At 43.9% G+C, this 235,514-nt stretch overlaps 4 protein-coding genes across 6 annotated transcripts in view; all 4 read left to right on the top strand.

The window, feature by feature from the left end:
• The first annotated feature begins 2,290 nt into the window (after nt 1-2,290).
• On the top strand, nt 2,291-53,593 carry LOC124032438 (CUGBP Elav-like family member 2). Its single transcript, XM_046344844.1, has 13 exons — nt 2,291-2,534; nt 27,533-27,723; nt 37,926-38,008; nt 43,735-43,783; nt 44,298-44,432; nt 45,467-45,546; nt 47,038-47,199; nt 50,119-50,233; nt 50,763-50,888; nt 51,419-51,556; nt 52,206-52,382; nt 53,016-53,159; nt 53,415-53,593. Exons 1-13 carry the CDS (start codon nt 2,413-2,415, stop codon nt 53,540-53,542), a joined length of 1,650 nt encoding a protein of 549 aa, XP_046200800.1. The 5' UTR covers nt 2,291-2,412; the 3' UTR covers nt 53,543-53,593.
• A 14,790-nt stretch (nt 53,594-68,383) lies between these two features.
• On the top strand, nt 68,384-123,335 carry LOC124032433 (probable 2-oxoglutarate dehydrogenase E1 component DHKTD1, mitochondrial). Its single transcript, XM_046344831.1, has 18 exons — nt 68,384-68,680; nt 76,329-76,481; nt 77,852-78,063; nt 78,927-79,121; nt 79,359-79,628; nt 89,779-89,950; nt 94,296-94,494; nt 99,548-99,707; nt 101,286-101,438; nt 108,470-108,554; nt 110,390-110,529; nt 111,942-112,092; nt 112,513-112,619; nt 113,068-113,232; nt 113,412-113,494; nt 116,246-116,412; nt 121,675-121,760; nt 122,214-123,335. The coding sequence occupies exons 1-18, from the start codon at nt 68,494-68,496 to the stop codon at nt 122,316-122,318; spliced, it is 2,790 nt and encodes a 929-aa protein (XP_046200787.1). The 5' UTR covers nt 68,384-68,493; the 3' UTR covers nt 122,319-123,335.
• Nucleotides 123,336-125,083: 1,748 nt separating this feature from the next.
• camk1db (calcium/calmodulin-dependent protein kinase 1Db) lies at nt 125,084-205,762 on the top strand. Its single transcript, XM_046355474.1, has 10 exons — nt 125,084-125,760; nt 158,412-158,543; nt 169,028-169,102; nt 172,798-172,936; nt 173,466-173,592; nt 177,179-177,254; nt 186,322-186,434; nt 194,874-194,952; nt 204,242-204,329; nt 205,712-205,762. The coding sequence occupies exons 1-10, from the start codon at nt 125,666-125,668 to the stop codon at nt 205,760-205,762; spliced, it is 975 nt and encodes a 324-aa protein (XP_046211430.1). The 5' UTR covers nt 125,084-125,665.
• Nucleotides 205,763-233,033: 27,271 nt separating this feature from the next.
• Nucleotides 233,034-235,514, top strand: part of LOC124032414 (cyclin-dependent kinase 17-like) — an 84,901-nt gene continuing 82,420 nt past the window's right edge. For all 3 annotated transcript variants that reach the window (XM_046344809.1, XM_046344802.1, XM_046344818.1), the window contains exon 1: nt 233,034-233,526. The gene's annotated coding sequence lies outside the window, so the exon portion shown is untranslated. The remainder of the gene's footprint in view (nt 233,527-235,514) is intronic.

Here is a 235,514-nt window from a genome sequence, read left to right as displayed (position 1 = left end):
TAGTTCTGGTACCTGTTTGAGTAACATATTGTGTTGGTGTGTGTGTGTGTGTGCTAATAGCCAACTTCTCTAACTGGCGTTGTCATGCCAACTGAACGCACGTTACAGTAGAAGATACAAGCACATCTGATGACCATACAGAGATGGTCAAACAGCTAATATGCTACACTGTCAATGGGATATGACCACGGTTGTGTCCCAAAAGGCACCATATTCCTTTTATGGTGCACTACTTTTGGCCGGAGCCCTATGGGGCCTATAGTGCACTACTTTAGACCAGAGCCCTATGGGGCCTGTAGTGCACTACTTTAGACCAGAGCCCTATGGGGCCTGTAGTGCACTACTTTAGACCAGAGCCCTATGGGGCCTGTAGTGCACTACTTTTGGCCGGAGCCCTATGGGAATAGAGTCCATTTAGGATGCACACCATGGGGACATACAGTACTTCATCTAGCAAATGTATTACAGAGATTTCTGTTCAGGTCAGGCTCAACGTGCGACCTGACAGAGATGGCAAACAAAATGCCACCTGAGAGAGAGGAGACAAGCATAATGTTTCCTTTATTAAAAGCTACTCATGCTCACCACATTGTTGGCTTACTGACTAAACATATACGGTATAGGCAGCACGCTATCCTTCCCCCACATCTCTACTCTAGTGTAATAATGACACTGTCTCTCTCTCTCTCCCCATTCTCTCAATGTCTCTATCACACTCTCTGTGTCTCTCCTCTCTCTCTCTCTGTACTCCTCTCTCTATCTCTCCCCATTCTCTCAATGTCTCTATCACACTCTCTGTGTCTCTCCTCTCTCTCTCTCTATCTCTCCCCATTCTCTCAATGTCTCTATCACACTCTCTGTGTCTCTCCTCTCTCTCTCTGTTCCCCTCTCTCAATGTCTCTATCACACTCTCTGTGTCTCCCCTCTCTCTCCCCATTCTCTCAATGTCTCTATCACACTCTCTGTGTCTCTCCTCTCTCTCTCTCTTCTCCTCCCGTGGCATATCATCCATCAGTCGAGGGAATCTGGAGAATGTGACATATGCACATCCCCTCCGGTCAGACAGGAGATTATTCAGGAAGTGATGGTATGACTGGATTGGAGATGGGTTTTGTATAGGAGCCGGGCCCCAATAAATATTTACCAGTGTTAAATATTTGGTGTTTTCACAGCTTAAATCTTGTGCAAAAGCCCCGCATTTAATTGCATAGTTAGTAGTTAGGAGTTTGAAAATTGAAATATGTCAACATTTGAAGTTTGACAGATTATAAAGACATAAAAATTCCTTTATGTGTTATAAAAGAGTGTGGTGCTATTCTTTTTGTATTGATTCCCCTGTTGGAACCACCTGCACCTGGGGCCTAGATCCATGTATGTGCTTCATCACAACAACACTTGGGTTTGACCTACATTTGACCTGGGTTTGAACTGCATTTCTCCTGTATCTGGGCATCATTCAATATACATGCAAAACATGAAACAGGGATTGTGTCACAACAACCTGAACCCCAGGACCTGAGTGAAAAACAGATCCAAGGATCCATGGGCAAATTAATCAGAAGTTTCCCCTTCTTTGCCCCATGTATCCCAGTGTGCCCAGTGTGACAGTAGGAACAAAACAACCCTGTCCAATTTCCTGGACTCTTCCTAATACGGGTGTCAATTAGTGGAAGAGTGCTACTGTGGCCGCAGCCTGCGTACCAGGCTGCCGCGGGCGGCACAATGCATTAGCCCACGATGAGCTGTCAAAAAGGATTATTTCAGCTACGCCCGTCAGCGAAGGGGGTGCTCTACTGCACTAAACCAGAGGAGGAGAGAAATAGAGGGGGTGGGGGGCGGCGGGAGAGAGACACAGAGAGACACAGAGAGAGAGAGAGATACAGAGAGAGAGAGAGAGACACAGAGAGAGAGACACACAGAGAGAGAGAGACACACAGAGAGAGAGAGAGACACACAGAGAGAGAGAGAGACACACAGAGAGAGAGAGAGAGACACACAGAGAGAGAGAGAGAGAGAGAGAGAGAGAGAGAGAGAGAGAGAGAGAGAGAGAGAGAGAGACAGAGAGAGAGAGAGAGAGAGACACACACAGAGAGAGAGAGAGAGAGAGAGAGAGAGACACACAGAGAGAGAGAGAGAGAGACACACACAGAGAGAGAGAGACACACACAGAGAGAGAGAGACACAGAGAGAGAGAGAGAGAGAGAGAGAGAGAGAGAGAGAGAGAGAGAGAGAGAGAGAGAGAGAGAGAGAGAGAGAGAGAGAGAGAGAGAGAGAGAGAGAGAGAGAGAGAGAGAGAGAGAGAGAGAGAGAGAGAAATAGGCTACCCGGAGAGAGGGAGAAAGAGTGAGAAGAAGAGAAGTGGCCATTTAAACACACACAATAAGTTGGATTTTTCTGGAAGAGCACCGTGCGATGTTGGAACACTCGTCGGATCTAGCCCTGGTGCAGAGCTTGTATGTTAACAGCATGCGCTGTCCCCCCTCTGCCTCCGCCGCTGGTGTCCCTGTCAGGAATGAGGACCTAGGATCTCTGAGGTACGTCCGTCGGGTTGGTTGGATGTTGGGTTGGCCCCTAGTTCATTCAGAAGGAATCCGATCTAAACTGGCTGGCTTTTGTTGTAGTTGTGGTTGTGGTTGGAGCTATAGTCAGTGATTGTAATGCTTCTTTGTTCCTGTGGTGGTGGATAATGGCTATTGTTATAGGATGGATTCGTTGTTTGCAGTAGTCTTTCCCATTCCATGTTGGGTTAGGGTAGATGTATGATGTGTATGTTTTTCACTGAAAGAAAAAGGGACAATCTAACTTGTGATCTGGGAGAAAATCTCCCCCCCTGCCCGAAAATCCACCCTCCCTCCGTCATCTTTAAGAAACAGACAGACCTGAGCAGGATGCACCTATTAGTTATATTGATTGAAGTTACCAAGTCAATTGTGTAAAAAAAAAAAACATTATATTATCTGATTTAAAAAACAAAGAATTGCGTATTCAATACCAATGTATTAACAGCATCTAAATTAAAGGACGTCCCTTCTGAAGGTCAACGGTCACCCAGAAATGAAAATAAATAGAAGAAAAAGAAATGGGTCGAAGGTGCGACTCTCATTCACAGTTAAAAACTGAAGAAATGGGTCTCTGTCTGTCAGGCTGTCGGTGACGCAAACAGAATTCTACTTCCTGAAAATGACAGAGAGGCCACTGGAAAGTACAGGGCATAGTTTCTGAGAACAAGTTCCATCCATCCGGTTTCTAACGCCTCTCGTCAAAATCAGCATAAGCTCTGCGCTATCTTCTGCAAGGCACGGGACAATTTACATTAGCCAATAAGGAATTTGCATAAGCCAGTACCACAACCCTAAACTCAAACTACTCTGATAAGGTTTGTGTTAACCAACGTTACAGCCAGGCTACGACGCTGTGCATTTCTTTTCAGATTAGATTACAACATTGAGTCATCCTCATATCCTCTCCTTCTCCATTTTGAGAGCGCCAGCTTCAGTTGTTTGCCATTCTGCAAATGCTTTCAGAGCTAAGACAAAGTATGTCAGTCATGCAGGCAGTCAGGCAGGCAGGCAGGCAGACAGGCAGGCAGGCAGGCAGGCAGGCAGGCAGGCAGGCAGGCAGGCAGGCAGGCAGGCAGGATGGCAGGCAGGATGGCAGGCAGTCAGGCAGGCAGGCAGGCAGGCAGGCAGGCAGGCAGGCAGGCAGGCAGGCAGGCAGGCAGGCAGGCAGGCAGGCAGGCAGGCAGGCAGGCAGGCAGGCAGGCAGGCAGGCAGGCAGGCAGGCAGGCAGGCAGGCAGGATGGCAGGCAGGCAGGCAGGCAGGCAGGCAGGCAGGCAGGCAGGCAGGCAGGCAGGCAGGCAGGCAGGCAGGCAGGCAGGCAGGCAGGCAGGCAGGCAGGCAGGCAGGCAGGCAGGCAGGCAGGCAGGCAGGCAGGCAGGCAGGCAGGCAGGCAGGCAGGCAGGCAGGCAGGCAGGCAGGCAGGCAGGCAGGCAGGCAGGCAGGCAGGCAGGCAGGCAGGCAGGCAGGCAGGCAGGCAGGCAGGCAGGCAGGCAGGCAGGCAGGCAGGCAGGCAGGCAGGCAGGCAGGCAGGCAGGCAGGCAGGCAGGCAGGCAGGCAGGCAGGCAGGCAGGCAGGCAGTACGTTTATGGCGACATATACAAACAGACGTGACATAACCCATTTGGGTCGCTCTGTGCAGTTGGCCTATTTTCACTTGACACGCTTCACCATTGGTTTAGAAGAGGTGCAAATCAAATGCTGGATGAATTGATTTGTAGGGGCTAGGAATAGTCCAGCTCGTCCCAAGTCGCTCTGGATAAGAGCGTCTGCTAAATGACTTAAATGTAAATGTAAATGGATACAATAGAAAAGATGTAAACAAGGATGGCATGGTATGTGTAGGGATTACAATAGGATTATCATAGTAATCATCTGATGGATTACACATGGGAGGCTAGCACTGAGAGAGGCGGCAATATACTTCCGTTGCAACAAAAAAACAGTATTTATTTTAATATCTCTGCACAATATGTTCCCTTTATGCTCACAATTTAGCCTACTGTAGGCTACCCAGCAGATTTCCCATGTCAGACTTGACTATATTTAGTACATTTTAGTCATTTAGCAGACGCTCTTATCCAGGACGATTTACAGGAGCAATTAGAGTTTCAGTGCCTTGCTCAAGGGCACATCGACAGATTTGTTTTACCTAGTCGGTTCAGGGATTTGAAGCAGTGACCTTTTGGTTACTGGCTCAACTCTCTTAACCGTTGCAATATTCAGACTAACTCGTCGGATTCCACGAGACTACTGTTGAAATGTAATCTTCTTTTCTTAATGAGATTTTTGGAGATCTAATATTATTAGTCACAATTATCGGTGTCCAGTATGAAGGAATTTAGAGCTAGTTATACGAGCCAATGCTAACTAGTGTTAGCTCGATGACTGGAAGTCTATGGGTTTCTGCATATAGATACCCATAGACTTCCAGTCATTGCGCTAATGCTACTTAGCATTGGCTTGCGAAGATACCTCTAACTTCCTTCATACTGGACACAGAGACATAAAATGGTATCCATGAGTTCATCTGACTCTGGGGAAGTAGATAAATGACCTCATTACCAAAATCCCAAAGTATCCCTTTTAGGATGTTTCGAGGTTTTGCTAACCTGAGTTAGAATACCTTATGATAAGCTGCAAACGATAGTATTTACCAAGAGAGTTATCTATATTTTTCACAGCTGTCTATTTACCACCTTAAACCGATGGTGACACTAAGACCGCACTCAACAAGTTGTAAAGGGCCACAAGCAAACAAGAAAATGCACATCCGGAGGCGGCGCTCCAAGTGGCCAGTGATTTTATTGCAGGGAAACTAAAATCCATTTTACCTCATTTTTTACCAGCATGTCACCTGTGCAATTAGAGGCGAAAAAAATCAAGATCACCTTTAAATCACGTTCAATACGAAAGTGGTCCAATGAAGTGGATGCTAAGCTACAGGACTGTTTCGCTAGCACAGACTGGAATATGTTCAGAGATTCATCAGATAACATTGAGGAGTTTACCACATCAGTCACCGGCATCATTAATAAGTACATCGATGATGTTGTCCCCACAGTGACCATATGTACATATCCCAAACAGAAGTCATGGTTTACAGGCAACTAAAGGCTGCGCTAAAGGCTAGACCTGCCACTTTCAAGGAAAGGGACACTAATCCGGATGCTTATAAGAAATCCCGCTATGACCTCCGATGAGCCAACCAACAGTCAAAACGTCAATACAGGACTAAGAATGAATCGTACTACCCCCGGCTCTGACGCTCTGCGGATGTGGTAGGGCTTGCAAACTATCACAGATTTACAAAGGGAAACCCAGCCGCGAGCTGCCCAATGAAACGAGCCTACCAGACAAGCTACATTCCTTCTATGCACGCTTCGAGGCAAGCAACACTGAACCATTCATAGAAGTACCAGTTGTCCTGGGCAACAATGTAAACATTCACAAGCCCGCAGGGCAAGATGGATTACCAGGACATGCGCTGACCAGCTTGCAAGTGTCTTCACTGACATTTTCAACTTCTCCCTGACCCAGTCTGTAATACCAACATGTTTCAAGCAGACCACCATAGTCCTTGTGCCCAAGAACGCCAAGGTAACCTGCCTAAATGACTATCGCGCTATAGCACTCATATTTTAGCCATAAAATGCTTTGAAAGGCTGGTTATGGCTTTCAGTCAATTGGAGGTGCAGCTGTGGATGTATTTCAAGGCCTACCTTCAAACTCAGTGCCTCTTTGCTTGACATCATGGAAATCAAAAGAAATCAGCCAAGTCCTCAGAAAAAAATTGTAGACCTCCACAAGTCTGGTTCATCCTTGGGAGAAAATTCCAAACACCTTAAAGTACCACGTTCATCTGTACAAGCTATAGTAAGCAAGTATAAACACCATGGGACCACGCAGCCGTCATACCGCTCAGAAAGGAGACGCGTTCTATCTCTTAGAGATTAACGTACTTCGGTGCGAAAAGTGCAAATCAATCCCAGAACAACACCAAATGACCTTGTGAAGATGCTGGAGGAAACAGGTACAAAATTATCTACATCCACAGTAAAACGAGTCCAATATCGACATAACCTGAAAGGCCGCTCAGGAAGGAAGAAGCCACTGCTCCAAAACCACCATAAAAAAGTCAGACTACGGTTTGCAACTGCACTTGGGGACAAAGTTCGTACTTTTTGGAGAAATGTCCTCTGGTCTGATGAAACAAAAATAGAACTGTTTGGCCATAATGACCATTGTTATGTTTGGAGGAAAAAGGGAGATGCTTGCAAGCTGAAGAACACCATCTCAACCATGAAGCACAGGGGTGGCAACATCATGTTGTGGGGGTGCTTTGCTGCAGGACATACTGGTGCACTTCACAAAATAGATGGCATGGTATTGTAAGGAATGGCCATCACAAAGTCCTGACCTCCACCCTATAGAAGATTTGTGGGCAGAACTGAAAAACCATGTGAGAGCAAGGAGGCCTACAAACCTGACTAAGTTACCAGCTCTGTCAGGAGGAATGGGCCAAAATTCACCCAACTTAGTGTGGGAAGCTTGTGGAAGGCTACCTGAAACGTTTGACCCAAGTTAAACAATTTTAAGGCAATGCTACCAAATACTAATTGAGTATATGTAAACTTCTGACCCACTGGGAATGTGTTGGAAGAAATGAAAGCTGAAATAAATAATTATCTCTACTATTATTTTGACATTTCACATTCTTAAAATAAAGTGGTGATCCTAACTGACCTAAGACAGGGAATTTGAACTAGGATTAAATGTCAGGAATTGTGAAAAACTGAGTTTAAATGTATTTGGCTAAGGTGTATGTAAACTTTAGACTTCAAATGTATGTATGCGATGCATAGCAAAGCTCTTTTAAACTTTGCTTAACATAAACACAAACTGCAGTGTAGTCTGCCTTGAAAATTGTTATGGATACAGAATTAACTGGGGTTTCATAAATGGGATATTCCTTATCAGATATTCCCAATATTATTTTAGGGGGATGTGAATGAGAAGCTGCTGGGAACGCTATAATGAACGATTCCTGTTCAGTTGATGAAGCTACCAAACTCTCTCTGCTCCGGGTTGTATTCATTAGGCCACAACATACCAAATAAAATTGCAACAGCAAACCAAAATGAGTGTTTTTTTATTAGGTAAGTTCAGGTAGCCCCTCCATCCCTCTGTGATTCAGTACCTTTTCTTCCGTTGGGTGCCTAATGAATACACCCCTACTCTGCTCTGTTCTGCTCTTGTACAACCAGTACTTGACAACCGTGGTTTCAGCCCCCCTCGGAGCAGGTTTCATATAGGAAGACCTCGCCTGGCAAGTCCAGTTCAACAAAGAAAGACAGGCTCCTCCCCCCCAGGAAAACACCAGCAAAATCACAAAAGGGTAACATGAACTGTGACCTCTATAGAAGCAAAGTGTACATCCTAAATGGCACCGTATTCCCTATGTAGTGCACTACTTTTGACCAAGGCCCCTACTTTGTAAGGAATAGGGTGCCATTTGGGATGTAGCTAAAGACTCAGGAGGCCTGGGATTTTTTTTATTTTAATGATCTTAATCACTTGGTTTTCTTCCAGGCCTATATTCACAAAGAGTCTCAGAGTAGAAGTGCAGTGCTGATCAGTTTTGCCTTTCATATCACAATGAATATGATTATTTAGACAGGGAGGTACCTGATCCTAGATCAGCACTTCTACTCTGAATACTGGCCCAGATACTAATAGGAAAGGACTGGACTTGGAGTCGAGTGGCTCAACCTAAAATTTGGAGCAATTCATTAGAATTATGGCGAGAGGATTATAGAATGAGAATTTCCTATAGCTACTTGATTGGTAATAGTGAAGTGCTTGGGCTAAGGACTCTTCAGGGAATGGGTTTGCCATATAGCCTATCTAAGCCTCTCTAACCTCTCTCACAAATGGTATTGTGTCTGTAGTCAAGGTATAAGGAAGTGGTTTGGGTTGCTGTATACTTTTCCTTTCTCTGATAATATTTTACCTCTGTTACAAAATGTAAATTGCTTTCTGCTATCATCTGTCTTGGGTCTGTACTAGTCTAGCCAGGGAATGTGGGGGTCTTCATATCCTTGGATCAACACATGCAATATTTCCCAAACACCTTATTTAGGTCAGATTGAGAGCCATGGTTGGTTGGTGTGAGTGAAGACACTTGTGTAGCCTAATTTAAATAGACTGACAAAAAAATAGTCAAACACATTGCGGATTCTGTGAAAGTGTAAACCAAGATGACTGGACGAGCCTACAGTATTTTTACATACTTGACATGGAATGGAAGTAGCCACGCCTCTCTAGCTATCCCTATCTGCAGTCGCTTTGACAGTGAGGGGATTCGATTAACCTGGTCCGGGTAGACGTGTTTTGCACCGGGTGAAAATGGATTGCATTCGTATTGGAACTGGGCTGCCTCCCTGGCGTGAGAGCCAGGTGCCCATTTCAAAGTCCCTTAAAACAAAAGTGAAGTAAATAAGCATGTGGAGTAATGTGTAGGATTATGTATGTTTACATGCAAAAGTGATTACTTTTAATAAAAACGGTTTGTCTGGATTCCCAATGAAAACTAGTTCGAAAATTCTATCATATTTTACGGTAAAGAAATTTATGTTTCTGATATTGTTCGATTTGAAAGGGCGCTCCTCCATCGCCGCTTTTGCCCGTTCACGTCATGGGCCACAGAACGGGGCCCCGCGGTTCAACATAATCGAATCCGCCCAGTTGCGCGCCTGTAGTTTATTTCAACGGGGGATTGGAGGAGAAATTAGCTGGGGATAGCAGAATACGAATGTCAAACGACTGATGATTAGTATTCGCATGCTGCTGCTCTGAGTAAAAGGCTAGAATATATAACCCCCCCTCTCCTTGCACCTGTCCCGCTGCGTCTTGTGGTCGCGCAGGAGTTGAATCTCGAGGCGATTTCACTCGCTTTCATTGTTGACTACAGCGTGGTGGGTTCTGGTTGTAGCTCGTGAAAATGACTTCGACATACAGTGGTCTGGATTTTCATCCGGATAGGATGGTAGAAAGCCGGTTGATGATGAGCTCGGAAGATACAACGTAAGTAACTGTTTATTAGATTATAATAACCGATATCTAAAATATGTTTGTTTGTTGCATAAATTGCGTATAATAAAATAACCTCGAGTTGCATTCAACGCACTGATAATTTTACGAGACAATTCACCGACATGTCTGAGTAACATAGCAAGCGAAATGGCTAACTAGCTAACTAGCTAGCTGGAAAAAAAAAATGTTTACTTCTTGGCTAAGGAAATGCTAGTGAAGTGACATGTGCTTCCGGAGTTAACATGTTCCAGGCATTGTCGGACTAGGTAGTCGTCATTCTAAAGTGTTTTTAACATAGTCAGTTAGAAAGAATTGCTTGTGTGTTTCTTGTGTCGTTACCGTGAGAGCGCGAGAAAAAGCAGCACACGCGGCAGCCGCCCTTTTGATTTTTTTTTCTTTCTTCATGCCGCTTGCTTGAACGAATAGAGGAACGGAGAAAGGCAGCAACGGAGTCTTCTGTTCAGTAACAGGTAGGCCATGATAGAAAATGGCTAAAAAAAAAAGCATGAAATTATACACCCTATTGCAACGATTTTGATATCAAGTCGATGTATTGCATAATTCGCTGTAATGTAACGTTGTGCTTTTTTTTTTTCACGAGACAGTAAATGCATTTTATACTCGGATGTTTCACGAGGGGCAGGCAACTAACTACGTTTCTTTTGTAGCGAGTAGCGACCGTAGTTCCCCGTTAGCAATCGATTTCCCGTAATGGAGGTTCGTGTAGGGTGTCTTGCGGAACACACGTGGTACATTTATTGAGCAATTTTAATGGACATCTTGTGACCGCCGAAATAGATTGTTCGTAAAGGAAGCCAGACAACAGCACACATACATGTTGTTTTAGAAATGCCCGGGAGGCTAATTCGGCTTACCATGACTGGATTTCAACTCTCAGCCATATAAAGGGTACACAGCTCAAGGCTGTGCGTTGCTGAGGGAGAGTACACTCTGAAATCCCCCTCCCCTAGCTAGCTCTAGAAATGGGCTTGGCCCTGTAACGTTCATGAAACATAACCTATTTAGCTACATAGCTAGCTACATACTTAAACATGTTTACAGCAGCCCCCGTAGCCCGATATTGATTATTGGGCCGATAAATGGATTTGCAGTAAATGGTGAATGACAAATAGCATGTGATTTCCTGCTAGACGAGAACACACTGGAAGCATTAAGCGAGCGAGAGAGAGAGGGAGAATCCATTTTTGTTTTTGTATCTACTACAAATAGGTTTGTCATAATCCTCATGGGAACTCTTTCGACCTCTAACCTGTCCAGCACATATCTGTTGTTGTATGATGGATTTCTGAAGAATGTTACCGTCATCCCCGCCAATCACTCACTAGGTCATCATCATACAGCAAGTATGCTGTAGTAACTACATGCATTTGAAATACACAGACAGACAGAGGGAAAAAAGGTGACCTAAAGAAGGGATGATTAAGTGAGGTAAAAGGTGGTCCTTCTGTAGCTCAGTTGGTAGAGCATGGCGCTTGTAACGCCAGGGTAGCGGGTTCGATCCCCGGGACCACCCATACGTAGAATGTATGCACACATGACTGTAAGTCGCTTTGGATAAAAGCGTCTGCTAAATGGCATATATTATATATATATTATTATATATATTATTATATTATATTATAGGTAAAAGGTCATCATGGTTATCTGGCACTTGCATGATTGTGGGTCTAAAGCCTAGCAGAGCAGTGGTCTGGGACAATAGAAATGAAAGGAATCTCATCTTTTGGTTTTGGACCCACACACAGTTGATGCAATCTCAACCTAACTCATCTGTGTTCTGTGATTTGATTGAGTTTCTGATAAAGGACAGTGAGATAGATGGTGAATATCTGGGCTTAAGTGTGATCCTTTGGCAGCGAATACTGATATGGGAAGCATCCCAAATGGTGCCATTTTCCCTATATAGTGTACTACTTTTTTACCCTATGGTTCCTGGTCCAAATGTAGTGCACTATATAAGGAATAGGGTGGCATTTGGAACACACAGTGTGTTATCTGGGCTAAGCTACATTTGATGGTGCTGTGATCCCATTGTTGTGGACTCTGACTGATTTTTAAATAGACTGCTAATGAAGTATACATAAACTCTCTTGGTTAATAGTATGGTCTACAGCTTGTCATGAGGTATTGATCTCAGGCGAGTAGAACATTGAGCCTCCCTTTAATATTAGAGATTGAGCACCAGTTGCTAACAATGACCAACCCCTGCCCCCTTTCCTGACGCTGTCATACGGTCTTGAAGATGTATAAGAAACAGCTAGATGTATATTGTCCTTGTTCAGCCGCGACTCCGAGGAACATAGGATATTCTATTTCTCCGGGTCCCGTTGATACAATAGTAGTAGTTTCGTCAGGGTGCCCGCACGTTGGCCTCTTAAGCGGACTCTTCAGAGTCTCTGGAATTGGGGCCTTGTCTGGGGTGAGCAGTATGTCCTGCGCCGCCTAAACGTTGAAGTAGACTCCTCATCCAAATCCAGGTTAGTGGTCGCTGTTCTGATGTTCAGAAGCCTTTTTTCAGCCATAGGAAAAGATGGTGGAAACATTACACATTGCACTAAAGTTTATCGGCACATATAAACACACAAAAATTGCAGAGTTGTCCAGAAACCCGTAAAACTGCAGCTATTCATTGCAGCTCCATTCTATATCATACCAAAAACGCCAAAGGAACCTGTCTATATGACTATTGCGTATCTCCCACCCGGACAAGAGGACCACCTATGTGACAATGCTGCAACTGGATCCTGGACTTCCTGACGTGCTGCCCCTTGGTGGTGAGGGAAGTCAACAACACGTCTGCCATGCTGACCCTCAACACGGGGGCCCCTCAAGGTTGCGTGGTTAGTCCCCCTCCAGTGCTCCCTGGTCACTCACGACTGTGTTGCTGCGGCCGCCTCCCAACTTTACGTTTTCTGACGACACAACGTTGGTAGGCCTGATCACCTGCGATGATGAGACTGCTTATAGGGAGGGAATCAGATACCTGGCAGTGTGGTGCCTGGACAACCTCTCCCTCAACTTCAGCAAGACAAAAATTAGCTGATCGGGGACTACAGGAAATGCAGGGCCGAGCATGCCCCCATTAACATCAATGGGGCTGTGGTGAATTGGGTCGAGGCTCTTGTCCACATCACTATGATTCTATTATGATCCAGACACCAAGACCGTCGGGAAGAGGATATGATAATGCCTCTTTCTCCTCCCAGAGGCAGAAAAGATTTGACAAGGGCCCTCAGATCCTCACATATTTTTTTTTTTAGCTGCACCATTTTGAGAGCAACTTGATTGACTGCTTCACTGCTTGGAATGGCAACTGCTTGGCATTTGACTGCAAGGCGCTACAGAGGCCCAGTCCATCGCCAAGCTCCCTGCTATCCAGGACGTCTATACCAAGGCGGTGTCAGAAGGCCCTAATATTTGTATTTCTTAATTCCTTTACTTTAGATTTGTCTATTGCTAGGTATTACTGCACTGTTGGAGCTAGAAATGCAAGTTTTTCGCTGCACTGTAGTAACATCTGCTAAATGTGTATGTGACAAATAAAATTTCATTTGATGTAGGGCTGACTCTATTTAGTCGACTCTACCGATTTTGTTGGGCCAGTGTTTTTAACGCGTCTTGCTTGACACCTGTCTCATTGGCCTAATCCATTGTGGATGGCACAACAGCATCACCAGTAGTACATTTACTGTTAATTCCCATAATTTTGAATCTACAATTTGTTTGTTTACTGTAATCTGTTAATGCATTCATATTTGTAGTCTTTTTTACAGTTTTTGTTGTCTTGGTGGACACTTTGTTTGCAGAGCGCACAACCTAGGCTTTTGTTCTATTTACAAGTTGCCAATTTGTGTTTGGAGCATTCCTGTCAATGTAGAGTAAGGATGTTGGCCTGACTATACATAGCAGTGGGCCTAGGCTACCTGGCCTGCATGCAAATGTTGGCTTATAAATGTGCCCATTTGGGGATCTGATAGTATTTCTGATTGTCTTGACTCACCACCACTCATGAGCCGTGTAGCTTCTCAAACTAAATGTTTTCTTCACCTGAAATGGCAAGTAAACCAAGTCTGTTTTTACGTCCATTGAAAATACAACCTCAATGTAGCCTATTTGGAAAAAATCATTCCAGCCTTCTCCTTTTCGGTAACCACTCAGCGTGAAGGAGAAAAAAATGTAATGTGCTGATTCAGCTGAAACTTCCCAAAATAGGCCTAGGGGGAAACTTAAAAAATATATATATAATGTTGCAAGTGCAAGCTTCTGGCTGGATGAAGTTGATTGTTTGATGCAATGTTTCAAGTTCCTTGCAGACGAGCCATGAGTAGCCAATGTGATTATTATTTTTTTTTTCAGTTGTAGTGTTATTTGTTGGCTTTATGTAGGCAATTCTTTACATGTTTGGTGATGGCAATAGAAGTTACTTTTAGATTTGTATAATCTTAATTTGGATGAAGCTCATAACTGGCACGCAGATTGGTAAAAACGGTGACACAAATTGGCACTCCAAATGGAAAGGGTTGCGGACCCCTGGTGTATTACTGGCAGATTCTGCGAAAGCCAGCAGCAGCGGGAGGAGATTCGGGAACTATCTTTTTCCCCCCTGCTTGTTAGGCTTGTTAAACTCTTGGTCCTACCTGGCACGCAGGCGTCCCATCTAGACATCTGGAAATGCAAATGTACTACGCTAAATGCTAATAGTACTAGTTAAAACTCAAACGTTCATTAAAATACACATGCAGGGTATTGAATTAAAGCTACACTCGTGAATCCAGGCAACAAGTCAGATTTTTAAAATGCTTTTCGGCGAAAGCATGAGAAGCTATTATCTGATAGCATGTAACACCCCAAAAGACCCGCAGGGGACGTAAACAAAATAATTAGCATAGTCGTCGCTACACAAACCGCACAAATAAAATATAAAACATTCATGACCTTTGACCATCTTTGTTGGCACTCCTAGATGTCCCATAATCACTATTGGGTCTTTTTTCGATTAAATCGGTCCATATATAGCCTAGATATCGATCTATGAAGACTGTGTGATAAATGGAAAACAATAGCGTCTTATAACGTAACGTCATTTTTTAAAATTAAAAAAGTCGACGATAAACTTTCACAAAACACTTCGAAATACTTTTGTAATGCAACTTTATGTATTATTAAACGTTAATAAGCGATTAAATTGATCACGAGGCGGAGTATATTCTTTAGCTGTCTGTCTGGAAAAAATGTCCGGGTAGTTCTCAACCAAAATATCCGGTCGGAGACCGGAGGAAATGCGTTGCCTTGCGTCTGTTTGACCAAGAAACAAAGCCTAGGCAAATGACAAGACTCTAGACAACGTGTGGAAGGTGTAGGTATTGCAACCTCAGCCCCATTAAATGTGGTTCACCTTTATCAGTGGGTTCAAGTCGCGCATGGATATATATTTCCATTTTCAGTGATCAGATTTTCCTGCGCTTTTCGAAGAAACGCACGTTCTGTTAGTCACAGCCGTGATTTAACCAGTTTTATAAACGTCTGAGTGTTTTCTATCCACACATACTAATCATATGCATATACTATATTCCTGGCATGAGTAGCAGGGCGCTGAAATGTTGCACGATTTTTTAACAGAATGTTCGAAAAAAGTAGGGGGTAGGAGTAACAGGTTAAGTTCATGTTTTAAGTGTCCCAATATTTCTGTTATTACGGGGCTACCAGTCAGTCGAGTGCGCATGAAGTCTGTTGGTTGATGGACCTGGCCTTGAGTGTAATGGTGACCTTTGAGGGTGTTCATATGGTATAGTGGGTATAGTAAACTTTGTGGGTATGGTGAACTTTGTTAAACGGGAACCTTGTCGTTGTCATTTCGAGTTAACAAGGATATCTTGATCTCTAGCTCCCTCTTAAGTTCTGTCACACTGTGCTTAGTGTCAGACAAGCCCAGTAGCCTACATAAAGTTGATTTCTTTAAAACATGTGTCCTAAAAATACACATGGTAAAATTTCTACCTGTAGAGTGGTCAAAAACTGCCCTAGGTTCCAGCCAACAAAGTCAAACTGTTCTCTCTCTGTTACCACACGGCAAGCAGTACCTATTAAACAAGTCTGGAACCAACAGAACCTGAACAGTTTCTTATGGCAACACAAATATAAACTTAACAATTTCAAAGGAAATCAGCCAATTTGAAATGAATTGAGCCATAATTTATGGATTTCACGACTGGGCAGGTTTACAGCCATGGGTGGGCGTGGGCACGCCCACCCACTGGGGTCCAGGCCCAGCCAATCAGAATGTGTTTTTCTCCACCAAAGGGCGTTTTCACAGCCAGAAATACTTTAAAATATATTTTTTAAAATTTTGTTTGAATTTTACCCCCTTTTCTTCCCAGTTTCGTGGTATCCAGTAGCTATTATCTTGTCTCATCGCTACAACTCCCGTACGGGCTCGGGAGAGACGAAGGTTGAAAGTCATGTGTCCTCCGATACACAACTAAACCAAGCCGCACTGCTTCTTAATTAACACAACGCCATCCAACCCGGAAGCCAGCCGCACCAATGTGTCGGAGGAAACACCGTGCACCTGGCAACCTTGGTTAGCGCGCACTGCGTCCGGCCCGCCACAGGAGTCGCTGGTGCGCGATGAGACAAGGACATCCCTACCAACCAAGCCCTCCCTAACCCGGACGACGCTAGACCAATTGTGCGTCGCCCCACGGACGTCACGGCCGGTTACAACAGAGCCTGGGCGCGAACCCAGGGACTCTGGTGGCACAGCTGGCGCTGCAGTACAGTGCTCTTAACCACTGCGCCACCCGGGAGGCAGGACTTCATGATACACAATACATGTATGTTTTGTTTGATAAAGTTCATATTTATATCCAAAAATCTCAGGTTACATTGGCGTGTTACGTTCAGTAATGTTTTGCTTCCAAAACATCCAGTGATTTTGCAGAGAGACTCATCAATTTACAGAAATACTCATAAACATTGAACTTCTCCTTAATGCAACCGCTGTGTCAGATTTCAAAAAAGCTCTATGGAGAAAGCACACCATGCAATAATCTGAGTACAGCGCTCAGAGACCAAAACAAGCCACACAGATACCTGCCATGTTGTGGAGTCAACAGAAGTCAGAAATAGCATTATAAAGGTTCACCTATCTTTGCTCTTCATCAGAATGTACTCTCAGGAATCCCAGTTCCACAATAAATGTTTGTTTTATTTGATAAAGTCCATTATGTCCAAATGCCTCCTTTTTGTTTGCGTTTAGTTCACAAATCCAAATTCACGAAGCGCAGGCCAGACACAATAAAATAAAAAATCCATTACATAAATATTCTGTTTAAACCTGATAATTCCTTTGTCTTTAGAAAGGAAAAGGAACGCAGCTAACTCTCACGGGTTTGCGCGAGACTGGGCTCATAGCATTCTGCCAGACCACTTACTCAATCAGCTCTTATTCTCCTCCATCACCGTAGAAGCCCCAAACAAGGTTCTAAAGACTGACATCCCGTGGAAGCCTTCGAAAGCAATATGATTCGTGGCAGTTTGGTTTCTCCTCTGAACCAAATGGTAAAACACATGCAGCTGGAGATTACGCAATAATTTCGACGGAGGACACCAAGCGGACACCTGGTAAATGTAGTCTCTTACGGTCAATCTTCCAATGATATGCCTACAAATACGTCACAATACTGCAGACACCTTGGGGAAACGACAGAAAGTGTAGGCTCATTCCTTGCGCATTCACAGCCATATAAGGAGACATTGGAACACAGCGCCTCCAAAATCTGTCTCACTTCCTGTATGAAATATCATCTTGGTTTCACCTGTAGCATCAGTTCTGTGGCACTCACAGATAATATCTTTGCAGTTTTGGAAACATCAGTGTTTTCTTTCCAAAGCTGTCGATTATATGGATAGTCTAGCATCTTTTCGTGACAAAATACCTTGTTTAAGACAAGTTAAGAGGTTAATTTATCATCGAATTACAGCTTACTTTGCCAAACGGGTGATGTTTTAACCAAAGCACATTCACGAAAAAAACAGTCATTGCACGAATGTACCTAACCATAAACGAACAATGCCTTTCTTAAAATCAATACACAAAGTATATATTTTTAAACCTGCATATTTAGTTAAAATAAATTCTTGTTAGCAGGCAATATTATTTAAGGAAATTGTCACTTCTCTTGCGTTCATTGCACACGGAGTCGGGGTATAATGCAGCAGTTTGGGCTGCCTGGCTCGTTGCGAACTAATTTGCCAGAATTTTACATAATTATGACAACATTGAAGGTTGTAACAGCAATATTTAGACTTAGGGTTGCCACCCGTTTGATAAAATACATATATAATAATAATAATATAATAATAATAATATATAATAATATAATATATAATAATATAATAATAATAATATATGCCATTTAGCGGACGCTTTTATCCAAAGCGACTTAGTCATGTGTGCATACATTCTACATATGGGTGGTCCCGGGAATCAAACCCACTACCCTGGCGTTACAAGCGCCATGCTCTACCAACTGAGCTACAGAAGGACCACAACACATACAGAACGGTTCTGTATTTCACTGAAAGAAGAAACCTCTTTTTCCCGGATTTGACCATATTAATGGCCAAGGGCTTGGATTTCTGAATTTATTATAGGTAAGTGTATGATTTGATTGAGCAGTCTGACTGAGCGGTGGTAGGCAGCAGCATGCTCATAAGCATTTATTGTAACTTTACTGCGTTGCCAGCAGCTCTTAGCAATGTTTGAATCACAGCTCTGTTTATGACTTCAAGCCTTGCAACTCCAGAGATTAGGCTGGCAATACTAATGTGCCTATTAGAACATCCAATAGTCAAAGGTCTATGAAATACAAATGGTATAGATAGAAATAGTCGCTGCGTCATAATTCCTATAATAACTATAACCTAAAACTTCTTAACTGGGAGTATTGAACCACCAGCTTTCATATGTTCTCATGTTCTGAGCAAGTAACTTTTTACATGGCACATATTGTACTTTTACTTCTCCAACACTGTTTTTTTGCATTTCAACCAAATTAAGCATGTTTCTTTATTTATTTGAGACCGAATATATTTTATTTGTATTTTATTAAGTGTTCATTCAGTGTTGTAATAGTCATTATTCCAAACTTTATATAATCGGTATCTGTTTTTGGTTCTCCAATCGCTATCTCCGTTGAAAAAAATCATAATCGGACGACCTCTAATTCCAGGTGACTATCTCATGAAGCTGGTTGACAGAATGCCAAGTGTGTGCAAACCTGTCAGGGCAAAGGGTGGCTACTCTGAACAATAAAATGTATTTTGATTTGTTTAACAATTGGTTACTATATGATTCTGTGATAGTTTATAGTTTTGGTGTCTTCACTTACTCTACAACGTAAAAATAAAGAAACCCTTGAATGAGTAGGTAGCTACTTTTGACTGTATGAGGCCACATGATCTTCACTCATTGTATTTATTACTTTATTTCTATTCTTTCTCTCTTCATTGTTGGGAAGAGCCTGTACGTAAGCATTTTACTCTTAGTCTACACCTGTTTACAAAGCATGTGACAAAAAAAATTGAGCTGGCTGTCTGTTGATCTTGTCAAAGTGTGGCCCCTTGGCATGGAGTCCTGGGGCTGACGGTGGTGGCCAGCTGTTCTCATAGTGTGTGTGTTCAAGAGGGAGAAAGGGAGCCGTGCAGACAGATGTTGACTGCTGAGGACTCCATTCTGGCTTGTCACCTGTTCTGCTGCTGGTGTGATGTTGGATATGCACCCCGTATCGCGGTTAAATTAAAAAAAATAAAAAGTTGTCTACTCTGGTCCAAAACCAGTTTGGCTGAAGATGTAGATCTAGATCAAACTGCATATGCTGTGGCCTACATCGACTTCAAACCGCTCTCCTGAGTTTTGTATGCTTAATTTTACATTTTTGGCCGGAAAAATATGGTGTTGGTGGTGTCGTCCTGGCCCTAGCTGGTACTCTATAGAGCACGGGGACAGGAAATAGAGCCTACTTTCACATTACATGCTCCGTGTTAGATATGGAAATGGAAAACATTGAGACAGGAAGGTGTCTTGGATTCGACCCGTGCCAAAGTAAATCAAAAAATCCCGTTTGTATGGAAGTTGGAACATCCCATATGACACACACAAGTGGCACGTTATGATATAGGAAGCTAAGCCTTGCTAATAAAATCTTGAAGATTGCAATGGCATGAACTTGATCTACCAGGTGACCATAGACTCATGGTACACAGCACATGGGATGAGTTGTGTAAGTTGAGTGGAATCTGCTGCCAGGCCAAAGTTGTTTATTATTGGGTGCACACAATGAAAAATGTTTTCCAATGGAAAGTGAAAATAAGAATTCCTTATTGGACAAGCCCAGGTAGTCCATTCCCTTCCTGTTTGTCTTTTTTTATTTTTCTCTTGTTTTTTTTTTTTTTTTTTTTTTTTACAGCTCACTATTTCAGGCATTTGTGTTGGATAGGTTTCGGGAACCAGGGGAGTGTGTAGGCAGGTTGACCTCTCCCTCTTGGACAGTGGAGCAGAAAGCTGCTAGCTAGCTGGTGACAGTTTCAAGAAGAGCTGGAAGGACTGCATAACTGTTAGAGATGCATGATATATCGGAGTCTGGAGATATTAACCAAAAATGCCAACTGTATCGTTCTGACGTCTAGTTTAATGCCGGCAGTCATTTGAAAGAGTTGTCTCTCTGAAATGATCTTGAAGGGGAAATCAATTAAAGCCAAAATAATAGAATTTGTTGCCCTTGACAATCAACCGTTCTCCGTCGTGGGTGATGTTGGCTTTCGCCGACTGGCCTGAGCACCGGTACACACTACCAAGTTCGCTATTTTTCGGATATTGCCCTACCGGAGTTGCAAAGTAATAGCGTCACTGCTATTAGCTTCACAACATGCATACTATGGAGCAAAGTTTGGGGTCTTTGTATGTCAAAGATGGTAGCACTGTCAAAGCTGTACAAAAAAGTCAGCAAACACTGGCCACGAACGATGTGTTTACGATACCGCGTTGGTAATGAAGCATTATTTGCAACTTCTGGGGTAGCTAGCTTTAGCTTGGTACCTACAGTGGGGCAAAAAATAATTTAGTCAGCCACCAATTGTGCAAGTTCTCCCACTTAAAAAGATGAGGCCTGTAATTTTCATCATAGGTAGTACATGACAGACAAAATGAGGGGAAAAAATCCAGAAATTCACATTGTAGGATTTTTAAAATGAATTTATTTGCAAATTATGGGGACATGTGTAAATGACGACAATAACTTTTTGGTGTGTGTGACATTTATTTAATTAGGCAAGTCTGTTAAGAATATTCTTGTTTACAAAGACGGACCGGACGATGCAAGGCCAATTGTGTGCCGCCCTATGGGACTCCCAGGAACGGCCCAAATGTGATGCAGCCTGGTTTCGGACCAGGGACTTTAGTGACACCTCTTGCATTGAGATGCGGTGCCTTAGACTGCTGTGTGTGTGTGTGTGTGTGTAACTATTTAACTGTACTAGAACGCTTAAAAGGCCGCTAAAATGAAGTGTCAGTATAGTTTTTTTCTTTCTCTTCCGGCAAGGAAAATGTCAGGTATTGGTAAAAAAACAAATATGCATCACTAACTGTGCATAAAAATAACTTTTCCTTTTTTAAAGCATGCTATTAAAGGATGGCATCAAACGTCAGTTTACCCTGGTCTTAACAGCTACAGTATCTTATTTAACTTGTTTTTTTTAAATATTGCGTGCTTTTCTAAGCACCAGACTAGGAACCCCTGTTTTCCCTGGGTCTAACTTCAGTGTATTTCGGTCTCTATGCTGCTAGTTTCTCCCCTGAGGACCCATCGGTGCTAGCCTGGATCCCATAATTCAGTTTGGATCTAGGCTCTGACCCTGCTGTTGCTGCTCCTGCTAACAAGCTTCTCTTGGCCTGATGCTGGTGTTTGCATGCTAGCACAGCTGGATAAGGTGTGACTAGACCACAGTTGATTTGGGATCATCCTCAGCCAGATTCCTATTCAATTCTAGAGCATTCACCCACACCCGCTTTACTTTGAATCCTTATTCTCGAGACATTTTGAGTGTCCATTTAAAAAAATCATGCACCCATTCACACCCTGACGCAACTCTAATTCGCATCCCCTCCTCCGGCCTTTATCACAGTCACCCAGGGACACTCACTTATTAATTTCATTCCATAACCACGGTTATGGTCTTGTAGGTCTTGTCATCAGGCCCTGGCTGCTTGTTTTTTAACATGGGGCTCTAGTCACAGTTTTTTAACATGGGGCCCAATGTTAACATGGGGCCCAATCTAGTCACAGTCTGATTGGACACATCATTCTTCATCAGGGGAAATGCAACAATGAAAATGAGGCCATGTTGAGGCAGAATTGGAGTTAATGCTGGGAGGAAAACGTCTTTAATGGGGCCCTCGTCGGAGCACCGATGTACTGATTATAGACCAGGACAACAGTCCTTTCAGCAGTCTGCAGCACCTTGTATGGAATTCAGACGAGATATCAGACTGAAGAATGTGTGTGTTGCGTTGCGCCTTGCTGTAGTGACTCGAGGTGCAGGCTGCCCTTCCTGTGTGTCGTTGTTTAATGTAATCGTTGTGGTTTACAGCCTTGTAGTGCTGGGGCAAACACACACACACCAGAAACCAACTGCTGCTATTTCTGTGTCGCTTGTCATGTGCCTTGCTGGAGTGAGAAGTGGTGCATCATGCTCTGCTTGTGTGATCTAACCAGTCCGAGGTCGTCTCCCACTGCCAAGTGACTCCTGAGGGAAGGGAGCATCAGTTATAACCCAACGAAGGAGAGCCTCTTAACATGGCTATTTATGCAAACTCCCTTTACCACAACTATGAATTGAACCAAAACATGAAGCAACGCTGCATGATCTCACCAGGTGTGGATGGACCTATGAATTTTAAAACTTAATTTATTTTAAAGAATTCTTTGAATTTTTTAAGGTAGTCGAGTGATCAAACAATCCCAACCAAGCCAAGGAAAAGCCTTAGGCTTGTATTCCAAGTTAAACTGGTTGGTGTTAACGCTCCATTTAATTTAGGATTCATACAGAACCCAACGACGCCAGGTGACACCTTTCTGAGAAGATGGTTGACATGTAGTCTAGGGTATATAGCCTTATATTGGTGACTGGTGCTGCCTCCGTGACAGTCTCGCTATAATGGGAGCTACTAGGAAAGGTAAAGCAGCAGTGGAACTGACATGCTTCTGCGGTCAGACCCCAGCAAACGGCCGGGCATATGGTCCCGGTAAATCATGTTATTTTATGGGAAGCGCAACAGCAGGTATGCTAATTTCAGACTTGGGCCTTGGAGTCCTCTGGAGCCCAGGCGTCAGCTGCTCCCGGGTGTCTTTGGGACAGGTCACCTGCCACATCATAGGGCCGCCAGGCCTCAAGTCTTTCCCTGGTCTGGGTCGTAATCATTGGGGTACAACATATGTAGCGAAACGCGTTGCAACCTAAAAGGCCATGTGTTTTTTTTTTCTTATTGGATACTTTGGAGACTTCTGTTTAAAATAAGAAAATTGAATATCCCCCCCCTTTACTTGGAGAGTGCCCTCAAGTGACTAATCATTAAGTTTACTCCAAAGAATTATTTATTTGTTGCAGTTTGAATTGAACAGTATTAAACAATCAGAATGGGGGACAGCCCCATGTTTTTAAAAATCACTTTACAGTGCCTCAAGTATTCATACTGCTTGATTTATTTCAGGTTTTATTAGCCTGATTTCAAAATGGATCAAATGTACTTTTTTTCTTCTCACCCATCTATCTACACACAATACCCCAAAATGATAAAGGGTAAGCTTGTTTTTTTGTTGTTTTTTTTGAGCAAATATGTGAAATTAAATGCAGATCTAATTGACATAAGCATTCACAACTATCTGCTATGACACAAATTGTGCTTGGGTGCATCCAATTTCTCTTTGATTATCCTTGATGTCAATACAATTTCATTGGTGTCCACCTGTTGCCAATTCGATAGACAGAGGTGCGTTTCTAAATCATGTTCAAACTATCTATATAAAAGGTCCCCACAGTCGACCGTGCATGTCAAAGCAGAAACTATACCATAAGGCAAATATAGGCAAATCCTTGATGAGAACCTGCTGCAGAGCACAAACGACCTTAGAATGAGGGTGAACATTTACATTGCAGCAGGACAGTGACCCCCAGAATACAGTCAAAGCAACCTGGGAATGGCTAAAGCATTAGAATCTGGACGTCCTTTTGAGTGACCCAGCCAAAGCACAGACTTAAATCCCAATGGAAGTCTAGTTAAATAAAAAATTGGTTTTTAGGTCGGGTTACTACATGATTCCATATTTCTTCACTATTCTACAATGTAGAACATTGTAAAAAAATAAAGAAACCCTGGAATCAGGGATCAACGTTTCACTGTTACTGTATGTAAATAAGATGTATGTCATTAATTTTTACAATTTTATATACATTATCAAAAATGTCAACCGGTTTTTGCTTTGTCATTATGGGGTATTGTGTGTAGATTGCTGAGAATTGTTTTATCCATTTTAGAATAAAGCAGTAACAATGTCGAAGGGTCTGAGTACTTTCCTAATGCTCTGTACATGTATGAGTTCAGAAGGCAAGTCACTCCGTAAAATGGCGTCAAGCTGTCTGGTTACTAGATAATGGTGTCACACGACACAATGCCCGCTGGTTTAGTTAGACGCAGCGTTAAGTGGGAGGATTACAAAGCGTCCTTCTGACTCACTAAAGGCCCATTGTTATCGTAGAGGGTAGCTGTGAAGTGTTCTCTCCAGCATCTGAACAATATGCGCTTGTTTCCCCTGCTGCTGTGCTGGGGATGGCATAGATAAATAATTTGTAGAATGGAACCTGCCATCACAGTAATTTGACTTGGAATAGGGGATGTCCATTCTAAGAATTCGATGTCTATGGAACGCTAGTAGGTTACTCCCTGTTCCATCGCCAACCCAACCAATGCCTGAGGAGTGACATGGTGATGGTTTACAGGCAACAGTCCTCTGCTTACTGAACTCTGTTTTTAGAGGGTAAAACATTTATGTATGGAAATACAAAAGGATTTTTTTATTTTTTTGTTGACAAGTTCAGTCCTTCCTGTGTTTTCGGCCTGCTATCTTTCAATTTGTGCTGACTGACCCTACTGTGCTGGAGCCTTCCTGCTTAGAGGATTCTGTGGAGCTAGCTGTCGGGATGGGTGGTGGGTGTAAAGAAGTCGCCCCATGGCTTTATATATATTATTTTTATAGCTGTGTGTAGCTGCTTGGATGAGTTGACTCCAGTAGGATGGTTTGTCTCTATTTTTCCACCCTAAAATGAGTGTGATTTAGTTAACAAGTATTGGATTTGGGTGTTTTCTAAGAGTTGGATTTCCAAAGGAAGAGTCGCTAAGGTACTTGTCAGTAAGCATGTCGTTTAGGTCGTCCCTTGGTGTGTCGGCCGAGCGTTTGGGCTCTGTGTGTAAGAGATGGATGGCTCGTGTCCAAAGGTCTGTATACTTACCCTCTATCATTTTAAATTTAGCCTAGTCATCTTAACCCTGTTTGTTTTCCTCGGGCCCTCTGCTTACTATCCCATTAGAATTAATCGGTGTGTGTCGCCAGCTTGATATCCACTAGGAGTCCCTCTGCTCATCTGGCTGTGTGTACACACACACACACACACACACACACACACACACACACACACACACACACACACACACACACACACACACACACACACACACACACACACACACACACACACACACACACACACACACACACACACTTTTTCTTCAAGCTCACGTGTGCTCTGCTGTGAGTAAACGATAACTTCTCGTTGGCATTACCTGTACCTAGGAGACTGTAGGGCAGGGATCAACTAGATTCAGCCACGGGCCGATAATTAATTTTATTTTTTCATTGTTTTTCTGAACTGGATGGTCAGTGGGGAGGGGGCTGCTAATTTAATATAATAATATATGATATATAATAATAATAATAATATATGCCATTTAGCAGGCGCTTTTATCCAAAGCGACTTACAGTCATGTGTGCATACATTCTACGTATGGGTGGTCCCGGGAATCGAACCCACTACCCTGGCGTTACAAGCGCCATGCTCTACCAACTGAGGTACAGAAGGACAGATTTGACCGCAAGAAGCCTAGAAAGACTAAAACGGTCATTTCAAATCTAGCTTCCATCTTGTGTACGATAACCTGTTTCGTGAGAATACTTGAACAGATTTCTTTAATTAAATCACTGAGGTGATTTCCATTTTTTTGGTATATATTTTTTTGTTGCCATGGGCCTCCAGTTGGGGAACCCTGCTGTAGGGCCATAATCACAATGAACTCCCTTCCCTCCCAGCTAAATGTAGGACCAGAGTCCTGGCCCTCTTCCAGCCTGACTGAGTCAGGAAGGCTATGGTTAGAGATTGTGAGATGCTGCCCCCTCAGCTTCCCAGTCTAGCTCAGTGGAGGCATGTGCTGAGAGAGGCTTCTGCTGTGTTGTAGTGGACTGTGTGATACTGGTACGCTCACGACATGGTCTCTAAGTCCTAGTTGGGGGTCTGTGAGGTATGCTCCTGTGCTGTGTAGAGTACTGAGCTTAATCAGTCCCAAGTCTAGCCTTAACTTAATCACCCTGAGAATGCTGATCTCCTCTCAGGGCCGGTCGAGCTGCCTTGCGTTGGCGCTGACCCACCCTGAGAGAAGAGAGCGGGGGTTATGAACTCTAAGTGGTGGGAGGGGCCAATAGTTAGGCTACCTCGGTCATTAGCCAATGACTGAAAAATGGGACCTGTCAAGAAACATTAACACGTTTAGCATACATTCAATGATTAACGATGGGTCTTGTCCAGTCATTTTGGAGAGGATGTGTGATTATTTTTCATCAGTGTCTGCTCTTTTATTTTCTGTCAGCCAGACTTGTTAGTTATGTGCTCTAAAATGTATGTTAACCTCTAGTGACACCCCATCCCGTGAGCGGGACCGATGTCATCATCTGACGCTAATTAACATAACGCAAAGGACATAGAAATTCCTATTCTTGAAAATCACAAGTGAAATGTATTGGAACACAGCTTAGCCTTTTGTTAATCACCCTGTCATCTCAGATTTTCAAAATATGCTTTACAGCCAAAGCTAGACAAGCATTTGCGTAAGTTTATCGATAGCCTAGCATAGCATTATGCCTTGCTAGCAGCAGGCAACCTTGTCACAAATCAGAAAAGCAATCAAATTAAATCGTTTACCTTTGAACTTCAGATGTTTTCACTCAGACTCCCGGGTAGATAGCCAAAGTTAATTTTTTCCCAAAAATATTATTTTTGTAGGCAAAATAGCTCCGTTTGTTCTTCACGTTTGGCTGAGAAATTGGTCACTCATTGGCACGCAGTGCTTTCAAAATATGGGTCACTTCCGGATTGGATTTTTCTCAGGCTTTCGCCTGCAACATCAGTTCTGTTATATTCACAGACAATATCTTTACAGTTTTGGAAATGTTAGAAAACACTATCCAAAGCTGTCAATTATATGCATATTCTAGCATCATGTCCTGACAAAATATCCCGTTTTAAAACTGGAATGTTTTTTTCCCCAAAAATGAAAATACTGCCCCTAGAGTCACAACAGGTTATATTTAAAATAAACGTGGTACAGATGTGACAAACTATCGCTAGGGAGCAATTGTTCTGCCAACACTGCAGGACAACTTAACTGCTTCACCAGCAACTGTACCAGCCTGGTGGACCCAAAAGTATGTTTCAGGTTCTGGTACAGTCTAATAATCCCTCACCTCTTCCCCCACAGCAACGGCAGCAAGATGAACGGTTCCATTGAGAACCTGGAAACACCTGACCATGACTCCATCAAGATGTTCGTTGGCCAGATACCTCGCTCCTGGACAGAAACCGAGCTCAAGGAGCTGTTTGAGCCCTACGGCGCCGTGCACCAGATCAACATCCTCCGAGACCGCACCGCCACACCCCCCCAGAGCAAAGGTAAGGGGGAGCCTGGCACAGAGTGAACACACACACACACACACACACACACACACACACACACACACACACACACACACACACACACACACACACACACACACACACACACACACACACACACACACACACACACACACACACACACACACTACACCCGCAGAGCAAATAATCAATTTAAAATGTCTCTAATGAAGCCCTTTCTATACCAGCATAAATACCTTTACTATAGCCCAGGCCTTAGAGGCCAAAGAGGACTGAAACACAGACAGAAAGACAAGGTGCCAACGCCATTCATTGTCAAGTGTTGATGGCAAATACCTCTGAGCCAGGCTCTGCAAGCTGTTTGTGCACACACTTGTCTATTACTTAAAATACAGCATTCGGTTCTAATGTATTATTAGGGGTTAAATAACAACCCTCTTTACACTTGTGCATTATGGGAGAACATAGTCTTTCCCTCTGGTGAGAGGGAGAGATTATTTTCCATTTTTAAAGATTATCACCTTCTAAAAGAGTGCCTGAGTTGAGCCGTTTCGTTTAGCCTCGCAATTGGACAAGACTGCGACGTGGAAGCCTGTAGTTATTATTATTATTATCAAAAATAAAATAAAAAAACATTTAAATTACATTACACCGTGACATAACACCTAAGAATACAGCACCTTTCAACCATATATCAGTGGAATATTAAATGGCTGATAAATGATACTGATACATAAAATAGAACGCCCATTACACATCTGTTCTAACTTAAGCCCCTAGCTTCTCACCCGCACGTCCGGTCCCTTATATATATAATTCAGAAAGTGTTTCCATATCATACAACATTTCGCTATCATTGATTCATAAGATGCAGTCTCCGCCATTTAAAGCCAATCCGCTCTCTTCCAGTTATGTAGTACAAGTCTAGCCGCAGTAAGAAAACCCGCTGAGGCAAGACCAAACTCTTATTTTGCTCATACGTGGTGGTTATAATAGATGAATCCCCTAATAAGCACAGCTGTGGGGACTTTGGGATAGGCTGTGCCACCCATTCTTCAAGCTTTTTAAGAACCTCCTTCCAGAAGGCAAACACCATGGGATGCAGAAAGGTACTTACTTCACCCCTTGCATTTCCAGCATGAAGTATTTAGCAACAAACCACCCATTTTTATCTGAGGTCCAGTAGTAGCTGAACAATCTAATGTATAAATGTATCCCTGGTACACCACCCTACATTGGAAACACATATTTTTTTCCCATACATTTGATATACTGAAGAATATACGTAACGGTCTTATGATTTATATTATCTTGTTTGATATTGTAAATTTAAGATCCATCTGCCAAATCAACCTTAAATTCTCAGTTCCCATGTTGTGCATGACTCTTTTTTTATAAAATACTGTAGCTGACTGTGATATTTCTTCAGGTCCTGATAGGATATAAGCACTATAATTCTGCAATGTTTGGTTGTATTAGAGATAGTCTTATATCATTTTCCACACAGTCTGTGCCTGTATTTTGTTTTCATGCTAGTGATGGCCGAGAATCCACTCTCTCATAGGTACGTGTTTGCAAAGTGTCTTAACAGCGTGATTTACCAAGGCAAGAAACTCTGAGCGCAGCCCAATCCAAAAATCGGGCAATGGCTTCTGATTTAAATTCCATTTGAATAGAATCGCTTGTTGCAACTTCGATGAGGCTCTCTTGTTCAGAGATCGGTAAGAGGACTGGAGGCAGGGCATGAAAGGGAGAACAAATCCAGTTTGTTGTCCGTTCGGGAAAGTACCTGTGTAATTACTCACTACGGTGCTTTTCTATATCACATTTGACTTAGTCCGTAAGCTTGAGTTAATTTGCACACACAAATCATACAATGATGGAAAGACCTGTGTGTTGTCCTTGTTAATGCAGACAAAAAATTAGCTCCAGCTTCTTAATCACAGCCTCAATTTTTGTCCCGCACATTGAATACAGTTGTGGAGAGTCCCTGTAATCCTAGATTCAGATCTTTCAGAATAGAAAAAATACCATCACCCAGATAGCCTAGTCATGTTAGAAACTTGTCAGACAAGTGAAAATTATGGTCATTAAAGAACTTTAAGCTCATCTCTCAATTAAAAAAAAAAACGGGACAATACTCTGCCAGCGTACTTCTGTATGTTGTAAAAGCGTTACATGGTCTCTGCCCATATCATTTGCATAATCATTTGAAAATACATAAGAGTTCTGGGGCCTTGCTTTAACAAAGTTAACCATTTTCCACTGTAGTGTCCAAGATGTCTTTCAAGCTGTCAGGCATTCTCTTGGCAGCAAGAGCCTCTCGGGTGGATGCTGCAGTGTACCCAAGTGGCGTCGGGAGCAACTGCTTGCACGCGTATTACCGCTCCACTATGTCTCCCGGTCATGGCTTTTGCGCCTCCAGTACAGATACCAACCCATCTTGACCACAAGTCCATTTGATGTCACAAAGCTGTCCCCCACCCCCCCATAAACATAATGAACATATACCAGGAGCTGTGCCAGGCCCGCCACATCTGACTCATCCAGCTGTAACTCATAGAATTCACTGGCTTGAATGTGAAGCAGTAATTGTTTCAAAACGTCTTCTGCCATGTCACTGATTCGTCGTGAAACAGTGTTGTTTGAAGAAAATCTGTATAGTTTTTTTTTGGGGGGGGGGGGGCTTTCCACCCCCAGCATTGTCCCAGCCATGTCTGCAGCAGCAGGAAGAATTAAGTCCTCTAAAATAGTATGGGGCTTGCCTGTCCTAGCCACTCGGTAGCTCACCGTATAAGACCCTTGTAGCCCCTTATTAATGGTATCTGTTGCTTTTATACATGTCTTACTACTTTAAAGTCTTTATTCTCGCTCAATCTCCTGTGGCTTATTTTTCAAATGTTTACCTGCAAAGAGTAATGGTTCATGTGATTGGATGTTAATTATTTGCCGGTGCTATTTCAAATATATAGCCCTGTTGGGAAGTATAAATGTACTATTTGGAAATGTGAATCACTTTTTTATTTGGCGTACCCTCACAAGCATTCTGCGTACCCCTGGGGGGGAATACCTGCCCCAGTGCATGCAGGCATTATCTAAGCCATACCTCCCAGATAAATTAATGTTTTCCTATGTAAACTGATGGGTTGTGACATATGGAAGAATATTTTTGTTTATACTGGGAAATTCCAAGCGTCTGGGGCGGCAGTTGGCCTAGTGGTTAGAGCCTTGGGCCAGTAACCGAAAGGTTACTGGATTGAATCCCTGAGCTGACGAGGTAAAAATCTGTCGTTCTGCCCCATGAACAAGGCAGTTAATCCACTGCTTAAGCATTTGTTCTTAACTGACTTGCCTAGTTAACTAAAAATAAATGATGAAATTTAACCCATACCTCTCGGGAATGTTGTAGGATTGGGTTAGCCTCTTCAGTTGGCTGTCTCTGAAAACGTGTTTTTGTGTTTTAAGGCCTCAATAGGCTTAAACGAGGCGGTGAGACCTCTCAATCTGAGTCCATCCCAAATGGGAATCATAATTTCCACCGGGTCTTGCCAATTTGAATACTTCAAATGATATGTTGTATGGTTCTACATTGGGTGATGCTAGTCCTCCTTTATCCCTTAGAGCATGTAACGTTAAACACCGTATCAAATGTATTTATAATGCCCTTCGTACATCAGCTGATATCTCAAAGTGCTGTACAGAAACCCAGCCTAAAACCCCAAACAGCAAGCAATGCAGGTGTAAAAGCACTGTGGCTAGGGAAAAACTCCCTAGAAAGGCCAAAATCTAAGAAGAAACCTAGAGGAACCAGGCTGAGGGGCGGCTAGTCCTCTTCTGGCTGTGCCGGGTGGAGGTTATAACAGAACATGGCAAAGATGTTCAAATGTTCATAAATGACCAGCATGGTCAAATAGTAATAATTACAGTAGTTGTCAAGAGTGCAGCAAGTCAGCACCTCAGGAGTAAATGTCAGTTGGCTTTTCATAGCCGATCATTAAGAGTATCTCTACCGTTCCTCCTGTCTCTAGAGAGTTGAAAACAGCAGGTCTGGGACAGGTAGCACATCCGGTGAACAGGTCAGGGTTCCATAGCCGCAGACAGAACAGTTGAAACTGGAGCAGCAGCACGGCCAGGTGGACTGGGGACAGCAAGGAGGAGTCATGCCAGGTAGTCCTGAGGCATGGTCCTAGGGCTCAGGTCCTCAGAGAAAGAGAATTAGAGAGGGCATACTTAAATTCACACAGGACACCGGATAAAACAGGAGAAGTACTCCAGATATAACAAACTGACCCTAGCCCCCTAACACAAACTACTGCAGCATAAATACTGGAGGCTGAGACAGGAGGGCTCAGGAGACACTGTGGCCCCATCTGATGATACCCCCGGACAGGGCCAAACAGGAAGGATATAACCCCACCCACTTTGCCAAAGCACAGCCCCCACACCACTAGAGGGATATCTTCAACCACCAACTTATCTTCCTGAGACAAGGCCGAGTATAGCCCAAAAAGACCTCCGCCACTGCACAACCCAGGGGGGACGCCAACCCAGATAGGAAGATCACATCAAGTGACTCAACCCACTCAAGTGACGCACCCCTCCTAGGGACAGCATGAAAGAGCACCAGTAAGCCAGTGACTCAGCCCCTGTAAAAGGGTTAGAGGCAGAGAATCCCAGTGGAGAGAGGGGAACCGGCCAGGCAGAGACACCAAGGGTGGTTCGTTGCTCCAGAGCCTTTCCGTTCACCTTCCCACTCCTGGGCCAGACTACACTCAATCATATGACCCACTGAAGAGATGAGTCTTCAGTAAAGACTTAAAGGTTGAGACCGAGTTTGCGTCTCTGACATGGGTAGGCAGACCGTTCCATAAAAATGGAGCTCTATAGGAGAAAGCCCTGCCTCCAGCTGTTTGCTTAGAAATTCTAGGGACAATTAGGAGGCCTGCTCTCTGGCACCTCCCATCACACTTTTTGATTCCTGAATCAGCTGTGATTGCTGCTGTCAAGGGCTCAAAAAAAATATTAAAAAGGAGAGGTGTGAGAGGACTACCCTGCTGGGTTCCCCTCAAACAATAAAATAGATCATACCAGTTTGTGAGGACTGCTGCTCGTGGATTGGGGTATAAATACCTTAACCCACTTGAGGAAAAAATGTATAGTCTTTTTCACTCGGCTGCATGAGGTGAAGCAAATGTCTTAAGATTCTGTGGCGGTACTACTTTTTATTATTATTTGTTTTTACAAATCCCACCTGATCTGTGTAATATGAGGTACAACCTTCTCCAGCCTCATGGCTAGTACTTTGGAGAGCACCTTACAATCAATTTATAATACTCAACAGGGAAGCCGTCTAATCATGGTGACTTCATTCGTTGAGGTGATGGATGTTCTCATCTCAGATTCTAGTATAGGAGCATCCAAATCCTGTATTTGATCTGGGGACGACCCCCCCCCCCCCCCGGAAGTGCCATCTTTGGGGGGGGGGGGGGCTACATTTAGCTAAGTTACATTCAGACTTATAAAGCGTTGAGTAAAAGTCACACCACATTGTTCATATCTTTTGTACTCACTTCCATTTTTGAAAACTGGTGTCTTTTTGTTTAATTTGTCTAGCCAATTCGACTTTTTTCACCAATTTGACAGTTTGTCCTCAGCCGAAACATAGCATATTTAACCTTTTTTGTTGTTAGATCTCATGTAATTGAAACTTCAGATCTGACTCGTTTCAATCGTGACTCAGTATTTTTCCTTGATTTCTCTTTTTTTCCCCCAGCTCTTTAATTTGAGTTGTTCAACTCTTTCTCTACCTTCTTTCTACTGGTTTGCTATTATTTTGCTTCTAACATAAGCTTTAGAAGCCTCGCACACCATATTCAATGTATCAGTGTAATGTTTGAAAAGGGGAGAGAGAAAAAACAACTTGGTCTTCATCGAGGGGTAAAGATGAACTGTTTGGTCTTGGAATAAGGATGTGTTCAGCCTCCATCGAAGGCTTTTCTTAGCCTTATCAGCCTCCATCGAAGGCTTTTCTTAGCCTTATCAGCCTCCATCGAAGGCTTTTCTTAGCCTTATCAGCCTCCATCGAAGGCTTTTCTTAGCCTTATCAGCCTCCATCGAAGGCTTTTCTTAGCCTTATCAGCCTCCATCGAAGGCTTTTCTTAGCCTTATCAGCCTCCATCGAAGGCTTTTCTTAGCCTTATCAGCCTCCATCGAAGGCTTTTCTTAGCCTTATCAGCCTCCATCGAAGGCTTTTCTTAGCCTTATCAGCCTCCATCGAAGGCTTTTCTTAGCCTTATCAGCCTCCATCGAAGGCTTTTCTTAGCCTTATCAGCCTCCATCGAAGGCTTTTCTTAGCCTTATCAGCCTCCATCGAAGGCTTTTCTTAGCCTTATCAGCCTCCATCGAAGGCTGTTCTTAGCCTTATCAGCCTCCACTGCTATAAATAATTCCGTTGCGTGGTCAGTCAATCTATCACGTCTTTAGTCATACTCTTGTAAAACTAGGAAGTTATCTATCCTGGAATAAGATTTAATGGTTATGTGAATAAAATATATTTTCCTTCTCTTTAGGATTGACAAGTCTCCACACCCACATCCTTCATTGGTGTGTATTGCTGCACTGACACTTGGTACAGTCCAGTGACCAAAATAGCGTTGTAGCTATACAGTCTAAAATGGCTAAGTACTGTAGCTATTAGTTCGCTGAATTGTGATTTCACCGTTTACTTGCGATAGTGTTTCACACAGACTATCCCGTATAGAACTCACTGGCCAATATAGCTAGGCCCTTATTTCTGGTCCTCTTGAGTTTTTCTTCAGGAATTCCAGCGCCTTGCGATAGTCATCGAAGCTCTTGTCTTTCACCCTTCCGTGTAAAGCGTTAGCACAGCTAAGTAGGTGGGTCCAACTAGGTACATCCAACTCATGAAGCCTCTTCCTTGTTGCGGAAGAAGAAAAAAAACGTATCCGCCAGCTCCGGTGCTATTGGGAAAGAAGGATAGCATGCAGCCCTTCCATGTCACACCCCCTTCTGATGCATTCCCTTAGCAGCGATGATACACTATGCAGAAATTGCATTTTTTAAAATTTTCCTTCAGTTTCCTGGTTACAAAAATGAATAGTAAGCTTTTAATTTCAGTTTGTGACAAAGCAAGCAGTGTAGACTATCATTGTACCATCTAAACTGCATTGAAAGGGCTTTTGGCCTTTTGTATGTGGCGCTCGTGTATATAACCGAAAGTAAAAGACTGGAACTGAAGAACAGGAAAATAGAGCAGATCTACTGCTTTGTAGACTTGCTTTCAATGAGAATGACGGCCCTAACACACATTTCTATGTGAATTTGATCAGATCGCCCAAAAAGTTTGATTTTGCAGCTTTTAAGTGTAACTATTAGAAATGTGAGATTATTATTATCTCCAGCTCAGGCCTCCAGCTATGCATTTGGTTTGCTAAGTGGCTTGATGTCAAGATCATCATCTTGGTTACAGCAGAGACATTCAACCCCTTCCTGGATCAAGATCCCTTTGACCTACATTATAATTTTTATTTATTTTTAAATAGTACCCCTTGTGTGCACTTTCTGTAATACGGGGTGGCAGGTAGCCTAGTGGTTAGAGCGTCGGACCAGTAACCAGAATGTTTGCTAGATTGAAACCTAGACCTGGCAAGGTAAAAATCTGGCATTCTGCCCCCTGAGCAAGGCAGTTAACCCACTGTTCCCCGTTAGGCTGTCATTGTCAATAATAATTTGTTCTTAACTGACTTGCCTAGTTAAATGAAGGTTAAATTTAAAAAAAAAAATGGTACAGTACAGAAACTGTATGATAATCTGCATACCGCCCAATCCCTGCCATTGAAAGTAAACCCAGCCTCCAGGTGAATGTGAGAACACAACGACAGCTCCTCTGCTATCTATGGTCTATGAAAAAAAACTTCTCAATCCTGAGGAATTCAAAGCCATAATCTACCAACCAGTGTTTTTTTTTGTGGCTTGTTGAACCTTCTTTGGTGATGGGGATTTTGTCTGGGGAGTGGGCTGGGGAGTAGGATATCTGGAAGTGCCAGTGCCTCAGAGCTGGGCGGGGAGTTGTTGTAAAGCTTGGCCTAATCTCAGTTGCAGTCTGGAATTTTCTCAGGTATCTTGTTCCCGCCTCCGAGCTATAATAATATAGTCTTCTGCACTGTTCTAAGCAAGTGCCACCTAAAAGTGAACTACTCTCTCCATTCTGTTATTAAATGTACATAATGATTAGGCTTCAGTATAAATGTCTAGATGGGCTACATGAATGGATACCTGGGCATCTGTGTACTTAATGGTCAGACCAGCGTCTGCTAGATACTGCTGAATATAGAGCACATTGTGTGTCTTGGTGTGAGAGGATGAATAGTTCAAAGCAGAGGATCTCTCTCGCTCCCCGGCATAGAGTAGTGTCAGCTGTGATGGCCCATTGACATGTTAATTCAATGGTAATTTATTCTAATAGATAATCTGGGTTGATCACAGCAGCCCTTTGCCTCTGCTGACTTTATGTGAGGTTTATTCTGAATTGGGAGGATGGAGGCTCCCCCCACCCCCTCCCCTCGCGCTCTCTGTTCTCCTCTAGTCAATTCAAAGGGTTTTTATTGGCATTGGAAAACATGTTTACATTGCCAAAGCAAGTGAAATAGATAATAAACAAATGTGAAATAAATGAAGGAGAATTTTTTTTTGACAGTAAACATTCCAAAGGGAACAGACATTTCAAATGTCATATGGCTATTTATGGTTCCTCTTGACCCCCAGCCCCCCTCTCTCTACTCTTCTACTCTCTCCCCTCTTGCTCTCGCCCCCTCTTCACAATCTCTTTCACCATCGTAGCCTGGGGGCCTGGACCCAGTAGTCCTACCCCCTGTTGGGTGAACTGGGGAGTTTCATCAAGAGGCTTTGGTGACTCCCGCGCTGCGTTTCATCCCCCCCTCTCCCTCCATCAGAGTGTTTGAATAATCCTGGTTCTGTATCTATATTGAGCAGTCAGATTTGAAGTGCTGTGTTTTATTTTAGGTCATGTTGACTCCAGGGTATCTTTGTGAGATATCAGAAGGTAGAGATGGGTCTGTTTTTATTTATTTATTTAGCCTCATCAGAGTGAGTGGCTGTGCTGAACAACGGGAAGGGGTGGGGGTACACTCAGCTGCCTTTTGGAGAGAGGCTCGACGCGATACTCTTTATATGCATCTCTCTACACAGCGCGGCCTGGGTAGGAGAGCGGCTCTTCCACACTACAGTAACGGCAACACACACACACACACACACACACACACACACACACACACACACACACACACACACACACACACACACACACACACACACACACACACACACACACACACACACACACACACACACACACACACACACACACACACACACACACACACACACACATCCTGTGAGGGAAGAGAGCTGCACTCTGCAGTAGCAGCATAAAACAACATTATGTAGGTCAGAGACGCTGCAGTGCTCCACTTCTGTGTGTTTTTGTGCGCTTGCTCTCTACCAAGCTCTGTGCTCCCTGCTCAGAGAAACTGACAGGATGGAACGCCACTGGCGGTCTACTGGGGCGGAAGGATGAGAATTTTCTCCCACCATCCCCTCTCTCTCTCTCTCTCTCGCTCCCCCCTCTCTCTCGTTCTATCTCGCCCCCCCCTCTTGTTCTCGCTCGCCCGTTCTCTGTGCCATTGTGTGTACTGTACTTGCCTTTTTAAATGTGTATTCGCAGCACTTCACACTGATGCAATGGAGTGCCGTTCTCTGTTAAAGTGTGGGTGGACTACCACTGATCAGTGATCCTGACCGACAGCTAGCCCCTTGGTCTCCTGCTTTCTGCCCTTTCTGTGACGGGACAGTCGTCATGTGTGTCAACTGTAGCCTTCACCCTCGGCCCTGTCGCTTTATCCAGCCTATCTGCCAGCTAGGAGCCACTGCCTGTCCTTTGCCTGCTCTGCGTTATGTACTGTATGTTCAACCGTGATGCTGAAAATAACGTGGCACATGTTCTGCACGTGTGACGCGGTGCACGCCGTGTTCTGAACGTGTGGCGCGGTGCGCGCCGTGTTCTATTTTACCTTCCATTTCTTGTCTTGGAACGGCGTTGCTGTATGAGTTACGTTACTGGTCTCTCATTGAGTTTTGTTTTTCTCTCCTCTCCTCCCCGCCCCCCTTCTCTCCTCTAGGATGCTGTTTTGTAACGTTTTATACCAGAAAAGCTGCCCTGGAGGCCCAGAATGCATTGCACAACATAAAGACCTTAACTGGGGTGAGTAAGCAGGAAGCGTGTGTTATAGGGATAACCACATTTACTCGACTGGTCGTCTGTTTAGTCAATAGGCTTAGTCGACCAATATGTTTATTCATTTTTTAAAACGTTATATATTTTTTGGAGCAGTGACAAAAATTGTAAAAATATCATGCCTGTCTGATTCCCTCCTGTCTGATTCACGCCTGTCTCAGTGAACTAATCCATTGCGAAGGTCATGGGGATGGCTCACCAGTAGTACATTTCACTGTTAATTTGGTTATATTATTGCAGTCTTTATCATTGTCATTGTAGGAGTGGACACGTTGTTTGCAACACACACACACACACACACACACACACACACACACACACACACACACACACACACACACACACACACACACACACACACACACACACACACACACACACACACACACACACACACACACACACACACACACACACACACACACAGTGGGGCAAGAAAGTATCTAGTCAGCAACCAATTGTGCAAGTTCTCCCACATAAAAAGATGAGAGGCCTGTAATTTATCATAGGTACACTTCAACTATGACAGACAAAATGAGGGGGGGGGAATCCAGAAAATCACATTGTAGGTTTTTTAATGAACTTATTAGCAAATGATGGTGGAAAATAAGTATTTGGTCACCTACAAACAAGCAAGATTTCTGGCTCTCACAGACCTGTAACTTCTTCTTTAAGAGGCTCCTCTGTCCTCCACTCGTTACCTGTATTAATGGCACCCGTTTGAACTTGTTATCAGTACAAGACACCTGTCCACAACCTCAGTCACACTCCAAACTCCACTATGACCAAGACCAAAGAGCTGTCATAGGACATCAGAAACAAAATTGTAGACCTGCACCAGGCTGGGAAGACAGAATCTGCAATAGGTAAGCAGCTTGGTTTGAAGAAATCGTCTGTGGGAGCAATTATTAGGAAATGGAAGACATAAAGACGACTGATAATCTCCCTCGATCTGGGGCTCCACGCAAGATCTCACCCCGTGGGGTCAAAATGATCACAAGAACGGTGAGCAAAAATCCCAGAACCACACGGGGGAACCTAGTGAATGACCTGCAGAGATCTGGGACCAAAGTAACAAAGCCTACCATCAGCAAGGGCATTAAAGATGAAACGTGGCTGGGTCTTTCAGCATGACAATGATCCCAAACACACCGCCCGGGCAACGAAGGAGTGGCTTCGTAAGAAGCATTTCAAGGTCCTGGAGTGGCCTAGCCAGTCTCCAGATCTCAACCCCATAGAAAATATTGAGGGATTTGCTGCCCAGCAACAGCCCCAAAACATCACTTCTCTAGAGGAGATCTGCATGGAGGAATGAGCCAAAATACCAGCAACAGTGTGTGAAAACCTTGTGAAGATTTGACCTCTGTCATTGCCAACAAAGAATATATAACGTATTGAGAATCTTTTGTTATTGACAAAATACTTATTTTCCACCATAATTTCCAAATAAATAAATTAAAATCCTACAATGTGATTTTCTGGATTTTTTTTTTCTTCTCATTTGTCTGTCATAGTTGAAGTATGCCTATGATGAAAATTACAGGCCTCATCTTTTTAAGTGGGAGAACTTGCACAATTTGGTGTCTGACTAAATACTTTTGTGTGTGTGTTAATTTAAAAAATACATTTTGGAAACTAGTGGAATGTAAAAAAATTATATATATTTTCCATTTCATGAGTTGTCAATGTATTCATTGACACGAGTGCTCCAAACAAAACACAATCTTGAAGTACACGCGCCTGATCACACAGGGAAGTGGGCCAAGGCTACCCGGCCTGCACACACATATTGGCCTATAAATGTGCCCATTCAGGTTTATGATACGTTTTCTGGCTTGTCTTAATAACTTCTTGACGCACACATCCCTTTAGCGGGATCATTTTCATCAACACCCGCTTCAAATTAAATTACTAAAAATATTAAATTTTCATGAAATCACAAGTGCAATATATCAAAACACAGCGTAGCTTGTTGTTAATCCACCTGGCGTGTCAGATTTCAATACAGCTTTTTGGCGAAAGCATAACAAGCGTTTATGTAAGAACATCTCTCTCAGTAGACAAAATATTACAAACAGCTAGCAGCCAAGTAGATTGGTCACGAAAAGCAATAGATTAAATCGCTTACCTTTGATCTTCGGATGTTTGCACTCACGAGACTCCCAGTTACACAATAAATGTTCCTTTTGTTCCATAAAGATTATATTTATATCCAAAATACCTCCATTTGTTTGGCGCGTTATGTTCAGAAATCCACAGGCTCGAGCGGTCACGACATCGCAGATGAAAATTCCAAATAGTATCCGTAAAGTCCACAGAAACATGTCAAATGTGTTTTATATTCAATCCTCAGGTTGTCTTTTAAGATATATAATCGATAATATATCAACCGGGACTGTCGCTTTTTCAATAGGAGAGGGAGAGACAATGGCTGCCCCACTCTGTTGCGCAAGCAAAACTGCTGCTGGCACCCAGCCATCCAATGATGCGATGTGATCTTTCTTGCTAATTTTTCAAAATAAAAGCCTGAAACTGTCTAAAGACTGACACCTTGAGGAAGCCATAGAAAAAGGAATCTGGTTGATATCCCTTTAACCTGTTGCGACGAGCAATCCTGTGTCCGGGAGCGTAATTATAGCCTAAAGCTTATTACCATAACGCAACGTTAACTATTCATGAAAATCGCAATTTTCAAAAAATGCTTTTCAACCATAGCTACACAAGCATTTGTGTAAGAGTAGCGATAGCATTAAGCCTAGCATTCAGCAGGCAACATTTTCACAAAAACAAGAAAAGCATTCAAATAAAATCATTTACCTTTGAAGAACTTTGGATATTTTCAAGGAGACTCTCAGATAGCAAATGTTCCGTTTTTCCAAAAATATTATTTGTGGAGGAGAAATCGCTCCGTTTTGTTAATCACGTTTTGCTAAGAAAACCCCCCGAAAATTCAGTCATTACAAGGCGAACTTCTTTCCAAATTAACTCCATAATATCGACAAACATGGCAATCGTTGTTTAGAATCCATCCTCAAGGTGTTTTTCACATATCTATTCGATGATAAATCACTCGTTGCAGTTTGGTTTCTCCTGTTCAAAATGGAAAAATGCACGCACCTGGAGATTACGCAATAGTTTCGACGGAGGACACCGAGCGGACACCTGGTAAATGTAGTCTCTTATGGTCAATTTTCCAATGATATGCCTACAAATACGTCACAATGCTGCAAACACCTTGGGGAAAATACAGAAAGTGTAGGCTCATTCCTTGCGCATTCACAGCCATATAAGGAGACATTGGAACACAGCGCCTCCAAAATCTGTCTCACTTCCTGTATGAAATTTCATCTTGGTTTCGCCTGTAGCATTAGCTCTGTGGCACTCACAGACAATATCTTTGCAGTTTTGGAAACGTCAGTGTTTTCTTTCCAAAGCTGTCAATTATATGGATAGTCGAGCATCTTTTCGTGACAAAATATCTAGTTTAAAACGGGAACATTTTTCATCCAAAAATGAAATACTGCCCCAAGAGGTTCAAGAGGTTAAATGGAGGCAAGGCATCCAATGGAACAGAGCGCTTTCAGGAAAAACAGTACTTCCTGATTTTATTTTCCTCAGGTTTTTGCCTGCAAATATCAGTTCTGTTATACTCACAGACAATATTTTGACCATTTTTGAAACTTTTTAGAGTTTTCTATCCTAATCTGACAATTATATGCATTTTTATGCCATTTAGCAGACGCTTTTATCCAAAGCGACTTACAGTCATGTGTGCATACATTCTATGTTCTAGTTTCTGGGCCTGGGAAATAAGCACAAAATCCTGCCCCCTACCCTCAATAAGTTAACTCCCCTTCACTGTGCAGGTTCTCCAAAGTAATCTTTTTCTTCGCCTCCAACATTATGTAAACAAAGTCTGTTTTCACATCCATTGAGAATGATAATAGTTCCATAACTTAAGGCTTAAGACAACATCTGCTGAAATGGCAGAGCGCGAAATTCAAAAATATTTTAGGGAAATATTTAACTTTCATACATTCACAAGGGTAATACACCAACTTAATGCTTAACCTCTTGTTCATCTAGCCATCGCTCAGCCAGCCAGTCATGCTGCTCCTTACCTCAGCCAGCCAGTCATGCTGCTCCTGGCATTGACTGGAGTCCCATGGTGGGTCAGTGGAAAAGCTTGCCTCCCTGTCGGTCGCTAGACCTGGGTTCAAGTACTATTTAAAACCATTTCAAATAGTTGAGCTGTTCTTGAGCTTGTTGCAATGGAGCCAACCTGCAAAACCTGTCCTGGCCACCCATTTTGGCACACCGGGCAGGATAATGGAAATGCTCAGTTATTTGAAAGATTTCAAATAGTATTTGAATGCAGGTAGGACTGCCTGTCGCACTGACTCTGTGCCTTCCTCTTCTTGGTGAGTGACGCCGGTCCTCATACTGAGAGGGCCATCTGTCGATTTATCTTAGTTCCCTTTCCTCTCATAAATATATATATATATTTTTTTAAACATAACCGCATGACCGCCTTTTGTTTTTATCATGAGTGCTCAAGCGACGGAGTAAAATTGTCATCAATACACAGCGAACACATTTTTAAACTTAAAGCCTAGACATATTTCTCATGGTTCCCTTCTCTAGAAAAACAACACATTTCATACAGCCAGCCTATCCTCCCTTGTGTGTTTTGCTTTGATATTGAAAGCTTTGCTCGAGTAAGATATCCAATCCATTTCCCATGACAAATAAACTTAACTTGAAACCTTGCAACCTCACTCATATTTCTATTCCCCTTAGTTAAAACTGACTCACTATGCTATATATTCCTTCAATTCCCTTTCCTGCTGTCTCTGAGCCAACATAACAGGTGTAGATTGCTAATCCAAGAGGCTAACTCTTCAGATCCACTTCTCCCACAGCGTATTGGAGGATCTAATGGAACTGCCAGGGGAAATAAGTTGCAGGTGGAAATATGTAATTTGGAGACTGATTGGATTTTCTACAAGCTTCGTGTTGGAAGCTTGAGCGATGGCGCTCATTTTTTGGATAGTGTTAGCAATGCTAGTGGAAATGGATGGTGTTTTAGTTAGCGTTCCGTTCACTTTAAAATGCCATTTTTAGAAGCAGACTAGAGGAGACCAACACTTGTGAAGTGAAATGAATCCTGAACGGATGTTCACATTCCCCAAAAATAAATTTGATCTGAGGATTTGAGCCCCACCTCTAGCCAGTGGACATATCCACTTCCATAGCTGACTGGAGTGTTGGAGATGATGGGGTTGGAGAGCGAACAATGGAGACATGGTGGAAGAAAAGGACGAGGGGGAAATAAATCGTCAAGAGGGCAACATGGGTTGTTTCTAAATTCTCAGTCTGTCACCTTCCCTTCATCTGTACTTTTTGGGAAAGACTTAACAAACCCTGTGAAAACAATATGACGGAATCAAGCTCATCGTTAGGCTGGCTTTCACCTGACCAGATCAGTTCCGGTGGAGAGAGGGAGGCTGGGACAGGACAGGTTTTTAAACAATTGAGAGCCAAGGAGGAATCATCAGCCAAGCAGCACCCGGTCTGTTAGTCGTTGGGAACTAACGGTTGTTGGGAACTAACGGTTGTTGGCGCCGTTGTGATTGTGGTGACAGGCGTGTTGATGGCGTGATAAACATGTTTCTTCCGTGTTCTCTTCCCAGATGCATCATCCCATCCAGATGAAACCCGCCGACAGCGAGAAAACAAACGGTGAGTGAAATCACCGCAGATACGCCGTGGCACTGGCTGAAGTTTGTAAGCAAAACATGACTTCTGACCGGTTAAATAGAGTGGGGCTGTCTCAAATAGAACCCTATTCCTTATGCACTGCACTACTTATGACCAGGGCCCATAGGGAATAAATAGGTAATAGGTTTCTATTTGGGGGGGGCAACCTGAGAACAGAACACAGCTAATGTCTTCTACCATGAAATCCCAGAGTGGAAATTACAAGGGGGTGACCTAAAAAAATAAAAATAATAAAGGGGACTTATATATTTTTTAAATACAAATAAAATATGTATTTGTGTGTTGTACAATGACCGGTGTCTATGTTCAGTGTCTGTGCAGAGATGAACAGAGTGCAGGCCTACCTGCATTAAAATACTATTTGAAATCTTTCTATTATCCTGCCCGGTGTGCCAAAATGGGTGGCCAGGACAAGAGTGCGTTTTCAGTTTAGTTCAATGATAAAATCAACGATTGTTTTACATCTCCATTTCAGCGGTGGAAGATAGGAAACTCTTTATCGGAATGGTGACGAAGAAATACGGCGAGAATGAGGTTCGGCTGATGTTCTCTGCTTACGGCCAGATAGAGGAATGCCGAATTCTCCGTGGACCCGACGGTCTGAGCAGAGGTGGGTTGTGGGTAACTCGGGGTGTCACTCGCCACGCTTTATTTTTATACCAAGTGGTCCTGTGTTCAGTGAACGAGTTGGTAAGAGTGTTGGGATATTAACACCCAGAGGTCTAGGGTTCAATTCCCGCAAAGGAAACATCAATGCACGTAGTCAAAATATATGCATGTCAAATGTACTGCTATGTACTTTGGATACAAATCTGATTGGTTAGGTATAATGGTAGTGGCTTCCTCTTTAAATGCCCCCCGTACCACCAGGTCCGTACCCCCCCCCCCCCCGCAGAGCGACCACCGCCTATAACAATAGTCCCGGCCGTCGCCATGGCAACCCCTAGCTGCTGGTGTTCTGGGCCGGGCTCAGCTGGCAGGCAGGACACACACACACACACACACAGAGTACTGCACCGCCCCCACTATGCCCCACAAAGGATGGGATTACTCCTGTCTGTCTGTGCCGCAGAAGACGCCATAAAAGCCAATGAGCTGAAGGCAGAGCAGAACATGCAGAACTCAAACTGTCACTGCACCCTGTGGCTAGATGGTAGCCATGTTGAGTGTCTGTCACTGCACCCTGTGGCTAGATGGTAGCCATGTTGAGTGTCTGTCATTGTAGCATGTGATGTTGCCATGACATTTTTTTTATTTTTTTTTACACAGATCTATTAATTTACGTCATCCCTATCCGTTATCACATCCACCCTCTCACCACATCCACGTCGCCCCCATCCTCAGCTTCTCTTAATTGTGATATAATACGTCTGTTACTGTTACGTTACTGTGCTCATGTGATTGTTGTTGTGACTGTCGTCGTCGTTGTTTCTTCCATGTACTAACCAGTGAGAACGGTCCCTTCTGTCGGTGTGCTTGGAGTACCGTTCATTCTGCTATGGTGTTACTGTAATATGTAATGTTTCATAACGACGTGTCCAAATACCTTTTTTTTTGTGTTTTTTTTTTGTGTGTGTGTCTGGTTTTGTTTCTTCTTTGTCCCTCCCTCCCCCTCTTGTTCCCTCTCCCTTCCCCCCCCTACAGGCTGTGCGTTTATCACATTTTCTACCAGGGCTCAGGCTGCGAATGCAATCAAATCCCTGCATCATTCTCAGACAATGGAGGTACTGTACCCCTCGGCACATATTTACCTTTTTAAAAATCTGTTTTAGAGGAAGCCTAATGAATCCATAATGTCCCACAAAATATGATTGATAATGTGACTGGTCATGTTACAAAGCACCATTCAATCTCTTAGATAAGTATTTGCCAAGGTTTTACATGGTAGAACATTAGCCTCCCCTCCTATCGAATAGGGTGTTTTAACTGAAATATAGGCTACCTTATTAGAGTGTTTGTCCCACTAAATTTGTTCAAAACAGGGGCCGGTAATTCCTGTTGAGTCAGTTCAGTGCTTAGGAACTGGAGCAGAAGTATTGTGCCGGTCAACATGTCAGATGCTCCCCAGTGAAGCGTCCAACCGATCCCTAATTAGGAACAACTCATTAAATCTAGCTCATCTCTGGGCCTCAGAGATTAGAACTAGGCTCTGTTAATGGTGGCAGCCTTAGGGTTGCTGTGAAATTCTGGAACCTTTTTTTAAAATTCCCATGTTTTCTAGAAATCACGGTGGAAGGGGTTTCCCTTTTTGATTCTGCATATCCCCTGACTGGGATTTTTTGGGGACTTTGGGAACGTTTCCAGGAATTTTACAACCCTGGTTGTCCCTTTACTGTCTGTTACCCCCTGGTGCTGTTGGAGGTGCTACTAGTGTAGAAAGTCATATTCCCGATCAAGCCTGATCCCCCTCATCTGGCACTCTAACACAGATACCTTCCGCATGTCTACGTCTGGTCTCTCCAGTGATACGTCAATATCTGGCTTGTAATGTCTGTCTGTTACAGAGGAACGCAGTGCTGTCTTATGTATGCCTTTTGTTGTGACAATGTTTTATCTAGTTATGTCTTGACTTGGAAGTACACACGTGTGTGAGAAGTCGACTCTCCTCCGCCTCGGTCCCTCTCGTTTAGCCCAATAGTCATTTTGAGCCATATCCTTCAGTGTTACAAAGTGTAATTGTCTGTCTGTGAACACGATCCCTTCCTGGGTCTGTCTGTCTGAACACGATCCCTTCCTGGGTCTGTCTGTCTGAACACGATCCCTTCCTGGGTCTGTCTGTCTGAACACGATCCCTTCCTGGGTCTGTGTCTGTCTGTCTGAACACGATCCCTTCCTGGGTCTGTGTCTGTCTGTCTGAACACGATCCCTTCCTGGGTCTGTGTCTGTCTGTCTGAACACGATCCCTTCCTGGGTCTGTGTCTGTCTGTCTGAACACGATCCCTTCCTGGGTCTGTGTCTGTCTGAACACGATCCCTTCCTGGGTCTGTCTGTGGAATGTTGCCTGGCTTTGTCATGCATGGCAGTGTTCCATCTCTGTTTACTATTTGAATGCAACATTTTGGCAACTTATTTAAATAACTATATTTCAGATTACCACAGGATGTAGTCCATCCCCTAAAATGGATTCCTGACAAATGGCCTTGCAGATTTTACTCTGTTATAGTGATGGTGTTTCTGGATGTGAATTTCACTGGGTGACATCTACCCCCCCACAGGGCTGCACTTCTCCCATGGTGTGTAAGTTTGCGGACACTCAGAGGGACAAGGAGCAGCGGCGCCTGCAGCAGCAGATGGCCCAACAGATGCAGCAGCTCAACAGCGCCTCCACCTGGGGAAATCTGGCAGGGTTGGGAGGCCTCACGCCACAGTACTTAGCCGTAAGTACACCTTAACTTCTTCTGACTCTCAAACCCGGATCCGGGAGCGTAATCATAGCCTCAAACGAATTAGCATAACGCAGCGGACATAAAGCTTCCTACAAAATCTTCCTATTCATGAAAATCACAAATGAAATATATTGAGACACAGCTTAGCCTTTTGTTAATCACACTGTCATCTCAGATTTTCAAAATATGCTTTACAGCCAACGCTAGACGAGCATTTGTATAAGTTTATCATGGCATAATGCTATGCTAGGCTCTGCTGGCAGCAGGCAACATTTTCACGAAAATAAGAAAAGCAATCAAATTAAATCATTCACCTTTGAAGATCTTTGGATGTTTTCACTCAGGAGACTCCCAGTTAGATAGCAAATGTTCCTTTTTCCCATAAAGGTAATTTTTGTAGGCGAAATAGCTCCCGTTTGTTTGTCACGTTTGGCTGAGAAATCGACCGGAAAATGCAGTCACTACAACGCCAAACTTTTTTCCAAATTAGCTCCATAATATCAACAAACATGGCAAACGTTGTTTAAAATCCACCCTCAAGGTGTTTTTAACATATCTATTCGATAATATATCCATCGGGACATTTGTTTTCTCAGCGATTGGAAAAATGGCTACCTCAGTACTTTAAGCAAGATTTTCTGCGGGAGCCATCATGTGACCACTTGCTCAATGTGGTCCCTTACGGCTATTCTTCAACATAAATGTGTAAAAAGACGTCACAATGCTGTAGACACCTTGGGGAATACGTAGAAAGCGTAAGCTCATTCCTAGCCCATTCACAGCCATATAAGGAGTCATTGGCATGAAGCGGTTTTAAAAAATGCGGCACTTCCTGATTGGATTTTTATCTGGGTTTCGCCTGTAACATCAGTTATGTTGCACTCAGACAATATCTTTGCAGTTTGGAAACGTCAGTGTTTTCTATCCAAAGCTATCAATTATATGCATAGTCTTGTCGTGACAAAATATCCCGTTTAAGACTGGGACGTTTTTTTATCCAAAAATTAAAATACTGCCCCCTAGTCGTAAAAGGTTAATACCAGGTTTGGGGTCATTTCAGAAAGTAAACCAAATTCCAATTCCACATTTTCCTCATTGAAAAAGTATTGAGGAGAATTGGAATTTCAGTGTACTTCCTGAATTGAAATGGAATTGATCCCGATGTCAACTCTGCTTAATACTCCGTAGTACACTATATTAACAGCCAGTGGAAGTGCAGGGCACCAGTCAAAACAAAAATCTCATAATTAAAATTCCTCAAGCATGCAAGTATTTCACACCATTTTAAAGATAAAGTTCTCGTTAATCCATCCAGTGTCTAATTTCAAAAAGGATTTACAGGGAAAGCACTACAAATGATTGTTAGGTCACCACCAAGCCACAGAAAAACAGTCATTTTTTCCAGCCAAAGAAAGGAGTCACAAAAAGCAGAAATAGATCAATCAAATGAATCACTAACCTTTGATCTTCATCTGATGACATTCATAGGACTTCATGTTACAAATTACATGTATTTTTTGTTTGATTAAGTTAATATTTGTATTTTTAAAAATCTGAGTTAATGCGCCAATGTAATGTTCAGTAGTTCTAAAACATGCGGTGATATTGCAGAGCCACGTCAATTTACAGAAATACTCATCATAAACATTGATAAAGCTATGACTATTATACATGGAACTTTAGATAAACTGCTCCTTAATGCAACCGCTGTGTCAGATTTAAAAATGTAAAAAACTTTACGGAGAAAGCAAACCATGCAATAATCTGAGTACAGCATTCAGACAACAAAGCAGCCAAAAAGATACCCGTCATATTGGGTAGTCAACATTACTCAGGAATAGCATTTTAAATATTCACTTACCTTTGATGATCTTCATCAGAATGCACTCTCAGGAATTCCAGTTCCACCATAAATGTTTTGATTTGTTCGATAATGTCCATCCGTTATGTCCAAATATCTTCTTTTGTTAGGGCGTTTCGTAAACAAATCCAAAAGCGCGTTCAGGTCACGTCGAACGAAAAGTTCAAAAAGTTCCCGTAGAAACATGCCAACCTAAGTATGGAATCAATCTTTAATGAAGTTTTATGTTAAAAACATCCTAATGTTCCAACTGGACAATTTCTTTGTCTGTACAAATGAAGTGGAACGTAGCTACCTTTCACGTGAGCTCGCAAGACCGAGGCTGTGGCACTCTGCCAGACCACTCACACAAAGAGCCCTTATGAGCCCCTCCTTCAGAGTCGAATCCTCAAAACAGGTTCTAAATACTGTTGACATCTAGTGGAATCCTTGGGAAGTGGCATAACTAATATCTTCAATGTATCTTCAATGGGGGCTGAGTTGAAAAACTACAAGCCTCAGATTTCCCACTTCCTGGTTGGATTTTTCTCAGGTTTTTGCCTGCCATGTATGAGTTGTGTTATACACGCATCATTCAAACAGTTTTAGAAACTTCAGTTTTCTATCCAATACTAATAATAATATGCATATATTAGCATCTGGGACAGAGTCTGAGGCAGTTCACTCTGGGCACGCTATTCATCCAAAAGTGAAAATGCTACCCCCTATTCCAAAAAGTTTAACCTGGGAGGCCTCACACCACAATACCTGACAGTAACTGTAAACCATCAACATACTTTTTAATAAATATACACACATTCTATCATTGTTGGAAAGCATGGCATTGATGTAATGGACTCCTCATTTTGTTTTTCCTCGGGTTCTTGTCATTTCTCCTAGCCTTATTTCTTAAACCGTATTTGAGGAGAAGATCCGAGGGCCCTCTCGGACCTTCTCCTCCAGTGAGTTTTGAGGACGCGAGGAATCACAAAGCCTGAACTAATTGAGAAGGTGCACAAGTCTCTCCTTTGCTCTATTGTTCTAGAACTTTCTTTCGCTTTGTTTTACAGTTGCTCCAACAGGCGACGGCTACCAGTAACCAGAGTACTTTTGGCAACCAGAGTACTTTTGGTAACCAGAGTTTTGGTAACCAGAGTAGTTTTGGTGGCATGCAGAGACTGGGAGGTGAGTCACTCACTGTCCGTGTTCATGTCCCCCCATAACGTCAACCCACTTGAAGAAACAGACAACTGTTTATGTAAATAACCTTCTGACTCAGCACTTCACTCCGACATAGTTTCACAACCACTGACATCACATTACCCTTGAATGAGATCATCGTTGGGAAGATTAATCAGAGTAGCTATTGTAGGAGACAGAAGTCTGCTGGGGGACAAACTTAAAGGGTTGAATATCAAAAACCTTTGGAGTGCCTCAAGGCAGTGTGCTAGGGTCACTTGTTTTCCTGTTATATGTCAATAATATGAAGTCTGCTTGTTGTTGCCATGTTCTTCTGGTCTCTCATAAGGACAGCTGATGCAGCTCCATTTCCCCCTCTTGGTTGTCATTACAAATAGGAATCTGTTAGTTATATTTATCAAGGTATAGCCGTTCTCTCCTCCCATGATCCAGCCATGTTAGCTGATCATGACAATATTACTATTTATAATGACTATGTTAATAATACACTTCCCCGCTCTGACTCATCTTCCAGGTGTGAACCAGCTGCAGCTGCAGAACCTGGCCACATTAGCAGCTGCCGCCTCTGCAGCCCAAAACTCAGGCGGCTCCACCAACACCCTGTCAGCCAACGGCGCTTTAGGTAATCTCTATAACTCAGGTAAATATGGTACACCACTTTTCCTTTTTACGTCCAGGTTCAAACCCTTTCTCTCATGACTTTTGTCATTTTCAAAAGTCGCCAGACACCAAAAAGATTTCAGCTACAAGTCTCTTCGTCTTGCCTGGGTTCTAAACCTCCAGCGGAAATGATTTGTACACGTCGATCCCAAACAGATATAGTATTAGACAAAAACAGAATAATTTCCAACCTTCATTACATTGGGATACGATCAGATATGCCTCTCTAGTTATGCGGGAGTACTTCAAGTGATTTCCTCAAATAAAATCACTTTAAGCTGATTTCCTGGTGATTATTAGTCTTCTGTCCAACAACGAAAATGATAATAAAATAAAAATTGTCCGCCCAAATAAAATCACCAGGCTTGCCTATTGAGGAGCCCTGCTATACGCAGTAGTTTATTTGCTTTTTGTTATCTTTAATTTATTTACGACTATGTGAGTTAATCAGTTGAGTTGATAGATTTAGTTTGTGTAGTGAGTGAGTCTCGGTTTACCTACTCTCCCCAGCAGCAGGCCAGACTGCAGGTTCCAGCGCGGGTGCAGCCATGAACACCCTGGCCTCTCTGGGCCTGACCCAGGGCCTTGGCGGCGGTCTGACGGGCGCTTCCATGGGCCTCAACAACCTCAACGCCCTCACTGGGGGGGGTCAGCGGTGAGTATGCCCTCAGTGAGTACCGCACAAAAAAAACAGAAAAAACAAACTACTACCTTTTCTTCAACCCTTTTGTTTCTATCTTTCAAATCATACCTTCATTCTGTTGATGTTCTTCAGGTATCTGGTTGGTTTCATGGACACAGATTGCCTGGTCCTGGCTTTGGAGAATCTCCATAAATTGTCCAGGACTAGGCTAGTGTCTGGGAACCTAGCCACTAGTCCTCATTGAATCTGAAATGTATGACTACATGTATGGTAGGCCCCGGACCATACCGGTATTGCACAATTATTTTCCTCCATGGAAAACATGAAGCAGACCACTCTTTGGTCAGTAAGTTAAAAAACAACTTACTGTTCTATTAGCTTGGGAAATAAATGCATGTGACTGGATGACAACATAAGGATGTTTGTTTCCAACATTAGGGCTTTTTATCTAAAGAAGTGAAATCTGCTTCGTGTTTTGTTTCCTTGCCACGATAGTAAAGGTTATCACGATACTGGTATCGTTCCGGCCCTACTGTACGGTAGAGAGGACTGTAGGTGTCGACGCCTCTCTGGCTGTTGTATTCACTTGCGTGGATGTAATCTATATTTTTTTGAATTGTCATATAAATTATATGTTTCCGTCTACTGTGTTAGGTATGGCTGCTATGAACGGGGGCCTGGGGGCCTCGATGGCTAATGGCTCTGGAGCGAGCTCCATGGATGCCCTGACCCAGGCTTACTCAGGGATGCAGCAGTACACTGCGTCCGCCCTGCCTTCCCTCTACAGCCAGTCCCTGCTGCAGGGTGCAGCCGGCGGGAGCCAGAAGGAGGGTGGGTCTCAGGCCACACACCAATTACCAATATTGTTTTGATCCTTTGTGTCAACTAGTCTCTTGTCAGCCCATATGGTTGATTGAGGTTATTGGATATGATAAAAAAATATATTTAAAAAACATTTGACATTGTGGTCATTTCGCAGACATTGTTATCCAGAGCAACTTATAAGTAGTGAGAACTTACATTTTCATACTGTCTTTTGTTCCGGTAGTATCGTCTTTCTTTCAAATAATTTGAGTAGTTGCTTGAGACTGCCACAATATTGTAAGTTAAACCCTAAACTTTAATCTTGGGTCAGTTTTGCTTCCCCCCCCCCCAATAATGGTTACGGTTAGGATTGGGGGATGGGAAGCTGATCCTAGATCTGTACCGAGGGGAGATTTTACCAGGGAACCCTTGATTGGCAGATGGGCAGGCTTTGCACTTTTGGGACTATTCCATTGTCCCAAGCGAGCTCAATCAAGCACAGATTGAGTATTGGAAAGATTTTAAATACTGTTTTGAACCCAGGTCGGTCTGATGGCCACGTTGGTGTTTCTTGATCTGTAAAAATGTTTCTTCCGTTGAAGTCTACCTTTCTCTTAGTCTACCTTTCTCACATCTCTCTCTTTCCGTCTCTTCCCACAGGTCCTGAGGGGGCTAACCTGTTCATCTATCACCTGCCCCAGGAGTTTGGAGACCAGGATGTCCTTCAGATGTTCATGCCTTTTGGAAACGTTGTCTCTGCCAAAGTCTTCATTGACAAACAGACCAATCTGAGCAAGTGCTTCGGTATGTATGATAGTCTTCTACCCCCTAAACATGAGCAAGGAGATGGCCATCGTAAAATAATTTGTTGCTCCAATTCTAAAATGCATAGATCAATGTTTTATGACTTACCACAAACTTCTCTCTCGCCAACTTGCTTTTTGCATTGTTGGTTATATATGAAATATAAAATTTTTAATGGCTGCTAGTATTCTCCATTCCTCAGGGTTCGTCAGCTACGTCAATCTAGTATTTATCTTTCCCTCATCCCTTCCTCAGGGTTCGTCAGCTACGACAATCCAGTGTCGGCACAGGCCGCCATCCAGGCCATGAACGGCTTCCAGATCGGCATGAAGAGGCTCAAGGTGCAGCTGAAGCGCTCCAAGAATGACAGCAAACCCTACTGATCGTACCCAGGGCAGGGGCCTTCCCCCTGGCTCTGTGTTAGCACTGCTAGGGTAAGTCTAAGTCTGCCCAACCAGCTAGCCAACCCACGACTAGAGCTGAGGCCATCCGATCAACACAGCAGAGACTTATTTCACTGGGGTGTGGCTGAATGGTGCTGTTGGTGTCACACCAACTCTCACCGCTTGCGTCGTCAATTTATTATTCTCTTAACAGTTCTGATCTTATCTCTCTACCCGTTTAGTACACCATCCATTCCTTAGTTTCATGTCATTTTTAAGTCGTATAAAGTTTTATTTTTTTTAATTGATGATTTATTTATAGCTATCAATGGAGCCAATGTTCAAGGGGGTCCTCTGTGTCGACTGCTATAAGAGGGAGCATCAGATTTAATTATTTCCATACCATTTCATTACCTCTACAAAGTTGTTGTTTTTAAAAATACAGGTCGACTAAGGATCAGACAGGCTTGTTACTGTCAAAGCTCTTGGTCTTCATTCTGTCGCATTGATCTGTATGTGAAGCTCCCTTTTATGTTCTCTCTCTGCTTCCACCTTTTCTCTACCTCTTTCTCAATCTAATCCATGTCAAGCTGCTGGGGTTACCTCTGCTCTCCTCTCTTTCAACTTCTTCCAATCATTCCATCCATCTGTCCAAGTCTTCCCTAAAGGGACTGACTGGTTGGAGATGGATCAGTGTATGTCTTAGTTAACCATACATCTAGTGATGTCATTTCCTGTGTCAAACCTGTGTATTGTTCTGTGTGTGGGGAAAGCTTGTTCCTGATTTGCAGTTGTGTTGTGACTGGCAGTTGGTTGATTGTGCCTCATGGTTGAAAGGTTATTGTGCTGTGGCTCTGTCTAACTTCTCTTTCTCTCCTCTCTTTCTCTCTCCTCTCTACATCTCTCTCTCTGTGTTTTTTCTTCCCTTTTTTTAGAACAAATCTTCATGCCTGTTTGCTCATCGTTAGCCTAGCATGTCCTCATGGTGTTGAAAACCGACTCCAAACTCCTCTTCCTCCTGGCTACTCCTCCTCATCCTCCCACCATTGTCTCTAAAGCTCGCCTGACCAATAGGCTACCTGGGCACACACCCCGCTGACCTTTGACCTATGACATTTGACCTTAGCTCAACATGATTGGGTGTATCCAAACTGGCACCCTGCTCCCTATATGGTGCACTGTTTCTACCCAGAACCTTTTTGACCAGTGCAAGTTACTGCACTGTATAGGGAAGAGGCTGCCATTTTGGAAACATAGCTGTTTTTTTGCATGCAACTTCGTTTTTCTTTGTTCCTGTATAAAATGTGAGGGGAGGTCGGTCAAGCAAAATCAATGTGAAATCTTACCTGAGCTCATTTCATTTAAAAAATACTTTGTTTTTGTACATTTTCTGCAAATGCGCAAAAAAAAAAGAAAAAAAAACTTGTTTTAAAAGCCTGTGGGATTGTTATTTTTGTTGTTTTGTAATTTGCTTGTTTCTGTTGCTTGTTTCTTTTTTTTTACCTCTTCTCTCTCAGTATAAAGTTCACTTGAAAGTTTGAATACAGGGACTAGCACAGCGATGTGCTACTTTGTGCCATTAGCAATATGTCTGCTTCTGAAACAACAAAATAATGCTGTGTCCAAAATGGCACCCCCGTCTCCTATGTACGGTCACTACTTTTTACCCGGGCCTTGAGCTCCAGTCAAAATTAGTGCACTATGTAGGGAACAGGGTACCATTTTAGACCGCACCCTAAGACCACTCGACTCGCAACACTTATAAAAACTAGTCTGAATATCAACCAGAATTGCCCCTCAGTGCTCTGTTAGGTTTTTCACATTTTCAATTGTCACCAAGGCTGTTCAAAAAATATATAAAAAAAAAGACTTAGCTTTCATTTAATGATTGTGTATTTGCCTATTTTTGTTTTATAATTTTTTTCAAAAATATTTGACGGCACAACAGAGGTAGATTTGCTCTTGACTACTAGGGGAAATTACTACCTACTACGAGTCTGAACTTTTTTTAGAAATGATTCACAAATAGACAATCTGTGGTTTAAATGCACACTTAGATTACCTATATTTTATACCATTGAATCTATAGAAGTTTAAAGCTAAGTAAAACAGAAACCCAGGTTAACTTTGGGGTTCTTTTTGTAGATTATGTTGTAATGTCATCTAGGGTTTAAGTGTATATGTTTTTAAATGGGTTGGGGGGGGGGGGGGGGGTCAACAACACAGCCTTTCAAAAAAAAGAACTCGTTACTAGCGGTGATGTAATTGATACTTACACGTGTTGTCAGAATTCCTTTCTGGGTTATTTGCTATTTTTAACCTCTGCAACTTTTTTCCAGTTAAGTAGATTGTCATTGTCTCATCTTGGGGAATATATATGACTAAATTTGTTTTTTTTCCCCCTACATTAACAGAAAATAGTTTAAATTTAGTGTTAAATTCTTATGGTCTTGAGTTTTTTTTTTTTAATTTCTTGTTGAATATTTCATAAATGGATGTTTTTGCTTATGGATGCCTCATATTGCAAGATAATGTCTGTTACCACAGAAGACAGACGGGGTGTTTTTGTTTAAAGTGCCCATGTGTCAAACTCGCAGTTTTTATGTTTTGAACTTTCCTACAATATGCTTTCATGTGAGTGCCCAATTTTCTCAACACACACTTTGTTCTGTGACAGTAAGAACACTGGGAGCCCCTGAACGTGAAATCACACAGGGGAATTTTTTATTAGATCTCACACACACACACACACACACACACACACACACACACACACACACACACACACACCTAATTTGTTGGTCATAAGATAGTTGAAATCCAACATTTAAAAAAAAATGGAAAATTATTTTCATTTTAACCGGTCACACAGATTCTGTGTTAACACTGTTGAACCCCCCCACACCAAAAGTGTTGGTTTACACAAGCATTCCATGTTTCGGCATAAAGTTTACTACTCAGAACAGAAGTGTCTTTATTGGGTTGATAATGGACCAGCCTACTTTCTGTTAGTTGTACTGCAGAGATGATGGGACAGCGCAAATCATTTACATCCAGCCCTACCCCCGCAATGTTGTTCTCCGCCCCAAAGAAAAGTTCCCCCAAAAATATGCGTACCTGGTCCCATATTCACAAAGCGTCTAGGATCAGGTTCCACCTGTTCATGTAATCTTATTCATTATATGATACAAGCTCTAAAGCTGATCCTAAATCAGCACACCTACTCTATGGCGCTTTATGAATACGACCCAGAAGGCGCTGAACAAGGGTCGTCAACTCAGGGTCCTTCGTGTTTGAGATTCAGCGCTGTGTGGAAGGTGCCAAGCACTGCCTACGGTGTCCTTTTCTCAACAGACTTGGGATTAACAAGCCACAAAATGCATTTTTCAGTTTTGGTTAGTTTTTTTTTTTTTACTTGCAAATCACCCAAGATGGCACCAGTTTGTTGTTTTTTTAAGCCTGAAAGTTCTAGCAGCACTTGAGAAGTTTTGAAGTGTTTGTTGTTGAATGGTAGCGATTTGGTTTTGTCTGTTTATAAGCAGAAATATTGGAGGCAAATGTAAACTTCTTCTTTTTTTTTTGCAAATCTTTTTTTTTTTTTTTGAAGCATGGGTTGGTGGCACTTCCCAGAACTACCAAGGTACCACTAATAAACATTATTTTATGTTGAATAAGATGGGGAATGTGCTTTTTGCAGTGAGTTTTTCTATCCCAATATACAACACTCAGTGCCATATTATCTAGAAACTGCCTACACAGATGCTATTAGGCCATGGTTTAGGGACTAGAGATTACTGCAGTTAGGAACGCTCAGTTTGCTTTTCTTATAATATACATACCAGTGTGTCATTAAGGCTAAATCACCTGCTGATGTGTTTCCCACTTTGTGATGTTATTGCTTGAACTGGTACGTGATTGTACTGAATTTTAACACATTGGCAAGTCATTTTGTGAATATTATCATACATTGAACAACCCAAACCTTTTTTTTTTCTTTTTTTTGGAAGACAAATCATCCTGTTAGTGAGTGGACAAAGTTGAGTGCTTTGCGGTACAGTCACAGACAATGTATTGCTATAATATGAATGCCTAGTTGTCGGGTCAAATGGTAAAGTTACTGTATATTGATTTTGATTTATTGATTATAGAATAGTAATCCTTTTCACGTTAACCAAAACCTGGGTAGTGTCGCATTATTAACATTGACTATATAACAGTTTGTTAAACAATTTGGTATGTAGGCTACAACAAACTGTTAACAAATGTTAGTGAATATTTTAATTGATTATAATGGGTAGTTATACAACTGTATTGTAAAGTGTTACCGTAAATGTTGAAATATAAGCACAATATAAAACACACATGGGTCAGGGTATAGGAACTAGAAACTCTCACTTCGGGGGCTTCCGTCACAACCATTTTTTTTAGGACTAATTCCAAATGTCACCCTATTCCCTGCGTAGTGCACTACTTTAGTCCAGGGCCCATTAATCTGGTCAAAAGTAGTGCACTATGTAGGGAATAGGGTGCCCCTTGGGACTTTTTCAGTATCTCTATCACTGGTCACCATTTTTTCTATTCTCATACTCTGAAGTGCTGTTTGACAAAGTGTGGTAGCTTTGCATCTCTTAGATATTGTCATGGTCAAAAAAAATCTCTGTCCTTTTTTTCTTTCTCTGTACCGTTTTTTTTCTCTTATCTGATGATTTAATAATTGATAGGACTTCATGTTCTTCTCCACCTAAATTATTTGATAGATGTTTGTTGTCTTGAGAAAAGCCAAAGTTGCGGTCCATCTTCATGTTGATCTGTAAAACATTTACAGTAGTGATTTTGTTTTTAATTAAACTTTTGAAATTTGGGTGGGATTTGAAGAAAAAAAAATTGAAAAAAATGACAAACTGGCTCTTTCCAATTTCTACAATACTGGTTGTGCATATGTATTTTGTACCAGTGAAGCTTTTTTTATATTGGAAATAATTAAAGAAAAAAATATATATTGGAAAAAAAAATGTCTGTCCTCTCTAAGGCCCTCGCCTTGAATGTGCTAGTCTTGAGTTTGGCTTCTTGGTGGTTGTCAGTGAAAACATTTCTGATAAGTTTTTTCTTCTTAAATAAATAACCTTAATTTTGATTTAATTACCTTGCTTTCTACATGTTCCTCACTTCGTTATTGTTTCTATATTGGGGGTTGGGGGGGGGGTGGGGATCCTCTAAAATCGTGGTCAGTTTCATGTTAGTGCTGTGCTCTGTCCACATGGTTATTATAAATGACCATCTGGGCTTATTATAGACAACTTGTATGGATAGATAAATGTCTTAGTTTAATATTAGTTTAGTTTCTGGGCTTTTTCCTTTTACCTGTTGGTAGATATTTCAATTACCTGTAGAAGCAGTGGTGTGTAGTTGGAAATCAGTCAATGTTTTATTTGGTAAATGTTTGTTCATGTGTGGTGTGTTTCTTTGCCTCTGTCTCCAAAATTAAACCATTTTTCCCTAATATTCAATGTGTCTGTGTGTTGCGTAGTCCCAGTGCCTGTCCAGTGACGTGACAACATTTACAAACTCCTCAGTGTCTGTCTTCCTAACTTGTTTCTTTCCATTGTCCTTCTCTTTGCTTATTTCTTTTGTTTCTAAGCATTTGCTGATTTTTTTTATTTAAAATATATATTTTTTAATCATTTGAGTTTACTGCTGTATTATTACTACTATACAGTAGCCTATGGACATAACATATTTGTGGGGCCGTGAGTGATTGTGTGTTGTGTTTTTGTTTAAAAAGAAGCCCTGCAGGTGAAGTACTCCCATCGTCTGAGGATGCCACCAAATATCTTGTTATTCAAGATGTTTACAAACTACTGAACTGCAAGAACCTCTGCTTTAAGTACTACTGAATAAAGGGCAATGAACAACTGATGTACCGTTTGCCCACACACTATTGGACAAGGCTATTGTGTTTACACATTTGAACTATGCTCAGAAAGACCCAGAGGCAGGCATGTGTTTTGTACCCATGATGACCACATGACTATTTTAAAACAAGTTATTGTAGATCATGATGACTGCACTGAAGTGGCCATTTCACAGGGCCCCCCCAAAAAATGGGACCAAATGGGGTTAGTAAATCCCTCTCACCCCCCCCTTTAAGATTTAGATGCACTATTGTAAAGTGACTGTTCCACTGGATGTCATAAGGTGAATGCACCAATTTGTAAGTCGCTCTGGATAAGAGCGTCTGCTAAATGACTTAAATGTAAATGTCTAAAAGTACACATTTCTAAACTTTTATTACATTCTGATTGTATTTGGTTACTAATAGGTTATATAGATTCATAAACGTAAATTAGCTGCTTTGTGGTGGAACTGGCCACTAGGTAAACATTAAGAAGCTAAATAACTTCTATAATAATGAAATAACAATGAATGGTAAAACGCTGGTTTTGCCCAATGCAATGTGTAGATGGCACTAGGCTACATGCTATGTTGTTGGAATAGTTATTTCACAAACTGTAGGCTAATACAGTCGATCTATAGCTACTCAATTTCCTGTGAGCTGCAGTAGGTGGTTAGATATGGTGATTGCTGTCACAGTGCAGCTCTCATGGCTACTTCAAATAAAACACTTTTTCCATAATGTAGGCTAGGTAATTCATTAATTCCCTTTGGTCAGGACATTGAACTCCACAACACTGTCAGTGAGAGAGCGTGTTCTGACATAGGTCTGACATCTTTAATTAAAAATATTTCTTATATTTGCTACCTTCTGTAGTCTTTTTGCCTTTCATGAAAGTCCATTTGGATTTGTTTCTGAACTTTATGCCATCTTTGCACTTGTTTATGCCAAGTTTCTCAAATGAGATTCCCTTCAGCTTAACTGAAGACCTGGAAAAAGAGATGAATAAAGATAGTCAATATTACACCAGCATTATAAACCAGACACGATCAGGCTTATTACACTATAAACCAGACACGATCAAGCTTATTATACTATAAACCAGACACGATCAGGCTTATTATACTATAAACCAGACACGATCAAGCTTATTATACTATAAACCAGACACGATCAAGCTTATTATTACTATAAACCAGACACGATCAGGCTTATTATATAAACCAGACACGATCAGGCTTATTACACTATAAACCAGACACGATCAAGCTTATTATACTAAACCAGACACGATCAAGCTTATTATACTATAAACCAGACACGATCAAGCTTATTATACTATAAACCAGACACGATCAAGCTTATTACACTATAAACCAGACACGATCAAGCTTATTATACTATAAACCAGACACGATCAAGCTATAAACCATAAACACGATCAAGCTTATTATAAGCAAGCTTATTACACTATAAACCAGACACGATCACGATCAAGCTTATTATACTATAAACCAGACACGATCAAGCTTATTATACTATAAACCAGACAGCTTCATTATACTATAAACCAGACACGATTATACTATAAACCAGACACGATCAAGCTTATTATACTATAAACCAGACACGATCAAGCTTATTATACTATAAACCAGACACGATCAAGCTTATTACACTATAAACCAGACACGATCAAGCTTATTATACTATAAACCAGACACGATCAGGCTTATTACACTATAAACCAGACACGATCAAGCTTATTACACTATAAACCAGACACGATCAAGCTTATTATACTATAAACCAGACACGATCAAGCTTATTACACTGTTTGATTTAAATTCTTCTCGGCTCCTGAAAAACGCCTTCGTTGCTCTGGTTCCAAAATGAGAATGTCCATTGGCCTGTCTGCTTGCTGTGGAACTGCTTGAAAAGATTGTCCCTGGTCCCCGGTCTTGAAAAGATTGTCCCTGGTCCCCGGTCTTGAAAAGATTGTCCCTGGTCCCCGGTCTTGAAAAGATTGTCCCTGGTCCCCGGTCTTGAAAAGATTGTCCCTGGTCCCCGGTCTTGAAAAGATTGTCCCTGGTCCCCGGTCTTCAACTCTGAAACGCCACAGATGTATCCACAAGCTGTGGATTTTTTCTCATAGTCCCCCCCCCCCAGGTGATCGACGTCTTTGGAAGGTTTGAACCTAACAAGAACAATAATATAACCATGTCACCCCCCCCCAGATACCATATATTGATCTGTAAGGTTGTGCCTCAAAGTTCTTATGGCTGTTCTGTACAATAGATTCACTCTAGTCAATGGCCAATAAGAGTCCTCTAGTTTACATTTTGTTACTTGATGTGTAACCCTTTACAAATTTTAAATGCATTTATTTAGTTTAAAATCATACAGCAAGGTGTGCAGTGTATTTGCAGAGGATAACACTGAAACATTAAAACACTTGTTTCCAAAGTTGTCCTCAATGATAATGGTGTCTCTTCATTGGGGCTTCCAAGGGCAAAAAATGGTCAGACATTTTTAGGTACAATTCTACTAACAGCATACCTAGTTCATGATTCAATCTGTATGTGGAAAAAAGTATGGAAATGTATGCTTTAAAATGTTTGTACCTGTGGTTGGACCTGGGGTGTGGACTGTGGAGGAAGAGGTTGGGACAGCGTATGGGGTCGCTGGGTGCCGGAGCTATGTCGCTGTTGTCGTTAGATTAGAAAACTGTATTATGCTCCAATTAAGAAATTATTTGTGCAGCATAGACAACAATCAACATACATACAAAAACAGAAGTTGAATCACAAAACATTTTTAAAAACAGACCTGCAACGTGATTTAAAAGAAGTGCATTACACCTCAAACGTGTGCTTTTCTTCAGTCTGGGGAAAGGTGTTCTGATGTCTGGCTGCTGTAGCAAGGGCCAGGAATTTACTGCAGGTCTCACCATCCTTACTGGTGTGTGTATCCAGCAAACGGATGATAGAATCTTCCGGGGCTGTTTTACTGAAGAGTTGCAGCTTCCTGTATTCGTGTAAAGTCACCAGTTTCTGCTCGTCTACATGCTGAAGGATGTGACTGGGGTCCGCTGACAGGACATCTGTCAGAAACGTCTTAATCTCTTAACGTCTTAATCTTAATTTATCCATGCTGGACCTGAGACAGAGAGATGGACACCTTGTGGGTGTTTTAGAACCTACGGAATGGGACGCAACTGAATTGAAGAATTTAACTGAATAAAATCAATATATATGATTGGAGTTTAATAAATGATAGCCTACAATAATTAGTCTAGGTAGTTAGGGCTACTTTTTAATTGGGAAAAAAACTTTGCTTTACCCCAGTTCCTCGGGTTTATATCATTGATTATGATTTCTCCGAAGAATTGCGTTGGCGGCCAGTTAGACTACGAGCTCGCGGTGTCACAAAACTCATACAAGTAGGCCTAAATTATGTTTTCCCTTTTACTCAAAGATTAGGCTACCATACGCCGATAAATATGTTATGCTATGCCTATTAGATTAGATATTGACATACTTGACAAAGATTAGAAGCTTTTACCCCGAAGAAAACCTATATAGGGGACTGCAGAAAGATATTATGTATGTAGGCTACCCTATGTATTTGTGATCAGAATTTCCTTTCGCTTTAATTATATTTTAAATATGGAAATACCTTATAGACTAGGCCTACTCGTCATAGCTCTGCATTTGACCAATCATCGCTTACAGGGAAGTTAAGAGAGATTCAAAATGGTAACCATAGCTCAACTCAGACAGCTACAGACTGTAGGTTAAACGAGACACAAATACACTGTCACCATCTATTGTTGACAAGTGTAACTACAGTTAACATACAGTATAAATTGATGGATGAATCATAAGGATATAGTAATGAATAAGAACAGTTTCTTACCCAGTTCCCTCATCTCTGATCACCTACAAAACCACAACTCATATATCATGATGTGTTTTTCATTCAAATAAAAAGTAGAACATATCTACTTCAGTTATCAAGAACAACCTCAACCTCTCCCTCAACGTTTAGCAAAACAAAGGAGCTGATTGTGGAATTCAGGAGGATCCCAGCTGGACACGCCACCATCCTTATCAACCTGGCCGCCGTGGAGACAGTCAATAACTTCAAATTCCTCGGCGTACACATCTCAGGAAAACTGAAATGGTCTAACCACACGGACACCGTAGTGAAGCCACCGCAGCGACTCGTCAACCTCAGAGTGCTGAATAAATTACTGAAGGAGATTTGTTGCAGTCTAACGCGCCATTTGTGCACACTGCCTGTCCTACAGGACACCACCACCAGGTGTCGCAGGAAGGCCAAGAAGATCACCAGAAAAGACTGGCCAATAAATGTTTCTTCCCTCAGACCATCAGGCTGCTGAATAGCCTCCACCCCCTTCCCATTATAAACATTCTTTCTCCCCCTTTAATAATATAGGTTAGGCAAATTAACGTAGCAGGTTGGGAGGAGACTTAGGTTAATGTTAAGGATAGGGTTAGTTAAAATGCTCGCCTAACCTGCTACGACAAGTAACTTCCGGTCATAGCTTTACTCCATCTCGTCAGATCCTGCAATGTGTATTTGGGTCTGAGTGCATGTCTGTGGGAGAATCTCAATTGCAGACTCCTCGCATCCTCGCCTCCTTATCTAAACCCATTGGATGAGAAAACCAGAGGTCCGGCTTCTCTGAACTTCTCATCCAATGAGTTTTGAGGAGGAGAATTCAATAGAGTTCGCCAGCTTGTAGTTCTAATAACAGGAAATGAGTTACTTCCAGTTCGTTCAGCTATTCCTATTGGGAAAATGAATGCGGAAAGAATAGGATTTTGGGATAAAAGCCAAACATAAAGTCTGAGGTTAATACAGGCTTTGGAGATCTCACAAGTTGTGTTCTATGAGATAATATCAGTCAGTTAACATGACCTTTATGAATTATGAAGCCTTTGTGTTTTTTTCTGATGACATAAATTATTCAAAATTCACAAAAAGTGAGGTCAGCTGATGAAGATTATCTGACAGACGTATAACAAAACGAATACGGTCTCCTAAGCCTGTGTTTAACACATATCTTATGTTCGGCATTCCATTCATTTCCCTATAGAGCCCCACAGTGGAGGTGTCGTAATAGTTCCAATAGTTTTTCCACCATTCATTTTTTTCCATAGGGAGTTTTAGAAACACTTAACACGAGGGCTGTGTTTCGTGTAGGCCTACCCTGGCGTGACATTTTCATAACACGTCCAGGTGTAGCTGATTTCTGTCATTCTGATTTTGCACTTGCCCTTATTCAGTTTCAAATGGATGCTCCTCAGTATGTCTAGTAGCTGTCTCAGTCTCCGGTCGTGTTGCTCTGTGTCATCACCCCAGACAATAATGTCATCCATGACGTCTAAGACACCTTCCAGACCTTTCAAATGCTCTGCGAAGCACCTTTGGAAAAAAACTCTGGAGCGGACGTGATTCCGAACAACAATCTCTTGAAGGAATACCTCCAAAACGGTGTATTGAACGTGCAGAACGTCCTTGGTTCGCATCAACAACTGAAAATACCTTGGCGTTCGGGATTTCAGCAACTACCTCTTCAATGGTACGTAAAAGGATTACGTTCTCTCTTGATAGCTTTGTTTAGATCTTGTGGTTTCATGTATTGTGTTTGGCTTCACGATTGTCCCCAAACGGTTTAGCCATTCACTAGGCTCAGTTTGCTTGGCGATGACATCCATATTTTCCTTGTGGTTAAGTTCCTTTTCAAGTTTTTATTTCAGTGCTACAGGCCCTTTTCTAGTTTTCTGAGATGCCACTGGCGATTAAAGTTTAAATATGCAACATATTCTTACATTTAAAAAGTAATACTAAGGAAAGCTCAACAATGATACCACCAGCTACTCTGATCCTAGAGGGAAAAATTGGAGAGTTTGAATCCAGAAACATAGGCTGAATTTTGCTCAAATGTTGTTTTACTTCCGACACCATACAATAATACATCGCACAATGAGGCAGGGATACAGTTAAAATAACCATGTTTATCTGATGTCATGAGTCAAGTACCAGTAGAAATGAACACTTACTAATGTTGGATCCTGTATTTTACATTATAGCCATTACCATATATATGATTGCATATTATCTGATGTTGGCTTGTGTGGATGTACGTATGTGTTATGCAACAAACATTGAAACATTGTTAAAAGTTGCAAGGCCATGGGCCTTTATCATGATGGAAAAATACAGAAGACAGGAACTGTTCAATGAGTTGGGAGGGGGGCACATTCAGAGCGGGGTGTTGCGAGAACAAGCGGTCTTTTGTTAGATAACAGGAGCCAGGTGCGAGATAACGGTAAGGAGCATGAGAGCCTGGATGTTCTTCACAAGCAACATTTACATCTATCAACAGAAGCGCCAAGAGGCGGGGACCCGCCTGAGCGCCTGCAATAGGCTGAGCAAGTTTAAACCACGCCCAGTCTCTACTGTGATAGGCCAACAGACAGGTTGGAACTGTCTATCACAGTATAAAGAATACTGTTTACATACATCTTGTCAGTTCTCTGTTCTGCCCTGCGTGGTATTACAGTGAGCACCTATATACGAAAGTTGCATTTGCCATTTATTACTTAGCTAATAAAAAATACATAGTATAAAATCGGTGACTCATTGTTATATTTATCCTGATACCAGATTCGAATTTACGTAACCCTAACACTAATTAGTAACAACGCCACCCTCAGACAGTCCAGGTGAGAACATTACACATCTGATTTACTTTTATTTGAGGAGAGGGAATCGATATACAAACCCGAAGTCAGCTGTAACTGTCAATAGTAAAACAACGTTTAAAACAATTGTGCAATTGTGAGTTCCGGACTCCTGAAGTTTGATGATCGCCCTGAAAATTATTGGGCATGGAAAGCATCCTTTCTCAATGCGACCAGAGACTTGAATTTATCAGCCAGGGAAGAGTTAGATCTAATTACCAAGTGGCTAGGGGCAGAGTCGTCTGAGCAAGCAAACAGAATTAGATCTGTCCATATTTTCAACGCAACAGCAGGGCTTAACATGGTCTGGCAACGACTAGAAGAGTGCTATGGTACACCCGAAGTGATCGAGAATGCACTGTTGAAGAAAATTGATGATTTTCCAAAACTGGCTAACAAAGACAATCACAAACTAAGAGAATTAGGTGACATTCTTCTCGAACTGGAGTGTGCTAAAGTAGAAGGGTACCTTCCAGGCCTCGCTTATCTGGACACATCTCGGGGGGTAAACCCTATTGTAGAGAAACTTCCATTCAGTTTACAAGAAAAATGGATAGCACAGGGATCCAAATATAAGGAGGACTATCGGGTAGCATTCCCACCATTCTCGTTCTTCTCGAGATTCATCAGGAACCAGGCAAAAATTAGAAATGACCCCAGCTTCACCCTCTACACCTCAACTAACCAGGTGTCCATGAAAAGTGAGAAACCTGCCAGGTACAGCAGCAAGACACCTGTGACTGTATACAAGACAGATGTGTCATCTGAGGCTTCAGACCACCAAACCAAACCCAGTAAGACAAAGGTTGAAAACCCTGACCGTCACTGCCCAATACATAACAAGCCTCATCCTCTTAAAAAGTGTTGTGGGTTTAGATACAAAACTCTAGATGAGCGCAAATCATATCTCAAAGACAATGGCATTTCTTTCCGATGTTGTGGGTGAACTCAGCACGGAGCTAAAGACTGTAAGGTTTCAATCAAGTGCTCTGAGTGTGACATCAACAGGCATCTTGCTGCTCTGCATCCAGGCCCAGCCCCTACAAATACAGACACCGCTACAGCAGAGACAGAGCATGGCGGGGAGCAAGGTGACGATGCTCTTCTATCTGTCACCTCAAAGTGTACAGAGATCTGTGGTGAGGCAGTCAATCCAAGATCATGTTCAAAAATATGCTTAGTCAAAGCTTATCCGGCTGGGAAAAGAGAGAAAGCTGTCAAAATGTATGTAGTGCTTGATGAACAGAGTAACAAATCTCTGGCCAAGACAGAGTTTTTCAGTCTCTTCAACATCAATGACAACTCTGCTCCATACACCATGAAGACGTGTTCTGGGGTAACAGAGACTTCAGGCAGGAGAGCCGTCAACTTCATGGTGGAGTCTATAGATGGACACATGCAGCTCACTCTCCCTACTCTGATAGAGTGTGATATGATGCCAGACGATAGGATGGAGATTCCCTCCCCCGACATTGCATATCATCATCCCCATCTGCAACCAGTTATGGACAGAATTCCAGCTGTGGACCCAGACGCTCCCATCCTCCTGCTCTTAGGACGAGACATCTTAAGGGTACACAAGGTACGAGAGCAAATCAATGGGCCCCACGACACTCCTTATGCACAGCGACTCGACCTCGGGTGGGTCATTGTGGGTGAGGTCTGTCTGGGAACGGCTCACCGACCAGCCAATGTTAACGTGTTCAGGACAAACATACTTCAAAATGGTCGCACATCCTATCTGAGCCCTTGTCCTGACATCATCCAGGTAAAAGATAACTACAACAGCGTAGCTCAGAAACACATCTCTCCCTCTACAGTGCACTCGAGAGATCCAATCACAACTGTGAACACAGACAGCCTGGGATGTTACGTGTTCGACAAAACACAAGACGATTGTCGTACAATCTACCACCTTGTCTGAATCGATCCTTAACCGGCTCATCCTTCTACATAACCTTTTATCAACAAGGCCAAACCCAACAGTGAGTGTTTGATGGAGGCACTTGTTGTAATCATCTGGACCGTCAATCATACGTGATATAAACGTGAAAGTACATTACAATCTGATTCAACAGGCTGGCTACACATGCACCTTAGTTGATTCAACATTAAACTATATAACCTCTGCGCTTCCGTGAAACACGCCGTCGGCTCAACCAATCAGCTTGAAGTATGGTGCCACCTCCTATCACAGCAGTGTGGCTGCTGCTCTGTCGTGTATGTAACGGTCTAGATTAACTAGCTACGTCCTTTTGTACTTATTTTATTCATTTAAAATCATGTCAGCGATACTATTCCTGAAAAACTTGCACCGCGTCAGTAGAGTACCTCTCAGTGTCGCTCGACCGGTCGTCGGTTGTCTGTATCATACCCGGAAAGGAGTCTACGGTCACCGACCCAAACAAAGCCAGGGGGACACGAAGTTGCACAGTGACCCAGTCTCGTATATCACTGCACTCAATCGAGGTCAGTAGTTTTTCCAGATAATGGACATGTTGGACAACATTACCAGTGGGCAAAACCAGGTTGAAAAGACATCCGTATGACGTCTTATTCTGGTCGCAAACTGTTTTTATCGCCCGACTTTTTACTGACCCGAATTACGTATTTTTTCTGACCACCATATTACCAATTGCGTCATAATTGTGACCTGTATATTATGTGCTATATTATGTAGCCTACTGGTCATAGTTAAGACCTCATCATAACCTGGTAATGACTACCTGACTACAGCGTATTACCTACTGTATAAAGTATTGCAGAGTATAAAGTTCGATATTGAAAATATTGTTAATTACATTTCTATGTATTTCTATAGTAACCAATTCAAGTTTAAATCTGCAACTTATTCTTACATTTAAAACAGATTAAGCAGTCGCAGAAACAAATCTACATCAAACATTTTGGACATCTGCATACAGTAGTGTTTCATAATTCAACCACACACATTACATACATAGAAATACTGGGACACAGAGTATATAAAGTTCAAACATTCTATATTTATTAATGATTAATAAGAGTGGTGTGATGGTGGGTGGATCCTCATCAAGGACCTTTGAGCACAGAAGGAGATCTGGAGCCTAGTGGTCCTGTTGAAGAGTGGTGTGATGGGTCAGATCTGGAGCCTAGTGGTCCTGTTGAAGAGTGGTGTGATGGGTCAGATCTGGAGCCTAGTGGTCCTGTTGAAGAGTGGTGTGATGGGTCAGATCTGGAGCCTAGTGGTCCTGTTGAAGAGTGGTGTGATGGGTCAGATCTGGAGCCTAGTGGTCCTGTTGAAGAGTGGTGTGATGGGTCAGATCTGGAGCCTAGTGGTCCTGTTGAAGAGTGGTGTGATGGGTCAGATCTGGAGCCTAGCGGTCCCGTTGAAGAGTGGTGTGATGGGTCAGATCTGGAGCCTAGCGGTCCTGTTGAAGAGTGGTGTGATGGGTCAGATCTGGAGCCTAGTGGTCCTGTTGAAGAGTGGTGTGATGGGTCAGATCTGGAGCCTAGTGGTCCTGTTGAAGAGTGGTGTGATGGGTCAGATCTGGAGCCTAGTGGTCCCGTTGAAGAGTGGTGTGATGGGTCAGATCTGGAGCCTAGTGGTCCTGTTGAAGAGTGGTGTGATGGGTCAGATCTGGAGCCTAGTGGTCCTGTTGAAGAGTGGTGTTATGGGTCAGATATGGAGCCTAGTGTTCCTTATGTAAGCATAAAAACATATTGGCATAATGTTGACATGAAGGATATGACAGAACAGTAACATACAGTAAAATATATTTTACAGTCAAAATCTACAAAAGAGTTCTCATTGTCTATGTCAATTGTCTCAACTTGTCACATTTACTTACCAACTACAATGGAGCACTCATGAGCGGTATCAAAGGCTCTATCTAATAAATGTTGTAATTGTCAAAACAGATTTTTAGAAACACTCCACTCCATAATCCTGAGGACATTGTCCCGGACAAACACACCACTCCATAATCCTGAGGACATTGTCCCGGACAAACACACCACTCCATAATCCTGAGGACATTGTCCCGGACAAACACACCACTCCATAATCCTGAGGACATTGTCCCGGACAAACACACCACTCCATAATCCTGAGGACATTGTCCCGGACAAACACACCACTCCATAATCCTGAGGACATTGTCCCGGACAAACACACCACTCCATAATCCTGAGGACATTGTCCCGGACAAACACACTACTCCATAATCCTGAGGACATTGTCCCGGACAAACACTCCACTCCATAATCCTGAGGACATTGTCCCGGACAAACACACCACTCCATAATCCTGAGGACATTGTCCCGGACAAACACACCACTCCATAATCCTGAGGACATTGTCCCGGACAAACACACCACTCCATAATCCTGAGGACTTTGTCCCGGACAAACACACCACTCCATAATCCTGAGGACATTGTCCCGGACAAACACACCACTCCATAATCCTGAGGACATTGTCCCGGACAAACACACTACTCCATAATCCTGAGGACATTGTCCCGGACAAACACACTACTCCATAATCCTGAGGACATTGTCCCGGACAAACACTCCACTCCATAATCCTGAGGACATTGTCCCGGACAAACACACCACTCCATAATCCTGAGGACATTGTCCCGGACAAACACACCACTCCATAATCCTGAGGACATTGTCCCGGACAAACACACTACTCCATAATCCTGAGGACATTGTCCCGGACAAACACACTACTCCATAATCCTGAGGACATTGTCCCGGACAAACACAATACTCCATAATCCTGAGGACATTGTCCCGGACAAACACACCACTCCATAATCCTGAGGACATTGTCCCGGACAAACACACCACTCCATAATCCTGAGGACATTGTCCCGGACAAACACACCACTCCATAATCCTGAGGACATTGTCCCGGACAAACACACTACTCCATAATCCTGAGGACATTGTCCCGGACAAACACACCACTCCATAATCCTGAGGACATTGTCCCGGACAAACACACCACTCCATAATCCTGAGGACATTGTCCCGGACAAACACACTACTCCATAATCCTGAGGACATTGTCCCGGACAAACACACCACTCCATAATCCTGAGGACATTGTCCCGGACAAACACTCCACTACTCCATAATCCTGAGGACATTGTCCCGGACAAACACACCACTCCATAATCCTGAGGACATTGTCCCGGACAAACACACCACTCCATAATCCTGAGGACATTGTCCCGGACAAACACACCACTCCATAATCCTGAGGACATTGTCCCGGACAAACACACTACTCCATAATCCTGAGGACATTGTCCCGGACAAACACACTACTCCATAATACTGAGGACATTGTCCCGGACAAACACACCACTCCATAATCCTGAGGACATTGTCCCGGACAAACACACCACTCCATAATCCTGAGGACATTGTCCCGGACAAACACACCACTCCATAATCCTGAGGACATTGTCCCGGACAAACACACCACTCCATAATCCTGAGGACATTGTCCCGGACAAACACTCCACTCCATAATCCTGAGGACATTGTCCCGGACAAACACACCACTCCATAATCCTGAGGACATTGTCCCGGACAAACACACCACTCCATAATCCTGAGGACATTGTCCCGGACAAACACACCACTCCATAATCCTGAGGACATTGTCCCGGACAAACACACCACTCCATAATCCTGAGGACATTGTCCCGGACAAACACACTACTCCATAATCCTGAGGACATTGTCCCGGACAAACACACTACTCCATAATCCTGAGGACATTGTCCCGGACAAACACTCCACTCCATAATCCTGAGGACATTGTCCCGGACAAACACACCACTCCATAATCCTGAGGACATTGTCCCGGACAAACACACCACTCCATAATCCTGAGGACATTGTCCCGGACAAACACACCACTCCATAATCCTGAGGACATTGTCCCGGACAAACACACCACTCCATAATCCTGAGGACATTGTCCCGGACAAACACATCACTCCATAATCCTGAGGACATTGTCCCGGACAAACACACCACTCCATAATCCTGAGGACATTGTCCCGGACAAACACACCACTCCATAATCCTGAGGACATTGTCCCGGACAAACACACCACTCCATAATCCTGAGGACATTGTCCCGGACAAACACACCACTCCATAATCCTGAGGACATTGTCCCGGACAAACACACCACTCCATAATCCTGAGGACATTGTCCCGGACAAACACACCACTCCATAATCCTGAGGACATTGTCCCGGACAAACACACCACTCCATAATCCTGAGGACATTGTCCCGGACAAACACACCACTCCATAATCCTGAGGACATTGTCCCGGACAAACACACCACTCCATAATCCTGAGGACATTGTCCAGGATAAACACACCACTCCATAATCCTGAGGACATTGTCCCGGACAAACACACCACTCCATAATCCTGAGGACATTGTCCCGGACAAACACACCACTCCATAATCCTGAGGACATTGTCCCGGACAAACACACCACTCCATAATCCTGAGGACATTGTCCCGGACAAACACACCACTCCATAATCCTGAGGACATTGTCCCGGACAAACACACCACTCCATAATCCTGAGGACATTGTCCCGGACAAACACACCACTCCATAATCCTGAGGACATTGTCCCGGACAAACACACCACTCCATAATCCTGAGGACATTGTCCCGGACAAACACACCACTCCATAATCCTGAGGACATTGTCCCGGACAAACACACCACTCCATAATCCTGAGGACATTGTCCCGGACAAACACACCACTCCATAATCCTGAAGACATTGTCCTGGACAAACACACCACTCCATAATCCTGAGGACATTGTCCAGGATAAACACACCACTCCATAATCCTGAGGACATTGTCCCGGACAAACACACCACTCCATAATCCTGAGGACATTGTCCCGGACAAACACACCACTCCATAATCCTGAGGACATTGTCCCGGACAAACACACCACTCCATAATCCTGAGGACATTGTCCCGGACAAACACACCACTCCATAATCCTGAGGACATTGTCCCGGACAAACACACCACTCCATAATCCTGAGGACATTGTCCCGGACAAACACACCACTCCATAATCCTGAGGACATTTTCCCAGACAAACACACCACTCCATTATCATGAGGACATTGTCCCGGACAAACACACCACTCCATAATCCGGAGGACATTGTCCCGGACAAACACACCACTCCATAATCCTGAGGACATTGTCCCGGACAAACACACCACTCCATAATCCTGAGGACATTGTCCCGGACAAACACACCACTCCATAATCCTGAGGACATTGTCCCGGACAAACACACCACTCCATAATCCTGAGGACATTGTCCCGGACAAACACACCACTCCATAATCCTGAGGACATTGTCCCGGACAAACACACCACTCCATAATCCTGAGGACATTGTCCTGGACAAACACACCACTCCATAATCCCGAGGACATTGTCCCGGATAAACACACCACTCCATAATCCCGAGGACATTGTCCCGGATAAACACACCACTCCATAATCCGGAGGACATTGTCCCGGACAAACACACCACTCCATAATCCTGAGGACATTGTCCCGGATAAACACACCAAAACCTCTTGCTTGGAATATTGACGGTTTCCCCTAACCCGGACAACGCTAGGCAATACTTATGTAAATTGGTTTATTTATTTTTAATAAATTTCTAAACATTTCTAAAAACCTGTTTTTGCTTTATCATTATGGGGTATTGTGTGTAGATTGATGAGGGAAAAAAACGTATTTAATCCATTTTAGAATAAGGCTGTAACGTAACAAAATGTGGAAAAAGGGAAGGGGTTGGACCCGGGAAGAGCTCGGCCTGCATGAAGCCCCCTGATGCCTAGTCCCCTGAATCTCAAACAGAATAGGTCCGAGCCTAGCATGTTGACTGGGTACAGCGAGCCACGAATCCCTAACCCGCTTTCTTCCACCAAAAAAAAACAGATTTCAACCAAGTGTTTGGTTTTCGCCAGGCACAAAAAATCATCTGTCCATAGAGCATTCTTCCAAGAGTCTTGATGATCATCCAGGTGCTTTTTGGCAAACTTGAGTAAACATTTTGGATGACATGGGTCCCATTTATGCCTGGTGAAAACCAAACCCTGCATTCCACAGTAAGAACCTCATACCAACGGTCAAGGATGGTGGTGGTATTGTGATGGTTTGGAGGTGCTTTGCTGCTTCACGACCTGGAGAACTTGCCTTAATAGAATGAACCATGAATTCTGCTCTGTATCAGAGAATTCTACAGGAGAGGCCATCCGTCTGTGAGCTGAAGTGCAGCTGGGTCATGCAGCAAGACAATGACCCAAAACACACAATTATGAAAATGGCTAAAAAGCAAGACATTTGAAGTTGTGGAAGTATCTAGTCAAAGTCCAGACCTAATCCCAATTGAGATGTTGTGGCAGGACTTAAAATGAGCAGTTCGTGCTTGAAACCCCCCTAAGACAGGTATTTCCGACCTCATATATTCATGGTTGAAAACCCACAAATGTTGCTGAGTTAAAGTAGTTCTGGATGCAAGAGCAGGCTACAATTCCTCCACCGAAATGTGAGAGTCTGATCAACAACTACAGGAAGCATCTGGTTGCAGTCATTGCAGCTAAAGGTGGCACAACCAGTTATTGAGTGTAAGGAGGTAATTACTTTTTGCACACAAGGGGAAATGGGTGTTGCATAACTTTTGTTAATAAAATAAATAAAATAAGTATATACTTAAAATAAATTAAAAATTTAAACTCAGGTTCACTTTATCAGATTTATTCGATATTGGTTGAAGATCTGATCAAATTCAGTATTCAAAAAATATGGGCTAATACTATTTCATGGCACTGTGTTCATTCACCTATTGTTATTGCAGGACAGATGAAGTGTTGTTGTTGTTGTTGTTGTTATTGCAGAACAGATGAAGTGTTGTTGTTGTTGTTGTTGTTGTTGTTGTTGTTGTTATTGCAGAACAGATGAAGTGTTGTTGTCATTGTTGTCACTACGTATCACAGCTACACTTTTACTACTTGCTTTAATTGGCATTTAACTGGAAATTTGTCTAATTGCTTGTCATAGACTATGGATATCCTCCTACCCCCCCTCCTCCATTCCCACGTGTTTACATAAAAAGGGCCGTTGTTTTGGAACAGTCTTTGTCCCTGGGTATATGAATTAAATCACTTTTTGACAGTGTCCCTTTTGATTTAAACAAGTGTAGTTTGTCAAATGGGCACGTACACAGCTTGTGGATCTTTGCAAAACTGCTAGAGTAAGTATATTTTTTTACATTTAACATTTTTTTTTCTTGCTGATATCGGCATACGTTTTGAAAACCATTATGAAAGCGATGATTATAGACGTTAAAACACAGCGTTGGAATTGTAGTTCACATGGAGCCATGTGGGCGACTGTACCTGCCAGCTGTGACACAGCCTGGGATCGAACCCGGGTCTGTAGTAAAAATGCGGCCCCTCCGTTGAATTTCAAAATCCCGATGTGGCCCGCAAGCCAAAAAGTTTGCCCACCCCTGACCCCTGCCCGACATCATCTGAGATTTTGTGTTGTGCCTGTCGTCGGTTGAGACACAACATGCTCTTGAATACAGGATGGGTCGTCATTTCAGTCATAGAAATATAACTAATAGAATGGACCTATCCCTTCAGACCACTGCACTTTAGCTGGTACACCTTTTAAATGTAAATGTTAACTTGTAATTACTACCATAAACATGATCGCTGGTCCACCCACTGTTGAATGCCAACTTAAATGGTCACGTCTATTCTATTATTTATATTTCTGTGATTACAATAGGTTTCCTATGGATGATTGTCAGTATCATTTAAAACAACAGATATTCCCATTCTATAAAATTAGTACCATAAAGATCGCTGTTTAACTTTTCCAGTGTTGAAGACATGGATGTCTCGTGCTATGGTGGGGTATGCCAAATAGGTCAACTTTGAGCAGCTGTATCTCTTGAATGTTTTGGCATTCAGGTCCAAAAGGTCACTTTGTGAACACTTCTACAATGCCCCCCCCCCCCTCTGTTTACACAGACCATGGGCTAGCACGCCTGGTGGAGGCTTACAGAGCACATGGACATAAGGCTGCTAAAATTAACCCTCTACTGCCTAATGACCCAGTGGAGGACAGTGTGCCAGAGATCAACATGTTGACTGGAGCTGTACAAGGACCCCTTAACACATCAGGTAGGCTATGTCTATGTGGTCTATTGACTTCTTCATGAAATACGCGTCGTTGATTTAAATCAATCTATCAATAAATACACTTCACATTGATGATGCATAGCAGTGTTTTCTAGTATCTTCCTACTACTACTAGGCTACTAGCTAGATACTACTAGGTAGTTCTACTGTAGTGTAGGTGTAGGGAAGCCTTATGGAGAGGTCAATGTTAAACCCATCACCAAACATTTGAATTGCTAAACCAACCATACCAATTAAATGGGAAGCGTCAGGAAATGGCTCGCAGCACATCAATTTGATTTGATTTGAACAATAACACGTAAAATTAACGCAGGCTCTCTGCATGGTGTCGCCTGGGATGAAGCATTTTCAGTGACAGCCAATAATAATATCTCATACCTCCGTTTTTACAGTTTATACCATGGCATTATTGATGACTAATTTCTGATTGGTTTGAAGGGCATTCTAGAGCGTGCATTATTTCCCTATAATGCACAAGGTATATCCTCAGCACAGGATAATTCAACGGCTATAGTTCATTCTTACATGTTCTATGTTTGAGCTGCTTTTGAATGGAAACGTTGAGTTGAAAACATTGTCATTGTTGAATTAGATTTTCATAATAGCAAGCTAGGACCCAAAGAGTTTTATAACTAAACTGTCATTGATCTATCTGTGATAGGACTGATGGATTGATTAGCTAAAATATCAAGTCTATTTGTGTAGTTACTAAGGCAACTACTGTAGCTATCTAGTAAACTTGCTAACTTGCAGTGGATCTTGAACATGTCTATTTTCAAATGAACACATTTCTAGCGGTACATTTGTTAAATTATAGCCATGGTATAAAAAAAGGATAATGAACTCGGGACTCAATGCGTTCTTTGGAAAATAATACAACTCCGTAGAAGATTAGTTCCACTCCGCGAGCGAGCACGTCGAGAAGCACACCATCCACGTTGTTCATTATTTTCCAGAGAACGCATAGCCCCTCGTTGGTTATCACTTACATAATCACTCCTAAATAATAGACCACTCAAATGCAGGTAATAGACATGAATTAGTGGATATGACTCAGAGGGTAAAATCACTTTCTGAAAATTGGGGATGTAAAAAGGGCTTTATAAAATACATTTCAGTTATTCAGGGTGTCTATAATATCCATCACCTGTAACCCTACATGGAGAGTTCATAATCGTCTCCTCCATGTACACGATTGCCTCACATGAACAACACACCTACATGTTCTGTCCTGCATACTTCAACATGTTTGCTACCAAACATATCTTACTCAGGCAGGGTTCACCTGATTTTTTAAAATAATAAAAAATCTTCAAGAGGTGACTCTTAGATATGAACTCCTTTTCGTCCAGGACTGCGTCATTTTGGTAAAGCTGAGGCGTCGGTGGAGGAGGTGATTGGCTACCTGGAGGAGTCCTACTGTGGCCGCATTTCCATAGAGACCAATCAGCTGACCAGCCTGGAGGAAAGGGAGTGGCTCGCAGACCGCTTCGAGCAGCTGAAGAAAGAGATGTTTACTGCGGAGGAGAGGAGAGGACTGGCCAAGCTCATGCTGGAGTCACAGGTAGATGGATGGAGGGAGGGTTAATGGATAATTGGAAGGAGACCTCCACCGAGGAGAGGAGAGGACTGGCCAAGCTAATGCTGGGGTCACAGGTAGATGGATGGAGGGAGGGTTAATGGATAATTGGAAGGAGACCTCCACCGAGGAGAGGAGAGAACTGGCCAAGCTAATGCTGGGGTCACAGGTAGATGGATGGAGGGAGGGTTAATGGATAATTGGAAGGAGACCTCCACCGAGGAGAGAACTGGCCAAGCTAATGCTGGGGTCACAGGTAGATGGATGGAGGGAGGGTTAATGGATAATTGGAAGGAGACCTCCACCGAGGAGAGGAGAGAACTGGCCAAGCTAATGCTGTGGTCACAGGTAGATGGATGGAGGGAGGGTTAATGGATAATTGGAAGGAGACCTCCACCGAGGAGAGGAGAGAACTGGCCAAGCTAATGCTGTGGTCACAGGTAGATGGATGGAGGGAGGGTTAATGGATAATTGGAAGGAGACCTCCACCGAGGAGAGGAGAGAACTGGCCAAGCTAATGCTGGGGTCACAGGTAGATGGATGGAGGGAGGAATGGATAGATTGAGAAACGTTGTCGTACTGTATTTATAGTCTAATTAGCTTTAATTGCCTAAATAATCAAAACTAGTATCTTATCTAATATCAGAGTAAAGTGATTATTTTATTAGCGAGTATGAGGTGGTATTGTTTTTATCGATGTTACTCTTCTTTTGGTCCCATTTCCAAGAAAGACTGAGACAGATCTGTCTGACTTCTCTCTTGATGTATTTTGGCTTTATTTCGCCAGAAGTCATTGAGAACACATTCTCTTTTCCAATAACAACCTGTTTCTTCTTGTGTTACCTCAGGAGTTTGATCACTTTCTAGCCTCCAAGTTCTCCACGGTGAAGCGTTATGGCGGTGAGGGAGCAGAGAGCATGATGGGAGTGTTCTACGAGATATTCCGTCTGTCTGCCCACAGCGGGGTGACGGACATCGTCATGGGGATGCCTCACCGCGGTAGACTTAACCTCCTCACGGGGCTTCTGCAGTTCCCACCAGAGGTCAGGGTTTAGACATCTTCGAGATCAAAGGTCATGGCTGTAATGGCTACCATGAATGACCCTGTGGGATAACTAATAAACACTACCAGTCATATGAATTAACATGTTTTGGCACCAATTGCCTTCCTCAGGGTTCACTCCTGGGACTTTTAAACTTATTAACTTATTATTCACATATTGATTGATTTGATTGATATTTATTTGGATGTGTGACTCCTGTCTCCCCTTCACCTCCAGCTGATGTTCCGTAAAATGCGTGGCCTCAGTGAGTTCCCAGCAGACTCTCCCTCTACCGGCGATGTCCTCTCCCACCTCACCTCCTCTGTAGAGCTGGACTTTGGTGCTGCCCACCCCCTCCATGTGACCATGCTGCCCAACCCCTCCCACCTGGAGGCCATCAACCCAGTCACCCAGGGGAAGACCCGTGCCCGCCAGCAGCTCAAACAGGAGGGAGACTACTCCCCAGACGAGAACGCTCAGCCTGGTGATAAAGTTGTCTGTCTCCAGGTATCGTACTGAGATCATAGTCATAGCCCTATTTAGACATGCTGATATACATACATAGACATGGCTCAACAGGAGGGAAACTACTCCCCAGAAAGAACATTTTTAGCCTGAGGACAATATAACTGGTGGAGTTGTGTCTGGGAAGCCAATATAACCTGTGGAGTTTTGTCTGGGAAGCCACTATAACCTGTGGAGTTTTGTCTGGGAAGCCACTATAACCTGTGGAGTTTTGTCTGGGAAGCCACTATAACCTGTGGAGTATTGTCTGGGAAGCCAATATAACTGGTGGAGTATTGTCTGGGAAGCCAATATAACCTGTGGAGTATTGTCTGGGAAGCCAATATAACTGGTGGAGTATTGTCTGGGAAGCCACTATAACCTGCGGAGTATTGTCTGGGAAGCCACTATAACCTGTGGAGTATTGTCTGGGAAGCCAATATAACTGGTGGAGTATTGTCTGGGAAGCCACTATAACTGGTGGAGTATTGTCTGGGAAGCCAATATAACTGGTGGAGTTTTGTCTGGGAAGCCAATATAACTGGTGGAGTATTGTCTGGGAAGCCAATATAACTGGTGGAGTATTGTCTGGGAAGCCAATATAACTGGTGGAGTATTGTCTGGGAAGCCACTTTAACTGGTGGAGTATTGTCTGGGAAGCCACTATAACTGGTGGAGTATTGTCTGGGAAGCCACTATAACTGGTGGAGTATTGTCTGGGAAGCCAATATAACTGGTGGAGTATTGTCTGGGAAGCCACTATAACTGGTGGAGTATTGTCTGGGAAGCCACTATAACTGGTGGAGTATTGTCTGGGAAGCCAATATAACTGGTGGAGTATTGTCTGGGAAGCCACTATAACTGGTGGAGTATTGTCTGGGAAGCCAATATAACTGGTGGAGTATTGTCTGGGAAGCCAATATAACTGGTGGAGTATTGTCTGGGAAGCCACTATAACTGGTGGAGTATTGTCTGGGAAGCCACTATAACTGGTGGAGTATTGTCTGGGAAGCCACTATAACTGGTGGAGTATTGTCTGGGAAGCCAATATAACTGCTGGAGTATTGTCTGGGAAGCCAATATAACTGGTGGAGTATTGTCTAGGAAGCCAATATAACTGGTGGAGTATTGTCTGGGAAGCCAATATAACCTGCGGAGTATTGTCTGGGAAGCCACTATAACCTGCGGAGTATTGTCTGGGAAGCCAATATAACTGGTGGAGTATTGTCTGGGAAGCCAATATAACTGGTGGAGTATTGTCTGGGAAGCCAATATAACTGGTGGAGTATTGTCTGGGAAGCCAATATAACTGGTGGAGTATTGTCTAGGAAGCCAATATAACTGGTGGAGTATTGTCTGGGAAGCCAATATAACCTGTGGAGTATTGTCTGGGAAGCCACTATAACCTGCGGAGTATTGTCTGGGAAGCCACTCTGGGAAGCCAATATAACTGGTGGAGTATTGTCTGGGAAGCCAATATAACTGGTGGAGTATTGTCTGGGAAGCCAATATAACTGGTGGAGTATTGTCTGGGAAGCCACTATAACTGGTGGAGTATTGTCTGGGAAGCCAATATAACTGGTGGAGTATTGTCTGGGAAGCCACTATAACTGGTGGAGTATTGTCTGGGAAGCCAATATAACTGGTGGAGTATTGTCTGGGAAGCCAATATAACTGGTGGAGTATTGTCTGGGAAGCCACTATAACTGGTGGAGTATTGTCTGGGAAGCCACTATAACTGGTGGAGTATTGTCTGGGAAGCCAATATAACTGGTGGAGTATTGTCTGGGAAGCCACTATAACTGGTGGAGTATTGTCTGGGAAGCCAATATAACTGGTGGAGTATTGTCTGGGAAGCCACTATAACTGGTGGAGTATTGTCTGGGAAGCCAATATAACTGGTGCAGTATTGTCCCAACCTTCGCTCTCTCTCCCCCGCTACTCTCTCCTCTTCCATCCTATCATCTCTTCCCTCCGCTCAAACCTTCTCCCACCTATCTCCTGATTCTGCCTCCTCAACCCTCCTCTCCTCCCTCTCTGCATCCCTTGACTCTCTATGTCCCCTATCCTCCAGGCCGGCTCGGTCCTCCCCTCCCGCTCCGTGGCTCGATGACTCATTGCGAGCTCACAGAACAGGGCTCCGGGCAGCCGAGCGGAAATGGAGGAAAACTCGCCTCCCTGCGGACCTGGCATCCTTTCACTCCCTCCTCTCTACATTTTCCTCCTCTGTCTCTGCTGCTAAAGCCACTTTCTACCACGCTAAATTCCAAGCTGCTGCCTCTAACCCTAGGAAGCTCTTTGCCACCTTCTCCTCTCTCCTGAATCCTCCGCCCCCCCCCCCCCTCCTCCCTCTCTGCAGATGACTTCGTCAACCATTTTGAAAAGAAGGTCGACGACATCCGATCCTCGTTTGCTAAGTCAAACGACACTGCTGGTTCTGCTCACACTGCCCTACCCTGTGCTCTGACCTCTTTCTCCCCTCTCTCTCCAGATGAAATCTCGCGTCTTGTGACGGCCGGCCGCCCAACAACCTGCCCGCTTGACCCTATCCCCTCCTCTCTTCTCCAGACCATTTCCGGAGACCTTCTCCCTTACCTCACCTCGCTCATCAACTCATCCCTGACCGTTGGCTACGTCCCTTCCGTCTTCAAGAGAGCGAGAGTTGCACCCCTTCTGAAAAAACCTACACTCGATCCCTCCGATGTCAACAATTACAGACCAGTATCCCTTCTTTCTTTTCTCTCCAAAACTCTTGAACGTGCTGTCCTTGGCCAGCTCTCCCGCTATCTCTCTCTGAATGACCTTCTTGATCCAAATCAGTCAGGTTTCAAGACTAGTCATTCAACTGAGACTGCTCTCCTCTGTATCACGGAGGCGCTCCGCACTGCTAAAGCTAACTCTCTCTCCTCTGCTCTCATCCTTCTAGATCTATCGGCTGCCTTCGATACTGTGAACCATCAGATCCTCCTCTCCACCCTCTCCGAGTTGGGCATCTCCGGCACGGCCCACGCTTGGATTGCGTCCTACCTGACAGGTCGCTCCTACCAGGTGGCGTGGCGAGAATCTGTCTCCTCACCACGCGCTCTCACCACTGGTGTCCCCCAGGGCTCTGTTCTTGGCCCTCTCCTATTCTCGCTATACACCAAGTCACTTGGCTCTGTCATAACCTCACATGGTCTCTCTTATCATTGCTATGCAGACGACACACAATTAATCTTCTCCTTTCCCCCTTCTGATGACCAGGTGGCGAATCGCATCTCTGCATGTCTGGCAGACATATCAGTGTGGATGACGGATCACCACCTCAAGCTGAACCTCGGCAAGACGGAGCTGCTCTTCCTCCCGGGGAAGGACTGCCCGTTCCATGATCTCGCCATCACGGTTGACAACTCCATTGTGTCCTCCTCCCAGAGCGCCAAGAACCTTGGCGTGATCCTGGACAACACCCTGTCGTTCTCAACTAACATCAAGGCGGTGGCCCGTTCCTGTAGGTTCATGCTCTACAACATCCGCAGAGTACGACCCTGCCTCACACAGGAAGCGGCGCAGGTCCTAATCCAGGCACTTGTCATCTCCCGTCTGGATTACTGCAACTCGCTGTTGGCTGGGCTCCCTGCCTGTGCCATTAAACCCCTTCAACTCATCCAGAACGCCGCAGCCCGTCTGGTGTTCAACCTTCCCAAGTTCTCTCACGTCACCCCGCTCCTCCGTTCTCTCCACTGGCTTCCAGTTGAAGCTCGCATCCGCTACAAGACCATGGTGCTTGCCTACGGAGCTGTGAGGGGAACGGCACCTCAGTACCTCCAGGCTCTGATCAGGCCCTACACCCAAACAAGGGCACTGCGTTCATCCACCTCTGGCCTGCTCGCCTCCCTACCACTGAGGAAGTACAGCTCCCGCTCAGCCCAGTCAAAACTGTTCGCTGCCCTGGCCCCCCAATGGTGGAACAAACTCCCTCACGACGCCAGGACAGCGGAGTCAATCACCACCTTCCGGAGACACCTGAAACCCCACCTCTTTAAGGAATACCTAGGATAGGTTAAGTAATCCCTCTCACCCCACCCCCCCTAAGTTTTAGATGCACTATTGTTAAGTGACTGTCCCACTGGATGTCATAAGGTGAATGCACCAATTTGTAAGTCGCTCTGGATAAGAGCGTCTGCTAAATGACTTAAATGTAATGTAATGTAATGTCTGGAAAGCCACTATAACTGGTGGAGTATTGTCTGGGAAGCCAATATAACTGGTGGAGTATTGTCTGGGAAGCCAATATAACTGGTGGAGTATTGTCTGGGAAGCCAATATAACTGGTGCAGTATTGTCTGGGAAGCCACTATAACTGGTGGAGTATTGTCTGGGAAGCCACTATAACTGGTGGAGTATTGTCTGGGAAGCCACTATAACTGGTGGAGTATTGTCTGGGAAGCCAATATAACTGGTGGAGTTTTGTCTGGGAAGCCAATATAACTGGTGGAGTATTGTCTGGGAAGCCAATATAACTGGTGGAGTATTGTCTGGGAAGCCAATATAACTGGTGGAGTATTGTCTGGGAAGCCACTATAACTGGTGGAGTATTGTCTGGGAAGCCAATATAACTGGTGGAGTATTGTCTGGGAAGCCACTATAACTGGTGGAGTATTGTCTGGGAAGCCAATATAACTGGTGGAGTATTGTCTGGGAAGCCACTATAACTGGTGGAGTATTGTCTGGGAAGCCACTATAACTGGTGGAGTATTGTCTGGGAAGCCACTATAACTGGTGGAGTATTGTCTGGGAAGCCAATATAACTGGTGGAGTATTGTCTGGGAAGCCACTATAACTGGTGGAGTATTGTCTGGGAAGCCAATATAACTGGTGGAGTATTGTCTGGGAAGCCACTATAACTGGTGGAGTATTGTCTGGGAAGCCAATATAACTGGTGCAGTATTGTCTGGAAAGCCACTATAACTGGTGGAGTATTGTCTGGGAAGCCAATATAACTGGTGGAGTATTGTCTGGGAAGCCAATATAACTGGTGGAGTATTGTCTGGGAAGCCAATATAACTGGTGCAGTATTGTCTGGGAAGCCACTATAACTGGTGGAGTATTGTCTGGGAAGCCACTATAACTGGTGGAGTATTGTCTGGGAAGCCACTATAACTGGTGGAGTATTGTCTGGGAAGCCAATATAACTGGTGGAGTTTTGTCTGGGAAGCCAATATAACTGGTGGAGTATTGTCTGGGAAGCCAATATAACTGGTGGAGTATTGTCTGGGAAGCCAATATAACTGGTGGAGTATTGTCTAGGAAGCCAATATAACTGGTGGAGTATTGTCTGGGAAGCCAATATAACCTGTCGAGTATTGTCTGGGAAGCCACTATAACCTGCGGAGTATTGTCTGGGAAGCCAATATAACTGGTGGAGTATTGTCTGGGAAGCAAATATAACTGGTGGAGTATTGTCTGGGAAGCCAATATAACTGGTGGAGTATTGTCTGGGAAGCCACTATAACTGGTGGAGTATTGTCTGGGAAGCCACTATAACTGGTGGAGTATTGTCTGGGAAGCCAATATAACTGGTGGAGTATTGTCTGGGAAGCCACTATAACTGGTGGAGTATTGTCTGGGAAGCCAATATAACTGGTGGAGTATTGTCTGGGAAGCCAATATAACTGGTGCAGTATTGTCTGGGAAGCCACTATAACTGGTGGAGTATTGTCTGGGAAGCCACTATAACTGGTGGAGTATTGTCTGGGAAGCCACTATAACTGGTGGAGTATTGTCTGGGAAGCCAATATAACTGGTGGAGTTTTGTCTGGGAAGCCAATATAACTGGTGGAGTATTGTCTGGGAAGCCAATATAACTGGTGGAGTATTGTCTGGGAAGCCAATATAACTGGTGGAGTATTGTCTAGGAAGCCAATATAACTGGTGGAGTATTGTCTGGGAAGCCAATATAACCTGTCGAGTATTGTCTGGGAAGCCACTATAACCTGCGGAGTATTGTCTGGGAAGCCAATATAACTGGTGGAGTATTGTCTGGGAAGCCAATATAACTGGTGGAGTATTGTCTGGGAAGCCAATATAACTGGTGGAGTATTGTCTGGGAAGCCACTATAACTGGTGGAGTATTGTCTGGGAAGCCACTATAACTGGTGGAGTATTGTCTGGGAAGCCAATATAACTGGTGGAGTATTGTCTGGGAAGCCACTATAACTGGTGGAGTATTGTCTGGGAAGCCACTATAACTGGTGGAGTATTGTCTGGGAAGCCAATATAACTGGTGGGGTATTGTCTGGGAAGCCACTATAACTGGTGGAGTATTGTCTGGGAAGCCAATATAACTGGTGGAGTATTGTCTGGGAAGCCACTATAACTGGTGGAGTATTGTCTGGGAAGCCACTATAACTGGTGGAGTATTGTCTGGGAAGCCACTATAACTGGTGGAGTATTGTCTGGGAAGCCAATATAACTGGTGGAGTATTGTCTGGGAAGCCACTATAACTGGTGGAGTATTGTCTGGGAAGCCAATATAACTGGTGGAGTATTGTCTGGGAAGCCACTATAACTGGTGGAGTATTGTCTGGGAAGCCAATATAACTGGTGGAGTATTGTCTGGGAAGCCACTATAACTGGTGGAGTATTGTCTGGGAAGCCATTATAACTGGTGGAGTATTGTAACTGGTGGAGTATTGTCTGGGAAGCCACTATAACTGGTGGAGTATTGTCTGGGAAGCCAATATAACTGGTGGAGTATTGTCTGGGAAGCCACTATAACTGGTGGAGTATTGTCTGGGAAGCCAATATAACTGGTGGAGTATTGTCTGGGAAGCCACTATAACTGGTGGAGTATTGTCTGGGAAGCCAATATAACTGGTGGAGTATTGTCTGGGAAGCCAATATAACTGGTGGAGTATTGTCTGGGAAGCCAATATAACTGGTGGAGTATTGTCTGGGAAGCCAATATAACTGGTGGAGTATTGTCTGGGAAGCCAATATAACTGATGGAGTATTGTCTGGGAAGCCAATATAACTGGTGGAGTATTGTCTGGGAAGCCACTATAACTGGTGGAGTACTGTCTTGGAAGCCACTATAACTGGTGGAGTATTGTCTGGGAAGCCACTATAATTGGTGGAGTATTGTCTGGGAAGCCACTATAACTGGTGGAGTATTGTCTGGGAAGCCACTATAACTGGTGGAGTATTGTCTGGGAAGCCAATATAACTGGTGGAGTATTGTCTGGGAAGCCACTATAACTGGTGGAGTATTGTAACTGTTGGAGTATTGTCTGGGAAGCCACTATAACTGGTGGATTGTCTGGGAAGCCAATATTGTCTGGGAAGCCACTATAACTGGTGGAGTATTGTCTGGGAAGCCAATATAACTGGTGGAGTATTGTCTGGGAAGCCAATATAACTGGTGGAGTATTGTCTGGGAAGCCAATATAACTGGTGGAGTATTGTCTGTCTGGGAAGCCAATATAACTGGTGGAGTATTGTCTGGGAAGCCAATATAACTGGTGGAGTATTGTCTATAACTGGTGGAAGCCAATATAACTGGTGGAGTATTGTCTGGGAAGCCAATATAACTGGTGGAGTATTGTCTGGGAAGCCACTATAACTGGTGGAGTATTGTCTGGGAAGCCACTATAACTGGTGGAGTATTGTCTGGGAAGCCACTATAACTGGTGGAGTATTGTCTGGGAAGCCAATATAACTGGTGGAGTATTGTCTGGGAAGCCAATATAACTGGTGGAGTATTGTCTGGGAAGCCAATATAACTGGTGGAGTATTGTCTGGGAAGCCACTATAACTGGTGGAGTATTGTCTGGGAAGCCAATATAACTGGTGGAGTATTGTCTGGGAAGCCAATATAACTGGTGGAGTATTGTCTGGGAAGCCAATATAACTGGTGGAGTATTGTCTGGGAAGCCACTATAACTGGTGGAGTATTGTCTGGGAAGCCACTATAACTGGTGGAGTATTGTCTGGGAAGCCAATATAACTGGTGGAGTATTGTCTGGGAAGCCACTATAACTGGTGGAGTATTGTCTGGGAAGCCAATATAACTGGTGGAGTATTGTCTGGGAAGCCACTATAACTGGTGGAGTATTGTCTGGGAAGCCAATATAACTGGTGGAGTATTGTCTGGGAAGCCACTATAACTGGTGGAGTATATTCTGGGAAGCCACTATAACTGGTGGAGTATTGTCTGGGAAGCCACTATAACTGGTGGAGTATTGTCTGGGAAGCCAATATAACTGGTGGAGTATTGTCTGGGAAGCCACTATAACTGGTGGAGTATTGTCTGGGAAGCCAATATAACTGGTGGAGTATTGTCTGGGAAGCCACTATAACTGGTGGAGTATTGTCTGGGAAGCCAATATAACTGGTGGAGTATTGTCTGGGAAGCCACTATAACTGGTGGAGTATTGTCTGGGAAGCCATTATAACTGGTGGAGTATTGTAACTGGTGGAGTATTGTCTGGGAAGCCACTATAACTGGTGGAGTATTGTCTGGGAAGCCAATATAACTGGTGCAGTATTGTCTGGAAAGCCACTATAACTGGTGGAGTATTGTCTGGGAAGCCAATATAACTGGTGGAGTATTGTCTGGGAAGCCACTATAACTGGTGGAGTATTGTCTGGGAAGCCAATATAACTGGTGGAGTATTGTCTGGGAAGCCAATATAACTGGTGGAGTATTGTCTGGGAAGCCAATATAACTGGTGGAGTATTGTCTGGGAAGCCAATATAACTGGTGGAGTATTGTCTGGGAAGCCAATATAACTGGTGGAGTATTGTCTGGGAAGCCAATATAACTGGTGGAGTATTGTCTGGGAAGCCACTATAACTGGTGGAGTATTGTCTTGGAAGCCACTATAACTGGTGGAGTATTGTCTGGGAAGCCACTATAATTGGTGGAGTATTGTCTGGGAAGCCACTATAACTGGTGGAGTATTGTCTGGGAAGCCACTATAACTGGTGGAGTATTGTCTGGGAAGCCAATATAACTGGTGGAGTATTGTCTGGGAAGCCACTATAACTGGTGGAGTATTGTAACTGGTGGAGTATTGTCTGGGAAGCCACTATAACTGGTGGAGTATTGTCTGGGAAGCCAATATAACTGGTGCAGTATTGTCTGGAAAGCCACTATAACTGGTGGAGTATTGTCTGGGAAGCCAATATAAATGGTGGAGTATTGTCTGGGAAGCCACTATAACTGGTGGAGTATTGTCTGGGAAGCAAATATAACTGGTGGAGTATTGTCTGGGAAGACAATATAACTGGTGCAGTATTGTCTGGAAAGCCACTATAACTGGTGGAGTATTGTCTGGGAAGCCAATATAACTGGTGGAGTATTGTCTGGGAAGCCACTATAACTGGTGGAGTATTGTCTGGGAAGCCAATATAACTGGTGGAGTATTGTCTGGGAAGCCACTATAACTGGTGGAGTATTGTCTGGGAAGCCACTATAACTGGTGGAGTATTGTCTGGGAAGCCACTATAACTGGTGGAGTATTGTCTGGGAAGCCAATATAACTGGTGGAGTATTGTCTGGGAAGCCAATATAACTGGTGGAGTATTGTCTGGGAAGCCAATATAACTGGTGGAGTATTGTCTGGGAAGCCACTATAACTGGTGGAGTATTGTCTGGGAAGCCACTATAACCTGTTTGAAGTGTGGCCCTTTGGACCTTGGTGGGCAAAAATGAGTTTGACACCTTAGAGGAATATACTACAAAGCAGGATCAAGGAGTTAGCCAGCTAACTTGCCTAAATATTATGAAATCACTTTTATATTTTTTGAGAAATTCAAGCTTGAAATGGGTGTGGTCTAATTGACTTGACAATCAGTAGTTGTTTCTGGTTGTTTATCAAAGTCAGCTGGCCAACTCGTGCTTATCCCTTTGAACTGGAAACACATTCACTTGGTCAAACTTCTGTAGAAAAGGATACTTCATTGCTCTCTAGTGAATTTGCCTTGCACAATTGTGAAAAGCACTTTTAGTACAATATTTAATTAAAGGGGTCTAGTAGAAAGGGATTATGACACTGAAGTCCAGTTTATGGTGACATACCGGCATTGTCCATCGTTGACGTCAATTATTTTCCAACTTTCAGGCCTGAAAAGAACTGGTGATCATTGTGGAACCTTTCCTTCATTTTCTTAGGTCCATGGGGATGCCTCATTCTCGGGTCAAGGAATTGTTCCGGAGACATTCACCATTTCACTACTCCCCCACTTCAGAGTCGGTGGGAGCATCCACCTCATTGTAAACAACCAAGTGGGCTATACCACTCCGTCTGCGAGAGGGAGATCATCTTTGTACTGTAGCGATGTTGGTATGTAAAACTGTATCACTTTATCTATCAATCTTAATTGGAATAATAATATATCTATTTGAATTATATATATATATATATATATATATATATATATATATATATATATATATATATATATATATATATATATATATATAATATAAACACACACACACACTGCATTCGGAAAGTATTCAAACCCCCTTTCCCACATTTTGTTACATTAAAACCTTATTCTAAAATCTATTAAATACATTTTGTTCCTCATCAATCTACACACAATACACCATAATGACGAAGTGAAAACAAGTTTTTAAATTTTTTGTTATTGTTGTGCAAATGCATAAAAAAACAGAAGTACCTTATTTATAATAATAATAATATATGCCATTTAGCAGACGCTTTTATCCAAAGCGACTTACAGTCATGTGTGCATACATTCTACGTATGGGTGGTCCCGGGGATCGAACCCACTACCCTGGCGTTACAAGCGCCATGCTCTACCAACTGAGCTACAGAATACATAAGTATTCAGACCCTTTGCTATGAGACAAAAATGTTCTCAGGTGTGTCCTGTTTCCATTGATCATCCTTGAGATGTTTCTAGAACTTGGAGTTCACCTGTGGTAAATTCAATTGAATGGACATGATTTGGAAAGGCACACACCTGTCTATATAAGGTCCCACAGTTGACAGTGCATGTCATAGCAAAAACCAAGCCATGAGGTCGAAGGATTGTCCGTAGAGCTCCGAGACAGGATTGTGTTGAGGCACAGATCTGGAGAAGGGAACCAAAACATTTCTGCAGTATTGAAGGTACCCAAGAACACAGTGAACTCCATCGCTCTTAAATGGAAGGAGTTTGGAACCACCAAGACTCTTCCTAGAGCTGGCTGCCCGGCCGAACTGAGCAATCATGGGAGAAGGGCCTTGGTCAGGGAGGTGACCAAGAACCCAATGGTCACTCTGACAGAGCTCTAGAGTTCCTCAATGGAGATGGGAGAACGTTCCAGACGGACAACCATCTTTGCAGCCCTCCACCAATCAGGCCTTTTTGGTAGAGTGGCCAGACGGAAGCCACTACTCAGTAAATGGCACATGACAGCCCACTTGGAGTTTGCCAAAAGGCACCTAAAAACTCTGACCATGAGAAACAAGATTCTCTATTCTGATGAAATCAAGATTGAACTCTTTGGCCTGAATGCCAAGCATCACATCTGGAGGAAACCTGGCACCATCCCTACGGTGAAGCATGGTGGTGGCAGCATCATGCTGTGGTGATGTTTTTCAGCGGCAGAGACTGGGAGACTAGTCAGGATCGAGGCAAAGATGTAGCAACGCTCTCCATCCAACCTGATAGAGCTTGAGAAGAGCTGGAGAAAAGAATGGGAGAAACTCCCCAAATACAGGTGTGCCAAGCTTGTAGCGTCATACCCAAGAAGATTCAAGGCTGTAATCGCTGCCAAATGTGCTTCAACAAAGTACTGATTAAAGTGTCTGAATACTAATGTGATATTTCATAAATATAAATGTGCAAAAATGTCTAAACCTGTTTTTGCTTTGTCATTATGTGTTATTGTGTGTAGATTGATGAGAGAGAAAAAAACTAGTTAGAATAAGGCAGGAACCTAACACAATGTGGACAAAGTCAATTGGTCTGGATATATTCCGAAAGCACTGTATATGTACAGTACCAGTCAAAAGTTTGGAGATACCTACTCATTCATGTGTTTTTCTTTATTTGTACTATTTTCTACATTTAGTATAATAGTGAAGACATCAAAACTATGAACATAACATACAGTGGGGCAAAAAGGTATTTAGTCAGCCACCAATTGTGCAGGTTTTCCCACTTAAAAAGATGAGAGAGGCCTGTAATTTTCATCATAGGTACACTTCAACTATGACAGACAAAATGAGAGAAAAAATTCCAGAAAATCACATTGTAGGATTTTTAATGAATTTATTTGCAAATTATGGTGGAAAATAAGTATTTGGTCAATAACAAAAGTTTCTCAATACTACTGTTATATACCCTTGTTATATACCCTTTGTTGGCAATGACAGAGGTCAAATGTTTTCTGTAAGTCTTCACAAGGTTTTCACACACTGTTGCTGGTATTTTGGCCCATTCCTCCATGCAGATCTCCTCTAGAGAAGTGATGTTTTGGGGCTGTTGCTGGGCAACCGCTGTGTCAGATTTCAAAAAGGCTTTACGGCGAAAGCACAACTTGCGATTATGTTAGGTGAGCACCTAGCCACAGAAAAACATACAGCCATTTTCCAAAGGAGAGGTGTCAGAAATAGCATTATAAATATTCACTTACCTTTGATGATCTTGATCGGAGTGCACTCCCAGGAATCCCAGTTCCACAATAAATGTTTGTTTTGTTCGATAAAGTCCATCATTTTATGTCCAAATACCTCCTTTTTGTTTGCGCGTTTAGCCCAATAATCCAAATGCTCAATGCACGATCACTTAGTTCCGACAAAAAGTTTAAAAAGTTATATTACAGTTCGTAGAAACATGTCAAACGATGTATAGAATCAATCTTTAGGATGTTTATATCATCAATCTTCAATAATGTTTCAACTGGACAATTCCTTTGTCTTTAGAAATGAAAAGGAACGCAGCTACCACTCAAGGCCACGCGCATGATTTAGCTCATGACATTCTGCCAGACACCTGACTCAAACAGCTCTCATTCGCTCCCCCTTCACAGTAGAAGCCTGAAACAAGGTTCTAAAGACTGTTGACATCTAGTGGAAGCCTTAGGAAGTGCAATATGACCCCATAGACATATATATATATATATATATATGTATATTCGATAGGCAATGACTTGAAAAACTACAAACCTCAGATTTACCACTTCCTGGTTGGATTTCTTCTCAGGTTTTTGCCTGCCATATTTATTTATTTATTTTTATTTAACCAGGTAGGCTAGTTGAGAACAAGTTCTCATTTGCAACTGCGACCTGGCCAAGATAAAGCATAGCAATTCGACACATACAACAACACAGAGTTACACATGGAATAAACAAAACATAGTCAATAATACAGTAGAACAAAAGAAAACAAAAAGTCTATATACATTGAGTGCAAATGAGGTAAGATAAGGGAGTTAAGGCAAAAAATAGGCCATGGTGGCGAAGTAACTACAATATAGCAATTAAACACTGGAATGGTAGATGTGCAGAAGATGAATGTGCAAGTAGAGATACTGGGGTGCAAAGGAGCAAGGTAAATAAATAAATAAATACTGGATGAGATAGGTAGATAGATGGGCTGTTTACAGATGGGCTATGTACAGGTACAGTGATCTGTAAGCTTCTCTGACAGCTGGTGCTTAAAGCTAGTGAGGGAGATGTGAGTCTCCAGCTTCAGAGATTTTTGGAAGGAAAGACAACCAAAGGAGGAAGTGGCTTTGGGGGTGACCGGCGATATATACCTGCTGGAGCGGGTGCTACGAGTGGATGCAGCTATGGTGACCAGCGATATATACCTGCTGGAGCGCGTGCTACGAGTGGATGCAGCTATGGTGACCAGCGATATATACCTGCTGGAGCGCGTGCTACGAGTGGATGCAGCTATGGTGACCAGCGATATATACCTGCTGGAGCGCGTGCTACGAGTGGATGCAGCTATGGTGACCAGCGATATATACCTGCTGGAGCGCGTGCTACGAGTGGATGCAGCTATGGTGACCGGCGATATATACCTGCTGGAGCGCGTGCTACGAGTGGATGCAGCTATGGTGACCAGCGATATATACCTGCTGGAGCGCGTGCTACGAGTGGATGCAGCTATGGTGACCGGCGATATATACCTGCTGGAGCGCGTGCTACGAGTGGATGCAGCTATGGTGACCAGCGATATATACCTGCTGGAGCGCGTGCTACGAGTGGATGCAGCTATGGTGACCAGTGAGCTGAGATAAGGCGGGGCTTTACCTAGCAGAGACTTGTAGATAACCTGTAGCCAGTGGGTTTGGCGACGAGTATAATGCGAGGGCCAACCAATGAGAGCATACAGATCGTACTGGTGGGTAGTGTGTGGGGCTTTGGCACTGTGATAGACAACCCATATGAGTTCTGTTATACTCACAGACATCATTCAAACAGTTTAAGAAACTTCAGAGTGTTTTCTACCCAAATCTACTACGAACTTCTGACTTCAACCGTGTGTGTGTGCGCGCGTGAATATATCGATGTGTGTGTGTGTGTAAATAATATAAAAACTGGGAATTCTGATATCTTTAACATATGTCAAGTATATCTTTTTGGGAATTAGAATCGGTAATATACTGGAACGTCAATACATCGGTAATATCTCACTCTGTGTGTCTTCTCCCCTCTCCAGGTAAGATGGTGGGCTGTGCGGTGATCCATGTGAACGGTGATGATGCGGATGAGGTGGTGCGAGCCACGAGGCTGGCTGTGGAGTACCAGAGACGCTTTAGGAAGGATGTTATCCTGGACCTGCTCTGCTACAGACAGTGGGGACACAACGAGATGGACGAACCCTCCTTCACTAACCCTGCCATGTACAAGATCATCCGGTAGGTCGTTGACTTCTTACTGCCCTCGGAGGTATTTAACAATCAATTCATTTATTTATTTATTTATCCAACCAGGTAGCCTAAATCATTGAGAACTAGATTAAGGCAGCCCCCCCACTCCTCTCTGATTCAGAGGGGTTAAATGCAGAAGACACATTTCAGTTGAATGCATTCAGTTGTACAACTGACTTGGTATCCCCCTTTCCCTATACAACTGACCTGGTATCCCCCTTTCCCTATACAACTGACTAGGTATCCCCCTTTCCCTATACAACTGACTTGGTATCCCCCTTTCCCTATACAACTGACTTGGTATCCCCCTTTCCCTAAACAACTGACTTGGTATCCCCCTTTCCCTATACAACTGACTTGGTATCCCCCTTTCACTATACAACTGACTTGGTATCCCCCTTTCCCTATACAACTGACTAGGTATCCCCCTTTCCCTATACAACTGACTTGGTATCCCCCTTTCCCTATACAACTGACTTGGTATCCCCCTTTCCCTATACAACTGACTTGGTATCCCCCTTTCACTATACAACTGACTTGGTATCCCCCTTTCCCTATACAACTGACTAGGTATCCCCCTTTCCCTATACAACTGACTTGGTATCCCCCTTTCACTATACAACTGATTTGGTATCCCCTTTCCCTATACAACTGACTAGGTTTCCCCTTTCCCTATACAACTGACTTGGTATCCCCCTTTCACTATACAACTGACTAGGTTTCCCCTTTCCCTATACAACTGACTTGGTATCCCCTTTCACTATACAACTGACTTGGTATCCCCTTTCCCTATACAACTGACTAGGTATCCCCTTTCCCTATACAACTGACTTGGTATCCCCTTTCACTATACAACTGACTTGGTATCCCCCTTTCACTATACAACTGACTAGGTATCCCCCTTTCACTATACAACTGACTTGGTATCCCCCTTTCCCTATACAACTGACCTGGTATCCCCCTTTCCCTATACAACTGACTTGGTATCCCCCTTTCACTATACAACTGACTTGGTATCCCCTTTCCCTATACAACTGACTTGGTATCCCCCTTTCCCTATACAACTGACTTGGTATCCCCCTTTCACTATACAACTGACTTGGTATCCCCTTTCACTATACAACTGACTAGGTATCCCCCTTTCCCTATACAACTGACTAGGTATCCCCCTTTCCCTATATAACTGACTAGGTATCCCCTTTCACTATACAACTGACTAGGTATCCCCTTTCACTATACAACTGACTAGGTATCCCCTTTCCCTATACAACTGACTAGGTATCCCCTTTCCCTATACAACTGACTAGGTATCCCCTTTCCCTATACAACTGACTAGGTATCCCCTTTCCCTATACAACTGACTAGGTATCCCCTTTCACTATACAACTGACTAGGTATCCCCCTTTCCCTATACAACTGACTAGGTATCCCCTTTCCCTATACAACTGACTAGGTATCCCCTTTCCCTATACAACTGACTAGGTATCCCCCTTTCCCTATACAACTGACTAGGTATCCCCTTTCACTATACAACTGACTAGGTATCCCCTTTCCCTATACAACTGACTAGGTATCCCCCTTTCCCTATACAACTGACTAGGTATCCCCTTTCACTATACAACTGACTAGGTATCCCCCTTTCACTATACAACTGACTAGGTATCCCCCTTTCCCTATACAACTGACTAGGTATCCCCCTTTCCCTATACAACTGACTAGGTATCCCCTTTCACTATACAACTGACTAGGTATCCCCTTTCACTATACAACTGACTAGGTATCCCCCTTTCACTATACAACTGACTAGGTATCCCCTTTCACTATACAACTGACTAGGTATCCCCTTTCACTATACAACTGACTAGGTATCCCCTTTCACTATACAACTGACTAGGTATCCCCCTTTCCCTATACAACTGACTAGGTATCCCCCTTTCCCTATACAACTGACTAGGTATCCCCTTTCCCTATACAACTGACTAGGTATCCCCCTTTCCCTATACAACTGACTAGGTATCCCCCTTTCCCTATACAACTGACTAGGTATCCCCCTTTCCCTATACAACTGACTAGGTATCCCCCTTTCCCTATACAACTGACTAGGTATCCCCCTTTCCCTATACAACTGACTAGATATCCCCTTTCCCTATACAACTGACTAGGTATCCCCTTTCCCTATACAACTGACTAGGTATCCCCTTTCCCTATACAACTGACTAGGTATCCCCCTTTCACTATACAACTGACTAGGTATCCCCCTTTCCCTATACAACTGACTAGGTATCCCCCTTTCCCTATACAACTGACTAGGTATCCCCCTTTCCCTATACAACTGACTAGGTATCCCCTTTCCCTATACAACTGACTAGGTATCCCCCTTTCCCTATACAACTGACTAGGTATCCCCCTTTCACTATACAACTGACTAGGTATCCCCCTTTCACTATACAACTGACTAGGTATCCCCCTTTCACTATACAACTGACTAGGTATCCCCCTTTCACTATACAACTGACTAGGTATCCCCCTTTCCCTATACAACTGACTAGGTATCCCCTTTCCCTATACAACTGACTAGGTATCCCCCTTTCCCTATACAACTGACTAGGTATCCCCCTTTCCCTATACAACTGACTAGGTATCCCCTTTCCCTATACAACTGACTAGGTATCCCCCTTTCCCTATACAACTGACTAGGTATCCCCCTTTCCCTATACAACTGACTAGGTATCCCCCTTTCCCTATACAACTGACTAGATATCCCCCTTTCCCTATACAACTGACTAGGTATCCCCCTTTCCCTATACAACTGACTAGGTATCCCCCTTTCCCTATACAACTGACTAGGTATCCCCCTTTCCCTATACAACTGACTAGGTATCCCCTTTCACTATACAACTGACTAGGTATCCCCCTTTCCCTATACAACTGACTAGGTATCCCCCTTTCCCTATACAACTGACTAGGTATCCCCTTTCCCTATACAACTGACTAGGTATCCCCCTTTCCCTATACAACTGACTAGGTATCCCCCTTTCCCTATACAACTGACTAGGTATCCCCTTTTCCTATACAACTGACTAGATATCCCCTTTCACTATACAACTGACTAGGTATCCCCCTTTCCCTATACAACTGACTAGGTATCCCCCTTTCCCTATACAACTGACTAGGTATCCCCCTTTCCCTATACAACTGACTAGGTATCCCCCTTTCCCTATACAACTGACTAGGTATCCCCCTTTCACTATACAACTGACTAGGTATCCCCCTTTCCCTATACAACTGACTAGGTATCCCCCTTTCCCTATACAACTGACTAGGTATCCCCCTTTCCCTATACAACTGACTAGATATCCCCTTTCCCTATACAACTGACTAGGTATCCCCCTTTCCCTATACAACTGACTAGGTATCCCCCTTTCCCTATACAACTGACTAGGTATCCCCCTTTCACTATACAACTGACTAGGTATCCCCCTTTCCCTATACAACTGACTAGGTATCGCCCTTTCCCTATACAACTGACTAGGTATCCCCCTTTCCCTATACAACTGACTAGGTATCCCCCTTTCCCTATACAACTGACTAGGTATCCCCCTTTCCCTATACAACTGACTAGGTATCCCCCTTTCCCTATACAACTGACTAGGTATCCCCCTTTCCCTATACAACTGACTAGGTATCCCCCTTTCCCTATACAACTGACTAGGTATCCCCTCCCCGTTTCCCTATACAACTGACTAGGTATCCCCCTTTCCCTATACAACTGACTAGGTATCCCCCTTTCCCTATACAACTGACTAGGTATCCCCCTTTCCCTATACAACTGACTAGGTATCCCCAATTCACTATACAACTGACTAGGTATCCCCCTTTCACTATACAACTGACTAGGTATCCCCTTTCCCTATACAACTGACTAGATATCCCCCTTTCCCTATACAACTGACTAGGTATCCCCCTTTCCCTATACAACTGACTAGGTATCCCCCTTTCACTATACAACTGACTAGGTATCCCCCTTTCCCTATACAACTGACTAGATATCCCCCTTTCCCTATACAACTGACTAGGTATCCCCCTTTCCCTATACAACTGACTAGGTATCCCCCTTTCCCTATACAACTGACTAGGTATCCCCTTCTCTAATTCTCTTTGCAACAAGATGGTTGCTGATGTTTATTTCCTTGAACTGTATACTTGATTACAGTATATCAATGGCCTGTATACTTGATTACAGTATATCAATGGCCTGTATACTTGATTACAGTATAACAATGGCCTGTATACTTGATTACAGTATATCAATGGCCTGTATACTTGATTACAGTATATCAATGGCCTGTATACTTGATTACAGTATAACAATGGCCTGTATACTTGATTACAGTATATCAATGGCCTGTATACTTGATTACAGTATAACAATGGCCTGTATACTTGATTACAGTATATCAATGGCCTGTATACTTGATTACAGTATATCAATGGCCTGTATACTTGATTACAGTATAACAATGGCCTGTATACTTGATTACAGTATATCAATGGCCTGTATACTTGATTACAGTATATCAATGGCCTGTATACTTGATTACAGTATAACAATGGCCTGTATACTTGATTACAGTATATCAATGGCCTGTATACTTGATTACAGTATATCAATGGCCTGTATACTTGATTACAGTATAACAATGGCCTGTATACTTGATTACAGTATATCAATGGCCTGTATACTTGATTACAGTATATCAATGGCCTGTATACTTGATTACAGTATATCAATGGCCTGTATACTTGATTACAGTATATCAATGGCCTGTATACTTGATTACAGTATAACAATGGCCTGTATACTTGATTACAGTATATCAATGGACTGACCATGAAGCCATGTTATCTAATCTTTTCAAACAACACCTCATCAACTCTAACCTTCCTAATATATAGTATTTGCTTTAGACTGTTTGCCCTTATATAGCCTTGATTAGGGAACAATGTACAAATAACATCAAATACCTCTCCTCACCCCCAGCTCCAGGAAGAGCACTCCAGACTCTTACGCTGACCAGCTGATCTCAGAGGGCCTGATGACAGAGGAGGAGCGTGTTGCTATCAGGACAGCCCACTACGGCATGCTGAACGACAAGCTGACTAACATGAACTTCTACAGCCCTCCACCCATGAACCTGCAGGTAACATGACCCTCTACAGCCCTCCACCCATGAACCTGCAGGTAACATGACCCTCTACAGCCCTCCACCCACCAGTCCTCTACCCATGAACCTGCAGGTAACATGACCCTCTACAGCCCTCCACCCACCAGTCCTCTACCCATGAACCTGCAGGTAACATGACCCTCTACAGCCCTCCACCCACCAGTCCTCTACCCATGAACCTGCAGGTAACATGACCCTCTTACAGCCCTCCACCCATGAACCTGCAGGTAACATGACCCTCTACAGCCCTCCACCCACCAGTCCTCCACCCATGAACCTGCAGGTAGCATGACCCTCTACAGCCCTCCACCCACCAGCCCTCCACCCATGAACCTGCAGGTAACATGACCCTCTACAGCCCTCCACCCATGAACCTGCAGGTAACATGACCCTCTACAGCCCTCCACCCACCAGTCCTCTACCCATGAACCTGCAGGTAACATGACCCTCTACAGCCCTCCACCCACCAGTCCTCTACCCATGAACCTGCAGGTAACATGACCCTCTACAGCCCTCCACCCACCAGTCCTCTACCCATGAACCTGCAGGTAACATGACCCTCTTACAGCCCTCCACCCATGAACCTGCAGGTAACATGACCCTCTACAGCCCTCCACCCACCAGTCCTCCACCCATGAACCTGCAGGTAGCATGACCCTCTACAGCCCTCCACCCACCAGCCCTCCACCCATGAACCTGCAGGTAACATGACCCTCTACAGCCCTCCACCCATGAACCTGCAGGTAACATGACCCTCTACAGCCCTCCACCCACCAGTCCTCCACCCATGAACCTGCAGGTAACATGACCCTCTACAGCCCTCCACCCACCAGTCCTCCACCCATGAACCTGCAGGTAACATGACCCTCTACAGCCCTCCACCCACCAGTCCTCCACCCACCAGGTAATATGACCCTTTACATCCCTCCACCCACCAGGTAATATGACCCTCTACAACCCTCCACCCACCAGTCCTCCACCCACCAGGTAATATGACCCTCTACAGCCCACCCACCAGCCCTCCACCCACCAGGTAATATGACCCTCTACAGCCCTCCACCCACCAGCCCTCCACCCACCAGGTAATATGACCCTCTACAGCCCTCCACCCACCAGCCCTCCACCCACCAGGTAATATGACCCTCTATAGCCCTCCACCCACCAGCCCTCCACCCACCAGGTAATATGACCCCCTACAGCCCTCCACCCACCAGCCAATATGACCCTCTACAGCCCTCCACCCACCAGCCCTCCACCCACCAGGTAATATGACCCTCTATAGCCCTCCACCCACTAATCTGCAGATCTGTGATGTGAAATCATTTCAAATAATTTAGCTGTGCTTGATTGAGTTTGCATCGTACGATGGAACCAATAGAATATGTTGACACCACAGGCAGATTAAAGCAAACGCTCAAAATGTGTGACCGTTTGTACCCGGGTCTGGTGACGAGCGCTCCCTGGGGTGTTGAGAAACAGAGCAGAATACATATTTCTATTGTTTGCTGTAGCAAATAGACACATACTGTTGTATTGTTGTTGTTGTTGTTGCAGGGGCGCTGGGGAGGTCTGGAGGAGCCCCAGGCCAGGGTCACTCACTGGGACACCGGGGTGCCTGCTCCCCTGCTGCAGTACGTAGGGGCCAAATCTGTGGAGATCCTCGAAGGAGTCCAGCTACACAGTCACTTAGGGAAGATGCACGTGGCGGTAATAACAATTATAGGATATATATATATATATATATATATATATATACTTACATTTGTGTGTATTAGGTAGTTGTTGTGGAATTGTTAGATTACATGTTAGATATTACTAACACGGTTCGCTACAATACAGTGCTTTTCTTTTTGTGTGAACAATTATTGTTTTTTTATTGCATATCCTAGACAATTACAGTCTCAAGATACAATACACATGTACAGTTCAATAGGAGAAAACAAACAAAGGAAAGTAAACAATACCGTACAAATGAAAAAGGACAAAACCGATTTTGAAAAACCAAATACAGTATGTTTCCTTTTTTTGCACTATTGGTTAGAGCCTGTAAGTAAGCATTTCACTGTGAGGTCTACTACACCTGTTGTATTCAGCATTTCACTGTGAGGTCTACTACACCTGTTGTATTCAGCATTTCACTGTAAGGTCTACTACACGTAGGCGCCGACTGAGATGGCCGCCTCGCTTCGCGTTCCTAGGAAACTATGCAGTTTTTTGTTTTTTTACGTGTTATTTCTTACATTAGTACCCCAGGTCATCTTAGGTTTCATTACATACAGTCGAGAAGAACTACTGAATATAAGATCAGCGTCAACTCACCATCAGTACGACCAAGAATATGTTTTCCGCGACGCGGATCCTGTGTTCTGCCTTACAAACAGGACAACGGAATGGATCGCATGCAGCGACCCAAGGAAACGACTCCGAAAAAGAGGGAAACGCGGCGGTGTTCTGGTCAGACTCCGGAAAAGGGCACATCGCGCACCACTTCCCAGTATTCTTCTTGCCAATGTCCAGTCTCTCGACAACAAGGTTGATGAAATCCGAGCAAGGGTGGCATTCCAGAGGGACATCAGAGACTGCAACGTTCTCTGCTTTACGGAGACATGGCTTACTGGGAAAACGCTATCCAGGGCGGTGCAGCCAACGGGTTTCTCCACGCATCGCGCCGACAGAAACAAACATCTCTCTGGTAAGAAGAGTGGAGGGGGCGTATGCCTCATGACTAACGGGACATGGTGTGATGAAGAAAACATACAGGAACTCAAATCCTTCTGTTCACCTGATTTAGAATTCCTCACAATCAAATGTAGACCGCATTATCTTCCAAGAGAATTCTCTTCGATTATAATCACAGCCGTATATATCCCCCCAAGCAGACACATCGATGGCTCTGAACGAACTTTATTTAACTCTTTGCAAACTGGAAAACATTTATCCGGAGGCTGCATTCATTGTAGCTGGGGATTTTAACAAAGCCAATCTGAAAACAAGACTCCCTAAATTTTATCAGCATATCGATTGCGCAACCAGGGGTGGTAAAACCTTGGATCATTGTTACTCTAACTTCCGCGACGCATATAAGGCCCTGCCCCGCCCCCTTTCGGAAAAGCTGACCACGACTCCATTTTGCTGATCCCTGCCTACAGACAGAAATTAAAACAAGAGGCTCCCACGCTGAGGTCTGTCCAACGCTGGTCAGAACAAGCTGACTCTACACTCCAAGACTGCTTCCATCACGTGGACTGGGACATGTTTCGTATTGCGTCAGATGGGAATATTGACGAATACGCTGATTCGGTGTGCGAGTTCATTAGAACGTGCGTCGAAGATGTCGTTCCCATAGCAACGATAAAAACATTCCCTAACCAGAAACCGTGGATTGATGGCAGCATTCGCGTGAAACTGAAAGCGCGAACCACTGCTTTTAATCAGGGCAAGGTGTCTGGCAACATGACTGAATACAAACAGTGCAGCTATTCCCTCCGTAAGGCTATCAAACAAGCTAAGGGTCAGTACAGAGACAAAGTGGAATCTCAATTCAATGGCTCAGACACAAGAGGCATGTGGCAGGGTCTACAGTCAATCACGGACTACAAGATGAAATCCAGCCCAGTCACGGACCAGGATGTCTTGCTCCCAGGCAGACTAAATAACTTTTTTGCCCGCTTTGAGGACAATACAGTGCCACTGACACGGCCTGCAACGGAAACATGCAGTCTCTCCTTCACTGCAGCCGAGGTGAGTAAGACATTTAAACGTGTTAACCCTCGCAAGGCTGCAGGCCCAGACGGCATCCCCAGCCGCGCCCTCCGAGCATGCGCAGACCAGCTGGCCGGTGTGTTTACGGACATATTCAATCAATCCCTATACCAGTCTGCTGTTCCCACATGCTTCAAGAGGGCCACCATTGTTCCTGTTCCCAAGAAAGCTAAGGTAACTGAGCTAAACGACTACCGCCCCGTAGCACTCACTTCCGTCATCATGAAGTGCTTTGAGAGACTAGTCAAGGACCATATCACCTCCACCCTACCTGACACCCTAGACCCACTCCAATTTGCTTACCGCCCAAATAGGTCCACAGACGATGCAATCTCAACCACACTGCACACTGCCCTAACCCACCTGGACAAGAGGAATACCTATGTGAGAATGCTGTTCATCGACTACAGCTCGGCATTCAACACCATAGTACCCTCCAAGCTCGTCATCAAGCTCGAGACCCTGGGTCTCGACCCCGCCCTGTGCAACTGGGTACTGGACTTCCTGACGGGCCGCCCCCAGGTGGTGAGGGTAGGCAACAACATCTCCTCCCCGCTGATCCTCAACACGGGGGCCCCACAAGGGTGCGTTCTGAGCCCTCTCCTGTACTCCCTGTTCACCCACGACTGCGTGGCCACGCACGCCTCCAACTCAATCATCAAGTTTGCGGACGACACAACAGTGGTAGGCTTGATTACCAACAACGACGAGACGGCCTACAGGGAGGAGGTGAGGGCCCTTGGAGTGTGGTGTCAGGAAAATAACCTCACACTCAACGTCAACAAAACTAAGGAGATGATTGTGGACTTCAGGAAACAGCAGAGGGAACACCCCCTATCCACATCGATGGAACAGTAGTGGAGAGGGTAGCTAGTTTTAAGTTCCTCGGCATACACATCACAGACAAACTGAATTGGTCCACTCACACTGACAGCGTCGTGAAGAAGGCGCAGCAGCGCCTATTCAACCTCAGGAGGCTGAAAAAATTCGGCTTGTCACCAAAAGCACTCACAAACTTCTACAGATGCACAATCGAGAGCATCCTGGCGGGCTGTATCACCGCCTGGTACGGCAACTGCTCCGCCCTCAACCGTAAGGCTCTCCAGAGGGTAGTGAGGACTGCACAACGCATCACCGGGGGCAAACTACCTGCCCTCCAGGACACCTACACCACCCGTTGTTACAGGAAGGCCATAAAGATCATCAAGGACATCAACCACCCGAACCACTGCCTGTTCACCCCGCTATCATCCAGAAGGCGAGGTCAGTACAGGTGCATCAAAGCTGGGACCGAGAGACTGAAAAACAGCTTCTATCTCAAGGCCATCAGACTGTTAAATAGCCACCACTAACATTGAGTGGCTGCTGCCAACACACTGTCATTGACACTGACCCAACTCCAGCCATTTTAATAATGGGAATTGATGGAAATGATGTAAATATATCACTAGCCACTTTAAACAATGCTACCTTATATAATGTTACTTACCCTACATTATTCATCTCATATGCATATGTATATACTGTACTCTACAACATCGACTGCATCCTTATGTAACACATGTATCACTAGCCACTTTAACTATGCCACTTTGTTTACTTTGTCTACACACTCATCTCATATGTATATACTGTACTCGATACCATCTACTGTATGCTGCTCTGTACCATCACTCATTCATATATCCTTATGTACATGTTCCTTATCCCCTTACACTGTGTATAAGACAGTAGTTTTGGAATTGTTATTTAGATTACTTGTTGGTTATCACTGCATTGTCGGAACTAGAAGCACAAGCATTTCGCTACACTCGCATTAACATCTGCTAACCATGTGTATGTGACAAATAAAATTTGATTTGATTTGATTTACACCTGTTGTATTCAGCATTTCACTGTGTGGTCTACTACACCTGTTGTATTCAGCATTTCACTGTAAGGTCTACTACACCTGTTGTATTCAGCATTTCACTGTGAGGTCTACTACACCTGTTGTATTCAGCATTTCACTGTAAGGTCTAGTACACCTGTTGTATTCAGCATTTCACTGTAAGGTCTACTACACCTGTTGTATTCAGCATTTCACTGTGAGGTCTACTACAGCTGTTGTATTCAGCATTTCACTGTGAGGTCTACTACACCTGTTGTATTCAGCATTTCACTGTAAGGTCTACTACATCTGTTGTATTCAGCATTTCACTGTGAGGTCTACTATACCTGTTGTATTCAGCATTTCACTGTAAGGGCTACTACACCTGTTATATTCAGCATTTCACTGTAAGGTCTACTACACCTGTTGTATTCAGCATTTCCCTGTGAGGTCTACTACACCTGTTGTATTCAGCATTTCACTGTGAGGTCTACTACACCTGTTGTATTCAGCATTTCACTGTAAGGTCTACTACACCTGTTGTTTTCAGTATTTCACTGTAAGGTCTACTACACCTGTTGTATTCAGCATTTCACTGTAAGGTCTACTACACCTGTTGTATTCAGCATTTCACTGTGAGGTCTACTACACCTGTTGTATTCAGCATTTCACTGTGAGGTCTACTACACCTGTTGTATTCAGCATTTCCCTGTGAGGTCTACTACACCTGTTGTATTCAGCATTTCACTGTGAGGTCTACTACACCTGTTGTATTCAGCATTTCACTGTAAGGTCTACTACACCTGTTGTTTTCAGCATTTCGCTGTAAGGTCTACTACACCTGTTATATTCAGCATTTCACTGTGAGGTCTACTACACCTGTTGTATTCAGCATTTCACTGTAAGGTCTACTACACCTGTTGTATTCAGCATTTCACTGGGAGGTCTACTACACCTGTTGTTTTCAGCATTTCACTGTAAGGTCTACTACACCTGTTGTATTCAGCATTTCACTGTAAGGTCTACTACACCTGTTGTATTCAGCATTTCACTGTGAGGTCTACTACACCTGTTGTATTCAGCATTTCACTGTGAGGTCTACTACACCTGTTGTATTCAGCATTTCACTGTAAGGTCTACTACACCTGTTATATTCAGCATTTCACTGTAAGGTCTACTACACCTGTTATATTCAGCATTTCACTGTAAGGTCTACTACACCTGTTGTATTCAGCATTTCACTGTAAGGTCTACTACACCTGTTGTATTCAGCATTTCACTGTAAGGTCTACTACACCTGTTGTATTCATCATTTCACTGTAAGGTCTACTACACTGGTTGTATTCAGCATTTCACTGTAAGGTCTACTACACCTGTTATATTCAGCATTTCACTGTAAGGTCTACTACACTGGTTGTATTCAGCATTTCACTGTAAGGTCTACTACACCTGTTGTATTCAGCATTTCACTGTAAGGTCTACTACACCTGTTGTATTCAGCATTTCACTGTGAGGTCTACTACAGCTGTTGTATTCAGCATTTCACTGTGAGGTCTACTACACCTGTTGTATTCAGCATTTCACTGTAAGGTCTACTACATCTGTTGTATTCAGCATTTCACTGTGAGGTCTACTATACCTGTTGTATTCAGCATTTCACTGTAAGGGCTACTACACCTGTTATATTCAGCATTTCACTGTAAGGTCTACTACACCTGTTGTATTCAGCATTTCCCTGTGAGGTCTACTACACCTGTTGTATTCAGCATTTCACTGTGAGGTCTACTACACCTGTTGTATTCAGCATTTCACTGTAAGGTCTACTACACCTGTTGTTTTCAGTATTTCACTGTAAGGTCTACTACACCTGTTGTATTCAGCATTTCACTGTAAGGTCTACTACACCTGTTGTATTCAGCATTTCACTGTGAGGTCTACTACACCTGTTGTATTCAGCATTTCACTGTGAGGTCTACTACACCTGTTGTATTCAGCATTTCCCTGTGAGGTCTACTACACCTGTTGTATTCAGCATTTCACTGTGAGGTCTACTACACCTGTTGTATTCAGCATTTCACTGTAAGGTCTACTACACCTGTTGTTTTCAGCATTTCGCTGTAAGGTCTACTACACCTGTTATATTCAGCATTTCACTGTGAGGTCTACTACACCTGTTGTATTCAGCATTTCACTGTAAGGTCTACTACACCTGTTGTATTCAGCATTTCACTGGGAGGTCTACTACACCTGTTGTTTTCAGCATTTCACTGTAAGGTCTACTACACCTGTTGTATTCAGCATTTCACTGTAAGGTCTACTACACCTGTTGTATTCAGCATTTCACTGTGAGGTCTACTACACCTGTTGTATTCAGCATTTCACTGTGAGGTCTACTACACCTGTTGTATTCAGCATTTCACTGTAAGGTCTACTACACCTGTTATATTCAGCATTTCACTGTAAGGTCTACTACACCTGTTATATTCAGCATTTCACTGTAAGGTCTACTACACCTGTTGTATTCAGCATTTCACTGTAAGGTCTACTACACCTGTTGTATTCAGCATTTCACTGTAAGGTCTACTACACCTGTTGTATTCATCATTTCACTGTAAGGTCTACTACACTGGTTGTATTCAGCATTTCACTGTAAGGTCTACTACACCTGTTATATTCAGCATTTCACTGTAAGGTCTACTACACTGGTTGTATTCAGCATTTCACTGTAAGGTCTACTACACCTGTTGTATTCAGCATTTCACTGTAAGGTCTACTACACCTGTTGTATTCAGCATTTCACTGTAAGTTCTACTACACCTGTTGTATTCAGCATTTCACTGTAAGGTCTACTACACCTGTTGTATTCAGCATTTCACTGTAAGGTCTACTACACCAGTTGTATTCGGCACACGTGACATAAAATTTGATTTGATTTCAGCAATATAGCGCTTTTCTAAAGCCCAAATGTAATTGGGTGACGGCAGGCCTCACTAGTGTGAACAGTGCAGTCTGTTGTTCTTTGCTCGAGCTGGATGAAACTCGCTGTTCTCGTTTTAAAGACTCTCTGACGCTCTATGAAAACAGATGTGTTTTGTTCTTCTCTCAGGGTCGCCTTGCGAAGGTGGAGAATGGAACTAATCTGGACTGGTCCACTGCTGAGGCCATGGCGTTTGGCTCTCTGCTCTGCCAAGGTCAGTCAGACTACAAAGCCAAACCAAGCTGTACTGATCTGGCCAGGTTACGTATCCACCATAGTTCTTGGATATACAGTTGAAGTCAGAAGTTTCCATACACTTAGTTTGGAGTCATTAACTTGTTTTTCAACCACTCCACAAATTTCTTGTTAACAAACTATAGTTTTGGCAAGTCGGTTAGGTCATCTACTTCGTGCATGACACAAGTCATTTTTCCAAAAATTGTTTACAGACAGATTATTTCACTGATAATTAATTGTTTCACAATTCCAGTGGGTCAGAAGTTTACATACACTAAGTTGACTGCCTTTAAACAGCTTGGAAAATTCCAGAAAATTATGTCATGGCTTTATAAGCTTCGGATAGGTAAATTGACATAATTTGAGTCAATTGGAGGTGTACCTGTGGATGTATTTCAAGGCCTACCTTCAAACTCAGTGCCTTTTTTTCTTGACATCATGGGAAAATCAAAAGAAATCAGCCAAGACCTCGGAAAATACATTTTAGACCTCCACAAGTCTGTACAAACAATAGTACGCAATATAAACTCCATGGGACCACACAGCCCTCATACCGCTCAGGAAGGAGACGCGTTCCGTCTCCTAGAGATGAACGTACTTTGGTGTGAAAAGTGCAAGTCAATCCCAGAACAACAGCAAAGGACCATGTGAAGATGCTGGAGGAAACGGGCAAAAAACTGTATCCACAGGAAAACGAGTCCTATATCGACATAACCTGAAAGGCCGCTCAGCAAGGAAGAAGCCACTGCTCCAAAACCGCCATAAAATAGCCAGACTATGGTTTGCAACTGCACTTGGGACAAAGTTCGTACTTGTTGGAGAAATGTCCTCTGGTCTGATGAAACAAAAATAGAACTGTTAGGCCATAATGACCATTGTTATGTTTGGAGGGAAATGGTGGAGACGTGCAAGCCGGTGCTTTGCTGCAGGAGGGACTGGTGCCATTCACAAAATAGATGGCATCATGAGGGAGGAAAATGATGTGGATATATTGAAGCAACATCTCAAGACATCAGTCAGGAAGTTAAAGCTTGGTCACAAATGGCTCTTCCAAATGGACAATGACCCCAAGCATACTTGTGGCAAAATGGCTTAAGGACAACAAAGTCAAGGTATTGGAGTGGCCATCACAAAGCCCTGACCTCAATCCTATAGACAATTTGTGGGCAGAACTGTAAAAGTGTGTGTGATCAAGGAGGCCTACAAACCTGACTCAGTTACACCAGCTCTGTCAGGAGGAATGGGCCAAAATTCACCTAACTTATTGTGGGAAGCTTGTGGAAGGCTACCCGAAACATTTGACCCAAGTTAAACAATTTAAAGGCAATGCTACCAAATACTACTTGAATGTATGTAAACTTCTGACCCACTGGGAATGTGATGAAAGAAATAAAAGCTTAAATAAACCATTCTCTCTACTATTATTCTGACATTTCACATTCTTAAAATAAAGTGGTGATCCTAACTGACCTAAGACAGGTCATTTTTACTTGGATTAAATGTCAGGAATTGTGAAAAACTGAGTTTAAATGTATTTGGCTAAGGTGTATGTAAACTTCAGACTTCAACTGTACCTGAGCCAGCATAGTTTGGTGTGTTTTTTTTTGGCATGATAGTGGAAACAAAAAAGGGATTGATTTTTATTATATTTCTTATATTATATTTTACAGAAATTGCTTGATAGCTTTAGCTTTTCCAGACTGAACATTTTCATAAAATGTCAATACATAGAACAACACATTGTTTTGTTGTTGTCATTTCTATGTGTAATTCGTTCATGTTTTGTAAGAATGTGTTTATCCTGTTCTGCAGGGTTCAACATTCGCATCAGTGGGCAGGACGTTGGGAGAGGCACCTTCAGTCAGAGACATGCCATGATAGTTTGTCAGGACACAAATGATATGTACATCCCCCTAAACCACATAGACCCTGAACAGAAAGGATTCATGGAGGTATTTAACACATAGATGATGACTATGTACTATTCCCCCTAAACCACGTTGTTGTCACGTTCTGACCTCAGTTCTTTTGTTTTAGTATGGTCAGGGCGTGAGTTGGGAGGGTTGTCTATGTTAGTTTGTCTATGATTTTCTATTTCTGTGTTTGGCCTGGTATGGTTCTCAATCCGAGGCAGCTGTCAATCGTTGTCCCCGATTGAGAACCATATTTCGGTAGCCTTGTTTTCCGTGTTTTGTGGGTGTTCTTTTGTTTTCCGTGTTTTGTGGGTGGTGTTTTGTGGGTGGTTGTTTTCTGTCTTTGTGTGTCTGCACCAGATAGAGCTGTTTCGGTTGTTTTCGTTGTTGTTTTGTTATTCAGTGTTCAGTTTACATTAAATAAGATGAACACGTACCACGCTACGCATTGGTTCTCATCTCCTTCCCCAGACGACAAGCGTTACAGTTGTAAAGATTCCTGTCAGTAATACTGTTGCAGGGTAGACAACTAGAATCAGCATTACAGTTGTAAAGATTCCTGTCAGTAATACTGCTGCAGGGTAAACAACTAGAATCAGCATTACAGTCGTAAAGATTCCTGTCAGTAATACTGTTGCAGGGTAGACAACTAGAATCAGCATTACAGTCGTAAAGATTCCTGTCAGTAATACTGTTGCAGGGTAGACAACTAGAATCAGCATTACAGTTGTAAAGATTCCTGTCAGTAATACTGCTGCAGGGTAGACAACTAGAATCAGCATTACAACTGTAAAGATTCCTGTCAGTAATACTGTTGCAGGATAAACAACTAGAATCAGCATTACAGTTGTAAAGATTCCTGTCAGTAATACTGTTGCAGGGTAAACAACTAGAATCAGCGTTACAACTGTAAAGATTCCTGTCAGTAATACTGTTGCAGGGTAAACAACTAGAATCAGCGTTACAACTGTAAAGATTCCTGTCAGTAATACTGTTGCAGGGTAGACAACTAGAATCAGCGTCTGGATGCTTTTTTGTTGTTGGTGCGGATGGTTGGAGGACCAGAAATATAATTATAATAATTTGTACACTGCAAATATACCACAACTAATCCTAAAAAGAGATTTGTTCTTTTCAAATACATACATTTCATACCTTGAATTACATTGAGACACGATCACCTGTATCTCTTGGGAACAGGTTTCCTATTTTAAACACATTTTTTCAACTGAATTCCTGGCGATTTTGGTTTTGTGACTAAAAACTAAAATAATAATATATAAAAATAATTTGCTAAAACTTTTCAGCAGGGCAAAGAAAATCCCTCCCGTTGCCCTACCCTGTACAACTGAAACAGTCAACATGCTCATTATAACTAAACCATTATCTTCTACTGTATACTGGTTAAACCTGTTATAGAGCGTGCACTTGTGTGTGTGTGTGTCACCCAGGTGTGTAACAGTGCTCTGTCTGAGGAGGCCGTGCTGGGCTTTGAGTATGGCATGGCCATCGCCCAGCCTAAACTCCTGCCCATCTGGGAGGCTCAGTTTGGTGACTTCTTCAACGGAGCTCAGATCATCTTCGACACCTTCATCTCCGGAGGTATGATACTCTGGTTAATTATTGGAATTAATGTCACTTCCTGTAGCTAAGGGCTATTTTTAGGTTAGCTCCTGTATTTACAGACAGTTGTACATGATGGACCGGGTTCATTCTAACTACTCGTGGTGCACAGTATACCTATCGGGATGGTTTCCTGGACACAGATTAAGCCTAGTTCTGGATTAAATAACATGTTTACCATTTGAAAGTGGTTTTGAGTCCAAGACTTGATTAATACTACATAGATGCACTCACAGATAACTCTGAGCTGTGTTTGCGGTTCCTACTCCAATAGGTTTATTAGCTGCTGCATTGTGGGATACGTAAAGGATTCATATAGCCTTCATAAAACCTTCATAATCACTAGATGGGGGCTGGTTTCATTAGGGGTTGATTGAAACGTTTCCCTGTCTCTCCCAGGTGAGGCTAAGTGGCTGCTGCAGTGTGGGATAGTGATCCTGCTGCCCCATGGTTATGACGGAGCCGGACCTGAACACTCCTCATGCCGTATAGAGAGGTTCCTACAGGTGAGGAGGACAGCCGGTCCCAATTTGTTTGGCTGGGCTTCTTTTGTCGAACGTCTTTCCTCTTCAGTTTCTCTGCTCTCCTCACTTCCTTCTCAAAATCCCAATAGGGGAGGAATGAGGAATGAGGGGAGAGGAGGTGAGGAATTGAGGAACGACTTTTGATTAAGAACCTGTTATTGGGGTGGCAGGGTAGCCTAGTGGTTAGAGCGTTGGACTTGTAACCGAAAGGTTGCAAGTTCAAATCCCCGAGCTGACAAGGTACAAACCTGTCGTTCTGCCCACTGTTCCTAGGCTGTCATTGAAAATAAGAATTTGTTCTTAACTGACTTGCCTAGTTAAAAAAAAAATATATATATATATATATTAAAATAGCTAATAGTATGATGATCATTGAAACGTATGGTTTCTTGTCTATCTAAATAACCATCATCTCTCGCCATCTCCCCAGCTGTGTGACAGTAAAGAGGAGGGGGTGGATGGTGACAATGTCAACATGGGCGTTGTCAACCCTACGACTCCAGCGCAGTATTTCCACCTGCTGAGACGACAAATGATACGCAACTTCCGCAAGCCGCTCATCGTGGCCGGGCCCAAGACTCTGCTCCGATTCTCTGTAAGACATTCAAATATTCAACCTCTAATACAATCAAGCCATAAAGTAGTCATTTAGGCTATTTTTAGGCTATTTGAGGAGATCCGTTTGGGCAAGGAGAGGTGCAGAAACACTCATCTTCTCACATAGTGACTAGTTATTTATAGATCATGTATTTCCTTCCCGTTTTCTACCTGTAGGGAGCAACATCCAGTCTGGTTGACATGGCTCCTGGTACATATTTCAAGCCTGTGATTGGTGACCCCTCAGTCACACCAGCAAGGTAAAGAAGGACCCACAATACACTCTCCATCAAATAGTACACCGTCAGAAAATAATTTAAATTTGGAACCAAAAAAAGGTTCTAGAATGTGATAGATACAGTGCATTCGAAAAGTATTCAGACCACTTGACTTTTTCTACATTTTTGTTACGTTACAGCCGCATTCTAAAATGGATTAAATACAACATTTTCCTCATCATTCTACACATAATACCCCATAATGACAAAGCAAAAAAAAAATGTTATTTTTTGCACATTTATAAAAAATTCTAAACCGAAATACCTTATTTACATAACTATTCAGAACCTTTGCTATGAGACTAAAAATTGAGCTCAGGTGCATTCTGTTTCCATTGATCATTCTTGAGATGCTTCCGCAACTTGATTGGAAAGGCACACACCGGTCTATGTAAGGTCCCATAGTTGACAGTGCATGTACCAAGCCATGAGCAAATACCAAGCCATGAGGTCAAAGGAATTGTCCGTAAAGCTCCGAGACAGGATTGTGTCAAGACACAGATCTGGGGAAGGGTACCAAAAAATGTCTGCCGCATTGAAGGTCCCCCAGAACACAGTGGCCTCCGTCATTCTTAAATGAAAGAAGTTTGGAACCATCTTCCTAGAGCTGGTCGCCTGGCCAAACTGAGCAATCGGGGGAGAAGGGCCTTGGTCAGGGAGGTGACCAATAACCTGATGGTCACTGACAGAGCTCCAGAGTTCCTTTGTGGAGATGGACAATCATCTCTGCAGCACTCCACCAATCAGGCCTTTATGGTAGAGTGGCCAGACTGAAGCCACTCCTCAGTAAAAGCCTCATGACAGGCTGCAAGGACTCTCAGACCATGAGAAACAACATTCTCTGATCTGATGAAACCAAGATTGAACTCTTTGGCCTGAATGCCAAGCGTCATGTCTGGAGGAAACCTAGCACCATCCCTACGGTGAAGCATGGTGGTGGCAGCATCATGCTGTGGTGATGTTTTTCAGTGGCAGGGACGGGGAGATTAGTCAGGATCAAAGGAAAGATGAACGGAGCAAAGTACAGAGAGATCCTTGATGAAAACCTGCTTCAGGGTGCTCAGGACCTCAGACTGGGCTGAAGGTTCACCTTCCAACAGGACAACGACCATAAGCACACAGCCAAGACAAGGCAGGAGTGTCTATGGGACAAGTCTCTGAATGTCCTTGAGTGGTCCAGCCAGAGCCCCGACTTGAACCCGATCAAACATCTCTGAAGAGACCTGAAAATAGCTGTACAGCAACATTCCCCATCCAACATGACAGAGCTTGAGAGGATCTGCAGAGAAGAATGAAAGAGACTCCCCAAATACAGGTGTGCCAAGCTTGAAGCGTCATACCCAACAAGACTCGAGTCTGTAATCGCTGCCAAAAGTGCTTCAACAAAGTACTGAGTAAAGGGTCTAAATACTTTTTAAAGTCCTGTGCATTCAGGTTGTTTCACAAGCAAAGTCATTTGTATCATTTCACTTTGTGAAAACAATTAGCACAGACAAATCTGATTAGGCTTAGCCAGAGTCATTTATTTCTTAACCTATGTCTCTGGGTGTAGCTTACACCACAGCCTCTGCTGTAGAAACAAACAGAGCATGGCTTGGTGACTCTGGTCCCAACCTTACAATAAAAACATATTTTTTTAAACGCTTGTCTGTTGCCAAAACAGTTCAAAACTAAAAACCTGAATAGAAATTCTGGGCAGATTCTCGGGCTTGCTTTTATCATCATGAGTTAAGGAAGTATGAAATTATTTCAAATAAACCCTATTTAATCTATATAATAGTGAAATCTTTGGTTAATTTAATAGGGATATCTTTGGTTAATTTAATAAGGAAATCTTAGGGTTGCTGCAGAATTTTATATCCCATCAAGGTGTGTCATGGTTCCAAAAAGTTTGAGTGACAAAACATTAAGAACACCTTCCTGATATTGAGTTGCATCCCCCTTCTGTCCTCATTACAGACTCAATTTATCAGGGGATGGACTCTACAAGGTTTTTGATTTATTTTATTTAACCAGGAAAGTCAGTTAAGAACAAATTCTATTTTACAATGACAACCTACCCTGGCCAAACCCGGACGATGCTGGGCCAATTGTGTGCCACCCTAAGGGACTTCCAATCACGGCCGGTTGTGATACAGCCTGGAATCGAACCAGGGTCTGTAGTGATGCCTCTAGCACTGAGATGCAGTGCCTTAAACCGCTGCATCACTCAGAAGCCCAAGGTGTCGAAAGCGTTCCACAGGGATGCTGGCCCATGTTGACTCTACAAGGTGTCGAAAGCGTTCCACAGGGATGCTGGCCCATGTTGACTCCAATGCTTCCCACAGTTGTGTCAAGTTGTCTGGATGTCCTTTGGGTGGTGGACCATTCTTGATACACACAGGAAACCGTTGACATTGACAAACCCGGCATCGTTGCAGTTGTGGACACACTCAAGCCGGTGCTCCTGGCACCTACTACCATACCCCTTCAAATATTCTCTTAAATATTTTGTCTTGCCCGTTCACTGTCTGAATGGCACACATAAATAATCCACGTCTTAATTTCTCCTCCCCTACATTTACCCTGATGTGGATTTAACAAGTGACATCAGTAAGGCTGTCATAGCATTCACTTGGAATTCACCTGGTCAGTCTGTCATGGAAGGAGCAGATGTTCCTAATGTTTGGTCCTCTGTGTGTCATATTGCTGTCCAGGTTTGATTTAATAATCCTGTTCCGTCTATCCCTGTAGTGTCCAGCGGGTGGTGTTGTGCTCAGGAAAGCACCACTATGCCCTGTTGAAGCAGAGGGAAACGTCAGCTGCCACTCAGACCACAGCACTGATCAGACTGGAGGAGTTGTGTCCCTTTCCTCTGGAGGCCCTGCAGCAGGAGCTGAACAAGTACACCAATGCTAAAGGTAGGCTGTACCTGACCTGACCACTACATTTACATTACATTTAAGTCATTTAGCAGACGCTCTTATCCAGAGCGACTTACAAATTGGTGCATTCACCTTATGACATCCAGTGGAACAGTCACTTTACAATAGTGCATCTAAATCTTAAAGGGGGGGTGAGAAGGATTACTTATCCTATCCTAGGTATTCCTTAAAGAGGTGGGGTTTCAGGTGTCTCCGGAAGGTGGTGATTGACTCCGCTGTCCTGGCGTCGTGAGGGAGTTTGTTCCACCATTGGGGGCCAGAGCAGCGAACAGTTTTGACTGGGCTGAGCGGGAGCTGTACTTCCTCAGTGGTAGGGAGGCGAGCAGGCCAGAGGTGGATGAACGCAGTGCCCTTGTTTGGGTGTAGGGCCTGATCAGAGCCTGGAGGTACTGAGGTGCCGTTCCCCTCACAGCTCCGTAGGCAAGCACCATGGTCTTGTAGCGGATGCGAGCTTCAACTGGAAGCCAGTGGAGAGAACGGAGGAGCGGGGTGACGTGAGAGAACTTGGGAAGGTTGAACACCAGACGGGCTGCGGCGTTCTGGATGAGTTGAAGGGGTTTAATGGCACAGGCAGGGAGCCCAGCCAACAGCGAGTTGCAGTAATCCAGACGGGAGATGACAAGTGCCTGGATTAGGACCTGCGCCGCTTCCTGTGTGAGGCAGGGTCGTACTCTGCGGATGTTGTAGAGCATGAACCTACAGGAACGGGCCACCGCCTTGATGTTGGTTGAGAACGACAGGGTGTTGTCCAGGATCACGCCAAGGTTCTTAGCGCTCTGGGAGGAGGACACAATGGAGTTGTCAACCGTGATGGCGAGATCATGGAATGGGCAGTCCTTCCCGGGAGGAAGAGCAGCTCCGTCTTGCCGAGGTTCAGCTTGAGGTGGTGATCCGTCATCCACACTGATATGTCTGCCAGACATGCAGAGATGCGATTCGCCACCTGGTCATCAGAAGGGGGAAAGGAGAAGATTAATTGTGTGTCGTCTGCATAGCAATGATAGGAGAGACCATGTGAGGTTATGACAGAGCCAAGTGACTTGGTGTATAGCGAGAATAGGAGAGGGCCTAGAACAGAGCCCTGGGGGACACCAGTGGTGAGAGCGCGTGGTGAGGAGACAGATTCTCGCCACGCCACCTGGTAGGAGCGACCTGTCAGGTAGGACGCAATCCAAGCGTGAACCGCGCCGGAGATGCCCAACTCGGAGAGGGTGGAGAGGAGGATCTGATGGTTCACAGTATCGAAGGCAGCCGATAGATCTAGAAGGATGAGAGCAGAGGAGAGAGAGTTAGCTTTAGCAGTGCGGAGCGCCTCCGTGATACAGAGGAGAGCAGTCTCAGTTGAATGACTAGTCTTGAAACCTGACTGATTTGGATCAAGAAGGTCATTCAGAGAGAGATAGCGGGAGAGCTGGCCAAGGACGGCACGTTCAAGAGTTTTGGAGAGAAAAGAAAGAAGGGATACTGGTCTGTAATTGTTGACATCGGAGGGATCGAGTGTAGGTTTTTTCAGAAGGGGTGCAACTCTCGCTCTCTTGAAGACGGAAGGGACGTAGCCAGTGGTCAGGGATGAGTTGATGAGCGAGGTGAGGTAAGGGAGAAGGTCTCCGGAAATGGTCTGGAGAAGAGAGGAGGGGATAGGGTCAAGCGGGCAGGTTGTTGGGCGGCCGGCCGTCACAAGACGCAGATTTCATCTGGAGAGAGAGGGGAGAAAGAGGTCAGAGCACAGGGTAGGGCAGTGTGAGCAGAACCAGCGGTGTCGTTTGACTTAGCAAACGAGGATCGGATGTCGTCGACCTTCTTTTCAAAATGGTTGACGAAGTCATCTGCAGAGAGGGAGGAGGGGGGGGGAGGAGGATTCAGGAGGGAGGAGAAGGTGGCAAAGAGCTTCCTAGGGTTAGAGGCAGATTCTTGGAATTTAGAGTGGTAGAAAGTGGCTTTAGCAGCAGAGAGGAGGGAGTGAAAGGATGCCAGGTCCGCAGGGAGGCGAGTTTTCCTCCATTTCCGCTCGGCTGCCCGGAGCCCTGTTCTGTGAGCTCGCAATGAGTCATCGAGCCACGGAGCGGGAGGGGAGGACCGAGCCGGCCTGGAGGATAGGGGACATAGAGAGTCAAAGGATGCAGAGAGGGAGGAGAGGAGGGTTGAGGAGGCAGAGTCAGGAGATAGGTTGGAGAAGGTTTGAGCGGAGGGAAGAGATGATAGGATGGAAGAGGAGAGAGTAGCGGGGGAGAGAGAGCGAAGGTTGGGACGGCGCGATACCATCCGAGTAGGGGCAGTGTGGGTGGTGTTGGATGAGAGCGAGAGGGAAAAGGATACAAGGTAGTGGTCGGAGACTTGGAGGGGAGTTGCAATGAGGTTAGTGGAAGAACAGCATCTAGTAAAGATGAGGTCGAGCGTATTGCCTGCCTTGTGAGTAGGGGGGGAAGGTGAGAGGGTGAGGTCAAAAGAGGAGAGGAGTGGAAAGAAGGAGGCAGAGAGGAATGAGTCAAAGGTAGACGTGGGGAGGTTAAAGTCGCCCAGAACTGTGAGAGGTGAGCCGTCCTCAGGAAAGGAGCTTATCAAGGCATCAAGCTCATTGATGAACTCTCCGAGGAACCTGGAGGGCGATAAATGATAAGGATGTTAAGCTTGAAAGGGCTGGTAACTGTGACAGCATGGAATTCAAAGGAGGTGATAGACAGATGGGTAAGGGGAGAAAGAGAGAATGACCACTTGGGAGAGATGAGGATCCCGGTGCCACCACCCCGCTGACCAGAAGCTCTCGGGGTGTGCGAGAACACGTGGGCGGACGAAAAGAGAGCAGTAGGAGTAGCAGTGTTGTCTGTGGTGATCCATGTTTCCGTCAGTGCCAAGAAGTCGAGGGACTGGAGGGAGGCATAGGCTGAGATGAACTCTGCCTTGTTGACCGCAGATCGGCAGTTCCAGAGGCTACCGGAGACCTGGAACTCCACGTGGTCGTGCGCGCTGGGACCACCAGATTAGGGTGGCCGCGGCCACGCGGTGTGGAGCGTTTGTATGGTCTGTGCAGAGAGGAGAGAACAGGGATAGACAGACACATAGTTGACAGGCTACAGAAGAGGCTACGCTAATGCAAAGGAGATTGGAATGACAAGTGGACTAGTGGACTACACGCCTCGAATGTTCAGAAAGTTAAGCTTACGTAGCAAGAATCTTATTGACTAAAATGATTAAAATGATACAGTACTGCTGAAGTAGGCTAGCTGGCAGTGGGTGCGTTGTTGACACTACACTAATCAAGTCGTTCCGTTGAGTGTAATAGTTTCTGCAGTGCTGCTATTCGGGGGCTAGCTGGCTAGCTAGCAGTGTTGTTTACGTTACGTTGCGTTAAAAGACTGACAATAGCTGGCTAGCTAACCTAGAAAATCGCTCTAGACTACACAATTATCTTTGATACAAAGACGGCTATGTAGCTAGCTATGTAGCTAGCTACGATCAAACAAATCAAACCGTTGTACTGTAATGAAATGAAATGAAAATGTGATACTACCTGTGAATGCGACCGGGTTGTGAGTCTATTCGGTAGACGTTGGCTAGCTGTTGGCTAGCTGTCGGCTAGCTGTTGGCTAGCTGTTGGCTAGCTAGCAGAGTCTCCTACGTTAAGGACGACAAATAGCTGGATAGCTAACCTCGGTAAATTAAGATAATCACTCTAAGACTACACACTCTAAACTACACAATTATCTTGGATACGAAGACAGCAAAGACAGCTATGTAGCTAGCTAACACTACACTAATCAAGTCGTTCAGTTGAGTGTAATAGTTTCTCCAGTGCAGCTAATCAGTGGACGTTAGCTAGCTGGCTAGTGAAGACTACGTTAGGACGGCGAAATACGATAATTATGCAATTATCTTTGATACAAAGACGGCTATGTAGCTAGCTAAGAAGAAATTGCTAAGATTAGACAAATCAAACCGTTGTGCTATAATGAAATGTAATGAAATGTAATGAAAAAGTTATACTACCTGCGGGAGCGAAGTGCCGATGCGACCACTCGCTCCAACCCGGAAGTGCTAACTTACCTCAAACACTACTGCATCAAAGCTGGGACCGAGAGACTGGAAAAACAGCTTCTATCTCAAGGCCATCAGACTGTTAAATAGCCATCACTAACATTGAGTGGCTGATGCCAACATACTGACTCATCTCTAGCCACTTTAATAATGAATAAATGTATCACTAGCCACTGTAAACAATGCCACTTAATATAATGTTTACGTACCCTACATTACTCATCTCATATGTATATACTGTACTCTATACCATCTACTGCATCTTGCCTATGCCGTTCGGCCATAGCTCATTCATATAGTTTTATGTACATATTCTTATTCATTCCTTTATACTTGTGTATATAAGGTAGTTGTTGTGAAATTGTTAGATTACTTGTTAGATATTACTGCACTGTCGGAACTAGAAGCACAAGCAATTTGCTACACTCGCATTAACATCTGCTAACCGTGTGTATGTGACAAATAAAATTTGACTAGATTTTTATAAAAATGTAGATCATATAAAAATGTATTGGTTGCGTACACATATTTTGCAGATGTTGTCGCAGGTGTAGCAAAATGTTTGTTTCTCAGTGCAGTAATACCTAACAATACACAAAAATCTCCAAAATGTATCGAAAGGAATTAAGAAATATTAGCACGAGCAATGTCACAGTCCAGACTATAAATATATGTGTATATTTATTTATTTAAACATGATTAAAGGATGGTGTGTATAGACATTTGTGGACAGTATATGAATAGAAAAGGGATGTACAGCAGTAGTTATACAGAATAAGACTTGACTAGAATACAGTATATACATATAAAGTGGGTAAAACAGTATGTAAACACGATTAAAGTGTTCCGTGTCTGTGTACGTAGGACAGACGTCTCCTAAGGTGCAGGGTTAAATATCTAAATCTAAAATACTGTTTAGCAGTTGCTTCTATCCAAGTACACCGACGCTTAAGGTACCCTGACCTGACCTCAACCTCACCTGGCTTGGCCCATGCCGGGTCATCACTAATTACCACAGACACCATAGGCTGATTTTCTCAGACACAGATTAAGTCTCACCTGGTCTAAAAAGCTATTTCAAAGGAAATTCTCCATGGAGCATGTTTTTTTCCCCTCCTGGACAATGCTCTGAGAAGCTGTTCCTTTAGCAGCATTAAATCAATATGAATGGACAATGACCTTGGTTTTTGTGTGCGTCCCATACAGAGTTCGTGTGGAGTCAGGAGGAGCCCCAGAACATGGGCCCCTGGTCGTTTGTGGCCCCCAGGTTTGAGAAGCAGCTGGCCTGCAAGGTGAGCCCTGTCCCTGTCTTTGGTTGGTTGTTTTTGTGTGTGAATATTTGACACTTTCATTGAGACCGTTTACAAATCAGACTGGGATACAGGTAGGTGGGAGCAACCGTGTGAAGGGCGGACCCGGTCGATTGAATCCCGGTGGGGAGGCGTAGATATAACTTGTGCTGGGGAGTGTTACCATTGAAGACAACTGACTAGGTATCTCCCTTTCCCATTACACCATGGCTCTGCGTGCCCTGTCCCTGTCTGAAGGACCAGGAAAACACAGTATAGATTTAACTGGGTTTACATCTGTGGATATTACTTACCCTGCTTGGAGAATACTAACTTACTTAGGCTAATGAGTTAGAAATCTATGGACGTTATCTAGGCTCTTCTCACAGTGTCTCCCACATGGGTGAAGTGCCATGTGAGACTAAATATTAACTATGCATTTCTTCTCTCCCCCAGCTTCGATTGGTCAGTCGGCCTGCTCTGCCCGCCCCGGCTGTGGGCATCGGAGCGCTCCACCAGCAGCAGAACGAGGCCGTCCTCACCGCCACCTTCTCCTCCTGAGCCACTGGAAAAACTGGGGCCCAAGATGGACGCTCTTGGGCCCCAAAATGGAAGCTCACTCCCAGCACTACTTCATGAAGCTCCAGTAAAAACCACATGACATCTCTCCTCTATCTTGGAAAATCCAGACTGAATTCAGATCAGTTTTATGTTTAAAAAAAAACTTCTTTCACTGTCGTGATTCAGTCTGGAAGCTAGGCCACCTCTTCTCATCCTCTCCATTCAAAATGTTGTCAAAACACAAGTGCTAAAGGGCTGCTTTCAATGTGGCGGATTCAGTTGCTGTTTGGCGGTTCGTGGGGATGGGTTTAGCATTATGAAATGGAGTTGGAACTACAAAACAACGTGATGTAGACAGTCAGAAATTGCGTAGGGCAATTATTATTATTATTATTTTTTGATTTTTTTTGTTGTTGATTGTGTTCAATTCACTCGCTGTACGGCATTATTAGGTTACTGACAAATAGCAAAACCTAAATATGGTTCAGATTGAATTACGGCATTAGACACTAAGTTTAGAGCATCATTGTTTTATACATAGATTTTTTTTGATTGATCACACAACAGCAGAGTATTATGATTTGATTTCATTAACCTGACATATGTCTATCATCTTGTTCAGTCTATCATCTTGTTCAGTCTATCATCTTGTTCAGTCTATCATCTTGTTTCTTCGAGGTAGAAGATTGTCTCAGGTTGTCAATCAAAAGGGTTTAGGCATTCATCAGTGTTGCCCGCATGAGCTGCTGTAGGTTTTCTACTGTTTTCAATGTCAGCCTCAACATCAGTTTGCTATAATAAAATGTCAAAATACTGTTAAAGTGTGACATTTAAACTTCAAAAATGTTTGTGTCTAGAAATCCAAAGATTTTCATTGTGCTTAAATTGTAAAAAAAATACCAAGCGAACAACTACTGCACAAATGTGCCTTTCAGCACCATGGCTATTTAATATTTCTTTAGGAAAGTTAGGGCTGCTATTTCTCTACAAATTAGTCAAATTAAAATATTAATCCCATCTCAGTAGCAGTTCTGTTTCATTTTCAGAAGGTTGCATTTGTTGTGGATTCTGTCTTTACTGCTACAGGTACGATTTAAACAGTCTGATGTGAATACTGACCATTACTGTATTAGAGTTCTAATTTACTATCTAGTGGTACAAAACGAATGCCCCACTCAGACCACTTCCAGACAGTCCAAGCAAAATTCTTTCTTGTGAAATTGCTCTTTGCTAAGAAGCTATTTAAAATATATATATATATATATGTTTTAACTTTAATCGAAAACGATCATAGTAAAGGTACTTAATTGGTACACAGAAATGTTTTGAGATTTTAAAAAATGGCTACGTTGGACTTTTTAAAAAGGTAGTTCACACCTGCATAACACATTTTTTTCCCCCATGTAGTTTCTTTAGTAGCTACCTTCCATGTTATTACAAAATAGCACTGAATACTTTTCTCAAAAAGTTGTGCATATGTTGTGGGAATATTTCTTCTGGTTATCTAAAGCAGACGTTAGATCTAGTCTTGTAATTCCTCTGTTCTACTTATATATATATGCCATTTAGCAGACGCTTTTATCCAAAGCAACTTACAGTCATGTGTGCATACATTCTACGTATGGGTGGTCCCGGGGATCGAACCCACTACCCTGGCGTTACAAGCGCCATGCTCTACCAACTGAGCTACAGAAGGACCACGAGGACTACTTATTGTCAGTAATATAGTAGCATCCTTGCGCTTCTTGAGGGTGACTCAGTTGTACTATGAATTCAAGCCCTAAGCCCTTTCTGAGAGGATTGGTGTAAACAATATGGCAGTAAATCCATCTTACTCATGAGACAAGTGGAATTGTTGCTATACTTACTTATCTCCCATCAAATCCTCTCAGCTATCCACAGGTATCTGGGTGTACAGGCTAGGACCTCATTTGGGATTCAGGTCTGCCCAGAAAACACAGTATTTTCTGTGAGACGGTATTACTCTGAGTCCAGTGCACTGGGAGTAGGTGCCAGGGATTGTTTCTGGGCATGGCCTATAGCTCCAGAATGGTACATTTTCATTTCAAGGTATACTGTAGTAGCAAGGGGTTGATTTGGGATTCAGGGGCCCAGAAATGAATCAGTCTGTCAAGGGAGACAGACCGGAGAGGCTCCATCATCCCATTAACACCTTCTAATAGAACAGAAGACTCATTTCACTTCCTTTGAGATTTTCTGACACTATAACAGATCTAATTGGTTTTCTAAATAGACAGCCATTGCATTTAACTGAGAGTAGTCTGTTCCTTTTTGTTTTGTGGAGAGAGGGGGAAAAAAGATCCTCATAAGTAATTATGACAACTGTTGAACGTGATCTATTCTAAACAGGGGCCAGGGTGGCAGTCCGTGACAAGCCTTTTGGATTGGCTGAGGCCACGCATGTTGGATTTACATTCTATTATATGCATGAGTAGGAAGGCCTAGGGCAAAAGCAATGCCAGGGGATTTTTAAATACTCCCTCCGGGTTGCCATTTTGTTGTGAGGACTAAGCATAGTTCAATGTCATCATCGTTTTATTCATGTGAAAGCCGTCACTTGCATTGTCCACTCTCTCTCTCTCTCTCTCTCTCTCTCTCTCTCTCTCTCTCTCTCTCTCTCTCTCTCTCTCTCTCTCTCTCTCTCTCTCTCTCTCTCTCTCTCTCTCTCTCTCTCTCTCTCTCTATATATATATATCCATTACTTGCTCCAATGACACGAGTCGTGGATTTGGTGCAATGCCAACACTAATCGTTCACTCATACATCCTCATCACGCACACTTTCGGCTACATAGGCATGAGAGGAGAGCGGCCTCCCCAGCCACCCACTCCTTATTGCTATAACAACCAAAGGCGCGGTCAAGCAGGCAGCGTGACTCAATAGAATAGCGTTTCAATTCAGACGGACACCGACCGACCCCTCCAACGGGTAACTGTCAAGTAAACATAGTCTACACAGAATCTAGAGAGCTATAGTTAATTGTTGCAAAGCGAATGAGACAGAATAGCGAAGGAGCTCCCGGTCTGTTACGTGAAGATTAGACTAGTGTTATAACCTGTAGGTAGGCTGCTACTGGTGGTAGGGCTGTAGCCTACTGGAGAGTAGGACACCTTTGCTTTCGCAGCGCAGCGTTTGTATGGATGGGCTGAGTAAAGCAAGGTTTAAAACTAACTGGGCGACAATCAGGAAGAAACCCTATTCAGTCCTACTTTTTTTTTTGTCGACTAGAGACGGGGCACCATCCCCACTGAGTCGGCTCGAGAAGGTGACATTCTTTGTGAAGCGGTACCTCTAATCTTCTCACGTCTGTCTTCCCCGGTGACGACATGGCGAGTGAGAACGGACAGTCTGGGGGGGGATCTTGGAAAAAGAATGTCGATGATATCAAGAAGGTATTCGAGTTCAAAGAAGTCCTTGGAACGTGAGTAATAAATGTGTGGTCTATAGCATCTTGTAACAGGTCCTTAAATTACAACTTTGTTGTCGGCTGTCAAGGGGGTTTACTCTAGATAGCACAGCCACAAAGTATATCGTAAAACTTAATGCATTTTTGTTTCGCTTTTTGGTTTTCATTTAAGAATAAGGTTAGCAGTTTGGTTAGAGGTAGGTTTAAAATTACATTTTATTCAGATAAATTGTTTAAAAAATGGGCATGGTTTATGACTTTGTGGCTGTGGTAACTAGTTACGACCGCTGTCAATCGATTATACAGTGTAACAGAAGCGGAAATGGCAATTGTCTCTACTCTTGTCAGCGAAGCTTAGACAATACGACATGTGATATTGCCGGCGTACGTGCGATTTTTGCAAATACTAACGTTTTGAATGATGCTTTATTGTGTCCTACAAATGCTTATGACATCGACAGTTACTAGATGCAACAATTCAAAAGCACGTTGCCAAACGGTCAATAATAGGTATATTCTATGGCAGGAGTTGCTTCTCTATGGAAAAGCGGTCGGGTCCGCCTCTATAGATTTCTAGGTTACGTTTGGTTTAGTTGGTAGCGCAACGCCAGGGTTGTGGGTTCGATTCCCACGTGGGACCAGTACGAGAGAAAATAAGTATAAAAATGTAGGCACTCACTACTGTAAGTCGCTGTGGATAAGAGCGTCTGCTAATTTAAAAATATATTTATTTATCAATATCAGAGATCAAAGGGTTATAAAGCAGGTCCAAGGTGATGTGTCAAGGCACCTGCATTACAGAATATATTATCGTGAGGTTTTCTTATTAATTTACTTGTCGTATGTAATCCGAAATACATTAGTTAGCATCTGTTATTAAATGCATTGACAGGACTCTGTGAATGGTCGTCATTGTTTCAGCATCAAAATGGACAGGAGAATTGGATTGTCAGTTGCTGCATGCTGATGAAAATGTGTCTTCTGATGTCTAGTCAGACTGGATAACATTGAATAGATACAGAAGATTCCTGGTGCTGAATTATGATCATGTCTAATCTGTATTTAATTGTGATAATACGAAAGGTATTTTGTCTTTCTAAGAGTGTATGGTCAACTGCTATAATATCATCTTTAGTCTGACATGTTTCCTGGCATTTTACAGCTCCCTCTGGGAGTATGGAACATTTTCATTATCTTTATCATCAGAGACTAACTTATATATATATATATATATATATATATATATATATATATATATATATATATATATATATATATATATATATATATATATATATATATATATACACACACACAACCTTGCAACAAGTTGGTATGAAGCTGGTGATGTTCGTGCATGAAGCTGGTGATGTTCTTGCATGAAGCTGGTGATGTTCGTGCATGAAGCTGGTGATGTTCGTGCATGAAGCTGGTGATGTTCGTGCATGAAGCTGGTGATGTTCGTGCATGAAGCTGGTGATGTTCGTGCATGAAGCTGGTGATGTTCGTGCATGGCTTTCATCAGCCGTTTAGTTCTTCATTCTTGTTATTCTCTTGTGCTTCCACTACTGTACTACGTCAGAGCAGACAAATTCCTCCAGAGTTTATTTTGGTCCTCCAGTTAGTGCTGCCTGACTGATGGCAGTTTTGCTGTGGGTGAGTTATGATGCAGACAGGGAGCATGTAAGTACTCACTTTGAAGGACAAAATCCCCAAATGGAGACTGGAAGACGAGCATTCCAAAAACTCTCTCTGCCTCTAAACTATTTTTCAAGATTTTCATCAAGGGTGGGGTGTTTGCATGCATAAGCTAAATAGCGCTGCTTGGTTCCCTCTCCGTTGAATTGATAAGCTGTGTGTTTTAGAAAGTGAAAAACAAAGTCCTTTGACCTACATATGTTTTCTATTTAATTCCCTCCATGTGGGGCGGCAGGTAGACTAGTGGTTAGAGTGGAGGGGTGGCAGGTAGACTAGGGTTTAGAGTGGAGGGGCGGCAGGTAGACTAGGGGTTAGAGTGGAGGGGTGGCAGGTAGACTAGGGGTTAGAGTGGAGGGGTGGCAGGTAGACTAGGGTTTAGAGTGGAGGGCGGCAGGTAGACTAGTGGTTAGAATGGAGGGGTGGCAGGTAGACTAGTGGTTAGAGTGGAGGGGTGGCAGGTAGACTAGGGGTTAGAGTGGAGGGGTGGCAGGTAGACTAGGGGTTAGAGTGGAGGGGTGGCAGGTAGCCTAGTGGTTAGAGTGGAGGGGTGGCAGGTAGACTAGGGGTTAGAGTGGAGGGGTGGCAGGTAGACTAGGGGTTAGAGTGGAGGGGTGGCAGGTAGACTAGGGGTTAGAGTGGAGGGGTGGCAGGTAGACTAGGGTTTAGAGTGGAGGGCGGCAGGTAGACTAGTGGTTAGTGTGGAGGGCGGCAGGTAGACTAGGGGTTAGAGTGGAGGGGCGGCAGGTAGACTAGTGGTTAGAGTGGAGGGGCGGCAGGTAGTCTAGTGGTTAGAGTGGAGGGGCGGCAGGTAGCCTAGTGGTTAGAGCATTGGACTAGTAACTGAAAGGTTGCAAGATTGAATCCCAGAGGTGACAAGGTAAAATATATGTCTTTCTGCCCCTGAACAAGGCACTGTTTCTAGGCCATCATTGAAAATAAGAATTTGTTCTTAACTGACTTGCCTAATTAAATAAAGGTAATATATAAAGCAACAACACATCCTTCACCTCCCCCTTCTCTTGGGGAGAATGTGATTTGATCTGGTATTGAAGGAGGCCTGTGTCAGAGGGGGAAATATTTTTTTGATCAGCCCTGGGAGATTGGTATCAAGCAGGACACGTATGTCACTCTTAACTTCAATAAACCGACCCTGCTAGTCTCCATTCACCAGGGTCAACATGGGGATCAGGATTCAGGGGTCCATTTCAATTCAGTCAGGAAGTGTAAACTGAAATTGAATTGGAATGTCAGGTTGCTTCCTGAATTGACTGTATTGAAATGTTTGTTGTTCAGAATCCGAGATAATTCTCAATATGCTACATCTCTTAGGCTAAATCGCATTCAGATTGCACAGTTTTTGGTTTAGCCCAGGGCTAAGAAAGAACATGCGGGTTGAAAGCCCTTTCATTTTCCCTAATTTTCCCTCCCCCTCAACCTCATATGGATCTGTGTTCCACCCTGTCCTTTTCCTGAGGTACAGGCTGTCCTTTTCCTGAGGTACAGGCTGTCCTTTTCCTGAGGTACAGGCTGTCCTTTTCCTGAGGTACAGGCTGTCCTTTTCCTGAGGTACAGGCTGTCCTTTTCCTGAGGTACAGCTTTTCCTGAGGTACAGCTTGTCCTTCTCCTGAGGTACAGCTTGTCCTTCTCCTGAGGTACAGCTTGTCCTTCTCCTGAGGTACAGCTTGTCCTTCTCCTGAGGTACGGGCTGTCCTTCTCCTGAGGTACGGGCTGTCCTTCTCCTGAGGTACGGGCTGTCCTTCACCGGAGGTACGGGCTGTCCTTCACCGGAGGTACGGGCTGTCCTTCACCGGAGGTACGGGCTGTCCTTCACCTGAGGTACGGGCTGTCCTTCACCTGAGGTACGGGCTGTCCTTCACCTGAGGTACGGGCTGTCCTTCTCCTGAGGTACAGGCTGTCCTTCTCCTGAGGTACAGGCTGTCCTTCTCCTGAGGTACAGGCTGTCCTTCTCCTGAGGTACAGGCTGTCCTTCTCCTGAGGTACAGGCTGTCCTTCTCCTGAGGTACAGGCTGTCCTTCTCCTGAGGTACAGGCTGTCCTTCTCCTGAGGTACAGGCTGTCCTTCTCCTGAGGTACAGGCTGTCCTTCTCCTGAGGTACAGGCTGTTCCTTCTCCTGAGGTACAGGCTGTCCTCCTGAGGTACAGGCTGTTCCTTCTCCTGAGGTACAGGCTGTTTCTTCTCCTGAGGTACAGGCTGTTTCTTCTCCTGAGGTACAGGCTGTTCCTTCTCCTGAGGTACAGGCTGTTCCTTCTCCTGAGGTACAGGCTGTTCCTTCTCCTGAGGTACAGGCTGTTCCTTCTCCTGAGGTACAGGCTGTTCCTTCTCCTGAGGTACAGGCTGTTCCTTCTCCTGAGGTACAGGCTGTTCCTTCTCCTGAGGTACAGGCTGTCCTTCACCTGAGGTACAGGCTGTCCTTCACCTGAGGTACAGCTTGTACCTCTCATCACCATCGGGGAGGAGCAACTTGTTCTCATTGACTTGAACACACGACTGTGACCCCTGGCTTGGGTCAAACGAAGCCCTAACACAATTCCACTCCACTCTATTCCTTCCCACTTCATTCCACACTATTCAATTCCACGTCACTCTATTCAACTATATTGTCCTTGCAGGGAAATTAATCCAGGAGTACATAAGACCATTTGAGGTTGGTTACAAGTTTGTATTTGAAAACCACTTCTAAGACACATACGTTCCGAACTCACTTCTGTCACACTAAAGAGGTAGACTCACTGGGCTGGTAGCTGGCACATACACAGATCAAAGACACCGCTGGAATGCCCATTAAGGTGATTATGTCCCAATCATTTGAAAGACTGTTCAGAAAACTAGGTGTTTTAATCGGCGTGTGCTTACTTCGATTTTGACCTTACGCCGATTAGGATAAGCAGAGTAAGGTGTTTATGTGACTATTGCATAATCTGCCTAATGCCATAATCTGTTTAATATTGAATTATTACTGTGCATGTAAACATATTTAATGAAGTACACAGTTAAGAATAATATGTGTTGCATAATCAAATAGGCACAGTGGAAAAGGCTCCAGTTGTATACAGGAAGTGGGCGATCGTAATGGCAGGAAGTTGCGATGCCCTCATCTGTTTTTATTCTTAGCTGTGGATGTGAATGGCCTCTTCTAAACACCTGTGAATCATCATCATGAGTTGCTGTCTTAACAATGGATAGGTTAAACACCAGTCATCTCTTCGCAACATGTCCCTGCCTGTCTGCCCAGCTCAGTTTTTTTCTGTTGAAAAACTTTTTTTTTTACACACCGCACCTCAAGTCCCATGTCAACACCACAGGGGCCCAGGCCGGCCGTTCCTGCTCCCGGTAGCTCCTGCTGTGTTGTGTATAAGCAGACCCAGTAGGTAGTGTGTTGTGTTGTGTAGTGTGTGTACTGTATGCAGTGAGTTAGCTGCCAGGTTGAGACAGTCCTGGCAGCTATTACATATATACACACAGCACTGTCTCCTCCTCCCGATCCCTCGTTCATCCAAGAGGCTTTGACTACTTGGGGATTAAGAATAGACTGATCTAGGAAGGAGGAGTGAGGCACAGAGACAGGAAGAGACTCAGATTATCTCCTTCCCCTCCTCCTCCACTTCAGGCTTCCCCATCAGTGTCCAACAGGGATCATCTGTTCTCACTTGTCCCTGACTGAACCACCTCAAACCCCTAGCATCTACCCTCTCTAGGCCCGAGACACTTTTAGACCAGAAAGGTTGGATAGTTTATTGGGTAGACCTATGAGCCATATGGTAAAACCTTCAGAGTAGTTTATTACAGGGAAATGTTCAACTACCACCATAATATTCATACCTATTCAATCCTTTAACATCTAGGAGCTAGTGTGTAGGGGTTAGGGTAGGAGCTAGTGTGTAGGGGTTAGGGTAGGAGATAGTGGGTAGGGGTTAGGCTAGGAGCTAGGAGCTAGTGTGTAGGGGTTAGGCTAGGAGCTAGTGTGTAGGGGTTAGGCTAGGAGCTAGGAGCTAGTGTGTAGGGGTTAGGCTAGGAGCTAGGAGCTAGTGTGTAGGGGTTAGGGAAGGAGCTAGGAGCTAGTGTGTAGGGGTTAGGGTAGGAGCTAGTGTGTAGGGGTTAGGGTAGGAGCTAGTGTGTAGGTGTTAGGGTAGGAGATAGTGGGTAGGGGTTAGGGTAGGAGCTAGTGTGTAGGGGTTAGAGTAGGACTAGGAGCTAGTGTGTAGGTGTTAGGGTAGGAGCTAGTGGATAGGGTAGGAGCTAGTGGATAGGGTAGGAGCTAGTGGGTAGGGTAGGAGCTAGTGTGTAGGGGTTAGGGTAGGAGCTAGTGTGTAGGGGTTAGGGTAGGAGCTAGTGTGTAGGTGTTAGGGAAGGAGCTAGGAGCTGGTGGGTAGGGGTTAGGGTAGGAGTTAGGAGCTAGTGTGTAGGGGTTAGGGTAGGAGCTAGTGTGTAGGTGTTAGGGTAGGAGCTAGTGGGTAGGGGTTAGGGTAGGAGCTAGTGTGTAGGGGTTAGAGTAGGACTAGGAGCTAGTGTGTAGGTGTTAGGGTAGGAGCTAGTGTGTAGGGGTTAGGGTAGGAGCTAGTGTGTAGGGGTTAGGGTAGGAGCTAGTGTGTAGGGGTTAGGGTAGGAGCTAGTGTGTAGGGGTTAGGGTAGGAGCTAGTGGGTAGGGGTTAGGGTAGGAGCTAGTGTGTAGTGGGTTAGAGTAGGACTAGGAGCTAGTGTGTAGGTGTTAGGGTAGGAGCTAGTGGGTAGGGTAGGAGCTAGTGGGTAGGGTAGGAGCTAGTGTGTAGGGGTTAGGGTAGGAGCTAGTGTGTAGGGGTTAGGGTAGGAGCTAGTGTGTAGGTGTTAGGGAAGGAGCTAGGAGCTGGTGGGTAGGGGTTAGGGTAGGAGTTAGAGTGTAGGGGTTAGGGTAGGAGCTATTGTGACCTGTTCCGTCCTCCCCTATTCTGTCCTATTCTGTCCTGACCTGTTCTGTCCTGACCTGTTCTGTCCTATTCTGTTCTGACCTATTCTGTCCTGACCTGTTCCGTCCTCTATTATTCTGTCCTGACCTGTCCTGACCTGTTCTGTCCTCTCCTATTCTGTCCTGTTCTGTCCTCCCCTATTCTGTCCTATTCCGTCCTCTCCTATTCTGTCCTATGCTATTCTATCCTATTCTGTCCTATGCTATTCTATCCTATTCTGTCCTATGCTATTCTATCCTATTCTGTCCTGACCTGTCCTGACCTGTCCTGTTCTGTCCACTCCTATTCTGTCCTGACCTGTCCTGACCTGTCCTGACCTGTTCTGTCCTCTCCTATTCTGTCCTGACCTGTTCTGTCCTCTCCTATTCTGTCCTGTTCTATCCTGTCCTGTTTGTGTTGTGAAACAGAATGGATTGCACCTGTCAGCCAGCCATTCAACTGATCTGTAGGAGAGGAACAATATTAGAAAGTAGATGTCAGGGTCCGTGGATCAATAGCAGAATGTTATTATGTTTGTGAACACCCTCCGCAGCACAGCAGCTGTGTCTGCGTGTGCATCCCAGATGGCACCCTAATCCCTATAGTAGAAAAAAAAGGGGAAAAAAGTAGTGCACTATATAGAGGGCCTTGGTCAAAAGTAGTGCACTATATAGAGGGCCTTGGTCAAAAGTAGTGCACTATATAGAGGGCCTTGGTCAAAAGTAGTGCACTATATAGAGGGCCTTGGTCAAAAGTAGTGCACTATATAGAGGGCCTTGGTCAAAAGTAGTGCACTATATAGAGGGCCTTGGTCAAAAGTAGTGCACTATATAGAGGGCCTTGGTCAAAAGTAGTGCACTATATATTGGTCAAAAGTAGTGCACTATATAGGGCCTTGGTCAAAAGTAGTGCACTATATAGAGGGCCTTGGTCAAAAGTAGTGCACTATATAGAGGGCCTTGGTCAAAAGTAGTGCACTATATAGAGGGCCTTGGTCAAAAGTAGTGCACTATATAGAGGGCCTTGGTCAAAAGTAGTGCACTATATAGAGGGCCTTGGTCAAAAGTAGTGCACTATATAGAGGGCCTTGGTCAAAAGTAGTGCATGCTGTAGGGAATAGGGTGCCATTTGAGTCGTAGACCATATAGATAGCCCTGTAATGGTGTTACGGTATGTTTTCATTTGTTCTCATGCTGTTAATCACTCGTTATCTAATGAGATCTGCTGTGTCACTAAAGCCATCAAGTCTATCACCGTCACAGTCTCTCTCTTTCTGTCTGTCTGTCTTTCTCTCTCTCTCTCTCCCTCTCTGTCTCTCTGTCTCTCTTTCTGTCTGTCTGTCTTTCTCTCTCTCTCTCTCCCTCTCTGTCTCTCTCTCTCTCTCTCTCTTTCTGTCTGTCTGTCTTTCTTTCTCCCTCTCTCTCTCTCTCTCTCTGTCTCTCTCTCTCTCTCTCTCTTTCTGTCTGTCTGTCTTTCTCTCTCTCCCTCTCTGTCTCTCTCTCTCTGTCTCTCTCTCTCTCTCTCCCTCTGTCTCTCTCTCTCTCTCTCTCTCTCTCTCTCTCTCTCTCTCTCTCTCTCTCTCTCTCTCTCTCTCTCTCTCTCTCTCTCTCTCTCTCTCTCTCTCTCTCTCTCTCTCTCTCTCTCTCTCTCTTCAGGTCTAATTCCAGTGCTTTAAGCTGTTGGTATTTTCAGGTAGTGAATAAGTGTCCTCAGCAGTGAGCCCTGCTCCAGATACCATGTGAGCTGACCTAAATGGTTAACTGACGATGCAGCCCGGTCACAGATCGGTGCCTGCTCTTGCGTTCTCCCTTGCTGCTGTTGTTGTCAAGAGAAACATGCTTGGCTCTGCAATTCCATAAGGAGTTGGTAAGAGAGCAGAGACCGGCTAATGATGATGATGATGATGATGATGCACTGGTCAGAGAAACATTTAGAATAATGAGTTAATACATACTCATACAGTTCCCTCTTAAACTGATCCCATCTGTGCAGGACAATTAGATCACTATGAAACAGGTGACCACTGTAACCACATTCACTATCAGTGGAGAGCACTATAGTACAAATATGAGTTTAAAGCAGGGGTGTCAAACACGACAATCTGGATCTAAACTGTGTAGAAATGATAAAGGACCTACATTCATACTGTATCTTGACTGTGTCCAAAAGTGGTTATCTGTGTTCCAATGTGGACACAACTGTGTGTGTGTGTGTGTGTGTGTGTGTGTGTGTGTGTGTGTGTGTGTGTGTGTGTGTGTGTGTGTGTGTGTGTGTGTGTGTGTGTGTGTGTGTGTGTGTGTGTGTGTGTGTGTGTGTGTGTGTGTGTGTGTGTGTGTGTGTGTCGTAAGTTTGTGTATGTGTGTGTGTCGTAAGTTTGTGTGTTTGTATTAAGTGTGTGTGTGTGTCGTAAGTTTGTGTGTTTGTATTATCTGTGTGTGTGTGTGCTTCGTAAGTTTGTGTGTTTGTATTATCTGTGTGTGTACGCTCTTACAAAAAAAACGATTTTGAGTTCCATGTATAACCCTTTCCACAGAGGGAACCCAAAAGAATTCTACCTGGAACACAAAAGAGTTCTACCTGGAACCCAAAAGAGTTTGACCTGGAACCCAAAAGAGTTTGACCTGGAACCCAAAAGAGTTTGACCTGGAACCCAAAAGAGTTTGACCTGGAACCCAAAAGAGTTTGACCTGGAACCCAAAAGAGTTTGACCTGGAACCCAAGAGTTTGACCTGGAACCCAAAAGGGCTTTCCTATGGGGACAGCCAAAATAAGACCCTCTGAGCCCCAGTACAGCTGTCAGTAAGGCCCTCTGAGCCCCAGTACAGCTGTCAGTAAGGCCCTCTGAGCCCCAGTACAGTTGTCAGTAAGGCCCTCTGAGCCCCAGTACAGCTGCCCACAGGGCCCTCTGAGCCCCAGTACAGCTGCCCACAGGGCCCTCTGAGCCCCAGTACAGCTGCCCACAGGGCCCTCTGAGCCCCAGTACAGCTGCCCACAGGGCCCTCTGAGCCCCAGTACAGTTGTCAGTAAGGCCCTCTGAGCCCCAGTACAGCTGCCCACAGGGCCCTCTGAGCCCCAGTACAGCTGTCAGTAAGGCCCTCTGAGCCCCAGTACAGCTGTCAGCAAGGCCCTCTGAACCCCAGTACAGCTGCCCACAGGGCCCTCTGAGCCCCAGTACAGTTGTCAGTAAGGCCCTCTGAGCCCCAGTACAGTTGTCAGTAAGGCCCTCTGAGCCCCAGTACAGCTGTCAGTAAGGCCCTCTGAGCCCCAGTACAGCTGTCAGTAAGGCCCTCTGAGCCCCAGTACAGTTGTCAGTAAGGCCCTCTGAGCCCCAGTACAGTTGTCAGTAAGGCCCTCTGAGCCCCAGTACAGCTGTCAGTAAGGCCCTCTGAGCCCCAGTACAGCTGTCAGTAAGGCCCTCTGAGCCCCAGTACGCTGTCAGTAAGGCCCTCTGAGCCCCAGTACAGCTGTCAGTAAGGCCCTCTGAGCCCCAGTACAGCTGTCAGTAAGGCCCTCTGAGCCCCAGTACAGCTGTCAGTAAGGCCCTCTGAGCCCCAGTACAGCTGTCAGTAAGGCCCTCTGAGCCCCAGTACAGCTGTCAGTAAGGCCCTCTGAGCCCCAGTACAGCTGTCAGTAAGGCCCTCTGAGCCCCAGTACAGCTGTCAGTAAGGCCCTCTGAGCCCCAGTACAGCTGTCAGTAAGGCCCTCTGAGCCCCAGTACAGCTGTCAGTAAGGCCCTCTGAGCCCCAGTACAGCTGTCAGTAAGGCCCTCTGAGCCCCAGTACAGCTGCCCACAGGGCCCTCTGAGCCCCAGTACAGTTGCCCACAGGGGTTTGGAGTGTGCCAGACAGAGCAGAGGGATAGCTATCTGGAGAGAGAGGAGATTGGGCAGTAATCGCCCGTATCAAAACAGTAACAGTCGGGTGCTCCCAAGAGATTTCTGGCTTAGCCGCGATCTTTAGAGCAGATTTTGTTGAAGCCTCTCTGGCAGTTCCTTTCTCTCTCAGCGCTCTCCAGCAGATTCTACCCTCACTTTTGTATTTTTTAAAAATTTGGTAAGGAGTGACTATACGAGCCAGCTCTTATCGTTCTCAGGTCAGTCTCAGCCAAACTAATCTCCAATAAGAAAGATTAGAATGATTATTTCCCCCATTTAATCAAGACTCTGACTAGCCGAGCCCAGAGCAAATATTCCAGGAAAGCAACCGCAGGCCAGGGCCAGAGCACATAGCATCAATATATAGGCCTAACACTAGGTGTTGATGCAGTGGCAGACACTGAACAGCATAGCAGTGGTGTGTTAGTAACAATGATGTATATAAACTCGAGATTGCTGATGCTATGTAATTGCCAACGAGAGGTTTTGAAAGGAAGGACTTTCGGAAGGACTGAATTGAAATGGAACAGACCCCATTCCTGTAGGCTACACTACAGTGGTATGAGCTTTCCATTTAGGAAGGACTGAATTGAAATGGAACAGACCCCATTCCTGTAGGCTACACTACAGTGGTATGAGCTTTCCATTTAGGAAGGACTGAATTGAAATGGAACAGACCCCATTCCTGTAGGCTACACTACAGTGGTATGAGCTTTCCATTTAGGAAGGACTGAATTGAAATGGAACACCTACCCCATTCCTGTAGGCTACACTACAGTGGTATGAGCTTTCCATTTAGGAAGGACTGAATTGAAATGGAACAGACCCCATTCCTGTAGGCTACACTACAGTGGTATGAGCTTTCCATTTAGGAAGGACTGAATTGAAATGGAACAGACCCCATTCCTGTAGGCCACACTACAATGTTATTCCAACACTCACCAAGACAAGTAACAGGCATCATCATAAGAGGGTTGATTGATTCAGTATTTACAGAAAACAGAGAGTACTTGAGTCTGGCGATGTGGCATAGGTTAATCAGTTAATGATAACTTTATACAGGCATTATACCTGCTGTACAGCGAATTATGATTTGCAAATACATTGCCTCTATAAGTCCTGAGATGAATAAAACATCCCCTCACACTGATTATTACTAACCAATGATTTATATATACACGAGACGACTAATAGGGTCTGTAAAAAAACTATTTTGGAAGCGATAGAAATGCCTTTATTAAATATCTGCATTCCTTTTTGACACATATATGGATAAAATTCACTAGCTAGCTAACCAACAACTTTAATGATGTATTTGAGAGAAAACAAGTGCTCATAGTGCAAGTTTTTATTTATCCATTCAATAAACAACCTTCCGGTTACTAGTCCAACGCTCTAACCACTAGGCTACCCTGCCGACAAATTATTGTTTTGCCTCATAGCACACTCGTCGTCATAGTTTACATTTTTTAATTTTAATTTGACCTTAGTCAGTTAAGAACACATTCTTATTTTCAATGACGTCCTGGGAACAGTGGGTTAACTGCCTTGTTCAGGGGCAGAACGACAGATTTGTACCTTGTCAGCTCGGGGGTTTGAACTCGCAATCTTCCGGTTACTAGTCTAACGCTCTAACCACTAGGCTACCCTGCCGTTCCAACCTATCTAAGGCCAGAAGGGGTGTGGTATATTGGCCGACAAACCACAGCTACTGGTTACCAACATAATCAGAACAGTAAACAAGTTTTTTGGGGGTAATACCCTTAGTATATTGTCTGATATACACGCGGCTGAATGATTGTTTCAGCTAATCAGCATCCAGGACCAAAATACCTGGTTCCTAATTCAGTTGTAATGCATTCTAAGATCTGTCATTAGAATGTCTGAACCTCTTATAATGCCTTATTGTCTTCCCATTGTGACCCTGACTAAATTACAGCCATTTCTAGATACAGACATAACATATTAACATATTATACGCCTCAAACATAATATATTAACATATTATACGCCTCAAACATAACATATTAACATATTATACGCCTCAGACATAATATATTAACATATTATACGCCTCAAACATAACATATTAACATATTATACGCCTCAGACATAATATATTAACATATTATACGCCTCAAACATAACATATTAACATATTATACGCCTCAGACATAATATATTAACATATTATACGCCTCAAACATAACATATTAACATATTATACGCCTCAGACATAATATATTAACATATTATACGCCTCAGACATAATATATTAACATATTATAAGCCTCAGACATTGGCTTGTTTTGGTAAATGTTGGCATAAAACAATGTAGTATTAACCGAATAGTTCTGACAAAGACAAATGTCTTGAACTACATCAATTTGCAAACCGTACTAGTGACTGTACTAGTGACTGTACTAGTGACTGTAATAGTGACTGTACTAGTGACTGTACTAGTGACTGTACTAGTGACCGTAATGACCGTCTTGAGCGTACTAGTGACTGTTAGTGACTGTACTAGTGACTGTACTAGTGACTGTACTAGTGACTGTACTAGTGACTGTACTAGTGACTGTACTAGTGACTGTACTAGTGACTGTACTAGTGACTGTACTAGTGACTGTACTAGTGACTGTACTAGTGACCGTACTAGTGACCGTACTAGTGACTGTACTAGTGACTGTACTAGTGACTGTACTAGTGACTGTACTAGTGACCGTACTAGTGACCGTACTAGTGACCGTACTAGTGACTGTACTAGTGACTGTACTAGTGACTGTACTAGTGACTGTACTAGTGACTGTACTAGTGACTGTACTAGTGACCGTACTAGTGACTGTACTAGTGACTGTACTAGTGACTGTACTAGTGACTGTACTAGTGACCGTACTAGTGAGCGTACTAGTGACCGTACTAGTGACCGTACTAGTGACTGTACTAGTGACTGTACTAGTGACCGTACTAGTGACCGTACTAGTGACTGTACTAGTGACCGTACTAGTGACTGTACTAGTGACCGTACTAGTGACTGTACTAGTGACCGTACTAGTGACCGTACTAGTGACTGTACTAGTGACTGTACTAGTGACCGTACTAGTGACTGTACTAGTGACTGTACTAGTGACTGTACTAGTGACTGTACTAGTGACTGTACTAGTGAGCGTACTAGTGACTGTACTAGTGAGCGTACTAGTGACTGTACTAGTGACTGTACTAGTGACTGTACTAGTGACTGTACTAGTGACTGTACTAGTGACCGTACTAGTGACTGTACTAGTGACTGTACTAGTGACCGTACTAGTGACCGTACTAGTGACTGTACTAGTGACCGTACTAGTGACTGTACTAGTGACTGTACTAGTGACCGTACTAGTGACTGTACTAGTGACTGTACTAGTGACTGTACTAGTGACTGTACTAGTGACCGTACTAGTGAGCGTACTAGTGACCGTACTAGTGACCGTACTAGTGACTGTACTAGTGACTGTACTAGTGACCGTACTAGTGACCGTACTAGTGACTGTACTAGTGACCGTACTAGTGACTGTACTAGTGACCGTACTAGTGACTGTACTAGTGACTGTACTAGTGACTGTACTAGTGACTGTACTAGTGACCGTACTAGTGACTGTACTAGTGACCGTACTAGTGACCGTACTAGTGACTGTACTAGTGACTGTACTAGTGACCGTACTAGTGACCGTACTAGTGACTGTACTAGTGACCGTACTAGTGACTGTACTAGTGACCGTACTAGTGACTGTACTAGTGACCGTACTAGTGACCGTACTAGTGACTGTACTAGTGACTGTACTAGTGACCGTACTAGTGACTGTACTAGTGACTGTACTAGTGACTGTACTAGTGACTGTACTAGTGACTGTACTAGTGACCGTACTAGTGACTGTACTAGTGACTGTACTAGTGACCGTACTAGTGACCGTACTAGTGACTGTACTAGTGACCGTACTAGTGACTGTACTAGTGACCGTACTAGTGACTGTACTAGTGACTGTACTAGTGACTGTACTAGTGACTGTACTAGTGACCGTACTAGTGAGCGTACTAGTGACCGTACTAGTGACCGTACTAGTGACTGTACTAGTGACTGTACTAGTGACCGTACTAGTGACCGTACTAGTGACTGTACTAGTGACTGTACTAGTGACTGTACTAGTGACTGTACTAGTGACTGTACTAGTGACTGTACTAGTGACTGTACTAGTGACTGTACTAGTGACTGTACTAGTGACCGTACTAGTGACCGTACTAGTGACTGTACTAGTGACCGTACTAGTGACTGTACTAGTGACCGTACTAGTGACTGTACTAGTGACTGTACTAGTGACTGTACTAGTGACTGTACTAGTGACCGTACTAGTGAGCGTACTAGTGACCGTACTAGTGACCGTACTAGTGACTGTACTAGTGACTGTACTAGTGACCGTACTAGTGACCGTACTAGTGACTGTACTAGTGACCGTACTAGTGACTGTACTAGTGACCGTACTAGTGACTGTACTAGTGACTGTACTAGTGACTGTACTAGTGACTGTACTAGTGACCGTACTAGTGAGCGTACTAGTGACCGTACTAGTGACCGTACTAGTGACTGTACTAGTGACTGTACTAGTGACTGTACTAGTGACCGTACTAGTGACTGTACTAGTGACCGTACTAGTGACTGTACTAGTGACCGTACTAGTGACTGTACTAGTGACCGTACTAGTGACTGTACTAGTGACCGTACTAGTGACCGTACTAGTGACTGTACTAGTGACTGTACTAGTGACTGTACTAGTGACTGTACTAGTGACTGTACTAGTGACTGTACTAGTGACTGTACTAGTGACTGTACTAGTGACTGTACTAGTGAGCGTACTAGTGACTGTACTAGTGACTGTACTAGTGACTGTACTAGTGACTGTACTAGTGACTGTACTAGTGACTGTACTAGTGACTGTACTAGTGACCGTACTAGTGACCGTACTAGTGACTAGTGACCGTACTAGTGACTGTACTAGTGACTGTACTAGTGACCGTACTAGTGACTGTACTAGTGACCGACTGTACTAGTGACCGTACTAGTGACTGTACTAGTGACTGTACTAGTGACTGTACTAGTGACTGTACTAGTGACTGTACTAGTGACTGTACTAGTGACCGTACTAGTGACTAGTGACCGTACTAGTGACCGTACTAGTGACTGTACTAGTGACTGTACTAGTGACCGTACTAGTGACCGTACTAGTGACTGTACTAGTGACTAGTGACTGTACTAGTGACTGTACTAGTGACCGTACTAGTGACTGTACTAGTGACTGTACTAGTGACCGTACTAGTGACCGTACTAGTGACTGTACTAGTGACCGTACTAGTGACTGTACTAGTGACCGTACTAGTGACTGTACTAGTGACTGTACTAGTGACTGTACTAGTGACTGTACTAGTGACCGTACTAGTGAGCGTACTAGTGACCGTACTAGTGACCGTACTAGTGACTGTACTAGTGACTGTACTAGTGACCGTACTAGTGACCGTACTAGTGACTGTACTAGTGACCGTACTAGTGACTGTACTAGTGACCGTACTAGTGACTGTACTAGTGACTGTACTAGTGACTGTACTAGTGACTGTACTAGTGACCGTACTAGTGAGCGTACTAGTGACCGTACTAGTGACCGTACTAGTGACTGTACTAGTGACTGTACTAGTGACCGTACTAGTGACCGTACTAGTGACTGTACTAGTGACCGTACTAGTGACTGTACTAGTGACCGTACTAGTGACTGTACTAGTGACCGTACTAGTGACCGTACTAGTGACTGTACTAGTGACTGTACTAGTGACCGTACTAGTGACTGTACTAGTGACTGTACTAGTGACTGTACTAGTGACTGTACTAGTGACTGTACTAGTGAGCGTACTAGTGACTGTACTAGTGACTAGTACTAGTGACTGTACTAGTGACTGTACTAGTGACTGTACTAGTGACTGTACTAGTGACTGTACTAGTGACCGTACTAGTGACTGTACTAGTGACTGTACTAGTGACCGTACTAGTGACCGTACTAGTGACTGTACTAGTGACCGTACTAGTGACTGTACTAGTGACTGTACTAGTGACCGTACTAGTGACTGTACTAGTGACTGTACTAGTGACTGTACTAGTGACTGTACTAGTGACCGTACTAGTGAGCGTACTAGTGACCGTACTAGTGACCGTACTAGTGACTGTACTAGTGACTGTACTAGTGACCGTACTAGTGACCGTACTAGTGACTGTACTAGTGACCGTACTAGTGACTGTACTAGTGACCGTACTAGTGACTGTACTAGTGACTGTACTAGTGACTGTACTAGTGACTGTACTAGTGACCGTACTAGTGAGCGTACTAGTGACCGTACTAGTGACCGTACTAGTGACTGTACTAGTGACTGTACTAGTGACCGTACTAGTGACCGTACTAGTGACTGTACTAGTGACCGTACTAGTGACTGTACTAGTGACCGTACTAGTGACTGTACTAGTGACCGTACTAGTGACCGTACTAGTGACTGTACTAGTGACTGTACTAGTGACCGTACTAGTGACTGTACTAGTGACTGTACTAGTGACTGTACTAGTGACTGTACTAGTGAGCGTACTAGTGACTGTACTAGTGAGCGTACTAGTGACTGTACTAGTGACTGTACTAGTGACTGTACTAGTGACTGTACTAGTGACCGTACTAGTGACTGTACTAGTGACTGTACTAGTGACCGTACTAGTGACTGTACTAGTGACTGTACTAGTGACTGTACTAGTGACTGTACTAGTGACCGTACTAGTGAGCGTACTAGTGACCGTACTAGTGACCGTACTAGTGACCGTACTAGTGACTGTACTAGTGACTGTACTAGTGACTGTACTAGTGACCGTACTAGTGACCGTACTAGTGACTGTACTAGTGACCGTACTAGTGACTGTACTAGTGACCGTACTAGTGACTGTACTAGTGACCGTACTAGTGACCGTACTAGTGACTGTACTAGTGACTGTACTAGTGACCGTACTAGTGACTGTACTAGTGACTGTACTAGTGACTGTACTAGTGACTGTACTAGTGACTGTACTAGTGAGCGTACTAGTGACCGTACTAGTGACCGTACTAGTGACCGTACTAGTGACTGTACTAGTGACTGTACTAGTGACTGTACTAGTGACCGTACTAGTGACCGTACTAGTGACTGTACTAGTGACCGTACTAGTGACTGTACTAGTGACCGTACTAGTGACTGTACTAGTGACTGTACTAGTGACTGTACTAGTGACCGTACTCGTGACCGTACTAGTGACCGTACTCGTGACCGTACTAGTGACTGTACTAGTGACCGTACTAGTGACCGTACTAGTGACCGTACTAGTGACGGTACTAGAGGAAGGTTGTGGACCGTCCGACTGTTCTTCAGCCGAACGCTGACCATGAACTGTGAGTCCAAAAGTGAGTTGTAGTTCCATTAGAACATGCTCCTCTCCACCTGGATTCCATTAGACCATGCTCCTCTCCACCTGGATTCCATTAGAACATGCTCCTCTCCACCTGGATTCCATTAGAACATGCTCCTCTCCACCTGGATTCCATTAGACCATGCTCCTCTCCACCTGGATTCCATTAGACCATGCTCCTCTCCACCTGGATTCCATTAGACCATGCTCCTCTCCACCTGGATTCCATTAGACCATGCTCCTCTCCACCTGGATTCCATTAGACCATGCTCCTCTCCACCTGGATTCCATTAGACCATGCTCCTCTCCACCTGGATTCCATTAGACCATGCTCCTCTCCACCTGGATTCCATTAGAACATGCTCCTCTCCACCTGGATTCCATTAGACCATGCTCCTCTCCACCTGGACTGTCCAGCTAGCAGTGACTTTCCATCCAATAGATTATATAAGCGGATCACTAAAGCGTCTTACACAAGATGATTCTCTGTGATGACTCTGACTCAGCAGCTATAGCAGCACAGGCCCTGACTGAAGCACTCACACACACAAACTCACACACACACACAAGCCGGTACACACACACCAACTCTAGCCCATTTACATTTACATTACATTTAAGTCATTTAGCAGACGCTCTTATCCAGAGCGACTTACAAATTGGTGCATTCACCTTATGACATCCAGTGGGACAGTCACTTAACAATAGTGCATCTAAAACTTAGGGGGGGTGGGGTGAGAGGGATTACTTAACCTATCCTAGGTATTCCTTAAAGAGGTGGGGTTTCAGGTGTCTCCGGAAGGTGGTGATTGACTCCGCTGTCCTGGCGTCGTGAGGGAGTTTGTTCCACCATTGGGGGACCAGCCCACATCAGCCTCCGTGAAAAAACAGACTCCAAAACCACTTCAGACTTTTACATTTACATATATTTGCATAATTGCCAACAGTTGTTATGCTAGTGCCATTTTTAGAGAAAAGAAAAACCATCACACTGCACCTGTCAGTATTCTCTCTTTCTTCTCTCTAAAGGTACATTTGAACATTTCCTAAGGGCACTTTAATTAAAGAATCTTAGTGAAAGAATCTTTGTTAAAGAATGTAAGTTAAAGAATCTTTGTTAAAGAATCTAAGTTAAAGAATCTTTGGATGAGTTAGGTGTCCTGTTACAGGCTTAGTGTCCTTGCTCAGCAGCCAAGGTTTTCTTTAAAGAGGTTGAAGCTTCAAGTTAAATCAGATTTTATTTGTCACATGCGCCGGATACCACAGACCTTACAGTGAGATGCTTACTTACATGATCTTTCCCCACTATGCAGTTACATAAGAACATAGAAACACACAACAATGAAGCTATATACACGGAGTACAGACTCCATATCAATGTGTACCCTTTGTATATAGCTTCATTGTTGTGTGTTTCTATGTTTCTATGTTCTTATTTAACTGCATTGTGGGGAAAGATCATGTAAGTAAGCATCTCACGGTAGTTGAGTTGGTATAGCTCACAGATGCAACACACACACACACACACACACACACACACACACACACACACACACACACACACACACACACACACACACACACACACACACACACACACACACACACACACACACACACACACACACACACACACACACACACACACACACACACACACACACACACACACACAGAGTCAAACAGGTTCTGTTCCTTTAGGGTCTGACAGAGTCCCATAAGGTCTGACAGAGTCCCATAAGGTCTGACAGAGTCCCATAGGGTCTGACAGAGTCCCATAGGGTCTGACAGAGTCCCATAGGGTCTGACAGAGTCCCATAGGGTCTGACAGAGTCCCGTAAGTTCTGACAGAGTCCCGTAAGTTCTGACAGAGTCCCGTAAGTTCTGACAGAGTCCCGTAAGTTCTGACAGAGTCCCGTAGGGTCTGACAGAGTCCCGTAGGGTCTGACAGAGTCCCGTAGGGTCTGACAGAGTCCCATAAGGTCTGACAGAGTCCCATAAGGTCACAAAGTTTATGTGTGTCATAAGGTGTCAAGTTTTAATGCAGTTGTGTGTGTCTCTCACTCTTTTTTAATGTATGTATGTGTGTGTCTGTGTGCGTGTGCGTGCGTGCGTGTGTGTGTACGTGCGTGCGTGCGTGTGTGTGTGCGTGCGTGCGTGTGTGTGTGTGCGTGCGTGTGTGTGTACGTGCGTGCGTATCAAATAAAAATGTATATGTCACATGTGCCGAATACAACAGGTGTCGACCTTAAAGTGAAATGCTGACAAGCCCTTAAACAACAATACATAGCCCTTAACCAACAATACATAGCCCTTAACCAACAATACATAGCCCTTAACCAACAATACATAGCCCTTAACCAACAATACATAGCCCTTAACCAACAATACATAGCCCTTAACCAACAATACATAGCCCTTAACCAACAATACATTTTAAGAAAATACCTTTAGAAAAAGTAAGAGAAACAAATAACAAATCATTAAAGAGCAGCAGTAAATAACAATAGTGGGGCTTTATACAGTGGGTTACCGGTTCAGAGTCAATGTGTCAATGTGCGGGGGCACCGGTGTCGAGGTAATTGAGGTAATTATGTACATGCAGGTAGGGTTATTAAAGTGGCTATGCATAGATAATAACAGAGAGTAGCAGCAGCGTGGGTCGGGGCGGGAGTGCAAATCGTCTGGGTAGCCATTTGATTAGCTGTTCGTATGTGTGTGTTTGTGTGAATGTCCCCAAGTGTTTGTCTTTTTACTCCTCAAGATGCGTCTCGACCTCGCCATCAACAGTGAGATGGCTATATATTGTGGGAGCACCTATTGTGTATCATCATGTTTCATGTAGTGACGGTGTGTGTGTGTGTGTGTGTGTGTGTGTGTGTGTGTGTGTGTGTGTGTGTGTGTGTGTGTGTGTGTGTGTGTGTGTGTGTGTGTGTGTGTGTGTGTGTGTGTGTGTGTGTGTGTGTGTGTGTGTGTGTGTGTGTGTGTGTGTGTGTGTGTGTGTGAGAGGTGAACGGTTTCTGTTGTGCATTGTAGCATCCCTTCCAGGCTTCCTGGGTGTGTGTGTGTGTGTGTGTGTGTGTGTGTGTGTGTGTGTGTGTGTGTGTGTGTGTGTGTGTGTGTGTGTGTGTGTGTGTGTGTGTGTGTGTGTGTGTGTGTGTGTGTGTGTGTGTGTGTGTGTGGTAGAGGTGAATGGTTTCTGTTGTGCTTTGTAGCATCCCCTCCAGGCTTCCTGTGGTTTTAATAATAGTGTTTCTGCAGCACAGAGCAAACAATAAAATGCAGGAAACACCTTACACACACACACACACACACACACACACACACACACACACACACACACACACACACACACACACACACACACACACACACACACACACACACACACACACACACACACAGTAACATAGGTATAAATGCATCTGCGTATTTGAGTCAGATGTGTTTTTCACTGTAGTGGTCTCTCAGTACTGCAGGACAGATGATAAGATGGTAGAAGGTTACTGGGGGGTTATGGGATGGTTGGAGTGACCTGTAGCCGCCTGCCTGTTGCTGTGGAGTGTATGTGTGTGTGTGTGTGTGTGTGTGTTTGTGGAGTGTGTGTGTGTGTGTGTGTGTGTTTTTGTGGAGTGTGTGTGTGTGTGTTTGTGGAGTGTGTGTGTGTTTGTGGAGTGTGTGTGTGTGTGTTTGTGGAGTGTGTGTGTTTGTGGAGTGTGTGTGTGTTTGTGGAGTGTGTGTGTGTGTGTGTGTTTGTGGAGTGTGTTTGTGGAGTGTATGTGTGTGTGTGTTTGTGGAGTGTGTGTGTGTGTTTTTGTGGAGTGTGTGTGTGTGTGTTTGTGGAGTGTGTGTGTGTGTGTGTGTGTGTGTGTGTGTGTGTGTGTGTGTGTGTGTGTGTGTGTGTGTGTGTGTGTGTGTGTGTGTGTGTGTGTGTGTGTGTGTGTGTGTGTGTGTGTGTGTGTGTGTGTGTGTGTGTGTGTGTGTTGAGGAGAGCAGGATTAACATGGATTTGATGACTAGAGGAAATGTATCAGGCCCCACAACTACATGTGGAGCCTGTTGGAGGAGCTGTTTATATACACTATATTCTGTAATAGACAATGGAGCTGAGTATATACACTATATACTGTAATAGACAATGGAGCTGAGTATATACACTATATACTGTAATAGACCATGGAGCTGATTATATACACTATATTCTGTAATAGAGAATAGAGCTGAGTATATACACTATATATTGTAATAGACAGTGGAGCTGATTATATACACTATATACTGTAATAGACGATGGAGCTGAGTATATACACTATATACTGTAATAGACAATGGAGCTGAGTATATACACTATATACTGTAATAGACAATGGAGCTGAGTATATACACTATATACTGTAATAGACAATGGAGCTGATTATATACTGTAATAGACAATGGAGCTGATTATATACACTATACTGTAATAGACCATGGAGCTGATTATATACTGTAATGGACAATGGAGCTGATTACATACTGTAATATACAATGGAGCTGATTATATACACTATACTGTAATAGACCATGGAGCTGATTATATACTGTAATAGACAATGGAGCTGAGTATATACACTATATACTGTAATAGACAATGGAGCTTAGTATATACACTATATACTGTAATAGACCATGGAGCTGATTACATATACTGTAATAGAACATGGAGCTGATTAAATACACTATATACTGTAATATAACATGGAGCTGATTAAATACACTATATACTGTAATAGAACATGGAGCTGATTACATACTGTAATAGACAATGGAGCTGATTACATACTGTAATAGACAATGGAGCTGATTACATAATGTAATAGACAATGGAGCTGAGTATATACACTATATACTGTAATAGAACATGGAGCTGATTACATATACTGTAATAGAACATGGAGCTGATTAAATACACTATATACTGTAATAGAACATGGAGCTGATTAAATACACTATATACTGTAATAGACAATGGAGCTGATTACATACTGTAATAGACAATGGAGCTGATTAAATACACTATATACTGTAATAGAACATGGAGCTGATTAAATACACTATATACTGTAATAGACAATGGAGCTGATTACATACTGTAATAGACAATGGAGCTGAGTATATACACTATATACTGTAATAGAACATGGAGCTGATTACATATACTGTAATAGAACATGGAGCTGATTAAATACACTATATACTGTAATATACAAGTACAGTTCCCGCTCAGCCCAGTCAAAACTGTTCGCTGCTCTGGCCCCCCAATGGTGGAACAAACTCCCTCACGACGCCAGGACAGCGGAGTCAATCACCACCTTCCGGAGACACCTGAAACCCCACCTCTTTAAGGAATACCTAGGATAGGATAAAGTAATCCTTCTCACCCCCCCCCCCTTAAAAGATTTAGATGCACTATTGTAAAGTGGCTGCTCCACTGGATGTCATAAGGTGAACGCACCAATTTGTAAGTCGCTCTGGATAAGAGCGTCTGCTAAATGACTTAAATGTAATGTAATGTAAATGTAATAGACAATGGAGCTGATTACATACTATAATAGACAATGGAGCTGATTACATACTGTAATAGACAATGGAGCTGATTACATACTGTAATAGAACATGGAGCTGATTAAATACACTATATACTGTAATAGAACATGGAGCTGATTAAATACACTATATACTGTAATAGACAATGGAGCTGATTACATACTGTAATAGACAATGGAGCTGATTAAATACACTATATACTGTAATAGAACATGGAGCTGATTAAATACACTATATACTGTAATAGAACATGGAGCTGATTAAATACACTATATACTATAATAGACAATGGAGCTGATTACATACTGTAATAGACAATGGAGCTGATTACATACTGTAATAGACAATGGAGCTGATTACATACTGTAATAGACAATGGAGCTGATTACATACTGTAATAGACAATGGAGCTGCTTGCATTCACTATATACCGTAATAACACATTTTTGCTGTGTGGTGAAGGAGAACATAATGACATAACATTAAAGAGAGGATAGAAAAGAAGGGTAGCGTATAGGAGGGAGAAAGAGCAAGGGATAGACAGAGTGGGAAGGAGAGGAAAGATAATGAGGGATAAGAATGGTGGTGTAGCCCTCTCCAACATTCATTAAGGTGGACTGAGCATGTACATGGTAGCATAGCAACAGCTACAGACTGTTGGGGCAAATATTCCCGTAATTCCACATTGGATTTTGTTAAGTTTTAACTAATGGAGCCAGATGCCTGAAGAGGTTTAAAGATAATGCTATTTAAAGACAATGCTATTTTAGAAGACAATGCTATTTAAAGACAGTGCTATTTAAAAAGACAATGCTATGTATAGACAATGCTATTTAAAAAGACAATGCTATTTATAGACAAATACCAAATACTAATTGAGTGTATGTAAAATTCACCCAATTTATTGTGGGATGCTTGTGGAAGGTTACCTGAAACTTTGACCCAAGTTAAACATTTAAAGGCAATGCTACCAAATATTAATTGAGTGTATGTAAACTTCTGACCCACAGGGAATGTGATGAAATAAAGAAAGATGAAATGAATAATTCTCTCTACTATTATTCTGACATTTCACATTCTTAAAATAAAGCGGGGAACATAACTGACCTAATACAGGTAATTTGTACTAGGAATAAATGTCAGGAATTGTGAAAAACTGAGTTTTAATGTATTTGGCAAAGGTGTATGTAAATTTCCAACTTCTAATGTATGATAAACAGAGAGTAGCAGTAGCGTAAAAGAAGGGGTGGCGGGTGGCGGGACACTCAGATTTCATGCACTAGCTGTTGTTCACAAATATGCACAGACTGCCCCCCTTCATCTTACCGGAGTGTGCTGTTTTATCTAGCCGGTGCAGCGTGTATCCTGCGAGCTGAATATCCATGTCATCATTCAGCCAACATTCCGTGAAACATAAGATGTTACAGTTTATTGTCCCGTATCAGATGCTTTCGCCGAAAAGCATTTAAAAAATCTGACATGTTGGCTAGATTCACAACGAGTGTAGCTTTAATTGAGTACCCTGCATGTGTGTTTTAATGAAAGTTTGAGTTTTAGCGAGTACTATTAGCATTTGGAGTTGCGCATTTCCATTTCCTGTTGGCTAAGTGAGACGCTAGCGTCTCACCTTGCTCTATTAAGGAATGATTTGTACCAAATACAACGCTCTTAGTTTTAGAGATGTTCATGACCAGTTTATTACTGGCCACCCATTCCAAAACAGACTGCAACTCTTTGTTAACTTCTTGACGCACCCATCCCTTTAGCGGGATCATTTTCATCAACACCCTAACCCTAACCCTAACCCTAACCCTCTGAATTCAAATTAAATTACTACAAATATTTAATTTTCATGAAATCACAAATGCAATATAGCAAAACACAGTTTAGCTTGTTGTTAATCCACCTGGCGTGTCAGATTTCAATAAAGCTTTTCAGCAAAAACATAACAAGTGTTTATGTAAGAACATCTCTCTCAGTAGACAAAATATTACAAACACTAGCAGCGAAGCAGATTGGTCGCGAAAGTCAGAAAAGCAATAGATTAAATCACTTACCTTTGATCTTCGGATGTTTGCACTCACGACACTCCCAGTTACACAATAAATGTTCCTTTTGTTCCATAATTATTATTTTATATCCAAAATACCTCCATTTGTTTGCCGCGTTATGTTCAGAAATCCACAGGCTCGAGCGGTCACGTCATCGCAGACGATAATTCCAAATAGTATCCGTAAAGTGCGTAGAAAGATGTCAAATGTTTTTATAATCAATCCTCAGGTTGTCTTTTAAGATATATAATCGATAATATATCAACCGGGACTGTCGTTTTTTCAATAGGAGAAGGAGAGACAATGGCTGCCCCACTGTTGCGCAAGCAACACTCTGCGAACACCCAGCTATCCACTGACGATGTTATCTTTCTCACTAATTTTTCTAAATAAAAGCCTGAAACTATGTATAAAGACTGTTGACACCTTGAGGAAGCCACAGGAAAAAGGAATCTGGTTGATATCCCTTTAAATGGAGGCAAGGCATCCAATGGAACAGAGAGCTTTCAGGAAAAACAGCACTTCCTGGTTTGATTTTCCTCAGATTTTCGCCTGCAATATCAGTTCTGTTATACTCACAGACACTATTTTAACAGTTTTGGAAACTTTAGAGTGTTTTCCATCCTAATCTGACAATTATATGCATATTCTAGTTTCTGGGCCCGAGAAATAGGCAGTTTCAAATGGGTACGTCTTTTAGCCAAAAACGAAAATCCTGCCCCCTACACTCAAGAAGTTAAGGGTTTTAGTTACTTCATTAGCTGTGGTTGCTTATGCGTATATGGTTGAATCATAAGCATACATGGACACACATGCTTTGTTTAATGCCCGTGGCAGGTCATTGGTAAACTTAGAAAAGAGTAGAGTGCCTAGAGAGCTGCCCTGCGGTACGCCACACTTTACATGTTTGACATTAGAAAGGCTTCCGTTAAATAAAATATTTTGAGTTCTATTCGATAGATAGCTCTGAATCCACAATATGGCAGAGGTTGAAAAGCCATAGCACTTAAGGTTTTCTCAACAACAGGTTATGGTCAATAATATCAAAGGCTGAACTGAAATCTAACAGTGCAGCTCCCACAATCTTCTTATTGTCAATTTCTTTCAACCAATCATCATTCACTTTTGCCAGTGCAGTACATGTTGAGTGCCCTTCTCTATAAGCATGCTGAAAGTCTGTTGTTCATTTGTTTACAGAGAAATAACAGTTTGCTAAGAGCTGGTAGCAAGCATATAGGTCTGCTGTTAGAACCAGTAAAGGCTTCTTTACCATTCTTGGGTAGTGGATATACTATGGCTTCCCTCCAGGCCTGAGGACAAAGGCTTTCCTCTAGGCTCAGATTAAAAATATGACAGATAGGAGTGGCTATAGAGTCAGCTACCATCCTCAGTAGCTTTCCATCTAAGTTATCAATGCCAGGAAGTTTGTCATTATTGATCGTTAGCAATAATTGGTCCATCTCTTCCACACTAGCTTTAAAAAATTCAAATTTGCACTGCTTCTCTTTCGCCATTAGTTTTTTTATACATAAATATAATGGCTCACTGTTTGTCGTGGGCATTTCCTGCCTACGTTTGTCCACTTTGCCAATGAAATAATCATTAAAATAATTGGCAACATCAAATGGTTTTGTGATGAATAAGCCATCTGATTTGATGACAGATGGAGTTGAATTTGTATTTCTGCTCATAATTTTATTAAAGGTACTGCAAAGTTTTTTTCCATCATTCTTTATATCATTGATCTTGGCTTCATAATAAAGTTTCTTCTTCTTTGTGTTGAGTTTAGTCACATCATTTCTACATTTGCAGTAAGTCAGCCAAGGTAGATGTGCAGCCAGACAGTTTTTCAATTCCTCATCAGTCCATGGAGTCTTAACAGTTCTAACAGTCAGTTTCAAAGTATGTTAGTCTACTCTACAGTAAATATGTACAGTATGTTAGTCTACTCTAATGTAGATATTCACAGTATGTTAGTCTATTCTACAGTAAATATTCACAGTATGTTAGTCTGTTCTACAGTAAATATGTACAGTATCATGTTAGTCTGTTCTACAGTAAGTATGCATAATATAATGTTAGTTTATTTTACAGTAAGTATTCACAATGTAATGTTAGTCTGTTCTACAATAAATATTCATAGTATAATGTTAGTCTGTTCTACAGTAAGTATGCATAATATAATGTTAGTTTATTTTACAGTAAGTATTCACAATGTAATGTTAGTCTGTTCTACAGTAAATATGTACAGTATCATGTTAGTCTGTTCTACAGTAAATATTCGTAGTGTAATGTTAGTCTGTTCTACAATAAATATTCATAGTATAATGTTAGTCTATTCTACAGTAAGTATGCATAATATAATGTTAGTTTATTTTACAGTAAGTATTCACAATGTAATGTTAGTCTGTTCTACAGTAAATATGTACAGTATCATGTTAGTCTGTTCTACAGTAAATATTCATAGTATAATGTTAGTCTATTCTACAGTAAGTTTCACAGTATAATGTTAGTCTAATCTACAGTAAATATGCACAGTATAATGTTAGTCTGTTTGTTGTACAGTAAATATTCACAGTATAATGTTAGTCTGTTCTACAGTACATATTCACAGTATGTTAGTCTATTCTACAGTAAATGTTTACAGTGTAATGTTAGTCTATTCTACAGTAAGTATGTACATTGTAATGTTAGTCTGTTCTACAGTAAACATGTTATGCTGGTGAATGAGGACCCAAAAGCGACTTAACAGAAACAGAGTCTTTATTCCAGTCTATAACAAAAACGATAATCCTGGATATAATCTCAGGTAAAGTCAAACAGGAAAACTGAAATCCTCTAGGCAGTAGAGGGGAACAACTGGATACGTGACCACAGACTGCAGGTCGCTTCGGGAAGGCGCAGGCCGTAGCTGATATAGATACCTGCTCACACGCAGCATCTGAAGAAGGCAGAAACACGACAGGGCGGAACAAGGACACAGAACAGCAAACATCAAACAAGGATCTGACAAGGACAGAAGCGGAAAACAGAGGGAGAAATAGGGACTCTAATCAGAGGGCAAAATAGGGGACAGGTGTGAAAGAGTAAATGAGGTAGTTAAGAGAATGAGGAACAGCTGGGAGCAGGAACGGAACGATAGAGAGAGAGAGAGAGAGGGAGAGAGGGAGGGGGAGAGAGAGGGATAGAAAGAGGGAAAGAACCTAATAAGACCAGCAGGGGGAAACAAATAGAAGGGGAAGCACAGGGACAAGACATGACAATCAATGACAAAACATGACAGTACCCCCCCACTCACCGAGCGCCTCCTGGCGCACTCGAGGAGGAACCCTGGCGGCAACGGAGGAAATCATTGATCAACAAACGGTCCAGCACGTCCCGAGAAAGAACCCAACTCCTCTCCTCAGGACCGTAACGGGAGACGATGAAGAGGGAATCTAGGGCTATTACTCTTATAAAAATGAGACACGGGTAGAGAACTGTAAGCGTTAGAGCAATCAGGACCAAACAGGCCAGGAGAGTAACAACTAGGGACAGACTGAGACACAGCAAGGCTAAGACCAGGAACAGGAGAGAGGCGGTGGCTGTGGACAGACTGAGACACAGCAAGTGCAGGAGCAGGACCAGGAGAGATGCGGTGGCAGGGGACAGACTGAGACACAGCAAGGGCAGGAGAGATGCGGTGGCTGGGGACAGACTGAGACCCAGCAAGGCCAGGAGCAGAAGCAGAAAAAAAGTTACCGGACTTATTCTGCGCGCAGTCCGAACAAGCAGCCACGAAACGGCGCGTGTCACGCTCCTGAGTAGGCCACCAAAACCGCTGGCGAATAGAAGCAAGCGTACCCCGAACGCCGGGGTGGCCAGCTAACTTGGAAGAGTGAGCCCACTGAAGAACAGCCAGACGAGTAGAGACAGGAACGAAAAGAAGGTTACTAGGACAAGCGCGCGGCGACGGAGTGTGAGTGAGTGCTTGCTTGACCTGTCTCTCAATTCCCCAGACATTCAACCCGACAACACGCCCCTCAGGGAGAATCCCCTCGGGGTCGGTAGACGCTACAGAAGAACTGAAGAGACGGGATAAAGTATCAGGCTTGGTGTTCTTAGTACCCGGGCGATAAGAAATCACGAACTCGAAACGAGCGAAAAACAACACCCAACGAGCTTGACGCGCATTGAGTCGTTTGGCAGAACGGATGTACTCAAGGTTCTTTTGGTCAGTCCAAACGACAAAAGGAACGGTCGCCCCCTCCAACCACTGTCGCCATTCGCCTAGGGCTAAACGGATGGCGAGCAGTTCGCGGTTAGCCACATCATAGTTACGTTCCGACGGCGACAGGCGATGAGAAAAATACGCGCAAGGGTGGACCCCATCTTCAGTATGGGAGCGCTGGGACAGAATGGCTCCCACGCCCACCTCCGACGCGTCTACCTCGACAATGAACTGTTTAGTGACGTCAGGTGCAACAAGGATAGGAGCGGATGCAAAACGCTTCTTGAGGAGATCAGTACAACAATCATACGACCGGTGAGGAGGAAGGGAGGTGGCTCTAGACCGACTGAAGACCGTGCGCAGATCATGATATTCCTCCGACCCTCCTGTCAAATCACCAGGTTCCTCCTGTGAAGAGGGAGCAGAAGAAACAGGAGGAATAGCAGACATTAAACATTTCACATGACAAGAAACGTTCCAGGAAAGGATAGAATTACTAGACCAATCAAAAGAAGGATTATGACACACTAGCCAGGGATGACCCAAAACAACAGGTGTAAAAGGTGAACAAAAAATCAAAAAAGAAATGGTCTCACTATGGTTAACAGATACTGTGAGGGTTAAAGGTAGTGTTTCACATAATATACTGGGGAGAGGACTACCATCCAAGGCGAACATGACCGTGGGCTCCCCTAACTGTCTGAAAGGAATGTCATGTTCCCGAGCCCAGGCTTCGTCCATAAAACAGCCCTCCGCCCCAGAGTCTATTAATGCACTGCAGGAAGCTGCCGATCCGGTCCAGCGTAGATGGACCGGCAAGGTAGTACAGGTACTTGACGGAGAGGACAGAGTAGTAGCGCTTATCAGTCGCCCTCCGCTTACTGATGAGCTCTGGCCTTTTACTGGACATGAAATGACAAAATGACCAGCGGAACCGCAATAGAGACAGAGGCGGTTGGTGATTCTCCGTTCCCTCTCCTTAGTCGAGATGCGAATACCCCCCAGCTGCATGGGCTCAACACCTGAGTCAGTGGGGAAAGATGGTAGTGTCGGGGAGAGGGGGACACAGTTAACGCGAGCTCTCTTCCATGAGCTCGGTGACGAAGATCTACCCGTCGTTCAATGCGAATAGCGAGTTCAATCAAAGAATCCACGCTGGATGGAACCTCCCGGGAGAGAATCTCATCCTTAACCTTAGCGTGGAGTCCCTCCAGAAAACGAGCGAGCAACGCCTGCTCGTTCCAGTTACTGGAGGCAGCAAGAGTGCGAAACTCTATAGAGTAATCCGTTATGGATCGATTACCTTGACATAGGGAAGACAGGGACCAGGAAGCTTCTTTCCCAAAAACAGAACGATCAAAAACCCGTATCATCTCCTCTTTAAAGTTCTGATACTCGTTAGTACACTCAGCCCTTGCCTCCCAGATAGCTGTGCCCCACTCCCGAGCCCGTCCAGTAAGGAGTGATATGACGTAGGCGATCCGAGCAATACCCCTGGAGTACGTGTGGGGCTGGAGAGAGAACACTATATCACACTGGGTAAGGAACGAGCGACATTCAGTAGGCTCCCCATAGTAGCACGGTGGGTTATTAATTCTGGGCTCCGGAGACCCGGAAGCCCAGGAGGTAACCGGTGGATCGAGGCGGAGATTGTGAATCTCCTCCGAGAGGCCGGAGACTTGGGCGGCCAGGGTCTCAACGGCATGTCGAGCAGCAGACAATTCCTGTTCGTGTCTTCCTAGCATCGCTCCCTGGAACTCGACAGCAGAGTAGAGAGAATCCGTAGTCGCTGGGTCCATTCTTGGCCGGATCCTTCTGTTATGCTGGTGAATGAGGACCCAAAAGCGACTTAACAGGAACAGAGTCTTTATTCCAGTCTATAACAAAAACGATAATCCTGGATATAATCTCAGGTAAAGTCAAACAGGAAAACTGAAATCCTCTAGGCAGTAGAGGGGAACAACTGGATACGTGACCACAGACTGCAGGTCGCTTCGGGAAGGCGCAGGCCGTAGCTGATATAGATACCTGCTCACACGCAGCATCTGAAGAAGGCAGAAACACGACAGGGCGGAACAAGGACACAGAACAGCAAACATCAAACAAGGATCCGACAAGGACAGAAGCGGAAAACAGAGGGAGAAATAGGGACTCTAATCAGAGGGCAAAATAGGGGACAGGTGTGAAAGAGTAAATGAGGTAGTTAAGAGAATGAGGAACAGCTGGGAGCAGGAACGGAACGATAGAGAGAGAGAGAGAGAGAGAGAGAGAGAGGGAGAGGAGAGAGGGAGGGGGAGAGAGAGGGATAGAAAGAGGGAAAGAACCTAATAAGACCAGCAGGGGGAAACGAATAGAAGGGGAAGCACAGGGACAAGACATGACAATCAATGACAAAACATGACAAAACATGTACATTGTAAAGTTAGTCTAGTCTACAGTAAATATTTACACTGTGATGTTAATCTATTCTACACTGTCTTTCTCTGGATGCTCTCTATAATACATGTATGTCAATACTCTCTGTTTGTGCTTATGCAAAATTAACCAATGTACTTTCTTATTCCTTCCTTCCCTCTCTCGCTCTCTGTATCTCTCTCTCTCTCTCTATATATATATATATATATATATGTCTGTCTGTCTGTCTGTCTGTCTGTCTGTCTGTCTGTCTGTCTGTCTGTCTGTCTGTCTGTCTGTCTGTCTGTCTGTCTGTCTGTCTGTCTGTCTGTCTGTCTGTCTGTCTGTCTGTCTGTCTGTCTCTCTGTCTCTCTGTCTCTCTGTCTCTCTGTCTCTCTGTCTCTCTCACGCTCCACAGTGGTGCATTCTCGGAAGTGGTAATGGCCAGGGAGAAGACCACAGGGAAGATGGTTGCAGTGAAGTGTATCCCTAAGAAAGCACTGAAGGGGAAGGAGACCAGCATCGAGAACGAAATCGCCGTGCTAAGGAAGTAGGTACCAGAGGGGTGGGGTAACTCTGCCTCTTGGGGAATCATATGCAGTGTTTCCACAGGTTCAAATACCGACCTGTTCAGTCCTTGCTATGCTCCTTCCCTGTGACTCTTCAACTGTATCTATCTAGTACAAAGAACATCTGAAAAATGTAGGTACCATAACACAAAAACACTGCACTTCACAGTATGGGTCTTACTGTATGAAACCCAACCCTCCCAAAATGTCACCACGTCTGTATTAGATATAATCTCTGTGCAGGTTGATTCAAACCATGGACTTTCCCTTCACCTCCATATCTGGCTCACCAACCACTGGTTAATAAGAGGGTTTTTTCAGCAGTCATTCATATCCAAAGCGTCCTTACAAGTTGAGTCACGTACATGGACTAGAGTGAGTCAAAGCAACTTACACCTTCACCAGCCATTGTGGTGCCAATGCCATTTCAGCTAAGCTCTAGTTATGTGTTACTCATTCAGTCATATACAGTAGCTCCACTCTGTCCGAGTAGCTCCACCCTGTCAATAGAGAACACATGACGTGATGTGAGCATGCAGGTGAGGACGGCACTAGCTCTCTAGCCCCCCCCCCCCGAGTTCATGGGTAATTCTCCTCAGAGCCTGGGGTTATCCATCAGTCACTCTTGATGAGAATTTGGTTGCTGTTGGGCGGAGTGAGTTGCTTGGTTACGATTGCCTTCTTTAGATTCTGCTGCCCTTTCTATTTCTCTCTCTCCATCTCTCTTTCTCTCCATCTATCTCTCCCTTTCTCTTGTCTCTTTCTCTCCATCTATCTCTCCCTTTCTCTTGTCTCTTTCTCTCCATCTATCTCTCTCTTTCTCCCTGTCTATTTCTCTCCATCTCTCTCTCTCTTTCTGTCCATCAATCTCTCTCTTTCTCCCTGTCTCTCCATCTCTCTCTCTCTTTCTCCCTGTCTCTCTCTCTTTCTCTCCATCTCTCTCTCTCCATCGATCTCTCTCTTTCTCCCTGTTTCTTTCTCTCCATCTCTCTCTCTCTTTCTCCGTCTCTCTCTCTCCATCTCTCTTTCTCTCCATCTATCTCTCCCTTTCTCCCTGTCTCTTTCTCTCCATCTCTCTCTCTTTCTCTTGTTTTTCTCTCCATCTTTCTCTCCTGTCTCTCTCTCTTTCTCTCTCCGTCTCGCCATCTCTCTCTTTCTCTGTCTCTCTTTCTCTGCCTCTTTCTGTCTCGCTTTCCCTCCATCTCTCTCTATTCTGTCTCTCTCTCTTTCTCTCTCCGTCTCGCCATCTCTCTCTTTCTCTGTCTCTCTTTTTCTGCCTCTTTCTGTCTCGCTTTCCCTCCATCTCTCTCTACGTCTCGATCTTTCTCTTCCGTTTCTCTCTTTCTCTTGTCTCTTTCTCCCCATCTCTCTCTCTCTCTGTCTCTCTCTCTTTCTCTCCATCTCTCTTTTCTCTCTCTCTCTGTCTCTTTCTGTTGTCTCTCTCTCTCTCCGTCTCTCCATCTCTGTCTCTCTCTCTTTCTCTCCGTCTCTCTTTCTCTTGTCTCTTTCTCTCCATCTCTCTCTCTTTCTCTCCTCCTCTCTCTCTTCTCTGTCTCTCTGTCTCTTTCTCTTGTCTCTCTCTCTCTTCCATCTTTCTTTCTCTCCATCTCTCTCTCTTTCTCTCCTCCTCTCTCTCTTCTCTGTCTCTCTGTCTCTTTCTCTTGTCTCTCTCTCTCTTCCATCTTTCTTTCTCTCCGTCTCTCTCTCTCCATCTCTCTCTCTGTCTCTCCCTCTACGTCTCTTTCCCTCCATCTCTCTTTCTCTCTTTCTCTCCATCTCTCTTTCTCTTGTCTCTTTCTCCCCATCTCTCTCTCTCTGTCTCTCTCTCCGTCTCTCCATCTCTCTCTTTCTCTGTCTCTCTTTCTCTGTCTCTATTTCTCTCCTTTCTCTCACTCTCTCTCTCCTGTCTCTCTGTCTTTCTGTCCATCTCTCTTTCTCTCCGTCTCTCCATCTCTCTCTCTCCGTCTCTCTTTCTCTGTCTCTATTTCTCTCCTTTCTCTCACTGTCTCTCTCTCTCTTCTGTCTCTCTGTCTTTCTGTCCGTCTCTCTTTCCCTCCGTCTCTCTCTCTCATCCGTTTTGTATTTCTCAATGCTTTATCCCAGCACCCTGAAGCAGCAACATTGTGTGCAGGTTTCACACACACACACACACACACACACACACACACACACACACACACACACACACACACACACACACACACACACACACACACACACACACACACACACACACACACACACACACACACACACACACACACACACACACACACACACACACACACACACACACACACACACACACACACCCCTCCTCCCCCTCCTTCACCCACCTGTCTCTCTAAACAAGGCCCATCATTAGTTACGTCCTCGTTTCCATGGCGTTTTAGTGTTCACCCACACCCTGTTGCTTGGACACCAGCTCTCTCCCACCTCACTCTTTGTTTCAAGCGTCTGCTTCAGGGTCATGTTCATGAAAGCATATTGTAGCAAAATGATTTGCAATGAAAAACCCACTGAAATCCATTGTTTCTTATTGGACAAGTTCAAATAGTACCTCCCTGTTTCATTCCATTCCATGGACCGTTTTCTTCTGTTTTTGTGCCTACTCAACAGGACCCTGGTGCTTATTGTGCTGGTTAACCATGACAGGGTTACCATTACACTGCATGAGTCACTTACTGATGATCAGTAGGAACGTTGAGTGGGTTTCTTTGGCTGCCTATGGCCCATAGGGAAAAGGGTGCCAACTAACAATGACTCAATAATTCATTCCTTCTGATATAAAGTCTAAAAGTTATGGGAATAGTTAGAAATGTCATGTCTTGTCATATTATGTCTTGTTCCTGTTCTTTCTCTTCACTCTGTCTCCCTCTGCTGGTCGTATTAGGTTACCTTCTCTTTCTCTCCTCCTCCAGCTGTTCCTCATCTCCTCTAACTACCTCGTTCACCCTTTTCCCACCTGTTCCCTTTTTCCCTCTGATTAGGTCTCTATTTCTCTCTCTGTTTCTGCTTCTTTCTTTGTCAGATTCTCGTTTGAGTTTCTCATGCCAGAAACAAACTATCGTCTCGTTTGCTTCATCCTTGTCCCATCCTGTCGGAATCTGCCTGGCAAGTGCATCCTGTACTCAGCTAACTGTCTTATCGTTTGTACTGTGTCCAGTTCATCTGATGCTACGTGAGATCAGCTACCACTGTTCCTCTACGACCCGCGCCTACCCAGAGAGACCTGCAGCCTGTCGCCGCTAACCAAGCTATTCTCCTCTGCTGCTAAGAAGGGGGCTCTTTTGTAATTATCAGAAGGACTTTTTGTTTCATTTTGTCGCCCTCTCTGCGGGTTGTCTATTTTTCCATTATCTACATCTGAAGAGGATCTATGTCTTCCCTGTGTTTACATTAAAGGACTCTGTTTTTGTTAAACCGCTTTTGGGTCCTCACTCAAGTGCAGAACAGAAGAATCTGACCATTATGTACCCAGCGACTCCGGATCCTTTCCACTCAGCCGTCGAGATCCAGGGAGCGATGCTAGGCAGACACGAGGAGGAATTGTCTGCTGCTCGACATGCCGTTGAGACCCTGGCCGCCCAAGTCTCCGACCTCACAAGACAGATTCACCATCTCCGCCTCGATCCACTGGCCACTTCCAGGGCTTCCGAATCTCCGGAGCCCAGAATCAATAACCCGCCGTGTTACTCTGGGGAGCCCACTGAATGCCGCTCGTTCCTCACTCAGTGTGATGTTGTGTTTTCTCTCCAGCCCAACACTTACTCCAGGAGCACAGCTCGTATCGCCTACGTCATATCTCTCCTTACTGGACGGGCTCGTGAGTGGGGCACGGCAATCTGGGAAGCGAGGGCTGAGTGTACTAACCAGTATCAGGACTTTAAGGAGGAGATGATACGGGTTTTTGACCGTTCTGTTTTTGGGGAGGAAGCTTCCAGGTTCCTGTCTTCCCTATGTCAAGGTAATCGATCCATAACAGATTACTCTATTGAGTTTCGCACTCTTGCTGCCTCCAGTGACTGGAACGAGCCGGCTTTGCTCGCTCGTTTTCTGGAGGGTCTCCGCGCGGAGGTTAAGGATGAGATTCTCTCCAGGGAGGTTTCTTCCAGCATGGATTCCTAGATTGAACTCGCTATTCGCATAGAGCGACGGTTTGAGCTTCGTCGCCGAGCTCGTGGAAAGGAGCTCGCGTTCTCCGTTGCCCCCCTCTCCGCATCACTACCCTCTTCCTCTGCCGGCTCGGGTTCTGAGCCTATGCAGCTGGAGGGTATCCGCATCTCGGCTAAGGAGAAGGAACGGAGAATCACCAACCGCCTCTGTCTCTATTGCGGTTCCGCTGGTCATTTTGTCACTTCATGCCCAGTAAAAGCCAGAGCTCATCAGTAAGAGGAGGGCTACTGGTGAGCGCTACAACTCTGGTCTCTCCTTCAAGATCCTGCACTACCTTTTTGGTCCATCTCCACTGGACCGGTTCGTCAGCTTCCTGCAGTGCCTTGATAGACTCTGGGGCGGAGGGCTGTTTTATGGACGAGACCTGGGCTCGGGAACATGACATTCCTTTCAGACAGTTAAGGGATCCCACGGCCTTGTTCGCTTTGGATGGTAGTTCTCTCCCCAGGATTCAGCGTGAGACGCTACCTTTAACCCTCACTGTCTCTGGTAATCATAGCGAAACCATTTCTTTTTAAATTTTTCGTTCACCTTTTACACCTGTTGTTTTGGGCCATCCCTGGCTAGTTCGTCATAATCCTTCTATTAATTGGTCTAGTAATTCTATCCTCTCCTGGAACATCTCTTGTCATGTGAAATGTTTAATGTCTGCTATTCCTCCTGTTTCCTCTGTCTCTTCTTCACAGGAGGAGCCTGGTGATTTGACGGGGGTGCCGGAGGAGTATCACGATCTGCGCACGGTGTTCAGTCGGTCCAGGGCCACCTCTCTTCCTCCGCACCGGTCGTATGATTGTAGTATTGATCTCCTTCCGGGAACCACTCCCCCGCGGGGTAGACTATACTCTCTGTCGGCTCCCGAACGTAAGGCTCTCGAAGATTATTTGTCTGCAGCTTTTGACGCCGGTACCATAGTCCCCTCCTCCTCTCCCGCCGGAGCGGGGTTTTTTTTTGTTCAGAAGAAGGACGGGTCCCTGCGCCCCTGCATAGATTATCGAGGGCTGAATGACATAACAGTTAAGAATCGTTATCCGCTCCCTCTTATGTCTTCAGCCTTTGAGATCCTGCAGGGAGCCAGGTTTTTCACTAAGTTGGACCTTCGTAACGCTTACCATCTCGTGCGCATCAGGGAGGGGGACGAGTGGAAAACGGCGTTTAACACTCTGTTAGGGCACTTTGAATACCGGGTTCTTCCTTTCGGCCTCGTTAATGCTCCAGCTGTCTTTCAGGCATTAGTAAATGACGTCCTGAGAGACATGCTGAACATCTTTGTTTTCGTTTACATTGACGATATCCTAATTTTTTTCACCGTCACTCCCGATTCATGTTCAGCACGTTCTATGCATCCTCCAGCGCCTTTTAGAGAATTGTCTTTATGTGAAGGCTGAGAAGTGCACTTTTCATGCCTCCTCCGTCACATTTCTTGGTTCTGTTATTTCCGCTGAAGGCATTAAGATGGATCCCGCTAAGGTCCAAGCTGTCATTAATTGGCCCGTTCCTAAATCACGCGTCGAGCTGCAGCGCTTTCTCGGCTTCGCGAATTTCTATCGTCGTTTCATCCGTAATTTCGGTCAGGTGGCAGCTCCCCTCACAGCCCTTACTTCTGTCAAGACGTGCTTTAAGTGGTCCATTTCCGCCCAGGGAGCTTTTGATCTTCTCAAGAATCGTTTTACATCCGCACCTATCCTTGTTACACCTGACATCTCTAGGCAGTTCGTTGTCGAGGTTGACACGTCAGAGGTGGGCGTGGGAGCCATTCTTTCTCAACGCTCCCTCTCTGACGGCAAGGTCCACCCTTGCGCGTATTTTTCTCATCGCCTGCCGCCTTCGGAACGTAACTATGATATGGGAAACCGCGAACTGCTCGCCATCCGCTTAGCCCTAGGCGAATGGCGACAGTGGTTGGAGGGGGCGACCATTCCTTTTGTCGTTTGGACTGACCATAGGAACCTTGAGTACATCCGTTCTGCCAAACAACTTAATGCGCGTCAGGCTCGTTGAGGCTCTGTTTTTCGCTCGTTTCGAGTTCGTAATTTCTTATCGTCCGGGCTCTAAGAACACCAAGCCTGATGCTTTATCTCGTCTCTTCAGTTCTTCAGTAGTCTCCACCGACCCCGAGGGGATTCTCCCTGAGGGGCGTGTTGTCGGGTTGACTGTCTGGGGAATTGAGAGGCAGGTAAAGCGAGCACTCACTCACACTCCGTCGCCGAGCGCTTGCTCTAGGAACCTTCTTTTCGTTCCCGTTCCTACTCGTCTGGCCGTTCTTCAGTGGGCTCACTCTGCCAAGTTAGCCGGCCACCCCGGCGTTCGGGGTACGCTTGCTTCCATTCGCCAGCGTTTTTGGTGGCCCACTCGGGAATGTGACACGCGTCGTTTCGTGGCTGCTAAGTCCGGGAACTCCCCTCCTGCCGGCTGTCTCAGACCGCTTCCCATTCCCTCTCGACCGTGGTCTCACATCGCCTTAGATTTTATCACCGGACTGCCTTCGTCAGCGGGGAAGACAGTTATTCTTACGGTTGTCGATAGGTTCTCTAAGGCGGCTCATTTTATTCCCCTCGCTAAGCTCCCTTCTGCTAAAGAAACGGCACAAATCATCATCGAGAATGTTTTCAGAATTCATGGCCTTCCGTCAGACGTCGTTTCGGACAGGGGCCCGCAGTTCACGTCCCAATTTTGGAGGGAGTTTTGCCGTTTGATTGGGGCTTCCGTCAGTCTCTCGTCCGGCTTCCACCCTCAGTCTAACGGTCAAACCGAACGGGCCAATCAGACTGTTGGTCGCATCTTACGCAGTCTTTCTTTTCGTAACTTGTAAGTCGCTCTGGATAAGAGCGTCTGCTAAATTACTTAAATGTAAATGTAAATGTAACCCTGCGTCTTGGTCAGAACAGCTCCCCTGGGCAGAATACGCCCACAACTCGCTTCCTTCGTCTGCGACCGGTCTATCTCCTTTTCAGAGTAGCCTCGCGTACCAACCTCCGCTGTTCTCGTCTCAGCTCGCCGAGTCCTGCGTCCCCTCCGCTCAGGCTTTTGTCCAACGTTGTGAGCGCACCTGGAAGGGGGTCAGGTCTGCACTTTGCCATTATAGGGCGCAGACTGTGAGAGCCGCTAATAAGCGTAGAACTAAGAGTCCTAGATATTGTCGCGGACAGAGAGTATGGCTCTCCACTCAAAACCTTCCCCTTAAGACAGCTTCTCGCAAGTTGACCCCGCGGTTCATTGGTCCGTTCCGTATTTCTCAGATCATTAATCCTGTCGCAGTGCGACTTCTTCTCCCGCGATATCTTCGTCGCGTCCACCCGGTCTTCCATGTCTCCTGAGATCAGGTACCACTGTTCCTCTACGACCCGCGCCTACCCATAGAGACCTGCAGCCTGTCGCCGCTAACCAAGCTATTCTCCTCTGCTGCTAAGAAGGGGGCTCTTTTGTATTATCAGAAGGACTTTTTGTTTCATTTTGTCGCCCTCTCTGCGGGTTATCTGAAGAGGATCTATGTCTTCCCTGTGTTTACATTAAAGGACTCTGTTTTTGTTAAACCGCTTTTGGGTCCTCACTCAAGTGCATAACAAGAAAACTGTCTGTCAGACGTTTTAAAAGTTTACTTTTAATCCATCTGTCTGCATATTTGAAGACATGGCATATGGGTGTGTGTTGAGATACCCAATGGATTGGACAATATTATTTTTGGCACTTATATTGAAGAAGTTATTTTTTATTTTACCTTTATTTAACTAGGCAAGTCAGTTAAAGAACAAATTCTTATTTTCAATGACGGCCTAGGAACAGTGGGTTAACTAACTGCTTGTTCAGGGGCAGAACGACTGATTTGTACCTTGTCAGCTCGGGGATTTGAACTTGCAACCTTGCGGTTACTAGTCCAACACTCTAACCACTAGGCCACCCTGCCGTCCTCCACTTAGTGGAGGTCAAGCAATACTCCAACGTTAAGAGAATGGAAGAACCAAATGCTTTATTATTTAAATATTGGAAAGAAGACAGACAAACAAGATAACGCAATCTGAAGTCATATGGGTCAGAGCTCTATAAGCATTAGGGGGGGGCACACGTCTCTGCTTCTGGGTCTGTAGTATTGGGATGTGAGAGAGACTTGGCCACAACTTTAACACACCAAAAAGTTGAATAATGAAACAGTATTTCTGTAAATCCAGACAGCTGGGTGGTCGGTGGAAAATCAAAGAACAATCCTGTGGAATTTGTTAATAATTTGTAATGTAACTAAAGATGGTAGGACAACATAACTGTATCTCTTAATGTATATATCTCCCAGTTGTCAGGGTCACATCCAAATGTGGGGGAACATATATGATTGAATATGAAACTATTTAAGAGAATATAGATGTAATGTGATGTTAGCCTTCCAAATGAGATAATTGTTTTTCATATGAAGTCTTAATCAAGTCAGTGGCCACGACCCTGTGAGCACAGACATTTACTTCGGCGTCACGGAACGCCCCTTCTTTACTCCACTCACGACTAATTATACATTTAGACCAAAACATGCCGGGTTGCTGCCGGTGTGTGAAGTGGTTCTAGCTGTGACATGAGATCATGGAACTGTAGCTACATGTTGAAATGGTTGGCGATTTAAATAAAGACCAGTTACGTGCAGCGCCAACTGAATACGTTACAAACTGTTGAGACATCTACCTCTCTATAGACCAAGCACACTTAATGCGTGAACCAGATGTTGCAAAATGGTTTAGAACTACAACTCCACCGAAGGACAAGACCAGAGAACGTGGGGGATCATCCCCACACTGAAATGGTTAAGAAATCTACAAACTAAAGACCCGATTATTCAGTCTGCAGCTGTTTAAGTACTTCAGTCTGGTAAACGCAACCGATGGAACGACCGAATGGTACTCTGAAAGATCCATTCTCGAGAACATTACCTTGTCAAACGACCATTGGTACGTCTGACATATCCATTATAACAGACACTATCCAGAGCCCGCTGAACAAGTTAAACAATGACAAAAGACCTTGTGACTTCTGGGAAACGCAACTAGAGACTTTCCTGTCGACTCTCTCCAGCAGACGGATCGGAGTTCACAGAAAGAGACAACAAAGGCATACACTCGAAAATATGTAAATTGAAATTTCTTTTCGAATGACTGGCTGTTCATGTTCAAAGTATTAGCATTTCCATGAGTGTAATAATCAACTGTATGTACGTGGGTCCACTCTGAGTTTCCCGCTCTTGCTCTGTCCCCACCCGTTTCCTTTGTCTACCAAGCTGTCATATCGGTTCCATCCACAAGGGACTTTTCTTTGTATCATGTTAGTAACCAATGTATAACCTATCATGTGTGTGTTTATGTAATTTTGTGTGATTATTTAGTTAGTTAGTCAATAAATAATTCAGCCAATTGGTATATCGCTGATTCATAATTTATGCTAAGGTTGGTGCAGATATCCAAGGGTTTGCGACATTCAGAATAGGACTGATGAGGTGATAATACATTAATAAGTGACTGTAATCGATAAGATATGTGCTTCTACACCTGCATTGCTTGCTGTTTGGGGTTTTAGACTGGGTTTCTGTACAGCACTTTGAGATATCAGCTGATGTACGAAGGGCTATATAAATAAAATTTGATTTGATTTGATTTTGATTTGAAGATATGACAATATCTGAAGAGACTTCAATTTGGGAAATAGCAACTCTTTAAACAATATTTTCCTGTGGTGCCCCGACTTCCTAGTCAATGAATGTTTACATGATTAGTTTAATCACGTGATGATAATTACACAGATCATTTATTTGATAATATAACAGTCTTCACATTAATGAATAACCAACGTTACGACACAACATTGGGTGTGGGTACAGTGGAAGCATGTGGGTCTGAGGAAGTGTGATGTCATTAATGTTGTTTGAAATGTATGTAAATCTTAAGTTGTCTGTTGTTTTTGCCTATATATGTTTTACTAAAATATGACACACAAAAAAAAAACGGAATAGGGGCCATTTGACCTTTAACCTCTGTCTCTACTCAAGGCTGGAGAAACGTTGAAGTAGAGGGTTCAACAGGTTCACTGTCTGCCTTGTCGTCACACACATCTACTCACAATCACTTTGTAAAACACACACACACGCCACTAATGAACTCACACACAACCATTCACTCACTCACTTTGTATCACACACACACACTTAATTCATTGTAATGAACAAAGCCATTTTGTGAAGAAATTGTGCTTTATTGTGCTGGGCATTAAACTTATGAGGTTAATAGTGAGTGAATTTAATCCACTGTTTTTCTCTCTTCAGGATAAAACATGAGAACATTGTGGCTTTGGAGGACATCTATGAGAGCCCCAACCACCTATACCTCATCATGCAGTTGTGAGTAGTACCGTCTGTCTGTCTGTCTGTCTGTCTGTCTGTCTGTCTGTCTGTCTGTCTGTCTGTCTGTCTGTCTGTCTGTCTGTCTGTCTGTCTGTCTGTCTGTCTGTCTGTCTGTCTGTCTGTCTGTCTGTCTGTCTGTCTGTCTGTCTGTCTGTCTGTCTGTCTGTCTGTCTGTCTGTCTGTCTGTCTGTCTGTCTGTCTGTCTGTCTGTCTGTCTGTCTGTCCTGTCCTGTCCTGTCTGTCTGCCTGCCTGCCTGCCTGCCTGCCTGCCTGCCTGCCTGCCTGCCTGCCTGCCTGCCTGCCTGCCTGCCTGCCTGCCTGCCTGCCTGCCTGCCTGCCTGCCTGCCTGCCTGCCTGCCTGCCTGCCTGCCTGCCTGCCTGCCTGCCTGCCTGCCTGCCTGCCTGCCCGTCCGTATGTGATATTTCTAGAAGATGTTCCAGTACTCCAGCTGTAGTAAATAAGATGTTCCAGTACTCCAGCTGTAGTAAATAAGATGTTCCAGTACTCCAGCTGTAGTAAATAAGATGTTCCAGTACTCCAGCTGTAGTAAATAAGATGTTCCAGTACTCCAGCTGTAGTAAATAAGATGTGCCAGTACTCCAGCTGTAGTAAATAAGATGTGCCAGTACTCCAGCTGTAGTAAATAAGATGTGCCAGTACTCCAGCTGTAGTAAATAAGATGTGCCAGTACTCCAGCTGTAGTAAATAAGCTGTTCCAGTACTCCAGCTGTAGTAAATAAGATGTCCCAGTACTCCAGCTGTAGTAAATAAGATGTTCCAGTACTCCAGCTGTAGTAAATAAGATGTGCCAGTACTCCAGCTGTAGTAAATAAGATGTGCCAGTACTCTGTATCAGTGGAGCACTGGAGCAATTCAGTCACTTGGATAATGTATCATGTTTTGCAGCTGTAAGCTTTTGGCCTTGGCTCTAAGCAAGCAACCCATAGAGCTCTAAGCAAGCAACCCATAGAGCTCTAAGCAAGCAACCCATAGAGCTCTAAGCAAGCAACCCATAGAGCTCTAAGCAAGCAACCCATAGAGCTCTAAGCAAGCAACCCATAGAGCTCTAAGCAAGCAACCCATAGAGTTTATGCTTTCTTTATATGTCCTTGTTTCTGTAGCAAACACAGCGAAAGACCAATGAAGATGGACTCTAGGGCCGGTTTCCCTAGACATAGATTTAGCCTTGACTGAAAAGCATGCTTAAAGGAGACATGTCAATTGAAATAGCCTATTAATCCAGGACTAGACGTAAGTGTTTGGGAAACTAGACCTAAGTGAAGGTTAATTCAGTCCTCTCTCCCCTCAGAGTGACCTGTTTGACTCAATGACTGTATATGTAGAGTGACAAAGACATCGATCACGTGACACGATTCATTCCTATGTGAGCATTCAATAGTGCATTGAAGTCAAATTAAGTTGGTTAAGATGGAGTCTCATGGAGACATAACACTCCAGGAAGTGACATTGCAGGCTAGCTCAGTGTTGTCCCCCCCCCTGCTCATTGAGGAAAAGTTTATTTATGGTCATATCCGACATCTGCAGTGGCCGTTCAGCATTTACGGCGACGATGTGGCCTCCGCAGAAGTCAGAACATTCATACTTTTTGAGCATCGGGGAGCTGTCGTTCACGTCCAATATATATTGTTGTGCACCGCTCAAACACGTAGTGATTCAGGGCTAGCCACCTGGCTAAACTAAAACACCTCACCTCTTCTAAGATGTTGCAGTCCGTTTCCCGATGCTTGACATAGTAGCTCAGCCAAGATGGCACGGAGTAAAGAGGCTGCATCGTTTTTTACAACCTGCTTCTCCATCCAGAATCTCCTCATTGGGTTGAACTGGGATGTGGACATGAAGCTAGGATTAGGGTTGAGATTGAGGCTAGGGTTGAGGGTTGAGACTAGGGTTAGGGTTGAGGCTAGGGTTAGGGTTGAGGTTAGGGTTAGGGTTGAGGTTAGGGTTAGGGTTGAGGCTAGGGTTAGGGTTGAGATTGAGGTTGAGGCTAGGGTTGAGATTGAGACTAGGGTTAGGGGTGAGGTTGAGGCTAGGGTTGAGGTTGAGGCTAGGGTTAGGGTTGAGGCTAGGGTTAGGGTTGAGGTTAGGGTTAGGGTTGAGGTTAGGGTTAGGGTTGAGGTTAGGGTTAGGGTTAGGGCTGAGGCTAGGGTTAGGGTTGAGGCTAGGGTTAGGGTTGAGGTTAAGGTTGAGGTTAGGGTTGAGGTTGAGGTTGAGGTTAGGATTAGGGTTGAGGTTGAGGGTTAGGGTTGAGGCTAGGGTTAGGGTTGAGGTTAGGGTTAGGGTTGAGGTTAGGGTTAGGGTTAGAGTTGAGATTGAGGTTAGCGTTAGGGTTGAGGTTGAGGCTAGGGTTAGGGTTGAGGTTGAGGCTAGGGTTAGGGTTTAGGCTAGGGTTAGGGTTTAGGCTAGGGTTAGGGTTGAGGCTAGGGTTAGGGTTGAGGTTGAGGCTTAGGGTTGAGGTTGAGACTATGGTTAGGGTTGAAGCTAGGGTTAGAGTTGAGGTTGAGGCTATGGTTAGGGTTGAGGCTATGGTTAGGGTTGAGGTTAGGGTTAGGGTTGAGGTTGAGGCTTAGGGTTGAGGTTGAGACTATGGTTAGGGTTGAGGCTAGGGTTAGGGTTGAGGTTAGGGTTAGGGTTGAGGTTGAGGCTAGGGTTAGGGTTGAGGTTGAGGTTGAGGCTAGGGTTGAGGCTAGGGTTAGGGTTGAGGTTGAGGCTAGGGTTAGGGTTGAGGTTGAGGCTAGGATTAGGGTTGAGGTTAGGGTTAGGGTTGAGGTTGAGACTAGGGTTGGGGTTAGAGTTGAGGTTGAGGTTAGGTTTGAGGTTGAGGCTAGGGTTAGGGTTGAGTTTGAGGCTAGGATTAGGGTTGAAGTTAGGGTTAGGGTTGAGGTTGAGGCTAGGGTTAGGGTTGAGCCTAGGGTTAGGGTTGAGGTTGAGACTATGGTTAGGGTTGAGGCTAGGGTTAGGGTTGAGGCTAGGGTTAGAGTTGAGGTTGAGGCTATGGTTAGGGTTGAGGCTATGGTTAGGGTTGAGGCTATGGTTAGGGTTGAGATTGAGGCTATGGTTAGGGTTGATGGTTAGGGTTGAGGTTGAGGCTATGGTTAGGGTTGAGATTGAGGCTAGGGTTAGGGTTGAGGGTTAGGGTTGAGGTTGAGGCTAGGGTTAGGGTTGAGGGTTAGGGTTGAGATTGAGGCTATGGTTAGGGTTGATGGTTAGGGTTGAGGTTGAGGCTATGGTTAGGGTTGAGGCTAGGGTTAGGGTTGAGGTTGAGGCTAGGGTTAGGGTTGAGGTTGAGGCTAGGGTTAGGGTTGAGGTTGAGGCTAGGGTTAGGGTTGAGGTTGAGGCTAGGGTTAGGGTTGAGGTTGAGGCTAGGGTTAGGGTTGAGGGTTAGGGTTGAGTCTAAGTCGCTTTGGATAAAAGCGTCTGCTAAATGGCATGTATTATTATTATTATTATTATTATTAGGGCAAGGGTTGTGGTTGAGACTAGGGTTATGATTGAGGTTAGGGTTGTGGTTGGGGCTTGGGTTAGGGTTAGGATTATTATTATTGAGGTTGAGGCGAGGGTTAGGGTTGTGGGTTGTGGTTGAGGCAAGGGTTGTGGTTGAGGCTAGGGTTGTGGTTGAGGGTTAGAGTTACAGTTGGTTAGGATTGATTCAGTTCTTGTGTCTCTGTCTCAGGGTGTCTGGGGGTGAGTTGTTTGACCGCATTGTAGAGAAGGGCTTCTACACAGAGATGGATGCCAGCAGACTCATTAAACAGGTGCTGAATGCTGTCAACTACCTCCACGACATGGGCATCGTACACAGAGACCTCAAGGTACGAATACACACACACACGCACACACGCACACACGCACGCACACACACACACACACACACACACACACACACACACACACACACACACACACACACACACACACACACACACACACACACACACACACACACACACACACACACACACACACACACACACACACACACACACACACACACACACACACACACACACACACACACACACACACACACACAGTTACCTACCTCCACGCTATGGGTATTGTACACAGAGACATCAAGGTACGGACATGCACTCACACACAATCTCTTTCTTTCTTTCTCTCTCTCTCTTTCTCTATCTCTCTCTTTCTCTCTCTCTCTCTCTCTCTCTCTCTCTCTCTCTCTCTCTCTCTCTCTCTCTCTCTCTCTCTCTCTCTCTCTCTCTCTCTCTCTCTCTCTCTCTCGCTCTCGCTCTCTCGCTCTCTCACAAACAGGAATACTCAGGAAGCGTTTAATAATATATTTTTTCCATACATGTGTTGTTGATGTGCTTCCTCTGTCAGCCAGAGAACCTTCTCTACTACAACCCCCATGATGAGGCTAAGATCATGATCAGTGACTTTGGTCTGTCTAAGATGGAGGGGACAGGAGATGTGATGGCTACAGCCTGTGGAACACCAGGATATGTGGGTGAGGAGGCTCTCTAGTTGCAAGGGTGTAACTTTGTGTTGCGAATTGTGGGGTGCCACCCCCGCCGGGAGATTTTATTTTGAAGAAATACCTGTGAAATTGTTGTTTCTGGTGAATTCTGGGCTACAACTGAATAATGACTGTATTACTTTAAACTGTGAGTTTGTCTCAGTTCAGATAGTAACCATGTTTGGCAATTGTTTTGTAGAACATCTATGAGAACGTCAGTTCTAAGGTGCGTTCAGTTCGATCAAATGTTTTGGTACATTTGTGTACCGAATGACACGTTTCCCCAGAATGTCCTTCAACGTTCTTGAACAGACTTTGAAGTAGCCTACGTTTGCCTTGAAGCAATGAGTGACGTATTTGAATGAAAGCGTTGTATTTTTCACTCCTCCTCGGTTTTCAACGGGTCATTCAGAACATCACTGTTTAATTGAACGATACATTACATTACATTTCCCCCCCTCCAAAAATGTGCATAACAACAAATTGTTTCATATTTTCAGGCTGGTTGGTGTGTTTTATCAACCAATAAGCCTGAAAAATTGGTTTCTAAAATAGCCTCCAACACTCTACTCAACATGGGGCTTTGTCACCAAAGCCCCATATACTACCCACCACTGCGACCTGTACACTCTCATTGGCTGGCCCTCGCTTCATACTTGTCGCCAAACCCACTGGGTACAGGTCATCTACAAGTCTTTGCTAGGTAAAGCCCCGCCTTATCTCAGTTCACTGGTCACCATAGCAGCACCCACGCACAGCAGGTATATTTCACTGGTCACCCCCGAAGCCAATTCCTCCTTTAGCCACCTTTCCTTCCAGTTCTCTGCTGCCAATGACTGGAACAAACTGCAAAAATCACTGAAGCTGGAGACTCTCATCTTCCTCCCTGACTTCAAGCACCAGCAGTCAGAGCAGCTCACAGATCATTGCACCTGTACATAGCCCATCTGTAAATAGCCCATCCAACTATCTCATCCCCATACTGTATTTATTTATCTTCTTGCTCCTTTGCACCCCAGTATCTCTACATGGACATTCATCTTCTGCACATCTATCACTCCAGTGTTTAATAGCTATATCGTAATTACCTCTCCACTATGGCCTATTTATTGCCTTTACCTCCCTTATCTTACCTCATTTGCACTCACTATATATACACTTTTTCCACTTGTATTATTGACTGTATGTTTGTTTATTCCATGTGTAACTCTGTGTTGTTGTATGTGTCAAACTGCTTTGCTTTATCTTGGCCAGGTCGCAGTTGTAAATGAGAACTTGTTCTCAACCAGCCTACCTTGTTAAATAAAGGTGAAATTTAAAAAAATGAACTGTCGTCTAACTGATGCAGCATAGTGGCTATAAATAAATAGGCTGAAGCCATCTGTATTTGAGTTAATAATGATCTAAAGCAGTGCTTCCCAAACCGGTTTCAGCCATGGCCCCCTTTCATCATGGGAGAACATCCTATGCTCCCCCCTCCCTTCACCTTCCCCAATTGAATTAACTGCTGTTGTTACACAAGAATATGGTGTAACAATACCTTTTACTCATCTTACCAAACACCAGTACGTGGTTTTCCTTCCATATTGAAATCAAAATTAATAAATGAGACATGAACCAGCTTACTTCTGTGCAATGGCACATTTTATTTATTTTTTTCACCTTTATTTTCCTAGGCAAGTTAGTTAAGAACAGATTCTTATTTACAATGACGGCCTACCCCGGCCAAACCCGGACGACGCTGGGCCAGTTGTGCGCCACCCTATGGGACTCCCAATTACGTCCGGTTGTGATACAGCCTGGAATCGAACCAGGGTCTGTAGTGACGCCTACTATAGCACTGAGATGCAATGCCTTAGACCGCTGCACCGCTCGGGAGCCTTGTATTTGGGACAAATCATTCACTAAACTCTAAACCTCAACTACATCTTATAATAAATCATGTGGAAATTGAGGAAGTTGAGGTGACTAATCTGCTTGGAGTAACCCTGGATTGTAAACTGTCATGGTCAAAACCTAATGATACAACAGTAGCTAAAATGGGGAGAAGTCTGTCCATAATAAAGCGCTGCTCTACCTTCTTAACAACACTATCAACATGACAGGTTCTACAGGCCCTAGTTTTGTCGCACCTGGACTACTGTTCAGTCGTGTGGTCAGGTGCCACAAAGAGGGACTTAAGAAAATTGCAATTGGTTCGTTTGTTAAATCTGTTATGAATGTATTGTAATGTTTTTAAAATTGTATAACTGCCTTCATTTTGCCGAACCCCAGGAAGAGTAGCTGCTGCCTTGGATGCAGCTAATGGGGATCCATAATAAATACAAGTACTGCCTGAGATTCAGAGAAACAGCCCTTCTAAAATTCTGTAGCCTACGAGAAACTAGTTGTTTCAAAGTTTATAATACTACCAAAGTTATCTTTGAACTGACAACATTGAGCCCAATATAACCGTTACCAATTATCACTCATTTTGAGAAATGGCATTCACACATGAGATGCATATCTAGTCACTTCGCAATTAAATTATTCTTATTTGTACTTATGAATTTACCATGTTAAATGTGACTACTTATTTATTTATTACAAGTTAGCTCACAGAATGAAGGGTTTGTTAGGGAGGGAGAGAGGGAGAGAGGGAGAGAGGGAGAGAGGGAGAGAGGGAGAGAGAGAGAGAGAGAGAGAGAGAGAGAGAGAGAGAGAGAGAGAGAGAGAGAGAGAGAGAGAGAGAGAGAGAGAGAGAGAGAGAGAGAGAGAGAGAGAGAGAGAGAGAGAGAGAGGGAAGCTCTTGCTCCGTTCTCTTTACAAGCCTTGCACAGCTTTTTTCCATTCACAAACCACGACCTCTGAAGACCCGGGCTAAACCAAAAGCATAATTGGCAGCGGGGGGGTCCAATCATAAAATAAGAAATTGAGTAGTACTGCTTAGTCTAAAGCCACAGAAAGTCAGTAGCTATGGTGAGTAGTACTGCTTAGTCTAAAGCCACAGAAAGTCAGTAGCTATGGTGAGTAGTACTGCTTAGTCTAAAGCCACAGAAAGTCCGTAGCTATGGTGAGTAGTACTGCTTAGTCTAAAGCCACAGAAAGTCAGTAGCTATGGTGGGAAAATAATTAGAGGGGTTATGACCCCTCTGTCCACCCTGTTATGACCCCTCTGTCCACCCTGCAAGTTATGTGCCTGTCTGGTTGTGTCCCAATTCCCCCCAGTGTAGTCCTGTTGAACTCCTCCCCACGCATTTAGGAGCTTGGGATTGGTGTAAGACATTCCATGGGCTAGAGAGAGTTTCCACCATATTTCTTACAACTGCCCTTCCCTCTTAAATCAATGAATAGTAGTGAACAAGTGCACACTACTTAGAGCAGAAGGGTACAAAATCTGCGTCGTTAGACAGACAGGAAGACGAACAGCTGTGACGTTTGGCAGTCTGCAGTAGTAGTAGTAACCCAAACATTGACCTCATCTACTCGTATCTCTTTAACTCTGGCTAACCTAAACTTATTTGACCTAATTTAACCTCAGGAAACATCACCCACACAATGTTCTATATCAATCTCTAGCTTATGATGTTCTCCACAGCCCCAGAGGTTCTGGCTCAGAAGCCCTACAGCAAAGCAGTGGACTGCTGGTCTATCGGAGTCATCGCTTACATTCTGTAAGTATCTTATACTGTAATGTGTAGGATGTCCAATAAAACCCCCCTGTATATTTTGATGGGACAAATAATATGTTAATTGGGTTGATAATCCTCCAATCGTCTAAACCGCATGTATCTCATCATCTGTTTGAAAGTTATTGAAGTTTTTTACCTCTTGACCAAAATTAGGGGGACGAAATCAATGGAGGTCAGCAGGGGAAAAAATGGTTTAAAAAATAAATCAGGAATATTGCACAGCATCGCTTCAGCTAGGCTGGATTCTGTACAAGAATTAAGGCTACTGGTTACCTGACAGGCTCACTTTCCCATTGAACTGATCATCTTTATTCTTAAATCAGCAGGACATAAAACAAGGTTAATGTAAATTGACAACTTATTAACATCAGAAAACGTTCATATTTTTGCCATCTCTGAAACACACTTAGATCATTCCTTTGATGATGCAGTAGGAGCTATACATGGTTATAGAATATATAGGGAAGACAGAAATGCAAATAGGAGGTGTTGCCATGTACAGTATGTCCAGAGTCATATTCCTGTTAGGCTGAGAGAGGATCTCATGTCAAATGATATGAAAGTAATATGGATACAGGTTCATCTGCCTCACCTAAAGACAGGTTCATCTGCCTCACCTAAAGCCAGGTTCATCTGCCTCACCTAAAGCCAGGTTCATCTGCCTCACCTAAAGCCAGGTTAATCTGCCTCACCTAAAGCCAGGTTCATCTGCCTCACGTAAAGCCAGGTTCATCTGCCTCACCTAAAGCCAGGTTCATCTGCCTCACCTAAAGCCAGGTTCATCTGCCTCACGTAAAGCCAGGTTCATCTGCCTCACCTAAAGCCAGGTTCATCTGCCTCACCTAAAGCCAGGTTCATCTGCCTCACCTAAAGCCAGGTTCATCTGCCTCACCTAAAGCCAGGTTCATCTGCCTCACCTAAAGCCAGGTTCATCTGCCTCACCTAAAGCCATGTTCATCTGCCTCACCTAAAGCCAGGTTCATCTGCCTCACCTAAAGCCAGGTTCATCTGCCTCACGTAAAGCCAGGTTCATCTGCCTCACCTAAAGCCAGGTTCATCTGCCAGGTCACTGCTAAAAGCCAGGTTCATCTGCCTCACCTAAAGACAGGTTCATCTGCCTCACCTAAAGAGGTTCATCTGGGTTCATCTGCCTCACCTAAAGCCAGGTTCATCTGCCTCACCTAAAGCCAGGTTCATCTGCCTCACCTAAAGCCAGGTTAATCTGCCTCAGGTTCATCTGCCTCAAAGCCAGGTTCATCTGCCTCACATCTAAAGCCAGGTTCATCTGCCTCACCTAAAGACATCTGCCTCACATCTAAAGACAGGTTCATCTGCCTCACCTAAAGAGGTTCAGGTTCATCTGCCTCACCTAAAGACAGGTTCATCTGCCTCACCTAAAGACAGGTTCATCTGCCTCACCTAAAGCCAGGTTCATCTGCCTCACCTAAAGCCAGGTTCATCTGCCTCACCTAAAGCCAGGTTCATCTGCCTCACCTAAAGACAGGTTCATCTGCCTCACCTAAAGACAGGTTCATCTGCCTCACCTAAAGACAGGTTCATCTGCCTCACCTAAAGCCAGGTTCATCTGCCTCACCTAAAGCCAGGTTCATCTGCCTCACCAAAGCCAGGTAAAAAGCCAGGTTCATCTGCCTCACCTAAAGCCAGGTTCATCTGCCTCACCTAAAGCCAGGTTCATCTGCCTCACCTAAAGCCAGGTTCATCTGCCTCAAAGCCAGGTTCTAAAGACAGGTTCATCTGCCTCACCTAAAGACAGGTTCATCTGCCTCACCTAAAGACAGGTTCATCTGCCTCACCTAAAGCCAGGTTCATCTGCCTCACCTAAAGCCAGGTTCATCTGCCTCACCTAAAGACAGGTTCATCTGCCTCACCTAAAGCCAGGTTCATCTGCCTCACCTAAAGCCAGGTTCATCTGCCTCACTTAAAGACAGGTTAATCTGCCTCACCTAATGCCAGGTTCATCTGCCTCACCTAAAGCCAGGTTCATCTGCCTCACCTAAAGACAGGTTCATCTGCCTCACCTAAAGCCAGGTTCATCTGCCTCACGTAAAGCCAGGTTCATCTGCCTTACCTAAAGCCAGGTTCATCTGCCTCACGTAAAGCCAGGTTCATCTGCCTCACCTAAAGACAGGTTCATCTGCCTCACGTAAAGCCAGGTTCATCTGCTTCACCTAAAGCCAGGTTCATCTGCCTCACGTAAAGCCAGTCTGAAGCTGATTCTTGTAAGAAGTTTCTATAGATCACCAAAAAGTCAGTATTTGGTCTATACAGTTTCTTCGGAAAGTATTCAAACCCCTTGACTCTTTCCACATTATTGTCAGGACCCCGTTACAAACCTGGGTCTCCGGAGTGAGAAACAGTCACTTAACCAACTGAGCCACGAATAGTCGGCAGAACCCAGAAGATGAGGCAGACACAGCAGTACTTGAGACAGTGTATTTAATGAAGTAAAAAGTGAAGTTCTTCAGGAAAACATGTAACTCCACAACCTCAAGAGGAATTCCACAAGAACAAAGGTAATCCTCCAAGACAAAAAGGTAAATCCACAAGGTGGAAGGTATAGCATAAAAAGCCTCAAAAGATACTCAAAAATAAATAAACAAGAACAAAAAACAGAATTCCACAAGAGAGTCTACCGGGATCAACAAGAGTTCACAGAGTACTAGGGCTGGGTGCTAACATACAAACACAGAGCAAAGAACTAAGGAAAACAAAGGGTTTAAATACAATCAGGGGAAACGAGGCACAGGTGCAAATAATAATGGGGATCAATGGAAAACAAAAGGTCAAAAGGCACAATGGGGGCATCTAGTGACCAAAAACCGGAACAACCCTGGCCAAATCCTGACAATTATGTTATGTTACAGACTTATTCTAAAATTGATTTTTTTAAAATATAATCCTCACACACAATACCCCATAATGACAAAGTGAAAACAGATTAGTAGAAAGTTTTGCAAATTAAAAATAAATAAATAACAGAAATACCTTATTTACATAAGTATTCAGACCCTTTGCAATGAGACTCTAAATTGAGCTCAGGTGCATCCTGTTTCCATTGATCATCCTTGAGCTGTTTCTACAACTTGATTGGAGTCCACCTGTGATAAATGAAAAAGATTGGGCATGATTTGGAAAGGCACACACCTGTCTATATAAGGTCCCACAGTTGACAGTGCATGTCAGAGCAAAAACCAAACCACAGGATTGTGTTGAGGCACAGATCTGGGGATGGGTACCAAAAAATGTATGCAGCATTGAAGATCCCCAAGAACACAGTGGCCTCCTTCATTATTAAATGAAAGAAGTTTGGAACCACCAAGACTCTTCCTAGAGCTGGTCACCTGGCCAAACTGAGCAATCGGTGGAGAAGGGTCTTGGTCAGGGAGGTGACCAAGAACCCGAGGGTCACTCTGACGAAGCTCCTCTGTAGAGATGGGAGAACCTTCCAGAATGACAACCATCTCTGCAGCACTCCACCAATCAGGCCTTTATGGTAGTGACTAGACGGAAGCCAATCCTCAGTAAAAGGAACATGACAGCCCGTTTGGAGTTTGCCAAAAGGCACCTAAAGACTCTAAGACCATGAGAAACAAGATTCTCTGGTCTGATGAAACCAAGGTTGAACTCTTTGGCCTGAATGCCAAGCGTCACGTCTGGAGGAAATCTGGCACCCCTACGGTGAAGTACGGGGGTGGCAGCATCATGCTGTGGGGATGTTTTTCAGTGCCAAGGATTGGGAGTCATGATATAGGGAAAGATGAACGGAGCAAAGTACAGAGAGATCCTTGATGAAAACCTTCTCCAGAGTGCTCAGGACCTCAGAGGCGAAGGTTCACCTTCCAATAGGACAAAGACTCTAAGCAACACAGCCAAGACAAGGCAGGAGGGCTCTGAATGTCCTTGAGTGGCCCAAAGGTGATTCAACAAAGTACTGATTTAAAGGGTCTGAATACTTATGTAAATGTGATATTTCAGTTTTTTTTTTCATACATTTGAAAAATTTTCTAAAAACTTGTTTTTGTTTTGTCATTGTGGGATATTGTGTGTAGATTGATGAGGGAAAAAAACAATTTAATCCATTTTAGTATAAGGCTGTAACTTGCCCCCCCGCACATTGACTCGGTGCCGATACCCCTTGTTTATAACCTCCACATTGACTCAGTGCCGGTACCCCCTGTTTATAGCCTCCACATTGACTCGGTGCCGGTACCCCCTGTTTATAGCCTCCACATTGACTCGGTACCGTAATACCCTGTATATAACCTCCACATTGACTCGGTGCCGGTACCCCCTGTTTATAGCCTCCACATTGACTCGGTACCGTAATACCCTGTATATAGCCTCCACATTGACTCTGTACCGTAATACCCTGTATATAACCTCCACATTGACTCGGTACCGTAATACCCTGTATATAACCTCCACATTGACTCGGTACCGTAATACCCTGTATATAGCCTCCACATTGACTCGATACCGTAATACCCTGTATATAACCTCCACATTGACTCGGTGCCGGTACCCCCTGTTTATAGCCTCCACATTGACTCGGTACCGTAATACCCTGTATATAGCCTCCACATTGACTCAGTGCCGGTACCCCCTGTTTATAGCCTCCACATTGACTCGGTGCCGGTGCCCCCTGTTTATAGCCTCCACATTGACTCGGTACCGTAATACCCTGTATATAACCTCCACATTGACTCGGTGCCGGTACCCCCTGTTTATAGCCGCCACATTGACTCGGTACCGTAATACCCTGTATATAACCTCCACATTGACTTGGTGCCGGTACCCCCTGTTTATAGCCTCCACATTGACTCGGTACCGTAATACCCTGTATATAGCCTCCACATTGACTCTGTACCGTAATACCCTGTATATAACCTCCACATTGACTCGGTACCGTAATACCCTGTATATAACCTCCACATTGACTCGGTACCGTAATACCCTGTATATAGCCTCCACATTGACTCGGTACCGTAATACCCTGTATATAACCTCCACATTGACTCGGTGCCGGTACCCCCTGTTTATAGCCTCCACATTGACTCGGTACCGTAGTACCCTGTATATAACCTCCACATTGACTCGGTGCCGGTACCCCCTGTTTATAGCCTCCACATTGACTCGGTACAGTAATACCCTGTATATAGCCTCCACATTGACTCGGTGCCGGTACCCCCTGTTTATAGCCTCCACATTGACTCGGTACGTAATACCCTGTATATAACCTCCACATTGACTCGGTGCTGGTACCCCCTGTTTATAACCTCCACATTGACTCGGTACCGTAATACCCTGTATATAACCTCCACATTGACTCGGTACCGTAATACCCTGTATATAACCTCCACATTGACTCGGTACCGTAATACCCTGTATATAACCTCCACATTGACTCGGTACCGTAATACCCTGTATATAACCTCCACATTGACTCGGTACCGTAATACCCTGTATATAGCCTCCACATTGACTCGGTACCGTAATACCCTGTATATAACCTCCACATTGACTCGGTATTGTAATACCCTGTATATAGTCTCCACATTGACTCGGTACCGTAATACCCTGTATATAGCCTCCACATTGACTTGGTGCTGGTACCCCCTGTATATAACCTCCACATTGACTCGGTGCCGGTACCCCCTGTATATAACCTCCACATTGACTCGGTGCCGGTACCCCCTGTATATAGCCTCCACATTGACTCGGTACCGTAATACCCTGTATATAGCCTCCACATTGACTCGGTACCGTAATACCCTGTATATAACCTCCACATTACATTGACTCGGTACCGTAATACCCTGTATATAGCCTCCACATTGACTCGGTGCTGGTACCCCCTGTATATAACCTCCACATTGACTCGGTGCCGGTATCCCCTGTATATAGCCTCCACATTGACTCGGTGCTGGTACCCCCTGTATATAACCTCCACATTGACTCGGTGCTGGTACTCCCTGTATATAGCCTGCACATTGACTCGGTGCCGGTACCCCCTGTTTATAACCTCCACATTGACTCTGTACCGTAATACCCTGTATATAACCTCCACATTGACTCGGTGCCGGTACCCCCTGTTTATAACCTCCACATTGACTCGGTACCGTAATACCCTGTATATAACCTCCACATTGACTCGGTGCCGGTACCCCCTGTTTATAACCTCCACATTGACTCGGTACCGTAATACCCTGTATATAACCTCCACATTGACTCGGTGCCGGTACCCCCTGTTTATAATTTCCACATTGACTCGGTACCGTAATACCCTGTATATAACCTCCACATTGACTCGGTGCCGGTACCCCCTGTTTATAATTTCCACATTGACTCGGTACCGTAATACCCTGTATATAACCTCCACATTGACTCGGTGCCGGTACCCCTGTTTATAATTTCCACATTGACTCGGTACCGTAATACCCTGTATATAACCTCCACATTGACTCGGTGCCGGTACCCCCTGTTTATAATTTCCACATTGACTCGGTACCGTAATACCCTGTATATAACCTCCACATTGACTCGGTGCCGGTACCCCCTGTTTATAATTTCCACATTGACTCGGTACCGTAATACCCTGTATATAACCTCCACATTGACTCGGTGCCGGTACCCCCTGTTTATAACCTCCACATTGACTCGGTACCGTAATACCCTGTATATAACCTCCACATTGACTCTGTACCGTAATACCCTGTATATAACCTCCACATTGACTCGGTACCGTAATACCCTGTATATAACCTCCACATTGACTCAGTGCCGGTACCCCCTGTATATAACCTCCACATTGACTCGGTGCCGGTACCCCCTGTTTATAACCTCGTTATTTTATTGTTTTACTTTTTATTTTATTTTTTACTTTGGTTTATTCAATAAGTATTTTCTTAACTCTATTTATTGAACTGGATTGTTGGTTAAGGGCTTGTAAGTAAGCATTTTACGGTAAGGTCTACCTGTTGTGTTTGGCGCATGTGACAAATCAAATGTAATTTAAAAGTTAGCGTTTTGCAACCCGCAGAAACAACTTTGAAGATGACCAGCACAACATGTAAAATCCTCAAAGTTGATGCAAGAAAGCTGCGTTGCTCTGTCAATCAATCAAATGTATTTATAAAGCCCTTTTTTCATCAGCTGATGTCACAAAGTGCTACAAAGAAACCCAGCCTTAAATCAACCAAACAGCAAGCAATGCAGGTGTAGAAGCACAGTGGCTAGGAAAAACTCCCTAGAAAGGCAGGAACCTAGGAAGAAACCTAGAGGGGAACCAGGCTCTGAGGGATGGCCGGTCCTCTTCTGGCTGTGCCGAGTGAAGATTATAACAGAACATGGCCAAGATGTTCAAATGTTCATAGATGACCAGCTGGGTCAGATAATAATAATCACAGTGGTTGTCGAGGGTGCAGCAAGTCAGCACCTCAGGAGTAAATGTCAGTTGGCTTTTCATAGCCGATCATTCAGAGTTAGACAGCAGGTGCGGGAGAGAGGGAGAGTCGAAAACAGCAGGTCCGGGACAACAGAGCTCAATGCTTATTATGGGATGTATTAGGTTACGAAATCCAACCTTTTTGGGTATACTGTTAATGAAATGTTAGCGAAACACCCCAATGAAATATTCAGAACATGAATAATCATATTTGTCTTGGTAAAATGTATTTTATAACACAAGGAAGTGAAAGCTCGTTTTCACGCACTCTGACAGAGTGGATGGACACCCTATAATGTAGAATTTAAGTTTAACATGGGGCTTATGAAGGCTTCATTTAGCCTCTATCAGATATACTTTGTTTAAAACGTGGCCATGTAACACAATTAGATAATCTTATATGCTGTATATTGAGAATTCCCCCCTGCGGGGGGCGCTACAGGACGTTTTTTTGTGTTGTTTATGTTTGGCTCAGCTGAGCCTGGCTCTCCACATGTGAGGAGATATCAATCAGTGTACAGCTCCTTGTCACAGCCAATCAGCTGGTCCCCACACTCTGTATATGAGCTGATCATGCACCCTCTGATGGCTAAGGACATCAAGCTGATCCTGCGCTTGCCAGCCAGGCCCTATGCATTCTCTTCCATCCCTATTTAACTAGGCAAGTCAGTTAAGAACAAATGATTATTTACAATGACGGCCTACCCCCGCCAAACCCGGATGATGCTGGGCCAATTGTGCAACTCCCTATAGATCTCCCAATCACAGCCAGATGTGATGCAGCCTGGATTTGAACCAGGGACTGCAGTGACGCCTCTTGCACTGAGATGCAGCGCCTTATACTGCTGTGTCACTCGGGAGCAAATGTCATAGAAATAGGACATATTGCCAATGTGCGTTGCCTTCCAGTGCAGATCAGAGGTAGATATAAGTTAGTATGTTCATGGAGTGCTTGGGTGAAAACCATATGTCAAAACCCCTGTTTGTCAATAAAGTTTACTGTGTATTTTAACTCTCTGTGAGCTCCTCTGACCGGGAATAGTTTTTTGTTGTTGTGAGTCACAGACCAGTCAAATAAGAGGGTATTTCCACATTTCCACACATTCTCTATATGATATTCTGTTCTGAAAGCTTTTAGTCAAAACTGCCAGGATAAATGCACCTGGATTAAGCTGCCCAATTAAACCAATTTAGGGGAAACGCTTGTAAGTTTGAATAGAACCCTCTAGCCTCGTTAACCACTCCTCGTTAGGTGTGAAGGCTGCTAAGGTAATCAGGTGGAATAGTTTCATAGTCTCACCAATTAGAAAGTTGTTGCAGTAGTTCATTAGAAAATATTTGCAACACTAATGTGATACTATAGCTCAGATTATTTGTTTTGATTTGGATAATCTCTGTGTAACAAGTGTTGTGATCAGAAGATGTGCCGAAGACATAACAAGGCAAGATAAGGCAATATCAAATAGATTGAGTTTTCTGTCCAAATAAGGAGTTGGCTTTCCCTTGGTATTCTACTTTTAAGTTAGACGATGGCACTAACATAGAGCATCCATATTGTTGTGTAATTAATGATCTGTTCCCTAGGTTGTGTGGCTACCCTCCGTTCTATGATGAAAATGACTCCAAGCTCTTTGAGCAGATACTCAAGGCCGACTATGAGTTTGATGCACCGTATTGGGATGACATATCTGACTCAGGTGAGTTGTGTGTGTGTGTGTGTGTGTGTGTGTGTGTGTGTGTGTGTGTGTGTGTGTGTGTGTGTGTGTGTGTGTGTGTGTGTGTGTGTGTGTGTGTGTGTGTGTGTGTGTGTGTGTGTGTGTGTGTGTGTGTGTGTGTGTGTGTGTGTGTGTGTGTGTGTGTGTGTGTGTGTGTGTGTGTGTGTGCGCGCCTGGTCCTATATATGGGTCTTTCTATAAACTAGGGAACCAGTTAGTATTTCCTACACAGGACAACTTTGTTACAGCTGCTGACAAGTCATTGATAATAATCTGCCATGTCATTACGTTAAGATATATTCAATAAAATTCACAAGTTGATTTAAAACCTGTTTAACCCTTTATCATGGTTGGTGTCTTGAATGATTTGTCCAAAATCTTGTGACATAAAACATACCTTTTCTGTCCTTGCATTAAGGGCAGTGTAAGTTATCGTTATATAATATTTTAAGCATTAATCAGTTAAATTAGACATTGAACTTGAATCCTGTAAGAATCCTGGATCCAGCTGTTGGAGCAGTTTTTTTTTATAGCAACCTGGACTTAGAGACAGACTTAACATAGTAAAAGAAAACCCGGGACACTTAAATTAGTATGATATGTTACTTTTCATATGGTATTTATTCACTTGTGGATGTCCATCGTCCATTTCTTATGATATGTTATGAATTTAAATTTGAATGATATGTTACGAATTCTAGGTGGTTCTATATATGTGGTTAGGTGGCTAATACTAATGTTAGCTAGGTGGCTAACGCTAATGTTAGCTGGGTGGCTAACATTAGCTAGGCTAGGGGTTAAGGTTAGGGCTAAGGTTAGGGTTACTAGTTGAGTTAAAGGGTTAGGGGAATGGTTAGCTAACATGCTAAGTAGTTGCAAAGTAGCTAAAAAGTAGTACGTAGTTGCTAATTAGCTAAAGTTGTCCATCATGAGATTTGAACACGCAACCTTTGGGTTTCAAGACGTTCGCTTTGTAGTCCCACCTATCCACTACGACCAACCACCCTACTTTTGTTTTTGCCTTAAATAAAGCACTCGGGCTCCCGAGTGGCGCAGCGGTCTAAGGCCCTGTATCTCAGAGCAAGAGCAGTCCCTGGTTCAAATCCAGGCTGCATTACATCCGGCTGTAATTGGGAGTCCCATAGGGCGGCGCACGATTCGTCCAGGTTTGGCCGGGGTAGTCCGTCATTGTAAATTAAGAGTTTGTTCTTAACTTACTTGCCAAGTTAAAACCTTCTGTCTTACGTAACATATCAGTGTTTTGGATGAATATTGATTTTCATTTTTATTTTTTATTTTTTACCTTCATTTAACTAGGCAAGTCAGTTAAGAACAAATTCTTATTTACAATGACGGCCTAGGAACAGTGGGTCAATGGCCTTGTTCAGGGGCAGAACTGATTTTTACAGGCCCAACGCTCTAACCACTAGGTTACCTGGCTCTCATGAGGACCACCACAGGACAGGAAGACCCAGATTTACCTCTGCTGCAGAGGATAGGTTCATTAGAGTTAACTGGCTCTCATGAGGACCGCCACAGGACAGGAAGACCCAGATTTACCTCTGCTGCAGAGGATAGGTTCATTAGAGTTAACTGGCTCTCATGAGGACCGCCACAGGACAGGAAGACCCAGAGTTACCTCTGCTGCAGAGGATAAGTCCATTAGAGTTAATTGGCTCTCATGAGGACCGCCACAGGACAGGAAGACCCAGATTTACCTCTGCTGGCTGTCATGAGGACAGCCCAAATATATGCTTCACAGAGTTTAAATAACAGACACATCTCAACATCAACTGTTCAGATTAGACTGTGTGAATCAGGCCTTCATGGACAAATTGCAGCAAAGAAACAATTACTGAAGGACACCATTAAGAAGAAAATACTTGCTTGGACATTAGACCGGTGGAAATTTGTCCTTTGGTCTGGAGTCGAAATTTGAGATTTTTGGATCCAACAGCCTTGTGACACCGTGAGACGCGGTGTGGGTGAACGGATGATCTTCGCATGTGTGTTTCCCACTGTAAAGCACGGAGGAGGAGGGGTTATGGTGTGGGGTTGATTTGCTGGTGACACTGTCTGTGATTTAGGCTCACTTAACCAGCATGGCTACCACAGCATTCTGCAGCGATAAGCCATCTCATCTGGTTTGGGCTTAGTGGGACTATCATTTGATTTTCAATAGGACAATGGCCCAACACACATCCAGGCTGTGTAAGGGCTATTTAGCAAGAAGGAGAGTGATGGAGTGCTGCATCAGATGACCTGTGTCAGGCATATGTGTATAGGTGGCAGGGAAGTCAGGCGCAGGAGAGTCAAACGGAGTGTAAAATGGAGTCTTTTAATAATGTCCTAGTAACATGCTCCATAACACTAAACAGGAAAAGAACATAAACAAAATATGGGTACGAAGACCCGTCGCGCACCTATACAACAAACAACACTACACTGACAATAAACAATCTCTGACAAAGACATGAGGGGAAACAGAGGGTTAAATACACAACAGGTAATGAATGGGATTGAAAACAGGTGTGTGGGAAGACAAGACAAAACCAATGGAAAATGAAAAAGGGATCAATGATGGCTAGAAGTCCGGTGACGTCGAACGCCGAGCACCGCCCGAGCCGCGCGTCGACACCGGCCTCGGGGACGACCCGGAGGGCGAGGTGCAGGGTGATTCGGATGGAGACGGTGGAATTCTGATAACATGGAAGGATCTAACACATCCTCCACCTGAACCCAGCATATCTCCTCCGGCCCGTACCCCTCCCAGTCCACGAGGTACTGAAGGCCCCTCGCCCGACGTCTCGAATCCAAAATGGATCGAACAGAGTACGCCGGAACCCCCTCGATGTCTAGAGGAGGCGGAGGAACATCATGCACTTCAGCCTCCTGGAGCGGGCCAGCCACCACCAGCCTGAGGAGAGACACATGGAACGAGGGGTTAATACGGTAATTAGTGGGCAGTTGTAACCTATAACATACCTCGTTCACTCTCCTCAGGACTTTAAACGGCCCCACAAACCGCGGACCCAGCTTCCGGCAGAGCAGGCGGAGGGGCAGGTTTCGGGTCGAGAGCCAGACCCTGTCCCCTGGTGCGAACACTGGGGCCTCACTGCGGCGACGGTCTGCGCCAATTTTCTGGCGCCTTATGGCACGCTGAAGGTGGACGTGGGCTGCCTCACAGGTTTCCTCAGTGTGCCGAAACTAATTGTCCACCGCAGGGGCCTCGGTCTGGCTCTGATGCCAAGAAGCCAGAACCGGCTGATACCCTAATACACATTGAAAAGGAGTAAGGTTAGTGGAGGAGTGACGTAGCGAGTTCTGAGCCATCTCTGCCCAGGGCACGAACTTCGCCCACTCCCCCGGCCGATCCTGGCAATAAGACCGCAGAAACCTACCCACATCCTGGTTAACTCTCTCCACCTGCCCATTACTTTCGGGGTGAAAACCTGAGGTAAGACTAACCGAGATCCCCAGACGCTCCATGGATGCCTTCCAGACCCTTGATGTGAACTGGGGACCCCGATCAGACACTATATCCTCAGGCACCCCATAGTGCCGGAAAACGTGTGTAAATAGGGCCTCTGCAGTTTGTAAGGCTGTAGGGAGACCGGGCAAAGGGAGGAGACGATAGGACTTTGAAAACCGATCCACAACGACCAGGATCGTGGTATAACCCTGTGAAGGTGGAAGATCAGTCAAAAAATCCACCGACAGGTGCGACCACGGCCGTTGAGGAACGGGTAGACAAGACAAAACCAATTTGTAAGTCGCTCTGGATAAGAGCGTCTGCTAAATGACTTAAATGTAAATGTAAATGGGTAGAGGTTGTAGCTTACCTCTGGGCAGGTGTCTAGGAGCCTTGCACTGGGCGCACACCGAGCAGGAAGAAACATAAATCCTCACGTCCTTAGCTAAAGTGGGCCACCAGTACCTCCCTTCAAGACAGCGCATCGTCCGACCTATCCCAGGATGACCAGAGGATGGTGATGTGTGAGGCCAATAGATCAATCGGTCGCGGACAGCAGACGGAACGTACATACGACCAGCTGAACACTCAGGGGGAGAGGGCTCTGCACGTGATGCCCGCTCAATGTCTGCGTCCAGCTCCCACACTACAGGCGCCACCAGACACGAAGCTGGGATTATGGGAGTGGGATCCATGGATCGCTCCTCTGTGTCATACAGCTGAGACAATGCGTCTGCCTTAACGTTCTGGGAGCCTGGTCTGTAAGAAAGAGTAAACACAAAACGAGTGAAAAACATGGCCCACCTTGCCTGGCGAGGATTCAATCTCTTCGCCTGCCGGATGTACTCCAGATTGCGGTGGTCAGTCCAGATGAGAAAAGGATGTTTAGCCCCCTCAAGCCAATGCCTCCACACCTTCAAGGCTTCTACGACAGCTAACAGCTCTCGGTTCCCCACATCATAGTTTCGCTCCGTCGGGCTGAGCTTCTTCGAAAAGAAAGCACAGGGGCGAATCTTCAGTGGCGTACCCGAACACTGAGAGAGCACTGCTCCTATCCCAGCTTCGGATGCGTCCACCTCCACTATGAATGGCAAAGAGGGATCCGGATGAGCCAGCACAGGCACTGAGGTAAACAGAGTCTTCAGGTGCTCAAAAGCCCTGTTCGCCTCAGCCGACCACTGCAAGCGCACCGGGCCCCCCTTTAGCAGTGAGGTAATGGGAGCTGCCACCTGACCAAAACCCCGGATAAACCTCTGGTAGTAATTGGCAAACCCCCAAAAACGCAGCAACTCCTTTACCGTGGTTGGAGTCGGCCAATTACGCACGGCTGTAATGCGGTCGCTCTCCATCTCCACTCCTGAAGTGGAAATCCGATGCCCTAGGAAGGAGATGGATTGTTGGAAGAACAAGCATTTCTCAGCCTTGACATATAGATCATGCTTCAACAGGCGACCAAGCACCCTACGCACCAGGGACACATGCTCGGCGCGTGTAGCAGAGTATATCAGAATATCATCGATATACACCACTACACCCTGCCCGTGCAGGTCCCTGAAGATCTCATCTAAAACATGATTGGAAAACTGATTCATTCATCAACCCATATGGCATGACAAGGTACTCATAATGACCTGAGGTGGTGCTAAATGCCGTCTTCCACTCATCATCCTTCCGAATACGCACCAGATTGTACGCACTTCTGAGATCCAATTTTGTGAAAAAACGTGCCCCGTGCATTAACTCAATAACCGTATTGATCAGAGGTAGTGGGTAACTATATTTCACTGTGATTTTATTACGACCTCGATAATCAATGCACGGGCGTAAACCACCATCCTTTTTTTTTTCACAAAAAAGAAACTCGAAGACACGGGTGAAATGGATGGCCGAATGAACCCCTGATGCAGGGATTCAGAGACATATGTCTCCATAGCCTCAGTCTCCGCTTGAGACAGGGGATACACGTGACTCTTGGGATATGCAGCGTCTACCAGGAGATCTATCGCACAATCCCCCCGTCGATGAGGTGGTAATTGAGTCGCCTTCTTTTTACAGAAGGCGAGAGCCAAATCGGCATATTAGGGGGGGAATGCGCACGGTGGAGACCTGGTCTGGACTTTCCACCGTAGTAGCACCAACGGAAACCCCTAAACACCTACCTAAGCATTCTTGCAACCACCCCGTGAGAGCCCTCTGTGGCCAAGAAACAGTGGGGTTATGGCAAGCTAACCAGGGTAGGTCTAGCACCACAGAATACGCAGGAGAATCAATAAGGAAAAGACTAATCTTCTCCTTGTGACCCTCCGGCGTTATCATACACAAAGGTGCGGTTACCTCCCTGATAAACCCTGACCCTAATGGTCGACTATCTAAGGCATGAATAGGGAAAGGCATATCCACGGGAACAATAGGGATCCCTAAACTATGAGCTAGACTTTTATTAATGAAATTCCCAGCCGCACCTGAATCTACTAGCGCCTTATACTGGGAATGCATTGAAAAATCAGGAAAAGAGACCGAGACAAACATTAGTGCAGCAGAGGGCTCTGGATGAGAATGGTGCCTACTCACCTGGGGTGATGCCAGAATGCCCTGCCTGCCTTCTCTATTCCCAGAGGAACCAACCCGGCACCGACCAGCAGTGTGCCCTCTGCGACCATGAATGGTGCACGAGCGAGAACCCCCTCCGGTCTCCCTGCGCACCATCCCTCCCAATTCCCTAGGTTCGGGAGAGAGGGTGCGGGAGGATGGAACAACCAGACCCCGATCTAGACGTCCACGGGTAGCCAGCATGTTGTCCAGCTTGATGGACATGTCCAACAGCTGGTCGAAGGTGAGGGTGGTGTCTCTACAGGCCAGCTCCCGACGGACGTCCTCGCGTAGACTACAGCGGTAATGGTCGATCAGGGCCCTGTCGCTCCATCCAGCGCCGGCAGCCAAGGTCCTAAACTCCAAAGCAAACTCCTGTGCACTCCTCGTCTCCTGCCTCAGATGATAGAGGAGCTCCCCCGCTGCTTTGCCTTCAGGTGGATGATCGAATACTATCCGGAATTGGCGGGTGAACTCCTCAAAATGGTCCAACGCCCATCATCCCTTCTACACACAGCGCAGGCCATTCCAGGGCTTTCCCGTTGAGGCATGAGACGAGGGCGTAACTCTTCTCATGGTCAGATGGTACTGGGGAGGCCGTGGCTAGATATAAGTTCAGCTTAAGGAGGAAACCCTGGCAGCCGGCAGTATCTCCATTGTATCCCGTGGGTAGGGATAAATGGATCTTCGATTCCGAAGAGGACAAAACGTTCAAGGGAGATTCCGGTTGTGGTGGTGATGGCGCTGGAGAAACTCCCTGTCTCTCCCAGCGATCCATATTCTGGACAATGCGATCCATGACGGAGCTGATACAGTCAAGCTCCCTCGCTTGTTCCTGAACGCGTTCCTCCAGCTCCATGAGCATAGTGTCCTCTCCTGCTGACTTTATATTGTGTGGTCAGAGATTCTGTCAGGCATATGTGTATAGGTGGCAGGGAAGTCAGGCGCAGGAGAGTCAAACGGAGTGTAAAATGAAGTCTTTTAATAATGTCCTAGTAACATGCTCCATAACACTAAACAGGAAAAGAACATAAACAAAATATGGGTACGAAGACCCGTCGCGCACCTATACAACAAACAACACTACACTGACAATAAACAATCTCTGACAAAGACATGAGGGGAAACAGAGGGTTAAATACACAACAGGTAATGAATGGGATTGAAAACAGGTGTGTGGGAAGACAAGACAAAACCAATGGAAAATGAAAAAGGGATCAATGATGGCGAGGAGACCGGTGACGTCGAACGCCGAGCACCGCCCGAACAAGGAGAGGCAACGACTTCGGCAGAAGTCGTGACAACCTGGCCTCCACAATCCCGATCTCCACCAAATTGAGATGGTTTGGGATCAGTTGGACTGCAGTGTGAAGGAAAAGCGGCCAACAAGTGCTCAGCATATGTGGGAACTCCTTCAAGACTGTTGGAAAAGCATTCCAGGTGAAGCTGGTTGAGAGAAGGCCAAGAGTGTCCAACGCTGTCATCAAGGCAAAGGATGGCTTTTTTGAAGAATCTCAAATATAAAATACATTTTGATTTGTTAAACATGATTCCATGTGTTAGTTCATAGTTTTGATGACTTCACAATTATTGTACAATGTAAAAAAAATAGTACAAATAAAGAAAAACCCTTGAATGAGTAGGTTTTCTAAAACGTTTGACTAGTAGTGTACATTTTCCCTGACATTCAAAAGTACTGTTTACATTTCAAAAGTTCAGGCAGGACAGCAATATAGTCCATTTCACTCACCTATCAATATAACGCATTGTCATCCTGACTGCCTCTTATCTGGCGGACTCACGAAACACAAATGCTGTGTTTGTAAATGATGTCTGAGTGTTGGAGTGTGCTTCTGTCTGTCCGTTTGCTTAATATAAGGAATTCGATGTATACTATTTACTTTTACATTGTACTTTTACTTAAGTATGGCAATTGAGTACTTTTTCCACCACTGTACTTAAGTACATTTACTGTAAAAACCAAATACTTTTAGATTTTTACTCAAGTTGTATTTTACTGGGTGACTTTCACTTTTACAATGAAAGTCCTTGAATTTGACTTGTCCGTATGAACCCTGATTGAAAGGATGTATGTTGTTGTATAGGTGGAGTTATGGCGATTTGCATATATTCACTTTTGTTCCTCATGTGGAACTGTATAAACTTTTTTATTTTTGTTTCAAATTTTTTGTTGTTTCAAACCATTTTAAAAAATCCCAATGCCCCATTATTTATAGAAAGACCCAAATGTACAGTATGTGTTTGTGTGCATGTGAGTGTCCCCAATTGTTTGTTTGTAATGCTATCTTGAATGTATGGAACATGGTGATATTGTGTGTCTTCCTCTGTTCCACAAACAGCCAAACAGTTCATCAGCTCTCTGATGGAGAAGGATCCAGAGAAGAGATTCACCTGTGACCAGGCTCTAGCCCACCCCTGGTGAATGTCTATCTACCACCACACTATACCATACTATACCATACTATACCAAACCATACCATACTATACCACACTACACTATACCACACTATACCACACTATACCACACCATACCATACTATACCACACTATACCACACTATACCACACCACACTATACCATATATATATATAGCCCACCCCTGGTGAATGTCTATCTACCACCACACCATACTATACCATACTATACCATACTATACCACACCACACTATACCATATATATATATAGCCCACCCCTGGTGAATGTCTATCTACCACCACACCACACTATACCACACCATACTATACCACACCATACTATACCACACCACACTATACCACACCATACCATACCATACTATACCGCACCATACTATACCACACCACACTGTACCACACCATACCACACCATACTATACCACACCATACTATACCACACCACACTATACCACCCCACACTATACCATACCATACCATACTATACTATACTATACTATACTATACCACACCATACCATACCATACTATGCCACACCACACTATACCATACCATACCATACCACACCATACTATACCACACCATACTATACCACACCACACTATACCACACCACACTATACCATACCATACTATACTATACCACACCATACCATACTATACCACACCATACTATACTGCACCATACTATACCACACCACACTATACCACACCACACTATACCACACCATACCACACCATACTATACCACACCATACTATACCACACCACACTATACCACACCACACTATACCACACCATACCACACCATACTATACCACACCATACCATACCATACCATACTATACCACACCACACTATACCACACCATACCACACCATACCATACCACTGATAGAGGAATTCTTAATCCCTTTATGTTTTATTGCCAAAATCAATTCAATTCGCACTCATTTCTAATTCATGATAAGTTGTAAATGTATCATTTGCATGAATTAGCAAGAGACCAGTCTTAAAAACAAGTTCAGCATTTATTCTTGATGAGTACTGAATGCTTACACACATTTCCACAGGTTATAACCTGAACATGACATCATCAGTTTCCCGCCCTCTCTCCGATTCTCACAAGAACCCATTGTTTTAGGAATGGAACATTTCCCAGGCATTTCTTATCTGTCTGAAAAGCCACAGCATCCCTCCTCCTTAAACTTTCCCAGGAGACACAGACACAATTCATTTCTGCATACATTTTCAGTAACAGTACAATTAAGAACCCATACTTTTCAAATCATAACATAATAGTATTAGCATAAATGGTTCTAATCATTAATGTATACATAATTGATCATCTAAACTATATTTTCCTCTATCAACCATACTATACCACACCACACTATACCACACCATACCATACTATACCACACCACACTATACCACACCATACCATACCATACTATACCACACCATACTATACTGCACCATGCTATACCACACCACACTATACCACACCACACCATACCATACAACACCATACTATACCACACCACACTATACCATACCATACTATACTATACTATACCACACCATACCATACCATACCATGCTATACCACACCACACTATACCATACTATACCACACCACACTATACCACACCATACCATACTATACCACACCACACTATACCACACCATACCATACCACACTATACCACACCATACCATACTATACCACACCACACTATACCACACCATACCATACCACACTATACCACACCATACTATACTATACTATACCACACCATACTATACCACACCACACTATACCACACCATACCATACTATACCACACCACACTATACCACACCATACCATACCACACTATACCACACCATACCATACTATACCACACCACACCATACCACACCATACCATACCACACTATACCACACCATACCATACTATACCACACCACACTATACCACACTATACCATACTATACCACACTATACCATACTATACCACACCACACTATACCACACCATACCATACTATACCACACTATACCATAATATACCACACTATACCATACTATACCACACCACACTATACCACAACATACCATACCACACTATACCACACCATACCATACCACACTATACCACACCATACCATACCATACTATACCACACCACACTATACCACACCATACCATACTATACCACACTATACCATAATATACCACACTATACCATACTATACCACACCACACTATACCACACCATACCATACCACACTATACCACACCATACCATACTATACCACACCACACTATACCACACCATACCATACTATACCACACCACACTATACCACACCATACCATACCATACTATACCACACTATACCATACTATACCACACCATACTATACCACACCATACTATACCACACCACACTATACCATACCATACTATACTATACTATACCACACCATACCATACTATACCACACCACACTATACCATACTATACCACACCACACTATACCACACCATACCATACTATACCACACCACACTATACCACACCATACCATACCACACTATACCACACCATACCATACTATACCACACCACACTATACCACACCATACCATACTATACCACACTATACCATAATATACCACACTATACCATACTATACCACACCACACTATACCACAACATACCATACCATACTATACTGCACCATACTATACCACACCATACCACACCATACCACACTATACCATAATATACCACACCACACTATACCACACCATACCATACTATACCACACCATACTATACTGCACCATACTATACCACACCACACTATACCACACCATACCACACCATACTATACCACACCATACTATACCACACCACACTATACCATACCATACTATACTATACATACTATACCACACCATACCATACTATACCACACCACACTATACCATACTATACCACACCACACTATACCACACCATACCATACTATACCACACCACACTATACCACACCATACCATACCACACTATACCACACCATACCATACTATACCACACCACACTATACCACACCATACCATACCATACTATACCACACCACACTATACCACACCATACCATACTATACCACACTATACCATACTATACCACACCACACTATACCACAACATCCCATACCATACTATACTGCACCACACTATACCATACCATACCATACCATACCATACTATACCACACCATACTATACTGCACCATACTATACCACACCACACTATACCACACCACACCATACCATACCACACCATACTATACCACACCACACTATACCATACCATACTATACTATACTATACCACACCATACCATACCATGCTATACCACACCACACTATACCATACTATACCACACCACACTATACCACACCATACCATACTATACCACACCACACTATACCACACCATACCATACCACACTATACCACACCATACCATACTATACCACACCACACTATACCACACCATACCATACCACACTATACCACACCATACTATACTATACCACACCACACTATACCACACCATACCATACTATACCACACCACACTATACCACACCATACCATACTATACCACACTATACCATACTATACCACACCACACTATACCACAACATATACCATACCATACTATACTTCCACCACACTATACCATACCATACCATACCATACCATACTATACCACATACCATACACTATAGCATACTATACCATACATACTATACCATACCACACTATACCACACCACACCATACCACACCATACTATACCACACCACACTATACCATACCATACTATACTATACTATACCACACCATACCATACCATACCATGCTATACCAGGACCATACTATACCATACTATACCACACCACACTATACCACACCATACCATACTATACCACACCACACTATACCACACCATACCATACCATACTATACCACACCATACCATACTATACCACACCACACTATACCACACCATACCATACCACACTATACCACACCATACTATACTATACCACACCATACCATACCATACTATACCACACCACACTATACCATACTATACCACACCACACTATACCACACCATACCATACTATACCACACCATACTATACACACCATACCATACTATACCACACCATACCACACCATACCATACTATACCACACCATACCACACCATACCATACCACACTATACCACACCATAGACCATACTATACCACACCACACTATACCACACCATACCATACTATACCACACTATACCATACCATATACCACACTATACCATACTATACCACACCATACTATATACCACAACATACCATACCATACTATACCACACCATACCATACCACACCATACTATACCATACCATACTATACTATAGCATAGCATACCATACTATACTATACCACACCATACCATGCTATACCACACCATACCATACTATACCATACTATACCACACCATACTATACCACACCATACCATACTATACCATACTATACTATACCACACCATACTATACCATACTATACCATACTATACTGTACTATACCATACTATACCATACTATACCACACCATACCATACTATACCACACCATACCACACCATACCATATACCACACCATACTATACTATACCACACTATACTATACCATACCATACTATACCACACCATACCATACTATACCACACCATACCATACTATACCAGACTATACTATACTATACCACACCACACTATACCATACTATACTATACCAAACTGTACTTTACCATACTATACCACACCATACTATACTATACCATACCATACTATACCACACCATACTATACTATACCATACTATGCCATACTATACCACACCATACTATACTATACCATACTATACCATACTATACCACACCATACCACACCATACCATACTATACCACACCATACTATACCACACTATACCACACCATACCACACCATACTATACCACACCACACCATACCATACTATACAACACCATGCTGTACCACACCACACCATACCATACTATACAACACCATACTATACTATACCACACCATACTATACCACACCACACTATACCATACCATACTATACTATACTATACTATACTATACTATACTATACTATACTATACCACACCATACCATACTATACCACACCACACTATACCATACTATACCACACCATACTATACCACACCATGCTATACCATACCACAGTGGGACTATCACTTACCACAACACCATACATCTAAAACCATACCATACTATACCACACCACACTATACCACACTATACCACACCATAAAACCCCCAGTGATCTCTCCTTCTTTGTTGGGGTTGAGAGATAATCTGTAGGGTTGTGGTCCACACCATACTATACCACACCACACCACACCATACCATACCATACTATACAACACCATACTGTACCACACCACACCATACCATACTATACAACACCATACTATACCACACCACACCATATACCACACCATACTATACCCCACCAAACCATACTATACCATACTATACCATACCATACTATACCACACCACACCATACCATACTATACCACACCAATACCAATCCAATTTTAGACTACTGACTTCACATTTCTTCTTTACCAAAACATTCTCTTTGATTTGGATTTTTTCCACACAACGTACAATGTATAAACATCAAACATATACTAGGAAAACTCTTAACGTTACAATGTTTTCGTAATAACGACATCTATTAACCTTTAATAACAAAACAAAAATGACATACATTTTCATAGTCCATCTATCGTCATGACCACCATTGTGGCTGACGGAAACCATTGTTCCAGGGTCCCTTTATTTCATGTTTAATGTTCTGAGGCTGGTTCTCCATAGTAACGGGACAAAGGAATTTGTCTGTAGCCTGAGATTTACCAGGGGCGTGAGGGGTCATAAAACCCCCCACATCTTCAGACCCCTAGATCTCTCCTTCTTTGTTGGGGTTGAGAGATAATCTGTAGGGTTGTGGTCTCCTGTAACCTGACCTGATCAGGACAGTCATGACAATACTATACCACACCATACCACACCATACCACACCACACCACATCATACCCCACCATACCCCACCACACCATACCCCACCACACCACACCATACCCCACCACACCATACCATACCACACCATACCCCACCACACCACATCATACCCCACCACACCACACCATACCCCACCACACCACACCATACCCCACCACACCACACCATACCCCACCACACCATACCACACCATACCCACCACCCACATCATACCCTACACCACACATACCACACCACACCACACCATACCCCACCACACCATACCACACCATACCCCACCACACCACATCACCCCACCACACCATACCCCACCACACCACACCATACCCCACCACACCACACCATACCCCACCACACAATACCATACCCCACCACACCATACCATACCCCACCACACCATACCCCATCACACAATACCATACCCCACCACACAATACCATACCCCACCACACCACACCATACCATACCCCACCACACCACACCATACCACACCATACTATACACACCCTATCACACCAAACCATACCCCACCACACCACACCATACCCCACCACACAATACCATATCCCACCACACCACACCATACCCCACCACACCACACCACACCATACCCCACCACACAATACCATACCCCACCACACCATACCATACCCCACCACACCACACCATACCCCACCCTATCACACCACACCATACCCCACCACACCACTCCATACCACATCACACCACACCATACTACACCACTCCATACCCCACATCACACCATACCCCAGCCATCACACCATACCACACCATACCATACCACACCATACCATACCATATCACACCATACCATACCACACCACACCCCACCACACCACACAATACCATATCATACCATACCATACAACACCACACCATACCCCACCATACCACACCACACAATACCATATCACACCACACCACTCCATACCCCACCACACCATACCATACCACACCACACAATACCATATCACACCATACCACACCACTCCATACCCCACCTCACGACACCATACCCCACCACACAATACCATATCACACCATACAATACCCCATCATACCCCAGAGAGACAGAGAAAGAGAAAAAGAGGGAGGGAGAGAGGGCAAGAGAGAGGGAGACAAATCAGCTGAATGAATGGGTGCCAATTAGCAGGCTGCGTCCTGAAGGATGCTTGGAGAATGCAGAGGCAGTGGCTACGTTCCAAAAGGCACCCCATTACCTGTAAAGGCCCTATGGACCCTGGTCAAAGTAGTACACTATATAAGGAATGGGGTGCCATTTGGGATGCAGACTAATCAACCATTATCATGTCTCTCCCTGGCCCGGGCCAGACCTAATGCTACTGTCTGGGGTTTGGGAATCTATTCAATGTTCATCAAGTGGTGGGGCTGCCATTTAGCTGTACAACTAATCCCTGATTCTAGCTTTAATGACAGAGACAATATGTGGGTGGTTGGCAAATGGAGAATAGGGATAGGACTTTTAGGCATCTAATCATTGGCCTGTTAAATCTTTCTGTTACGTCTTGGCCCTGTTACGTCTTGGCCTGTTACGCCTTGTTGTTGTGTCTTGGCCCTGTTATGTCTTGGCCCTGTTACGCCTTGTTGTTGTGTCTTGGCCCTGTTATGTCTTGGCCCTGTTATGTCTTGGCCCTGTTACGCCTTGTTGTTGTGTCTTGGCCCTGTTACGTCTTGGCCCTGTTACGCCTTGTTGTTGTGTCTTGGCCCTGTTAAGCCTTGTTGTTGTGTCTTGGCCCAGTTACGTCTTGGCCCTGTTACGCCTTGGTGTTGTGTCTTGGCCCAGTTACGTCTTGGCCCTGTTACGCCTTGGTGTTGTGTCTTGGCCCAGTTACGTCTTGGCCCTGTTATGTCTTGGCCCTGTTACGTCTTGTTGTTGTGTCTTGGCCCTGTTACGCCTTGTTGTTGCGTCTTGGCCCTGTTGTGTCTTGTTGTTGCGTCTTGGCCCTGTTGTGTCTTGGCCCTGTTACGCCTTGTTGTTGTGTCTTGGCCCTGTTGTGTCTTGTTGTTGCATCTTGGCCCTGTTATGTCTTGGCCCTGTTACGTCTTGTTGTTGCGTCTTGGCCCTGTTGTGTCTTGGCCCTGTTACGCCTTGTTGTTGTGTCTTGGCCCAGTTACGCCTTGTTGTTGTGTCTTGGCCCAGTTACGCCTTGTTGTTGTGTCTTGGCCCTGTTACGCCTTGTTGTTGTGTCTTGGCCCTGTTACGCCTTGTTGTTGTGTCTTGGCCCTGTTACGCCTTGTTGTTGTGTCTTGGCCCTGTTACGCCTTGTTGTTGTGTCTAGGCCCTGTTACGCCTTGTTGTTGTGTCTTGGCCCTGTTATGTCTTGGCCCTGTTACGTCTTGGCCCTGTTACGTCTTGGCCCTGTTACGTCTTGGCCCTGTTACGTCTTGTTGTTGTGTCTTGGCCCTGTTACGCCTTGTTGTTGTGTCTTGGCCCTGTTACGCCTTGTTGTTGTGTCTTGGCCCTGTTACGCCTTGTTGTTGTGTCTTGGCCCTGTTACGCCTTGTTGTTGTGTCTAGGCCCTGTTACGCCTTGTTGTTGTGTCTTGGCCCTGTTATGTCTTGGCCCTGTTATGTCTTGGCCCTGTTACGTCTTGGCCCTGTTACGTCTTGCTGTTATGTCTTTGGCAGGTGGTTTGATAGCGTTTAAATAGACTCACAATGGTTTTGTTGTGACAGGTGTGTTGTGACAGGTGTGTTGTGACAGGTGTGTTGTAACAGGTGTGTTGTGACAGGTGTGTTGTGACAGGTGTGTTGTAACAGGTGTGTTGTGACAGGTGTGTTGTGACAGGTGTGTTGTAACGGGTGTGTTGTGACAGGTGTGTTGTGACAGGTGTGTTGTGACAGGTGTGTTGTAACGGGTGTGTTGTGACAGGTGTGTTGTAACAGGTGTGTATTATAGAATGTGAGACATCCAGTAGCTCAGAGCTGGTGCTTGATAGATATCCAGGCCAGGAACTGACCACTAACTGTGTCAGAAGAAAACATTAATCTACTTGTCCTTTATGGTGTGTCTTTGTATCTCAGGATTGCTGGGGACACGGCTCTCTGCAAGAACATCCATGAATCAGTCAGTCGGCAGATGAGGAAAAACTTTGCCAAAAGCAAATGGAGGGTAGGTTCTATTCGTACAATGATTGTTTTTTGTGTATGTTTACTGTATTTGTCAACCTCCTCTATTTGCATATGCCAACCCTCTCTCTCACTCTCCCTCCCTGCCTCCTCTCTCTTTCTCCCTCCCTTCCCCCTCTCCCTCCCTTCCCCCTCTCTCCTTCCCCCTCTCCCTCCCTTCCCCCTCTCCCTCCCTGCCTCCTCTCCCTCCCTTCCCCCTCTCCTCCCTTCCCCCTTCCCTCCCTGCCTCCTCCCTCCCTGCCTCCTCTCTCTTTCTCCCTCCCTTCCCCCTCTCCCTCCCTTCCCTCCTCTCCCCTCCCCTCCCTTCCCCCTCTTCCTCCCTGCCTCCTCTCCCTCCCTTTCTCTCCCTCCCTTCCCCCTCCCTCCCTTCCCCCTTCCCTCCCTTCTCCCTCCCTTCCCCCTCTCCCTCCCTCCCTTCCCCCTCTCCCTCCCTGCCTCCTCTCCCTCCCTGCCTCCTCTCTCCCTTCTCCCTCCCTTCCCCCTCTCCCTCCCTTCCTCCCCTCCCTCCCTTCCCCCTCTCCCTCCCTTCCCCCTCTCCCTCCCTGCCTCCTCCCCTCTCCCTGCCTCCTCTCTCTCCCTTCTCCTCCCTCCTCCCTCTCTCCTCCCTTCCCCTCTCCCTCCCTTCCCCCTCTCCCTCCCTTCCCCCTCTCCCTCCCTGCCTCCTCTCCCTCCCTGCCTCCTCTCTCTCCCTTCCCCCTCCCTTCCCCCTCTCCCTCCCTTCCTCTCCCTCCCCTTCCCCCTCTCCCTCCCCCTTTCCTCCTCTCCCTCCCCCTGCCTCCTCTCTCCCTTCTCCCTCCCCTCCCTTCCCCTCTCTCCCTTCCTCCTCTCCCTCCCTTCCCCCTCTCCCTCCCTTCCCCTCTCCCTCCCTGCCTCCTCTCCCTCCCTTCCTCCTCTCTCCCTTCCCCCTCTCCCTCCCTGCCTCCTCTCTCCCCTCCCCTCTCCCTCCCTTCCCCCTCTCCCTCCCTTCCCCCTCTCCCTCCCTTCCCCCTCTCCCTCCCTTCCCCCTCTGCCTCCCTGCCTCCTCTCCCTCCCTGCCTCCTCTCCCTCCCTTCCCCCTCTCCCTCCCTGCCTCCTCTCCCTCCCTTCCCCCTCTCCCTCCCTTCCCCCTCTCCCTCCCTGCCTCCTCTCCCTCCCTTCCCCCTCTCCCTCCCTGCCTCCTCCCTCCCTCCCCCTCCTTCTCCCTCCCCCCTCTCCCTCCCTTCCCCCTCTCCCTCCCTTCCCCCTCTCCCTCCCTGCCTCCTCTCCCTCCCTGCCTCCTCTCTCCCCTCCCCCCCTCTCCCTTCCCCCTCTCCCTCCCTTCCCCCTCTCCCTCCCCGCCTCCTCTCCCTCCCTGCCTCCTCTATCTCGCTGTCTCCTCCCTTCAAGCGTTCCCTCCCTTCCCCAGCAGTCTCCCTCCCTCCTCCTCTCTCCAGTTAGGCAGTAGTCTGGGCGGCAGCTTTGGAAGCAGTATGAGTGTGGACCAACCAGGACAGAATTCTATGCCAGCCAAGAGCATGTCTGTAGACTGTGCCTCCCTCTCACGCAAAGACGGTTAGTGAGTGACTCCTTTACTTTATGATGTGGGGAGCAGGCTGTTTCCGGTTGGCTCTGTTGGGGTCTATTAACCTCTTGCTCCTACCTGGCACGCAGGCGTCCCATCTAGAGCTCTGGCAATGCAAATGCACTATGCTAAATGCTAATAGTATTAGTTAAAACTCAAACGTTCATTAAAATACACATGCAGGGTATTGAATTAAAGCTAACCTCGTTGTGAATCCAGGCAACAAGTCAGATTTTGTTAATGCTTTTCCCTCCCTGCATGAGAAGCTATTATCTGATAGCATGTAACACCCTTCCCCCTCTCCCCTGGGGACATAAACAAAATAATTAGCATAGTCGGCCCTCCCAAACCGCACAAATAAAATATAAAACATTCATTACCTTTGACCATCTTCTTTGTTGGCACTCCTCCTGTCCCATAATCACTATTGGGTCTTTTTTTCCTCCCTTAAATCGGTCCATATATAGCCTAGATATCGATCTATGAAGACTGTGTGATAAACGGAAAAAAATTGCCTTTCATAACGTAACGTAATTTTTTAAAATTCAAAAAGTCGACTAAACTTTCACAAAACACTTCAAAATACTTTTGTAATGCAACTTTAGTTATTAGTAAACGTTAATCCCTGCGATCAAATTAATCACTCCCTGTTTTCTATAGGGGTCCGTCTTGAAATACTGTCTGTGTATTTCTCAACCAAAATATCCGTTCGGAGACCTGAAGAAAAAGCCTGTCTCTTGTTCCCCCTTGACCAAGAAACAAACAATTGGCAAATGACAAGACTGTTGACATCGTGTGGAAGCTGTAGGTACTGCAACCTCAGCCCTATTTAATGTCTTTCCCCATAACAATGGGTTGAAGCTCCCTGGATATATTTTTCCACTTTCAGTGATCAGATTTTCCTGCACTTTTCAATGAAACGCACGTTCTGTTAAAGTCACAGCCGTGATTTAACCAGTTTTATAAACGTCTGAGTGTTTTCTATCCACACATACTAATCATATGCATATACTATATTCCTGGCATGAGTAGCAGGGCGCTGAAATGTTGCGCGATTTTTAACAGAATGTTCGAAAAAGTAGAGGGTCGACTGAAGAGGTTAAAGGATTTTTGTTCCGTCATTGATTGGTTTCCACTAATACTTTAGTGATTGTGCTCGTCTAGTCATCGTCTCTGCTTCTCCCCTCAGGTCCTCTACAACCTCTGTCCACTCTGCCTCCTCTGCCATCCTCCCCTGCAGCCTGCAGCGCCCCCGTTAGCATCGGAGTGGAACCACATGTAGAACCAGAGGCGGTGGCACCAGAGGCAGTGGTGGAGGTGCCACGGCCACGCCCCTCCACGGTCACCACCATCCACACGGGGACTAAATGACATCAGGTTCCACGCGAGGTCAGTTGGGAGACCACAGAGTTTTGAGTCGGGATTCCATGATTACAATTCCGCCCCTCAGAATTCCACAATTCGTCTCTCTTAGTCTGCCCACCCCGCCCATTCTCAGCTGCTGGGATTAAGAACTTGAGGAGCTGTTCAAGGCTCCATTTACCATGGATCAGCACTCACTGCAGTCCCAGTGCAGCACTCTGATGTCCGTACCCTCCACAGGAGGTGTATTCAGTGATGTGAAATAGAATGAGGAGAACTGACAGGATTTCCTATTCCATCTAATGTATCTGTTCTACACCGTACGTTCCTATCTGAACACTCTGCTCGCTAACGGGCCACAGGGCTGGTGGAGGAGAAGTAGAGGACCACTGACTGTCTCGCTCTGTCCTCCTGACCAGAGGGTGGCCAGCGGGGTTAGTCTCCCAGTGCTTGAATCGGGTCGGTACGGAGTCATTTCAACCTCAAATGTTCACCTCCTTATTGAATATTCACTCTAAACATTGTATAATATCAGCCAGTAGTTTAGAAAGTAGTGCCCCCCACCCCCCAAGGCGCATTTGTTATTGTTTTTGTTTTTGTTTTGAGGAAATTAGCTGTTGTTTTGAAGTAACGTCTTTGTTGTCCTAATATCGCAGTTTCACCGCTATGGATCGCAGCTTCAAGATCCTATTCCATTTCTCTAAAATATGGTACTGTAATATGGTACTGTAAAATGGTACTGGTATGGTACTGTAAATATGGTACTGGTATGGTACTGTAAATATGGTACTGGTATGGTACTGTACATTTGGTACTGGTATGGTACTGTAATATGGTACTGGTATGGTACTGTAAATATGGTACTGTAATATGGTACTGGTATGGTACTGTAAATATGGTACTGTAAAATGGTACTGTAAATATGGTACTGTAAAATGTTACTGTAAATATGGTACTGTAAAATGGTACTGGTATGGTACTGGTATGGTACTGTAAATATGGTACTGGTATGGTACTGTAAATATGGTACTGTAATATGGTACTGGTATGGTACTGTAAAATGGTACTGGTATGGTACTGTAAATATGGTACTGATATGGTACTGTAAAATGAAAATGACCACCTGAAATCTTTGTCATAGCACTGCCATTTTGTAAGACTGTCCACCGAGAGACAAAAAGAAGACCTGTTTGTATGGTGGTGTGAGGAGGCCACACTATGGAAACTCACCAGGTTTTCATTATTAGTCTTAATTATTGAGCCTGCTGTAACTCGGAGACTGTGAGACTGCTGTATCTCGGAGACTGTGAGACTGCTGTAACTCGGAGACTGTGAGACTGCTGTATCTCGGAGACTGTGAGACTGCGGTATCTCGGAGACTGTGAGACTGCTGTATCTCGGAGACTGTGAGACTGCTGTAACTCGGAGACTGTGAGACTGCTGTATCTCGGAGACTGTGAGACTGCTGTAACTCGGAGACTGTGAGACTGCTGTATCTCGGAGACTGTGAGACTGCGGTATCTCGGAGACTGTGAGACTGCGGTATCTCAGAGACTGTGAGACTGCGGTATCTCGGAGACTGTGAGACTGCTGTATCTCGGAGACTGTGAGACTGCTGTAACTCGGAGACTGTGAGACTGCTGTATCTCGGAGACTGTGAGACTGCTGTATCTCGGAGACTGTGAGACTGCTGTATCTCGGAGACTGTGAGACTGCTGTAACTCGGAGACTGTGAGACTGCTGTATCTCGGAGACTGTGAGACTGCTGTAACTCGGAGACTGTGAGACTGCTGTATCTCGGAGACTGTGAGACTGCTGTATCTCGGAGACTGTGAGACTGCTGTATCTCGGAGACTGTGAGACTGCTGTATCTCGGAGACTGTGAGACTGCTGTATCTCGGAGACTGTGAGACTGCTGTATCTCGGAGACTGTGAGACTGCTGTAACTCGGAGACTGTGAGACTGCTGTATCTCGGAGACTGTGAGACTGCTGTATCTCGGAGACTGTGAGACTGCTGTAACTCGGAGACTGTGAGACTGCTGTAACTCGGAGACTGTGAGACTGCTGTATCTCGGAGACTGTGAGACTGCTGTAACTCGGAGACTGTGAGACTGCTGTAACTCGGAGACTGTGAGACTGCTGTATCTCGGAGACTGTGAGACTGCTGTATCTCGGAGACTGTGAGACTGCTGTATCTCGGAGACTGTGAGACTGCTGTAACTCTGTGAGACTGAGTGTTGGGCACAGAACATCCTCTATGCCTTGTGTTGAACATCGCACATGGAAACCGTTGAGTGGAGTTAGCGTTTCATGCAACTGAAACAGAGCATTCAAGGCTAAAATAGTAATTCCATATTATTCTCAATCATATTTCTAATAGTTTTAAAAGCTTGAATGTTTTTCTGCAGTTGTTACGGTTGAGTACTTCACTGTTTCATTGTTACCAACTGTAGGAAAGAGCTGTTGTATATTTGCTTTGCGTTTTCTGGATATAGAATGACAGTGGAATGAATAAATATCTATCTGCAGAGTCATGCACCCACACACATCTGTGAATGAAGTGCTTTAGTAGTGTGAGATGATGAAATCCGTTTTGATATTACTGTAGTGACGGTTCTGATTTGATTGTACACTTCCTAATGGAAAGGTATGTAATTGTCTTATATTTAATGACATTTGTAAGAACAGTACGTGTGTCACTAGACTTTTATGTTGAAATATATAAATGGAAACAGATGTTATGTTAATAAGATAAAGGTATAGTTATTGCTTGGTGGTTTAGTATTTTATTTTGAACGGGTCGATTGCGATGTAACCGTGAAGCCATGCTTAGCATAAGGATGCAACGTAGGAACACAACGTTGTGACCAGTTCTCAGGGAAATTCTTTGAGGAACATTTGAGGACGTAAAACCCCAGTTATGTTGATGATGATGATGATGATGATGATGATGATGATGATGAAGAGGATGATGATGATGTTGATGATGATGATGATGAAGATGATGATGATGGATGATGATGATGATGATGATGATGAAGAAGATGATGATGATGATGATGATGATGAAGAGGATACATGTATTGACTAAAGCACACGTTGCATATTATTACGTGCCCTCAGGACAGTTGGGCCCATAATTCACAGACTTGTGAGGGCAGTTTGATATATCCCATAGTTGGGGGTTTGTTTTAGATTTGTATAATACAAGGCTAAGAATGAAAGAAGGCATATATCTATTACCACTGTACTGTAGTTTTATTTAAACACTGAAAATGACAAACTACGAAATAAAGATTGAAGTAATTTGATAATCATTGTTCCGTTGCAGAAAGTCTGTAGCGTGTAGTGTACTTTAGTTAGCTGTTCTCCCCCTCCGCAGGCGTTGGCTGTTCCCAGAACTGTGGTGCTGTTCGTTCTCTCTCTCTCTCTGTCTCTCTCTGTCTCTCTCTCTCTCTCTCTCTCTCTCTCTCTCTCTCTCTCTCTCTCTCTCTCTCTCTCTCTCTCTCTCTCTCCTCTCTCTCTCTCTCTCTCTCCCTCTCTGTCTCTATCTCTCTCTCTGTCTTTCTCTGTCTCTCTCTGTCTCTCTCGCTCTCACTCTCTCTCTCTCTCTCCCTCTCTCTCTCTGTCTCTCTCTCTCTCTCTGTCTCTCTCTCGCTCTCACTCTCTCTGTCTCTCTCTGTCTCTCTCTCTCTCTCTCTTCTCGCTTTGCTACTCTCTCCCAAAGTTGATGGTTTTAAGTTTTCACACAACAGGGAGAAGGAGAATATGTTGTGCGAACGTTTTAACTGTCACTAAAGAACAATGAGTATAGATATATATGTTCATAAGAAAGTAGGTCCTCTCCTTCCTGTGTAAATATAAATCTCATGAACCAGATTTGCTTGGAAAGGAATGTTTATGATTGATTTTCTACGTTGTTTGTAGTAACAAAATACTGATACACTGACAGACAAGGTCAGACACACACATTATAAAAACAATGATATACAAACAATACAACAACAGAAATGATGTGTGTGTTAGTGTGTCTGCGTGTGTCTGCGTATTATATACTGTATATGTTTATATAGCATATATATATCATATTATTATATACTATGTTATTATATATCATGATTATATACTGTATATTATATAGCATATATATATCATATTATTATATACTATGTTATTATATATCATGATTATATACTGTATATTATATAGCATATATATATCATATTATTATATACTATGTTATTATATATCATGATTATATACTGTATATGTTTATATAGCATATATATATCATATTATTATATACTGTATATTATATAGCATATATATATCATATCATTACTATATACTGTATATTATATAGCATATATATATCATATTATTATATACTATGTTATTATATACTGTATATTATATAGCATATATATATCATATCATTACTATATACTGTATATTATATAGCATATATATATCATATTATTATATACTATGTTATTATATATCATTATTATATATCATGTTATATATTATCATATTATATATTATATTATTATATACGGTATATTATTACATATCATATTATATACATCATATTATTATATACGATATATCATATCATTATATATCATATACTGTATATTATTATATCATATTATATACTGTATATTATTATATATCTTATCATTATATATCATATACTGTATATTATTATATCATATTATATACTGTATATTATTATATATCTTATCATTATATATCATATACTGTATATTATTATATCATATTATATACTGTATATTATTATATATCTTATCATTATATATCATATACTGTATATTATTATATCATATTATATACTGTATATTATTATATATCTTATCATTATATATCATATACTGTATATTATTATATCATATTATATACTGTATATTATTATATATCTTATCATTATATATCATATACTGTATATTATTATATCATATTATATACTGTATATTATTATATATCTTATCATTATATATCTTATCTATCATCATATATCATATTATTATATAATGTATTATTATATCATTATTGTATATCATATTATCATATATATTATACATCATATTATATATCATATTATTATATTTCATATAATTATTATATACTTATAATTATATATATATATATATCATATACAGTGGCTTGCGAAAGTATTCGGCCCCCTTGAACTATGCGACCTTTTGCCACATGTCAGGCTTCAAACATAAAGATATAAAACTGTATTTTTTTGTGAAGAATCAACAACAAGTGGGACACAATCATGAAGTGGAACGACATTTATTGGATATTTCAAACTTTTTGAACAAATCAAAAACTGAAAAATTGGGCGTGCAAAATTATTCAGCCCCCTTAAGTTAATACTTTGTAGCGCCACCTTTTGCTGCGATTACAGCTGTAAGTCGCTTGGGGTATGTCTCTATCAGTTTTGCACATCGAGAGACTGACATTTTTTCCCATTCCTCCTTGCAAAACAGCTCGAGCTCAGTGAGGTTGGATGGAGAGCATTTGTGAACATCAGTTTTCAGTTGTTTCCACAGATTCTCGATTGGATTCAGGTCTGGACTTTGACTTGGCCATTCTAACACCTGGATATGTTTATTTTTGAACCATTCCATTGTAGATTTTGCTTTATGTTTTGGATCATTGTCTTGTTAGAAGACAAATCTCCATCCCAGTCTCAGGTCTTTTGCAGACTCCATCAAGTTTTCTTCCAGAATGGTCCTGTATTTGGCTCCATCCATCTTCCCATCAATTTTAACCATCTTCCCTATCACTGCTGAAGAAAAGCATGCCCAAACCATGATGCTGCCACCACCATGTTTGACAGTGGAGATGGTGTATTCAGGGTGATGAGCTGTGTTGCTTTTACGCCAAACAGAACATTTTGCATTGTTGACAAAAAGTTCGATTTTGGTTTCATCTGACCAGAGCACCTTCTTCCACATGTTTGGTGTGTCTCCCAGGTGGCTTGTGGCAAACTTTAAACAACACTTTTTATGGATATCTTTAAGAAATGGCTTTCTTCTTGCCACTCTTCCATAAAGGCCAGATTTGTGCAATATACGACTGATTGTTGTCCTATGGACAGAGTCTCCCACCTCAGCTGTAGATCTCTGCAGTTCATCCAGAGTGATCATGGGCCTCTTGGCTGCATCTCTGATCAGTCTTCTCCTTGTATGAGCTGAAAGTTTAGAGGGACGGCCAGGTCTTGGTAGATTTGCAGTGGTCTGATACTCCTTCCATTTCAATATTATCGCTTGCACAGTGCTCCTTGGGATGTTTAAAGCTTGGGAAATCTTTTTGTATCCAAATCCGGCTTTAAACTTCTTCACAACAGTATCTCGGACCTGCCTGGTGTGTTCCTTGTTCTTCATGATGCTCTCTGCGCTTTTAACGGACCTCTGAGACTATCACAGTGCAGGTGCATTTATATGGAGACTTGATTACACACAGGTGGATTGTATTTATCATCATTAGTCGTTTAGGTCAACATTGGATCATTCAGAGATCCTCACTGAACTTCTGGAGAGAGTTTGCTGCACTGAAAGTAAAGGAGCTGAATAATTTTGCACGCCCAATTTTTCAGTTTTTGATTTGTTAAAAAAGTTAGAAATATCCAATAAATGTCGTTCCACTTCATGATTGTGTCCCACTTGTTGTTGATTCTTCACAAAAAAATACAGTTTTATATCTTTATGTTTGAAGCCTGACATGTGGCAAAAGGTCGCAAAGTTCAAGGGGGCCGAATACTTTCGCAAGGCACTGTATATCATATTATTATATACTGTATATTATTATATATCATATTATTATATCATATATTTTTATTTTATTTTTACATTTTTTTATTTCACCTTTATTTAACCAGGTAGGCAAGTTGAGAACAAGTTCTCATTTACAATTGCGACCTGGCCAAGATAAAGCAAAGCAGTTTGACAGATACAACGACACAGAGTTACACATGGAGTAAAACAAACATACAGTCAATAGTACAGTATAAACAAGTCTATATACAATGAGCAAATTAGGTGAGAAGGGAGGTAAAGGCAAAAAAGGCCATGGTGGCAAAGTAAATACAATATAGCAAGTAAAACACTGGAATGGTAGTTTTGCAATGGAAGAATGTGCAAAGTAGAAATAAAAATAATGGGGTGCAAAGGAGCAAAATAAATTCATTAATTAAATACAGTTGGGAAAGAGGTAGTTGTTTGGGCTAAATTATAAGTGGGCTATGTACAGGTGCAGTAATCTGTAAGATGCTCTGACAGTTGGTGCTTAAAGCTAGTGAGGGAGATAAGTGTTTCCAGTTTCAGAGATTTTTGTAGTTCGTTCCAGTCATTGGCAGCAGAGAACTGGAAGGCAAGGCGGCCAAAGAAAGAATTGGTTTTGGGGGTGACTAGAGAGATATACCTGCTGGAGCGTGTGCTACAGGTGGGAGATGCTATGGTGACCAGCGAGCTGAGATAAGGGTGGACTTTACCTAGCAGGGTCTTGTAGATGACATGGAGCCAGTGGGTTTGGCGACGAGTATGAAGCGAGGGCCAGCCAACGAGAGCGTACAGGTCGCAATGGTGGGTAGTATATGGGGCTTTGGTGACAAAACGGATTGCACTGTGATAGACTGCATCCAATTTGTTGAGTAGGGTATTGGAGGCTATTTTGTAAATGACATCGCCAAAGTCGGTAGGATGGTCAGTTTTACAAGGGTATGTTTGGCAGCATGAGTGAAGGATGCTTTGTTGCAAAATAGGAAGCCAATTCTAGATTTCATTTTGGATTGGAGATGTTTGATATGGGTCTGGAAGGAGAGTTTACAGTCTAACCAGACACCTAAGTATTTGTAGTTGTCCACGTATTCTAAGTCAGAGCCGTCCAGAGTAGTGATGTTGGATAGGCGGGTAGGTGCAGGTAGCGATCGGTTGAAGAGCATGCATTTAGTTTTACTTGTATTTAAGAGCAAGTGGAGGCCACGGAAGGAGAGTTGTATGGCATTGAAGCTTGCCTGGAGGGTAGTTAACACAGTGTCCAAAGAAGGGCCGGAAGTATACAGAATGGTGTCGTCTGCGTAGAGGTGGATCAGGGACTCACCAGCAGCAAGAGCGACCTCATTGATGTATACAGAGAAGAGAGTCGGTCCAAGAATTGAACCCTGTGGCACCCCCATAGAGACTGCCAGAGGTCCGGTCAGCAGACCCTCCGATTTGACACACTGAACTCTATCAGAGAAGTAGTTGGTGAACCAGACGAGGCAATCATATGAGAAACCAAGGCTGTCGAGTCTGCCGATGAAGATGTGGTGGTTGACAGAATCGAAAGCCTTGGCCAGATCAATGAATACGGCTGCACAGTAATGTTTCTTATCGATGGCGGTTAGGATATCGTTTAGGACCTTGAGCGTGGCTGAGGTGCACCCATGACCAGCTCTGAAACCAGATTGCATAGCAGAGAAGGTATGGTGAGATTCAAAATGGTCGGTAATCTGTTTGTTGACTTGTCTTTCGAAGACCTTAGAAAGGCATGGTAGGATAGATATAGGTCTGTAGCAGTTTGGGTCAAGAGTGTCCCCCCCTTTGAAGAGGGGGATGACCGCAGCTGCTTTCCAATCTTATCTTATATATCATATTATATACTGTATATTATTATATATCATATTATATACTGTATATTATTATATATCATATTATTATATCATATATCATATTATATACTGTATATTATTATATATCATATTATTATATCATATATCATATTATATACTGTATATCATTATATATCATATTATATACTGTATATTATTATATATCATATTATATACTGTATATTATTATATATCATATTATATACTGTATATTATTATATATCATATTATTATATCATATATCATATTATATACTGTATATCATTATATATCATATTATATATACTGTATATTATTATATATCATATATATTATATGTCATATTATATACTGTATATCAGTATATATAATATTATATAATGTATATCATTATATATCATATTATATATACTGTATATTATTATATATCATATATATTATATGTCATATTATATACTGTATATCAGTATATATCATATTATATACTGTATATCATTATATATCATATTATATACTGTATATCAGTATATATCATATTATATAATGTATATCATTTTATATCATATTATATACTGTATATCATTATATATCATATTATATACTGTATATCAGTATATATCATATTATATAATGTATATCATTTTATATCATATTATATACTGTATATCATTATATATCATATCATTCTTCTGTTTCTCATGGTATCCTTCCTTCTTCTGTTCTGCCTCCAGCACCAGCCTCTGTTCATCTATAAGAGAGGACACAAAGAAAAAGGAAGAAGACGAAATTGTCTCACTTGCGGTCAAACTGCACCAACAACATTAGGGATATTTATTTATTAAGGATCCCCATTAGTTGTTGCCAAGGCAACAGGCTACTCTTCTTGGTAAAACAGTACATCATATAACATTATCACATTACATATCTACAATACAAAATGTATTATGCCGCCATACAACAATATTACAATGTACGTGTGTGTAGAGTGTGTGTGCTAGCGCTTGTGTCTGTATCAGTGTCAAATCAAATCAAACTTTATTTGCCACATGCGCCGAATACAACAAGTGTAGACTTTACCGTCAAATGCTGAATACAACAAGTGTAGACTTTACCGTGAAATGCTGAATACAACAAGTGTAGACTTTACCGTGAAATGCCGAATACAACAAGTGTAGACTTTACCGTGAAATGCCGAATACAACAAGTGTAGACTTTACCGTGAAATGCCGAATACAACAAGTGTAGACTTTACCGTGAAATGCCGAATACAACAAGTGTAGACTTTACCGTGAAATGCCGAATACAACAAGTGTAGACTTTACCGTGAAATGCTGAATACAACAAGTGTTGACTTTACCGTGAAATGCCGAATACAACAAGTGTAGACTTTACCGTGAAATGCTGAATACAACAAGTGTTGACTTTACCGTGAAATGCCGAATACAACAAGTGTAGACTTTACCGTGAAATGCCGAATACAACAAGTGTAGACTTTACCGTGAAATGCCGAATACAACAAGTGTAGACTTTACCGTGAAATGCCGAATACAACAAGTGTAGACTTTACCGTGAAATGCTGAATACAACAAGTGTTGACTTTACCGTGAAATGCTGAATACAACAAGGGTAGACTTTACCATGAAATGCTGAATACAACAAGTGTAGACTTTACCGTGAAATGCTGAATACAACAAGTGTAGACTTTACCGTGAAATGACAAATACAACAAGTGTAGACTTTACCGTGAAATGCCGAATACAACAAGTGTAGACTTTACCGTGAAATGCTGAATACAACAAGTGTTGACTTTACCGTGAAATGCTGAATACAACAAGGGTAGACTTTACCGTGAAATGCTTACTTACAAGCCCTTAACCAACAGTGCAGTTCAAAAATAATAAAATATTTACCAAGTAGGCTAAAATGAAAAGTAATAATACAAAGTAATAGAATAAGAATAACAATAACGAGACTATATACAGGGGGCACTGGTATGCAGGGGTACAGGCTAGTTGAGGTAATCTGTACATGTAGGTGGGGGCAAAGTGACTATGCATAGGTAACAAACAAACAGCGAGTAGCAGCAGTGTACTTGCAAAAGGGGGGTCAATGTAAATTGTCCAGTGGTGATTTTTATGAATTGTTCAGCAGTCTAAAGGCTTGGGGGTTGTTACGAACCCCTTTGGCCCTGCAGTCTAGGGGGGAGGGAAACGAGACCCGTAACATATCTCATGCAAATCATAACAGTGAAAAGGAACAGTGAGAACTAATAACAACAGACAACCTAAATCTACCATCAAACAATGGGGTTTCTTGTCAAAACAGAACGGTAAATATCAAAACAAAACCCTAAACTAGTCTAGCCTGCTTCATGAACAGCTAGCTAACTAACCAATGAAATACAGTGGGTGGTCCGCCCAGTTCTAACTAGGGTATTTAGACAAAGTTTTCCTACGGGTAATGTATGCCCATGGGCGACCTGGCTTGGTATCCCCTTTTCCCATCAACAAACAATCAGCCATACACCATAACAATACACACTCACATAATAACGGACAAAGGTGACATGTAGGCGCAAAAACAAAAGAGAGAATTCAGAGACAACTGATTGGGTTTCTGTTAACCCAAGGGAAAAGGGATGTGATTGGGTAAGGGAAAAGGAGCAGGCGTGTCTTCAGATTGGCTACTGATTAGTGACTGATGACTGCCACCTGTGACTAGGGCAGAAAGAGAGAAAACAAATACACACAGGATACCTGTATCCGTAACAGGGGTAGATGCTGTTGAGGAGCCTTTTGGTCCTAGACTTGGCGCTCCTGTACCGCTTGCCATGTGGTAGCAGAGAAAACTGTTTGTAACTTGGGTCGCTGGAGTCTCTGACAATTTTCTGGGCTTTCCTCTGACACTGGCTATTATGTAGGTCCTGGATGGCAGGAAGCTTGGCCCCAGTGATGTACTGGGCTGCTCATACTACCCTCTGTATCGTCTTATGGTCAGATGTCGAGCAGCTGCCATACCAGGCAGTGATGCAACTGGTCAGGATGCTCTCGATGGTTCAGCTGTAAAACCTTTTGAGTGGGTCTAGGGTGTCCGGGAGGATGCTGTTGATGTGAGCCATGACCAGCCTTTCAGAGCACTTCATGGCTACCGACGTGAGAGCCACGGGGCGGTAATCATTTAGGCAGGTTACATTTGTTCCTTGGGCACAGGGACTATAGTGCTCTGCTTGAAACATGTAGGTATTACAGACTCGATCAGGGAGAGGTTGAAAATGTCAGTGAAGACACTTGACAGTTGGTCAGGACATGCTTTGAGTACACGTCCAGGTAATCCGTCTGGCCCAGTGGCTTTGTGAATGTTGACCTGTTTAAAGGTTTTGTTCACTTTGGCTACCGAGAGCATTATCACACAGTCATCCAGAACAGCTGGTGCTCTTGTGCATGCTTCAGTGTTGCTTGCCTCGATGCAAGCATAAAAGGCATTCCGCTCGTCTGGTGGGCTCGCGTCACTGGGTAGCTGGTGTCTGGGTTTCCCTTTGTAGTCTGTAATAGTGTTCAAGCCCTGCCACATCCAACGAGCGTCAGATTCAATATTAATCCTGTATTGATGCTTTGCTTGTTTGATTGTTCCTCTGAGGGCATCGCGGGATTTCTTATAAGCGTCCGGATTAGTCTCCCACTCCTTGAAAGTGGCAGTCTTAGCCTTTAGCTCAATGTGGATGTTTCCTGTAATCCATGGCTTCTGGTTGGGATATGTACAGTGAGGGAAAAAAGTTTTTTGTTTGCCCACTGACAAAGAAATTATGAGTCTATAATTTTAATGGTGAGAGACAGAACAGTGAGAGACAGAATAACAACAAAAAAATACAGAAAAATGCATGTCAAAAATGTTATAACTTGATTTGCATTTTAATGAGGGAAATAAGTATTTGACCCCTCTGCAAAACATGACTTAGTACTTGGTGGCAAATCCCTTGTTGGCAATCACATAGGTCAGATGTTTCTTGTAGTTGGCCACCAGGTTTGCAAACATCTCAGGAGGGATTTTTTCCCACTCCTCTTTGCAGATCTTCTCCAAGTCATTAAGGTTTCGAGGCTGACGTTTGGCAACTCGAACCTTCAATTCCCTCCACAGATTTTCTATGGGATTAAGGTCTGGAGACTGGCTAGGCCACTCCAGGACCTTAATGTGCTTCTTCTTGAGCCACTCCTTTGTTGCCTTGGCCGTGTGTTTTGGGTCATTGTCATGCTGGAATACCCATCCATGACCCATTTTCAATGCCCTGGCTGAGGGAAGGAGGTTCTCACCCAAGATTTGATCGTACATGGCCCCGTCCATCGTCCCTTTGATGCAGTGGAATTGTCCTGTCCCCTTAGCAGGAAAACACCCCCAACACATAATGTTTCCACCTCCATGTTTTACGGTGGGGATGGTGTTCTTCCTTCCTCCTCCTACAAACAAGGCGAGTTGAGTTGATGCCAAAGAGCTCCATTTTGGTGTCATATGACCACAACACTTTCACCCAGTTGTCCTCTGAATCATTCAGATGTTCATTAGAAAACTTCAGATGGGCCTGTATATGTGCTTTCTTGAGCAGGGGAACCTTGCGGGCACTGCAGGATTTCAGTCCTTCACAGCGTAGTGTGTTACCAATTGTTTTCTTGGTGACTATGGTCCCAGCTGCCTTGAGATCATTGATAAGATCCTCCCGTGTAGTTCTGGGCTGATTCCTCACTGTTGTCATGATCATTGCAACTCCACGAGGTGAGATCTTGCATGGCGCCCCAGGCCGAGGGAGATTGACAGTTATTTTCTCACTAATCAGCTTGGCGATTGTCTTGTAGCACATTCCAGCCTTGTGTAGGTCTACAAACTTGTCCCTGACATCCTTGGAGAGCTCTTTGGTCTTGGCCATGGTGGAGTTTGGAATCTGATTGATTGATTGTTCTGTGGACCCTTTAAGAGAGTGCTCCTAATCTCAGCTCATTACCTGTATAAAAGACACCTGGGAGCCAGAAATCTTTCTGATTGAGAGGGGGTCAAATACTTATTTCCCTCATTAAAATGCAAATCAATTTATAACATTTTTGACATGTGTTTTCTGGATTTTCTTTTGTTGTTATTCTGTCTCTCACTGTTCAAATAAACCCACCATTAAAATTATAGACGGATCATTTCTTTGTCAGTGGGCAAACGTAGAAAATCAGCAGGGGATCAAATACTTTTTTCCCTCACTGTACGTACAGTCACTGTGGGTACAACGTCATCAATGCACTTATCGATGAAGCCGATGACTGAGGTGGTGTATTCCTCAATGGCATTGAATGAATCCCGGAACATATTCCAGTCTGTGCTGCAAAACAGTCCTGTAGCATCCGCATCATCTGACCACTTCCGTATTGAGCGAGTCACTGGTACTTCCTGCTTTAGTTTTTGCTTGTAAGCAAGAATCAGGAGGCTAGAATTATGATCAGATTTGCCAAATGGAGGGTGGGGGAGAGCTTTGTATGCATATCTGTGTGTGGAGTAAAGGTGGTCTAGGATTTTATTTTCCTGGTTGCACATTCTGGTAAAAAATTTGGTAAAACTAATTTAAGTTTGCCTGCATTAAAGTCCCCGGCCACTAGGAGCGCCACTTCTGGGTGAGCATTTTCTTCTTTGCTTATGACCTTAGAGTTGGTTGAGAGCAGTCTTAGTGCCAGCTTCACCTCAACTTGCTCAATTTCCACATTATTCATTAGAAGATTTAGTTGAGGTTTAGGGTTTAGTGAGTGTTTTGTCCCAAATACAATAATTTAGTTTTTGAAATATTTTGGACTAACTTATTCCTTGCTATCCAACTAACTGCAGCTCTTTGTTAAGTGTTGCAGTCATTTCAGTCGCTATAGTAGCTGACGTGTATAGTGTTGAGTGATCCGCATACATAGACACACTGGCTTTACCCAAAGCTAGTGGCATGTCGCTAATAAAGATTGAAAAAATTAAGGGACCTAAACAGCTGCCCTGGGGAATTCCTGAATTTACCTGGATTAGGTTGGAGAGGCTTCCATTAAAGAACACCCTCTGTGTTCTGTTAGACAGGTAAGTCTTTATCCAAAATATAGCATGGGGTGTAAATCCATAACATATACGTTTTTCCAGCATTAAGCTATGATCGATAATGTCAAAAGCCGCACTAAAGTCTAACAAAATTAGGGCTGCAGGTAGCCTAGTGGTTAGATCGTTGGGCCAGTAACTGAAAGGTTGCTGGATCGAATCCCCGAGATGACAAGGTAAAATCTATCATTCTGACCCTGAGCAAGGCAGTTAGCCCACTGTTACCCAGTAGGCCGTCATTGTAAATAATAATTTGTTCATATTAACTGACTTACCTAGTTAAATTAAAAATTAAAAAACAGGAAGGATTGGATCTCTGCAGAGGGTTAGAGCCATGCAATCCTCTCATAGTTCTGACCTTCTATTCGCTGTCGTTCCTAACCTCGGACCTTCTCTTCATTGTAGTTCCTAACCTCTGACCTTCTCTTTGTTGTAGTTCAATGGGACAGATATTTGCCGTTCGTTGAAATGAGTGGACCAATGCGCAGCGTGCATAGTGTTCCACATGTTTATTTAAATGACCAACAAAAACAGTAAACAGCAAACGAGACGTAACGACTGGCGCTTTCCCCATCTAAGATGGGGAAAAAGGGCTGCCTAAGTATGATCCCCAATCAGAGACAACGATAAACAGCTGCCTCTGATTGGGAACCATACTAGGCCAACACAGAAAATAGAAAGCATAGATTTGCCCACCCAAGTCACACCCTGACCTAACCAAATAGAGAAGGAAAAAGTCTCTCTTAGGTCAGGGTCGTGACACCTGCATAACAAACGACTCCTCTGGAATTCACTTTTGGAATTCTTGTCAGTTAGGTAGTTGTGAATAACAACTCAATGGAAAATGTAGAAGATGTACAGTTAAAATGGTGAATTCTGCAGCGTTCCTCTGCAGATGAGTGGGTCAGGGAGTTGTGCAGGATATTAAAGTAATGACCCTGTGTGACTAAAATTCAAAAGATGACCGCTAACAACATCAATAAATGGTTATGTCGATCATCAGGAGAGGATAATGTGACACACAGACAAAGACATTCCTCTTGTTTGTTTGCTCGTTTTTCTTCTCACCGCAGGAGACCTGAGTGGAATTCTCCTTAATCCTATTTGACCCCGTGTAAAATAATTCTATGTATAAGCTTGACACACCCACTTCCGTCTGGCATAACCTTGACACCTACAACCCCAAAGTCAAACAGGTTCAACCATTTGAATTCAGGTGAAAGCCACATTGATGATGATTCTCTACTGTCCAGAGGCTTAAACCCTACCTGCAACAGAGCCCAACCTCACTGTTGCCCCTGGCCATTCAGAAACACACACACACACACACACACACACACACACACACACACACACACACACACACACACACACACACACACACACACACACACACACACACACACACACACACACACACACACACACACACACACACACACACACACACACACACACACACACACACACACACACACACACAATTTTCTCCATGTCACATATGACTTACAGTGAGACTGTGGTTTAGTAGTGTCAACATGTGGCTGCCAAAGTGGCTTTAAAAAAAAGTAAACATCCATTTTTCTCTCTCTGTCCATCCATTTTCTCTCTGACACCCTCCCTCCACGGTATCTGAGTGTTAGCACATTCCACACTCACCTCCTAATCTCTCTCTCTCTCTCTCTCTCTCTCTCTCTCTCTCTCTCTCTCTCTCTCTCTCTCTCTCTCTCTCTCTCTCTCTCTCTCTCTCTCTCTCCATATCTAGCCTGAATACTCACACTCCATCTCACTCTCTCTTTCTCTATTTCTCTCTTTTCAAAATTGTTCTTCTCTATTTCTCGCTAACACCTCAATTTACATGTACTGTGTCTGCGGTTTCCCATAACTCACTTCCCAAGTCATTACATTTCTCTAGCTAAACTCTCACTTGGCTGTCGACTGAGTAGTTAAATAGAACCATCAAAAATCTCACTTATGGGAATTTTCACAAGGTCTCCACTTGTGTCCTGAATACATAACACGTGTATTTGACACAGAACTGATTCCTGCAACAGCCTCTATGCTCTCCTGTCGTCCCTGCAACAGCCCCCATACTATCCTGTGGTCCCTGCAACAGCCCTCATGCTATCCCGTGGTCCCTGCAACAGTCTCCATACTATCCATTGGTCCCTGCAACAGTCTCCATACTATCCCGTGGTCCCTGCAACAGTCTCCATACTATCCCGTGGTCCCTGCAACAGTCTCCATACTATCCCGTGGTCCCTGCAACAGTCTCCATACTATCCCGTGGTCCCTGCAACAGTCTCCATACTATCCCGTGGTCCCTGCAACAGCCTCCATACTATCCCGTGGTCCCTGCAACAGCCTCCATGCTATCCCGTGGTCCCTGCAACAGTCTCCATACTATCCCGTGGTCCCTGCAACAGTCTCCATACTATCCCGTGGTCCCTGCAACAGCCTCCATGCTATCCCGTGGTCCCTGCAACAGTCTCCATACTATCCCGTGGTCCCTGCAACAGTCTCCATACTATCCCGTGGTCCCTGCAACAGTCTCCATACTATCCCGTGGTCCCTGCAACAGTCTCCATACTATCCATTGGTCCCTGCAACAGTCTCCATACTATCCTGTGGTTCCTGCAACAGCCTCCAATAGGCTACTGTAAGTGGGACGCTGTTCAGCTGGTGTGAGGTGGTCTGGCCGTCAAGAACCCCTGAGGCTTCCTGCCAGTTGCCAGAAGGTCCTTCCCAGAGTCAAAACAGTATGCTCCGTCCAGCCATAACAGTATCCAGTCTGTATTCACTCACTGTCATAACATTACCTATTTAGCTGAATCATTACAAATATAGGTACAACACTGGGATGTTAGCCAGAGCAGCAATATAAACTCTGGCACGGTGCAATAGTACTCTTGTGGACGAAAACACCAATTTACACATGTACCAGCAAGCCCATTTATAAACACATGTATTGATTCATCTAGGACTTACCACAGACCCCACATCACACCATCCCGGTTCACCACAGACCATCTGTCAACTACAACCACAAAAACACACGAGCAACACGAGATCTTAAAAGAGATAAAAACAAACACCGTCGAACTCGTCCTGAGACTTTGTAGCTTTTCTGCTGCGGCGTCTGAAGAAGTTTGCAGAGTCGACTTCTGGCAAGAAGAGCCTCTTGAGCAGAGAAGATTACTTTAAGTTGTGTTGAGGTGGTGTACTACAGAAGGCTGTGAGTCGTGTTGAGGTGGTGTACTACAGAAGTCTGTGAGTTGTGTTGAGGTGGTGTACTACAGAAGGCTGTGAGTTGTGTTGAGGTGGTGTGCTACAGAAGGCTGTGAGTTTGTGTTGAGGTGGTGTACTACAGAAGGCTGTGAGTTGTGTTGAGGTGGTGTACTACAGAAGGCTGTGAGTTGTGTTGAGGTGGTGTACTACAGAAGGCTGTGAGTTTGTGTTGAGGTGGTGTACTACAGAAGGCTGTGAGTTGTGTTGAGGTGGTGTACTACAGAAGGCTGTGAGTTGTGTTGAGGTGGTGTACTACAGAAGGCTGTGAGTTGTGTTGAGGTGGTGTACTACAGAAGGCTGTGAGTTGTGTTGAGGTGGTGTACTACAGAAGGCTGTGAGTTTGTGTTGAGGTGGTGTACTACAGAAGGCTGTGAGTTGTGTTGAGGTGGTGTACTACAGAAGGCTGTGAGTTGTGTTGAGGTGGTGTACTACAGAGGCTGTGAGTTGTGGCTGGTGTACTACAGTTTTGTGTTGAGGTTGTGTGGTGTACTACAGAAGGCTGTGAGTTGTGTTGAGGTGGTGTACTACAGAAGGCTGTGAGTTGTGTTGAGGTGGTGTACTACAGAAGGCTGTGAGTTGTGTTGAGGTTGTGTACTACAGAAGGCTGTGAGTTGTGTTGAGGTGGTGTACTACAGAAGGCTGTGAGTTGTGTTGAGGTGGTGTACTACAGAAGGCTGTGAGTTGTGTTGAGGTGGTGTACTGTGAGTTGTGTTGAGGTGGTGTACAGAAGGCTGTGAGTTGTGTTGAGGTGGTGTACTACAGAAGGCTGTGAGTTGTGTTGAGGTGGTGTACTACAGAAGGCTGTGAGTTGTGTTGAGGTGGTGTACTACAGAAGGCTGTGAGTTTGTGTTGAGGTGGTGTTGTGTTGAGGTGGTGTACTACAGAAGGCTGTGAGTTGTGTTGAGGTGGTGTACTACAGAAGGCTGTGAGTTGTGTTGAGGTGGTGTACTACAGAAGGCTGTGAGTTGTGTTGAGGTGGTGTACTACAGAAGGCTGTGAGTTGTGTTGAGGTGGTGTACTACAGAAGGCTGTGAGTTTGTGTTGAGGTGGTGTACTACAGAAGGCTGTGAGTTGTGTTGAGGTGGTGTACTACAGAAGGCTGTGAGTTGTGTTGAGGTGGTGTACTACAGAAGGCTGTGAGTTTGTGTTGAGGTGGTGTACTACAGAAGGCTGTGAGTTTGTGTTGAGGTGGTGTACTACAGAAGGCTGTGAGTTGTGTTGAGGTGGTGTACTACAGAAGGCTGTGAGTTTGTGTTGAGGTGGTGTACTACAGAAGGCTGTGAGTTGTGTTGAGGTGGTGTTCTACAGAAGGCTGTGAGTTGTGTTGAGGTGGTGTACTACAGAAGGCTGTGAGTTGTGTTGAGGTGGTGTACTACAGAAGGCTGTGAGTTGTGTTGAGGTGGTGTACTACAGAAGGCTGTGAGTTTGTGTTGAGGTGGTGTACTACAGAAGGCTGTGAGTTTGGTCGGGGACTCGGGATAAGACAGAGGACAACATTTCCATTCTGTTGCAATCGCATGAGAGGAGGAAATATATGATATATTGTAGCTAGCAGAAGATGAAGAGTTCAGTAAGGTCTGGAGAGAGAGAGAAAGAGAGGGGGGGGAAGAGAGAGGGAAGAGGAGGAGAGAGCGAAAGAGAGAGAGAGAGAGAGAGAGAGAGAGAGAGAGAGAGAGAGAGGGGGGACAGAGAGAGGGAAGAGGAGGAGAGAGAATGAGAGTTTGAACATTTCCTCAGTGAAAGCAATGTACTGAGCAAATGTCAAATTGGCTTTTTACCAAATTATTGTACGACAGACCGCATATCAACCCTGCACACCCTAATTGACAAACAAACAAACCAAAACAAAGCGCAAGTCTTCTCATGCTTTGTTGATTTAAAAATAACTTAGACTCAATTTGGCATGAGGATTTGCTATACAAATTGATGGACAGTGGTGTTGGGGGAACATGACATTATAAAATCCATGTACACAAACAAGTATGTGGTTAATATTGGGGGGAAAAAACAAGTTTCTTTCCACAGGGCCGTGGGGTGAGACAGGGATGCAGCTTAAGCCCCACCTTCTTCAACATATATATCAACAAATTGGTGAGGGCACTAGAACAGTCTACAGCACCCAGCCTCAACTTACTAGAATCTGAGGTCAAATGTCTACTGTTTGCTGATGATCTGGTGCTTCTGTCACCAACCAAGGAGGGCCTACAGCAGCACCTAGATCTTCTGCACAGATTCTGCCAGACATGGGCCCTGACAGTAAATCTCAGTAAGACCAAAATAATGGTGTTTCAAAAAAGGTCCAGTCGCCAAGACCCAAAATACAAATTCCATCAAGCCTAGAGCACACAAAAAAATATACCTACCTTTGCCTAAACATCAGCGCCACAGGTAACTTCCACAAAGCTGGGAACGATCTGAGAGACAAGGCAAGACGGTCCTTCTATGCCATCAAAAGGAACATAAAATTCTACATACCAATTAGGATCTGGCTAAAAATACATGAATCAGTTATAGAACCCATTGCCCTTTATGGTTGTGAGGTATGGGGTCCACTCACCAACCAAGAATTCACAAAATGGGACAAACACCAAATTGAGACTCTGCACGCAGAATCCTGCAAAAATATCCTCCATGTACAACGTAAAATAAACAATGCATGCAGAGCGGAACTAGGCTGATACCCGCTAATGATCAAAATCCAGTAAAGAGACGTTAAATTCTACAACCACCTAAAAGGAAGCAATTCCCAAACCTTCCATAACAAAGCCATTACCTACAGAAAGATGAACCTGGAAAAGAGTCCCCTAAGCAAGCTGGTCCTGGGGCTCTGTTCACAAACACAAACAGAGCCCCAGGACAGCAACACAATTACACCCAACCAAATAATGAGAAAACAAAAAGATAATTACTTGACACATTGGAAAGAATTCACAAAAAAACAGAGCAAACTAGAATGCTGATTGGCCCTAAACAGAGAGTACACAGTGGCAGAATACCTGACCACTGTGACTGACCCAAAATTAAGGAAAGTTTTGACTATGTACAGACTCAGTGAGCATAGCCTTACTATTGAGAAAGGCCGCCGTAGGCAGACATGGCTCTCAAGAGAAGACAGGCTATGTGCTCACTGCCCACAAAAGGAGGTGGAAACTGAGCAGCACTTCCTAACCTCTTGCCAAATGTATGACCATAGTAGAGGCACATATTTCCCTCAAATTACACAGACCCACAAAGAATTAGAAAACAAACCCAATTTTGATAAACTCACATACGTATCTGCTGGGTGAAATTCCACAGTGTGACATCACAGCAGCAAGATTTGGGACCTGTTGCCACAAGAAAAGGGCAACCAGTGAAGAACAAACACCATTGTAAATACAACCCATATTTATGTTTATTTATTTTCCCTTTTGCACTTCAACCATTTGCACATCGTTACAACGCTGTATATAGACATAATTGTCACGCCTTGGTCATTATATTTTGTGTTTTTGGTATATGTTTGGGTTAAGCCAGGGTGTGACATGGGTTTATATGTTGTGTTTCGTATTGGGGTTTGTAGTAATTGGGATTGTGTATGATTAGGGGTGTGTCTAGTTAGGCTTGGCTGCCTGGGGCGATTCTCAATCAGAGTCAGGTGCTTGTCGTTGTCTCTGATTGAGAACCGTATTTAGACAGCCTGACTTTCGCGTTGTATTTTGTGGGTGTTTGTTCCTGTCTTAGTGTTGTAGTCACCAGATAGGCTGTAATAGGTTTCACGTTTCGTTTGTTGTTTTCTTATACAGTTATTTCATGTACCGCGATTATTTTCATTAAAGTCATGAATAACCTACACGCTGCATTTCGGTCTGACTCTCTTCATTCAACAGACGAACGACGTTACAATAATATAACATTTGAAATGTCTTTATTGTTTTGGAGTGTAATGTTTGCTGTAAATGTTTTATTGTTCATTTCACTTTTGTTTATTATCTACTTCACTTGATTTGGTAATGTAAACATATGTTTCCCATGCCAATAAAGCCCTTTGAATTGAATTGAATTGAATTGGGGGAGGGGGGAGGCCAGAGAGAGAGAGAGGGGGCCAGAGAGAGAGGGGGGGGCAGAGTGAGAGAGAGAGAGAGAGAGAGATTAGCTGGAATTTTGGAGGCTTTGACCATTGGTCAGCCGAGTCCATTAGTGAGGATTTGAGAAACGTCTTTGTGGAAACCATAGAAACAGTGCAGCAAAAACGACAACAACGTTTCACTCTTACACACATAAGCCACATGATTTCAGTTTAAACAGTTTGATCTGAGAACTCTAAAAAAAAAGTATGTACCTACCTAGTATTTACATAGCAGCATCATTAGCAATAAGGTTATAAAATAGTAATAAACTAAGCAGATGACACCTGGACTGACACCTTTTAAAAAATTTTACCAGGTAAGTTGACCGAGAACACATTCTCATTTACAGCAACGACCTGGGGAATTGTTACAGGGGAGAGGAATGAGCCAATTGTAAACTGGGGATTATTAGGTGACCGTGATGGTTTGAGGGCCAGATTGGGAATTTAGCCGGGACACCGGGGTTAACACCTCTACTCTTACAATAAGTGCCATGGAATCTTTAATGACCTCAGAAAGACAGCACCCTACACAGGGCAATGTCCCCAATCACTGCCCTGGGGCATTGGGATATTTTTTAGACCAGAGGAAATAGTGCCTCCTACTGGCCCTCCAACACCACTTCCAGCAGCATCTGGTCTTCCATCCAGGGACTGACCAGGACCAACCCTGCTCAGCTTCAGAAGCAAGTCAGCAGCATGTGGTCTCCCATCCAGGAACTGACCAGGACCAACCCTGCTTAGCTTCAGAAGCAAGCCAGCAGTGGTACGCAGGGTGGTATGCAGCTATGGTAATGTTCAGATTTGCCCTCTCATTCTCTTGTAGGACAGGCTTGTGAGCACGAGGAGATTTCGGCATTTACAAGGGGAGGGAAGGACTCTTGACAGATGCTCAATGTAATTATTTATCTTCACACAATGCCGATAACATCTTAGAGGTAGAGCTGTATGTCTTCGACAAATGTGTTATTTTTGTCATCATAACTGCCATGTGTGGAGACTTGTCGCTGGACACAGAACTTCAGTTCCAAGATTCAGCTGTACACCAGAGAGTTACCGACATACATATATGACATATGTATGTTTAATGTTTACACATATCCGACATGGAAGCAATGGATGACTTGCAACTACTACAACGCTGTTTGCAAGTTCAATTCCTGGAAAGCAATGACAGAACTGATTTTGAGAGCACAGACTTGCCTGTGTTGCCTCCCGCAAATCTCTCCGTCCAGACAGAACCGAACACACACACACACACACACACACACACACACACACACACACACACACACACACACACACACACACACACACACACACACACACACACACACACACACACACACACACACACACACACACACACACACACACACACACACACACACACACACACACACACCACCAGATGGAACTGAGCTGGGCCCCTTCAACAAGGCTGCCCTCTCTGCTCGGTAGAAAGTCTGACAGGAAAGTTTGTAGGCTTCTGTTTGCTGAGTATTTCCCCACCTGAATAGCTGGCCCCCGACCCAGAACGGACTGAATGTGGACATTGTCAAGAGAGAGATGTAGACTAGGCTATCCAGGGTGGAGGTACTGGATGGATTGTTGATCAGGTGGCCAAAGTAGGTTGGAGGAAGGATTGTGTGTGTGTGTGTGTGTGTGTGTGTGTGTGTGTGTGTGTGTGTGTGTGTGTGTGTGTGTGTGTGTGTGTGTGTGTGTGTGTGTGTGTGTGTGTGTGTGTGTGTGTGTGTGTGTGTGTGTGTGTGTGTGTGTGTGTGTGTGTGTGTGTGTGTGTGTGTGTGTGTGTGTGTGTGTGTGTGTGTGTCTCCTGTGTGTCTCCTGTGGTGAGAATGAACAGCAGTATAGTGGTGAGGAGATTCATACTGACATCAACATGGAACATTAAAAACATCCCTCTCCATCTCACACACAGATGGACTGCTATTGTCCTACAACATCAGTGTTATTTAGATCAAGGAAAGGCCCAATAGTGTGATTATATAAAGTTTTTTTTTAAAGCAACAAATAGATATTGTCCCGTATAAATAAATATTGTCTCAAGAAATACCTAAAATATATGTTTGCAGAGTACATTCCAAATTCGATGTTCAATAGAGAGGAAAAATCTTCTGTAAAAACCCCCAGTGGGGATTATATGACACAGATTCATACAGTATCTACATTTGATTTCAATGGGGTCCATATGGAACCAACATACACCAGAGGCCCCTGGGGGGCGACATTACACTGGCTGTCCTGCAGTGTTGTGTTCGAGACCACCTAAAGCGAGACCGATTCAGGACCAAGATCAGTGCTAATCGAGTCAATCGAGTCAAGATCAAGACCAAAAGGAGGAGGGGGAGGGGGGGGGGCAAGACAGAGACCAGAAAAATGCAAGTCCAATTCAGGACCATGATTGTAATTATGTCAAATCGCCAACCTTAATAACAGTTAAAAATGTCCAGTATTTTGGGTTCATATTTCAGAATTTTTTACAATTCTTTAAACGTTCAGATTGGTGAGGAAATGCATGCTGAGAGAAAATAGAGAGCCACTCTAAAAAATAACTAGTAAGAGCAACTTTCAAACAATATCCACCACTGTTCCCTACCAGCGACTTCAAATCAAATCTAATCACATTTTATTGGTCGCATAACATACTTATCAGATGTTATTTCTGGTGTAGCGAAATGCTTGTGTTCCTGGCTCCAACAGTAATAACCAACAATAGACAACAATACACACGTATCTAACAAGTAAAATAATGGAATCAAGAAATGTGTTATTATGTGTTATTATGTGTTATTTCATAGTTTTGTTGTCTTCACTATAATTCTACAATGTAGAAAATAGTACAACCAAAGAAAAACCCTTGGATGAGTAAGTGTGTCCTGACTTTTGATTGGTACTGAAACAGGCAGGGAGCAGGCCTCGAACCCTAGCCCGAGGTCCAGCGCGCTATCGTCTGTGCGCCAAAAGCATGCTCAAACGGCTGGGTTTATATCCGCCCAGGGTCATTACACTATATATATATATACATATGTGATGGGATATATAGACAATATGCATATGGAAATGGTTTGAATAAGTAGTATATCAGAAGAATATTATATGTACAGGAATAGTTAAATAGGACAGGCCTTGACAAGAATACAGTACATTTACATATGAAATAGGTAAAACAGATTTAAAGACATTCTGATGAGCGCAACAAAGTTTGAGGATATTTTATCAATAAAAGTAGAAATCAGCAATCTTACGAGTAAATTAGCAAGCCCAGGTTTCAATGGGCGATAAGAAATGAATGTGTCGTGAAAGAAGCGTGAATATTTGACCTGGCAAAGCGGTTTTATGCGCTGACTGAATGGGAGCTGATAATCAGGCTCAGGGTTTTTTTTTATGAGCTGGTCTCGGAAATAAATTACGAGTCCTCACTTTCCAAGATCGAGTCAATATCGAGTCAAAATGTATCCGACACCAAGACAATACACTCAATGGGGTCTCAAGACCGGACAGTACAACACTGCTGTCCTGTCCGGTGTGTATGGTAGCCGGTAGCGATCACAGCGAAGGGTGGCGCTATTTCACCTAGTGACCGTGGTCTGAAAATGTTATTTTTTTGATGACACTGCGGTGGTAGTAGTTAGTAAGCAGCAGTAATGCTGTGTTCAACTACTTGTGGGAACTTGGAAACTCGGAGATGTCCGACTTGCTAACTGGTGATAGTTATACACGTGCGGTGTTGAACGACTCATCAAGTCGTACATTTCTTAGGTCATAGTTCCGACTAGTATTTTAACGCGGCCTAAGTAGGCAGGCACCCCTCACGAGCGATCTATTGTGATCATCGGTTCGCACAGCTGGTCTGTTCTCTTACGGAAAAGGGAACGGAACACTCGCTACGACTTCTTTTCCACCAGGTTATAACTTCGAATCTTCAATAGTCATGCTGGAAGCGACACCTTCGCAGATTTAGGCGACATTATCGGAGATAATAAACTAGCACACGCAGACAACAAAGTATTCCTCTTTTTACGGCGTGTGGAAAGACTGCATCCGGACTGAAAAGAAACTCCGGGGACGGGGACACTGGTCGGAACAACGCACATCGTTTCTGGTGAGCGCTATAGTTACATTTTCTTATGGGTCCTTTGCAATATTGCAACAAATGTTAGCCTACTGTACAAGTGGCTTGGTGATAACGGCTTGAGGTGGCTACATTCATACAACAACAACGACAAGACACATTCTACCCTGCATTGTCACAAAATGGGGTAGCAATGTTTTCTTCACTGCTGTGTGTTTGTCAATGCCTTTGAATTTGTTATTGTGGGGACAGGCTGTTTTCTATTGGAGTTATCATAGGCTTTGGGATGTAAACTGGATACCCTCTCCACTGAGAATAATTACACGTCGCTACTATCATGTTTTATGTGGGATATATAAGTGTGCACTTTGTTGCTGAATTCGCAGAAATATGTTCTTGTTTGATAAGGAAAGGTACAATTATTTCCCAAAACAGAGTTTAAGAGGAACCAAAATAAAATATTAATTTGAAACATGTTTGGCAAAAAAACACCACATTATCCCTGCTAGTTTAGAATGTAGGCTTATGTGGGCGTGTATTGGGTAAATCCATTTAAATTAAAACACTTTTTGACAGCATCCCCTTTGATATAAACAACATTCCATACGTTTGTCCATGGAAGAAGTGGTCCAGTAAGTTACATTTTTGGACCTGAATGGCAAAACATTCAAGAGATAACGCTGCTCGAAGTTGTCACATTCTGTAACCCCCCCCCATCACTGTAAAATATACATTGTTGTTTGATATCATTTATAAGCTTACAAACTATTTGAAATATTTAAATATTTATTGAAAATGTAAAACAAAAAAATAGTTTTTTTAAAATGCGTAAGCTACAACTTTTTTCCCCTCCATATTATTATAACAATTCATTTAATTTGTAAAGCGCTTCTCACACCCAAGCCACCCCCCCCTCAAAACAACTGATCCAAAACACACAACATAGACCATTAACAAAGCTACATAATGATGTCGTCAGATCCGAGGGACAAGAGAACAGAATTAGCAGAGGTCCTTGAAAGCTTTTCTTAAGCTGTGCCTTAAAGGAGGACCGAGACTCTGCATTGTGTTGTTGCTTACACCAATTTTCACATCATCTGAGGTTTTTGTGTTGTGCCTGTCGTCGGTTGAGACACAACATGCTCTTGAATACAATTTTTTTATCTTTAAAAAATTATCTGAAACCCTGTTTGATATCATTTAAAAAAAATTACAATCTAAACCATTTGTCTTTTCCAGTGTTGAAGATGTGCAGGGCTCTACACAGGACCCACCAGTACACTCAGAAAAATGAAGGATTCTAGCTTCAATACCTCAAATATTTTTAATTGTGCGCCTACATTTTTCAACTTAGGCACACCTCTGCTCCTTTTTTGAATGTTTCAGTGTGAAGCTATGACATGGATGTCTTATGATATAGTGGGGTATGCAAAATGGGGCGATTTTGAGCACCTGTAATCTCTTGAATGTGTTGGCGTTCAGGTCCAAGAAGTCACTTTCTGAGCACTTCTACAATGGGCTAATATGTATGTAAGGTTTCGTTCAAATCAAAAGGGGTGACTGAATTCAAATGAATTGACCGTGTTATTGTGAAGTGACCCAACATTAATTCACTGACCCCTATTTTAAACCTCTCGTGCTTTATGTGTTTTATGTGGACCCCTAGGAAGAGGCGCTGCTGCATGTGCAGTAGTTAATGGGGATCCTAATAATCTAAACCTGTTTTGTTTTCCAAAAATATTTCTAGAACAAAATCATTTTTGAATGAAATCCTTTTAAAATTAAATCCTTAGTTTATATATGCCAATCCTCTCCCAAAAGGATTTAGTCTACTTTTATGTAAAAACCTACATTCCGTACATTCTATTTAACTCAATTAATAGAGAATGGATTGCATCCAACATCCCAGAGAAATATTAGTGATTATCTACACTTTATTTTGTTTGAATTTGTGTCGTGTGGAGATCAAATCAAATGTTTCTTGTCACATGCGCCAAATACAACAGGTGTAGACCTTA

Source organism: Oncorhynchus gorbuscha, linkage group LG01, assembly GCF_021184085.1.
Source record: "Oncorhynchus gorbuscha isolate QuinsamMale2020 ecotype Even-year linkage group LG01, OgorEven_v1.0, whole genome shotgun sequence".
In the NCBI taxonomy this organism is placed as follows: domain Eukaryota; kingdom Metazoa; phylum Chordata; class Actinopteri; order Salmoniformes; family Salmonidae; genus Oncorhynchus; species Oncorhynchus gorbuscha.
The sequence above is the reverse complement of the archived record's forward strand: the minus strand, read 5'-3'. Positions and strand labels throughout refer to the sequence as shown.

What these genes read in the sequence shown, in the direction of transcription:
- LOC124032438 (XM_046344844.1), top strand. Translation starts at nt 2,413, where the DNA reads ATGTTGGAACACTCGTCGGATCTAGCCCTGGTGCAGAGCTTGTATGTT. An exon ending in GAGGACCTAGGATCTCTGAG is followed by an intron (nt 2,535 to 27,532) that starts GTACGTCCGTCG and finishes CTTCCCCCACAG; the next exon opens with CAACGGCAGCAAGATGAACG. An exon ending in ACCCGACGGTCTGAGCAGAG is followed by an intron (nt 44,433 to 45,466) that starts GTGGGTTGTGGG and finishes CCCCCCCTACAG; the next exon opens with GCTGTGCGTTTATCACATTT.
- LOC124032433 (XM_046344831.1), top strand. Translation starts at nt 68,494, where the DNA reads ATGTCAGCGATACTATTCCTGAAAAACTTGCACCGCGTCAGTAGAGTA. An exon ending in TATCACTGCACTCAATCGAG is followed by an intron (nt 68,681 to 76,328) that starts GTCAGTAGTTTT and finishes CTGTTTACACAG; the next exon opens with ACCATGGGCTAGCACGCCTG. An exon ending in TAGGGAAGATGCACGTGGCG is followed by an intron (nt 101,439 to 108,469) that starts GTAATAACAATT and finishes TTCTTCTCTCAG; the next exon opens with GGTCGCCTTGCGAAGGTGGA.
- camk1db (XM_046355474.1), top strand. Translation starts at nt 125,666, where the DNA reads ATGGCGAGTGAGAACGGACAGTCTGGGGGGGGATCTTGGAAAAAGAAT. An exon ending in GGAGTCATCGCTTACATTCT is followed by an intron (nt 177,255 to 186,321) that starts GTAAGTATCTTA and finishes TCTGTTCCCTAG; the next exon opens with GTTGTGTGGCTACCCTCCGT. An exon ending in GGATGACATATCTGACTCAG is followed by an intron (nt 186,435 to 194,873) that starts GTGAGTTGTGTG and finishes TTCCACAAACAG; the next exon opens with CCAAACAGTTCATCAGCTCT.